The sequence below is a fragment of the Leptopilina heterotoma genome, unplaced genomic scaffold (genome assembly GCF_015476425.1).
Source record: "Leptopilina heterotoma isolate Lh14 unplaced genomic scaffold, ASM1547642v1 Lhet_128, whole genome shotgun sequence".
Taxonomy (NCBI): domain Eukaryota; kingdom Metazoa; phylum Arthropoda; class Insecta; order Hymenoptera; family Figitidae; genus Leptopilina; species Leptopilina heterotoma.
In genome coordinates this window covers 1397075-1641036 of record NW_025110846.1, presented here as the reverse complement: position 1 = coordinate 1641036, position 243962 = coordinate 1397075, and the positions used below count along the sequence as shown (strand labels likewise).

General features: G+C 22.5%; 9 protein-coding genes across 13 annotated transcripts; 3 read left to right on the top strand and 6 right to left on the bottom strand.

Annotated features, from left to right (window-relative positions):
* Nucleotides 1-10706: 10706 nt before the first annotated feature.
* Nucleotides 10707-15680, top strand: LOC122512808 (the record flags this gene model as incomplete). The annotated part of the gene is made up of 6 exons (XM_043628877.1): nucleotides 10707-10850; nucleotides 11602-11690; nucleotides 12178-12333; nucleotides 12703-12912; nucleotides 14211-14371; nucleotides 15322-15680. Coding segments are annotated over 5 exons (749 nt in total), but the record flags the coding sequence as incomplete, so codon positions are not given.
* Nucleotides 15681-19600: 3920 nt separating this feature from the next.
* On the bottom strand, nucleotides 19601-69529 carry LOC122512836 (transmembrane protein 114). Of its 5 annotated transcripts, XM_043628919.1 has the most exons (7): nucleotides 55685-56012; nucleotides 55475-55599; nucleotides 35654-36243; nucleotides 31189-31435; nucleotides 22866-22943; nucleotides 20636-20773; nucleotides 19601-20038 (listed from the first exon to the last, which is right to left on the bottom strand). In XM_043628919.1, exons 3-7 carry the CDS (start codon nucleotides 35684-35686, stop codon nucleotides 19788-19790), a joined length of 747 nt encoding a protein of 248 aa, XP_043484854.1. In that variant the 5' UTR covers nucleotides 35687-36243; nucleotides 55475-55599; nucleotides 55685-56012; the 3' UTR covers nucleotides 19601-19787. The 5 variants fall into 5 exon arrangements, with proteins under 5 accessions (XP_043484854.1, XP_043484855.1, XP_043484853.1 ...); XM_043628920.1 differs by lacking the exons at nucleotides 55475-55599; nucleotides 55685-56012 and adding an exon at nucleotides 69344-69529; XM_043628918.1 differs by having other exon boundaries at nucleotides 55475-56012.
* Nucleotides 69530-69861: 332 nt separating this feature from the next.
* LOC122512809 (protein lines) lies at nucleotides 69862-75396 on the top strand. Its single transcript, XM_043628878.1, has 2 exons — nucleotides 69862-70590; nucleotides 72912-75396. Exon 2 carries the CDS (start codon nucleotides 73038-73040, stop codon nucleotides 74817-74819), a length of 1782 nt encoding a protein of 593 aa, XP_043484813.1. The 5' UTR covers nucleotides 69862-70590; nucleotides 72912-73037; the 3' UTR covers nucleotides 74820-75396.
* A 1986-nt stretch (nucleotides 75397-77382) lies between these two features.
* Nucleotides 77383-79577, bottom strand: LOC122512783 (dr1-associated corepressor). Its single transcript, XM_043628846.1, has 5 exons — nucleotides 79356-79577; nucleotides 79108-79180; nucleotides 78720-78813; nucleotides 78467-78643; nucleotides 77383-78325 (listed from the first exon to the last, which is right to left on the bottom strand). The coding sequence occupies exons 1-5, from the start codon at nucleotides 79395-79397 to the stop codon at nucleotides 78049-78051; spliced, it is 663 nt and encodes a 220-aa protein (XP_043484781.1). The 5' UTR covers nucleotides 79398-79577; the 3' UTR covers nucleotides 77383-78048.
* A 284-nt stretch (nucleotides 79578-79861) lies between these two features.
* LOC122512833 (translation initiation factor eIF-2B subunit beta) lies at nucleotides 79862-82289 on the top strand. Its single transcript, XM_043628914.1, has 6 exons — nucleotides 79862-80052; nucleotides 80132-80218; nucleotides 80292-80573; nucleotides 80677-80833; nucleotides 81496-81890; nucleotides 82064-82289. The coding sequence occupies exons 1-6, from the start codon at nucleotides 79985-79987 to the stop codon at nucleotides 82134-82136; spliced, it is 1062 nt and encodes a 353-aa protein (XP_043484849.1). The 5' UTR covers nucleotides 79862-79984; the 3' UTR covers nucleotides 82137-82289.
* A 253-nt stretch (nucleotides 82290-82542) lies between these two features.
* On the bottom strand, nucleotides 82543-83782 carry LOC122512834 (TM2 domain-containing protein CG11103). The gene is made up of 3 exons (XM_043628915.1): nucleotides 83515-83782; nucleotides 83225-83312; nucleotides 82543-82930 (listed from the first exon to the last, which is right to left on the bottom strand). The coding sequence occupies exons 1-3, from the start codon at nucleotides 83655-83657 to the stop codon at nucleotides 82601-82603; spliced, it is 561 nt and encodes a 186-aa protein (XP_043484850.1). The 5' UTR covers nucleotides 83658-83782; the 3' UTR covers nucleotides 82543-82600.
* Nucleotides 83783-124148: 40366 nt separating this feature from the next.
* LOC122512796 (myb-like protein P) lies at nucleotides 124149-230031 on the bottom strand. Its single transcript, XM_043628863.1, has 3 exons — nucleotides 227801-230031; nucleotides 146036-146196; nucleotides 124149-125448 (listed from the first exon to the last, which is right to left on the bottom strand). Exons 1-3 carry the CDS (start codon nucleotides 228723-228725, stop codon nucleotides 125389-125391), a joined length of 1146 nt encoding a protein of 381 aa, XP_043484798.1. The 5' UTR covers nucleotides 228726-230031; the 3' UTR covers nucleotides 124149-125388.
* A 5598-nt stretch (nucleotides 230032-235629) lies between these two features.
* On the bottom strand, nucleotides 235630-238052 carry LOC122512807. The gene is made up of 3 exons (XM_043628875.1): nucleotides 237968-238052; nucleotides 236718-237778; nucleotides 235630-236631 (listed from the first exon to the last, which is right to left on the bottom strand). The coding sequence occupies exons 1-3, from the start codon at nucleotides 238050-238052 to the stop codon at nucleotides 235630-235632; spliced, it is 2148 nt and encodes a 715-aa protein (XP_043484810.1).
* LOC122512795 (cactin-like) lies at nucleotides 236511-239713 on the bottom strand. The gene is made up of 2 exons (XM_043628862.1): nucleotides 238443-239713; nucleotides 236511-236631 (listed from the first exon to the last, which is right to left on the bottom strand). The coding sequence occupies exon 1, from the start codon at nucleotides 239678-239680 to the stop codon at nucleotides 238445-238447; it is 1236 nt and encodes a 411-aa protein (XP_043484797.1). The 5' UTR covers nucleotides 239681-239713; the 3' UTR covers nucleotides 236511-236631; nucleotides 238443-238444.
* Nucleotides 239714-243962: the final 4249 nt, after the last annotated feature.

Below are 243962 nucleotides of genomic sequence, written 5' to 3'. Positions count from 1 at the left end.
TCGAAAAAATTGATAACTTTTTTGAATTTTGTTAATCGAAAATGTGTCTAAAGGAAAAGTTGTTTGTTTTTGCATAAATTTTGAGGAGAAAAGCAGAAAAGCAGATTTTACTGAAAATTGACAAAAATACCAAAGTTTGAAATTTTCAAAGTAGATATTTCTCGAGTTTTTGTACTTTTTTCGAAAATTGTGATAACTTTTTTGATTTTTGTCGTACAAAAATGTGTCTAAAGGAAAAGTTGTTTGTTTTTGCATAAATTTTGAGGAGAAAAGCAGAAAAGCAGATTTTACTGAAAATTGACAAAAATACCAAAGTTTGAAATTTTCAAAGTAGATATTTCTCGAGTTTTTGTACTTTTTTCGAAAATTGTGATAACTTTTTTGATTTTTGTCGTACAAAAATGTGTCTAAAGGAAAAGTTGTTTGTTTTTGCACAAAATATAAGGAAAATAGCATAAAAGCAGATTTTACTGAAAATTGACAAAAATACCAAAGTTTGAAATTTTCAAAATAAATATTTCTCGAGTTTTAGGACTTTTTTCGAAAAATTGTGATAACTTTTTTGAATTTTGTTAATCGAAAATGTGTCTAAAGGAAAAGTTGTTTGATTTTGCACAAATTTGGAGGAAAAAAGCAGAAAAGCAGATTTTACTGAAAATTGACAAAAATACCAGAGTTTGAAATTTTCAAAATAAATATTTCTCGAGTTTTAGGACTTTTTTCGAAAAATTGTGATAACTTTTTTGAATTTTGTTTTACAAAAATGTGTCTAAAGGAAAAGTTGTTTGTATTTGCATAAATTTTGAGGAGAAAAGCAGAAAAGCAGATTTTACTAAAAATTGACAAAAATACCAAAGTTTGAAATTTTTAGTGTAAATATTTCTCGAGTTTTGGTACTTATTTCGAAAAATTGTGATAACTTTTTTGAATTTCGTTTTACAAAAATGTGTCTAGAGGAAAAGTTGTTTGATTTTGCACAAATTTGGAGGAAAAAAGCAGAAAAGCAAATTTTACTGAAAATTGACAAAAATACCAAAGTTTGAAATTTTCAAAGTAAATATTTCTCGAGTTTTGGTTTTTTTCGAAAAATGTGATAACTTTTTTGATTTTTGTCGTACAAAAATGTGTCTAAAGGAAAAGTTGTTTGTATTTGCATAAATTTTGAGGAGAAAAGCAGAAAAGCAGATTTTATTAAAAATTGACAAAAATACAAAAGTTTGAAATTTTCAAAGTAGATATTTCTCGAGTTTTTGTACTTTTTTCGAAAATTGTGATAACTTTTTTGATTTTTGTCGTACAAAAATGTGTCTAAAGGAAAAGTTGTTTGTTTTTGCACAAATTTTGAGGAAAAAAGCAGAAAAGCAGATTTTACTAAAAATTGACAAAATACCAAAGTTTGAAATTTTTCAAAGTAGATATTTCTCGAGTTTTGGTTTTTTTCGAAAAATGTGATAACTTTTTTGATTTTTGTCGTACAAAAATGTGTCTAAAGAAAAAGTTGTTTGTTTTTGCACAAAGTATAAGGAAAAAAGCATAAAAGCAGATTTTACTGAAAATTGACAAAAATACCAGAGTTTGAAATTTTCAAAATAAATATTTCTCGAGTTTTGGTACTTTTTTCGAAAAATGTGATAACTTTTTTGATTTTTGTCGTACAAAAATGTGTCTAAAGGAAAAATTGTTTGTTTTCGCACAAATTTTGAGGAAAAAAGCAGAAAAGCAGATTTTATTAAAAATTGACAAAAATACCAAAGTTTGAAATTTTCAAAGTAAATATTTCTCGAGGTTTGGTTCTTTTTTCGAAAAATGTGATAACTTTTTTGAATTTTGTTAATCGAAAATGTGTCTAAAGGAAAAGTTGTTTGTTTTTGCATAAATTTTGAGGAGAAAAGCAGAAAAGCAGATTTTACTGAAAATTGACAAAAATACCAAAGTTTGAAATTTTCAAAGTAGATATTTCTCGAGTTTTTGTACTTTTTTCGAAAATTGTGATAACTTTTTTGATTTTTGTCGTACAAAAATGTGTCTAAAGGAAAAGTTGTTTGTATTTGCATAAATTTTGAGGAGAAAAGCAGAAAAGCAGATTTTATTAAAAATTGACAAAAATACCAAAGTTTGAAATTTTGAAAGTAGATATTTCTCGAGTTTTTGTACTTTTTTCGAAAATTGTGATAACTTTTTTGATTTTTGTCGTACAAAAATGTGTCTAAAGAGAAAGTTGTTTGTTTTTGCACAAATTTTAAGGAGAAAAGCAGAAAAGCAGATTTTACTAAAAATTGACAAAAATACTAAAGTTTGAAATTTTCAAAGTAAATATTTCTCGAGTTTTTGTTCTTTTTTCAAAAAATGTGATAACTTTTTTGAATTTTGTTAATCGAAAATGTGTCTAAAGGAAAAGTTGTTTGTTTTTGCATAAATTTTGAGGAGAAAAGCAGAAAAGCAGATTTTACTGAAAATTGACAAAAATACCAAAGTTTGAAATTTTCAAAGTAGATATTTCTCGAGTTTTGGTTTTTTTCGAAAAATGTGATAACTTTTTTGATTTTTGTCGTACAAAAATGTGTCTAAAGGAAAAGTTGTTTGTATTTGCATAAATTTTGAGGAGGAAAAGCAGAAAAGCAGATTTTATTAAAAATTGACAAAAATACAAAAGTTTGAAATTTTCAAAGTAGATATTTCTCGAGTTTTTGTACTTTTTTCGAAAATTGTGATAACTTTTTTGATTTTTGTCGTACAAAAATGTGTCTAAAGGAAAAGTTGTTTGTTTTTGCACAAATTTTGAGGAAAAAAGCAGAAAAGCAGATTTTACTAAAAATTGACAAAAATACCAAAGTTTGAAATTTTCAAAGTAGATATTTTTCGAGCTTTGGTTTTTTTCGAAAAATGTGATAACTTTTTTGATTTTTGTCGTACAAAAATGTGCCTAAGAAAAAGTTGTTTGTTTTTGCACAAAGTATAAGGAAAAAAGCATAAAAGCAGATTTTACTGAAAATTGACAAAAATACCAGAGTTTGAAATTTTCAAAATAAATATTTCTCGAGTTTTGGTACTTTTTTCGAAAAATGTGATAACTTTTTTGATTTTTGTCGTACAAAAATGTGTCTAAAGGAAAAATTGTTTGTTTTCGCACAAATTTTGAGGAAAAAAGCAGAAAAGCAGATTTTACTAAAAATTGACAAAAATACCAAAGTTTGAAATTTTCAAAGTAAATATTTCTCGAGTTTTGGTTCTTTTTTCGAAAAAATGTGATAACTTTTTTGATTTTTGTCGTACAAAAATGTGTCTAAAGGAAAAGTTGTTTGTTTTTGCACAAATTTTGAGGAAAAAAGCAGAAAAGCAGATTTTACTAAAAATTGACAAAAATACCAAAGTTTGAAATTTTCAAAGTAGATATTTCTCGAGTTTTGGTTTTTTTCGAAAAATGTGATAACTTTTTTGATTTTTGTCGTACAAAAATGTGTCTAAAGGAAAAGTTGTTTGTATTTGCATAAATTTTGAGGAGAAAAGCAGAAAAGCAGATTTTATTAAAAATTGACAAAAATACAAAAGTTTGAAATTTTCAAAGTAGATATTTCTCGAGTTTTTGTACTTTTTTCGAAAATTGTGATAACTTTTTTGATTTTTGTCGTACAAAAATGTGTCTAAAGGAAAAGTTGTTTGTTTTTGCACAAATTTTGAGGAAAAAAGCAGAAAAGCAGATTTTACTAAAAATTGACAAAAATACCAAAGTTTGAAATTTTCAAAGTAGATATTTCTCGAGTTTTGGTTTTTTTCGAAAAATGTGATAACTTTTTTGATTTTTGTCGTACAAAAATGTGTCTAAAGAAAAAGTTGTTTGTTTTTGCACAAAGTATAAGGAAAAAAGCATAAAAGCAGATTTTACTGAAAATTGACAAAAATACCAGAGTTTGAAATTTTCAAAATAAATATTTCTCGAGTTTTGGTACTTTTTTCGAAAAATGTGATAACTTTTTTGATTTTTGTCGTACAAAAATGTGTCTAAAGGAAAAGTTGTTTGTTTTTGCACAAATTTTGAGTAAAAAAGCAGAAAAGCAGATTTTACTAAAAATTGACAAAAATACCAAAGTTTGAAATTTTCAAAGTAGATATTTCTCGAGTTTTGGTTTTTTTCGAAAAATGTGATAACTTTTTTGATTTTTGTCGTACAAAAATGTGTCTAAAGAAAAAGTTGTTTGTTTTTGCACAAAGTATAAGGAAAAAAGCATAAAAGCAGATTTTACTGAAAATTGACAAAAATACCAGAGTTTGAAATTTTCAAAATAAATATTTCTCGAGTTTTGGTTCTTTTTTCGAAAAAATGTGATAACTTTTTTGATTTTTGTCGTACAAAAATGTGTCTAAAGAAAAAGTTGTTTGTTTTTGCACAAAGTATAAGGAAAAAAGCATAAAAGCAGATTTTACCAAAAATTGACAAAAATACCAAATTTTGAAATTTTCAAAATAAATATTTCTCGAGTTTTAGGACTTTTTTCGAAAAATTGTGATAACTTTTTTGAATTTTGTTTTACAAAAATGTGTCTAAAGGAAAAGTTGTTTGTATTTGCATAAATTTTGAGGAGAAAAGCAGAAAAGCAGATTTTATTAAAAATTCACAAAAATACCAAAGTTTGAAATTTTCAAAGTAAATATTTCTCGAGTTTTGGTTCTTTTTTCAAAAAATGTGATAACTTTTTTGAATTTTGTTAATCGAAAATGTGTCTAAAAGAAAAGTTGTATGTTTTTGCACAAATTTTGAGGAAAAATGCAGAAAAGCAGATTTTACTAAAAATTGACAAAAATACCAAAGTTTGAAATTTTCAAAGTAAATATTTCTCGAGTTTTGGTACTTTTTTTGAAAAAATGTGATAACTTTTTTGATTTTTGTCGTACAAAAATGTGTCTAAAGGAAAAGTTGTTTGTTTTTTCACAAAGTATAAGGAAAAAGCATAAAAGCAGATTTTACTAAAAATTGACAAAAATACCAAAGTTTGAAATTTTTAGTGTAAATATTTCTCGAGTTTTGGTACTTATTTCGAAAAATTGTGATAACTTTTTTGAATTTCGTTTTACAAAAATGTGTCTAGAGGAAAAGTTGTTTGATTTTGCACAAATTTGGAGGAAAAAAGCAGAAAAGCAAATTTTACTGAAAATTGACAAAAATACCAAAGTTTGAAATTTTCAAAGTAAATATTTCTCGAGTTTTTGTACTTTTTTCGAAAATTGTGATAACTTTTTTGATTTGTGTCGTACAAAAATGTGTCTAAAGGAAAAGTTGTTTGTTTTTGCACAAATTTTGAGGAAAAAAGCAGAAAAGCAGATTTTACTAAAAATTGACAAAAATACCAAAGTTTGAAATTTTCAAAGTAGATATTTCTCGAGTTTTGGTTTTTTTCGAAAAATGTGATAACTTTTTTGATTTTTGTCGTACAAAAATGTGTCTAAAGAAAAAGTTGTTTGTTTTTGCACAAAGTATAAGGAAAAAAGCATAAAAGCAGATTTTACTGAAAATTGACAAAAATACCAGAGTTTGAAATTTTCAAAATAAATATTTCTCGAGTTTTGGTACTTTTTTCGAAAAATGTGATAACTTTTTTGATTTTTGTCGTACAAAAATGTGTCTAAAGGAAAAATTGTTTGTTTTCGCACAAATTTTGAGGAAAAAAGCAGAAAAGCAGATTTTATTAAAAATTGACAAAAATACCAAAGTTTGAAATTTTCAAAGTAAATATTTCTCGAGTTTCGGTTTTTTTCGAAAAATGTGATAACTTTTTTGATTTTTGTCGTACAAAAATGTGTCTAAAGGAAAAGTTGTTTGTTTTTGCACAAAATATAAGGAAAATAGCATAAAAGCAGATTTTACCAAAAATTGACAAAAATACCAAATTTTGAAATTTTCAAAGTGAATATTTCTCGAGTTTTGGTTCTTTTTTCGAAAAAATGTGATAACTTTTTTGATTTTTGTCGTACAAAAATGTGTCTAAAGGAAAAGTTGTTTGTATTTGCATAAATTTTGAGGAGAAAAGCAGAAAAGCAGATTTTATTAAAAATTGACAAAAATACAAAAGTTTGAAATTTTCAAAGTAGATATTTCTCGAGTTTTTGTACTTTTTTCGAAAATTGTGATAACTTTTTTGATTTTTGTCGTACAAAAATGTGTCTAAAGGAAAAGTTGTTTGTTTTTGCACAAATTTTGAGGAAAAAAGCAGAAAAGCAGATTTTACTAAAAATTGACAAAAATACCAAAGTTTGAAATTTTCAAAGTAGATATTTTTCGAGCTTTGGTTTTTTTCGAAAAATGTGATAACTTTTTTGATTTTTGTCGTACAAAAATGTGTCTAAAGAAAAAGTTGTTTGTTTTTGCACAAAGTATAAGGAAAAAAGCATAAAAGCAGATTTTACTGAAAATTGACAAAAATACCAGAGTTTGAAATTTTCAAAATAAATATTTCTCGAGTTTTGGTACTTTTTTCGAAAAATGTGATAACTTTTTTGATTTTTGTCGTACAAAAATGTGTCTAAAGGAAAAATTGTTTGTTTTCGCACAAATTTTGAGGAAAAAAGCAGAAAAGCAGCTTTTATTAAAAATTGACAAAAATACCAAAGTTTGAAATTTTCAAAGTAAATATTTCTCGAGGTTTGGTTCTTTTTTCGAAAAATGTGATAACTTTTTTGAATTTTGTTAATCGAAAATGTGTCTAAAGGAAAAGTTGTTTGTTTTTGCATAAATTTTGAGGAGAAAAGCAGAAAAGCAGATTTTACTAAAAATTGACAAAAATACCAAAGTTTGAAATTTTCAAAGTAGATATTTCTCGAGTTTTGGTTTTTTTCGAAAAATGTGATAACTTTTTTGATTTTTGTCGTACAAAAATGTGTCTAAAGGAAAAGTTGTTTGTATTTGCATAAATTTTGAGGAGAAAAGCAGAAAAGCAGATTTTATTAAAAATTGACAAAAATACAAAAGTTTGAAATTTTCAAAGTAGATATTTCTCGAGTTTTTGTACTTTTTTCGAAAATTGTGATAACTTTTTTGATTTTTGTCTTACAAAAATGTGTCTAAAGAAAAAGTTGTTTGTTTTTGCATAAATTTTGAGGAGAAAAGCAGAAAAGCAGATTTTACTGAAAATTGACAAAAATACCAGAGTTTGAAATTTTCAAAATAAATATTTCTCGAGTTTTGGTACTTTTTTCGAAAAATGTGATAACTTTTTTGATTTTTGTCGTACAAAAATGTGTCTAAAGGAAAAATTGTTTGTTTTTGCATAAATTTTGCGGAGAAAAGCAGAAAAGCAGATTTTATTAAAAATTGACAAAAATACCAAAGTTTGAAATTTTCAAAGTAAATATTTCTCGAGTTTTAGGACTTTTGTCGAAAAATTGTGATAACTTTTTTGAATTTTGTTTTACAAAAATGTGTCTAAAGGAAAAGTTGTTTGTATTTGCATAAATTTTGAGGAGAAAAGCAGAAAAGCAGATTTTATTAAAAATTGACAAAAATACCAAAGTTTGAAATTTTTAAAGTAGATATTTCTCGAGTTTTTGTACTTTTTTCGAAAATTGTGATAACTTTTTTGATTTTTGTCGTACAAAAATGTGTCTAAAGGAAAAGTTGTTTGTTTTTGCACAAAATATAAGGAAAATAACATAAAAGCAGATTTTACTGAAAATTGCCAAAAATACCAAATTTTGAAATTTTCAAAGTAAATATTTCTCGAGGTTTAGTTCTTTTTTCGAAAAATGTGATAACTTTTTTGAATTTTGTTTCACAAAAATGTGTCTAAAGGAAAAGTTGTTTGTTTTTGCACAAATTTGAAGGAAAAAAGCATAAAAGCAGATTTTACTGAAAATTGACAAAAATACCAGAGTTTGAAATTTTCAAAATAAATATTTCTCGAGTTTTGGTACTTTTTTTGAAAAAATGTGATAACTTTTTTGATTTTTGTCGTACAAAAATGTGTCTAAAGGAAAAGTTGTTTGTATTTGCATAAATTTTGAGGAGAAAAGCAGAAAAGCAGATTTTATTAAAAATTGACAAAAATACTAAAGTTTGAAATTTTGAAAGTAGATATTTCTCGAGTTTTAGGACTTTTGTCGAAAAATTGTGATAACTTTTTTGAATTTTGTTTTACAAAAATGTGTCTAAAGGAAAAGTTGTTTGTATTTGCATAAATTTTGAGGAGAAAAGCAGAAAAGCAGATTTTATTAAAAATTGACAAAAATACCAAAGTTTGAAATTTTGAAAGTAGATATTTCTCGAGTTTTTGTACTTTTTTCGAAAATTGTGATAACTTTTTTGATTTTTGTCGTACAAAAATGTGTCTAAAGAGAAAGTTGTTTGTTTTTGCACAAATTTTAAGGAGAAAAGCAGAAAAGCAGATTTTACTAAAAATTGACAAAAATACTAAAGTTTGAAATTTTCAAAGTAAATATTTCTCGAGTTTTTGTTCTTTTTTCAAAAAATGTGATAACTTTTTTGAATTTTGTTAATCGAAAATGTGTCTAAAGGAAAAGTTGTTTGTTTTTGCATAAATTTTGAGGAGAAAAGCAGAAAAGCAGATTTTACTGAAAATTGACAAAAATACCAAAGTTTGAAATTTTCAAAGTCGATATTTCTCGAGTTTTGGTTTTTTTCGAAAAATGTGATAACTTTTTTGATTTTTGTCGTACAAAAATGTGTCTAAAGGAAAAGTTGTTTGTATTTGCATAAATTTTGAGGAGAAAAGCAGAAAAGCAGATTTTATTAAAAATTGACAAAAATACAAAAGTTTGAAATTTTCAAAGTAGATATTTCTCGAGTTTTTGTACTTTTTTCGAAAATTGTGATAACTTTTTTGATTTTTGTCGTACAAAAATGTGTCTAAAGAAAAAGTTGTTTGTTTTTGCATAAATTTTGAGGAGAAAAGCAGAAAAGCAGATTTTACTGAAAATTGACAAAAATACCAGAGTTTGAAATTTTCAAAATAAATATTTCTCGAGTTTTGGTTCTTTTTTCGAAAAAATGTCATAACTTTTTTGATTTTTGTCGTACAAAAATGTGTCTAAAGGAAAAGTTTTTTGTTTTTGCACAAATTCGGAGGAAAAAAGCAGAAAAGCAAATTTTACTGAAAATTGACAAAAATACCAAAGTTTGAAATTTTGAAAGTAGATATTTCTCGAGTTTTTGTACTTTTTTCGAAAATTGTGATAACTTTTTTGATTTTTGTCGCACAAAAATGTGTCTAAAGAGAAAGTTGTTTGTTTTTGCACAAATTTTAAGGAGAAAAGCAGAAAAGCAGATTTTACTAAAAATTGACAAAAATACTAAAGTTTGAAATTTTCAAAGTAAATATTTCTCGAGTTTTTGTTCTTTTTTCAAAAAATGTGATAACTTTTTTGAATTTTGTTAATCGAAAATGTGTCTAAAGGAAAAGTTGTTTGTTTTTGCATAAATTTTGAGGAGAAAAGCAGAAAAGCAGATTTTACTGAAAATTGACAAAAATACCAAAGTTTGAAATTTTCAAAGTAAATATTTCTCGAGTTTTGGTTTCTTTTTCGAAAAATGTGATAACTTTTTTGATTTTTGTCGTACAAAAATGTGTCTAAAGGAAAAGTTGTTTGTTTTTGCACAAAGTATAAGGAAAAAAGCATAAAAGCAGATTTTACTAAAAATTGACAAAAATACCAAAGTTTGAAATTTTTAGTGTAAATATTTCTCGAGTTTTGGTACTTATTTCGAAAAATTGTGATAACTTTTTTGAATTTTGTTTTACAAAAATGTGTCTAAAGGAAAAGTTGTTTGTTTTTGCACAAATTTGGAGGAAAAAAGCAGAAAAGCAGATTTTACTGAAAATTGACAAAAATACCAGAGTTTGAAATTTTCAAAATAAATATTTCTCGAGTTTTAGTACTTTTTTTGAAAAAATGTGATAACTTTTTTGATTTTTGTCGTACAAAAATGTGTCTAATGGAAAAGTTGTTTGTTTTTGCACAAATTTGGAGGAAAAAAGCAGAAAAGCAGATTTTATTAAAAATTCACAAAAATAACAAATTTTGAAATTTTCAAAGTAAATATTTCTCGAGTTTTGGTTCTTTTTTCGAAAAATGTGATAACTTTTTTGATTTTTGTCGTACAAAAATGTGTCTAAAGGAAAAGTTGTTTGTTTTTGCACAAAATATAAGGAAAATAGCATAAAAGCAGATTTTACCAAAAATTGACAAAAATACCAAATTTTGAAATTTTCAAAGTGAATATTTCTCGAGTTTTGGTACTTTTTTCGAAAAATGTGATAACTTTTTTGATTTTTGTCGTACAAAAATGTGTCTAAAGGAAAAATTGTTTGTTTTTGCACAATTTTTGAGGAAAAAAGCAGAAAAGCAGATTTTATTAAAAATTGACAAAAATACCAGAGTTTGAAATTCTCAAGGTAAATATTTCTCGAGTTTTAGGACTTTTTTCGAAAAATTGTGATAACTTTTTTGATTTTTGTTTTACAGAAGTGTACCTAGAGGAAAAGTTGTTTAATGTTTAATTATGTATACTTATTAAGTGGGTTTTTTAAATTTTATTATGAAACTTTTAAAAAATCTCTATTTGAAAACAAAGCAATTTTGTAATTTGCATAATAATAATAGTAAATTGAATATCACGTTCAAATGAAATATGAAATTAATAATTTTGTTGATTAGAAAAGAAAATCGTTTATGGAAATTTGTCATCTCTTTGTTTTCAGACGCAGTGACGAAATCGGCAATGTTCTTCTTTGCGGCAACACTGCTACTGGTGATTGCCGAAGTTTGCTACTTCGCTACACACGTTACCCGTCCAAAACCCAGACTCTGCGTATTCGTCGCCGGGGTGGTTTTCATAGTTTCCGGTGAGTGAGCCGGAAGGCAGACAATTGTATCAAAGCATGAACTATCAGAGGATTTGAACAAACTTCCCACTTTGGAACTTTGCATTGGAATCTAGGGGCGATTTTCGACTTTGAGAACTTTATATATTATATACATTGGCCTTTTGATGTGGTTTGTTTTTTTCTTTCAATTTTATATATTTTTCTTTTCTATCTTTCCTGTTTATTACTTTTTCTTCTCTTTTCCCTTTACTTTTATATTTCTCCTTTTTTTGCTCTCAATACTTTCTTTGATCTTGACGTTCTCATTGAATTTTTTTTACCTTTTTCTACTGCAAATTTTTTAATATACAGAGAAATAAATTAAAATCCAAGGGGAAAATTTTATTGCGTTATAAAATGAAATTATCGTATTTACGAATATGGGAAAGAAACATGCATATTTGTAATGAAAAATCTATTTGAAAACTTATACACTTTTTGTAATGAAAAATCTATATTTAAATCTATTTTTATTATACTTTTCTTAAGAATTTCATTCAAGATTATTTTGGAAAAGATTTTTTTTTTATTTTAACTTTCAGAGAAGTCTTTTCTTATTTTATTTGGTGTATATATGTATAGTTTATGTTTTGTTCTCTAGCGGTGAATAAAATTTTAGTTGCATATCGAAATACTGTGTGTTTGAAGGGCTTTTGAAAAAGTAGATCCATTTAATGAAAATCCTATAAAATTCTCTGGGCAAAATTCTTTTCAACAACCTCTTTTTCAGGTCTCCTGATGCTTGTTGGCATGGTAATGTACATTTCCGTTTTTAAGGCTGAAGTGGGAAGCAAGCTCAGGGCAAGATCCTCTTTTCAGGTCAGTGGACCTTTGATTGAAAAAATCAAATTATAAATATCCATGGAGAGAAATTAATTAAAATTGACAGTTTCATTTTGATTATTTTTGAAAATTTTGTGTATTTATTTATTTGTTTTATTCTTTTTTTAAATAAATAAACAATTGATGACTTCTAAAAATTGCAATTTCTTTTGTTTTCTTTTTTTATATTTTTTTGTTTTTTCTTGAATTGTTTAAAAAAAAACTTACCGAAAGAAAATATTTATTCAAAATACATAAATAACACAATAACAAAATAACAAAATAACAAAATAAATAACAAAATACATAAATTTTTCACCATACATAACTTTTAATCGAGATTAAAATTTTCGATATTAATTTTCTTTTTTTTGCAATTATTTATTCAGATGGAAAAAAGAAATTCCACTCGTTTCATATAATATTTATATTCTTACTGTTTGCAAATGAATAAAAAAATATTGATTTAATGTTTTTATTGAAGGGACCACCTTTTAGCTACAAGTACGGTTTCTCATTTTTACTTTACGTTAGTGGATTTGTCACAACGGAAGTAGCTGGCACATCGGCTATTTTTTTATACATCTCCTGGCACCAGCGAGAGCTCGTGAATGACAACTCGAGGCGTAAAAATTATGCGGTTGGTAAAATAAATCTTTAAAAAGAAATGAAAAATAAAGAAGAAAATCATCCCAGTTTTTATTTCATTCATTTTATAGTTTGAAAGAAAAAATATGTTTTCTCGAATACCACACGGAAAAAAAAGGAATCTTTTTTATTGAAAAGAAAATTATTTTAATAAAATTAAAAATTATTTTTTTAAAGCAAATTATTCTTTTTAATAAAAAACTTGACGAAAGAATTTTTCAATTAAACTAATTAAATTATTAAAATTACTAATTGAATTATTAAACTTATTATTTGAATTAAATAATTGAAATAGTTAATTAAAAAAAATTTTCTTTCGACAAATATTGAAATGGAAATAATTTTCAAATTCTTTTTACAGGGAGTTTATCATTTGGACAATCATCTTCAACATGGTAATTATCATAATCATGGGCATGGTGGATTTTTGTGCGAGAGACATCAAAAGAGGTATTTTTTTGGAAGAGATTCCGTGGATCAAGTTGATTTTGATGAATTTCTCCCACCACCACCAAGTGTTGATTATCACGAATACACCAGAAATCTTCCTCGAGATCTTACGACACAAACGGTAAATAATTATTGTAATTAATTTTGTTAATTATCTCCCACTAATCAGAAATATTTTTATAGGCAATTGAAAAAATTATAAGAAATCTAAAAATACTTCAAAATTACAGACAAAAATTAATTAATCACTGAATCATATTTGCTAACTAAATATTATTATGACATTCTTTGGAAGAAATCAATTATTTTTTTAAATAGTTATAAAATTTTTTGCAAAAATTCAATTTTTTTCTAGAATTTTAATTAATCCTTCGAAACAATTCATTTCTTTTTTAAAATAGTAAAATTAGAGCGAAATATCAATTATTTCCAATAAAATTTCAATTATTCTCTAAAATTTTAATAAATCTTTCGAAAGAATTCAATTATTTTTTTAAATAGTAAAATTCTTTGCAAAAATTTAATTATTTTCTAAAATTTTTAATAAATCCTTCGAAAGAATTCAATTATTTTTATAAACAGTAAAATTCTCTGCAAAAATTCAATTATTTTCTAAAATTTTAATAAATCCTTCGAAACAATTCAATTATTTTTTTAAATACTAAAATTTTTTGCTAAAATTCAATTATTTTCTAAAATTTTAATAAATCCTTCGAAACAATTCAATTATTTTTTTAAATACTAAAATTTTTTGCTAAAACTCAATTATTTTCTAAAATTTTAATAAATCCTTCGAAACAATTAAATTTTTTTTAAAATAGTAAAATTAGAGCGAAAATTCAATTATTTTCAATAAAATTTCAATTATTTCCTAACATTTTAATAAATCCTTCGAAATAATTCAATTATTTTTATAAACAGTAAAATTCTTTGCAAAAATTAAATTATTTTCAATAAAATTTCAGGAAATAATAAAATTTTTTCTCAATTCGTTCTAAAATCTTCGCGAAAATTCAATTATTTTCTAAAATTTTAGTAAATTTTTTGAAACATTTCAATTTTTTTAAATATTTAATATTTATATTTAATATTTTTTATTTTCATATTAATTATAACAATTTATAGTAATTTTTTAACTGATAATAAATTATTTATGTTTTATTTAATAATAACTTCGGGGAAAGTAAAAAAAGTAGATAAATAAATAAATTATAGATTACTTATTAATTAATTAATTGTTAAATAATCAATTACTTATTAAACGATAAATTATTTATTAACTATATTAGAAATTATTTAATTGGTAAATGCTAATTTCGAAAAAGTGAATTAATTAATTAATTAATGTTTTAATTTTTTCCTTTGACAATGAGTGTGTTGAGCAATTAGAAATAATCAGTGGCACTTAATTATTTTCAGGTCAGTACGACCGCTGATGTATTACAAGAGGAATATAGTCCAAGTGTTCATCATGAATTTGTAACCTTCTCCCTCGAAGAACCTCTTCCGCCCATGCCAGTCAGATCGGAGTGGCCCCTTGACACTCTGAGAAGAACAACCCCCGTCTGATATAGTGTCAGGTAAAAGCCTTCAATTTATCTTCATCGCATAATTCATCCTTTTTTTTCTCCACATTTAATCCTCTGACTTTGAATCCTCTTTCTTAATTATTCATTATATATAATCAACTTTCCAAGAATGGGATTATATAATCTTCTTTTAACAAAGTCCATAACTTCTTTCGAGTATAATCCTCTTTTTCACTCGTCGCCCAAAAAAAAGGAAAAACAATTACCTAATTATGCAAAATCAAATTAAAATTTTTTAATTTTTTTCAAATACAAAGGGAAAAGTTCAAAAGAATAGAAATTAATTATAATTATTATTTTTTTTGTTAATTATCAATTAAAATAAAAAATAAAATAATAGATATATTATAATTATAATTTGTAATTAAGAAATTTTATTATAAAAATTATCAAAACAAAAATTAACTATTAATTACTAATTAAATTCTTAATAAAAATAAAAATAAGAAATAAAAAAATAAAATAATAGTAAATTGTTATAATTTGTAAATAATATTGTAAAAATATGATTTGAATTTTCCCGGAATTATAATTAATTATAATTGCATTTTAATTGTAAAAATTGTGAAATTCAAAATATTAACTAGTTACTATGGTATCTAATTTTATCCTCTTATTTAAATAAATTCTTCATTAAAATAAAATTAAAAAATTAAATAATAGTATTAATAAATTATGGTAATTTTGTAATTATAAATTGTAAAAATTAAATTTTAATATAATTAATTAATTTGTAAATAACATTGTAAATTGTAATAGTAATTTTATTGTGAAAATTGTACCTAAGAACAATATTAACTATTAATTAAATTCTCCCCTCCCCCCTTGTTTAACTAAATTCTTTATTGAAATAAAATTAAAAAAATAGAATAACAGTAATAATAAATTTTGCCAGTTCAACAAAATTGAAATAAATAAATTAATTAAATTTTTCGTTGCAGATACGCGAAGCTGATTCAAGGCTTCGAGACAGACTCGAGCGACGAGCAAACCGAATACGAAACTGAAAATCAAAACGAAGAAATTTCAGTTCAAGAAGATAATTACGATTTTGATTCAGAGGAAAAACAAAAACTCTGTGACCAGTGAATCAGTGTAACAGAATATTAGAGACAAAAAAACTAGTTTCAAATCTAAAAAACAGTGATTCAAAACTCGTATCGAGATAAGGGAAGAAAAGACTGATTTTTCAGGAAAGAAAAAAAAGAATCCTCAATAGAAAAATCTTTATATTATTTAAATCGTTAAAAAAAAAATCGATTCGAAAATCGAATTTTTACCCATTCAAGAAAAAAACGTGCCCGAATTTTTTAATATCTCTTCGATATTTTTTTCTGAAATTTATTTTCAAGATTTATTTTCTTATTTTCTGCTGTACTTTTTTTTCTACATAGAAGCGTTAAAAAATTATAAAAAAAAAAATAAAATAAGAATTAAAATATAGAAAATAAATTTTCAAATTTCACATTTTAAATTCTTGACCGTGGCGAGTTCCGAAAATATTTTCAAATTAGCGCAATTCGCCAACATAAACAAGACTATTTCACTTTTGTTGATCAGCGAGTTAATAAATAACGATGAAGGTAAATCAACATTTTCAAATTTATTACTTTTTAGCTACTGACAATTTTAACTGTGAGAAAAAAAAATAATGTAGTATAGAAAGAAAGACACGTTTCAATGGAAAATCAATAATATTAAAAATTTATTTAATAGTAATTATTTATTTATTATTTATATTTTTAACTAATTTTTGACATAGGCGAAAAAAAGTCCAGCAACTATATTTTTCAAATTAACTGAAAACTGTACAGGAATATAGTTGCAAATTATAATTTTACAAGTTCGCCTACAATTTTTATTGTAATTTCAAATGTTTTCTTTTGTTTTTTTTTCTTTTTATTTATTTACATTCTATTTACATTTCTATTCTTACTTCATTCTATTTACAGTGATTTACAGTCTATTATTTATTATTGTATAGACGTTTATTTAATTTGTTTCGATTTATTATCATTTAACAATAATTTCTCTATTATTATTGAATAATCATTTAATATATTTTCTGATTATAATTATTTAACGACTAATTATAAATTCTTATTTGTCAATTTAATATTATCTTTTATTATTCATTATTTATTATTTGTTGTTTATTATTTATTAATTGTTGTTTATTATTCATTATTTCTTGTTTATTATTAATTATTTCTTGTTCATTATTAATTAGTTGTTATTTATTATTCATTAATTATTATTTGCTCTTTGTTAATCGTTATTTATTATTTTTTCTCTATCACTCAATACTATTTTTTGTTTACTTATTAATTAAATAATTAATTAATTAATTAATTAATTAATTAATTATGATTATGATTATGATAATAATTAATAATAGCTAATTATAAATTCTTATTTATCGATTCAATTTTATTTTCTATTATTCATTTGTTTATTACTAATTATTCATTATTTGTTGTTAATTTTTTTGGTACTATTGTTTCCTGTCTATCAATAGGAAATTATTATTACATGAAAGATTGTAATCTTCAGTGAGAAAGACTAATGAAATTTATAAATCAAAAAAAATTTTCAGAGTAAATTATACATAAAGTGTAATTCAATTTTGTAAACGTAAGAAGACTTGTTTAAAACTGCCACGAAAATAAAATACTCCTTTGTACATATACACGAAACATAAACTGAAAAATTGTTATACAAATTTTTCATAATCGGAAAATAAAATTTTACCTTGACATGATTTTTTCTTTTCACTTTCTACTTAATTAATTTAATACCAAATAAACGAATGAAATGGAGAATTTAATCATGAATTATAATATAATATTCAAATTATTGTCTTTATTAATTTATTAATAAAGAAAAAATTATTAATGTAAAAAAATAATAATAAAATTATTATAAAAATAAAATAAAATTATTATAAATATAATAATAAAATTATTATAATAATAAAAATTATAATTATTATAATTATTATAATTATATAAACGATAGTAGCAATATAATAAAAATAAATCGCCAAACAGCGCAGGGAAAATCGAAACAGAATAATAAAAAAATAATCACTAAAAATTGTAAATTAAATTTTGAAAATTGAAAATAATGACAAGAATAACAGTATAGAAAAATTTCAAAAGATTTTCTAACTATAAGAAATAAGATCAAAAGTGAATAATTTAAGATTTTTATTCTCTTTAAGTACTTATAGAAATGCTTACAAAGTATTTCATGAAATATATTTGGTGTGAATTATTAATTTATTATTAAATAATTCATTAGTTTTTTCTTATACACATTTTTTTTATCAGTGTCGTAAAAATAGTCAACAGCACAAATTGATAAATAATTACCAAATTTGTTTTTTTCTTTGAACACAATTCAATATATTGTCGCTTCGAATCGACAATCCCTATTGTTAACAAAAATTCACGAAAAGTTTAATGAAAAAAAAAAGATTCATTTTTATTTGATTCAAATAATCAATTCTCTGAATTATCGAAGAATTTTTTTGTAATTGTAATTAAATACTTTTGAATAATTCTTATTGTAAAAAAATTGTAAATAAAAAAATTTATTGTAATTTATTTAATTGTAATTAAATATAATTACTAGGCAGAAATATTTATTTGTTTCCAGTAATTTATAATCAATTAATATAATTATTAATTGATTATAAATTACTATTAAATATTAATTATAAAATTACTGACAAATTATTAACAATTAATTAACAAATAAGCGCTGTTTCGATCGCCAGTAATTTTCTCATTTTTTCGGTTTTAATTTTCAAAATTTAATTAACTGATAAGACTGATAATTAATAATTTCTCATCATTTGTTTAAAATTGAATATTTCTTCGGTAATAGTAAAGAAATTGATTATTTGAATCAAAAGATATTTTTTCAATATAAATTTCCAAATGAATGAAAATCGATTAAAAAATGAAATATGTACAATTAATGTCAAAAATATTCGCTAATTTCGGAAAATATTGGATAGAAACAGAAAGTAAAACATAATTTCTAAGAACCATTTTAATAAATATTTTTTTTAGTTTTTAAAATCAATATAATTTTCCTATTGAATTAAAAAAAGGAGATTAAATACAAATGTACGTTTTTTAATTTTTAAAGTCAATATAATTTTCTCGTAGAATTTTTTTTGAATTAAAAAAATAAGATGAAATACAAATGTATTGAAATATTTTTTTTAGGTACTAAATTTTCGAAAAAAATTACTTAGATAATAGAAACTTTAGCATTTTTGTGATGTGATAATTGCTTTTTATTGCAAAAATTGCTAAATAACATGTGAGGTAAAAAAGGTTTACTTCAGCAATAACATAAATAGCTAATAGTATATATATATATATATATATATATAATAATCGCAATATTTGAATAATGTCTAATAATTTTTTTTTGCGAAGGCTTATAAAATCACAATTTGTATGAGTTTTTTTTTTATTTATTTTTTTTTTTTTTTATTCGGAAGTGAATGACTAGGAAATATATTCTTAATTAATAAACAGTCCGAAAAAATCGATGACTGGAAGGGACTAGAGTTGACTAGAGAATAGAAATATATATTTATTTATTTATGTATGTCGCAAAAATTTTCAAGAAAAAAGATGGCGAGAGAGGAATAGAGAAATAGAAGATATTACATTAAAATAGATATATCATGTGTTATGTATAAGAGAAATATTTTCGAGATTGATAAAAAGTATATATCTATATATCTATTTATTATTTAACATTTCTAAAAAGATGAAGAAATATGCTTCTAAAATTTTTTTTTTCTTTTCGTGGCACTTTTTTCTCAGATGAAGAAAAAGGTAGCTGTGTCATTTTTTTTTCGTTAGTTTTGATAAGTTTTTTGTAAAGTTGTTTGAATTTGAAATTTCTTTTTCGAAAAAAGAAATTCTGAAAAGCAATTCTCGAATCATTCTAGAAATTCAAAAAAAAAAATGTTAATTGAAATAAAATTCAAAAATAGTAAATAAATTCAAATATTTATTTTTGGAAAAACGGAAATTCGAATTTTATATTTTCTATTTAATTAATTAAAAAAAATGAAAATAAATTTATTCGAAATTTATATTTTCTTTTTAATTTCAAAATATTCTGAATTAGATTTTTTTCTATTTTTATTTTTTATAGAAAAAAAATCAAAATCTAACAACTTTACTTTTTTTCGTTTGTTTTTTTTAAGACGAGTATTTTTGGCTTAATTTCGAAAAATTAAGAGCGCATTTTCATTTTTTTTTTGTTTGGTCTCTTTTTGGTCTTTTTTTCTATTCGCTGAGAGAAGTTAATATTATCAATATGTATATACATAGATTTGTAATTTAATATTTTAATTTTTCAGATGATAAGTAATTTATCGTCCTATAATAGTTGGTTCGTCAGCCATTGCTATTTCTTCAGTGGGCGCTTTATCTCTTTTTCGTTTTTTCGAAAAGAGCATGAAAGCACAACCTGAGAGCAAATTAATTATAAAAACAAGCCACGCTAAAATCAAAGAGAAATCGTAGGATGTGGTTGCACCGTGGGGATGAATTTCTGGCATAAAATGTTTTTGAAATTCAATTGACGAAAGAAGCACTTGTATAACCACCATGACACAGGCACCTGCAAAAAAAAGAAGAAAATCAAGAATTAATTTTCATATTATTTTCAATAATTCAATTTTCATTTTTAACTCATTCAAAAAATTTGATTAAATTATTTTTTCTTTAAATTATTATTTCTTTTCCTCCTAATTCAAAAATTTTTTCTTGACTAAAAATTAAAGTATTTAATTATTAATTCTTCTGAATTAATAATACTAGATATTTAATTATTTATTAATTATCAATTAATTAATAATTAATTGTAAAATTCGTTTTCTAATAAAAAAATAAATTTAGATCACAAACCTTTTAAAACAAAATTATAATTTAATAAAGAATTGATTATTAATTTTGTTTTTACAAAATTAATAATCAATTCTTTATTAAATTATAATTTTGTTTTAAATAAATTATTATTATTATAATTAAAAATTATAAACTATTTTAAACATGAAAATTGAATGAAAGAGAAAAAGAAATAATAAATTTTGGTATTTGAATAAAAAATGTAATTTTATAATATAGAATATAGAATTAAAATTTAATATTCAATTTCAATATTACGTGTATGATGAATGAGCTGAAAGTATGAAATTACATGAAAAACGTATTTCACCTGTAATAAAGTGGATTCCGCCAGCTAATCGCTTGAACATGTAGCGTGGATTACGGAACGTGTAGATAGAAAATCCGAAACCCATTATCATAATAAACAAACTGATCACGGCAAACGAAACTTCTGTTCTCGAGTAATCTAATAATAAAAAATTTTATCAATTATTATTTAATAATATAATTTACATATATTAAAGTAAATAATGTTTATGGAAAAAAATTAATAAATAATATATTAACAATAATAATAAAAATATTTATCATAATAAAAATAATAATAATAATAATAATAATAATAATAATAATAATAATAATAATAATAATAATAATAATAATAATAATAGCGAAAAAACTAATAATAATAAAATAACTATTTTATTCTTTATACAATTTTACAAAATTCATTAATTTATAATAAATAATAAGAAAATAATAAAAAAAAATCAATTTATATTTATAAATTGATTTCATTGTGGGGAAAAAATTTTTACCAAGAATTATTATAAAATAATTTAGTTTAATTTTACAATTATTTAATAATAATATTTAATTGAATTAATTTGTAATAATTTATAATAATTAAATTTAATAATTTTATATTAATTCGCTAACTTTGATGTTTTTGCGTGGAATCGCTCATATTTATCAGTCGCTGACTTGTGAGTTAATGAGCCCGAAATTTTAGGCCTTGTTCCAAAAATTTAATTACTCTCCTTGCCTTACACAATAAAATATTGCAATTGTCCATATCTATTGTTCTACATACCAAGAATTTTAGTATTTGGCTATAATTAAATTGAATTTCTATTGAAAACAAATTTTTTCTTCTGTTTCAAGTTCATCTTATTTTATTTTTTCATTTATAATTAATTTTTCTAATTTACCTTCCAAGTTTAATTTTCAATTTTTAATTTTTACTATCAATTTTTTATTTTAATTTTATTTTTTTTCCTTATTTTGCTTTCAAGCTTAATTTTCAATTTTTTATTTTTATTTTTATTTCAATGTTATTTCTCTAATTTTCCTTTTAAGTTTAATTTTTAATTTTTACTTTCAATTTTATTTTTCTAATTTTCCTTTCAACTTTAATTTTCAATTTTTAATTTTTACTTTCAATTTTATTTTTCTAATTTCCTTTTCAAGTTTAATTTTCAATTTTTAATATTTACTTTCAATTTTATTTTTCTAATTTTCCGTTTAAGTTTAATTTTTAATTTTTATTTTCAATTTTATTTTTCTAAATGTCCTTTCAAGTTTAATTTTCAATTTTTATTTCAATGTTATTTTTCTAATTTTCCTTTCAAGTTTAATTTTCAATTTTTAATTTTTATTTTTTTATTTTTATTTCAATGTTATTTGTCTAATTTTCCTTTTCAAGTTTAATTTTTAATTTTTAATATTTACTTTCAATTTTATTTTTCTAATTTTCCTTTTAAGTTTAATTTTTAATTTTTACTTTCAATTTTATTTTCCTAAATTTCTCTTCAATTTTAATTTTCAATTTTTATTTTTAAATTTAGTTTTCATTTTTTAATTTACATTTAAATTAAAATTTTTAATTTTAATTTTCAATTTTCAATTTTCAATTTTCAATTTTCAATTCTCAATTTTTAATTCTAATTGCAATTTTCAATTCTCATTTTTACTGTTAGATTTCAATTTTTAATTTTAATTTTTAAATTACAACTTATTTACATAATTTTGTTTACAGTATAAATTTTCTTTTTGAAATCTAATTATTCTCAATATCGTAAAATCTGTAGTTTCATTTGCATTTAATTAAAAATTTTTACAGTTAATTTAAAAATTACTTCATTTTTCCCAATTGTAATAATTTTTTAAGAAAAACGAAATTTATTTATAAAAATTGAATTTTCATTAACTTTCCAAAGTTGTTCTGCGTTTGTTATTTTAGGATTTTTTTCTGTTTTTACTTTTATCAATTTCCATATTGAAAATCAATTCTTAACGTAGAAATTCAAATTCCAGTGGTTAGTTTTTCTTTTCTTTTTTTTGCTTTCTTTTTTGATTCACTGTTTATTTAATATTTAAATTCAACTTTGAATTATTCAAAATGAAAAGTAAATCGAAACTTCTACTAAGACGTTGAAGGACGATTTTTCCGTCACATTTTCATTTTAATCAAAATAAGTAATTTTATTTATCGTTTCTGTTCTTTATTACATTGAAATTAAATTGAATGAAATTAAAATGAAATTTTAAATACTTACTGAGTACTGTTATATTAAGACCCGGATCTCTTCTTATTTCCCGTTCAGTTGGAAACATCTCCTGATGCTTGCACTCACCTGAAAAAGCAATTAATTTAAATTTCATTTACAATTTAGCAAAAAGAAAAAGAAAATTTTCAAATTGATTTTTCTCAACCCCTGGAAAAGAAGAACATTTCTTCTCGTAAATTTTTAACATCTGGGAAAGAAAGAGAAAAAGAGAGATATAAATATTTTCTTTATTGTTTTTTCTCTCGATAATGTTCAGTTTTCTGTATAAAAAATAATAAATTGTAATTATATTTTAAAAATTATATAAATTATCGAAAAATTTAATATAAAATTTAATAAAATTTAATGTAAGAATAATAGAAAATTTAATATAAAAACATAACTATTCCAAAAATAATATATTATAACAATTCTAGAAAAATTAATAAAATTATAATTTTTTAAGAAAAACCTCTTATTATGGAAAAAAACCAGGAAAATAATCTCGTTTATTTTTTTAAACTGAAACGCTAAAAGAAATGTTTAATATTGTGTTGATCAAACCGGAGACAACTGACCACTCTCATAATTTTTCAAGGAATATTTACGATCACCGCAAAACTTATAAAAGTAATGAAAACTTTTACCGTCTCGCACACACATATTATTATATACACACACTGGACGAGATTAGTTTTCGCTTTTCATGCTTCTCGTCGAGTTGGAGATATAAAAAATAAAAAGAAATTTTCATTATTCAATGGAGTCGCGCACAGTTAGAAATATACAGTTTTACGTTATTTCATAAATTAAAAAATACTTTTCTTCGCACGGCCATTTGAATGAAATTGTTTTCAACTCTATTTTTAAACTTGGATGAAAATTACGAGCTTTCTTAATTTGCACAACACTTTCTCATTCTCGCACATGAATTATTGAGATTTATAATTATATTAAAATTTTTCTCCACTCACATACCATACCACTATTTTTTCGAATTGGAAATTTTTTCTTTTTGACCTATTTATCTAGATAATTTTAACTTCTTCGATTTTTAATTTAATGATTAATTAATTTTTTCATTAATTATCTTTTATTTTTTTATTAATTATCTTTTTATAAATTAACAACTTTCTGGTTCCGAATATCTGTTCTCAGATTTACTACTAAATTCTTGTTTAGTTGTTATTTTTTATCTGAAATTAATTTTTGTCTATCAAAAATTGATTTAATTTTTCCATATAAAATCTGTCTGATTACTTTTTGACCTTTTCTACTCAAATCATAAAATCGGTCTGACTATAATTTGACCTTTTCTACTAAGATTTTGTTTATTTACTAACATTTCATAAAAAAAATTTTATTTTGTTTAATCGAATTTATATTAATTGCTGTTTAATATTTCTTTCACGGCTCGATTACATTTTTTCATAACTATAAAACATGAAGAAATCAATAACTCCGAATCTTCGATTTAGAGTGATCGATTTCTTCATGTTTTATAATTATTAAAGATGTGCCAGTGATAAAATAATTATTTTATATTACAAAAATATTGTACTTCTTCAAAATTATTTTCATCATTTCAATTATTATTTTCAAAAATTTTTAACTAAAAATTCTACTTCAAATCAATTATTTTTAATAATTTCCGAAAAAGTTCTGAGTCAATTTTCAAATCCATTTGTTTACAATATTCAATTTCACGAAATTTCAATTATTCCTAAATTCTTCAATTAAATGCATCTTAGAAAATAAAAACTTCAAATATTTTCAAAATAAATTTAATAAAATTCTTTTAAAAAAATTAATTCTACAGAATTGTTACTTAAAAGTATGAAAAATTTAGATTTTCAAAGATATTAATTAGAAACTTATTCGAAATTCAATTATTTTTAAAAATCCACGTTACAATGCTTTTAATATTTAATTATAATCTAAAATTTTAACTGAAATTTATTATTAAAACAATTTTTATTAGTAAATTCTACGAGAATTCAATTATTTAAATACATATATAAATAATTTATTAATTTAATGTTTCTTAAAATTATATTCTCTTAAAAAAATTTTATCAACAAATTTTTAAATAATTAAATTCTTTAGACGAATTTTAATAAAAATTTTAAGAATAATTACATTTTTCGAGGAATTAGATTAAAATTGCATTAAAAATAATTGAAATTCCGCAATGAGTTTTATTATTTATAAAAATAATTGAATTCCTAAAAGAATTTTATTATTTATAAAAATAATTGAATTATTTAGAATAAATTAATTAATTATTTCTAAATAATTGAATTCCTGTAGAAATTGTTATTATTTATGAAAGTAATTGAATGTTTGCGTAGAATTGTATTCAATTTTTTTTTAATAATGAAATTCTATTGAAAAATTTTATTAAAATAGTAAATATTGAATATCATTGAATTTGAGAAAACTTTTGAAAATAATAGAAATTTTGCCAAGAATTTGATTTAAATTTTGGAAAATAATTGGATGTCAGAGAAGAATTTTATTATTTAAGAAATTTATAAATAATTGAAATTTCAACGAATACTTGCAATAATTTGTAACTTCTCCAAAATTAAATTTTTTTCTACTGTTTTTAACTAAAATTCTTCTATAAATCCATTATTTTTAATAATTTTCGAAAAAGTTCTTTGAGAATTTTCAAATTTTTTTGTTTACAATTCAATTTTACAAAATTTTAATTATTCGGAAATTCTTCAATTAAATATATATTAGAAAATAAAAATAAAAAGTCTTTCTCTACTCAAATCAAAAAATCGGTCAGACTATAATTAGACCTTTTCTACTTAATTCTTGTTTGTGTTATTTTATTTTATTTAAAGAAAAAAAAATTATATTTTCTTTAATCGAATTTACATTTGGCTGTCTAGAAACGTCATTTTCTACTGAAATCGTAAAATCGGTTGGACCAGAATCTGACATATTCTACTTAATTCTTATTTATTTATTATCTTTTTTTCTGAAATTAATTTGTGTCTGTCTAAACTTAATTTTTTTCCTTTTTTTCATAGTTTCAATTTTCAATTGATTTTAATCTTTGAATTATTTATTTTTATTCTTACCTTATTTTTACTTCATTTATTAATAATATGTCTGACTATAATTTGACCTTTTCTACTTAAACGTATAGTAAATCCTTAAAAAATATTTCAATTTATTTCATCAAATTGATATTTTCATTTCTATAGGAAAAGCTTTTCTACTGAAATCATAAAATCGGTCGGACTGTTAATCGAAACTTTTCTACTTAATTTTTGTTTATTTATTATTTTTTTTAGTTAAAATTACTTTTTCTCTGTCTTATTTGACTTTTTTTTCAGAAAAAAAAATCGTAGTATTTACCCCTTTTAAAAGTAAATCAGTAGAAAAAAATGTCACTTAACTATATTTATAGAATTTTTATATTTTATATATATATTGGCTTCTTTTCTCACTGAAATTATAAAATCGGACGACTTTTTCTACTTAATTTTTATTAATTTATGAATTTTCAATTACTTTTGGAAACTTGGGTTCATTTTTTTTTTATATTGTTATTTTATTCCGAAAAATCTGTCCGACTATTGTTTGACCTTTACTACTTAAAAAAGTAAAACATATTAAATTCTAGTCTGACTATAGTGAGGCTTCTTCTCCTTAAAAACAACGTTTTTTTTCCCTTCTTTAAGTCGAGTTTTTTCCACAGTATAAATTCGTAAGTTTTTTTTTTTTAAAGCATACAACACGATGATTCATTTTAATCGAAAAATTGTCTAATGGGAAAATAATTTATGAAGTTAAAAGTTTAATATGACGTGGGACGTGTGATTCTTGAGTGACTTTTTCTTGGCGATACACTTGCGCGTCTTTTATATATTGACTTTCAATTGTTAGAAATTTACCAGACTCTCTGGGGCGGTATGCTTTTGCTGGGTCGAAATGGTTGGTGTCAAATAAATGTCGGTCCAGAAATAAACGATAAAGACAGATAGATATACGTGCCAAGTGAGAGAAAGGCCTTCCTTTGGCAAACTGACGCCTGGGTAATATTGCACATATGTATTATTATACTCACACACCTCTCTACATATATATATATATATTACATTTATACCCCGTATGTATATATATACATTTAAATATATTCATATATATTCATGTATGAATGTTTCCCCACGTGCATTACATGGAAATGACCGTCAAGTGGAAATTTGAATAAAAAAGAAATTGGAGAAAATGTCCAACTGTAATAAAACAGGGGGTCATGTTGGGAATAGCGGGGTAAAGGGGGAAATGCGCGAGTATAATTAAAGCACAGTAGCCACCACTGAATCTCCAATTAAGCTCAGATTAGTGGAAGCTAGGGGACAATTATTTCTTTTTTACTTAACCGCAAGAGATGAAAAATCTCTCTATTATTTATACAGTCAACTTGTAAAGTTAAATTTCAATTTTTTTTTCTTTCGTTTCTCCCGTATGTTTAATTATTTTTTACAGTGCAGTTATTTTCTATATATAAATTCCTGATTTATTTATCATAATCTATTAGCAGATATTCTAAATTCAATTTCTTCTCAAAAAATAATTAAAAATTTTATTAATTATTTAATTAATTCAATTAATTATTATAATTATTATTTAAAGAACAGGGTTCGAACTAGGACCGTAACCGTAATGTTCCGTAAATTTTCTTTAAGTCAGTAAAAGTCAGTTTGTTTGAAAAATGGTCCGTAAAGTTCATAATTTGATTGAAAAAGAATGAAAAGTTCGTAAATTGTTGGATATAATTTAAAATTTTTTAAAGAAATTATAGATTGCAGAAAAATTCAATTATTTTCAATTAAGTAATAAAATTCTTCGCAGAAATTTAATTGTGTTCAAAATTTTTTTTAAATTCTCGTCCAAATTTTCAATTATCTTCGTAAATAATAAAATTCTTTTCGTAATTCAATTATTTTCCAAAATTTTAATCAAATTCTTGGCAAAATTTCAATTATTTTCAAAAGTTTTCTCAAATTCAATGATTTTCAATATTTAGTATCTATTTTAATAAAATCTTCCAAAAGTATTCCATTATTTAAAAAAAATTTGAATAAAATTCTGCGCAAACATTTAATTACTTTCATAAATAATAACAATTTTTACAGGAATTTAATTATTTTCATAAATAATGAAACTTATTGAAGAAGTTTAATTATTTTTAATGAAATTTTAATCTAAATCCTTGAAAAATGTAATTATTCTTAAAAATTTCATTAAAATTCGTTCTAAAGAATTTAAATATTTAGAAATTTGTTGATAAAATTCCTTATGAGAATTCAATTTAAAGAAACATTAAATTCAATAAATTATTTATTTTTGTATTTAAATAATTGAATTCTAGTAGAATTTTCTAATAGAACTTGTTTTAAAAATCAATTTTAGTTTAAATTTTAGATTATAATTAAATATTAAAAATTTAAAAGCATTGTAACGTGGATTTTTATATAAATAATTGAATTTTGAAAAAAGTTCAAATTAAAATCATCGAAATTCTAAATTTTTCATATTTTTAACAAACAATAGAATTAATTAGAATTATTAGAATTAATTCTCTTAAAAAAGTTTAATAGAATTTTTTTTTGCAATTATTTTAAGTTTTTATTTTCTATAATATATATTTAATTGGAGAATTTCCGAATAATTGAAATTTTATAAATTTGTATTGTAAACAAATTAATTTGAAAATTCTCTGAGAACTTTTAAAAAAATTATTGAAAAATGGATTTATAGAATTTATTTTTAATTAAAAACACTAGAAAAAAATTTAATTTAATTATTTAAAAATTTGTTGATAAAATTCTTTATGAGAATTTAATTTTTAGAAGCATTCAATGATTCAATAAATTATTTACTTTTGTATTTAAATAATGGAATTCTCGTGGAATTTTCTAATAAAAATTGATTTAAAAATGTATTTCAGTTAAAATTTTAGATTATAATTGAATATTAAAAGCGTGAATTTTGAAAATAATTATTTTAAAAATGGGTAAAATAAACAAAATCTAAGTAGAAAAGGTCAAATTTTCGTCCGACCGATTTTATAGTTTAGTAGAAAAAGACGTTTCAAGACAGACAAATATAAATTCGATTAAACAAAATATAATTCTTCTCTCTAAAATAAAATAAAATAACACAAACAAGAATTAAGAAGAAAAGGTCTAATTATAGTCCGACAGATTTTATGATTTGAGTATAAAAAAAGACGTTTCTTGACAGACAAATATCAGTTTAATTACTTTATTTTGATAGAAGAAAATTCTATTGTATAAAAGGTCAAAAATAATCAGACAGATTTTTCATTAAAAAACTATTTAGACAGACAAAAATTTATTTCTGATAAAAAATAATAATAAAAATTGAGTAGAAAAGGTCGGATTATAGTCAGACCGAATTTACGATATCAGTAGAAAAAGACATTTTTAAACAGACAAATATAAATTCTATTAAACAAAATAACATTTTTTTTATTTTAGAAATGTTAATAAATAAATAAAATCTGAGTAGAAAAGGTAACAATATAGTCAGACCATTTTTACGATTTCAGTAGAGAAAGACGTTTCCAGACAGCCAAATATAAATTGAATGATAAAAAACAATTTTTTTTTCTTAAAAAAAAGAAATAATATTTTATTTAATTTTTTTAGAGAAAAAAAATAAGAACTAAAAGTAGATAAGGTCAAAACAGTCCGACCGATTTTATACGATTCAAGTAGAGAAAGACGTTTCTAGACAGCCAAATATCAGTTTATTTTGATACAATCGTATAAAATCGGTCGGACTGTTTTGACCTTATCTACTTTTAGTTCTTATTTTTTTTTTCTAAAAAAATTAAATAAAATATTATTTACTTATAAGTAGAAAAAGTCATATTTTTATACTCAGACCAATTTTACGATTTCAAAGTAAAAATAAGTCATCTTTACTAAGTCAGACCAAATTTTTTGTATGTATAATTTCAATCACAATGTCTTATATCTATATATTGTAACGGAAGATATTTACAGAAATGGATATTTTAAAATTTTGTATCTAAATACACCTTGAGGATAAAATCGATCTCACAGCATGGAATGGATAAATAAAATATCTGACGTTCAAAATGGTCGTTTACGTAAATGATGTTTAAACATTAGAGAAACGATGATGATTGATCGGATTTTCCTCGAATGTGTGCTTTTTCATATTACACGCTGGAAAAGTGATGCATTAAAAATTCTAAAGAAATTCGATTATATTTTGTTTTTGTTTTTTTGCATTTAAAGAAAAAATTGTAATTTAATTGCGCAAATATAGAAACGATCGAAACTGAATCTAATTATAATGTATCTTTAAATATATTAGGAGCATTATTCTAACTATGTCTATGCTCTAAATTTAATTTAATTAGTTAAAATTACTATTTATTAGTAAAATTCACTAATTCGAAAGCAAAAAATCAGTCACTAATTTAAATTAGTAAATTTTAGTAATAAATATTAATTTCTGATGATAATTAAATTTTTACGAGACCTATTACCGAAAAAGATGTTTTTAAATTTAAACTTGAAATTTTTTTTTTTTTTTTTTTTTTTGTTGAAAATTTCTGAAAAAATTGAATCTCCGAACTTTTGAATAGTAATTTCTTTAAATTTATTAGTAAAATTTACTAATTCAAAAGCAAAAAGTCAATCGCTAATTCAAATTTATAAATTTTACTAGATAAAAATAAATTTTACGAATAAATAGTAATTTTTACTAACTTATGAGTAAAATTTGCTAATTCAAAAGCAGAAAGTTAATTACTATTTCAAACTAGTAAACATTTTTACTAATTAATTTTTTCTGCTATACTCTCTAAATTTAAGTTAGTAACAATGTTTAATAATTGAATTAGTGACTTACTTTTTGCTGTAGAATTAGTAAATTTTACTAATAAATTTATAGAAATTACTATATTTATTAGTAAAATTAAGTAATAACAATTATTATTATATTTTTATTATTATATTTTAATAAAATTACATTCTATTAAAATACAATTAATTTATTAGTAAAATTTACTATTTAGAAAACAAAAAGTCATTAAATTTGAATAAGTAAAAATGTTTACTAATTGTGATTAGTGACTACTAATCACAATTAGTAAATATTTCTACTAATTCAAATTTAGTGAGTCGGAGAACTTCGCAAATAATATTTATTTATTACTAATATAGAATGTAATAAATAAAATAATTTAGAAAATGAAAAAAAAATAATAAAAATAAATAAATAAATATTGTAAATAAAATACACTCACTTTTGGTGTGCCATTCGATGATAGTATTATTGATTGGAATTTTGTACGTGATACAAGTTCTCCAGAGGCCGACATTTTTCTTTAAGAGTCGTCTATTTGGAATTCCTCTGTCTTTCATCGGAAGTCCTTGATCGTCGGGCGCTGCCACTGAAAACCAATGATCAGTTCCAATTGCAACTGCCCAGATGCAAATTGAAAGTCCAACAAGAATAGTGCAAGCCAATAGAACTCTTCTCTCGAATACCACCTGAAATTATACCCCAATTTTTTTTTTTTCTTATTTTCTCTCTTTTCTCCATTATCAATTTTTCGCCTGATATTAATTGGGAAAAATTGATTTTCACGTCATAAACACACTCTCTTGTTTATGAAATTCAAAAAAGAAAAATATCGTAAAAACTTCTCTCTTGTTTCTTAAAGAAAAATAATATTTAAACAATTTAAACAATTAAAACAAAAATTCTTTGAATATTTGTTTATTTTCTCGAAATGTTTGACCGACTGGAAGAATTTATTAATAAATCGTGTATAGTACCTACTAAAGTCTTTTATGTTCAAAGGAAACTGTCAAACCGCAAAATTTTCATGTATGATAAGCTCTAAAATTTCAAAGTTTAGTAACAGTTTATTATAGTAATTTAGTTTGGAAAATAAATTATGTTTAGAATAGTTTATTTTAGAATAGAATTGTTTCATACGTGTGTAAACGTTATATTTATCAGAAGTTTAAAAGTATAATTTAATTTTTATAATATGCTTCAAAAAATGTTTTGTTTTCAAATTAACTCACAAGAAAATTATTAATAACCAACTACATAACGACCAACTACTGTCAAGTAAATTTTTAATTAAATAATTTTTAATCCGAACCAAATAGATTTTTACTTGAACCAAATTATTTTTAATAAAATCAAATAAATTTTGGATTTGTACTAATAATTTCAGTATTCGAAGCAAATAAATTTTTACTTGAATCGAATAATTTTTCTTTGTGGTAAATCAACATTTACTTGAATCAAACAAATTTTATTGAAATTAAATTAATTTTATTGGAACCAACAATTTCAGTATTTGATTCAAATAAATATTTACTTGAATCAAATAATTTTTCTCTGTGGCAAATCAACATTTACTTGAATGAATTAATTTTTATTTTAATTAAAGAAACTTTTATTTTAATTAAAGAAACAATTACTTGAATCAAACAAATTTTATTCAAATCAAATTAATTTTATTAGAACCGATAATTTCAGTATTTGATTGAAATAAACATTTACTTGAATCAAATAATTTTGATTTTAATTAAATAAACATTCACTTGAACCAAATAATTTTTATTCAAAACAAATAAATTGTTTTGAAACAGTATTTTCAGTATTTTATGCAAAATAAATATTTACTTGAATCAAATAAATAAATAATATAATAAATAAATTTTTATCTGAATCAAAAAAATTTCATTCGAACCGTTATTTTCAGTATTTTAATCAAAGAAACATTTACTTGAATCAAATAAATTTTATTGAATTCAAAAAAATTGTATTTGAACAACAAATAATAATTTCAGTATTTGCAGTAAATAAAAATCACAAATAAAAATAAATAAATTTAAAAAAATATAAAGAATAATTATTTGATACAAATAAATATTCGCTTAACAAAACACAACTAATCATTATAGGAAACAAAAAATAAAAATAGGAAAAAATTTAATTAGTTTTACAGAAAAAATTAAAAATAGAAATAAAATAAAGAAACTTTTACAAAAAGAAAAAAAGAAAAGTGCGAAGCAAGTTTATGAACTTTGACCAAGTTTTTGATTTAAAGGTGAGATTATTTGCTCCCTAAATATAATGATATTGAACGTAATATTTTCTTTGTTATCGAGTGCCTGAGGCTCTTCGATAATTATGTTATCGATACTGGCGTTACTTTATACAACGAGGCTTTGAGTGGTTGTAAAACTAATCGACAATCCATCAATATTTATACACACACACAAACATAAACTCATCTATCTATCCATCCATTGGCATAAAAAAGCAACAGTCTATAAAGATTGCTTCAATAAACCAAGCGAAACTTGCACTGTAAACTACAAACATACTCCCACATAAATATTATCACTATTAATCACTCTAATTAACATAAAAAGAAATTAATCTAATTAATTAAATTGCCTTTATAAATGCACCTAATGATTTTTCTGTTATTTATAATAAAATATAAATATACTAAATTCACAATAAAAAAACTTATACTTATACTAATAAACTGTATAATTAAATTGTATGTATTTAAAAATAGTTTCAAAGTGTAAACAATTTTGATTTTCCCACACTCGACCGTTAAAGTTTATAATTATCCAATTACAAACTTTGGTGATAATAAGTGTTAATAAATTTAAAGATAATAAATGTTTTTAGATCAGGAAACAATTTTAATAAGAAAAAACTTTCCTCATTTTTTTGAATTTCAAAAATTATTAATTAATTATTGTAAATTTTAGTGCTTTAAACTTTTAATATAATGGGAAAATAAAATTTGTTTACCCCTTCGAAAAATTATAATGTTCGCATTTTGAAAAATTGAAAACAATTTCAAGGGAATCTTGATTAATAACTTTTCTAAAACATCTTCTTAGTCGAGAGTTTTTATCTCTCATCCCAATCCCCACGAGATAATTGAATAAATTTATCTTTCAAAAATAAAATATGATCACAAAAATATGTATATTAATTAATTTTATACACAAATGAGGCATTAATTAATTAATTTACGTAGGTATTTTCTACCAAATTGTTTTCTTCTTTTTTCGTAGAATTATTTTTTTATTATTGTTTAATTATTATTTTTCGAAATTTTTTATTTTATTATTAATAATTAATTTATTATAATCAATTTATTGTTTTTTTAAAAAGTATAATTTTTCAAAATATAATTCTTCAAAAGTACCATTATAAATTATAAATACATTAACTGAAAAAGTGTGAAAATAAAAAAGTTATTTAAAAAATTAATTTTCAAAAATTCAAGAGAAAAATTATTACTTTTAAAAATAATTGAATTCTTATGATTCATATTGTTAGTTATAAAAATAAATTGAATTGTGCAAATAATTTTATTAAAATCCCTCAAAATAATTGAATTTTCGGGAATAATTTTGTTATTTATCTTTAATAATTTATTGAATTCTTTCGAAGAATTATTATTTATGTAAATAATTGAATTATTGCGAAAAATTTTATTAAAATATTTACAAAGAATTGAATTTCTGTGAAAAAGTTGGTTATTTTTGAAAATAATTGAATTCTTCATAACGAATTTTATTAAAATAGTATTAAAAATAATTGGTTCGATGAGTTTTATTATTTATGAAAATAATTGAATTCTTGTTTAGAATTTTATCAAAATTTTTTTTTAAAAATTCAATTTTCATGATAACTGTTATTATTAGGGAAAGTAATTAAATTATTGTGAAGAATTGTATAAAAATTTTGTTAAATAATTGATTTTTTCGAAATTTTTTTGAAAATGATATTCTAAATTGAATTCTTGTGGGAATTTCATTATTTAAAAAAACAATTGAATTTTATCAATTTTTCTTTTTAAGGGCATTTGAACCATGATGACGTCACAGATTTAAAACTAATGCTTTGCACAAACTGTGACGTCATCAAGGTTCAAATCCCCTTAAATAATTGAATTATTTTGTGGAATTTTATGAAAATATTTGAAAATAATTGAACTTCTGTGAAAAATTCCAATATTTTTGTAAATAATTGAATTCTTCCAAAGAATTTTAAAAAAATATTTTTTTAAATAATTAATTTTTTTTGAGGAATTGAAATTAAAATTTTTAAGAATAATTACATTTTTTTTAGCAATTCCTGTAAATTTGTATTAAAAATAATTGAAATCCTGTGATGATTCTTATTATTTATGAAAATAATTGAATAGTTGCAAAGAATTTTATTAAAATTTTCAAAAATAATTGAATTCCTGAGGAGAATTTTATTATTTATGAAAATAATTGAATTATTGTGAAAAATTTTATTAAAATGTTTAAATAATTTAATTAGTGTAAAGAATTGTATAAAAATTTTGTTAAATAATTGATTTTTTCGCAATTTTTTTTAAAATGCTATTCTAAATTAATTAAATTTCTCTGGAAAATTTTATTATTCATGATAATAATTAAATTTTGGATGAATTTTATCAATTTTTCTTTTTAAATAATTGAATTCTTTTGCGAAATTTTATGAAAATATTTTACATTGAAAATAATTGAATTTTGAATTATTATCATTATTAGTAAAGACAAAAAAAAATCTAGGCAATAAATAATTTTCGAGAAACAGGAAAAATTGAAAAAAACCATAAAAATATTTACAGTATTTTTTTGCATTCATTTGTTCAATAAAACGAAAAGGAAAAAATATCGAATATAAAAAAAACTACTTACTTGGTTGTAGAGTGCTTTCATACGACTCGCCATTTTGTATAAATATACGAATAAATTGCGATGGAATATATGTATATTTTTTTTTCTCTCCTCAATACGACCAATAAACAGTTTCACGATATGGCAGCTATTTTATTATTATTATTATTTTTTTTTTAAATTGTCGATCAATATAATCCCTCTCTATTTTCAAGGACTAATGGAAGATACTTATGAGATGAAAGCAAATATTGCCAACTGTTTACTTTATATTGTTTTCTCCTCTAAGTATATATAAGCGGCTTATCGGCATCTAAACGACGTGTATCTATGATTTTCTCTCGCGCCGGAAAATCGGCGCGAATCGACAATAAATTTCTGAAGACTCTCGTCCAAAATAAATCGATTGATCTGCAGCCCATTTATAAATTTTCTCTTCATCAAATAAAATTATTTATTTTCTTCTTTCTTTCTTAAAAATTGAATTAATATAATGTATATATTTTTTTTCTATTCTCCTTGGACTTTTTTTTTCAAACACAAAAAAGAAAGACCAATGTCTCGAGAAAAGATTATTTCTCCACTCCTCTTGTCAAGTGCTCTTCGGGAATCTGAAATCAAAAAGGGGAAAATGTGAAAATAATGTTGATATTATTGACAGAAAAAGGGGGAAAATTATTTTCTAATCGGTTGTATTTATTTATTCAAAATTTGTTTACTGAAAATTTTTATTTACTAAAATTTATTTACTATAAATTCTTATTACTTATTTTATTTTATTATTTATTTACTTAAGCATTTATTTTTGAGACCTAATGGCTTTCGCCATTAGGCCACAAAAATAAATACATCTTTCATATAAATTTTTATATTTTTTAAAATTTCTCTACTACAATTTTTTATTTATTTAAAATTTCTTTAATATATTTTTTTATATCAGTTAAATTTAGTTATTATACTTTTTTTTAACTATTAACATTTATTTACTATAGAAAATAAATGTTCATAAATATTAATAAATAAAAAATAAATTTTAATAAGTAAAAAACTATAGTTTTTTATTTATTATAATTTATTCGTTAAAATTTTCCATTTATATTAGTTCCATTTGGTATCGATATAATAACAAATTAGAACAAATTTGTGATTTAAAATCGATCTTTAAAAATAAACACCTTCTGCAAGCAAAATATTAATTTATTAATGCATAAGGAAAAACTTATTATTTATTAAAATTTTAGAAAATAATTAAATTTTTTCGCAAAATATTTAAAATTTTTTTAAAGAATTGAATTTTTGGAAAGAATTTTACTTTTTTTTAAAAATAATTGAATTGTTTCGAAGGATTATTAAAATTTTAGAAAATAATTATTCAATTCTTTCGAATAATTTTATTAAGAATAAATTAAGAAAAACAAAATTGAATTCTTTTGTGAAATTTAATTAAAATTCTATTAAAAATAAATAAATTTTAAAAAATAATTCAATTCTTTTGAAAAATTTTATAACGAATTTAGAAAATATTTCAATGTTTTCGTGAAATTATATTGAAAATAATTAAATTTTTACAGAGATTTTACTATAATTATATACTATTTAAAAAAAAGAATTGAATTATTTCGTATTAATTAAAATTTTATAAAATAATTCAATTTTTGCAAGAAATCTTAATATTTATAAAAAATAAATGAATTCTTTCGACGGATTTAATAAAATGTTCAAAATAATTAAATTATTTTTCTAAAAATTAAAAATTTCTTTAAAAATCGAATTTTTGCAAAGAATTTTACTAATTTTAAAAAATCATTGATTTGTTTCAAAGGATTTATTAAAATTTTAGAAAATAATTGAATTCTTTCGAATAATTTGATTTAAAATTTTAAAAAACTGAATTGTTTCGAAGGATTTATTCAAATTTTTGCAAAGAATTTTACTATTTAAAAAAATAATTGAATTCTTTCCAAGGATTTATTGAAAATTTTTAAAAATAATTGAATTTTTGCAAAAAATCTTACTATATTCATAAAAAAAAATTTTTTTCGAAGGATTTATTAAAATTTTCAAAATAATTAAATTACTTTTCTAAATATTAAAATTTTTTTTAAAAATTTAATTTTTCCAAAGAATTTTACTATATTTAAACAAATAATTGAATTGTTTTGAAGGATTTATTAAAATTTTCAAAAATAATTAAATTATTTTTTTAAATATTAAAAATTTTTTTAATAATTGAATTTTTGCAAAGAATTTTACTATTTTAAAAAATAATTGATTTGTTTCGGAGAATTAATTAAAATTGTAAAAAATAATTTAATTCTTTTGAAAAATGTTATAACGAATTAAAAAAAATTGATTTAAATTGATTTTTTCCGAGAAATTTTATTGAAAATAATTGCATTATTGTAATCTTACTATTTATAAAAATAATTGAATTGTTTCGAAGGATTTATTCAAATTTTAGAAAATAATTGAATTCTTTCGAAAAATATTATTAAAAAATTTTTTTAAATTTGATTGTTTTGAAGGATTTATTCAAATTTTAGAGAATAATTGAATTTTTTTGAAAAATGTTAAAGAAAATTTTAAATAATTGAATTCTTTCGGAGAATGTTATGATTTTTTAAAATAATTTAATGTTTGTTAAGAATTATTATAAAATTTGTTAATAATAATAATAATTTATAATTAAATAGTAAACGAAAAAATTCAATTATTTATTAAAAGAAGAAAGTGCATTCAACAAGAAAATGGAAAATATTTTAAAGAAAAAATTCCATTGCGTCGAATTAAAAAAAACCATTTTCTTTAAAGAAAAATAAAAAAACTTGTCTGTAATAAATTCATCCACTTGAATTCACTTCGAAAGTTCTTTAATTCTACGTGAAATGTTGCGGTTACAAAGGAGCTTTACACAATCTTAGTAAATTCAAATCCCGGGTATTAGTTAACTTGACGGATTTTCCCTCCGCATATACCTATGAGATTACAAATTTTCCCAGTTATCTTGAGTAACTTCCTAGAAACATGATTTTCACAAATTTTGTGGCATTATATTATACCTTAATATACGAAATATCGGAAAGAAATTTCTTCCTGGTTTCAGTAAAAAGAAATTTCTCTCCTTGTCCCTTTTCTTGTATATATATATATATATATATATAAAGAATTCGTCTCTATATCTTGACCGGATTTACTTGAAAAGGAAATGAAAAAGTTTTTTAGTTACAAAAGAAAATTGAGCTCCACTATATACTATCTACTTCCATTGATGTCTTTGTCGAAATTCCTCAACGGTAAAGAGACAATGTGTGATCGATTTTTTCTTTTTCTTTCAACAATTATAGGTATTATTATGGTATAGAGGTAATTGGAAAAAAAATCGCGGAAATCGTGTAAAAATATATAAAGAATCATTTCTCTTGTGCTGTGTTCTCCGCGCACTTTAGAAAAAAAAAGTTTTCTTGATTAAATTTGTCTTTTGTGTAAATGTCACAAAGGGAGAAAATTTCCTCTTTTAAATTACATAACTATAGGAGGAGGGGAATTTCTTCCTTTAAATTAACTATAGGGGGAGAAGGAAATTTTTTCTTTTAAATTAATTAGGGAAAAATTTGGCAGAGTTGCCACGCTTTTGTTCATTTCAAATTCCCTGACTTTTTCAAGTTTTCTAGGTAAAAAAACGAAATTTTTACAGGTTTTTAAATTTATATTTTACAAAATTTAAAAATATTAGTCATTATAATTTTTCCATAAAAAAATTTCTAATTCAAACCTTTATGAAATTAAACAACTTATAAAAAATTGTTATAAAACATGAAGAAATCGATCACTCGAGCAATCGATATCTTCATGTTTTACAATAATTAAAATTGACCGACTGATAAAATCAATATTTTATATTATAAAAATATTGTTACTCTAGCTTATTCAAAATTAATTTCATTACTTTAATTCAATTATTGTTTTCCAGAATTTTTAACTAAAATTCTTCTTTAAATTAATTATTTTTAATAATTTTTGAAAAAGTTCTTTGAGAATTTTCATATCAATTTGTTTAGAAATAAATTTTATGAAATTTCTATTTAGTCACTAATTCAAATTAGAAAACATTTTTACTAACACAAATTTCGTGAGTTTAATATTCAATTATAATTTCAAATTTTTAACTGAAATTCATATTTAAATCAATTTTTGTTAGAAAATTCTACGAGAATTCAATTATGTAAATACAAAAGTAAATAATTTATTGAAGAATTGAATGATTTTTAACATTCAACTCTCATACAGAATTTTACCAACAAATTTTTAAATAGCTAATTAAAATTCTTTTGACGAATTTCAATTCAATTTTAAAAAAAAATAAATTTTAGCAAAGAATTTTATTATTCATAAAAATAATTTAATATTCTTTGAAAGGATTTATTAAAATTTTAGAAAATAATTCAATTCTTTCGAATTATTTTATTAAGAATTAAGAAAAAAATTGAATTTTTTTTCAAAATTTAATTAAAATTCTATTAAAAATAAATAAATTTTAGCAAAGAATTTAACTATTTATAAAAATAATTGAATTTTTTGAAAGTATTTATTAAAATTTTAGAAAATAATTCAATTCTTTCGAATAATTAAGAAAAAAATTGAATTGTTTTGTGAAATTTAATGAAAATTCTATTAAAAATAAATAAATTTTAGCAAAGAATTTTACTATTCAAAAAAATAATTGAATTCTTTGGAAGGATTATTAAAATTTTAGAAAATAATTCAATTCTTTTGACGAATTTAAAAAATAATTTAATGTTTGCGTGAAATTATATTGAAAATAATAATTGAATTTTTACAAAAATTTTACTATTTCAAAAAAGAATTGAATTGTTTCGTATTAAATAAAATTTTGTTGAAATTATTAAATTTTTGAAAAAAATCTTAATATTTATAAAAATAAGTGAATTCTTTCGACGGATTTAATAAAATTTTAGAAAATAATCGAATTTTCGAATAAAATCTTACTATTCATAAAAATAAGTGAATTCTTTTGAAAAATTTATTAATATTTTAGAAAATAATTGACTTCTTAAGAAAATTTGATAAAAAATTAAAGAATTAAATTTTTTCCAAGGATTTATTAAAATTTTCAAAATAATAAATTAAATTATTTTTTTAAATATTAAAAATTTTTTTAAAAATTAAATTGTTGCCAATATAATTTTAATATTTTAAAAAATAATTGAATTGTTTCGGAGAATTAATTAAAATTGTAAAAAATAATTTAATTATTAAATTAAAATTATTGAAAAATGTTATAACAACGAATTAAAAAAAATTAAATTCTTTCTTGAAATTTTATTATATTATTTATTATTTTTGTTATTATTCTTTTTATGTTTATTATTATTTTTATATACATTATTCTTGTATTATTATTTTTTATTTTTGAATTATTTTTGTATTATTTTTTTTATTATTATTAAGTATATAATTTTTTGCGTACACTTTGGGAAGAATCGAACCCTGGACTCCCAAAACCTTAACAAACGCCCATGGCTATTGCTGACTTATTTATTTTTTCATTATTTTTTATACTCTTATTATTTTATTATTTTTTATTACTTTTTTCATTATTATTTTTTATTCTTACTTTTTATTTTCATTTTCCATATTATTTTTGTATTATTTTTTATTTTTTTATTATTTGATTCTTTTTTATTATTTTGTTAAATTTTTCTTTGTTTCTTTTCTTTGTCAGGTGAATATTGTTTACTTTTGCCGAACATTTTCATAACAATAAATATTCTATTAATATTCAAATAAATAAATAAAAAATTTTCTACAATTTCATAATGTCAAACAATTAAAATTCCAATTAAACATTAAGATTAAAATAAATTTCAACTAAGACAATTTAAATAATTGACCGTATTTTTTTGAGATTTAACAATTTGCGAACACATTTTGTCGAAACTGTAAAACATTCATTTATTTCAGTGAATCGTCACAAAATTGATGATAGAGAGCGCAAGCATAAATTTTAAAGATAAGATCGACCTGTTAAAATTTACATTTTGACATTATCGTGTACGTGAATATTTGAAATAATGTGACGATCGAGATTGGCAAGCAAGGCAAGATGATGAGTTAAGGACACTGTCATCATTGACTGAAGTGTTTATACATATAGTATAACAGAGTGTGTGCTAAAGTAGACAAACAATGTATGTCTCCTTGTCTCTTCTTTGTTGCACTTTTCCCGGGTTCTCGCTCTTATATTACATATGAACAACTGTAGGACTTTTCAGAGCTATTTTCTAAACATTTTTACTCTCAAAGTGAGCTCAAAGTTGAAAATAAACCGCGAAAAAGAGAAGATTTTTATTATATATAGTATATACAGAGAAAAACTTTTGCACCCACATATTTTTAAGGAAACATACATATATTTATATAATAATATGTTAATTTTATTCTAAGCAATTATTTTTACCGGAATAACATTTTAAGAATAAAGAAGCCACATTATTTCCTCTTTTGTCAGCGAGTGTATTTAAGATAAACTTTTAAGTAAAAAAACATTTGAAACATTCATTGTGAATTGGGAACAATTCATTCTCAAGGGAACTTGGGAGAAAAATTTAAAAGCACTTTATATTCAAGGAAATAAATTGTTTTTTTCAAATAATTATTGAACAAATTTTAATTTTTTAATTTTCTATTACTAACTTGGGAGAAAAATTTAAAAGCACTTTATATTCAAGGAAATAAATTGTTTTTTTCAAATAATTATTAAACAAATTTTAATTTTTTAATTTTCTATTACTAACTTAAGAGAAAAATTTAAAAGCACTTTCCATTCAAGAAAATAAATTGTTTTTTTCAAATAATTATTGAAAAAATTTTAATTATTTAAATTTCCATTACTAACTTAGGAGAAAAATTTAAAAGCATTTATTATTATTTATTATTAAATTAAAAATTTCAATTTAAGGAAAAAATGTTCCTTTGGTCTTTTCTAAAAATTTTTTTTTTAATTTTCTAATTAACGTGAATAAATTATTTAATAAAAAATAATTTATCTATTTCATCATTCAAAATAGTTTAATATTAATGCCTATGAATTTTCTTCCTCAAATTAAAAAAAAATTAATAAGGAGAGTTACAGTTGTAATTTTTAGAAATAATCAATTATTTTGATAATTCTTTTTGTATTTGAATTCACGTACAAATTTTTGATAAAAATTGATTTAAAAAAGAATTTCAGTAAAAATTTTAGAAAATATTTCAAAAATTGAAAGAATTGCAGTACCAATTTTAGAAATAATTGAATTTGACAAAGCTTTACATTGAAAGTATTTTGCAATTTTAATTTCTGACGGATAAATTAAATAACAATAAGTATTCAAATATTTATTAAACAAAAATTAATAAAATTTGAAAAATTTTATCTAAAAATTCTGAAAAAATTATGTTTTTGAAAAGTTGTAGTTAAAATTTTTTTGAAAATAGTTAAATTTCCGAAAATAAATTTTAAAAAATTGAAAAAAGAAGAAGTTTTCTCAAATTTCGTAAAAATAAATTTTATATTTAAAAGAATTTTATTTACTCACTTCAAAAAATTATTTTGAAATATTATTGTATTTTTTTAAGAATTGTAACTAAAAATTTGGAAAATAATTAAATTTTACAAAAAGTTTTGTATTTAAATAATTCAGTTATCGTTGAATTCTAAAAAAAAAGCTTTTACATTGAAAGCATTTTGAAATTTTAATGCCTACTGAACGAATACATAACAATAAGCAATCAAATATTTATTGAAAAAAAATTATTGAAGTTTTGAATAATTTAATGTAGAAATTGTAAAAAATTAGGTTTTTTTAAAATTGTAGTTACAATTTTTTTTTTAAATAATTGAATTTACGAAAATAATTTTTAAAAAATTGAAAAAAGAAAAAATTTTCTCAAATTTCATAATAAAATAAATTTTATATTTAAAAGAATTTTATTTACTCACTTCAGAAAATAATTTTAAATATTATTGTATTTTTTGAATAGTAGCGTTATAACACGAATTTTAAGAAATAATTAAATTTTAAAAAATTTTTTTAACATTTTAATCGCTTTAAAAGTGTAAAAATATTTAAATGTTTATTTAAAAAATTTATTAATATACACTATTTTCCTGTCAAAACTTATTAAAACTTTGAACAATTTTATTCTAAAATTCTAAAAAATAATTGTTATTGGAAAAATTGCAATTGATTTTTTTTAGAAGTAATTAAATTTCAAAAGGTTTTACATTGTTTGAAATTTCAATTAAAATAAATAACAATACGTTTTCAAATATATTTTTAACAACATTTATTTAATTTTTTAATAATTTAATGTAGAAATTCAAAAAAAAAAATTATTTTTTTGAAAAATTGTAATAAAGTTTTTTTTTGCAGGTAATTGAATTGAAAAATGGTAAAAATTATAAATAAATTCCCGAAAATAATTTAAAATAAATTTTAATTTAAAAATAAAAATAGAAACAAAATAAAAAATTATATATCAATAAAATAAATAAATAAAAATTGAAACAAAATGATAAAAAAAATACTAAAAACTAAAATAAAAAATACTATAGTTTAATATTAATAATAGTTCTCAGGATAATAATTAATAATAATAAAAATAATTTCAATTCTAGAAGAAATTCTTAAAAATATGACAAATATTGGAGTAATAAAATATTTTGACTGCGAAGTCGGCCAAGAACAATGAGAGAGCCGTAATAATATATTTAAATGTGACATTCTAATTTTTCCCACTCACAATAATAATGTCAATCATTATTCTTATTACTATTCTTTTTTGACGTGGGTGAAATGATACATCATTGATAATTTTATGTGTAATTTAAATTTTTGAACGCTTGTTTTTAACAGTGGGTCCAGCGTCCAAAAATTTCGAGAGAAGATTATGATCGCGCGCTTAGTAATATATTGTTTGAAAATAGAAACAAAAACGTTAGTGTATTGTGTGTATAGTGTCGGATCATTGCAAATCTAATTTAGACCTTGATCACAAACTATAGATATAATTTTCAGTATTTCACGCACTGAACTTTGCCAAATGGTTCTTAATTTTGTTTACCAATGAAGAAATAATAATAATAATAATAATTAAAGCACTCAATTTTTAATTAACGACATTTTTGTGTAAATATTGTTGAAACATTTTGTAATAAAAATAATTATTGAATTTTATTCTCAATAAATAGACTTTTAAAAATATTTTTCTTTAAATTTTTCTTCCTCTGAATAAAAAAAATAGTTAAATAAATTATTTAACTGTAAATATTAAATTAATTTCTTTTTTTGAATTTTTCTTCCCATGAATATAGAAAATATCTTTCACTTTCACTTTCAAGAAAGGCAAAAGGAACAATTTTGTTTTGTAACTAATTAATATTTTAAAAATCAAAATCAGACGTTTAATTTTTTGGGAATGGAATTTATTTATTATTATTATTATTTCTCGAATTTATTTATTTATTAAGATTACAAAATTGAAAAATAATAAAAAAATCCATTTATTTATTTATTATAAATATTACACTCATTGTGCATTTGATTTTTTATTCCCAACGATTTGTTTTTTTAATGATTTATTGTTATGATTGCATTTATAATTTCCACACAGCGTTATTTTTATTTTCAATTTAATAAAAATAAATTCTCACTGAGTAAATATGAATATACTTTTAAATATTTTTATACAGAAAACATTTCTATTTTTTTAAATAGATTTTTTTTTACAACAAACAGAATTTAATCGCTCAGGGAGAAAGAAACATTTGTCAGAGGTATAGTTTGATTTAAACAAAAATCGATACACATATGTCCACGTGTTCTCCGCATCTCTCCATATATACGTATTCGGATGATAAAAATAATAGAACACTTCTACAATGCTTATTTTTAAATCAATTGTCTCTCGATTGCTTCATCTGTTACGATCTTCCATTTCAAAAAAAAAAAAAAAAAAAAAAAAAAAAAAATACACGAGTTTTTCATTTCACGGCAATAACTGCACTTTTTAAAGGAGGTTTTTTTTAATAATGAAATAGGTACATAGAAAACAATTTGAAAAAAGTTGAGTTAATTGAAAAAGTAAGAAAAAGTTCATTTGAATTTTGACGAAAAATAAAAAATAAAGTTTTTCTATTTTTCAACATTTTTTTTAAGGTTTAAAAAAGAGCCTTTTTTTAAACATAAAAAATGTTCGAATAAACGGAAATAAACGAAATTTATTTCTTTTTTTATAGATAAAAATTTTATTGTAACATTGCGCCATCAAAACAAATTATTCATTTTCTAAATATTTAATTTTGTTTTCAACTTTTACATTTGAGTGAATAATGATTTTTTTAATATTTCTATCGGCAGAAGATTTTCTTCCTTTGAACGTTTAGACATCTTTTTTTCTACTCGCTTTTCTATTATTTTCATCAACAAATTTTTTCGAAATAATTTGAAAATAATTTTTAGAATTTTTATACAAATAAAATAAGAATTTGAATTTTCCCGGAATTATTCGAGAAACAATTGTAAAAAATGTGAAATTTGGTAAAAAATAAGAATTTTTTTTACAAATAAAATAAGAATTTGAATTTTCCCGGAATTATTCACGAAACAATTGTAAAAAATGTGAAATTTGGTAAAAAATAAGAATTTTTTTTTACAAATAAAATAAGAATTTGATTTTTCCCGGAATTATTCACGAAACAATTGTAAAAAATTTGAAAATTTGGTAAAAAATAATAATTTTTTTTTCAAATAATGAAATAAATAAATAATTACATACACGAAATAATTTTTCCATATCTATTGCAAATAAAAATTCAATAGAAAATTATCGTAAAATTTTCGAACTTTGCAATAAACGAAAATTGATTTCTTCTTTAAAATTAAATTTTAATTACAATATAATTTTGCGTGTAACTTCAAAAAAAAAATAAATAAATAAATAATTATAAAAGTTTCTAAATGTAAAATTTAATTTTCCATTTTCATTGCAATCCGTAGTTTATAAAAATACTTTTAATGAAAAATATTTCGCTCCTTTTGAACGTATCAAAAAAAATTAATTTTAAAACTTTTAAATGTAAAATTTAATCTTTCAATTTTCATTGCAATCAGTAATTTATGAAAATATTTTTAATGAAAAATATTTCATTCCTTTTGAACGTTCAAAACTTGTAATTTAATAGAAAAAAAAATGAAATCGTAGTCAATTTTATTTTAATTGTATTCATTTTCAAGGTGCCAATTTTAGGAACAAAAATTGTTAGAGAAAAAAATATAAATTTAATATAGAAAAAATTTAAATAAGTGTAAATATAAATATAAACATATAAATAAAAATATAAATCATTTATAATAATTAATAATTCTAATTTGATTCAGAAAAATAATTTACTTGCTGCAAATAATTAAATAATTTTTTTTATTTAACTTTTTTTCATTTAATTATTGAACACATCATTTATTATTATTATTATTATTATTATTAATAAAATTGTAATTATATTTGTTTTTAAACAACAAGGGCGGAAATTAAGAATAGTGAAATAAATAATATGGAATTCAAGAAAAAATAGAGCAATAAAATAATGAGTCACTTTCGTAACATTTAATCAAGTAAAAGTACCGATAAAAAAAGAAATTTACAAGATTATGCTCCTTTGATTTGAGAGTATATTTGGCGAACAAAAACTATATTGTACATCAAAATATCTATTGATTCGAATTCTATTATACTCTCTGAATTGAGATATTATTCAATGAAATATTGTTTCCACAGTTTCTGGTTATGAAGCAAGTTATAGATCGTATATATTTAATTCTCCAACCAATTTGATTGCATATAGTATACAATATGAGAGTTGTAAACCCGAAACAATAACCGATGAACCAAATTCTCTATAATAAACATCGAACTATTACTATTTTTATAGTACAATTTTTTATACCATTTTCATTGCACATTTTTTTTAATTGAAAAAACATTTTTTTCATTAAAAAAATATCAAGCAAATTTTTTTTTAATTTAAAAAAAAATTTTTTTGTTTTAAATTTAAAAAAAGCAATTTTTAAATTGGTTCGTAAAAATAATAATATATTATGGAAAAATTGCATTGCATTGTACAAGTTTGGAAAATTGGGAAAATTTCTTCTTTTGGAAATTTACTGGACCGATTTTTCAGTAGAACTAAATTAATTAACTTCACAAGTCAATTAGGAAAAGAACAAAAAGAGAGTGAGAGGAAAAGCCCGCATTTCAAATACCCTGAAAAACTTTTTTATCATTCTTTCAATGTAGGCATATACAAACAATTATAACTTTTTAAATACTCTATTTTCCCTCTGAGTGCGCATCTCTTCAAATAGTTTTCTTTCTCTTTTGTATTCGTCATTAAGCTATTTGCCGCAATTTGGTCAACTTAAAATATTAATTGGAAATTTAAATTAATTATAATTGAAATAATTTATTTATTTTGTGTATTTTATGAATTAAAATATTAAAATATTTTTTGAATTATAATTCAATCTATAAATTTTGAATTAGTAAAAATCTTTACTAATTAGAATTAGTGACTAATTAATTAGAATTAGTTTTTGTTTTTGAATTAGTAAGTTTTACTAATAAATAGTAATTTCTACTAATTTATTAGTAAAATTTACTAATTCTAACTTTTTCTCTTACTTTTTCTTAGTTTTTGTTTTTGAATTTAGTAAATTTTGCTAATAAATAGTGATTTCAACTAATTTACTACTAAAATTCACAAATTCAAAGGTAAAATAATAATTAAAATATTTTAATTTTAATTTTTTTTTATTTTGTTAAATACTTTAGAGAAAAAATTAAGCTACTTTTAGTAAATTAGCAAAGCTTAAAAGCTTTGCTAATTTATTAAAGTTAGCTTAATTTTGTTCCTAAAGTTAATTCAGTTAAGACTTTCCCTATTTCAGAGAAATTAAAAAGAAAAAAAGTAAATTGAAAAACAAATAAAAAATAAAATTTGAAAATAAACTTAAAAATAGATTTAAAAAATAACTAAAAACTAAAATAAAAAGAAGTAAATAAATAATATAAATTTGAATTTCTAATATTATTACCTACTCAATCGATTTTCTAAAATTGAGAAACTATATTCTAATCTAATTAATTTCTATGGAAAAAATAATCTTTAGTTATTTAAATGTTTATATAAGATTATTTTTAATTTTGTTATTTTTTTGTTATTTTTTTATATATTTTGATTATATTTCTTTTAGTATATAATTTTGTTAATAATAAATATTATGTCAATGTTGGGGATTATTAATTTTCAGCTTGAAAAGGGAATTAACATACATTTGCTGTTACTGATCGTAAATGTTGGAAATGTTATTTGTGGTAAGGCATTAATGGTTCATTGCAACAGTTTTCATTGCATCTAAATTAAGCTTAAGCCCGGTATAATTTACCAATTTACATATTTCTTGCGAAAATTTTATAATCCTTCAAAACTGAAATTTAATTCACTAAATACATTGTATAAACTTTGGAGGTCAATTATTTCTTCTATCAAGATTTACGATTATTACACTATTCATATTTCATTTTTAATTTTTATTTTAAAAACAATTTAATTTTTTACTTTATTATTAATTCTATTTTTTTACTTTATTTCCAATTTTATTTTTTTACTTTATTTTAAATTTAATTTTTTAACTTTATTTTCAACTTTATTTTCAGTTTTCTTTGTAATATTTATTTATTTGTGTATTTATTTTTTTATTTACTTTTATAATTTTTTTTAATTTTTTCATATATTTATTAATTTATTTGTTTATTTAATATCGGTCATAATTTCCTAATTTTATGTCTTACTTTTTTTTTGCGCAATTTTACTTTAAACTTTATTTGAAAATTTCTCAGGAGCAGCAGTAAAAAGGAAAATATTACGGGAAGCAATAAATTAAAAATTTTGTTTAATTAATTATTGTTGATTGTCGAGATAATTTTCTTCTGTGAACTGAAAATAAAAGACGAATATATTGAAGAGTTGGTAGAAGCCAACATAGTTGGAAATTTATGAACGAAGTTAAACGGATATACGTCAATTTTCCTTTCATCTATATATCTATTCCTCGGAACAACTATTTTCACAAGCTATTCAACGGATTTTAACGAGAATTTCATCCGTTTTGAATTACGCGTTTAATCAAATTCCTTTTTTTTTATTACCAAAAAAAAAAATTAATTTATTTTTTTTTATAATTTTTTTTTTTTTTGAATCCATTAGTCTCTTGCATTTTCCAGAATCTTTACCTATTTTTTAAAAATTAAAATGGTATTTTAAATTATTGAATTAAAAAAAATAATTGGAAAATTATTAATATAAATAAATAATTTTTATAAAACAAATATTAATAACAGTAAATTAAAATAGCTTGAATCAAATAAATTTTTTTTTTTTGTACAAAAGAAAAAACTTCGCAACTGGAGATAAACAATTTTTAAATTATACCTAGTAAATCAGTGAATTATTTTAACTTTAATTAACTTAAATTAAAATTTAATTATTTAAAAAAAAATTTCCCACTAAAAAATTTAATATATGAATTTTATACTTATTAATTATTACGGTTTAACGCTAATTAGATTCAATTCAATATGGCAGTGCTTCATCATTCAATTACTATTAATATCAGATATCCTGAAACTTCAATTTCACATGCAATATTCAATAATCAGATGCTTTTAACATTTCAATACAAAGAAACATATGAACATTACATATTTTGTAATAAACATTATTTAAGGTTCAAAACATTGAGAAAAATATTAAAATATTCTATACGAAAATATTTTCAAAATATTATGTAAAAAAATCTTTAAAATATTATTCGCTATGTAAATATTATTAATTATTATTCTGTAAATATTAATAACTTTTCCATCAATGTAAATATTTTATTTTTATTTATTTATTTATTATTAATAATAATAATAATAATAATAATAATAATAATAATAATAATTTTGTTAGAAAAATAATTATCTCTTTGGCCTTTTCTAAAATAGAGCTAATTAACATGAATAAATATTTAATATACAGAATAATAAATAAATAATAATATAAAATTAAAAAATATTTTTAATTTTTAATTTAAAATTATAATAATAACAATAATAATAATAATAATAATAATAATAATAATAATAATAATAATAATAATAATAATAATAATAATAATAATAATAATAATAATAATAATAATAATAATAATAATAATAATAATAATAATAATAGTAACACTGATAATAATAATTTAGTACTAATTACAAATTATTTTTTTATTATTTATTTTTATGTCACTTGCCCAGTTTACCTATGTAAATAAATAAATAAATTATTAGACAAAAATATATTTTTTATTAATTAGAAAATATTTTGCAATTAGAAAAATCTTCTTGCACAATTTTTTTCAATATAATATTTAAACTATTTATTATAATTTTTATAAAAAAAACTATATTTATTTTATAAAAACTTTACTTATACTAAATAAATAAATAAAAACAAAAATCACATTTATTTATTAAAGTGTTTGTAATTTTATAATGAAATGCTCCAGTTAATCTGATTTACTGCGATTAAAATGCATATATATATATATATGTATGTATGTGTAAAACATTTGTAAACAAAACTATAGACGAATATTAATATAAAAAAAACTTTCTATATAGTTAAGAAGAAACTTGTTTTTCTTTTTACAAGTTTTTTGATAATGTGAGTCAAGGATTTTAATACAAGACTATAATTAGTCCATCTTTAAAAATAAAGAGATGCAATAATTGTTGAATTTTATAAAAAAAAAATGAAATAAAAATAGTTGACGTCTAAATTTGATTATTTTGAGGAATTTCAGACCAAGTTCAATAAAAAGATGTTTTCATTTAAATGTCAAACTAGTGACATTTACATTTAGGCCACTTAACGCCGAACGAAATTATAATCCGTCTATTTTGAAAGCATATTTTCTCAAAATTTTTGACTATTCGTAATAAATAAATAAAATATATAACAAAATAATACAAATAATTGATGTAATTATTATTCATCATTATATCGAAATTTAGTTTAAAAGTATAATTTAATTTAATTAATAAATTGATTTTATTTGTAAAAATTTCTATAAATAAAATTTGAATTTATTTGTTGTTGCTGTTGCAGTTATGTGAACAAATAAAAAGAATAATTTTTTTATGCCCTCTCCTTAAAAAACGGTTGTTTTCTCATTTTTTTTTTTTCATTTTTATTTGCAATAATAATTTTCCAATGAAATTCCAGTTTTACAGAAGAATATTATATTCCAAACAGCTCACAATTGTGAGGTATTTTCAATAATAATAATTGAGTGCATTCCGAGATCCTAGAGTACGTGCTAGTTTTATGAAATATATATATATCGTAATGAGAAAAAATTTCTAGAGTCGCAAGCTTCAATAGAAAAAGATCATCTTTCTCGATCACTGCGCATACAAATCCTAAAAAATCCTTTCAAATTTTTATATGTATAATGTATACAATTTATATTTTCCTTTAATGGAAAAATATTTTCACACACGCAGAAACATGAGAAATTTAAAGGGAAAAGAAATATATGAGTACAAAAAAAAGTATAGAAAAAAGAATTGAAAAAAAAAGATTAAAAAGCATAGAAAAAGTGTAGAAAAAAGTGTAGAAAAAAGTAAAGAAAAAAATATAGAAAAACTATACACGAAAAATAATAAATAAACGCAGTAAATTTTTCTCTAAATACTAAAGTTCAGATAAAAATAAAAAAATTATTGCAAATCGAAAAATATTAATTTAAACAAAAGTATTTTTGTACGAAAAGACAAGTCCCGTATATGATGAATAAATAAATAAGTACACTGAGAGAAAATTTTATTTTTAAATAAATATTTATAATATTTATTTATTTAATAAATAATAAATAAAATAAACAATATTATTATTTGTTTCATTATTTAAAATTTAATTATTTTAATTAAACAATTAAATAATGACGGTTCAACTATAACAACATTATAAATATTTATTATGAATAAAGAAATAAATTTAAACTATTGTTATAAATATTTATAAATAAATATTTATTTTTAAATAAATAAAATTACTTGTCTGTTATATCTCAACTATAAATATTTCTTTGTAATAAATAATTTTTATTTAAAACAATAAATTAAATGGTATACGCTCCAAATACTGAAATTATTGGTTCAAATAAAATTTATTTGATTCAAGTAAATATTTATTTGATAATAAACGAGTAATAATTTGAATTACATAATTTTAAATTAAATTGAATTAAATTTGAATGAAATTAAATAAAATTTTAATTTAAATTAAATTTAAATTACTTTTAATTAAATAATTAAATTTCCATAGTGTAAGTAAGTAAATAAATAGATAAATAAATCGAAATAAAGCACAATAAATTTAATCGAAATAAAAAAAAAACGATTGCAAAATTAATTGAAACTGTAAATAATTAAAATAACGAAATAAAAAAAAAATTAATTTGAAAAATAATTAAAAGAAGAAAATAAGACAAAAAATGTAATTGCACTTCTACTAATTTAGTGTAAGTAATTAATTTTTCTTCCATCGATTAAAAAACTATAATTTTTCTCAACATTTTTCAATTTCATTTTATATCAGAATTAAGTTACTTAAGTCTGTAATCCAACTTTTAAGACGTTTTCTACGTTAACACTCGTAAAGTCTTTTAAATTGCCCTTCTGCTACAACAGTAGTTTACTATATTTGTTCATCTTAACAAGATTCTTCGCTCCATTTTCCTTATTTTCTAATTGCCTCCAACTATATACATATATATATATATTCAATTTCTGCATATAAATATTGAAAGTAATTTCCAACTCTAATTTATTTTTTTTTACTTCATAAAATATACAGTAAATAACAATTTTCAATTTAATTTTTTTTACGAATATCCTTTTTTTCTAGAAATAAAAGTTTTGGAGACAGGTTTTCTTATTAGATTCTTGAATAATTTTTTTAATTATTCAGTTTAATTATTAAATTTTATATTTAATTATTTACTTGTTTAATTATTTGTTTATTTGAATTATTATTTATACTAAATTACTTAATTTAATTACTCAATTTAATTACTTAATTCAACTATTTAAGGGCATTTGAACCTTGATGACGTTTCAGTTTGTGCAAAGCATGTGTGACGTTATCAAGTTTCAAATGCCCTTAATTTAAGCATCTAATTTAATTATTTAATTTATTTTTCTATTTCTATTTTTATTTTAATTTTTTATTAATCTAATTAAATATATAATTATAAATGATAAATGTATATGTATTTAATTTTTTATATTCCCATCGCACGAGAAAGAAGTATTTTAATTATATATTTTGTTGTAAAAAAATTCTTAGAGCTTTTTTTAGCATTTAGATAATTGAGAGTCATTAATCTTTACCGAGAGAGTTATTTTATGCCATAAACACCCCAAAGAAAATTAATTAAAATGACTCAGGGTTTTCTTTCCCCTTTTAGTTAAATTACAACTAAAATCTTTTATTAGTTAAAAATAAAATATTTTTTACAATTTTTCACTAAAGTTAAAATTTTTTTATTATTTTTTACACATTTTCCCCGTTTTCTTTTGTAAAAAAATAAACATTATACTAGGAAAACAATAGATAATAATAACATTTAATTATTATTTACAATAATAATAATAATAAAAAAATAGTATAACAATAATGATAATAATAAGTATAAAAATAGAGTAACAAGAATAAAAAAATAATATTAATTTAGTAATATTAATTTAATAATAATAATAATAATATTAATAATGTCTGTAATATTTTCTATTTTATATGCATGTAAATATTTTGTTATTTACTTGAATTAAATTCTACACGATATCTTTCGAGGTTTATACTTGCATAATAATTAATATAGTTACTTGTTGAATTTTGGACAAATTTTAAAGCAACATGTTTACACATATTGTTTACATATACACGCTAATTAATAAAAAAAATATGAAAATGAATACGAAAAAAAATAAAAAATTTCCTTTATACATTTTTACCTGCATAAAAATAAATTTGATAATTACCATTAATAGATTTTATACAAAAATATTTTGCGAAATTAAAATTAAAATAAATTTAATATTTGCTAGATTTTATAAATAAAAAATAATATTTTGCAAAATTAAAATAAATAAATTAATAAAATTAATATAAATAAATAAAAAGTTTTCTCCACGAGAAAGAAATTTTTAACAATAACTTTCTTTTTTTAAAAATCTTGAAATAAAATCTGTTTCTTCATTCCGGTAATTAAAAAAGTGGGACGAAACAATCTAAATTTTGAAATACTCAAATAAAATACTAAAAGTTTTATTTTTAAGAAATATAATAAAATTTGTTTCTCACTACAAAGTAGACTTTTTTTTTACTGCTAAATTTTGTTTCCGCCTCTTGAAGACGTCTAAATTAGAATCAGTGAACAATTATAAATAGACTTATTCTTATTGAGGGTCGAAGAAAGGCCTCTTATTCACTAATATTACAAGAAATATTTTTTCCATACGAAAAAATATATTTTCGAATTTTTATTCCTACTCCAATTAATTACTTTATCAATAACTAAAGTTTAGATGAACATTTTCTTGACGAAAAAGAAAATTACAAATTTTGAAAAATTTCCTAAAAAATAATTTATGAGAGGAAAAAATAATTATTAAAATTACCTTCAAATTCCCTAACTGACCTCTACTAAAGAGTTCAAGCGAATGGATCTTCTCAGGTCAATGTTTTCAAAGCAAAAAACAAACTCACAGGAAAAATATAGAAAAGAAAACAGTTTCTTTCTGACCTAACAAAATCAACTGAGAGAATTATTTTCTTTTTCTGTATTATTTTATTATTTAGTATATCATTTACTATTAAAATAAACGTACATTGATTTTTCTAGGCCAGAAAAAATTTTCTTCTCCACGAGCCGGGTAAAAATTTATATATACAAAAATTTCTACTACGTGAAGCGTCGACGTAGTGTATTTTTGGAGAAGAATAAGAAGAAGATCACGGTCGTGTATTTTATCACGTGCATTATATCAGAGTCAATTTATTGAATTGCAATCGTCGTCACCAAAACGAAGAGTGAGTGAGAGAGAAGAAAAAAAGAAAAAAAAAGTTTTTCCAACTTGTTTCAAACTGTTTGAAACCGAACTCTCCAAACTGACAACAAGAGAAAAGTGAATCTGAGCGCCGCGCGCTTTCCTCGAGATTCAGTCGTTTACTGAGAGGGAAAATAGAGGGAGTTTCCGCGGAAAAGAAAGAGAGAGAAAGACGAGTGCGAGTGGGGGCGGCTTATGTTAAAGCGAGACACACCACACCACACACAGGGGTCATTGCTTGCCAAATCGATCCACCTGTCGAAACAAGGCTGTACAGAGAATTTTTTTTTCTTTTTTAAATTCAAAAATCTTTGGGTAACTAATTTTCTGATTAGGGTTAACTAGACAGTAGTTGGCAACCCTCTGTACAGTGGTCGGCCACCTCTAAATTTTGAATAACTGCAAATCCAAATGAGATAAAAATTTTTTTTTTCCTGCTAAACGTTGGTAGTATTATTGTTAATGACCCTATACATTCCGCGTATTGAAAATTACGAAATGCATTATACAATAATTGCTCAAATGCCAATACGTGTACGCGAAGCAATGGCTGCAGTAGATTTTTCTGATTATAAAAAAATTTCTCAAACGTTAACACTGCTTGACCTTACATTTAGTGATAAAACTAACGTTCAAAAAAAACATCAGACGAATCAGAATAATCAAAACACCGCAAATAATTCGCAGACTAATAAAAGTGAAAATAAGTATAATAATCATCAAGTTCAGTTTAGAGATAATCAAAACAGCCGAAAACAAAACTCGCAACAAATAAATACAAGTCGCATTTCTAGTTTACAAAATTCGCATCTTGATACAATCAATCGTCGAAATGGTGTACAATTGCCAGATATGAGTGTTCTCTACTCCCTCATTTAACTCAAATCACCGTGTATCCTATAATCAACATTTATGCAAGAATAATTTAAACTTATAACTGGCGCGGTGCTATCGGTCCAAGCATCGTGCCAACATCTGTATCAAGACTTTTAGAATTTAGGAAAAACAGTAATTGAAAATGACGTTGATCAAGATAATGAGAATAATGGATCCAAAAATCTGTCACGAATTTTGCTGTGTCCGAGACTTATAGTAAATATTTTTTCAGTTCCGATACGCGCATTGATTGACACGGGCAGCCAAAAAACTGCAATATCGGAAGAATGTTATCATTATTTTTTGTCCCACGGTCAATTTAGCGAATTACCGGTTTCAAATGTTGAACTTTTCACGGCCGTTGGAAAAAAATCTACAGTAATAAAAAAACAAATTTTGCACGAAATCGTTATCGGTAAGGACAAATATCAATCGACTTTTTTAGTAGTACCGAAATTATCAAACGAAATAATTATAGGAAACGATTGGTTATCAAAAAATAAAGTAGTTATCAATTATAAAAATCTGTCTATGACTATAGGGGGGATTATTGTACCTCAAGAACGCGTCCAATTTGATCAATACCCGTCGAATGAATGGAAACGCATTGAATCACAGGGGGATTTTAAATATATACAAATGATAGAAACAAAAGATGACGTCAGTCCTGATAAAGGAAAGATAGATGATTACGATAATAATGACCACTATGATTTGGATGAACGTAATTTATTCGAAAATAAAAAAAAAGAGGAGAGTAATAACATTTATCTAAATAAATCAATTGAATCGAATAAAATAAATGCAATTTTTAAAAATGATTTAGATAAGGGTGAAGTGTTTATCGAGGATAATGACGGTGATTCTTATTGTGATAGTTTAGACGAGAAAAATTGTTATGATGACTCATGCTCGGTGTCGGTGATTTCTTGTGAACAGTCGGTTTTGAATACGAATATTTTCATAGAAAAATTACGTTCTACGATTTCGAGTGTGCCTAATTTATCGAATAATGAAAAAGAACATTTTATCGAAAAAATGTCGAGGTTTGAAAAACTTTTTACGCCAAAAAGTGAAAGTGCATACACGACTCCATATAAATTGAGAATAAAAAATCTTACAACGTATATTTGAAAACATTACCCGGTTCCATTTAAATTACGGGATCCGGTAGGAAAAAAAATAAATAATATGGTTAAAGCTAAAATTATTGAACGGGCCGATGCTGAATATTGTAATCCGTTACGAATCGCGATAAAAAACGATGGGTCAGTCCGGGTTTGTTTAGACGCTAGATATAAATAAATAACATTATCGAAGCAGATCACGAGACACCGCCATTAATTAACGAATTAATGCCAAAATTCTACGGAACGGAATATATGACGGTTGTTGATATGGAAACTGGATACTGGCAGATACCACTTCATGAAGAGAATAGAAAATATACGGCGTTCGTTTACGACTCGAAAATGTATCAATTCTGCCGGTTGCCGTTCGGATTGAAGACGGCCGGGTCAGCATTTATTCGCGCCTTGAATAATGCTTTAGGGGATCAATTCAATGACGTATTATCAATTTACATAGACGATTTTTTAATTGCAACAAAAGGGTCTTTTTACGAACATATTAATAGTTTAGTTGCAATTTTTGAAGTACTACAAAACAAAAATTTTACTCTTAAATTAGATAAATCGCTATTTCTGCAGAAAAAGATAAAATTTTTGGGACACGAACTGACAAGGAAAGGGATTAAACCTCTTTCCGATAAATTGGAAATGATTGCGAAATTTGCAGAACCTAAAAATAAACGCGAATTACAAAAATTTTTGGGAATGTGTACATTTTATAGATTTGAAAAGATGAAATTAGCATTTGTAAATTGTGTCGAATTGAGTCACTTTATTCCAGAAGCTCGATTTAAGTTGCAGACTGATGCTTCGGACGTGGGAGTGAGCGGTGTTTTATATCAGTGTGATGGTGACGGTGATCATAGAGTGGTTTCCTTGGTCAGCAGATGCCTCAATAGCGCGGAGATGAATAACACGACGACAGAGAAGGAGCTGTTAGCGATCGTGTATTCTATCTCCAAACTAAGAGTGTATCTGCTAGGGAAACAATTTGATGTTATCGCCGATCACAAAGGGCTGACATTTTTGCAATCAACTGCCTATCTCAACGCGCGTCTGATTCATTGGAGTCTGCTTTTGCGACAATATGATTTTGTCGTCTCTTACTGCCGGGGGAAGGATAATGTCGTGGCCGATTTTTTTAGCCGAAACCCGAGAGGAAAATTTGAATGTCAAGTCCAGAATCAATTGTCAATCGATGTTTTGGAGATGGGTGTTGAATCTGATGCAAATGTTTATTCATTATGTGAAATCGATTTGGGATTAGATTTGACAAACTCTCTAAGGAATTTGACTAATTTACAACTGGAAGACAAAAATATTAAAATGATTTTGGATCAATATGAAAACAATAACAATCTCGAGTTTTTACAGTAAAAAATAATATTTTATTTCGACACGACAAAATCCTTCAATTGTGGCAAGTAGTTATTCCCAAAATTTTAACTAAACAAATGATAAATTGCGTCCACTCTAAACTGGGTCATCCGGGAGTGTACAAAACTCTAATGTATCTCAAACAATTTTATTATTGGAAAAAAATGGGGCCGGAAGTAAAACAGTTCGTCCTTTCGTGTGACCTTTGTCAGCGAGTAAAGAGTGTAAATATTAAAATGGAGGGAGCGTTTAAGTTGGTTGAATCATCGGAACCAGGTAATCTTGTATGTGTAGATTTTTATGGACCGCTTCCAAGGTCAGTGGGGGGAGGGGGTTCAGTACATTTTTGTGGTTTTAGACGCATTCACAAAATATGTGAAATTATATCCGATAAAAAGAGAGACTACGGAAATCGTTCTGAAAAAGTTATGCGAGGATTACTTTATTGAAATGGGAAAACCGAGGCGTTTATTGGCAGATCACGGTTCCCAATTTACCTCTCAAAAATGGATCAAAAAACTGGACCAATTGGGCATAAAATTTATATTTTCGTCAGTAAGGCACCCACAGGGAAATCCGGTGGAGAGGGTGATGAGGGAGCTGGGGCGTTTATTCAGAACATTATGTTCTGAAAAACACACTCGCTGGTGTAAACATATCGTGGATATCGAATTTTTTTTAAACGTAACGACGCACCACAGTACCGGTTATTCACCTTTTGAGCTTTAATTCGGGGTAAAGCCTTCCGATCCTGTTCAAAAAATTCTGAGTTTTCCGGTAGCGCAGGAGATATCAAGAGATGCGAAAATATTTTTGGCGAGGGAAAAAATAAACCAAAGTTTTAAAAAACGGGGGCGTACTCAAAAGCTGATCTCGAAAGTAATCCTGAAAGAGGGGGATTAAGTTTTATTACAAATACCTAAGATTTCTGACGCGTATAAAAAAGTGACTAGAAAATTTTTCCACATTTATTATGGTCCATATGTCATAACTAAAGATTTTAAAAATAACGCATATGAGTTAGCATTGCCTGAAGAGCCGACGAAAATAATTGGAGTACATAACCGATATCATATAAAAAAATATCGAACCAATTTTGAGGTCTGAAGTATTGATTTTGATCATCACGAATAATCGTTAAAATCGAGTAATTGATATAATATAATTGAAATAATTTATTGTTTGTTATTATTATTGTATTAATTGTAGATTTTCGTCGACAGCGAAGGAAAGTGTATGGTATGAAATCACAACGATTAGAGCTATATGTAAAAAATGTTAATCATGTATTCTGTATGTGAGTGTTCGGCGAAGTATATGTGAAACTCATATTAGGGGTAATAATATTTATGCAATGATTTTGTTATATATTGTGTAAAGGAAAAGGAACCAATTTTTATATGTAATTTTGACGTTTGTGAAACATAGTCATAATTAAGGGAAATAATGTAGCAAATTGGTATAATGAAGGAAATAGAGAAAAGAAAAGTTTTGAGAATGTATGTGTATGGATTTCCGTAAACGGTCGAATCTCCTTTTGGGGACCTACGTCCGAATAAGTAGGGAGAAATAGTGCGAATTATTAGTAGGGACTAATTCGCATTTCGTCGTCTTAATAATTCAGTGACTTGTCGTCTTCTGTTGAATAAGCTGTTTTAGCCAGTTTTCATGTCTCTCGCCGAGAACTTATGAGGTAAAGTTGGTGGTTATAAAGTTGTAATACAAAAGTTCATTACATAAGATTGTTCTTTTCATCAGAGTGGCGAATTGTATTGGAGAATCGTCCCTAATTTTGATGTGCATTGGTAAATGAGAATTATTGAGAAGCCTTCATCTGGATATTTGTGACTGAAGGTAATCCGGATAATATTACTATTTTCTACCCGCACCAGAGCCATCATTGCTGGCAAGGCGAGTAATGACATTTTACCTCATACGCAATCATTGTGGACATCATCGAACTCAGGCTCTATATTCAACAGCATCACCTGGTATTCCACCTCACCGGGCTGCTCATAGACGACGAGCAGTCTTTTTTTTATATGGTCCGTATTTTTACAATTTCATATTATTATTCGTTCCCCTTTTTAAATTTGTAATATACCAAAATTAATGTTGTTTCCAGTGGCTGTATGTTGTGAATGAGTGTGTGTATACATGATATCATATGTGTATTGAGCGATAGATTTTTGTATAAATATTTTTATTTTTGATCTCAGAATTATTGTTAATAAATCGATATCTCTCGTTGTTTGATAATTTTGTGGTTATTACTCATATATTGATTGTTTATCGCATAATTAGTTCTTACATTAACTTATCTAAAAATGTTTAATTATTTCGTGACCATTTGTTATAAAGTTTATGTTTAATATTTCATTTAAATATAACTGTATGGTTACAACATTTGCAATCGAAAAAAATTTTGTTTTTAAAGCTTTTTGAGCCGATGGCCGACTACTGTCTGGTTTACCCTATGAGCAAAAAAAAAAATTTGAAAGGATTTTTTCTTTTCTACATTTAAATCTTCGGGAAATTTTTTTTTTCTTTTCCCTGACCAATTCTATTTTTTTCTGATTTCCAAAAATAATTTTGACTTCTTCCTTGACCCTAAAAAATATTCTGATTCACTATAAAAATTATTTTCTAAATAATTATCTAAAGTATCTTCTAAAATAAAAATTATTAGATACTCAAAAAAATGTTCTATTACATTACAAAATATAAAATATTCTATTACATAATTAAAATTATTCGAAAACATCAATAACTTCATTTTTAAATAAATATTTAATTATTATTTTTCCGTGGGAATAAAAAATTTTCAAAACATTTAAATTCAAAAAACCTTTTTGAAATACAATAACTCATAAGAATATTCTTCTTCAAAATTATGTTCATCATTTTAATTCATTTATTATTTTCTAAAATTTATTAACCAAAATTTTTCTTTAAATCATTTATTTTTAATAATTTTTTAAAAAATTCATTGTTTCAAAGATTTTAATTTGAAACTTCAAATTTTCGAAGAATTTGATTCAAATTGTATTAAAAATAATTCCATTCTTCGAGGAATTCAATTAAAATTGCATTAAAAATAATTGAAATTATGCGATCAGTTTTATTATTAATAAAAATAATTGAATTCCTAAAAAGAATTATTACGAAAAAATTTATAAAAAGTTTGTAAATAACTGAACTCCTGTCAAATTTTTATTACTAGCTCCTCCGACGGCCGCAAGCGGCCGTCTACGGTGCTAGTTTTTATATGTCCATTGTCCAAGTCCATTATTTCATTAATAATAATATTCAAATTTTTTCAGTTAATAATTTGCTTATTTATATTTGAAATGTTGACGTTTTTTTTGACAATGCAAAATAAGATTTATTATAAGTACTTTTTCTTAACAAAAATAAAATTTATATATTCGCGCTCTTTTTAAATAATATACGACTGCAGCGCCACCTTCACATGTACAAACAATTTTAAAAACACCCTTCTATGAGGATTTTACATTCTCATTGCCCATTCTTTACTTCGATACTTTTCGATACATTCGACCTTTCCACTCCATGTCCTTTTTAAGAAAAGAATCTATAAAAATAGTTTAATGTTTTGGTATATAAAATTATATTAAATTTTTTTTTAAGTAATTGAATTTTTTTGGAAAATTTTATTAAAATAGTGTATAAATTGAAAATCATTAAATTGGGGAAAATTTTTGAAAATAATTGAATTTCGGAGAAGAATTTTCTTTGAGAATTTTCAAATTTTCAAATAAAAAATTCAGATTTTCAAAGATTTTAATTCGGAACTTCAAATAATTGGAGAAAAAATTCAATTAAACTTTTTCAAAAAAATTATTTCTACAGAATTGTTAGTTAAAAGTATGAAAAATTCAGATTTTCGAAGATATAAAATTGAAAATTTTTGAAATTGAAAAATGTTTTTAAATTGAAACTGTTTTTGAAAAATTTTTAAAATTCAATTATTTCTAAAAATTCACGCTATAATGCTTAAAATATTTAATTATTATTATCTAAAATTTTAACTGAAATCCATTTTTAAAACTGTTTTTATTAGAAAATTCTACGAGAATTCAATTATTTACATATACAAAAATAAATATTTTTTAAATAATTGAATGTTTCTCTAAAAAATTTAATTCTCAAAGAATTTTATCAACAAACTTTTAAATAATTAAATTCTTTCGACGAAATTTAATAACATTTTAAAGAATAATTACATTTTTTGAGAAGTTTCATTAAAATTGCATTAAAAATAATTGAAATTCTAGGATGATTTTTAAATAAATTTTTATTAGAAAATTCTACGAGAATTCAATTATTTAAATAAAAAAATAAATAATTTATTGGATTTTATTAAAAATTCTTTTTAAATAATTGAAAACTTTGAAAACTTTTATTAAAATAGTAAACAATGAAAATCATTGAATTTTGAAGAATTTTATAATTAACAAAAATAATTGAAATTTTGACAAGAATTTTAAAAAAAATTTTGAAAATAATTGAAATTTTGCTAAGAATTTTATTAAAATTTTTGAAAATAAATGAATTTTGAAGAATTTTATAATTTATAAAAATAATTGAAATTTTGACAAGAATTTAAAAAAAAATTTTGAAAATAATTGAAAGTTTGCTAAGAAATTTAATTAAAATTTTTGAAAATAATTGAATTTCGAAGAAGAATTTTATTATTTATAAAGATAATTGAAATTTTGACAAACATTTTTGAACGTATTTGAATTTTTGCGAAGAATTTTATTACTTTTGAAAATAATTGAATTTCTGCAATCATTTGTAACTATATACTCCAAAATTTAATATTTTTTTTTTACTGTTTTTAACTAAAATTTTTCTATAAATCCATTATTTTTAATAATTAATTAAAAAATTTAACTAATATTTCAGAAGAATTTGAATTATTACAATTTTTCAAAAATCTAATTTTTTAAAATTTCTAATGAAATTCATTCAAAATTGAAGTTTTATAAAATTTTAAATATGTAGTAGAAAAAATTAAAGGTTTTGTATTAGAATTTAGAATTCGTGGTGATTTTATTTTATTTTTTGAGGCAAACCCAGTTTTTTTAATTTAAAAAAAAAAAATTTCAATTGAAAATTAAAAAGTTTAATATTGAAATGTGAATAATAGACTTGGACCAAAAAAAAAAAGTTGTTTACTTAGTAACGACTGAAACAATTTTTTTTTCATGCTTTTATGGAAAAATGAGTAATCTGTAAATTTTTGGGGTTTCTAGACAACTTTTTTTCGACCCTTTTTTTCGAGGGGGGGATTATTCTCGTCTAGATGTAGACGGGAAAGAATAAAGGCTCCCTCGAGGATGTTAAATGATGGCTTCAAATATCGATTTGGCTCTAAAGGTTAGAGGAGCAATTCGTAAAAAAGATAAAGAAGCAAAAACACATAGCTACGCACAGTTTAGATTCCCCCTCTCACATAAACTCGTTTGTCTTGTTCAAAAACCTATATCAGAATTTCAAGACATTTTTTTTTTTTGCTCTATCTGCGTTTATTTTTTATACTTTTCTAACTTTTATGATTCTATAAAAGCTCTTTTCTTCTCTCTTTCTTTTTTTCTTTTGTTTTCTCTTTGTCTCTCTTTCTCTCTCCTCTCTTTTTCTCTATTTTTCTTTCCTTTTGTCTCCCTTTCTCTCCCATCGTTCTAGAAACGTGTTGTTATAGAGACAGTAACACAATCTATAAGATTGTCACTCCACAAAATTTATAGGTATCTTTTTCCTGGGCAATCAACCCTGTGCGTATTTCCGGTTGTTGACCCTAACGATCCGGCGCTAAGGAAACTAGATTGGCTCATAGTTGTATATATACATGTACACAAATTCTATTCACATTTTCCTCCCAAGAAGCTTCCGCAAATAATTCAAGATTAATTATTCCTAATGTATTTCTTTTTCGACGATGAAGAAAACCACTAAAAGTAATGACCAAATTCATTCATTAATCATTAATATCGTCCGATGACAGTGACTGTTTATTTTTTTTAATTATGACCTTTTCAATTTTATGTCCATTATTATTTTTCCTCAATTTTATTCGCTTTTATTTTCCTCAGCAATTTATTTCCTTTCAATTTTATTCAATAATTATATTAATATTAATTTTCATCATTCAAATTGTTGTCGTGTATTATTTTGAGAATATTTTAACTATTTCTATCCTTAGCGGAAGAAAACTATAAATTAAATTTTTTCCTTACTATAAAACTATTCATGTTTTATAATAATTAAAGATGGCCCAGTGATAAAATAATTATTTTATATTATAAGAATATTTTACTTCTTCAAAATTATTTTCATCATTTCAATTCAATTATTATTTTCAAAAACTTTTAACTAAAATTCTACTTTAGATAAATTATTTTTAATAATTTTCGAAAAAGTTATTAGTCAATTTTCCAATCCATTTGTTTACAATATTCAATTTCAGGAAATTTCAATTATTCCTAAATTCTTCAATTAAATGCATATTAGAAAATAAAACCTTCAAATAATACCTATAAAAAAATCAATTACACTTTATCAAAATAATTATTTTGAAAATTCAATTATTTCTAAAAATTGACGCTATATTGGTTTTAATATTCAATTATAATCTAAAATTTTAACTGAAATTCATTTTTAAATCAATTTTTATTAGAAAATGTTTCTCAAAATTGAATTCTCATAAAGAATTTTATCAACAAATTTTTAAGTAATTGAATTCTTTTGTAGAATTTTATTAAAACTTGCATGAAAATAATTACTATTTTCAAGGAATTACAATTAAAATTGTACGAAAAATAATTGAAAATCTGCGATGAGTTTTATTATTAGTAAAAATAATTGAATCCTTTACAAGAATTTTATTACTCTTAAAAATAATAATTGAATTTCTACAATAATTTGTAACTTCTCCAAAATTTGAATTTTTTTCTAGTGTTTTTAACTAAAATTCTTCTATAAATCTATTATTTTTAATAATTTTTGAAAAAGTTCTTTGAGAATTTTCAAATTCATTTGTTTACAATTCAATTTTACAAAATTTCATTGATTATTCAGAAATTCTTCAATTAAATACAAGTTAGAAAATTAAAACTTCAAATTTTTATGCAAAAGTTATTTTTTTGAATTAATTTTCATTAGAAAATTCCACGAGAATTCAAATATTTAAATACGAAAATAATTTCTTGAATAATTGAATCTTCCTTAAAATTCAATTTTCAAAAAGAATTTTACCAACGAATTTTTAAATAATAGAATTCTTTTGACGAATTTTAATAAAATTCTTAAGAATAATTAAATTTTTCAAGGAATTTGATTAAAATTGCATTAAAAATCATTGAAATCCTGGGATTATTATTAAATCAAATTTTGTTAGAAAATTCTACGAGAATTCAATTATTTACCGAAAAAAATGGCTCGGTGAAACTAGCGACCCGCCGGCCGCCAGCCATCAGAAGAATCCATAGGCGCCGACACACATATAGTAGCGCGGTGGCCCAATACGGTTCAATCAACGCAAAAACAACGTACGCTAGCTAATACAGTTTATAGAAAAAAATTGCAATAGTCACATTTTATTAAAGAGCAATAATCCCCCTTTAATTTGTGACCAAGAAATAAAAATTTGGTCTAAAATTGTTCGAGTTATGAATTTTTTTTCGATTTTTTCTCCAATTTTCGTTTTTCTGATACGGGCGGGTGGGAACGTTGTCTATCATAAATATATTTAAAAAATTTTCAATTGTCACATTTTAAGGAGCAATAATCACCCTTTACTCAAAAAAACGAAAATTGGAAAAAAAATAAAAAAAAAATTCATAACTCGAACAATTTTAGACCAAATGTTTATTTCTTGGTCGCAAATTAAAAAGGGATTAATGCTTCTTTTCATTGGACCAATAGGAATTTTTTAAAAAAATTTTTGATAGCCAGCATCCCCACCCGCCCGTATCAGAAAAACGAAAATTGGAAAAAAAATCGGAAAAAAATTCATAACTCGAACAATTTTAGACCAAATGTTTATTTCTTGGTCGCAAATTAAAGAGGGATTAATGTTTTTTTTCATTGGACCAATAGGAATTTTCTAAAACAATTTTTGATAGCCAGCATCCCCACCCGCCCGTATCAGAAAAACGAAAATTGGAAAAAAAATCGGAAAAAAATTCATAACTCGAACAATTTTAGACCAAATGTTTATTTCTTGGTCGCAAATTAAAGAGGGATTAATGTTTTTTTTCATTGGACCAATAGGAATTTTCTAAAACAATTTTTGATAGCCAGCATCCCCACCCGCCCGTATCAGAAAAACGAAAATTGGAAAAAAAATCGGAAAAAAATTCATAACTCGAACAATTTTAGATCAAATGTTTATTTCTTAGTCGCAAATTAAAAAGGGATTAATGTTTTTTTTCATTGGACCAATAGGAATTTTCTAAAACAATTTTTGATAGCCAGCGTCCCCACCCGCCCGTATCAGAAAAACGAAAATTTGGAAAAAAAGTTCAAAAAAAATTCATAACTCGAACAATTTTAGACCAAATGTTTATTTCATGGTCGCAAATTAAAAAGGGATTAATGCTTCTTTTCATTGAACCAATAGGAATTTTCTAAAACAATTTTTGATAGCCAGCGTTCTGATGGCTGGCGGCCGGCGGGTCGCTATTTTCACCGAGCCGAAAAAAATTAATAATTGATTGAGTAATCGAATGTTTCTTAAAATTGGATTCTTGTAAAGAATTTTATCAACAAATTTATAAATAATTTAATTCTTTCGACGAATTTTTATAAATTTTCTAAAAATAATTGCATTTTAAAAGAATTTTCTTAGTTATGAAAATAAGGGAATTATTGAGAAGTAATTTATTAAAATTTGATTAAATAGAAATTTTATTGAAATAGTAGACTATAAAAATTATTAACTGTTGCCAAGAATTTTATCAACATTTTTGAAAATTATTGAAATTTTGCGATTAGTTTTATTATTTATGAAAATATTAGAATATTTGTAAAAAAATTTTATTATTTATGAAAATAATAGAATTATTTCGAAGAAATTTATAAAAATTTGATAAATAATTGAATTTCTAGGAAATTCTTATTATTTATGAAAACAATTAAATTTTCTGCATAGAATTTTATTAAACAATTTTTTAAATAATTGAATTTTTTGGAAAATTTTATTAAAATAGTAGATATAATAAAAGTAATTGAATTTTTGACAAGTATTTTATCAACAAATTTTCAAATAATTAAATTCTTTAGACGAATTTTAATAAAATTTTTAAGAATAATTATATTTTTCGAGTAATTAGATTAAAATTCAATTGAAAATAATTGAAATTCTGCAATGAGTTTTATTATTTATGAAAATAATTGAATTCCAAAAAGAATTTGATTATTTATGAAAACAATTGAATCTTTGTAAAAAATATTATTATTTATGAAAATAATTGAAATTTTGCGATGAGTTTTATTGTTTATGAAAATAATTGAATTCCTGAAAAGAATTTTATTATTTATAAAAATAATTGAATTCCTGTGAAATTTTTATTATTTATTAAAAATTAAAAAAAAGTTAAAGGTTTGCATAGAATTTTATGAAATTTTTTTTGAATATAATTAAATTCTTTTGGAAACTTTTATTAAAATTGATATTGAAAACCGTTGAATTGAGGAAAATTTTTGAAAGCAATTGAATTTTTGCCAAGAATTTGATTAAATTTTTTGAAAATAATTGAATTTCGAAGAAGAATTTTATTAAAATTTTTGAAAATAATTGAATTTTGAAGAAGAATTTTATTATTTATATAGATAATTGAAATTTTAACAAAAATTGTTGAACATATAATTGAATTTCTGCGAAGAATTTTATTACTTTGGAAAATAATTAAATTTTTCTGCAATCTGTAATTTTTCTAAAATTTTTCAAATTGTATCGAACAATTTAGTTTAGAATAAATTTTAAAACTATAATTATTATCACAAAATTGCAAAAACGTACTTTACTTACCAAAAGTTTCGCATCACAATTTCATCTTTGGGTTTGTTTTGTTTTTTTAATCCTTACAGTGAGTTATTTTGCTTCCTCGGGAGTAAACTTTGTATTTCCATTTCCGTTTCATTCTAAAAAGTATGAAAAACTAAGAAAGTGATACCTTCTATTTCTATAATAAATAAATAAATAACGAGAAAATAAAAACATCTTGACAGTTTGAAACTTAAAATGAAAAACTAACCTATCGCAACCGGCAGCATTTAAATTCATTAAAGTGCCTCACCCTGACATCTGGCGGTCAAAGTAAGAAGCACGTGGCGACTTCCATCTCGAATGGTAAACACAAATGTTTCTCGTAATTTCCAAATGGCGCTAGTTCCGATGCAATGTTGCCACATATTCCCCTTATTTTCAATTCTTTTTCTTGAAATCGATCATTTTTATAAACTAAAACCCAATTAAACATCATTTTTGAATATTTAATAAACAACGAAATTGTTTAGAAATCAATTATTTAAGCGATTTTCATAATCCTAGTTTAGTGCGTTGTGGAATTTGCGAGGAGCAGCTACTGTGTTACGCAGCTCTGCATGATGCCGTACAAAAAATTAATGCATAACTCCAATAAATTCATCCCAATACAATTAGCAAACTACTCTCAACTAACTTTCAACCCATACTGTCATTTTGATAACAGCACGTACCATTTTTCCAAAAATTTATCTCAATTTCACATTTTTACATAGTAGCAGTTACATTTGGCAACAAGGCAAACCTTTTCCCGTTGGCTGCAACAGTCACTTCCTAGTCAAATAATATTCTTCAATTGCAAACAAAAAATAAATTTATTTCATTAAAAAAGTCGAAAGTTTTATTTGAAAAATTCATTAAAGTTTAACAAGACAATTATTTTCATTGAGAAATAATTTGTCATTACAAGTTTATCAACGAGTGTTTTTCTAATGGGAATTACATACAAAACGGACTAGTGAGCGTCATATTTATATAGAGATTATATTGTGGAATCTATGTTAAAAATTATTTTCATCCCTTTGGGCATCTTGGAATCATTTTGATGAACGGAGAAAGTCATTGTATCTTTACAATATTGTGACAAAAAGTGTGCTTTGATTGATTTTTAATTATTACAAAACGAAAGGGAGGAAGGAATCATTGATTGTCATTTATACAACAGTGTAATGAATCGAAAAATCATGGATAGAATTTGGATTTCAAAAATGACATATTCCACTGATATAGAGGTATTTATTGCGACATTCTTTAAATCTGAGATTAAAACTATTGTTAATAGTTGATAATAGAGAATTTTAATTTGAATTTAAATTTCGCTACTGTATTTCCAAAAAAAAATTTTATTGCTTCTGTTTTGATCTGCTAACTGTATTGACACTGACATTCTTTACTTTTCAAAATTAAAAAACTGGAGATTTGACAGTTTTCGAATTTCTAGGTTATTTTTTCTGCAGTCGAGTTTGACACTTGTTGCTTATTGCTTCCAAATGAAATGTCGTTTCAATGACGTTTGTTTATTTTGTAGAATCTTAATTACTGTGATTATTTATACTGTAAAAAGAAATTTCAGTAAATTTACAGTTTTGTTGTGGAATTTTATAGAGACTTGTAAAATAACATCTTGTTTCTATTTCTGACAATAATTTCTTTTTAAATAACTTAATTCTTGAAGAACTATCTAATTTTTTTAATATTTAGATCATTATTAAAAATAATAGACTTATACAAGAATTTAAGTTAAAAACACTCAAAACATTTAATTTTGGAGCACTTACAGCTGATGATAGTAGAAATTCAATTATTTTCAAAAGTAATAAAATTCTTCAAAAAAATTAAATTATGTTCTAAAATTTTTTTAAAATTCTGGTCAACATTTCAATTATCTTTAAAAAATAATAAATTTCTTCTCCTAAATTCAATTATTTTCAAAAATTTTAATAAAATTCTTGTAAAATTTCAATTACATTTAAAAATTTTCCTCAATTCAACGATTTTTATTATCAATTTTTAAAAAAAATTTCAAAAGAATTTAATTATTAAAAAAAAAATGTCATAAAATTCTACGCAAACCTTTAACTTTTTTTTTAATAAATAAATAAATTTTTTTACAAATATTCTAATATTTTCATAAATAATAAAACTAATCGCAAAATTTCAATAATTTTCAAAAATGTTGATAAAATTCTTGGCAGCAGTTCAATAATTTTCATAGTCCACTAATTTAATAACAGTTTCAAAAAAAAAAATCAATTATTTAAACAAAACATTTTTGTTAAAATTCTACACAAACATTTAATTGTTTTTATAAATAATAAAATTTTCACAGGAATTCTATTATTTCTCAAATTTTTATAAATTACTTCTCAATAATTCCATTAATTACTTAACAATTTTTTTGATAAAATTTTTTTTGAGAATTGAATTTTAAAAACCATTCAAATATGCAATAAATTATTAATTTTTGTCTTTAAATAATTGAATTCTCGTCAAATTTTCAAATAAAAATTGATTTAATAAATAATACCAGGATTTTAATAATTTTTAATGCAATTTCAATCAAATTCCTCGAAAAATGTAATTATTTTAAAGAATTTTATTAAAATTCGTCAAAAGAATTCAATTATTTAAAAATTCTTTTTGAGAATTGAATTTTAAAAAACATTCAATTATTGAAGAAATCATTTTCGTATTTAAATATTTGAATTCTCGTGGAATTTTCAAATAAAATTTAATTCAAAAATTAATTTTACATAAAAATTTTAGATAATTGAATATTTAAAGCATTAGAGCGTGGATTTTTAAAAATAATTGAATTTTGAAAAGGTTTCAAGTTAAAATCTTTGAAAATATGAATTTTTCATACTTTTAACTAACAATTCTGTAGACTTAATTTTTTTTTTTTAAATTTGATTGAATTTCTTTTGAAAATATTTAAAGTTTTTATTTTTTAATTTGTATTTAATTGAAGAATTTTCGAATAATCAATGAAATTTCGTAAAATTGAATTATGAAGAAATGAAATTGAAAATTTTCAAAGAACTTTTTAAAAAATTATTAAAAATAATTATAATTTACAGAAGAATTTTAGTTATAAATTCTAGAAAATAATAATTAAATTGAAATGATGAAAGTAATTTTGTAGATGTTAAAGTAACAATATTTTAATAATATAAAATAATTTTATCACTCAGTCATCTTTAATATTCTTACAATTTGTTGAATTTCAAAAAGGTCTTGAATTTGAATCTTTTGAAGAATTTTAATTCCTACTGAAAAATAATAATTAAATATTTATTCAAAAAAGAATTATTTATTGGTTTTCGAATAATTTTACTTTTGAAGAAATTCGTAAATAAATGTAATAAAACATTTTTTTTGAGTATTTAATAATTTTAGAGTGAATCAGAATATTCTTCAAGGAAAAAGTTAAAATTTTGTCTGAAAATTAGGGAAAAGTCAGGAAAAATCAAAATTATTGTCGCAATCTTGATTTAGTTTTAGTATTTCAGAGAAAAATGAATTTGTTTTTAATTAATTTCCTCTCTTTCAGGTGGGCAGCTGAAATTAAAACCATTCCATCGTCTACATTGTAAATGGAAATAATTTACAAAACCCTATTTGATTAAAATGGAGAGAATGAGAAGGGAATAGGAAAAAAAACGTCAGTAATTCGCTGATGGTACTTCGACGACAAGGTGTAAATCCTCCCAGTGAAACGATGGAGGAACCTGCAAAGAAAAAGCAACGTATCGAAAATGAAGAGGAGGAAGATGATGCAATCACCGAAATCGAAAGGTTTCAAACAAGTCTCCTCGCACAATGTCTGTGCAATATTCCCGAGAGTAGTCTACGTAAACCATTCACTGGTACGACAATTGAAACGTCAAATGGTGAATATCGAACGCAATTACTCTCCGATTGGGAACCGGATAAAACACTCGAATTTATAAGTGCCTTACAATTATTATTCGATGTCGCTATTAAACAGAGTACAAAGCACATAATGTGCAGTCGTATCGCAGACGTTTGTGAAGCATTAGCACGTAACGAACACGGGATTATTGATCAAATAATCGATCTCTCTGGTACGTCAAATAAATTTATTTCCTTTGCCGCAAGTCGTGCATTGGCTTCATTTTTCATTGTGACCAAGGAGAATATTGAACCGGCATGGCTCGATCGACTGACACAATCTTTATTAAATACACATTCACCGAGTCAAATGCTCTTCACATTGGACGTGGTGAAGAGGGTGGTCGAGCATAGGGACGATCTACGACATCCCGTCGAGGACGCTGAAAATCCCGGTGTTTCTTTACATTGTAATATTATTCAACTAGATCCCGAGTCGGAGGATTCAACACCAGTGAAAGCAATGTGTGTGAAGGCATTGGAATCAAAGTGGATTATTTTAGTCTCGAAATTTGACACGATACTCGGCTCTTATACACCGCAACATGAATCGGCAGTGCTAATATTCCTTGAACTTTGGGAATCGATAATATCGGTGAAGGCAAATCTCTCGGTGATTGATACGAAAATGTTCTTCTCGCAATTGGACAATATGGTGATGCATTTGAATGTGAATGTTCCGGGTGTTATTTGGCGACATCTTCTTGGATTGTTTAATGAAGTTCTCTGCTATGGGAGTACTTTGTCATTGCAGGATATTCTTCCGGATGAACCGTGCTCATTGGCGCATTTAATTGTCCGCGCGGTGAAGGATTGGAGATTATTGGACGCTTTGCCCTATCGGCAGGGTTCAGGGCGTTTTGGTGGTGGTTCTGGCGATGGTGATCGACCGTTGTTGCAGAAAATTGTTCTACTTGTGCTGAAGAGTGTGGCTGTCACGGTGAAGGAGACACGAAGTGATTCGAGTGATTCGTCACTGGGTTCGGAGGCTGAGGATATCGACGCTGATATGGCGGTGATTGAGAGAAGTATTCGTGAGGTGTTACGACAATTGGATCATTGTGTGAAAACGCTTTTGCCATTTCATCCGGAAATGCCATTGTCGCAATGGGTCGTTCAGGTATTTAACGATCAGGATGATTTTCTCATTGAGGGAATGGTCTGTTGTTTGGACGTGGCCGTTGGATTATTTTATCGAGGTCCACCGCAAAATGATTTGGGACCAATGTTGAGACCAACGTTGACTTTCATGCAATTTGTTCGAGCAATTTCTTACGATCCATCGGTACTTGTTGATTTATTAGTTGGTACGGAGACATGTTTTTTACTCTATCTTCTCAGGTTTTTGAAATACATTAAGAGAAATTGGTCCGAGTTTGTGTCTTGTTGTGGCGATGAATTGGACAATACCATGACAGTGCTTATTAGACTGAGATTAACCGTTGAAAGGCTCGTTTCGAAAACCCTCTTTCAATACAATATCAGTCCGATTCTTCGTTTATTAGAAAAATGCGAATCGCTTTACGAGGGAAATGTCGACAATTAATTGTAAGACAATGCTCTATTTCAATGTTTTTTTTACCTCTGTAATTTCAATTTTCGAATTTATTTTTTCAACATACAACAGAAATTATTCTGTACCTTCATCTCAAGGAACTATTTTCAAAAAAACGTCAAAATTAAAAAAAAAGATGTACATATTTTCTGTAAAGAACTAGAAAAACGCTCAGCACTCAAATAGACGGAAATAAATTTCAATTTTGAACGAAAATTAGATAATTTTTTTCATATTGAGTCTTAATAAAAATACAAGAGTGCAATAAATTTTAATTATTAGCTACTGTCCCAGTGAATATAATTAGTAAATTGGTTTCTTTTATTAATTATCTAGAGAAAAGAATAGAAATATAAAATACTTTCACAATTGCATTGCCTTACAAATAATTGACATTTTTGTACATATAATTAATTTACAGTAACTAAATTATAATTTTTTTTAACCGAAAAAAAATTATTATAGTCGATTTATAAAAGAAATTCTCAACTTTTTTTTAAAACTCAAAGATAATGCTCTCTCAAAAGACAATAGAATCAATTTATTTATCGTTTTATCAAATTAACAGACATTTTTTTTTTACTTAAACAATTTTTAATCTTAATTTTAAAATAAAATTGAGATCAAAATCTCAATTTTGACAAAATTAGGATTAAAACATTATTTTTTTGAATTAAGATCAAAATCTTAATTTTAATGAAATAGAAAATTTTTTTAACGTAAAAAACGCACAAATTAAGAATATTTTTTCTTATAAAAAAACGTGTACGCATAATAGGTATTTATTATTGCTATTATTATTTTTATTCTTATCACTGTAACTATTATTATTACTATTTTTATTATTATCTTTTATAATTATTATTATTATATTATTATTATATTATTAAAATTATTATTATTATATTATTATTATTATTAAAATTATTATTATATATTATAATTATTATATTTAAAATAGATTTAAATAAGTATATATTATACATTAACTGGTTATAATGTCTTGGTGCTTAATGTAAATTTTGAAAGATATTAAAAATTTAGTGTTTAAGTAGTAAAAAGGATTAGTTAAACAAATTAAAACATTGAAACGTCGGTGCTAACAATTTTTTGAAAGTTAATATTGTTAATTAAAAGCACCATTGAGTAAAAACATAAATAGTTGACTAGAATAATTATTAGGTCGTTAATTGAAATAACATAAAAAATAATTCAATTCCAGTATCATGTTAATATTTATAAATATTATTATAAAAATAAATTATCGACCTTATGATTAATAGAGCAAAATTTTTTCTTTTTTTTATTAAAGTCATTTTTTTGGACTTTAATTAAAGAAAAAAAATCACTTGATTAAACTTTATTAGTAGAAATAAACTGCCAAACATGTTTAAATTATTTATCGACGTTAGTAGTAAAATTCTACTATAAATATATTAATTTTATTTTTCTTATAATACATTATTATTGTAATAGAATAAACATTCTGAAACTTTGGAATTTTTTTTTCTTTTATTTTAAAATTATTATTTTAAGCAACGAATAAAAAATGTTTATTTATATTTTAAATGCTAACTTATGTAATAAAAGCATAATATTTCGGCATAAAATGCTGAAACATCTTATTTTCTTCCATTAAAGAGAAGCGAAATGAAAATACTAACAAAATATCATTGAATTGTATATTATTATTATTATAATAATTATTATTATTATTAATTTATAGTGTACATAATTTTTTCCGTATTTCATCGCATAATTTTTTCAAAATTTCTTTCGCATTTCTTATTAATTTTTTAATTTGTTTTTTCTAGAAAAACAAAAAAAAGTTCATTTTTTAAAAATAAATCTTGAAAAAAAAAAAATTGTTACTTTAAGTTCTAAACGATTGAAGTTTTATTTTGAATAAAAATCTATTTTGAAAATATAACGGAATAATTGTTATATAAAAATTAATTGTAAAAATTATAAATCAATTGTAAGTTATTGTATCGAAAAAAATTATATTAACCAAATTAACGTAATAATTATAAACATATTTTATAATCAGATATTATTTATATCAGACATTTAATACATAATTTTATTAATTTCTAATTGTCAATAATTAAAATAATTTCATTTTCAGTTAAAAAATATTGTAAATCGAAATAAAAAGAATCTTATTTAATCATTGAGAACTTTTAGAAATAATCAAAATTTATATTAATAAAAGCGATAAAGATTTTAGAAACAAAATAATTTAATGATTATTAATTATAATCGTCAAGTTTTTCAATTTTGGAGTTTAACAAAAATCAGAGAAATGTTTTTTTTTAAAGTGCGCTACCTTGTAAATAAATATAAAAAAAATTGTTAATTAAATAGTTGTAGTAGAAATAGTTTTGTAAGTGTAAACCCTGTAATGCACTAATGTTAAAATATTTGTACTTTTTTCTACAACTTTGTGTTTCACTCAGCAAAATACCCTTTTCCTTAGATTAAAAATAATAATTTTCAAAAACAATAGAATTTAATAATTGAATTAATTATTTTTGCATTAAAGTAGACAATATTCATCATTTGATTAGTCTTTTATTTCATGATACAATGTTAAACTTAAATATTATCCAAATATTTAAATTGTTTTATAAATTACGAACTAGTTTTCATATTTAATTGATTTTTTTTTTGCTTCATTCTTTTATGTGCACTTTTTCGAATAATGTATTTACATAAATGTCGAGTTATCTGAACATTCGAAGAAAAAAAGTGCCTTTCAAAGAAAAATGAATTAACGTAAATATACAAAGAATTAAAGCTAACATTTGTGAACTATTTTAATTACAAACTTAAAAAGTTGAAAAATAAACAAAAAAAAAAAATTGTAAAAAAAAACTGATAATTATATATGCCACAAATATGCATCAGTCATGATACAAATCTAAGCTAAGGAATAAATTATAGATTTTTATGTAAATATCTAAGAAAAAAATTCTACAAAAATGATTTTTCAATTTGAACGTTGGAACAAAATCAATAAATTGTGATCATAATTGTATGTTCTTGTTTTTAAATTAAAGAAGTCATCATCGTTGACGTAAAATATAAACATTATTCGATCACTGACTTATGAGAATACTGACTAAAATGTCAGACTTAAATAGAGCAATATGGACACAGTTTTCCTTTTTTTTTCTTAATATTTAAACTATAGAGATTTTTAGAAAAAAAAATCTTACTACGTATCGTAATCTTCATCAATATTGGCAGTGTGACTGAAATTTGGTATTGCCTGATTAGTACCGCTTAGTTTCGATGGACTTCCAACCAAATTCATTGGCTTTAGTTCTGTATAAAAATTTGGTTGGGGAACGCCAAATGATGCTGGTGTTGACATTTGGAATTCTGGGACACTCGACATATTTGTTAATTGACTTGAATTTGAATGTCCCAGTCCCTTGAAATCCTTGGACACTCGACATGATGATGAGTTGTAATTTTTCTCCAATTGAAAACTATTTCAAAAAATAAAGTACGTTTTATTTATTGAATTGATGAATATATTGAATTAATAAATATATTTTTTAATTAATCAATTAAATTAGCCTTATAATTTATTAAAATCAAGAAATCAATGTACAATTTAATTTACTTACTCGGGCTCGGATTTTATCAATAAAGGTGGACAGCCCATATTTCCGGGCATCGAACTAACTGGAGCAGGTGTTAGTGGCGGAGTTGGAACATCTTCATCTGCACCCGATACGTCAGGAAGGCCTTTTACTAGATCCTTCAGAAAATCAAAACGACTTTCGGACAAAATACACTGTTTCCTAAAAAAAGCGAAAAAATTAGAAAACATTTTCTCAACCAAAGAATTTTTTTCTTTTGAATAAAATTTTTACTCACATATGAGATGGACTCAAAGTTTTAGCATTTTTAGAATTTGTGACTTGCATAGTTTTCGTTAGTAACGAATGTACAAATAATTCTAGTGTCCTAGGTATATAAACAGTTAAGGACGAACATTTCGGTGAAAAAACAAAATCAAGAACGTGAATACTGTCATAATTAAACAATAAATACTAAAAATCTATTTACTAATAAAAAAATAAAAAAACAAAATTTAGAATAATATCAAAATTTCGACAAGTAAAATACTATAATTGTTGGCAACTCTAAATATTATGTCACAATATAACCTCAACGTTAAGTTGACAATTTGTTACACAATTCTTTTGCTTAACGATTAAAAATAATTTTTAATTAATTACTGCAATGTATAAAAAAAGGATATAAATTATAACTGGTACTGCTTGAGCGACTTTTCCTACTTCTTCATCAGTTTGCATAATTTTCTTTATTCGACCCTAGAAAAAAGTGAGGTTATGTTAGAATTTAATATTACTCCCGATAAAATTTCCGCAACACTTGGCTAATTTCAACAATGTTTACAACAAAATTAATCTTTATTTATAATAACAGAAGTAAAAGATCTACCCTGTTTTACTAAAATTAAACGATAAAATAACATGTTTAACTTACTGCTGGAAATCGAGCGTTGTATTTTTTTCGTTTACTAGGCATTTTGACAGTGTGATTTGTTTCCACTTAATTCTATATTATAAATAGAGTTAATTTAAACGGTAACAATAAAGTTACATTTGAAACAATATTTTCTAATTTTTATGGGTTTATCGAAAAATATTATTGGGATATCAATCAACAATCAGATACTATACTCTGAAGTAAACAGAGAGTTGCAGACTTGCTGCAGAGAGTGTACACACTGTTTTAATAATTTAAAAAGAGACAACTTCACGGATATGTAAAAACAAAAAGAATAATGCAGAAATTTGATTAAAATCACCAAAAATTGATAAATTAAATATTAATAAAACTAAAACCCAAAAGAATAGTATAAAAAGAGTACAAAAAGAAGAATTTTAATAATAATTTCCAATAAGAATTTAATTACTTTCCTAAAATACCCGCCCAACATTCTGATTGGTCATCGAGTAAACTACTTCTCATTGGCTTATATTTCTAACCTAAAAATTCAGGCTGATGCTGATGTCAAAAACATTTGATTGAAAACATCTGTGAATAAAAAATAGTAAATTATTTTTAAAAAATTGTCTAAAAAAATTTAATGAAGCTCTATAATCAAAGAAATGGATTCTTTGTCAGATGTAAAAGTTCACGAGAAGATTTTAAATTTAATCAACAAAATAAAACATGGGTAAATTGAATTGCAATATTTTCGGGAAATTTACATAAGGGATTAATTTTTTAATTACTTTCTCTTTTATTTAATTTAGTGAAATTGAAGGCACTTATGAAATTGTCGTAGTCACTGTTTCAACATTAAAGGAAGTAATAAATAATACAGAATGGAAAACTGCACAGTGAGTAGAAAGGAAAAATGGGATAAATTTTGATAAAGTTACAGATTTTTGAATACGAATCGTTTTTTCGCAGATCTGTTATGGATTTAGTAAAATTAAATGGAAAGCATTTAATGAAGGAAATACCATTAGAAACGTGTATTGGAAATATGATTCGACGGATATTGCACATAATAAGAGAGGAATACTCCTCGGAATTGAAGAACAAAACGGAAGAAGCTGATCCTCAGGAATCGCTTCATAAAATTATTACTTCGAAAAATGAACGTGATATTGATTTCAATGTCTCTGTACCATTTCTTAAAGAAGCTCTCGTTGAACATATTAATGAATTCGAAGTTGAATTGGAAACATGGTATAGAAATTGTTTTTAAATTAGACATCTAATTATAATGAATCACTTCACTGAATTTATTTCAGTTGAATTCATTTTTTTATCCATTATTATTTTGATTTAGTTACGAAAATATTACACAACAAGCCTCGGAGCACATTCACTCCAGTGAAATTATATTGACAATTGGTCGGTCGAGACTTGTAGAAGAGTTTTTTAAGAAAGCTGCTAAAACCAGAACATTTGAAGTAATCGTTGCTGAAGGTGGATCTGATTTAAAAGTAAGTTTAATTTTCTGTTTCTGCCGGGTTGACACAAAAACTTAATTTTGTTTTTCACCTTTTTCAAAAATATTTAGTGTTTTTAAATTTTTAATTAAATTCATTAAAAATTGAAATTTTTTAAAATTTCAAATTAAAACCTTTTAAACTTCATCTATTTAAGAAAATTGTAAACGCAACTGTTTTAAAATTCACAATTGATTTTGAATTATTTAAGTAAAATTATTCATTAAAGAATTTATAAGTAATAATTTTATCGAAATTCTTCAAGAATTAAGTTATTTAAATAGAAATTTTTGTCAGAAATGGAAAAAAACGAATGTTTTGTATTAAAATTTGTTGTAATTTTATAGTTAATGCGGCAAACAAAAAAGTCACCTAAATTCAGAATTTTCTTATAAATTCTGAAAATTAAATTTTTTACAGTACTTTTAATAAAAATTCCTGACTTTTCCCTGATTTTTCCCTGACCTGTGGCAACGCTGTTTTATTTCTTAATAATTCTTGAATTCTAATTCCAATTATTAATTAGTTATAATTCTAATTATTAAAATGATTTAATTTAATTATGTAATTATTAAATTGTTTTATTTTATTTATGTAATTATTAAATGGATTTACTGTAATTATGTAATTATAAAATTGATTTATTTTTTTTTCAGGGTCACCAAATGGCAGTGAACCTCGCGAAAGCAAATATTAAGACGACTTTAATTTCAGATGCGGCAATTTTTGCAATGATGTCGCGTGTCAATAAAGTTATTGTATCAACGCACACGGTTATGTTGAATGGTGGCCTTAAAGCAATATCCGGAACGTATACAGTTGCACAAGCTGCGAAACATTATTATGTTCCAGTTATGGTTCTTTTACCGCTTTATAAACTTTCTCCCGAATATTTATGTCTTTATGAGCAAGAAGGCTTTAATACGTACCTATCTCCTAGTCAGGGTGTCATTCCCACAGACAATATTCAACTTATGGATAAAATTCGCGCCTACAATCCTGCCATTGATTACGTACCTCCTGAACTTGTCACACTATTTATTTCAAACACGTAAGTATATTAAAAAATACTAGAAAAAATTAAATTTTAATTATCTTATTTAAATTAAAATTTAAAATTAAATTTATGTTTATATTAAAATTTAAAATTAAATTTATATTTAACTTTAAATTAAAAATTAAATTTAAATTTCGTAATTCTAATTTTGTAATTCTTGATTTCAGTGGTGGAAATGCTCCCTCGTATATCTATAGATTACTCAGTGAATTATATCACCCTGATGATTACGAACTTTGACGATCACAAAAATATTTTATTAAACGAAATTATTGAGAATTTAATTTCTAGAATCTGTACATTATCAACTGATTCAATAACTAAATGCAACAAAGTGCTTATTAGCATTTTGTAAACTGTTTTTTTTATAAATACAATTTGTGGAAAATTTAATTTTCAATTTTCCTAACCTCGCACAAAAAATAGTCAAGGTAGAGAAAAGAATTTCATTTTTATTTTTCTACTTTTATTTGTCTAAATATATTTATTATTTTCATCTTTTAAAAAAGCAACTTATTAATACTTATTCGATGACAACTTAACAGTGTTAATATTGCTCCATAATAATCAGTCTTTATACTTGAAAGATAATTGATATTCAATTAAATGGTAATTGCACTCTCTCGGCTTCTTATATATTATGTACAAAAGAAATTTTTATTTACAAAATATTCATTAATTAATTAACAGAATGTTAATTAATTCTAAACGTAAGGATTCCAATTGCTTCCATCCTCGGGAAGTAATGAATTCGTTACTATTAGAATAACGTCGACAATCCACCAAATTCCTAAGCCACCTAAAGTTAATAATTTACCTACAGCAGTGCCGGTTTGTCCGAGACAAAACCGATCCATGCCGAGAAAACCTAAAAGTATACTGTACAAGAGAGTTGTTGTAAAATAGTGTCCACTGTATTTTATGCAAGGCACACCCTCACGATAAAAGTGCCTGCTTCCGTAACATTCAATGTCTGGTAAAACTGTGCAGGACACTTTTGTTTTTTCCACATCTTCCCAACGAGCACCACCGAACTGAAAATTTATTTGCCTAAATTAGAAGTCTTAAATTTACTTTATATTATTATTACAGGGCTCTTATTATTTTTCTTGGCAATTTTTTTACCACAATCGGTAATTTCTAGAAATAATTTTAATAAAAAATATTTTGTTTATTCAAACGTTAAAAACAGTCATCAAAAAGGAAAGAATTCTATACTAAAAGTAAAGAATTATTTACTATTTTCCAAAACCGAAGTTCTAGTTTTTAGGTTATGTGTAACAAAAAAACTCATGGCAAAAAAGATATTGTTACAGGAATATATTTACTTTTACGCAGCCAAGACCAGTTTCCTCTTTTGCAGTTTTATTTCCCTTGAGATCTATCGGTTCCTCACAATCAATAAATTCTCTGGGTCTGAAAAGTGAATTTTCTTTTACAGTTCATTGTCAACAAGAAACTTTGTCAAAAGTTACATTTCAATCATGTTTAAATTATAGTTTCTTCGAGTTGAATTAAATTTCATAGAATTTATCAAAAATACTCCAAAAAAGGTAATTTTTATACAATTTGTCTCAGTGTGTCAATTGTTTCCTTACAAAAATAAACAAATACTTACAAAAATTTACACAATACTAAAGGACCCTCGGGTCTGTATTCCTGTTGTATTTCCGGTGTTTTATTTGTAGCCGAAAGTATTAAGGACTCGGCAAATTTTGTCGAAATATATGCACAGACTGTCAATACAAAAACTAACCTCATTATAAGCGATACATATTACACATTCATTAATTTGTTCACTACTTTAAATTAAATGAATTAAATTCACAATAATGAATGGAAAGTTCATCACTGTAATCCTGATGCGCATTGCGCAAACGCATGCGCAGAAAGTTCTATTGCAGTCGGCCAATGAAAAAATGTGGCGCGAATTTTTTGATTGTAAAAATCTGTCGGTAAAACAGAATTAAAAACTTAAGAGCTTAATTTTAATTATAATAATCTGTTACGAAGAAAACTTGTTGAATTAATTAAAAAATAGGTTCTGAAATTGATCGATATCTACGAATATGTTTTTAAAGTTATTTAAATGTTATAATTTCCGCTGACGTCAATTGCGATCACGTGACTTGTTTAAGGGATAACATCTAATAGCTATGGGGATAATAATAGTTTTAATTAAACGGAATTATTTCTAATTTACATGAAATTTACATAATATATAATAATATATTTCAGTTTTTAAAAACTGTATTCGTATACTAAATTTAATATAATAGTAATTATTTATTTAGTGTACTTACTATTTTTATTGTCACGAATTGGCAAAATATTTTTACATTATTATTTAAATTATATAATCTTATTATTATAATTAGTATACAATTTTTTTTATAAATTTTATAAATTGATTTTATTTATTTATTATTATTTCTATTATTATTTATTTATTTACTTGTTTATTATTATTTATTTATTATTAGGTATCTTTAAATAATAAATAAAAAATTTAAAAAATTAAATCCTAATAATTAATTATTCACCTCTAGAATAATTAATACATGTAAGAATAAGTATTTTTCAAATAATTTATTTTTTTCTTTTATTTTTATTTTCGGTACATGAATTTCATGTTAAAAATTAATTTTCTATATTATTTCATTCGCAAACAAATAATATAAAAATTTCGTTGAATTTATTATAATCGATCTAAGAAATAATATTATAAATTAATAATGATATTAATTATAAGAAGCGCTAAAGGTCACATATTTTATTATTTTTAGAACTTAATTTTATTATAATGAATCATACAATTTATTACTATTAATAAAATTAAACAATAAAAAAATAAAGAAAATATTATCAAATAATATAATAATAATAATAATATAATACGATCAAATTCATAATAAAAGTAATAAAATATCCGAAATAAAATTTTTTTGAATTTAATTTCAAGAAAAGATATAAAAAAATTAACTGAAAGAAAAAATAATATTGGTAATTTTTGCTTTAAATTTTTTTATTTTGTGTAAATTTATAAATTTTATTAAAAAATTAATATAATAATAAAAAATAGAAATTAAAAATAATAAATTATGTTATGTAAATTATATAAAAAAAATATATAATATAAATTGTAAATTTAAAATTAACAAAAATTAAATTTTATAACTTAAAAATAAAAGAACTTTAACATTTATACGTAGAGAAATTTTTTAGCGAAAAAAAAATAAAAAATTGTTGACATTTTTATCAAATTAGTACCTACTATATAAAATTTTAATAATTTTCATGAAATATTTCAGAATTAATTTTATTTTGGAAACTAATTGAAAAATATAATTTTCTAACGCAATTTTTAATTCTGGAAAAATTAAAGCATTTTTATTATTAATTATTGTTTATCGATTAAATTTATAGAATAATAATTTTTAAATTAGTAATAATTTGTAAAACGTAAATATTTTTTGAAATAAAATATTTTAAAATAGAATAAAATACTTTTTTCTAAAATTATTATTGGTAATTAATCAAAAAATTTTAAATAATAATTTAAACATGTAATAAAATCTCTTAATACTTTATCTTTAACTCTGAATTAGTATAAAAATACTTACTAATTTAAATTACCGACTGATTTTTTGCTTTTAAATTAGTAAATTTTACTAAATTAGTAAATTTTACTAAATTAGCAAATTTTACTAAATTAGTAAATTTTACTAGAAATTAGTATTTATTAGTAAAATTTAATAATTTAAAAGCAAAAAGTCAGTCACTAATTAAAATTAATAAACATTTTTACTAATAAATTAAATTTTAGTAAATTTTTATCAAAGTTTACTAATTAATTAGTTGATATTACTATTTATTAGTAAAATTTACTAATCCAAAAGTAAAAAAATCAGCAACTCATTCAAATTAGTGAATATTTTTACTAATTCAAATTTAAAGACTACTAAACTAAATAAAACTAAAATCATTTAATTTTTAATAATAATTAGTAGAAAAGACTAGTTTAAAAATGCTTCCTAATTCCTAATTCCTAACTAGGAAATATTATATTAATTAATTTATTAAGTTATAACAAGAGTAAAATAAATTAGTTAATTAATTATATAATTAAAATATGTATTCAAGACATAATTATTATTTTAAGGTAATTAATCCTAATAATGAATAATAATGAAATAATAATTGAATTAATATAACAATTTAGTTAATTAGTTAATAATTAATAATTTAATTAAAAGCACGTAGGAGGACGTAGATTAATTATAAGAAAGAAACTATTACAAAATGTTTTTCTTAATTCTAATCAGAAATCATAATTAATTAATTATTAAATTCAGGAAATCAATAATCAATTAAATTACTAAGTTAGGGAAATTAATTAAATTATTAAATTAAAGAAATTAAATTAGTAATAAATGAATTAAATTATTAAATTATGGAAGTTAGTTATATTATCAAATTAAGAAAATTAATCGAATTATCAAATTAAAGAAATTCGTTTAATTAATTAGGAAATTAATGATTAAAATTGCTAATTAAATAAAAAAAGGGGAAGTGAGAGAAATTAATCAAATTCACTGGCTGAGGCATTTATTTTTATACATATATACTTATTTATTTTCAGTATCTCAGGTTTTTCATTTTGATCTGGCCACTTCTTTTTTTTATTTTTATTTTTTTTTGTGAGTGGAGGGGATAGGCATCAATATATCAGATTATACATATATGCTACCGGCGTATCCACAAGAAATTCCACAATAACATTATGATAATTCCATATATCTCCATAGTTTATTTTTGCATTAATTTTTTGCACATAATTAATCATCATTCATTTGATAATGATATAATACAATTATATCATTTCTTCACATTATATTATAATATTAATTATATTATTTTTTTTGTATTTTGTTGTTGTTGTTATTTATTAATTAGCTTTCATTAATAGTAAAATATACATACATAATTCATATATTTTATCGTATAATGTATAATATTCATCTTATATACTGATATAATAATATATATCGATTGAAATATTAACAATTGCAGGCTAGCCACTAATAATTTTTTTTATTTTTTGTTTTTAAATATAATATTTCTTCCGGGACCCTTTATTTTATACAGATACACGGTCTGGAATTATAATATGAATTCTATTTATATTTATAGGAGAATTACAAATAAAAGAGATGAGCAAAAAAAAAAAACAATAGGAGGACGATCGATCGCTACGAGGATCATTTTTTTTAAAAGCAAAAATTAAATGCTAATCGTTCGTCATTCATATATTATATCATTAAAGTATACAACGTTATTATATATTATTTACTTCAGTCTGCCTCTTCAGAGTATAGTAAGATAACACCAAGTCCATTTCTTTTTCTTCTTCTTTTTTTTTTTATTTTTGTCGACGAATATATGTAATTATTAATAAGGTATTTCAACATCTCGAATCGATAAAAACAAGACGACAGTTTGCTTCTATTTTTTTCGTTTTTGTTTGCAAACAATTTTTTATTTTGAAATTTTTTTTTCAAGTATATGATTTTTTTACTCTTTGTTTAATTATTGCTTAATCAATATCAATGATATTTTAATACTTAATCATTGATTTTTCATGTGTAGAAAAATAATTAAGAATAAAGTAAATTTACTGAATTTAAAAGAAAAGTTATTTTTAACATGACATTAGCGTTTTTTTACACTTTTTTTTTGAATTTCTATATAGTACACATCATAAGCGCAACTGTCGAAAAGATTTTTGGGTGCATTCGTGCTTTTTGTAAATTTTATTATATTTTTTTTTTAAATATATATATTATATTTATATTTATAAGTGTAACGATAAACAGGGTAATTGATTTACCTTATAGTTTTAGAACATCGACATTATAATAGTAATATGCATACATTATAATAATTAGATGACTTCCACTAATCATATTTTCGTTCGCCAACACACACCACATAACATTTTAATGTCGTATTAAACACACACTGTTCATTATTATTTGCAGGTAAACGACCCACATTGTGCTTTTATTATCACATTTTCAGTCACGCAATATTAAAACAGTAAAAAATCATTTTTTTTTTCTCGATTAATTACTTTGCAACTGGAGAACAAAAGAAAAACAAAAACAAAAAAAATAAAAACAAAAAATACAAGAAAGAATAAAAAAAAAAGTAAAAATGCTAAAAAAAAATCTAAAAAAAATCTGAAAATACAAGAAAAAGCGAAAAAACAACAGAAGAAACAAAAAAAAACAAAAGAAAACAGAAAACAAAAATGAAAATAAAATTGTTTTGCATATAAAATATCAATAATCATCAAATATAAAAATTACATTTTTTTTACAAAAGCACCTGTGAGTCATTTCATACAATTTCTTTTGTTTATATTTCTAAAATTGTACCGACTTTCGAAAAAAATGGTAATACAAATTTTAAATATTTTTAATTATGTGACATAAATTATTTCTGTCAATAAAAGATTTTTAAACAATAATTGCAACAAAATTGTGCAATAATTTAAATTGTTCAACAATTTTGTTAAAAAAAATCTATATTAATAATAATCACGAATAAAATATATTTGTTGAGGAGATAAAAAGAAAAATTTTAGGTATTTTATTCAAATTCTAAAAAAGAATATTTAAAATATTTACAATAAAAAAAAATTTACACATTCAGCAATTTCATATAATTATTATTAAAAAAAAAAAAGAATTGAAAAAAATATTAAATTATATATAAAAAAAAGTCTAAAAAATTTGAAACGAAATTAAAATAGTAAAAAAAAAGAATATTAAATAATTATACCTATATGCATGAATTAAATTTTCATTAATTGAAGCAAAACTTTATAATCAATGAAACATTTCTTCGTTTAAACAATTCAAAGTATTAAAGTACTCTGATTATTTAATCACTTTAGTAAATATTAAATTACTTTAATAAAGTAGTTTAATTTAAATTGATTTAATAAAGTAATTTAATTTAAATTGATTTAACAAATAGTAAATCACTGTAGAATATTAAATTTCTTTGATAATTATTAAATTGATTACAAATGATCAAATTAATTAATATGAAATATCAATTAATTCCAATTAATCGAAAATTAAATAATCAAAGGATAATATTCATTTATAAGCAATTGTTGTAATTACTATTGTAAAAAATTAATGTTAATATAAAATATGAATATGATCGTTTAATTACTATTACTTGTATTTGCGAATATAATTATAATTGATTATATTCACGTGATAATTACATTTCATGAACCAGAGAAAATATTTATGATTTCTTTTGTTCTCTTATTTAAAAAACATGTTATCATTGAAAATAGATAATAAATCGTCTCACGTTTTTTTATATTACAAAATTCTTTTGCACTCTCATAAAATTCTATAGCTTTTATTTTTGATTTTCCACATTAAACGCATTTCTCTCGTCGCATTTTTTTTTATTATTTTTTTTTGTACAATCTTTTATAAATGTAGCTAGTTTTTCTTTAAAATTATTTTTTATTTGCAATTTTATTTTTTTATTTTGTTCTCCTCTAAATATTTCTTTAATTGTTAAAAATTTTAATTGATTTGCAATCAATGCGCCAGCTTTTGCAAAAAATTGTTAATTTAATAATAAATTTTTCAACAATATGAGAAAAACGAGTGCTGCCTCTAAATAGTCGAGTTCAGATTATTTTCTGTATTGCACGAGTGAAAGAACGTAGTAAATTATTTTTATTGACATAATAAATTTTTTTCTTGACATAGTAAATTTTTAATTTTTATTAACATAATAAATTTTTAGTTTTTTCTTGACAGAATAAATTTTTAATTTTTGTTGACAGAATAAATTCTTAATTTTTATTGACAGAATAAATTCTTGATTTTTATTGACAGAATAAATTCTTAAGTTTTATTGATAGAATAAATTTTTTAATTTTAATTAAAATTTACAATTATTAGTACAATTTTTGTATTATTTATAATTTTTATACATACTTCATAGATAATTGTGAATTTGTAAAAGATGTTCTGAATTTTAGGGAGAGAAAAAATTGTCACTGTCGCGGGAATCGAACTCGATCTGTTTCTTTTTTAATTTCCAAGTGGAGTAGTACTCTTAACCACTGAGCCAACTGTGTCGAACTTCAGAATTTTCCCTTTTTCAGAAATTCGGAACAAAATCTATTATTAGTATGTGTAAAAATATTTATAAATAAAAATATTCATCAAATTATCGAATTTATGAAAATTTAAAAATTACCATTGAATATTTTCAGAAGAAAAATACAATCGTATATTTTCCAAAAAAAATACAATTGAATATTTTTCAAAAAAGTACGATTGAATACTTTCCAAAAAATACAATTTTGAATATTTTCCAAAAAAATACAATTGAATATTAAAAAAAAAAAAAAAAAAAAAAATACACTTGAATATGTTTTCTCTTTTTCTAAAATTGAAATACTAAAAAATATTTTACGACTTGGATTCATCGACTTGAGGTGCAATACCGAATCTATTCGCGCACTTAAGTTAAAAAGCAAAAAAAAAAAAAAATATATTGTTACTTTTTTCCTTCTTTCTTAATAATTAGGCAAAGTGTAAATCGTCGAATACTGCAAAGAATTCCACTTTTTTTTTTCGTTCTTCTTTTTTTTCTCTATAAAATACGTCATTTAAAATTTTCCCCAAGTATCAAATTTCATTATTAATTATATTAAAATTATCAATTATATTAGTATTTATTATATTCTTTTACTTTTATATATATTTTCGTTCAAAATGAGCGCGAAGAAAAAGAAAAAATGGAAAACTTCGCCATTCCGCCTCTAGGAATATTAATTATAAAATGTAGGCTCGAGAGAATTCTCCTCCTCTCTGCTTTTAGAATTAATAATTATAATATACATTTAAATATACATATTACAGAATTTAAATACAAATTCGTTAGAAAATAAAACGAAATAATTATAGTTATACAATATTTTTTTATAGAAATTTTTTCAAAATATACAAGCTGACACAAAAAAACACCAATGTCTGTCCAAAAATTAAGGGTCTCCTCTTTTTCTTCATTTTTATATAATATAATAATAAATATTAATAACTCGTTTTTATTCTTTAGATCTTTTTTTTAATAGTTTGTTACCTACATATATCAAAGTACCAGGATTAAATTGACATATGTAAAATCCTTTAATTATTTTTATATAAATTTAATTGATTGTATCATTGTACACCTGTGTAAAGATGGCTTTTTTAACGAATTTTCTCGAATCGAATTTCAAAGAATTTTATATTTAATTACTGAATTATTATATAGAAAAAAAATTAGGTACCTATAATGTATATATAAATTAGGTTCTCAAATAAACATTTTTATCTTATTGGTCCTTGGAAATTCGAATCGATTTTTTTAATGAGCAGTCTTAAGTAGGAGAAGGGTACCACATTGGGCCAATTTTCAAATTTCGTGCAAATTTTTTTTTCTAACAGAATTTTTGTCTAATTAATTATTAATCAGCTAAAATAATATTTAATTAATTACAAATTACAATGACGTAATATTTAATTAATTACAAATTACATTTACGTAGGATTCAATTATTAAAATTACGAAATATTTCATGAATTGCAATCAACTATTATAATTAGCAATTATTTTATTAATTGTAATTATCGACATATAATTTAATTTATTGCAATTAATTACAATTATATATGTAATTAACTGCAATTTTTTGTAATAATTAATTTATTAATATTTATTATATTTTTTTATAGCTCATAATTAATTAATTGTAATTAATTATATTTGCATAAAATTTATTTCACTGCAATTAATTATATTTACATATTTAATAAATTGCAACTAATTATAATTATATAATATTTAATTTTAATTAATTGCAATGACAGAGAATTTAGTTCATTGTAATTAATTATAGTAATTAATTAATTTATTTAATAATTAATTAAAAATGATATAAATACTAAAATATTTAGTTGATTGCAATTATTGGTAATTTCATAATGTTTTATAATTTGTAATCAATTAATTAAATTAATTGTAATTTAAATTACTCTCAATTATTAACCAAATTTTTTATATAATTATGATAATTAATTGATTTTTTGTATTAGGGATTAAAATATCGACCATCGTAATGATAATATTAATAATTGTAATAATAAAAATAACAATAATAATAATACTAATTATAATAATAATTATAATAATGATAATTACAATAATGATAAATAATAATGATAATAATATTAATAATTAAAATAATAATTTTAACATGATGGTACATCATACTAATTACTGATTCATCAATATATTACATGAGTGAATAATAATTATGAATTATAATTAATTATGAGTTTATAATTAATGAATCGTTAATTATGTTGATATATATAATTATAAAAGCAGTTCTCTATGACAATTATTTTTCACTTGTATTTTTCAAAAATGTTGTTTGCAATAATTAATCAAACACAAACAAAAAAAAATTCATTAATTAATTGTGCGAGGATTTTAATTTACAACGAATACGAATGGAAAACGTATATTTTCTATTAATATTTTATACCGCACACGTAGATTCTTTTTTGATACACTGAGAGATAAAAGCGAGAATTAATCTGAAGGGTTTTGAAGAAAGAATAAAGAGGAGAAAAATTATAAATCCTCGGATATATTTATATATTATTTTAGAAAAGATGAAAACTAATATTTTTTGTCTCTTTTTTCGCATTATTCCTCCTCCTCCTCCTCCTCTTTCTTTCTTTCTTCTTTACACTTTCGAGAGAATCCTTGCAACTTGATTATCTTTTATAATTTATTTATTATTTAAAATTTTTTTTTTCAAAATTTGTTTCAAAATTTTTTTTTTTTCTAAAAGATTGTCTTTGGTATCGATTAAATATTTAATTTGATGACGAATAAAATCGATGATTTTTTAATATATAGGAATTTTTCTCTTTGCCCCTTCGTTTGTTGTATTACAACATTTAATATTTTATTCACTATATTAATTTTTGCCAATATTATTATTTAAGGTATAGAGGTTGTGATGTAAACTTTTAATATCAATTTTTTTTCGTGCGACCACAGGTGCTTTTAATCTTTTTTTCTCTTTTTTTTTTGCTATATTATAATTTCACAAAAGCAACAGGAATATTCTTGTTGCTACAGAAAAGAATTAAAGACTTTTTCTTTTTTGAAAGTGTTCTCTTTAAAAAAAAAAAATTGTACAAAAGAAATTTTTTTTGTCGCATAAAAAGGAAAAATGAGATAAAAATTCTCTAGAAGAAAAATAGGAAAAAATGGAATTTTTTTGAAAATAGTATTTGTAATAAAAAGGAAAATAAATATTCTGAACACAATGTATTATTATTTTTTGTAATTTTTCGGGAGGGTATGGGATTTTGATTATATTTCGAAGCTCACGTTAAAATTCATAAAAAAAAAAAAAAATAATAAATATACAGCGAACACCCCAAGGGAAATATGAACAAAACGTGGAAAATTCATTTAGTCAGAAAGCTGTTTTGGAATTTATGACTTCCCTTTAAATGGAGTGCTTTGCAAAAATACGAATGGCAAACGATATCCTTCCTTTTCTCTATGACAAGCTTTTTATTTTCTTTTTGGTTTTATTTCGTTTTTAATTATTTATCCGATGATCGGTGACAAGGGTAAATAAAAATAAAAAAAACTTGCGAAATAAAAAAATGAAAAAAAATTTGTAATAATAATGAAAAATATTACAATTATTATGTCAATTTAAAAAAAATAATAAATAGTAAATAATAAATAACAAATAATAAATAATAATAGCAATAATAATAATAATAATAATAATAATAATAATAATAATAATAATAATAATAAAAAATAATAATTCTAACATAAAAATTTTTTTAATTAATAACTTCAACAGGAAAGTGGAAACTAAAAAAAATTTACCTATTTTGCTTACTTACAGTAATAATGTTAAAATGTTTTTTATTTCAAAGTTAAATTAACTAATAAAAATTAATGAATTCATGATAAATTGAATGATAATGAATTAAAGGACATTTGTATATTGTCGCACGATTTAATTAGGGTGTGTATGCATGGTAAAGTACTTGCACACAAGTGTCAGTCTGTATAATCAGTCAAAAGATGTCCCAGGTGAAAAGCGAGAGAGAGAGAGAGAAAAAAAACTAATAAACATATTTATGAAAATAAATATATTTACATAAATTTAATTTATATAATTATAACAATTAGAGGAAAATTTTCTCCCTCTTTAATTAAATTCTCATTTTTTACATTATTCATTAATTTTCACCTGGGATTGCCACTCGGTCACAAATATTTAAAATTTCTTTTACACATATTTTTCGAAATTAATTTTAATCTCAACTAGGTAATTAATTTACTTGTAGATATTAATAATTAATTATTATAGGTCAATCTTAATAATTATCACATTAATATTAATAATTAAGTTCTGTATATAATTATTGCTATTAAATTAAATAAATAATAATTTGAATTAGTAAAAATGTTTACTAATTTGAATCAGGAACTGACTTTTTGGTTTTAAATTAGTAAACTTTACTAATAAAGTCATTTTTACTAATTTATTAGTAAATTTTACTAATAACTACCTACTAATTTCTACTAATTTATGGGTAAAATTTACTAATTCAAAAACAAAAAGTGAGTCAAGCATTTAACTAATAAATAGTAATTTTTACTTATTTATTAGTAAAATTTACTAATTCAAAAACAAAAAGTGAGTCAAAAATTTAACTAATAAATAGTAATTTTTACTTATTTATTAGTAAAATTTACCAATTCAAGAGCAAAAAGTCAGTCAGAAATTTTACTAATAAATAGTAATTTCTACTAATTTATTAGTAAAATTTACTAACTCAAGAACAAAAAGTCAGTCACATTTTTCCTAATTCAAATTTAGAGAGAATATTGGTAATTTGTATCAATAAAGGTAATATTAATAAATTAATTAATAATAAAAAATATTCATAGTAATAATTTTAATATTAATTTTCTCTATTAATATTAATAAATAGTCCAAATTTAACATTAATAATCTACATTAATATTATGATTTAAATTCAATTACAAAATAACTAATTATTAATATTTAATAAAATACACGCAGAAAATATTTTATCCGGAACAACTACAAATTTTATTATATTAGAGAAATTTTCAGCTGTTGCAGTTAAGACTTTTGCTATTCTAGAGAAAATTATCGCTGTTCCAGGTAAAATATTTTTTCCGTAATACGAAAAATTACTTAAATATATATTATTAATTATAATTAATTAATAAATTAATTAATTAGATAATAATGTTATTTTACATTTTAGTAATAAATTTGTGACTGACGTGGCAGTCGAACTGCTAAACAACAATTTACATAACTCATTAACAGTCTATGGTTAAACATATATGTTTATAACAATTCGATCTCAGATCTTTTTTTATAATTAAAAAATGTTATTTCTATTAACGAAAAAGCAGAAGAATCACAGTCTTGTCTGAACTAAAATTTAACCATTCGATTGAAAGACAATAATTACTATTAATTATTAATAATTAATAATCAATTGACAAATTAAATAAATAAATTGAAAAGAAAATTTAAAATAGAAAAAAACATTAAGAATGTTGAAATGAAAACTGGACTTTCAAATTTTTAATTAATAAACAATTTAAAATTGCTCGTCAATATTGGCCCAAAATTTAAATTATATATCATCAAAAATTACTCTTCAACCAAGAATAAAAATTATTTTATTAATAATTGCCATTGCTATTAAAATCAATTTATTAATTATAACTCATGAATATTAAAATTAATTTATTAATTATAATATAAATATTGAAATGAATTTATTAATTATAACTCATAAATATTGAAATTAATTTATAAATTATAACTCATAAATGTTTAAATTAACTTACCAATAAGTTATAACTTACAAATATTAAAATTAGTTTGCAAGTTATAAAATTATTAAATTAAAATTATTTATTCATAATATTTATTTCATAACTGCAAATATTTAATTTCAATTTGTTTATTTACCTCTTTTTTCTCTATTTTTTTCCATTTCTGTTAAAAAAAACTGATTCTTATATATCTCCCGTAACGCATCTCATTTACGAGCGAATTTTCATGCCATCTGGACGGGAATTTACAGAACTGTAATGGCGCCAAATTCAAAACGAATAATTTTCTACAGTTCGTTTTCTCCTTGAATTCTTAATTCGAATTTCACTTCATTCAAATTCTCTAAATAAAAATTGACAATAATTTGTTTTTCCTAAAACTAAAGTTGAAAATTTCTCAAAGAAATCATGAAATTCTACTTTTTTCCCCGACTGCGCCGTTGTAAGTCACAGTTCATAAGGATAATAAACGACTGACATAAAAATAAATGAAGAAATATACTTCAGGTGGGAAATTCACTCTTTTTTCTGCCCGTCCAGTAAGAGAGAATCTTGAAAAGAAAAAAATAATTGTACTCCAACAAAAAAAAGGGGGGAGGGGAAGGGAATTTAAAAGTCGATAATATAAAAACGTCACCGAGGTTTTTTTTTTAAATTTATTCAAAGGACCTTAATTGTATAAATAATAATGGTAATTTTTCGTGGCCTTTGGTCCATTTTATTAAAATGGACATAAAAATGTCACCGAGCTTTTTTTAAAATAAATTTTAAATCTATTCAAAGGACCCTTATTGTCTAAATAATAATCGTAATTTTTTTCGGCCTTTGGTCAAATTTATTAATTTTCAATTCGGTCATTTTTTTTTTTTAACGACAGAGAGGGAGAGAAAATAAGTATAAAAATTTATTCTCAGGGTCAAAATGTGAGAACATAATAATATACACACAGAGCCAAGAGAGATATGAGAGAATGTTGTCTGAGAGTGTGTATGTATATAGACTGGTCACAATGGGGTTGAAACTTTGGCGCATTGTTCATTAACCATAGCACTCTAACTGGCAGGTACTTTGTGCCCGTTTAATCATTAACCCTGGATGTTGTTACTGATTGTTCTACATCTCGGGAAATTGAAAGTGAACCCACGCGCAACATCATTTATATTATATATATATATATATGCGGTATGTATGAAATTTATAGGGTGAATTGAGGCCATAGATAATGGAAAATAGAATTAGTATAGAGTGATAGTAATGTATTGGTAACTCGAATAATTGAAGGACTATCATTCCTTAACAGAATTGGCAATACGCCAGCTACTAATTTTCCCATTGAGAGAGGCGTGAGATGCTCTCAAGTTATTTTGAGTAAACGATGACGAGTAGACAATCACTCTGGAGACAACTACTCTCTCGATCCCCTTATTGGTTCCCCTGGTGTCACCGAAAACAATACAATTTCTGAGTTTAATATTCAAATTAATTGTTGATTTTATATTTTTAATTCCCAACTAAATTTTAATTCATAAATTCTAATTATTAAATTTTCTAAATTTCTTAATTTTATTTTTTTTATTTCTAACATTTTTTCTAATAATTTTGTGTTGAAAATATTATTATAACAATAGAAGTAATTTTTATTCTCAAGGGAAAGTTATTCAAGATTTGCGAATTTGAATTTCGCGCCATTTTAATTCTGTAAAGTTCCGTCCAGACGGCGTGAAAACTCTCTCGCAAACGAGATGGAATGTACAAAGTATAAGTATCAGTGACTCGTCAAGCATAATTAGCACAAATGTTAATTACCAAATTAAATACATTAAAAAAATTTAATAAATAATAAAAAAATAATGTTTTAATAATATAAAATAAATATTAAAATAACAAACGATTTTTAACTAAAAAAAAAAATAAATATAAAATACCTATTTTTAAAATCAAGAAATATTTTCAATTGAAAATTCAAAAATAAAAATTCAAAAATTAGTTCAAATAACAGAAAATCTTTTCATTTCACAAAATTAACTTCTAAAAATAGAAAAAAAATTACATCAGGTGAAGTGCGTCTTCAAAAATCCTTTTAATCCAATAATGAACGAATCAAATAAAAAATTTGAACAATAAACTTTATAGAGAGTCGAGTACTTACATACATGTGTACTGCTATATTTTTATGAAAATGGATAATAAACTATAGTTCTCAAAAGACAAAAAAAAAATTCGCCGCACGTAAAAATTTTGACTGAATACATAAAAGAGTTTAGATCCAATACGTTTCGTGACATCGTAAAAGAATTTTCGGCGAAATATCCCCGTTACATTTTTGAATTTAAAAAGTGTCATAAAGTAACATCGATGATACATTACGAGAGGGAATTTTTATTCCTATCCCTCGGTATAAATTATATATTTGACACAAGTTATTTATCTATCAAATTTATTTCCAATCTTTTTAAAAACGTTTTTCCAATTTATTTTCATTTTTTTCTAAATTGTTTTCATCTAATTGATTTTTAACATTTTTTCATAATTTATTTTCAATTTCCATTTACTACTTGTTTCAAATTTCTGTTACTTTATTTATTTTATATTTTCTTATTAATTTTAAATTTCCAGTTTTTTTTAAAATCTCTGTTTTTTTATTTTAATTTTCTAGTTTTTATTTCTTTTAAATTTTTCAATGTTTATTTATTCTAAATATCTATTTTTTTATTTACTTTAAATTTCTCTTTTTTCTATTATTACTTTGATGATTAATTTCTATTTTTTTCTATTAATATATTTTGATGATTAATTTTTTTTTCTTTTTCTATCAAAATCTTGATAATTAATTTTTATTCTTTTTCTATCAAAATCTTGATTAAATTTTTTTTTCTATCATTTTTATAATTTTTCATTCTAAAATTATTTTTAATAATTTTCATTTTTAAATATTTCTCCAATTATTCTTTTTCTGTTCTATTTCAAATTACATGAAATTGACAATCATCTATTATCTCGACTCTCTCTAAAAAAAAAAGAAAATGGGATTACAGAATTTTCTAAAAGCATTAAAAATGTGTTATTCAAAAAAAGAAAAATTGCGGAATTTTATTCTCGTCAGTTTAGTTTTATCAAAAACCGATAAAGGTATATTATACTGTAGAGAAAAAAACGCCCCAGGTTTAAAACTGTAATTACTTGATACCCACTTTTTTTTTGTATTTTATGAACCCAACTCTATTTTATGTACGAAAAATTTACTGTATCAGTAAAGAATGTGAATATTTATTTCCAAATAGTTATTAGAATTTAATTTTTAATATTTTTTAAGTACTAAATAATAGATAAATAAAGTACTAATACTAAATAAAGAAATAAAAATAATAAAGTACTAAATTAATAAATTTTTAATACTTCTCCTAGTCTCAATTTATTTAATTAAATTTTTATTTTTTACGCAAACACTCTTTTTTATCATCACGGAAAATAAAATTACAGAGTGATTAAATTAACAAAAGATTCTGAAAAAAAGGTTTTTTTTTCGAAAAATAAATAAATAAAAATAAAAAATAAAATAAAACGTCAAGTTGCAATGTGGAAATAATACACTGAAACAAAAAAAAAAAGTTTTCTCTTCCAGAAAATTATATCAGGACAAGTAAATATTTACTTTTCAGAAAAAAAACATTTGATTCGATGCTATTTTTTAATTTTTTAAAAAAATTCCCAATATTCCCGCATTGTATCTCTTTTCTACTCTGTAGATCAATACGTGTGTATATATAAAATAAAAAAAAAAGAAACAAAGATTGAATTTCATTCTGTTTTTTGTAGAGGAACTTGACAATTTTTATTTGTTCATGGAAAAATTTGTTAGAGAATAAAAAATATTTCTTTTTAAAAAAATTTCATTTTTAACATTATATTTTTAAACACGAAACAATTTTTCTCAAAAAGAATAAAAAATTTGTTAAAAACAAATTTTTTAACTCTTTTCGAGAAAAAAATTTAGTTTCTAACAAATTTTTATTAGAAACTAAATTTTCTTTCTCGAAAAGGGTGAAAATTTGATTATAAACCAAATTTTTTTCTCTAAAAGATAAATAATTTGTTGTTGTTGTTGTTAGAAAGTAAATTTTTTTCTCTAAAAGAATAAAAAATTTGTTAGAAACTAAATTTTTTTTCTCAAAAAGAATATAAAATTTGTTAGAAACTAAACGTTTTTTCTCAAATAAAATAATAAATCTGTTGTTGTTGTTGTTGTTGTTAAAAACGAAATGTTTTTCTCAAAAAGAATAAAAAATTTGTTAAAAACAATTTTTTTTACCCTTTTTGAAAAAGAAAATTTAGTTTCTAACAAATTTTTGTTAGAAATAAATTTTTTTTCTCTAAAAATTTTTTTTTTTTATAAAAAAATTTAAAAATTGTACAAATTTTGAAGGTTAACATTGCTGCATTGATTTATTATTTTAAAAAATTACAATAATTAAAAAATAAATAAATCCTATAAATAAAATATAAGTGCATTGAAAACAATTTTCGAAAAAATCAATTTGCGATTGTAGATTAAAAATAATTGTACTTCACATATAATAATTATAATTTATATTTTGCGAAATTATTTTTTTATAATAATTTTATAATAATAATTCGAAAAAACTTGATTTTGGGTAATTAATTATTTTTATTAAAATTATCAATTTTGATTTTTTTAAGAGAAAAAAAAATTTTTTAATAAAAAATTTTTTTCGACTATCTCCCACAAAAAATAAAAACGTGACGCCTTAAAAAAAAAAAGAAAAAAATGTCCGGTATGTGTGATATTATTTACATATTTCTCTACATATTTTATATGGTAATAATAACGATATCGCGATCTACCCTAATCGATTTTGACGAATTTTTTTTTTCTTTTTTTTTTAATAATATGAAAAAACCGTCATAACTACGTGTGTTGTTTACGCGCATCTCGTTTCTAAAAAGCGACATTTTAATGGAAAGCCTGATCAAACCCTGATCTCGGTGTACTATCACGATCGAACTTGACCTAAGTACAAACCCTACACTCTAAGTAGTATGAGTCTCAATCGACTCGATCCTACATAGTATCGAACAGTCGAGTTTCTATCGAAATTTCGCTTTCGTGATGTACATTTTTTTGTTATTTTTTTTTCCTTATTTTCAATTTTCAATTTATTGAACGCTTAGGATTCATTCATTCATCGTTCCCTCTTTTTTTTTTTTTTTTTGTTTTTTGCCTCTCAATTTTTATTGAAACAATAAAGTGATGCGAAATCGTTGCGGTAATTTTGTAAAATTGCATTTTGGAACGGGAATTTGTTTTTTAAATGGAAAAATAAATTTTTAGTAAAACGATTATTTTGGATTATTATAGAAAATAAATATTTATGGCAACACCTTTTTCGAAAATAAATATTTATAGTAAATAAATAATGATGTTAAAACTTTTTTCGACAATAAATATTTATAGTAAATAAATATTTATAATAAACAATTACTTATACAGAAGCCAAACAATTTTTTTTCTATCTTTGACTACTTTTTAATAATAAATGTTTGTAGTTAATAAATATTTATAATAAACAAATATTTATACTCGAATCGAATAATTTTTTTCTTTATCGTTGATTATTATCGACAATAAATATTTATAGCAAAATTAAATATTTATAATAAACAAATATTTATACTTGAACCAAATAATTTTTATTTCCAATAAATTCTATTGGAACCAATTATTTTCGAATTTGAAGCAAATAATTTCTATATGCAAATACCATTTAATTGGTCCAAGTGAAAATTATTTGATACAAATAAATAATTGTATAAATAAATAAAAATTTTTATTTTTAAATGTTTTCAAAAATATCTATTTATTTTTAAATATTTTTGTCGATAAAAATAAATTTTCTTTCGATAGAATAATAGAAATAAATATTTATTTAATAATAATTAAGTATAATCGATTACTAGAAATTTTTTTTCCAATTTTGCAATTTTTCCCGCCTGTTCTTTAGGCAAAAAAAAATCTTTATTTTCGATAATGCATCACATTTTTCAACCGCGATGAGTTAAAAAGTTCAAAACCCGAAGGGACTTTTTTTGTGTGACTATTTTTCAGTTCTTCTCACCGAAAAACATTTTTTTTTTAAGTTTTTATAAATGTAACGCGACATTAAACTTTTGAATTGACATTTAAAATTTTTATTCTCCTATTGTATTTTCAAAGAAATATTTTTATTATTACATACACATTTTAGTATACACTTTGAAAATAATTATTTAAATTTTTTCTTGATAATTCTCTTCTTTTGATTTTTTCAAAAAAAAAAAATTTACATTTTTTTGAAAATAGATTTCAATAAAATGTTAATTACAAATATGAAATAGGAAAAAAAATAGGAAATAAAAATAAAAAATTTGCAAGAGAGAAAAATAGGAAAAATAATTTCAACTGCAAATAAAAAAAAACTTTCCACAAGAAAACAGAATTCTAAAATACAGGGAAAAATTAAAATTGCAAATAAGAAAAATTTCGAGTGATAAAATAGGAAGAAAAATTATAATTGTAAGAGAGAAAAAATTCGAGGGTAAAAATAGGGAAAAAGTTCAAATTTTGCAAGAGAGAAAAATTTGAAGGAGAGAAATAGAAAAAAATATTTAAATAATTGCAAGAAAAAAAATATCAAGGGGGGAAAAATGGGGAAAAAGTTCAAATTTTGCAAAAAAGAAAAATAAGGAGAAAAGTAGGAAAAAGAAAATTAAAATTTTAAGAAAGAAAAATTTCGAGGGGAAAAATCCAAATTTTGCAAGAAAGAAAAATTTCAAGGGGGAAAAATAGGGAAGAAAGTCAAATTTTGTAAGGAAGAAAAATTTCAAGAGGGGAAAAATAGAAAAAAAAGATTTACCAAATTTTAATTTCAAAACAAATATTTAAATTTCAAAAATAGAAATTCTAGGGTAAAATAAGGTAAAAAAAAATTCATGGGATTAAAATTGATCAATCACAGATGTATTACAACGGAAATAAGGAGATTTATTGTTTGATTAGGGATTAATATAAATAAAAGAAGATTGAGATAGTTTGAAAATGAAATTGATACGGATGAATGGAAAATTGTCGAATGGAATTATATATAAGGGATGACCTTAAATTTCTTTTTTTTTTTCTCTCTCATTCATTTCTAATATCTGTCATGCTTTACGAGGTTTCACGAAATCCGGAATTATCAAGAATGGAAGGATTATTGCGGACGTTCAAAGAACAAGAAAAATGATTTATTTTTGTACTTCACGTTTACGTTATTGGATAACGATGAGAGAGAAAGGCTCTCACTATCGCTCATCGATGAGTCTCTCGGCGGAAAACAAAATCATCCATCTTCCTTTAGAATTTATCTACAAATTTTTCAGATAAATTAATTTTTACTCAATTTTCAATTATTATTGTGCATTTTGTAGCGTTTTTCAATTAAATTATTATTATTTAATATTTTTAAAATATTTTTTAATATTTTAATCAAATATTTAGAAAATAATTATTTTATAGTCAATTGACTATAAAATTAATTGATTAGAAAATAATTGACACTATAAACAATAATTTATTGTAAAATATAATTGATTATTAAACAATTGACTATAAAAGTAATTGATTAGAAAATAATTGACACTATAAACAATAATTTATTGTAAAATATAATTGATTATTGAACAATTGACTATAAAAAATAATTGATTACAAAATATAATTGATTATTAAATAATTGACTATAAAATATAATTGATTACAAAATATAATTGATTATAAAAATAATTGATTGTAAAATATAATTGATTATAAAATAGTTGACTACAAAAAATAATTGATTGTAAACAAATTTTTTTTTATTATTCTTACATTCAACTGCAATTAATTGAATAATTACAGAATTTAAATTGAGAAAATAATAAATTTCGTTATTTAAATTTAGGTACTGCAAAATTCACAAAAAATAATTATGGGAAAGTTTGAAATATTAAATTCACTAAATAATAATATTCAATAATTATTCAATTTCAATTAACTAAATAATGATAAAATTCGCGCGCAATTATAATTGTTGTTATTGTTATTATAATTTGTTAAATACTTTGTTAAGTACAATGTACGAAAGGGCTTCAAGCCCGTTAAAAATGAAATAAATAAATAAATAAATAAAATTGGAATTAACTAAATAACAATACAATTGAAAGTCAAAGTGAAAATTGAAAATTAAAAGTTAAAACTAAAAACTGAAATTAAAAGTGAAAATTTAAAGTTAAAATTTAAACTAAGAATTGAAATTAAAAGTGAAAATTGAATATTAAAATTGAAAATTGAAATTAATATTAAAATTTGAACTTAAAATTGAAAATTGAAAGTACAAATTGAAAATTAAAAGTGAAAATTGAAAATCTAATCTAAGAATTGAAATTAAAAATGAAAATTGAATATTAAAATTGAAAATTGAATTTAAAATTGAAAGTGAAAATTGAAAATCTAATCTAAGAATTGAATTTAAAATTAAAAATTGAAAGTGAAAATTGAAAATCTAATCTTAGAATTGAATTTAAAATTAAAAATTAAAATTGAAAATTGAATCTAAGAATTGAAATTAAAAGTGAAAATTGAATATTAAAATTGAAAATTGAAATTAAAATTGAAAATTGAAAGTGAAAATTTAAAATTGAATCTTAGAATTGAAATTAAAAGTGAAAATTGAATATTAAAATTCAAAATTGAAATTAAAATTCAAAATTGAAAGTGAATCTAAGAATTGAAATTGAAAAGTGAAAATTGAAAATTGAAATTGAAATTGAAATTAAAATTCAAAATTAAATCGAAGAATCAAAATTAAAAGTGAAAATAGAAAATTGAAAGTGAAAATTTAATCTATGAATTGAAATTAAAAGTGAAAATTGAATATTAAAATTGAAAATTGAAAGTGAAAATTGAAAATCTAATTTAAGAATTGGATTTAAAATTGAAAGTGAAAATTGAATCTAAGAATTGAAATTAAAAGTAAAAATTGAATATTAAAATTCAAAATTGAAATTAAAATTTAAAATTGAAAGTGAATCTAAGAATTGAAAAGTGAAAAATGAAAATTGAAAATTGAAAATTGAAATTGAAATTGAAATTAAAATTCAAAATTGAAATTGAAAATTGAAAATTAAATCGAAGAATCAAAATTAAAAGTGAAAAAGAAAATGGAAAGTGAAAATTTAATCTATGAATTGAAATTAGAAGTGAAAATTGACTATTAAAATTGAAAATTAAAATTGAAATTGAAATTAAATCGAAGAATCAAAATTAAAAGTGAAAATTTAATCTATGAATTGAAATTAAAAGTGAAAATTGAATATTAAAATTAAAAATTGAAATTAAAATTGAAAATTGAAAGTGAAAATTGAAAATCTAATCTAAGAATTGAATTTAAAATTGAAAATTGAAAATCTAATCTAAGAATTGGATTTAAAATTGAAAGTGAAAATTGAATCTAAGAATTGAAATTAAAAGTGAAAATTGAATATTAAAATTGAAAATTGAAATTAAAATTGAAAATTGAAAGTGAAAATTTAAAATTGAATCTTAGAATTGTAATTAAAAGTGAAAATTGAATATTAAAATTCAAAATTGAAATTAAAATTCAAAATTGAAAGTGAATCTAAGAATTGAAATTGAAAAGTGAAAAATGAAAATTGAAAATTGAAAATTGAAATTGAAATTGAAATTAAAATTCAAAATTGAAATTGAAAATTGAAAATTAAATCGAAGAATCAAATTTAAAAGTGAAAAAGAAAATTGAAAGTGAAAATTTAATCTATGAATTGAAATTAAAAGTGAAAATTGACTATTAAAATTGAAAATTGAAATTGAAATTAAAATTGAAATTGAAATTGAAATTGAAATTGAAATTGAAATTAAAATTAAAAATTAAAAATTGAAAGTGAAAATTGAATCTAAGAATTAACATTAAAAGTGAAAATTGAATATTAAGATTGAAAATTGAAATTCAAAATAGAAAGTGACGATTGAAAATAAAAGTGAAATTTTAAATTTTAAATTAAAATTAAAATTAAAAATTAAACTTAAACATTCAAATCAAATATGAAAATTTGAAGAATGAAAGTTAAAAATTAAAATTCAAAACTAAAATTCAAAATCGAAGCCGAATATATATGGACAAGTTAAATCGAGACGCCTTGAAATCGTGGAACAATTCCTCTCAGTCAGGTCGATTGAATTTATCGACAAATTTTTTCCCCTTAAATTTCTATCTCCAAATTTTTGTTTCCCCCTTTATTTATTAAATAATTATTTTCCCCCTCTTTTTAATTTTTTTTTTATTTATTAAAATCTCGGCTATGACAATCGCGGGAGGCTCAGGATAAACTGAACAATGAAAATCCAGCTATATCGCCCGCGCTGCATCACCGGAGATTCATTATATATTTGCATGCGATTAAAAAGTAATTTAGAAAAGGTACACGAATAAAAGACTGATGGATATTTTCTCACGAGCTCAGCCTCCAGGTCGACTCTTTTTTTTAACAATGTCTCAACTCAGCATCCTACACATTTTTCTCGATGCCGCACACCATTGATCATCTTTTTTTTTCCTCCTTATAAATATAAAACCAGACTGAAGAAAATGGCTTTATATTTTTTATATACCTTAGCCACTTATATATATATTTATAATATAGTCTGGAAAAAGAACTTTTCATTATCGCATCAAGGACATTTTTCTCACAATCAAAATATGCTTATGTTATTTTTTTCTGGGGATTTTTCTTTTTATTTCGGATTTTCTTCTTTTAGAATGTAAAAATTGAAGAATTGAAAATTCCCCTTTCTTTAAATCTCATTTTTTAGTTTTTATCCAATTTTTCAATTTTTTCTCTCTTTCTTTTTTCGAATTTACAATTTGAAATTGAAAACCGAGAAAATTTTTTATTTAAAGAATTTTTGACGTTTTTTTTTTTGGTAATTATAGTAATTGGTAATTTTGGTAATTAATTGTAATAACTACAGTTAGAAACTTCATTTTTTTATAATTATTTTTTCATTTCATTTTATTTAATAAACTTTTATTGGTTAATTCGAAATATTTTTGTACAAAAATTATTGATGAAATTTTTGAAGAAATTTATTATAAATTTAAAGAAATTTTCATCGTAATATTTTAATTACAATATTAAGTTTTAATTTTTTTGTATATTTATTAATTAAACTATTTTGTTTAATTTGAAATATTTTTTCACTAAAATTATTGATGAAATTTATTATTTGAAGAAATTTATTATTAATTTGAAAAAATTTCCATTGTAATATTTTAATTACAGTTGGACTTTAATTGTTTATAATTATTAATTAAATTTTTGTTGTCTTACTTGAAGTCCATTCGTAAAAAATTTTTTTAAATTAAAATTTAATATAATTTGAAGAATTTTTGAAAATAATATTTTAATTATATATAGTTAGACTTTAATTTTTTTTATAATTAGGTATTAATTAACTTTTTGTTCTCTTTTGTATAACTTTTGTATTTCTTGTAATTGTAATTTTTCAAATTTTTATTTATACTAAAATTATTAAAAATGAAAATTTATTTTAATCTGAAGAATTTTTAATCTTGGAAAATATTAATATTTAAATTATGCAGTTATCTATTTATTTATTTTCCCTCTAATTATTAATTAAAAAACTTTTTCTTGTCCAGTACTTTGAAGTTTTTCTCTGTGAATAAAACGATCAAAAATGAATTTAAAAATGAATTTATTTTGAAAGTTATTTTAAAATTTTCAAAACTTTTAGAAGAAGATTTAAAAATTCCAAACGCTGAAATCTTGAATATCTTTATCAAGATATAAATACTTCAGAGACTTTCAAGTCATAAGAAGAGTTACTTGTGAAAAGTTTAATTGCAGAATCTTGTTTCACGAATGAAATTTCATCCACATTGGTGAAGTATTCGATATCTCGCATAATTAAGTTTAATTGATGCGAAGAAAACTTTCTTTTCCCTTTTAATTATATTTAACTCTCGTTGAAATTCTTAAACTCTCAAGTTTCATGGTTGTTAAAAAGTATTTTGTCTTTTTTTCTTTTTTTTACTTTTTTTGTACTTTTTTTACTTTTTTATTTTTCTTTATTCTTTTTGGCTAAAATTGTTTATAAATTATTGCAGTTTTTTATCATAAAAGAAGTTTTAAATCATTCTGAAATATAATATCTGAAGAATGGTAATATTATTCCTATATAAGCTGGTATTTTGGATAATTTTTTTTCTATCCTTTTTTTATGAACACACATAAAATTATAATAAATTTTGAGAAATATTTTCCGTGAAGGGAATATCCTTCTTTATGTCCAAATAAAAAAGAAAAATTCTCAAACAAGTCTAATTTCCAATTGGAGCATACATGTGTGTTAACAACAATACAATTTCCATATCGTCGACAAATATAAACTTTGAATGAGAAAAATAAAATAAAATTCTTATTGCCGATCAAAAATTTTTACAAATTCTCAGCCCCTGAAAATTTATTTTTTCTTACTTCTTTAAATTCAGGAAGAAAAATTATTATTCTTCTACTTTGATTACTTTAATTATTTTTCCTCTTTCAATTTTATTTTTGCTCCAAGAATTTGTATATATATAATATAATTATAATTTATAATAGAAATTAGTTTTCCTCTTTGAAATTTTGAACTTAATTTTATTTTGGTACCAAAAATTTTTCAACTTTGAAATTTTTAACTCAATTTTATTTCAGCACTAAAACTTTATACGATAATTTTAAACATGCGGATTTTTTTTATTTTTACGAACAATATTTTTTATTTTAGACAAATTTTATTTTTTGAGACAAAAATTTTTTTTGTTAATTTTAAGAAGAAAAATATTTAAGAATATACTTTTAATTAAGAAAAATATTTAAGATGCTTTCAATTAAAAAAAAATATTTATGACAAAATACGAAAGGGCATGTTCCGTTTATAATGGCAAATAAATAAATAAATTTTATCAGGAAAAATATTCATTAAAATATTAACAAGAAATCTACGTTTTTTTTCTATTTTATTTTAGATTGAAATTTATGACAATTTTAATAAGGATAATAATTCTGACAATTTTATGAGAAAAAATATTCATCACTAAAATTTTAACAAGAAATCTGCATTTTTTCACATTTTATTTTAGATTGAAATTTATATGACAATTTTAATATAAGAAAATTATTTCTGAAAAATTTCAATTAGAATTCATGACGCATTTTATTGGAAAAAATATTTATTACGAATTTTAACAAGACATCTCCATTTTTTATATTTTATTCTTATTTTTTTTCTCAAAATTCTCACTATTAACATAAATGAAAATTTTTAATAGAAAATTCTATTCATTAGTTTGGAAATTTTATTAAAAACCTTTTTATCTTATTCAGCAATTTAATTTTATTCTAATTAGCCTCCAAGTGAAATGAAATGCAAATTTTAATTATAATATTTAATTACATTTGAAATATAATTAAATGAAAATTCCATTTCCTATTAACTTTATGATAATATAAATACCTTATGAATTCCTTATTATATGCATAAAGGGAACAAGACAAAATGTCATATGACATGAAAAGAAGGTTTATAATATCAAAAAAAAAAAAGGAAAAAAATTCAAAAAAAACCATTTTCCATTTGACAGGATTATCTCTTATAAAGCTAAGAATGAAATTTACTTTCAAGAATCAACATTTTCTTTTGTATGTATTATGAAATGCATTTTTTCCGAGTTTTCTTCTTTATATGCGCAATAAAGAAAAAAAAGAAAGAGAGAATTCTTATATTGATTTATCATGCACGAGTGGATAAAAATACTATATATATTTATAAATAAATATATTTTGTTTGTCGGAAAAATGTAACATCGCGACCATGTTCTATTCTACTATAGGAATATATTAAATATTTGTATGTAATTTTATATATATACACATATATTAATATAGATAAATGTATTTCATCAAAAAAAATTTTTTTTATTATGGAAATTGCATTTATATTTTATTTTATTTTTACATAAGTTTATACTTATGTACCTCATAAGTTTAAACACACATCCATAATAATCGTTTATAACATCGATTAAATTTATCCGACCACTTATTTATAAATTATAAGTGCATTATAAATATACTTTCCTTATATTATTGTTATTATTAATATTATTATTTGTATTAATAAATAACTCCTCTTAATTGTTATTTATATTAATATTATTATTTATATAATATTAAATATTACCAATATATTAAATACTACCAAGCAGATTATATATATTATTTTTAATTTTTAATATTCATTTTCTCTTTTTTTTTGGTCGCTATAAAATTCACAAATTGTATATGGCATCGAGAAAATTGTTTATCTGCGTGTTGGAAAATTTAATTCCATTTTTTCGATAATTTATTTGTAAATAAAATATTTTTCAATTTTTAAATTACATGGAAAAAAAATTTTTTATCTGGAATAGCTACAAATTTCACTATATTAACGAAATTTTTTTTTTCTTGAAACTTTTGCTATATTAGCTTAAGTTTAGTTGTTTTAGTTAAAACTTTCACTACATTAGCAAAATTTTTAGTTATTTTAGTTAAAACTTTCTTCATTTTAGAGAAATTTATTGATGTTCCATTTAAAGTTTTTTTTTTCCTGTAAAAAACATTAAAAATACAGTGTATTATAAAAGAGTAAATATTTCAAAATAATTACAAAATAAATGGTAAATCTTACAAGACAGAACAGTAAAACTTACAATACAAGAAAAAAATACAAAACAAAAGTTTTCAAAATAAGAAATAAAAGTTTAAAAAATACAAAAAGTAAAAAGTAAAAATTAGAAAATAAATTGTAAAAATTAGAAAGTAAATTGTAAAAAATAGAAAGTAAATTGTAAAAATTACAAAACAGGAAGTAAAAGATTTTAAAACAAAAAATACAAAACAAGAGTGCGTAAATTACAACTTGAATGGTAAATGATTATAATTATTATAAAATAATATATGCAAAACAAGAATACAAATTGGTAAAACTTTAACAGCAAATTGTAAGAATTACAAAACAAAAACTTAAACATTAAAAAATAAAAAATAAAAAACAAGAGTTAAATTTTAAATACAAAGTTAATAGTAAAAAATAGCAAGCAAATGGCAAAAGTTAGAGAGAAAATTGTAAGAATTACAAAATAAGTAAAAAATTGTAGAGCAAAAAATACAAAACAAGATTTAAAAAAATACAAAATAAAAAAATAAAAATTATCAAACAATTGGTAAAAATGAGAAAGCAAATTGTAAGAATTTCAAGAGAAGAAGTAAAAGATTGTAGAGCAAAAATTTCCAACATTACAGTTTAAAAATACAAAACAAAAATTAAATATAAAGTAAATAGAAAAAAATTACCAAACAAATGGTAAAAATTAGAAACCAAATTGTAGAAATTTCAGAACAAAGAGGTAAAAAATTATAGAGTAAAAAATACAAAACAATAGTTAAAATATAATAAGTAAATATTAACATTTTCTTAAAAAAACTGGTAAAAATTCGAAAGCAAATTGTAAGAATTACAAAACAAGAAGTAAAAACTGTAGAGTAAAAAATAAAAAACAAAACTTTTGATACGTGTTTTGTCTCAATTTGATATTAAAAAAAAATTTGTGACGGTAAAAATTAAAAAGCAAATTGTAAGAATTAAAAATCGAGTAAAAAATAAGAGTTAAAAAATACAAAGTAAATATTAAGAATTATCAAACAATTGGTAAAAATTGTAAAGAAAATTAAAGGAATTACAGAACACATAATAATTAATAATAATAATTAATTACTATTATTAAAAAATTAACTAAAAAATCGAGAAAAGCTCCAAGAAAAATGTGAAAATTACCAAAAAAAAAAAAGATAATTTGTTAAAGTTGTAAACGGTTTACAAAGAAAATTCGAAGAATTCAAAAAAAAAAAAAAATAAATAAAGTAAAAAATCCCCAAAGTTAAAAGGAAAAGGACGATACTTGTTTTCAGCGAGCGAGACAACAATGCACTTTTTCTTTTCGTTCATATTATACGAATAAAGAAATTGCACACACAGTGTGTGACATATCTATATGTAAGAAAAGTTGTTGGAGGTAATGAAAATCAACGACTCAAATGGAATGTAGAGAGCACAAGTTGGAAAACTTTGTAAATCACCTCTCTCTCTCTCTCTCTCTCTTTTCACTGATATGTATGTTTTGAAAAAGTTTTCGTAACATCAGTGAAAATTCTCATTAGAAAATAAAAAAAAACAACTCCAATTCACTGATTGAGCAAAAAGTTTTCTTTTTTTTTCTTTTTTGTTAGTTATATTCATGCGCGGCAAAAACTTTGCCTATTAGAGCAAAAGTCAGTCTACTTGAGAATAAAAAAACGTAAAATACATTGATTTCTCTTAAAATAGGTCCAAACCAACGCCATAAGAAAATGATTTTTCCTCTCTTCGCATTTTGTTTTCAATTACTTTTTTTTTTTGTCTTTCGTATTACAGTAGTAAGAAATTTTTTTTTTTTGGTTTAAAAATATACTTATTTTTTTGTTTTGAATTCTCTCATGAAAAAATTTTATTGTTTTTTTTTCTCTTCTTTTTTTGCTTATAATAAAGGCCCTCGACACTCTTTTTTTTTCTCCTTTACTTCTTCTGTACACATTTGACATTTTTATTTTTATTTTTATTATATTATTATTATCCGCGGCAAGAAAATACTCGAGTGACATGTCCGAAGCGTTCCGACACTTTTTTGTTCTTATAAATTTGTTTTCTCTGAGAAAAACTTTCCTCATTTTTTGGGCAATTGACTTTTTTTTGTTTTTCTATCGATTGTTGTAAAGTTTTTTTTAATGTATTTAAAAGTAAACCGCAAATTTTTGTAGAAAGAACAAAAATTTTTTTTTGGTAAAATAAAAAGAGATTAGAAATAAAAGAAAGAATATAGAAAATTGATAATGGAAAATTATATTAATTATTACAATATTAATAATTATTAATAAAATGAATAATTTTTTGAGTAAAAAGTGTCGGTAGGAGGAGAATAAAGGAAATAGATTACGTTCTTTGAGATTTTTTTTTTTATGATTCAAGGCTTGTTTTCGTTAAAAAACTCGAAAAAATTAGACGATCGGTGCATTAAAGTAGAAATAATTCCATTCAGTATGTCTAACCATTGTTTTTTTTAAATAGATTTAATTATACGATTTCAAACAAAACTTTTGATAATACAACTTAATTTAAATTACATTTTACCATTATTTTACTATTATTTAATTTTTATTTTACTTTCATTTTTCAATTTAACAATAAAAATTTCATTTCTTTATTTAAATTATAATTTCTTTTTTAATTAACTCAAAATGCAATTTTTCAGCAATTTAGAAACAATTTTTAGAAGAAATAATGTAAAAAAAGAAGAATTTGGAAGAATTTAGAAAACAAATTTTAAAGAAATAATTTTGAAAAAAGAATTTTATAAGAATTTTAATCATTTTAAAAATAGAATTTGGAAGAATTTAGAAGAAAATTTTTGAAGAAATAATTTAAAAAAAAGAATTTGGAAGAAGTTAGAAACAAATTTAAATAGAAAAACTTTGGATAAAGAATTTTAAAAAAATTTAAAAACAATATAGAATTCGGAACAATTTAAAAATGAAATTTATAAAAAATAATTTAAAAAAAAGGAATTTATTTACTTTTTAAACAGGCAAAAAGTATTTTAATACAAAAAAATACAAAAAATTTAGAATACCTAATTAATTAAGTGAAAAAAAATTTAGAAGAAATAATTTAGAAAACAAATTTTGAAAGAATTCAAAGAAAAGAATTTTGAGAAGAAAATTAGAAAAATTAATAGAAAAAATAATTTTAAAAACAGAAATTGGAAGAATTCAGAAGAAAATTTTTGAAGAAATAATTTAAAAAAAAAAATAATTTGAAAGAATTTAGAAACAAATCTAAAAAGAAAAAATTTTGAAAAAAGAATTTTAAAAAAATTTAGAAACAATAGAATTTTGGAACAATTTAAAAGTAAAATTTAGAAGAAATACAGAAAATAAAGAAAATTCAGGAGAAAATAATTAAGAGAAGAAGAAATTAGGACAGATAATTTTGGAAACAAAAAACCCAAAGAAAATTTATCCAAAAGAAAATAATTATACAAAAAATAGAAGAATTTAGAAGAATTTGAAAGAATTTAGAAGGACTAATTTCGAAACAAGATTTTATTCATTTATTTTCCAAAAAAGTAAAAATAAGTCTTAAAATACAAAAAAAAAAATCCACAAAAAAATAATGAAGAGAAGAAGAAAATAGAACAGATAATCTTTTGCAAAAAAAGAAATCAGAGAAAAATATATAAAAAATAATTTTAAAAAATAATTGAAAAAAACAATTCAACAATAAGAAACCATGATGTGAATAATCAAAAGAAAAGTGATGCACGTCATTGCAAATTTTCTCGCAATTTGCGCAGGTAATTGGAGGTAAAAGTTTATTTAACTATGTAAATAAGTGGTTAGTCATAAGAATGAAACCCTTTCTTAGTACGTGCTATTAGCCTAGAGTTATAGATTACTATACACATGGAATATCTGCTGAGAGACCCCCTAAGAAAATATCGTACATATGTACAGAAAATATACAACATATATATATATATATATATATATATATATATATATGTATATAGTTCTTCTTTCTTTTCTCTAGTGTATTATGCACGAGTGCATGGATACATTTTTTTTATATTTATAATAATATATTTAGGTGCTATTCTGTCATATTGTGCATGAAGATTTTCCCTGCGTCTGCGCAGGGAAAATCTCTTTCTCTCGGAGAAAAATACAAAAAGAAAAATGAAAAAAGAATAAAAAAAAGAAAAAAAAGCTAAACATCCACCCGCGACTTGAGAGAACAACGAGACGTAAGAGAAAAGAGAGGATTTATAACACTTCCTATAAATCTTTTGGTACACACAACACCGCACTTTCAAAACAATCTTTTGTGCTATATATTATTTCTCGGGAAATCTACAAATGATTAAAAAGCGTAGATTTTTCAATATTATTTGTTTACTTTTTTTGCTTTTCGCTTTTCAGTTTTTTGCTTATTATTTATTTACTTTTTTGTTTTTTTTTGCTTTTCACTTTTTTGCCTATGAATTATTTACCTTTTTGCCTTTTGCTTATTTACCTTTTTTGCCTTTTACATATTTATTTTTCTGCCCATGAATTATTTACCTTTTTGCCTTTTACTTATTTACCATTTAGCCTTTCGCTTATTTATCTTTTTGCCTTTTATTTATTTATCTTTTTGCTTTTTACATATTTATTTTTTTGGCCATAAATTATTTACCTTTTTGCCTTTTACTTATTATTTACCATTTTGCCTTTTACTTATTTACCATTTTGCCTTTTACTTATTTACCATTTAGCCTTTTACTTATTATTTACCTTTTTGCCTTTTATCAATGGAAAAGAAAATTAAATAAGTCGAAAGCAAAAAGGTAATTTTTGCTCATTTGATTTTTTGCTTTTTATTTTATTTACCGTTTTGCCTTTTACTTATTTACCATTTAGCCTTTTACTTATTTACCATTTAGCATTTTACTTATTTACCTTTTTGCCTTTTATTTATTTACCTTCTTGACTTTTATTTATTGCTAAAAAAATTAAATAAGAGGAAAGCAAAAATTACCTTTTTGCTTTCCCCTTATTTACTTTTTTTTTCCTTTTTTGCTTATGAAAATTTGAAAATTCAATTACTTGCGAAAAAATTTTCTCTCCATTTCACATAATATTACAAGATTTTTAAAAATAAAAATTTTTCCCAAAAATGAAAATATGTTTACTTATATTTTCCATTTATAAATCGAAATTATATTCTTGAGCCAAAAAAATTTTTTTCTTTCACTACACATTTTATTCTAGATATCTATATACAATTTCCCCAATATCTCAATTTTTATTATACTTTTCGCCGCAAAGTTGCTTTTTTTAAACTTAAGGAACAAATATTATATATTTACAACACTTTATTTTCAATCGCGCACTGCTTTCACTTTCATTATGATTTAAAAAAAAAAAAAAAATAGCGATTTGCAAAAAAATTATTTATTCTTTTTTTAATTTGATATAGAAATGATTGAAAATTTATATGTACGAGAATTAAAATTGATACTGAGCGAAAAAAATTTTGCAAACGCTTTCTCATTAGAAGTAAATCCGCCAATTTTATTTTTTTTTTTTGTATTTTTAAATCCGGTAGCAAATTACAATTAAAAAAGTCCGAGTAATTTTTTTTTCGTCACTTGAAACTCTAAAGCTTCGATTTTTAATTGAAAAATACAAAAAATAAAAAGTTGTGGATTAACTTTTAATTTGATTGTCTAGTACAATTTTGAAAAATTCAAAATTAAGATATATTTTTTTAATTAATATTTTTATTTATTAATTAATTTCCATTTTTACAGTATTAGAAAAAAGGAGCGTTCGCATAATTTACTCCTCAGTATTAGAAAAAAAAAACATTTTTTGAAAATATTTTTAAAATCATAAAGTTTTGAATCAAAGAAATCTTTTTTTTTTTTTGTTATTTAGAAAAATTATTTTTTTATAGAGAAATTTTGATATAAGAAAACGATTTCTTTGATTCCAAATTGGTTTTCAGGAGAATAAATCTCTCAAATCTCCCCTCCCCCTCCCTCTTTTCTCTAACATAAAAGAAATAACTTTTCTTTTTATTCAAATTTCAAATAAATTTTTTATTTATAAAGAAAATGACAAAATTATGAAAAATTTCTTTCCATTACAATTTCCTTGCGGTTTGTCTTTTTATTTTTCACACACGTGCATTCTTTGAATTTTGCAATTTTCAATTTTTATTTCTAAAAATATTTAATTATATTTCAAGAATTAAAAAAAAAATAAAATGAGAAAATTTTAAATTTGTTCTAAATATTCAATTATTTAAATAATAAAAAAATGAAGTGAAAAAAATTAAATTTGTTTTTAAATATTTAATTATTTTTTAAAGTAAAAATAAAATAATAAAATTTAGAATTTGTTCTAAATAATTAATTTTTTGTAAAATAAAAAAATAATGAGAAAAAATTAAGTTTGTTCTCAATATTTATTCTAATATAAAAATATAGTAAAAAAGTTTTAATTTATGTAAATATTTAATTGCTTTTTAAAATGAAAATAAAAAAAGAAAAATTATTAGTTTGTTCTAAATATATTTAGTTATTTCTAAAATATAAACAAAATAAAAAAATTCTAATTTTGTTCTAAATATTTAATTATTTCTTTCGCTATTCTAAAGAAACTTATCGCTGTTCCAGAAAAAGCTGTTTTTCCTTTGTAAATATTTAATTATTTAAAAAAAAATGAAAGAAAATGTTAATTTCTCTAAAAATATTTAATTATTTATTAAGATTGCCAGCATTTATTGAGAAATATGCACCAAAACATACACTGAAAGAATAACAAGATAATTTATTTACTTTATTTGGAAAAGTAATTTTGTAAAAATGACTGCAATTTAGAAAAGCGTTCCTAACAAAAAAGAACAAAAAAAAAAAAAAAAAAAGAAGAGAAAAAAAACTTGCAAGTGGATTATCAGAAAATATCGTTCGAGGGAAGTAAATACTCGTTATTAAGTTTCAAGGAATATTGTCGGCTCCACGTTAACAAAAACTAAGAGGCTTTCACTAAGAATATTCCCGGTTTTCAGATTATTTTTGAGCGCAAATGGCATAAAACGAAAACTATGAAAGAACTCTCGTTTCCAGACGCGAACGAAAACTTGATGAAAAATACGTTTTCCTTTTTATGGATATTTATAAGAATCTAACGTTAAATTCACGTTTTATTACTAAAAATCTATTTATCCATCTGTCAAACATTTATCAAAAAGGACATTTTCTTTTTTTAAAAAAAGAAAAAAAAATGAAAAACAATTGTTTTGTTGACTCTCGCATCAAACTGCGCGATAAACAAGACATAAATTTTTACTTTGCAAACAATTTCCCATTCGGTAAAAATATGCAATTTTTGAGAATGATTTGTGAATATTTTTACTTTTCTGAAAATGAAAAATAAAACCGAAAATATATTTTATTAAGTTCCGGAAGTAGAATCTAAAAATATTTCCTGAGAAATAAATAAATATATTTTTACGTTTCTAATTATTCTTCAGAACTTTTTTCAAAAATTTTCTAAGAAATAAAAAATGTTCTAATACGTTTTTAATTTTCTTTCCTTTTGTTTGAAAATTTGTTTCTTTTTTCAAAAATTTCCTGCGAGAAATAAAAAATATTCTTCTCTGCTTCTAATTTTTCTCCCTTTTTCCTCACAATTATTTTTCTTGAAAACATTTTTCAAAATTTTCCCCGAGAAATAAAATACATTCTTCTACATTTTCTAATTTTTTTCACTTTTTCTTCATAGAATACTTTTTCCTCAGAACTTTTTTCGAAGAGAAAAAAATTTCTCGAGAAATAAAAAATTCTTTTGTTTTCACAAATTTTTTTTTCTTACGGAACATTTTTCCGAGTATAATAAAAAATGTTGACAAGAAGAAATATAAAATTTTTCCAATATAAATTTCGAAATTAATATCGTACACTCTGGAATTTCTCATCGGGGAAAAAAAAATTCATGAAAGATGTCAGAATTTTTTTTATGGGTATATAAAAAAAATACTTTAAAATAAATCCAGAAGGTACTGACACCAATTTTAGAGGAGGAGATTTTTAAATGTAATTTTCAATTTCAATTTTGTGAATCTCCATTTTCACTGGACTCGTGTGGAGTGAAAAACAGTAAAAGGTTCAATGACCGAAATCGTCTGCGGACTCATTCGTCTTTGATATTGATCCGATTCTCCTGTTTTCACTGTTTTCTCTATCAACAAAAATTTGCAAATTCTCCAAAAATTTCGGTGCCTCATAAATAATAATAAGTTCTGAATTCGATTTTTCATAAACTTTTATTATTTTTTTTTCGCGTGTTTTTATTTCGAAAATAAAGTCGACAAGAAATTCATCAGAATAAAACTTTCTTGAGTTCTCGATTAAAGTTTTCCATTTTTTTTATATTTCTTTTCGTTGTTTTTTGAATGAATTTCTGTAAATAAACCTTATGGAAAAAAATTCATTCATTGCACTTCCATTTTTTTTCAAAAAAAAATAAAAATTGATTATATTTTTGTTTAAAATTCAAAATAAAAAAAAATGTAAACGAATTTTTCTCCTCACGATGTGAAATAAAAATTTCGAATCCAACATTCACTTTTGCATAAAAATAATTGGAAAGAGAATTTTCATCAAAAAGTACAATGACCAGATGTCAGATGCGAAATTATTCGAAATTCAAAATCAAATCGATAAAATGGAATGTGCATGTTGTATTAGAGTCAACTTTGCTTCGGAACTTTATCGTCTTATTTTGCATATTCAATCGAAACTGTCACAATAAAAAGTGAAAAAAAAACAGAAAAAGAAGAAGAAGAAGAAAAAAAGCAGGAAAATTAATGAACTGAGTGTAGAGTAAATTGCATACTACACGAATAATATAAAAAGTAGACCAAGAATATTACCATAATTTATTATATCTATTTTTTTCCACTTTAATTATTATTCTACATAAAAAATGAATTTTCTAGTTTGAAAAAAAAAAATTTACAACTCTCGCAAATAATTAATGAAATACAAGTTTGTTTCCAATAGGAAAATAATTTAAATTTAAGTCTGCAATTCTTCAATTAACTTTCTTTCTTTCCTCATATAACTGTTTTGAAAGAAAAAATAAAATCAAATAAATTAAAGAAATTAAATAAACATATTTTATTTACATTTTAATAAATTAAAAAAAAACCAAAAAAAAAATTTTTTAAATAAAAAAAATAAAAAAAAAAATTTAAAAAATTAATAAAAACAAAAATATTAAAACAAATAAAATATTGAAAGTAACAAAAATAACAAAAAGTAGACAAAATAGAAATAATAGATGAAATAATTGTAGATAAAATGTATAAAAAATTACCAAACAGTGGAAAAAATAAATAAAATTATAGTAAATAAAATATAGAAAATTAAAAAATTAACAAAAAGTGGCAAAAATTAATAAAATAATAGTCGTTCAAAGCCGAAAGGCATGAACTATGTTAAATAAATAATAAAATAATAATAAATAATTCACTTTCTATAATAATAAATAAAGTTATGAAATACTATTAAAAACGACAAACAATAACAAACGTAAAATTATTTTTTAAATAAGAAAAAAGTGATGTAAACAATAACAAAAAAAAAAAAATATAATTGCATTTTCCCGGAATTATTTTAATTAGTCGACAGACTAGGAAAATTCGTTGGATGTGAATCTCCATAGCTTTGGGGAAAAGCAGTCAACCGGCAATTAATAGGTCTTGGGTTTCGATCCCCAGCAGAGTTAGTCCCCCATTTTTTTCATAGTTTTAATTTTCAAATTGAACGAAAAAATAGAAAAAAAATAAATAGATATAGAAATAAAAATAAATAAATAGAAATAAAAAAAATATGTAAAAGTTACAAAAAATACAAAAAAATACAAAAGATACAAAAAAAAAATACAAAAAATACAGAAAAATACAAAAGATACTAAAAAGTTCAAAAAGTAGAAAAAATACAAAAGATACTAAAGAATACAAAAAGTACAAAAAATACAAAAGATACTAAAGAATACAAAAAGTACAAAAAAATACAAAAAAATACAAAAGATACTAAAAAGTACAAAAAGTACAACAAAATTAAAAAAATACTAAAGAATACAAAAAGTACAAAAAATACAAAACAAAAAAACAAAAAATACTAAAGAACACAAAAGAATATTTCAAAAAAGACAAAAAAAAAATAAAAATAAATAAAAATGAAAGGAACGTATAATTATTTCGCATTAATAAATAAAAAATATTAAACAATACTTTTGAGTTAAACAAAAAACTTACATAGCTTTATAAAAAAGTGAAAGTTGTTTTAAACAAAGAAAAAAATAAAGATATTTCAAAGACAATAATCTCATTGTTTATTCATTTAATTTTCTCTCGAATTAGCTGTATATATATATATATATATATATATAGAAATATTTGAAAGGCGGTCGTTGGGTCTATATTTCAACTTTAAAGGGGTTGATGTAACTGGTAAAATAGAAAAGCAAGAGTAGGGGTGGGATTGATGGAGACTCGACTTGGCGATATTTCCGCTGAAGGGTTGGCGACCAGCCAACGAGGAACGTTTGACGTGTACCTTGATTCATAAGGAAGTCTGCCAAAAAATGGGAATGACTTCGATTCTATCGAATTTACTCGCACGGGATATCATTTTTAATAAAAAAAAGAAAAAAAAAATAGGAAGCTTTAACGCTTTCCAATCCAACATTTTTTTTTCCTTTTACAATTCGTGTCGACATGTAACAGTGGCAATAAACGAACAAATCGATTATTATATATCTTTCAGGCAAACGTTTTACTCTGTAATTAATTTTTATCTTCTTTCAAAAAATATTAATATTTTACTTGTGTAATTAATTTTGATCTTTTTTCAAAAATATTAATACCAGGAAAATAATTTTTTCATTATTTATTTATTTTTTATCATTAATTATTGTAATCGAAAAATAAATTAATCATAATCTGTTTTTTGATTTTAATCAATAAAAAATATTATCATTTGTAATCTAGAAAAATTATTGTTAATTACAATCAAAAAATATTTAATTATCGTAAACGTTTCAAAAACTTTCAGTGATTATGGTTAGTAAAAAATTATTATTAATTATAACTGTATTATAATTAGAAATAATTTTCAATTCATAATTTTTAATTCATAATAATTGTCTTAAAAATAATTCTTGATCGTTTTAATGAAAAATTTTGTTATTAATTATGAAAAATGAAAATTGTTAGTAACTATAATCTCCATAAATTATTATTGATTATAGTGAATTAAATTTATTATTAATTAAAGTGAATGAAAAATTATTAATTATAATTAACATTAATTATAGTTAATAAAAATTAATCTCAATTGTCATCAATAAAAATTGTTATTATTTAAAATTAACACTGATTACAATCAATGAAAATTATTATTAATTATATAATTAACATTTACTAGTCTAAAAAAATTATTATTAACTATAATCTATAAAAATTATTATGAACTATAATCGATAAAAATTATTATTAATTGTAATTAAAATTCGGTATAATTATAATTGTATTCTAATTTTTAATAAATTGAAAATCGCAATTGCAAAGAATGCAGGGACGTGTGAAAATATCGCATTTTTCAAGAAAAGAAAATTTTCTACATGTTATAAAAAAAAACACTCTCTATAGAAAATTAATTTCTCTCTGTTATTGAAAGCGTGCTCTCTAAATCTGAATAAGTAAAAATTCACATAAAAAGTGTCAAAACTCGTTCGCGTTAGTAAATAAGTTAATAAAAAATACACTTACAGTTAAAAAATTTCACTAAAAAATAAGTGAAAAATCAGTTTTGAATAAGTGTAAATATACATTTTGATATTTATTTTAAATTATTATTTTTTTAATAATTAATTAATTTTTATAATTAATAATTTTTATAATTAATAATTTTTATTAATAATAATAATTTATCTTTATTTCTTCTTTTTAATTTTCTTATTTCTTCTTTTTTATTTTCTAATTTCTTCTTTTTTATTTTCTTATTTCTTCTTTCTATTTTCTTACTTCTTTTTTATTTCCTCATTTCTTTTTCTTTATTTACTTATCTCTACTTTTTTATTTTCTTATTTTCAGCTATTTCTTCTTTTCTTATTTTTTTCCTCATTTTTTTACCCACTCGATTTTTGACGCCCTCCAAGTGAATTTCCAGTAATTCAAATTAAGAAAGTGAAAATATATTTAATGATTTTTTTATTCTTATTTTGATTTTCACTATATTTATGCGAATATACCTACAGAGATATAATATTTATCAACTACATTAGTGCATAATGGATAGTGGAGGGCAGTTCATTCATATAATCACTCGTTCATGAATAATAAAAAATTATCTAGTTTGAAAATATACTATCGAAATGTCATCTATTTAAAAAATTGTAATTTCTTCTTCTATAGTTTATAGGTTTTTTTTTTGTTTGCACAGTCTGTGAGAAAAATACGATTTTTTATTTTTTTTTTATTCTTATTATTATTCTTCATTTTTTTTTTTTTTTTTTTTTTTTTTTTGAGAATACACTCGAGGAAATGAGTGGCTTTACATTTATCTGATTTTTTGTACGAGTAAAATGGTAGCAGATACGTGAGCATATAATAATTGGGTAAAAATAAAAATTTCTCCTTCCTTCAAATATATAAAATTAGACAAAAAATCTCTTTTCTTATTTTTCTCTTTCTAAAATAGTGATTTTCATTTTACATTTTTATATGTACAAGTTGTTCGAAAAATTTCGTGAAGAAATAACATTTTCAAAATATTTGTTTTTTTTTTGCGAATTTTTAAATTAACTTTTTGAGTCATTTGAGATTATATTTTTTCTTGCTATATGGAAATGTATAATAAAATTTATTCATTCTTGATTTCAAAAAGTAATTGCCCACGTATCCGCAGAAGACGTGATTTTCTCGCTCACTTAAATCTCAAAGTAGTGTTAGTTGAGATGAGAAAAAAATATATAAAAAAGCAGCCTTTTAAAAATTTTTTTCAGTAGAAAATCGACACAGTTGTAATAATAATTTTATAATATAATAATTCTTCTTCAATTTTTTTTAAAATAGTTCCGCGAATATTAAAATGAATTTATCTGTTAATTTGTAATTTTAATTTACAGTTTAATTAATTTAATTAATTTAATTAATTTAATTTAAGTACCTATAGGTACTCTTTAATGAAAAGAATTAATTAATTTTTAATTTATGATTGAAAATTAATTAATTATTCTTCGTTTCTAATTATTTAATCTTAATAAATTAATTAACAAACTTGTATTATTAATTCGTTATTGCAATTAATAAAATCCACGAATTAATAAATTAAAATTAAATAACGAAACGAAATTAATTATTATTAATTCGATGATTGACAATATTATTATCGAATCCGGAATCAACAATTATTTTCATAAAATAAACTTCGATTTTCAAATAAAATTTAATTTCCCCAATATTAATAAAAATACGAGTAGAGATTAATATGTGCTCAAAAGACTCATAGCTCGATTAAAATCTTTTCGATAAACAATTATTATATTAATATATAAATCAGCGAAAGTGAATTATCTCCATCCTTTGATCCTCGGAGCACTCTTCATCAGTTTTCGAAAAAAGAATTCAAAAAAAAAAAATTCTACCTTTGAATCACTTTCAGAGAGAAATTTTAGAAAACATTATTTTTTTTTATTATTATTTTCATCTTCTTTTTTTTCTATAAAATAGTGAGTGCTCTAAAATTCATTCTAATTTTAAAGTTATTTTAATCGCTCTAAAGCGCATTTAAATATGTCAACTCTCAATTTATAGTCACAATCATTAACATATTTTTTTTTTCCTTTTTAAATAAATTTTCTTATTATTTATACAATTAAAACTGTTTTATATTTATATTATATCATAAAAATTAGAAATAATAGTCGCGTTACTTGAAGAAACAAAAAAAAAATACCGAAAAAGGTACAGGTTTTTTTCATCATCTTCTTCTAATATAATAAGAATAAAATTATTTTTATACATTTTCTTTGATAAGAATTTACATACTAAAAAACAGTCAATTGAAAGTCTAAAAAATTCTATACCTTTTTCGGTATTGTTTAAAAAAAAAAAAAATTATCCGCGGTCGAAGATTCAATTATTGGCGAAAACAATAATTATATGTCACATTTTATATATATAATATATATTAAGTTTTTTTTTTTTTTGTTTCTGTCTTTGATCTCCTAATTACGTTACTAAATTCGCATTTAGAATTGTAATTCTACAAACCCAAACGCGTTCAGACTTTACCACTTGAGTTTCAGCCTCGTTGCTTTATTAATTTATCTTCGAAAAAATTCCAAGATCGCCGCATGATATTTTCCTCTATTTCTTCTTCTTCTTTCTTTTTGGAATTTTCATCAAAAAACGCAGTCCCTGTGTTTTTTTTTCTTTTTTTTTTTGAGTTTTTTGAGAAACGGTGCTTGCAAAAAGGGGGGAAAGGGGGGGGGGGCGAGGAAGAAAACGTAGAAAGGATCGTTATTATAATAGGGAGTGTGAGAGGGAGAAGGAGTTAAGAGCGATTTATCAGATTTATGATGTTTTAGGCTGAAATGAGGATGGGTCACGAAAGGGATATTAACGTCCTCTCGCCCATCGTAGTACAGCATCCGCCAGAACGTCGAGATGCGCTTTTATCTGTGGATGAGAAAAATAATAAAACATTATTATCATTTCAGTATTTCATTTATTTTGAGTCGAGTAAAAATGCTGATGCATTCAGTGACCTACTTGACCAAATGGAATGCAATAGTTTTCTCAAAAAAAAAAAAAAAATTTTTTTTTGGGAAAGGGAAAATAAATTTTTAACTCTCTCTCTCTTTTTAGTGGGAAATTATCAAAGTTGATCATTTTAGCTAATAGTCAACTTTTGTTTATTTATTTACTACAGTTTAATTATACACAGTTTTTTAAGAATATCAAATTTATTTGATTGTGAACATAAATAAATATACAAATAACTTCCAAAATTTTTACTAAGGTTTTTATAAATAATTAAATTCTTTTGACAAGTTTCTTTAAATTTTTCAAAAATAATGTTTTTTTTAATAATTTTAATTAAAAATTTGGAAAACAATTGAATTAAACAAAGAATTTTTTCAATTTAAAAAAAAAAATTTTGTCTGTTCATAATTATAATGGAAAATTTAATTAATTTAATTTGATTAAAAATTAAAATATATTGATACTAATTGAATTTCTGCAAGAAATTTTACAATTTATAAAAGTAATTGAATCCTTCCAAAGAATGTTATTATTTATGAAAATAATTAAATGTTTGCGTAAAATTTTTGAAAATAATTGAATTGTGGAGAATAGTTTAATTATGTATAAAGATAATTGAAATTTTGAGGAGAATTTAAAAAAAAATTTTAAACTCAATTGAATTTTTGCGAAGAATTTTATGAAAATTTATGAAAATAATAGAATTCTTGTGAAGAATTTTTTTTTTTAAATAATATTCAAAAGAATTTAGTAAATCTGAAGAATTTTGCAATTTACGGAAATAATTAAATTCTTGAGAAGAATTTTTTTTACAGCTTCTAGAAATAATTGAATACTTTCGACAAATTTTAATAAAATTTTTTAGAATAATTACATTTTTCGAGAAATTCGATTAAAATTGTAGGGGAATGTAGTCAAGGTTGGCCTACTGTCTAGGTAGGCCACTCGCGTTTTTTTGTCAAGTTCACTAGCGCCACCTACGCGCATTTTTGTCGAAGCTTGTCTTAGTGAAACCTAACTTTTTGTTCAATTACATTTTCGGAAAATCTAAAATTGTGTTTTCTGTGACGTCGGTACAAAAAAAGCTCAAAAAAAGTTTTGTGCATAATGTGAAAAACCATTAATAAAAGATAAAAAACAAATTGAATCGTCAAGGCAAGTATGCAGAAAATTTGTGGGACTCATGGTTGAAAGGAAAACAAAGTAAAAAATCGAATCCCGAAACGTATTTCTTTATGGTTACAACAATTCGGTAATGTTACTTACTGTCAAGGTCGGCCACTATGTGTTTAAAATGCGCAAAGATGAGGACGAGCTACTTCATTTGCAAAAACTGCAATTCTGTATAACTCATAATATAATTGATCATCTTATTAATAGTTTCATTTAATTTTATTAATATTTTAGTGCAAAACTTTTTTTTATTTATATTTATTTTTTTATATTGTTTATTGTTATTATTTTGTTATTTCATTAAGTTACAAACTGTAAACAATAAAGAATCAATTTTCCGTAACTCCAAACATGTTATTTTATTTTTTAACGATTAATGCCCTTTGAATTTTAAACATGGCCGACCTTGACTGTAATGGCCAACCTGGACTACAAATTTTTTTTTTTTTAAATCTTTATAACTTTTTCATTTTTAAACCTGTCAATTTACTTTGTACAGAAAAAATGTTCCTATTAAACAGGACTTTCCAACCATATACTTCAATTGTCCAAATTTATTTTTAAAAAAAAGTTATAAACAAAAGTCAAAAAGGTGGCCGACCTAGACTATGTTCCCCTATTAAAAATAATTGAATTCTTTTGAAAAGTTTTATAACGAATTCATAAAAAAATTGAATTCTTTCGTGAAATTTTCTTGAACGTAATTCAATTTTTCCAATTAATTTTACTATTTAAAAAAATAATTTAATTGTTTCGAAGGATTTATTGAAATATTTAAAAAATTATTTGTATTTGTTTGCGTAGAATTTTATTATAATTTTTGAAAATAATTAAATTGTGGAGAACAATTCAATTATTTATAAAGATAATTGAAGTTTTGAGAAGAATTTAAAAAAAATTTTAAACACAAATGAATTTCTGCGAAGAATTTTATGGAAATTTATGGAAATAATTGAATTCTTGAGAGGAATTTTTTTTACAGTTTCTAGAAATAATTAAATTCTTTCGACGATTTTTAATAAAATTTTTAAGAATAATTACATTTTTCGAGGAATTGAATTAAAATTGTATTAAAAATAATTGAAATTCTACAATGAGTTTTACTATTTATGAAAATAATTGAATATATCGCGAAGAAGTTTTTTAACATAAATTTATATTTACGGTGGCTAACTTTCCTTGATTATTTTCGAAAAATTTAAATAAAATTCTTTAAAAGAATTAAATTATTTTTAATAGAATATGTAAAGAAATTTCAATTATTTCAAAAATTTCCAATTATTTGTTTATAAAAATTCAAATATCTTGAAACAATAGAATTGAAAAATTTCGAAAATCTTATTTTTCAGAATTTTCAAAAAAACTTTGCGAAATTAATTTTGTTCTTTTTCTAATTTTTTTTGTAGGTATTTTATTTTTCTCAAGTTTTGAACGTTCACATGAAGAAATTTTTGTTGTTTAAATATTTTATAAAACTACTATATATGCAGATAAAGAAAGAATAATAATTAAAATTAAACATCTACTTAGTCAAGTATTAATTTTTAATATACAAACAAAATAATTTTTTAATAACAAAATACAAATTAAAAAAACTAAAAAAAATATTGTCCTTCATTTGAAAGTTCAAAACTTAAAGAATATTGTATTTTTTTTTAAGTTTTTTAAGTTTTTTAAACTGTTTTTTTTACAATTTTATTCAAAATCCTTTGCGATAGGAAATAATTTTTTCGTTAAATCAAAATTGTTTGTCTTTTATACAAGAAATCTTTTTCAATTCATTAATTTTAATTAAAAGCTTGTTTTTAATTAAAGTTGAGAGAAAACGTTTTAGAAAATTTTTAATTAAAACTCCGTTTCATTATCACAATATTGAATTATTATTTTTAAATAATTAACGTCAATGTCTATTAATTTTTTAAATTTTCAACTGCAATTATAAGTTCATTGTAATTAAAAAATAATCATTTTTCTACAATTTAACCGAATTTATCAATAATTAATAACAATTTTAATTTAATATTCAATTTTGTATTATTTAATTAATTATTTCGTTTAATATTCAATTTCTAAGTAGTTAAATTGATAATATTTAATTTAATGTTCAATTTCTAATTATTTCATTGATCATCCAATTTTCAATTATATTTAATTCAGCATTGAATTTTTATTTATTTCATTTAACAATCAATTTCTAATTATGTCATTAATTACATTTAAGTTAATATTTAATTTTTAATCAGAAAAAAAAACTGATAATAAACAAGTTTGAAAATAATTTTGTACGATTGAAAAGAATTAAAAATCGTATAAACATTTAAAGGTGGAGAGCAGGGGGGGGGGAGAATTTATTCTGTGCTTGAAGAGTAATGGAAAAGATTTTATTAATTTGGGAAAAAATTAGACAAAAGAGGTGGGAGGGGGTGAAAATTAATTTGTGAACGACCCTAAAATAAAAAAATCTCGTTTTAAGTTTTGTCTAAAATTAAAAAAATTGTAAATAAAGTAAAAAATCTACTTTTTAGAAGTCAAATAAGAAAAAAAATATTTTTTCCCTGTTATGATGGAAATTTTACGATTTTCAAAATATAAACACAGTTATATATATATATATAAATTATATATATATATTTTTTAAGTAAAAGATATGGCGAGAAATTTTTGACTCGACATTTTATAAACTACTATTTTTCGAAAACTGGCGCAAAAATTTTGTTGAAAGAGCTTGTGAAAAATGTTGAAATAAAATAGCGGAAAGTGATATAATATAGTGGTTTATTTGGAAAGTAATAAAATTCCAGTTTTTAAAATGTGCTTCCTCTCTTGTATGCGCGACTCTCTCTCTCTTATATATATATTTTGGGGATTGTAGGACACACAGATCGAATCGAGTTCAACGACTTATGATGAAGTATCAGTCTCATGACCCAATCGGTAAAATATACGAGCTCAAAAACTTTTGCCGAGGAGAATCCACCCGGGGGAAGCAAATAAAAACAAATCAGTAGATAAGGATAATCGGAGTTAGACACACACCCACACACAAACACTGTTATAATATGCTCTGATATAGAAATATTTTTAATCTTAACGCATGCGTTTTGGTTTTCAAAAGCATTTCAAGTGGAATAACACGAAATTAAGTCAGACAAATGGAAAAATTTTCCACTTTTTGAAAATAGGAATGGAAATTTACTTTTTTGGGGGAAAATCTAAGACTAATGTAAAAACTAAATTTTTTTTGTCTTTGATTTTATTTGTTTAGTTATTTATTTATATACTTACAGGAATTTGAATAAAACAACTTTTAAAAAAATTTATTTGTAAAAAAAAATGGTTTAGAAAAGTAATAAAAAATTATTCGAGAATATTAAAATTATTCGAGAATAAATATTCTCGAATAATTTTCCATTACTTTTCTAAAATCTTTTTTTACTTCGACTGTACAAATTCAAACCGCGATACAAAAGTCTCAAAATTTTAATTAGAGTTTTTATTTAAATTCTGTCGTATTTCACTCTAAAAATAAGTATAAAAAACTGCGAATGGTCAGACATGTTATTTATTAACTTTAAAAATATTGAAAAATATATTTTCTTTTGGAGAAGAATTGAAAAATTTGGAAAACAATAAGATATTAATTAATATACGAATTTTCTTCAATTTTCTTCAATTTTTTCAGTAGAAAAAATATTTTTGGTCAGACGAAACGTTACTCTCTTGTATTTCAGTAGAATAAGCAGAAAATAGCCAGACAACTACGAATATCTTTAATTTTCTTAAATTTTCTCTATTTCAGTAGAACAAGCAGAAAATAGTCAGACAAATACGAATATATTTAATTTTCTATATATTTTTCCCTCTCTATTTATTTTTTGATAAATTGATAATAAAATTTAAAAATTTAAATCTTCAATTTTTAATTAAAGTGAAGATAAAAAAATAAAAAATTATGATTTTATCACTCGGTTGTTTTAAATATTTAATAAAACATTAAATTTAACGATCATTCCGAGTCAGTAAATATTTAAATTCAATGTTTTATTAAATAAAAAAAAAAATTATATTATAATAAAAAAAATAAAATAAAAGAACATATAAAAATAGCTAGTCTTTAATTTTTTTAACGAAATTAAATTTAGCTAATAAAATAAATTAAAAACTTATTATGAAACAGAGAAAAAATTGAATATACCTACTAAAAAAAATTTCCAGTAAAAAATGAAAATTATAATAAAAAATACAATAAATTTACAAATAAAATAGCAAATTGATTAATAAACAAAATATTAATTTGTTATAAAATATATAAAGAAAATAAAATTAGAAAATTTAATAAATCAAAAGCATTTCTAACAAAAATAAAATTGTAACAAGGAAAATAAATAAAATAAATAATCTCAAATGAGTTAAATAAAAATAATAATTATAATTATAATAATAATAAAAATAAATAATAATAAAATTGTAATAAAGAAACTAAATAAAATAAATAATAAATTAAATAAATAAAATATATTTACAAATAAAATAATAAATTCATAAATGAAAGAAAATTTAAAAAATAAACTTTTTAATTATTATTCTAAAATTTATAAGAAAAAATTAATTTATCAAAAGTATTTCAACAATTGACACTTTCCTAAATTCCTAGTGGTAAAAATTGTATTTGGTCAGACAGTAGTGAAAAATGACAGTATAGTTACTATCTTGAGATTAGGAAAGAAAAAAGAAACGAAAATAGTCACGGACAACAAAGGGATGATTTAACAGCTCATGGCGATTTATATTTCATTCAGTGAAAAATTGTTTTGTCTTTTCAGTAGAACGTCATGGGATTAGTCAGACAAAAGTTGTAGTTTTTTTGTTTAGATTTCAAGTAGAAAAAACCGATATTGTCAGACAAGAAATTTTTCATTCAATTATAAATGTTGTAAAAAATAAATAAATAATATAAATAAATAAAAATAAATAAAATAATATAAATAAATAAAATAATATACATAAATATAAAAAAAATAGTATCTAAATTAAAAAAAAGAACAATAAACCTACTTAAATTTCAAATTGATATTTAAACTCAAACATTGTTTATTTATAATTTTTAGTAGTTAAAGCGAATTTAGTTCACCATCGCCAATTATTCGGTATCTAAATAATCCTCTTACAATTCAGTAGAACAAGCTGAGATTAGCCAGACATTAAAATATTTCACGTTAATATTATTATTTCCAAAAGTTATTTTTTTGCAAGTTTTAAAAAAATCTATATTTTAAAAATAGAAAAGAACAAAAAATATTACAAAAGAAACATTAGAAAAGTGAGAAAAAAAGCAGAGAAGGAAAAAATAGAAAAAAAAAATTAGAGAATAAAAAATTAGAAAAGAAAAATTAGAAAAAACTATAATAGGAATAATATTCAGCTACATAAAAAAACAAGAGAATACAGTGTGTGTTTGGTGAGACAATAGAACTTTATCAAACAGAGACGAAAATTTAATTTCCATTAGTGTTGAAAAATGTTATTATTAAAAGCGAGAAAATTAAATTCAAATCTAATGTGAAATTGTAAAAAGTAAAAACACTTTGCAGATTTTTCAGAGGAAAGAAAAACACATGATTTTAGTTTTTATCTCAGAAAAGAGTAGTTTTAAACTTAAAAATTCTAACTTTTTTCTTTTAAACTTTGTGAAAACTAAAAACGATTACGAAAGTTACAATTTCGGAAATTAAACGAGAATTCCAAGAATTTTTGAAAAAGCATAGAATATATAAATCAGTAGATAAGAATAAGTATGGTCAGACAGAAAATACGAATTTATTCTTTTCTATGCAAGTGATTCGATTTTAATTTCGTCAGACCCTCTATACCTTCTGACTTTTAAGTAGAATACAATAAGTTTAGTCAGACGGAGTAATTATTCAATATGAGATTTTTAAGTAGAAAAAAATTCGCATCTATTAAAAATGTATTTTTCAAGTTTTGTATAGAAATCGATTTCAATGGTTCTTCGCTTTATTGAAAATAATAATAATATTTTAGGTTCATAAATTAAGTACCTAACGTTTTTTTGACTTTTTTAATTTATTTTCTTTTTTTTAAGATAAAATACTTATTTTTATATTTTTTTTATTTTTTAAAAATAAATTTTCTAAAAATGTTTTATTTACTATTTTTTTACATTTAATTTAGAATTTAGAAAATTTAGAATTTTCTTTAGAAAAAAATTTATTTCCGTTTTTCAACTAGAGAATTGTAAATAAAATTCAGAATTTTTGATTATAAAAACCGATGAAACTTTGATGACAATATAACGAGAGAAAATTGTTCCCTGGATATTTATAAATGAAATTATGCGCGGAGAGAGACAAAACACGTGAAATTCATTGGATTGGATATCCAACGATCGTGCGAACGCAAGTTTAATTGTATATAATCCCAAATGTCCGGTTTAAAGTTCATATATTTCACGTAGTCACATATGAAAAATTTATTGTTAAAATGAATCTTCTCATTAAATTAAGAAAACTTTTTTTTTGTTTACAATCAATTCAATTAAATATTCAATTATTTATTTAACGATTAAATTAATTAATAATAGAACTGATTAAATTGAATTAAATTATTTAAAAAAATATACGAAAAAAAATATTTAGATAACATATTTAATTATTTTACTTTATTTAATTTTTCACTATATTATTTTACTGTATTTTTTACGACATTTTTTACTACATTTTAATTATTATATTTCTTTACTGTATTTTTTTACTATTTTTTTACTTTATTTTTTACTAAATTTTGTTACAATTTTTCTTTACATTTTAAATTAGTCGAGAAAATAAAAATAAGAAACAGAATTTTCACTATATTATTTAAATATTTATAATAAAAATTCATGTATATAAAATATATCATTTGCCGTTATGGGAACATTTTAGCATTTAATATCTTCTGTTAAAAATTAACTACCAAGATATAAGTTTTATTTTATAAAAAAAAATCCAAAATTCAAAATAAATGTTTAATAAACAGTAGATTCAGCATTTTTAGAAAATTTAAATTTTAAACACTAAAATTTGTGTGTACACTCATACATATATTTTGAGATGGCCAGGCCATGAAATTCGATATCTGCTTAACTAGAATTTATGCATCGCGCATTAATTTCAGATATGCAAATTTCCCTATCTTTTGTGGAAATTGCATTATCAATTCTCGTTAGAAACTTAAAAACAATTATTTAAATTTTCAATGGAAAGCAGAAAAGAAAAATTTAAGTCCCCAGCGAAAAAAATTTTGCATAATAATTTATGCAAAAACAATTTTTGCAAAAATTTACCATGCAAAGTATTTTTTACAAAAAAGCAAAAATCAATTGAAATTAGAATTTGTAAAATTAATTCCGCAAAATTTACTCTGTAAAGTTTTTTTTCCAAAAATATTGAAATAGATTTTTAAAAAAATATTTTTCACCAAAATATTTTTCTGAACTTTACTCTGCAAAGGATTTTTTTACAAAAAATTGAAATTGAATTTGAAAAAAAAATATTTGACATATTTAATAAGCAAACATATTTTTGAAAAATTTACTCTGCAAAGTATTTTTTAACAAAAAAATTGAAACAGATTTTGTAAAAATATTTTTGGCATCTTTAATACAAAAAATTCCATTGAAATTGATTTTTTTCAAAATATTTCATAAAACCTAATGAAAAATTTTTGTCATTTCTTTTTTATTTATTGATTTATTTTTTAAATAGGCCTTTAATTACAAAACTTTCTTATATTATTTTTTTATTTATTTATCAAACAGAAAAAAGCCTTTAAATCTAAAAAAAAGTTTTTTTCTCTATTTATTTATTTAGTACATTATAAAAACTTTTTCACTTTTTTTTTCCTAAAACTATTTACATTTCACTTTATTATTTATTAATGACATAATTTATAGAGCCTTGTAATTTCTTTAAATAAAAGATAAATTCTGTCTGTTTATTAAATAAATAAAGTAAAAATTAAATTTACTTAAATTTTTTCTATTTATCAGGCCAAACAGTAAGAACTTCGGTTTTTTTTTATTATTTTTACGCCCTTTACTACAAAATAAATAAATAATAACAATTATTAATTAATGTAAATAATAATTTTTAATAATCACTATATTTGTTATCATTATTTTTTTTTTTAAATGAAAAATAAAAAAATATTTTCAAATTGTATGGAAAAAAAATTTTCTTTTTTCATATGTGAGAGAAAAGTTTTAAAACAACCTGACGAAGTAAAATTTTACGAAAAAAATAAATACGCACACACACACACACACACACAAAGACGTAAAAATACACTGAATTATTGCAGCAATAAAAAGTCGTGAGGCAGTAAAACTTCAAACAATGTAATTTTCCGAAGAGTTTCTTTGAATCCTTCTATATCTTCAGTTAACTAAGTTTATAGATATCGTATCAGACAATGCTTTTTAGTGAGAGGTAAGAGGCAATTTAAAAATTCATCTTGACTGTAAAACCTGCTTAGTAAAAGTGCTAGTATAGAGTCGATCTACGAGGGGGTAAAAAAGAAATTTTCTCTGCGAAAATATGAGTGAACCAACATAATAAAGACTCTTTATATCTTCTTTTTCAAAGATTGTGTACACTATATATCTTGTTCGCAATTCTCTCAAGAGAAAAAAAATGTATTCTATTGTTTAAACAGAAATTTTACAAATTTAATCTAAAACTATTTGTTTTATTGTTTATTTATTTATTCGCTTCAAAATTATTGAAAAAATATTTAAATTAATTTTTTAAAAAGTTTGAAAATAAAAAAATGTTAAATTACTTAATTCATTTTTCTTTATTATTATTTTTGTTCTATTTTTATTTTATTTATTGTTTCTTCATTATTATTATTTTATTTTTCCTTTTTTATTACTCTTATTTTATTTTCAATTCATCTTTTCTTTATTATTACCTATTTTTATTTTATTTTTATTTAATTTAATTTAATTTTTATTTTGTATTTATTTTATATTTATTTTATATTTATTTTACTTTTATTTTATTTATATTTATTTTTATTTTATTTATTTTTCTTATTTTTATTATATTAATTTTTTTTATTTCTACGCTATTTGAACTTTACTTTCACTTTATTTATTTTCCTCTCATTTATTTTTAATAAATCCAAAATTATCACCACATCCGTGTATAAACTTAAAACAAATTTTATAATCTGATAATTATAAAATTTTTATATTTCATTATTTAACTCTCAAAAATTCAAATCATGATCTCAATTTAAATTCGAATCAGTTGAAGAAAAAAGAAAAAAATATAGAAGAAAATGCTTTATTGGAAGTATTTTTTTTGTTCCTTTTTTTGATTTTCAAAGGTTGATTAAAGTTCTCTCTCCCACGGATAAAGATTGTATGGGGAAAAGTGCAGGAAACATCAGATAACGGAATTGACCTACATGTGGACATATCAGAGAAGAGGTGAGAAGGAAAAAAAATTTTTTTCTTTTTCTTTTTTTTTCTTTTACAACTTTCTTATCTAAACTTTTGATCTTTGGACTTTTTATCGCAGTTAATAACATTAAATGCGAGTTAAGAAGTCAATATAAAAAAAAGTCTTATTAAAAAAAAGGGCGGAAAATTAAATAATATTTCTAAAATTTTTAACTTTCAAGATAATTTAATTTTTCAAGTAAAAAAGTAAAATTATTTATTTAAATTTTTGAAGTGGGTTGAATTATTTATTTATTTAAATGTAAAAAGCATGTTGAGTTTTTTTTATTTAGATGTGTGAAATGTGTTCAATTATTTATTGCTAAATATAAAAATAAGAGTTTAAATTAAATGTGAAATTAAATATTATAATTTGGCAATAAATTTGAAAATATAATTTCAATCTCTCTAAATTTATTTCATTTATTTATTCATTTTTATTCAAAAAAATATTTATCGAAAAAAAATCTTCCACCTGAAAATTAGCCTTTTTTTTTGCTAATAATCAGTCGTAATTTTACTGAAAATTATTTTCAACTAAATTCTATAAAGAGAAATTTTCGTTAATTTATTTTAGAGAGAGAATTTCGAATTTCTATACTTATTATAGTTCGTCATGTGAGCATTCAGAAAATAAACGATTAATTCACTTGCAGTGAAATTCAGTTCAAATCAAATAAACTGTCGCTTCGTTCATTTTCAAAATAATTCATGTCTCTCTCACACACTCTGAACGTGTATGGTCGAATTAAATTGCCGTAATTTAAACGTGTTTAATTATACCTACATAATTAAAGTATATTTTAATAGAGCTAAATATGGCACACACACGACACAATAATTCTCTATCGTGAATTTCTCTCTTTGCCTTTGAAATTTTCATATAGAAATATGTATTTTGTAAATAAATGTACTTTGAAAGAACTTTTATTGTCATTTATTTCAACAAAGCAAAAAAATGTTTAAAAAATTAAACATTAAAAAATTTCAAATTTTTTTAATTTACAAATTAAAAAGTTAAAAAAGGGGAAACGAAAAATAAAATGATCAAATGGAATCGAAAGAAAGTGAACAAGAAAAGAAAAAAGAAAATAAATAAAAGAAGAACAGAAATAAATAGAAATAAAATAAAAGAAATTGAAAGAAAAAGAAAGGAAGGAAATAAAAAAAAGAACAGAAATAAATAGAAATAAAAAGAAGGAAAATAAATAAACAGAAAAAGAGGAAATAGAAAGAAAGAAAGAAAGAAAGAAAGGAAATAAATAAAAAGAAAGAACAGAAATAAATAGAAACAAAAAGAAGGAAAAGAAATAAAAAGAAAGAGAAGAAATAGAAAGAAAGAGAGGAAATAAAAAAATAGAAATAAAATGAAAGGAAAGAAATAGAAAGAAAAAGAAAGAAAAGAAATAAAATGGAAGAAAAAAACATAAATAAATAGAAAGAAAATGAAAGGAAAGAAAAAGAAAGAAAAGAAATAGAAATAAAGAAAAAGAAAGAAAAAGAAAGAAAGGAAACAAAAGAAGAACAGAAATAAATAGAAATAAAATAAAAGAAAAAGAAAGAAAAGAAAGAAGAAGAAAGAAAGGAAATAAAAAGAAGGGAAAGAAATAAAAAGAAAGAGAAGAAATAGAAATAAAGAAAGTAAATAAAAAAAGATCATAAAAAATAGAAGGAAAATGAAAGGTAAGCAATAGAAAGAAAAAGAAAGGAAAGAAAAAGAAAGAAAGAACAGAAATAAATAGAAAAAGAAAGAAAAAAACAATAAAAAGAAAAAAGAATGTAAAAAAACTCTATTAAAAAAGTGTACATTAATAATTAGTTGAACGTGAATTGTTCTAATTACGTGACCCTGGGACATTATGCGAACAGGAATGATAGGAGCAAGCCGGTGGGATCAGTAAATTAATGGTGTTAACACGTCCTGTGAGGCTAGTCGACGCTAATGAAATAATTACGCATTCGTGATCTGCGGAGAATGTAATTGTCGAATACGCAAATAAGTCATTCAGATTCCATTAGAAGTAAGAATTTACTTTTATTTATTATTACTTCTTTCTTTAATTTTATTTTTAAATTGTTTATTTATATAAAAAAATATATTAATTTACATAAGTGAAAAATTTCTTGTCTAAAAATTCCTAGTGTCATCTGAAAGTACTATTCTTCCCCTTTAAAAAATCTTTTGAAACTTAAAAAAAACTTTATTTGGCTCTGAGATATTGTCATTTGAAGTTTTTAAAGCGTACTTAGTCAGAATTAAGAAATTCAAAATGGCGGATCCAACATGGCGGGCGAATTTTTCAAAAATTGACGAATTTACTTGAAACTTGTTACTCGGGGGTTTTTGGGGTCACTGATTACGAATCTGGTATCGGATTTTCAAAATTCAAAATACCGGATCTAATAGTCGACTAAAAGTTAAGAAATAGCTTTTTTAGATAAATATTTAATCATTAACTAATTAATTAATTAATTATAATTTATTAATTTATTATATTATATAAATAATAAATAAAAAAATAAAGAGAATAAAATGAAATTATTCACAAACGTAACAGACATTCTCAATGAAAATATAAAAAAATAATAATCCAAACTTAAAAATACCCTGCTTTCTATTTTAAAAAAAGAATAAAATCGCGTGCACACTGTGTGTAAAATAAGAAAATTTCCACAGCGAAAATAAAGCGTCTTAAATCATTTATAGATGTGTGATGATGAAAGATATAACAGTTAAAATTAGCCCCCCTAAAAATAATTTCCACTGTTTTTAAATTATTCTCAAGTGCTTTTTGTATTTGCAAAAATAAACGAAAGCTTTCTCTCTAAAAGATACAAATAAAAAAAAAAAAAAAAAAAAAACTAAAGAAATAAAAAACAAAATTGCCATAACAATATTATAATTTTTTATGGGACAATTTAAAAAGTTTTATAAAATGAAAATATTTTCCTAAAGTAAATGCAGTAGCTACTATAGGTAATAAAGAAAAGATTGTTTATTCTAACAGCCTTCATTTTGATTTTATATTGGTATAACACTTTTCTAAAAACTCCCATGTCGTAAACGTGCAATATTCCCTCGCTCGTAATAGACAATTTTCTTGTTCGCGCATACATACATACATACATACATACATATACAGTAAAAGGGTGAATGTAATACATAAATCTTTACGGAACATTCTAAAACTTGTTCATGGCATTGTAATCAAGTTTCATATAGTTCGAAGGTTAGCCCACTCGATGAACTTGATTTCTCTGGAGTCTAGTGTGGATCTCTATATATACAGTGTTCGCGCAATCACTAGACTTTACTGTTGAAAATTACACTATTCAGAAGCTTCATCAACATATGAAAGCGCACTATCATCAGTATATATATATATATATAGTGATGTCGACTTCGTTATCGTTTTATACCCCACCCTCCTCCCCCCTTCACCCTTTTCCTCACATCCGGTACTATTCACTTCACCTTCCCATTATTATTTCTATATCTTCAATATAAATCGAAACTAATAAAAAACTTTCGATGTATAAAACAAATGCATATTTCTGACATAGTATATGTTATCTAAATTTATAAATTTATTTACTTTATTTCATATTATTTTTCAAATTGATAAAATTGTTTCTCCAATTATCCTTGATAACAAGGTTGTCACAAAAAAATTATTTTTGATTTTCCCTTATTTTAGGGCTCGAACCGTAAAATAATTTGTAACTTTTACAAAATTGAATTTTTTTTCGTGTTTTTAACTAAACATCTTCTATAGATCCATTATTTTTAATAATTTTTCAAAAAGTTCTTCAAGTATTTTCAAATTCATTTGTTTACAATGCAATTTTACAAAATTTCAATTATTCGTAAATTCTTCAATTAAATATACATTAGAAAATAAAAAATTTAAATAATTTCAAAAAAATCCGCAATTAAAGTTTCTCAAAAAAAAAAATTAATTCCATAGAATTGTTAGTCAAAAATATAAAAAATTCAAATTTTCAAAGATTTTAATCTGAAACTTTCTCAAAATTCAATTATTCCTAAAATTTTACGCTCTAATGCTTTTAAAATTCAATTATAATCTAAAATTTTAACTGAAATCCATTTTTAAATCAATGTTTATTATGAGCAAATTCTACTGTAATTTAATTTTTTAAATACCAAAACGTTTCTTGAAATTGAATTCTCATAAACAATTTTATTTATAAATTTTTTAATAACTGAATTCTTTTGACGAATTTTAATAAAATTTTTAAGAATTTTTTCGAGGAATTCGATTAAAATTGTATTAAAAATAATTGAAATTCTGCAATGAGTTTTATTGTTTACGAAAATAATTGAATCCCCGTAAAAATTTTATTATTTATGAAAATAATTAAATAATTGCGAATTTAATTATTTTAAAAAATGCATAATAAAATTCGTTGTAAGAATTCAATTATTTTCATAAATAATACATTTTTCCAAAGGTTTTCAATTATTTTTAATACAATTTTAAATGAATTCCCCAAAAATTGTAATTATTTTCGAAAATTTTTTGCAAGAATCCAATTACATTCCACAAATAATGAAATTCTTCGGTGAAATTCAAAGCATTTTCAAAATGTACTATTTTAGTAAAATTTCTCAAAAGAATTCAATTATTTAAAAAAAATATGTAATAAAATTCGCTTCAAGAATTCAATTATTTTCATAAACAATAAAATTCTTTAGAGGATTTCAATTATTTAAAAAAATATTATTAAAATCCTTCACAAGAATTCAATTATTTTCATAAATAATAATATTCTTCACAGGATCATTTTTATCATTTCAATTCAATTATTATTTTCTAGAATTTTGAACTAAAATTCTTCTTTAAATCAATTATAATTTTTGAAAAAGATCTTTGAGAATTTTCAAATTCATTTGTGAACAATTCAATTTTACGAAATTTCATTGATTATTCGGAAATTCTTCAATTAAATATTTAAAAAATAAAAACTTGAAATAATTTCAAAAAAAATTCAATAAAACTTTTTCAAAAAAACTAATTAAATGTTTTCTTAAAATTGAATTTTCATATAAAGAATTTTATCAACAAATTTTTAAATAATTGAATTTTTTTGACGAATTTTAATAAATTTTTCAAGAATTAAATTTTTTGAGGAATTCGATTAAAATTGTATTAAAAATAATTGAAATTCTACGATAAAAAAATAATAATCCACTTAAAAAAAATTTATACTTAAAATTTTAAACAATTAAAAGAATAGAAAGAAAAAAGAAAAGAAATAAAAAATTAATTAAAAAGTAAAAACAAAATAATTGAAAATAAAATGTTGGAGAGAAATAAAATTTTAATAAATAAAGATAAATAAATAAGTATAGGAATAAAATTTTAATAAAGATTTTTCGAAAAATATTAATGAACTCCGGACAATAACATTTGTTATTCCATACCATGCCTCGTTTTTCGTCCAGAGGGCACGGTAATATAAAAATTTACTAAATTCCGCACGCACATCAAGTCTCATATTCATTAATATTTTATTTTCTTAGCTTCCTTCTTTTTGGATCGTTCTCTAAGAAATATACATTAAAATTTATTATTCTCTTCCCTCAACACTTTATTTAATTTTTTAAAACCAAACCTACATGAATTTTATTAAAAAATTATATTATACACGTCAACTTACTCAGTTTCACAAATTTTTTATTTCTAGGTGTTTTATCTTTATTTTCTTTTAAATAGAGATCGAGAGAAATTACTAAATCATAAATAAATACATATCACTTATTATTTTTTTAGTTTATTTCAGTTTATTTTTTAATTTAAGAAACAAATCTTTTTTTAATTAACACTTCTTTATTTATTTCCTGCGACTAAAACATTACTATGTAGTATATTAAATTATATATTTATATTATAAATATAAATCTATATTTTTTTAAAATAAAAAAAAGGGACTTGAATATTGATATGTTTATAGTGCAATAATTATTTTCGTATGTACATAAAGAATAATAGAAATAAAGATATAAATAAAAAAAAATATTCTAAATAAAGAATAGAGACATGAATGAATATAAATATAAAAAGAGAAATATAAAATATAATTTCCGACCTTGATGAATTTATAATAAACCGAGGGATTTTTTTTACATTCAACTTTCACTCCTGACAGACTTTAGCAGTAATAAAATTTATAGACAAAAAGTTGCGTCGACTAATTATATGAATTTATTTTAATAATAAATAACACTTCAATAAATAATTTAATTTAATTTAATTCAATTCAATTTTATTTTTATTTTATTCATTTTATTTATTTTATTTATTTATGGGGCAATTCAAAAAATACGTAACGCTTTCAGGGGGGCAGAATTTCCAAAAATAATTACTAAATTAATTAGTACAATTTTTCTCACTAAAGTTTAAAGGAAAAATTTTAAATGAAGCAAAAAAATAAAAAAAAACTTTGTAAAAAAAAGAAAAGAAACTACTTTGTGTCTTGTCTACCCTTTCACATTTCAATACAGATACTACTGACGCGTGAGTTCCGGTAAACAAATTAAAACTTCGTTTTCCTTTCTCATCTACTTCCCTCGCGGATCGAATTTAACTTTGCGAAATCAACAACCATTTTTCATCGAGCGAAAACAAAACCGACAAAAAAAAATGCCAAACAAATTCTTGTTAACGAAACAAAAAATATTTATATCGACACTCGAGCAAAATTTAATTCATCAAAGTAAAAAAAAATAATAATAATGAAATAATAAAATAACATAAAAAATAATAATAATAATAATAAAAATATTAATAATAATAATAATAATAATAATACCGTAAGTGAGGCTAAATTCGCTCAATTTTTCAATTCTTTTTTAAATAACTTCGGGAAACGATGAAAATAAACATTGGCACTGAAAATATATAATCTTTAACCCTTTATCTTTCCTATTACTGCATAAAGAAATTGAAATATGTTGCAGAAAATTATTTATAAGCCGTTTTTTTGTGAGCGAATTTACTTTTAAATGATGGGTAAATTCGCTCACCATTATTATTCTGGCAAAATATATTATAATCTGCAAAAATGAAACTAAATATTCTTTAGAATCAATAAAGAAAAAAATTAAGAACAATATTCAAAGTTATTGGAATAAATATTTAATATTGTTTTATCAATAAGTAATTAGATTCAATCATTCAATCAAACGTACTCATAACCATAAAAAAACAAGGTTAAGTTTGACAGTTTAGTGCTTAAACCGTTTTAAATCGTTTAATTTTCAGTTATAAGAGTACTATTATTTCAAAAAATCGAATTATAAATTAAAGTAATTAACATACTTAAAATATCCAGGCCCAAACATCTTTTTTGTAGACTTATTTCCTGAGCGAATTTACACAACAAATTTGAATTTTTTTTTTTTAATTGATTTTTTGCAGAATCTGTTTATTGCTTTAATTTTTGTGCTTTATGAATATCATGTTGGAGATACAGGAAATGTAATGTTCAGAAGTATTCAACTTAAAAATTTTGAAGTAAAGCTTTATTTCCTACTTTTTCATACTACTTGTTCAATATGAAAATTATTCACTTGTGTTTTAAATATAATTTCTACTGAAAGTTACCAATGAATTTGCTGCAAATAAATTTTAAATTAAAGTTTACCATTTATATTAACCAAAACAATTGTAAATCTTAAATATTTCTGTCTAAAAAGTATGTTAATCGAATTTTAAAAAATAGACATCGGATGAGCGAATTTACCCTACATGAGCGAATTTAGCCTCACTTACGGTACCTAATATAATATACAAATATAATATACAACAATTTAATAATAAAAAATGATAAATAATTTTTATGAATTTCCTCTCTACTTCTCATTTATTTTACTCATAAAAGTTAATTAATTATATCAGGAAAAATTTTTTACCACATTTACGAAATTTCACTTATTTCAAGAATTTTAATTATAAAAGAGACAATATATTTTTCTATATAATTAGCAGAAGACTATTCTTCTTCGTTTTATAAAAATACTTTATAAAAATTCCTGGCAAGAAAAATTTTTCACACATTTTCACAAAAAAATATTTCTAGCAGAAACAAAAAAAAAAGAAAAAATAACGCAATATGGAATGAAACATGAAAGAATAAAGGAACGAAAAAAAAAGAAAAAAAAATGAAAGCTCTAGTTGTTGACAAGAAAATAATTGAAATTCGTGTCGACTTTCTAAATGAAATGAGGAAAAAAAAATGTCAAAAAAAAAATAATTATATCAGAGAGTTTCAATTAGACCATTTGAAAGATATGTACATTCATATTTAGACTTGAAATATTTCACAAAAATATTTATACTCGAAATATTTTAGGAAATATGATAAATGTAAAATATAAAATAAGTAAAGATAGTAGAAATAAAAATTATTTTATTTAAAAAGAATTTTATAAAATTTATTATTTAAAAAAGAATTTTTTAATGTTTATTATTTAAAAAAGAATTTATTTAATTCAATTATAAATTAATCGTTGATTTTAAATCATAAGAAATTCACTTTTAAATTCGAAACAAACGTGAAATTTTTCAACGTCTCTTTCAGTTTAAATTTTCTTCATGTTTTGAACGTTCAAATATTTTTTTACTTCTTTTAATTTTTACTTTTTTGTTCAGAAATAATTTTAAAAAAAAAATTAATTCTCAACTAATTAAATATTAAATTTTAATTATTTTCCATTTTTTTGACAGAGTTAATTTTGAAAATATTTAAGCAGAAGGAAAATTTTCTTTATTTGAGTTCCGAACTTTAGGAAAATTAAATTAAACGAAAACAGAATGTATCTTTGAATTAAATGTATTATTTCAAGCAAATAATATTTTCACATTAAAGCAGTAAATATTTTTTATATAATACGATTGTAAACTGACTTTAATTACTTTTTACTTTCATTTTTCCAGATTTTTATCTTTACAAAATTAATTTTTATAAATTATTTATTTTTAGTTTCATTTTTATTTATACTTTCACTTTGATAGATTTTCGTTTTTACTTTCATTTTCGTTTTCACTTTGCCCAATTTAATTCAAATTAATTTAATTAAAATAAACTTTGATAGACTTTCGTTTTCACTTTGACAAATTTAATTCAAATAAACTTCGATAGATTTTCGTTTTCACTTTCATTTTCGTTTTCACTTTGCCAAATTTAATTTAAATTAATTTAATTAAAATAAAAGTGATAGTGAAAATAAGGGAAAAGTAAAAATGAAAGTGAGAGCAAAAAAGCAAGAAAGTAAAAAATAAAAGTGAGAGTGAAAGTAAAAGAGAAAGTAAAAATGAAAGAGAAAGTTAAAATGAAAGTCAGAGTATAAAAATAAAATTATCTAATCGACCCCTAGTTCAATAAAAAAATATTCGATCCTAACTTTCGAATTGAGAGGAAAATCGAAACCACAGGTCAAAAATCAAACACGACCTTAAAATTAAGGTCAAAAAGTCTAAATGTCAAAAATTTATTCCACTAAAAAGCAAAACTAAGTAATTTTTTTATTTTTAATAAATTCCTGTCAAAAAGAGAGCATAACTTCAAAAATCAGGTCAAGAGGGGGAAAATAACATTCCACTTTAGGTCAAAGGTGATTTTAAAAGTTGTTTCGAAAGTTATTTTATGAATGGAGAAATAAAAATACTTCCTCTATATGTGAAAGCAATATAATAAAATCAATATAGATACTGAATGAAGAGGATAAAATAGAAAAAAAAAAATTTTTTTCATTTCATCCAATTTCAAAAAAGAAAATATTAATTTTCTGAAACTTACGGTTTTGTAGAACATACAAGCTTGTCTGTCCTCGTCCTCTCCCGTTGGACAGTCTATGAAACCGTCACAAAGTACATGATCATCGATACATCGATATCTTCCCATTCGATCTGGCGTTGGACACGCGAATCGCTCCATTCCGTCCTCAGATGCTGGACATTCTAAAATTATAATAAAATTCATGCGTGAATCAATTTTTATTTCATGATAAAAATATTTAAAATGTATTTTAAAACATTTTTTTATTAAAAAAAATTTTTTAATTTTTAAAAATTTGTACATTTAAAATGTTTTTACTCTCTAAGTTTGAATTAGTAAAAAAATTATTATTTATTTGTTAGTAGATTTATTAAAATTTACTTTAAACATTTATTTTAAACATTTTTAATATTCAAATATTTAGAGAGTAAAAAATTTTTTTTTTTAATTTCTTCTTCGATTTCGTTTTTTAATTTAATTTTACCAATTATACCACCAATTACGAAATGTAAGAAAAATTTAAAATCACAATATTGTGATTTTTTTCTTTTACAATTATTATTTAATTCTTAAAAATCAGATTTACCTTTTAATCAGTGAAATGACAATTTTCTTCCTTTATTTTCTTTCTTTTTTTTTTTTGCAAATTTTCGTCTTTGAAAATTCGGATCTCTTATTGTAAGAAACAAAGAGAAAAATTAAACTGCCTTGTTAATAAAATACTTTCATTGGTTAATTTTAGTTAAATAAAAAAAATTCGATTTTGGCCTCAAATAAAAAAAACAAGTTTTTTACAAAAAAATATTTTCTACTCGATTTAAGGACTTTGAGTCAGTCTCAGCTCTCAGGATTTTGAAATTAATTTTTTTAATTAATTAATTAATTTTCTTATATTTTCTGAAAGTGGTATATATAAAAAATATTCCCTGGAAATTTCAAGTAATTTTCTAAAGAAAAACTCATTTAAAATGTTCATTTTTTCTTGCCGCTATGACTGACCCCAATCCCTTAAAGAAATTTTTTGTTCCCTCAACAAAACTACCATATTTTATAATACAAATAAAAAAAATATTTAAGTAATAATACAAATATTATAAAATAATACAAAATTACTTTATTTATTTATGAATTTATTTATTTATTAATTAATTAATTTATTTATAAACGGGATTTTATTTACTTAATAATAAATAAAAAGCATTGGAAACAATTTAATTCGAAATAGTTTAAAGATAATGATGATGAACTTTTGCGCTTCGTTATAAGTAATGTCAAAAGGTAATGGTGTAATAATTCTATTCTTTTAAATTAATAACCTCAGGCGGATTATAAAGCAAACAAGGTTGAGTCGCGCTAATTAAATTCGTCGTCGAGCGTTTTATTTCAGCACTCACCTTAAAAGCAAAAGTGGAACCGTAAAACAGAAAAAAGAATGACGATGGGTCGCTCAAAAGGAACAAAAAAAATTGCCTCTCCCTTCTTTAAACTGCGAATGTAAAAATCAAGAAAGAAAAAGAAAAAAAAACAAAATCTTTTCCAGTATTTTACTTAAAATCATCTTTTTTACAATCTTCTTTTTTATTATTATTATTATTTTTAAAAAAAACACAAAAGAGAATAAAAATACCTTTTTTTTATAAATTCTTTTGAAATTTTGAAATAATTGTAAAATATTTTTCTCTTGAAATCAACGGAAAGAACAAGTACATATTTTTCAGCGCATAGCTATTTATTTCCCCTTGGGGGAAAAAAAAGACGTTTCTTTTTCTCTTTCAATTTCAAACTATGTATATACCTTTTTGACTCGCAAATAATTGTTTAACCTTTCCACCAAAATGAGAAGGTAATTATATTTCCATTTACTAAAACCGGTAATTAATGAAAGCTTTCATTGCTTAATAAATCAAATATGTTTATTAAAGTGCAAACATTTTCTAATTGACACAACAGAAACTTGCTGTAGAAAATTAACTAAGAAAAAATTAGATAAATTAAATAAATTAAATAAATTAACTAAGAATATTACTTTTACTCTAAAATTATTGTTTTGTAAAAAAAAAAATTAATTCTTAAAAAATCACTGCAAAAAACCGTTTTTTTTTATTTAGACGAACATTTTTTTTATACAATTTAGTCCAAATATTTTCTCCTTTCAATTCAAATAATTGTTTATAATTTTATTATTTTTTACACTCAACTTAAAATACTTGTTATTAATTTTTATTTAATTATTAGCGTGTGGATATAAAACTTAATTAACAAATAAACAAATTTTGAAAAAATATAATTATCAAAATGAAGCAAATTTGAAAAAAGCATTATTGTAAAATTCACGTTCGTTGTTTTACTCTAATTAACTATAATTTAAATAACAAACAAAAGAATTTTTTCCAAACAAAAAAGAAGCCACGTTTCTAAAAATGTAATAAATGGAACAATTTTGAAAAAACTGATTATTATGTAAAACGCATATTTTTCGCTACAGTTCCTACTTTCTATTAATATAAAAATTAATTAAGCCAACAAAAGAATTATTTTCAAATAATAAACAAAATTTCAAAGAATATAAAACGAAAATATAAACAAGTTTTTTTAACATGAAATTTATATTTACAATTTTTTTTTTCCAAAAATAAATACGCAATAATGGCGCTAATTTTTAATGAACAAAAGAGAAAAATAGAAATGGAAAAATTGAAGCAATTTGCATATTTCCAAAAAAAAAAATTCACTTGATTTTATGCACTTGTTACTAAATATGAATAGTATCGATTTCGACAAACAAGTTCATCCGCAACGCGAATTCAACAAACATGCACTAATTGCAGAATATTTCCCAGCAATATCAAGGTTTAATTTTTGGTTGATGGGCAAGTTGAACTTTATAGAATCCAATTACAACGAATGATGTGTAAATAGAGTGAAGGAGAATCTGTACAACCAATACACCTATTTAATGTATTGCGTTTATATAATCAACAGGTGGTATAAAAGGATTTTATGTTTCAGTTATAAAGCCATCTATATATGTTACAAATTTTTAAAGTTAAACAGACATTTAGTTTCAAACAAAAAGAGAAAAAAAATAATAATAATATCATCACCGCAACAAGTTGACCTTGCTTTAGGCAAAAAAAAAGGGTCGGAGAACATTCTTACAATCGTATCCAGAAAAAAAGATCTAAAAGGGTCTTTTTATTATTCCATCAAGATTTTAATTCAAACCTTTCTCTCTTTTTCTCTCTCTTTCTCCCTTTTGCTTCCTTTTCTCTCTCCCTTTCTAAAAATTGAAATTTTTCACTCGAAACCAATTTTTTTTTAGATTCAATTAATTTTATCACAGTTTTTCTAAGGATATCAAATTGAGATATCAAATCAAAATTGTTCGCAACACTTTTGATTCGTTTTTTGTCTCAATTTGACATCCTTAGAAAAAAACTGCGACTTTAAGAATAAAATACATAGGAAATATTTTATTAAATAGGCGCCAAGATTAGATTAATTTTTTTAATTTACTATTTCTTAATCAATTCTTTTTTCCAGTAGTAGAAGTATTTTTGAGTCAGACTGTACATTCTCATTTATTTTTTTACTCCTTTTTGAATTATATTTTATTATTTCCTTGACCAATACTATTTTTCAGTAGTAGAAGTAATATTTAGTCAGACATACACTTCGAGATTTTTGCAAATTGTCTCTGTCTAAGTAGTAAAGATCAATATATGAGTCAGACAAACGTTCTTCGACTTTGAGTTAATTAATATTTTTTCCAACTAAGAAATATTCTCTTGATAGAAGCACTCAAAGTCGAAAAACGTTCGTCTGACTCTTATAATTGATCTTTACTACTTACACACAAAATTGTTGCAAAAAATCGAAATTGTCTGACTCAATATTATTTCTACTACTGAAAGGAACATTTGCCGAGATTTAACGACTGACTGTAATTGACCTTTACTACTGTGATTAAAATTTGGAGAATTAGAGGCAAGTCTGACTAAAATGCTTCATTACTACTCATTTTATTAGTAGAAAAAAAGTCTGACTAAAATAATCTGTTACTACTCAGAGAAATATTTCAAGTCAAAGAACGTTTGTCTGACTCATATATTGATCTTTACTATACTTAGACAGAGAATTGGCAAAACGTTGAAAGTATATGTCTGACTCAATATTATTTCTACTACTGAAAAATAGTATTGGTCAAGAAAATGGTAAAATAAAATAAAAAATATTAAGAAAAACAAATAAAAATAGTAGTTGAAAAACGTACGTCTGACCGTATATTGACCTCGACTACTTGCACTATTATAATAATAATATAATAAAAAACTACTTGCACTCAAATTTAAAAAAAAAAATCAAAAATGTATGTCTGACTTAGTATTGTTTCTACTACTTGCAGAAAAAATACCTAAAATTAAAGTAAAAATATTCTGTCTGACTGTAACTGTCTTTTACTACTGACAATCGTGGTAACAAGAATTAAAAAAGTCTGACTATAAAGTTATATTACTACTGCTAACGTTCATAAACAAATATATGATATTTGTCATATATACATGACACATATCATATTTTGTCTGACCAATACTGACTGTAACTACTTAAACACAAATTCTCATAAGTCAGAAAACTAACGTCTGACTCATACTTTCCAGAACTACTGAATTTAAAATATTGCATACAGATTTAAACTACAAAAATTGAAACTGCTTTAAATAATCTGTCTGACTAGAAATTTCCTTTACTACTAAAACGAAAAATCAACGAAATTAACGATAAATTCATCAAGACGAAGTGTTACTAGCAAAAATAAATTATAAACAGGTCGAAAATTATGACTAATTCAAAATAACTTGTACTACTGAAAAAATTCTAAATTGTTAAAAAAAAATATAAATTTTACTAGAATTTACATAGTTTTGTCTGACATAAAACAGTTTTTTTTTATAACTAAAACGAAATTTCAATGAAATCGTAAATTATCTTGTCTGAGACAGGTTGACCTTTTACTACTTAGAAAAATCTTGTATAAAAATATTGAAAGATGTCTGACATAAACTTGCTTGTACTACTGCTTACTAATTTTTTATTTTTCTAACTTAATCTCTATTTTTTAATACATGAATTTAAAAAAAAAAAATTTGATTTAATATTATAACAATTTAACAGTTATTCTAAGGATATCGAATTGAGACCAAAAAACGCATCAAAATTATTACAACGAAACGATCTGATAGGTTTTCTGTCTCAATTTGATATCCTTAAAAAAACTGTGTTGTTTGAATTAATTAATTCAATATTGTAATTTAATTTATTATAATTTTTATAACTTAATTTAATATAATTTAATTTTAATTTTTCAAACGAAGCTTAACATTATAAAAGATACATCAAACTCGACATTCTACATTAATAAAAAATGTACGTCTGACTCAATATTATACTTCTACTAGCGAGAGGAAAAATGCCAAGGTTTCAAATGCAAAAAAAATTAACTATTTAAAATATTCGGTCTGACTGCAACTGTCTTTTCGCTCTAAAACTTTCTTTGCTTCACCTTAAAAACTTTTAAATCAACACGAATTTTAAAACAAGGTCTTCAATTTTTCTTCTATTTCTATAATAACAATAATAATTTCCATTTTACAGAATATTCAATTTCTTCTAAATTATTTAATTCTCGAAGAACTCTTTTAAAATTATTATTTCTAAATAATTTGACGAATAACTTTCCATAAAAATATTTTTAAAGCAAATGAATTTTAGAAGAGTTCCAGTTGTCAATTTTTATAAATAATTGAATGTCAAAAAGTTTTAAACGAAATCTTTTGTTATCAATCAATCTTTTGCGTCCGAGAAACGTTGGAGTAAAGTAATTTAAAAAAAATTAATTGTCTGAATATTTTCGTTTATTCTCCTTCTTGTATAATTGAAATGTTTAAAAATTTTAATTCCCTTGAAAAAATAATAAAAGTGATTAAATATTTTGTTCTTAAAATGTAAAATAACGAAAAAGAAATTGTAAAACAAAAAAATTTCATTTTCTTCCAAGTGTAAAAAATCTCTATTAAATAGTACAACGGTATTAAACTTAATGTTTAAAAAAACTTAATTGAAGAAATTAAATTTTATAACAATTATTTTAATAAAATATATTTTTTGAAAATTTTCCTATTGTTTTAATACTGACTTAAAAAACCAATTTTTAAAAAAAGTAGGTACTTGAATTTCAAAAGGTTTTAAATTAGAATTTTTGAAAATTTTCCTTTACTTGAAAAAATAATAGTGATTAAATATTTCGTTTTTAAAATAATGAGTTTCTGAATTTTACAATTTGTCCACTTTTGCAAATAGAAAACAAAAAATAAATTCGCTATTGCAAAGATAGTAAGCATTTTGAATTATTTTTAGGTACAATTGATCATTTTCAAAAATTAAAAAACCAAAAAAAAATTTCCTACTGCAAAAAATAGTAATCATTTTTGTTTGGTAATAATTTTTAAAAGAAAAAAATCTCACTATTCTTAATGTTTAGTTAACAAATCAAAATTCCATCTGAGAATCAGGAAATACCAATTTTTTAATTTTTCCAAACAAAACAATTCACTGAAAAATATTCTTCACAAACTAAAATAATAATCTAAATAGTAATATTACTTTTTCATGACAATTTTAAAAACAAAAGTGAAGAGTAATTTTCGTATTCTTTTCAAAAGTACACGCTGCTCTCTACAACTCTGGGAGAAAAAAATGATGTTTTTAAAATGTAGGGAAAAAAAGGAGAAAAAGGTGCTTACGACGGATAAACTGACCTAGATGAACCTTGAAAAAAAAAGCTCTCCTTCTTTTCCCAGGTTGATTTTAACTTTACTTATGTACCGTTTTCTCGAGCTTCCTTATGGTACACGGTTAAAAAGTGTTTTCAGTTCGAAAGCACATCACCCGCTTGAGCCTCGCTCACTCGCTCACTCGCTCTCTCGTTCCTTATATATGGGTCATAATACTTTCAGAAATAACCTTTTAGTAACTTTTTAACATCGACATTTCCACGGAAGCGCTCGCATTATATAAATGTAAAGTCATAAAACTGAATCAACTTATTTCTACAATTGTTCAAACTTTTTTTTAACCATAATTTTATTTTTCCACACTTTTTACAATTTTACCCACATTTAGAAAAACTTTTTTTGTTGCTAACTAATTTTTTATTCATTAAGAATTAAATTAGAAAATGAAATTAAATTAATGAACTTAAATTAATTGAATTAAATTAATGAGCTTAAATTAATGAAATGAAATTAATGAACTTAAATTAATGAAATGAAATGAAATTAAATTTAAAAAAAAATTGTTTCATTTGAAAATAAAAAGAAATTTTCACGCCTCTTGATTTTGTATAAAGCCGAGAGAAAATATCTTTCTGTCAATTCTAAAAAAATCTTTTCTCACAGGAATTGTTTAATTGATTCGTTTAATTTCAAAAGAATTATTTTAAAAATCCATGAATCGACAACTTGTTGAAGTCAAAGAAAACTTGGATTTGATTGAGAGAAAATATTTTATTTCACCGATACAATAATTCTATTGATTTAAGCAAAAAATTTCTCTAATTTAATCAGACAGAAAGAAAATCTCTTTGATAATAATTCAAGCAGAATGTCTATATCAAAGAAATAATTCTTTTCCATCGAAATCAGAGAGAATTTTTGAAATAACAAAATCTGAGTATTGAACTCATGTACTTGTAAAAAAAAAATTATAAAATTCTAAAAATTATAAAAATTATAAAAATTATAAAATATATAAAATTAATAAAATTTAACACTTCTAATTTATAATAGAAAATTAATTCCAAAGAAAAGAAAAATGCAAAAACAAAATATTAATTAAAAAATTTAAATTTAGTTCAACTTTATTAAAAAAAAAAATTTTAAATTAAAAATTTAAATTAAAGAATTTAATAATTTAATCAGAAAATTGGTTAATTTATTTATAATTTTTATTTTTATTTCAATTAAAATAAAATAATAAATAAAACTGAAAAAGAAATTAAAAAATACTAAATAAAAAAATCTAAAGTTTCATTTTATTACGTTTTTAAATTGAACGAGAAATAAATAAGTTCTGATTCGACAGCAAACAGAAGAGATTTAATTGTTTTTCTATGAGTATTGAACGTTTCATTAAAAGCGACGAGAAAAGAAAGAAATTCCTCATTAATGTCCAACTAATGTTCACTTTCACTCTGGTGGAAGTGTCTTGATGGATTGATTGCCCCCGAGATTATATTCAGATGATTTTAATTATCCAAGACGTCAGCGAGGTGAGACGACGCGTTGTTTATTATTTAATACAGAAGTCTTAAGTTCCTTTAATTTATAATACAAAATTTAAATTTAAGTGCATTTTTTATTAAATTTTTTATTGAACAAAAATTAAATTTTTAATTTAACCAAAAAAATGTAATTGTTTTAATGCAGAAAAATGTTTTTGTTTACAATAAGAAAAAATGTATTTTTCTTGAAATAAAAAAATGCTTTTTGTTTCAAATTACAAATATATTTTTTTCAATAAAATCCAGGCAAATAAGAATTATTTGTTAAAAAAATTGATTTGAATTAAAATAATCGATTTTAATTACCAATTTTCAGTAATAAAGTCGGAATAAATAATTTTTATTTAGAACAAATAAATTGTGTTCAAATCAATAGTTTCTGCTCTTTTGTAGCAAATATAATTTAATTGACTTATTCTCTCTTTCAAATCAGTGACTGATTTTTTTTCCTTTCAAATCCAGGTATTTTTAACTGATACGAAAATTTAGAAGAGAAAATAAATATTATCAAATAATTTTTCACTATACGAATAAATATTTAATATTTACGTTTGAAATAAAAATTTTATTCCGAATTAATAAAATTTTATATCTAAAATTTTTATCTGCATCAAATGAAATTTTTTCGAAACAAAGTAAGTAAAGAATAAATAAATAAATAAATAATAATAATAATAATGTCACACAAAATTATGGGGTATTATTTTAACACCAAAATGGATTAAAAATAATCTTCAATGCTTTATAATCCGCATTAAGGATTACAGTAATCCATCGAAGGATTAATTTTTCAAAATCTTTCCGAATGATTTGGTTTTGATTTCGAGAGACTTTTTAGTCATTAAAATAATTAATTCAAAAATGGACTTAAACATTTTTTTTACGTAAATTTCAACTGCAATTCGGCACAAATATAATTTATATTTGAAATGAGTAAAATTTACTTGAAAAAAAATAAGCAAACAATAAATAAATAACAATAAATCTTGTTTGTTTTAAATAAAAATTTTTCTCATTATATTTAAATTTATTTGATTTTAAATATAAATAAATCTACAAATGGCTTCAAACATTTTTATTAGAGTTTTTATGAATAAGTAAATTATTTTTACAAAATTCTTTAAATTTTTTTGAAAATAATGTTTTTTTGATAATTTTAATTAAAAATTTGTAAAATAATTGAATTAAACAAAGAATTTTTTCAATTTCTTAAAATAATCTTGTCTGTTCATAATTATAATTGAAAATTTGATTAATTCAATTGTATTAAAATGTATTGAAAATTTGAAACTAATATTGAATTTATACAGAGTTTTTACTATTTATAAAAGTAATTGAATCCTTCAAAAAAATGTTATTATTTATGAAAATAATTAAATGTTTGCGTAGAATTTTATTAAAATTTTTGAAAATAATTGAATTGTGGAGAACAATTCAATTATTTATAAAGGTAATAAAAATTTTGAGGAGAATTTAAAAAATTTTTTCAACATAATTGAATTTCTGTGAAGAATTTTATGGAAATTTATGAAAATAATTGAATTCTTGTAAAGAATTTTTTTAAAAAATAATATTCAAAAGAATTTAGTAAATCTAAAGAATTTTGTTATTTATGGAAATAATTGAATTCTCGAGAAGAATTTTTTTCCAGTTTCTAGAAATAATTGAATTCTTTCGACAAATTTTAATAAAAATTTTAAGAATAATTACATTTTTCGAGGAACTCAATTGAAATTGTATAAAAAATAATTTAAATTCTGCAATGAGTTTTACTATTTAAGAAAAAAATTTAAGCAAAGAAATTTTAAAAAATAAAATTATAATTACACTGACTAACTTCCCTTGATTATTTTCAAAAAATTCAAATAAAATTCTTTAGAAGAATAAAATTATTTTTAATAGAACGTAAAGAAATTTCAATTATTTCAAAAATTTTCAATAATTTGTTTATAAAAAATTCAATTATCTTGAAACAATAGAATTGAAAAATTTTAAAAATCTTATTTTTTAGAATTTTCAAAAAAACTTTGCGAAAATTCAATTTTATTAAAAAATTTTCAGTATCTTTTTTTAAATTAAGTAATAAAAATTTTAATAATTAATCTTCGCACTAAGAAACCCTACATTAGAATGTGACTCTTTATAAAATTCAATTATTTCTCAATTATTAAATTAAAATACTTTGAAAATTCGATTTGTTAAAAAGTTTTTAATGAAATTCTTTAACAAATTTAATTATTTTTAGTTGAATTTCACAAAATTTCTATTAATTCAATAATTTTTTTTTAATTAATTTATTTATAATATATTTGAATTTATTATTTATAGGATATTTGAATCAGTTACTGATTTTTTACTATTAAATTAATTATTTTTAACTAATTCAAATTTACAGAACAGGATAAATATCTATAAAAATTGAAATAAAAAGCGAATTTTTTTAAAACAAATTAAAATAATAAAACTTTTTTTTTAATTTGGTGAAAAAATTCCTGGTTTTTCCTAGTCAAATTAAATTCTCGGCTATTTCCCGGTTAGTAGAGACTCTGGTATTATAATTATTAAGTACTTTTGTACTAAAGAGTTTATTTGAAACCCGTTTATGTTCAAATAAATAAACAATAAGCAAGTAATAATAATCATTTACAAAAATCAAAGAAACTTTTTTCACTTCAGTATAATTTAATTATTTTTCTCAATGCACTAATTAATTTTCCAATCTTTTTCCTCGATGCGACGCCGAGATTTGAGAATGAAAAAATCAATTAAAAATGAAAAGTAGTTTTTTATTTCGTTCGAAGTTAATTATATATACAAAATGTTTGCCATTGCTTCCAAAAATAGAGTCGACAATACCAATTCCCAAGAGCAGATAAAACGATTCTAGATGTCATAGAGGAAGAAGAAAAAGAAGGAAAGAAAGAAAGATATAAACTTCCAGGAGCACCTCTCTTGATCCCACGTGTGTGTCCATTGTATGGAGAGAGAGAAAATGGGGAGACACAGTAGACCAACCGGAGCCACAGGTTGCCTTGTTAAAAGATATGGAGGAGGGGGTGGGGTTGCAGGAGTGGTTTGCCCTTGCCCAGGCATGTTCAAGGATGGGGGCTTCGCAAGTCGGTATCAACGACGGTCGATATAACCGGAGCCCCAGACTCCTCCACACAGACATCCACTTTTCCATTTCTACTCTTCCCTCACTCATATATATATATGTATACCTTTTCAGGTGTTTCAAATACAACACAAGACTCGTTAAAATATCTCCCTCTCTGTCCTTTTCTCCCCCCTCCCCCTTTCTCTCTTTCTCTCTCTGCCACCCAACCACTCCCAAAACTCTCGGTTTTACATTTTAAACTCGAAACGCGTCACTACTTTGCTATATACATATATTAAGTCACGTGTGTATTCTAAACTGTAATTGTTATTTACCCTTTTCTTCTCCTGTGGACACGAAACACATACTTTTTAACACCTTTTAATTGAAATTGACATTTACAGCATATCACTCGTGTTTTTTTTTTGTTTGAAAAACGATAAAAGTCAATTTTTCAAAAAAGATCAAAGTCCAACGTTCTGCGATCATAAAAACCGTATGTCTAACTCAATATTACTTTTACTACTGAGAGGAAAGTATTAATCAAGAGACTTACAATAAAAAAAAACAATATTCTAAATTTAAGAATATAATCCTGGCTCCTACTTAAGTACTACTTAAGTACTACACTCATAAAACAGTCTATTTAAATAAAAAGGAATCTTTTTACTATAAGCGGATTTTCCTTTTAATATTTGTCTAAGAGGAATTCCTTTTCTATTAAAAGGAAATTCCTTTAAATTATATCCTTTAATTATTAAATGATTTTTGTTTACTATTAAAAAAAATCATTTTATCAGCAGTTTCATTTATTCTTATTATCTGTGATTCATTAAATTATTTATTTAATTGTAATAATAATTTTTTTTATTTGGGACTCAAATTTATGAAATATTTGAAATTAAATTAAATTTCAAATAAAATAATAATAGCATAAACCAGCAAATAATAAATTGACAGGCAAATAAAATATATAAAAATAAGAACTAAATTTCTTTTATCATAATTTCCATATTATATAACCTGCGCTTTTATCAATTTAAAAAATTTTGAAATGGTATGAATTAGATACTACATTTTTTAATTAATTAAATTACAGTTTTCGAATACATAAATAATTATTATAATTATCCAAAATTGACAATATTTTATTTAAATTTTGTATTTTGTATATTTTATTAAAATAATAATTTAATTATTATTATTATTATTATTATTAATCATTAAATTTATTTGTGCACATTACCTTTGCATTATATAAAATGTAAATAAAATTTTTTATTTTAATATTTTGATTTGTTTACAAACGTCAAATCACGTGAAACTATCCTTTTGACATAAAAGAATTTCTTTTGAAAATCAAAAGAAATCAGTTAATATTAAAACGTTTTTCTTTTTTCCAATAAACTTCTAACCTTTTTATATTTAAAAAATTTGTCTTACAATAAAACTATTTCTGCTAACGATTAAAGGACATAATTTAAAAGGAAATTAGTTTTATGTTGAATAGATAATTTTTGTGAGTGTACTTAAGTATATTTCCCATGTATTTGAGTGCAAGTAGTTTTTTATTATATTATTATTATAATAGTGCAAGTAGTCGAGGTCAATATACGGTCAGACGAACGTTTTTCAACTACTATTTTTATTTGTTTTTCTTAATATTTTTTATTTTATTTTACCATTTTCTTGACCAATACTATTTTTCAGTAGTAGAAATAATATTGAGTCAGACATACACTTTCAACGTTTGGCAAATTCTCTGTCTAAGTATAGTAAAGATCAATATATGAGTCAGACAAACGTTCTTTGACTTGAAATATTTCTCTGAGTAGTAACAGATTATTTTGGTCAGACTTTTTTTCTACTAATAAAATGAGTAGTAATGAAGCATTTTAGGCAGACTTGCCTCTAATTCTCCAAATTTTAATCACAGTAGTAAAGTTCAATTGCAGTCAGCCGTTAAATCTCGGCAAATTTTCCTTTCAGTAGTAGAAATAATATTGAGTCAGACAATTTCGATTTTTTGCAACATTTTGTGTGTAAGTAGTAAAGATCAATTACAGGAGTCAGACGAACGTTTTTCGACTTTGAGTGCTTCTATCAAGAGAATATTTCTTAGTTGGAAAAAATATTAATTAACTCAAAGTCGAAGAACGTTTGTCTGACTCATATATTGATCTTTAATACTTAGACTGAGACAATTTGCAAAAATTTCAAAGTGTATGTCTGACTAAATATTACTTCTACTACTGAAAAATAGTATTGGTCAAGGAAATAATAAAATATAATCCAAAAAGTAGTAAAAAAAATAAATTGGAGTGCACGTCTGACTAAAAATTACTTCTACTACTGGAAAAAAGGATTGATTAAAAAATTGTAAAATAAAATTTAAAAATAAATACAAAAATGAATGCAAGTGTATGTCTGACTCAATATTACTTCTACTACTGAAAAATAGTATTTTGTCAAGTAAATAGTAAAATATAATTCAAAAAGTAGTAAAAAAAAATAATAGTGTACGTCTGACTCAAAAATACTTCTACTACTGAAAAGAGGGATTGATTAAGAAATAGTAAAAAAAAAAAAAATGAATATAATCTTGGCTCCTATGTAATAAAATATTTTCTATGTATTTTATTCATAAACTCACAATTTTTCCAAAGATATCAAATTGAGACAAAAAACGAATCAAGAAGTGTTGCGAAGCAACATTTTGCGAACACTTTTGATTCGTTTTTTGTCCCAATTTGCCATTCTTAGAAAAAATGTATACTCTCTAAATTTGAATTAGTAAAAATGTCACTTTAATTTTAGACAAATTTTCTCCAAATAGTAGAAATAATATTGAGTCAGACATACATATCCGATTATTTTCAAATTTAAGTGCAAGTAGTCAAGGTCAATATACGGTCAGACGTACATTTTTCAACTACGAATATTTTTATTTGTTTTTCTTAATATTTTTTTTTATTTTATTTTACTATTTTCTTCACCAACATTGTTTTTCAGTAGTATAGAAGTAATATTAAGTCAGACATATTTCCATATTATTTCTAAGACTTTTCTAAGTAGTTAAGGTCAATTTGAGTCAGACAAATCAAACAAAGATTTTCCTAAAATTTCGTTTCAGTAGTAATTTAGTCAATTACAGTCAGAAATTACTATTAATTATTATTCATTATTAATCTTTATTATTTTGAATAAAAAATAATTTCAAGAAAACTTGAAAAATGGAATTAATATTTAATTTTATAATTTAAAAAATTGTATAATTTCGATATTAATTTTTTTCGAAAAGTTTTATTTAAAATTCTGAAAAATTAGGTTTTTCTGCTTTTTGGTTTCCAAAAACATTTTTTGATAAATAAAAACTTAATTTTTTATTAATTTAAAAACTTTAATTCTTTTTGAATTTTTTCTTATCTTACAAGTTTTAAATGTCAATAAAACAACAATTTCTTTGACTTTTTCTTATTTCTTAAATAATTAAATTTATTTTTAATAATTTTGTTTGAAATTCTGAAAAAATAGTTTATTTGTGAAATTTTAATTTAATTTTTTCAATACTTGAATTTCGATAAAAAAAAATTTTTATTAAAGAATTAAATTCATGGAAATTTTGTGAAATTAAATTAAGAGTAATTAAATTTGTTATATATACAATTAATGCCGAATAAGAGAATTAAAATTTTTATTAATTGTCCTATTTTAGAAAGATTTAAATTTAAAATTTTGTAAAAAAAATTGAAGTTTCGGGAAAGTTTTCTGTAACATTCTAAAAAATTAGTTTTTTTTAACAAATTTCAATTATATATATATTTTTTTTTAATTGAATTTTTTACGAACAGGTAATTGATAATTTTTAAAATAATTCAAAATAGTAAAATATAATTCAAAAAGTAGTAAAAAAATAAATGGGAGAGTATGTCTGACTAAAAATTACTTCTACTACTGAAAAAAAGGATTGATTTAGAAATAGTAAAATAAAATTAAAAATAAATACAAAAATAGATGAAAGTGTATGTCTGACTCTACGATTATAATATAAAAAAAAATTATTTCCCTTATTTCTCATAGGAAAATTAAAAAAAAAAATTCCAAATGATATAGAGCATTATAAAAAGAAATCCAACGGAATAATTTGTGGAAAATTAGCTTCCCTGAACTAGTGGCAATAAACTAAATGGATTGTCTTGATTCAATGAACTTTATAGTTGCCTATATAGTTTATGTGAGTTTGTTCGCAATGAAAGTCAATTTAAAACTCACAGTTCAATTTTCTTCGACACACTGTACGATTCTTGGAAAATTCCTGGAAATAAATTTACACTTTCAAACAACGTTTCTCGTTTTTTGTTTTCACCATCATCTAATGCGATTATAAAAGTACTTATAAAATTTAAAAAAAAATATACTTCTAAACAAACAGTATTTATATATGAACGGTAAACTAAAATTTATAAAAAGTTAAAAACTTAAATCAAACGTAGAAAGAAGAGTACAAGTGAATGTATAAAATGTTTTATAAAAACTTTAATAAGTATTCTATAAGATTTTATAATTTATATTATAACTGAATTACTTTAAAGACCTCATCTCTATGAAAAATGTTATTGGAAAAATTATTAAACAGTTAAAAGTCTACATTTGAATTTTAAGTTTTTTTAAAATAATTTTCTTAAAAACATTTTTCATTTTTTATTCATTTCATTATTATTATTATTATTATTAAATTTTTACTTTTTTAATTAAAAACCTATTTTATTAATTTTTAATAACTTTAATTTGGAACTCGTGCATCTTTTTTAAAAAAAAATTATTTCCTTTTTCTCAAACTAAGCGCAAACAAGTGAAAAAAATGTTTTATTAAAAAATGGATTCATACAAATGTGTATTTAATTACAAAGGCAACAAAACAAGGGAATTTAATCAAGATATAAAGAGTGAGGTAAAATTAATTTTGTTTTATTTTTGCGCGAGATAATAATACATCCTTAAAAAAAGAGGAACTTTAATAAAACTCAAAATTGAACCGTAAAGTCATATATAATGTCAAGGGTAACTCATGAAGTGCATAAATATTTTACGGACACGGTTATATTTATTTTTTCAATACATAAACTTTATATGTAGGTATACACTTTCCAGTGTCAATATAAACGCAGGAATCAAACGTTTAATGGCAAAATTGATTTATTTTTTAATGAAAAAAGAAAAATTTCTGTTCATTTTTGACGTACTTATTTTATAGAAAATATTCTTTAACTATACTTATCCTTTTTTAATCCTTATTTACCGCTTATTTATACCTTATTTTTTCTTTATTTCTTAATATCTTATTTACTCCTTATTTCGTATTTATTTTTTATTATCTTCTTTATTCTTTATTTCGTATTTATTTTTTATTATCTTCTTTATTCCTTATTCAGCCCTTATTTCTTTAAATTTTCCCTTTAAAATTTTTTTCTAAATATTTATTTTTGCAATTAAAATACGATTTTTGAATAAATAAATTTGTTTGAACTGCAAAGATTAACAGCAATTGAGAAAATACGGCTGACTAAAAATGGACAATACTACTGTTAAGTAACTTTAACTAATTATATACAAGTCTGACTAAAACGCACCGTTACTACTGACTTTCTAATTAGAAGAAAATTAATAGTTTGTCTTACTATAAGAATCTTTTACTACTTCGAAGTAAAAAAAATCGTTTGAAGTCGAAAATCGTACGTCTGACTGAATATTGACCTTGACTACTTAGACTCGAAGTTGCAAAAAAATTTTAAATGTACGTCTGACTCAATATTATTTATACTACTAGGAGAAAAGTTTGGAAACTTAGAATACGAATAAAAACTATTTAAAATATTTTGTCTGATTCATATATTGACATTTACTACTTAGATACAAAATTGCGAAAAAAAATCTAAAATTTACGTCTGACTCAATATTATTTCTACTACTTGGAGCAAAATTATCGAAAATTAAAGTACATAAAAAATTTAACTATTTTTAAAGTATTCAGTCTGACTGAAACTGACTATTACTACTGAAACGAAATTTAAAAAAAATCGTTGTTTGTTTTGTCTGACTCAAATTGACCTTAACTACTTAGAAAAATCTTGAAAAAAATATGGAAATATGTCTGACTCAATATTATTTCTACTACTGAAAAACGATATATATATATATATATTGGTCAAGAAAATAGTAAAATAAAATAAAAAAATATTAAGAAAAACAAATAAAAATAGTAGTTGAAAAACGTACGTCTGACCATATATTGACCATGACTACTTGCACTTAAATTTTCCCCGTAATAAGTTTTAATAAATAATAAAAATAATTCTGTATTTTAACTTCAATTAAGTAATTAATTTATTTTAATTCTATCTAAACATTAGTTATATAAAATATAATAAAAAAAACTCGAAAACAATAGAATTATATTTTGAAACCGAATGCTTAATTCTTTAAAAAGGATGAAAGAGGAAAAATTTAAAGAAGAGTAGATAAAAAAAACTCCTTTCATAAAAACACGCCACAGGCGATAATAAAAATTCTTTAGAATAAGGAACATATGGATTGAGAGAATTTTTCATTTCAAGTAAATATTAGTTTCTCCAGCACTTAAGAAGAATTGTTATTCTCTTTTAAAATACTAACCCCATTTTTTTCCCCACCCTATTGGCCTTCAAATAAACGTTGAATTTAATTTAATGAGTTTTAATGATGACGAATTCTATTGTGGTATAAATTTAATTATTCACTATAGAACGAACCGGTTTATAAACAACACTCGCTCCTAATAGACACGCAATTAATTTCAGTAATAGCGAAGTATACATTCAACATTTCTTGTTCTACTGAGACCATAAAATCTTTATGCATAAAATCACTAACAGACAGACGAAAATTAATTTTTTATGAAATTCAAACTATCGTCGAGATAAAAAATCCAAACAGTTTTTTACTTTTTGATTCTAAAATACTATTTTTTGGAGTTTTGTTCAATTTCTTCTGAAAGAAACAATTTTATTGAAATAAACGATTAGTTGATTACTTTTCGTTTAAATTTTTGTTAAAATAAATATTTATTTGTATCGAAAGAATTTTTATTTTATCAGGCAAAAATACTCTATGGAATTTCACTAGAATTATATTTAATTAAATGATTCTATATAAAATCTAGTGAAAATTTTATATAGAATTTCACAAAAATAATTCAATAGAATTTCTACATATACGCATAATTTTCGTTTTCACTTAAAATATTTTCACTCAAAAATTTTCACTTTCAATTTTCCTTCAAATTTCTCACTCTCATTTCCTCTGAAAATATTTTCAATTTCACTAAAAAAATTTCACTTCTAATTTTCCTTAAAATTTCTCACTTTAACTTTTGTTCAAAATATTTTCACTTTTAGTTTCACTCAAAAATTTTCACTTTTATTTTCACTCAAAATATTTTCAATTACACTAAAAAAATTTCACTTCTAATTTTCATTAAAATTTGTCACTTTCACTTTTAGTCAAAATATTTTTACTTCACTCAAAAATGTTCACTTTTAATTTTCCTTAAAATTTCTCACCTTCACTCAAAATATTTTCAATTCCACTCAAAAATTCTCACTGTCACTCAAAAAAAAATTAACTTTCAGTTCAAAATTAAAAATTTTTCCAGTGAAAATGAATAAAATTTTAGTTAAAGTAAATATTCTTTGAGTGATAGTGGGAATTTTTTGAGAGAAAATGAAAATATTTGGGTGAAAGTGAAAAATTTGTCAGTGAAGGTGAAAAAGAGAATTCTTTAGGGAAAGTGAAAATTTTCTAAGTGAAAGTAAGAAGTTTTTGACTGAAAATTAATGTAAGAATCTGATTTCAATAAAAATCATTTCATTTTAGTGAAAAATAATAAAAAATTCATTTTCAATTTTTCTTAAAATTTCTCACATTCACACAAAATATTTTCATTTTCAATTTCACTCAAAAATTCTCACTGTCACTCAAAAAAAAAAAATTAACTTTTAGTTCGAAATTCATAATTTTTCAAGTAAAAATGAAAATAATTTTAGTTAAAGTAAATATTTTTTGAGTGATAGTGAGAATATTTTGAGAGAAAATGAAAATATTTGAGTGAAAGTGGAAGTGAAAAGTTAGTCAGTGAAGGTGAAAATTTATTAAGTGAAAATAAGAATTTTCTAAGCGAAACTGAAAGTAAAAATGTTTTGACTGAAAATGAATGTAAGCATCTGATTTCAATAAAAATTTGATTCAAGTAACTATTTATTTTCCAACAGACAAGTAATCGTTTATTTGAATTAACCAAAATCCCCTTTTTAGTGAAAAATAATAAAAAAAATTCACATACAAACATAATTTCTTAAAATTTACCAAAAAATAAAGGAAAAAAAAAATTTGGTGCCTCCCAAAACATGTGAATTTAATGTGACAGATATATAAATATAATAATATATGAAGGTTCTGACAAAAGGGTAGTTAATAACAGTATAAAAGAGCAGTGAGATTATAGGTCAAATTCAGTCCTTGAACTGTCTCACCCACACAGAGAGAGTTCTTGCCACGAGCCACGCCCTTGCTCATCTTAGGATTTGCCCAGACCACAATGAATTTCCTAAATACCATATTATAATTAAAGAGCTCAGTGCAAAATTGAGCTAAGTACAATAATCCTATTGCCCCCAAAGTGTACCTACCTCTTTCATAATATAGAACGAGGGAGTTAAACGGTGTTTCTAAAATTCATTTTATAATACCCTTTGTTTCCTTAATTTATCATTTTCCTCTAATATTTCTGTATACCACCATTATATTGTGCAGAAAATATAATTCACTGTAAAATATTTTTTGTTATTATTTAATTATTATTTTGTCCCATATAATAATTTTTCTTCCTGCCTTTTTTATTAATTATTATTTAAAAAATTATCAATTAATTATTATTATTATTGCCTTACTGGAAATTAAGAATAAAAACTAAACTACAATGAATTTAGAATTAAAAATAATAAAAAACTTGAAAAATAAATGTCTTACAAAAAAATAGAAATAAAAACGTAGTACTTTGAAAAGTTATTTTTACAATTTATTTATTTCCACAATTTTATTAACTTCAAAAATTTATTTCTCTAATTATTTATTTATTTAAAAGATTTATTTACTTCAAACAAATATTTATTTAAATAAAATATTTTTTCTCCACGAAATAATGTAATATTTATTTTCACTAAAACAAAGTAAAATTTGACGTTAAAACATCAAGAGTTATTAATGATAGCACATCCTCTCCATGTTTATACTGGTAAAGAATACAGTAACTCAAGAAAAAAAAAAATATGATAATCTTATGCGTAGAATACAAATTGTTCTTTCCGAAAAATTATTAAAGTAATTTTTTTTCCTCTGAAAAAATAATCAGGAAAAAATTGTTGTTGTATGTCAAAAACAATGTTGAAATTGAAATATTCAATAAGAAAAAAAAATATCCAACAAAAAAAGAACGTTGACATTTTGAAAGAATTTAGTAATAAAAATAAGATAAAAAGATTAGAGTAAATTTAGAAATACAACTTCCTAAAGGACATTGACCCTAAATATCCGAAATCCCTATGAAAAAAAGATGATGAAAAAAAAGTATAATAGGGATATATTTATTCAGTAACTTATCAATTTTGTAATAAATCTCTATTTGTCAGACGTTGAAATAATCTATTAACAAAAGGTTTTAAAAATAAAATTAACTCCTGTGACTGACTTCAAATTTTCAAAACTTTAATAAAATTCTCTAAAATCGTATAAACAAATATTTATTTATTGTACATAATTCCCTGAAATTTCAATTATTTCAAAATTTCAATTATAAATGAATTCTTTCGTGAAATTTTTTTTTGAAAATAATTAAATTTTTTTCTATTAATTTTACTATTTAAAAAAATAATTGAATTGTTTCGAAGGATTTATTAAAATATTTAGAAAATAATTGTATTCGTTCGTAAAAAATTTTATTAAAACTTTGTTTAAACATAAACAAAACAAGCGAATTTTTCGAAAAAAATTTACTATTCATAAAAATAGTTAAATTTTTACGAAAAATGTTATGATTTATCAAAATAATTAAATTTTCGCGAAGAATTTTATCAAAATTTTTGAAATTAATAAACAAGAATGATTAATTGGTAAATTAGTTAATTTTTTAAAAGTTTGAATCTCAAATTATTCAACAATTCTTCCAAAAATCAATTATTTTCAAAAAAAAAATCCTCAATTCAATGACTTTTATTAAAAAACTATTTTAATAAAATATTCCTAATGAATTCAATTATTTAAAACAAATTCTAATAAAATTCTACGCATTTGCGTAAATATTTATTTAAATATTTTCATAAATAATAAAAATTTCATAGAAATTCAATTATTTACAAATTTTTTATAATTTTCTTCGTAATAATATGCGCGTATAACATTTGCTAATAAATAATAAATTTAAAATTGAATCTTAATGTAACTTTTTAAATTAAAATAGGTAATAATCACCTAATAATAAGTAAATTAATTAATTAATAATAGTTAATAATTAATTAATAAAATTAATAAAATAATTAAAACTAATATTAATTAATAATAATAGTAATAATAATGATAAGAATAATAAAAAATAATTATTATTATAATTGAGATTTAAAAAGAAGAATTTATTATAAAATATTTACAAGAAAAAAAAAAGTTGTTTGGGGTTGTAATAAGTTGTTGAAAATGAAGCGCTTGACTCAAGTATAGTGTAAAATACGTGCATGTGTAATTGGATAGGAAGGGCTTAGAGGGTTTTTTTTTTTCATAGAGTTGAGCACCTTTATATTTATATATATGTACATAGAGTACTATATTAGAATACTACACCCACTTCCTGTTACCCACTGTATCACGTTAACTTTACATATGTGACTATTTATTCGGAAGCCCTACGTCTGTCTCGAGAGGATATTGCATTATCCAGTTTGGCGAATCAACTTCACCTACTATTAAAGAATCCCCCTTTTATTTCCGAGTGCGGGGAAAAAATGTGCCACATTCGATGAAAGCCCATTCTATACAAATTCACCAACTTTAAAGAATTTCATACTTTTTCCTTTTATTTATTTGTTTTCTTAATTTTTATTTACTTTTTCATTTATTTTAATTTTTTTTAAATTAAAAAAAATTATTTTATTATTAAAAAAAATCTATTAGTCTTTTTTATACAAAAAATAATTAGTAAATTATCTAAATAAAAAAATTAATATTTACTACTTTTTTTACGATTTGCTACTATTTGGATATTTTTTTTTTTTTATTTGTTACACTAAACACCATTTTTGAGAATTTACACTACTTTCAATTTATTAACAGTTGAAATAAAAAAATTATTTAAAAAAATTTTAACAAAGTTATTGTAAAAAAGTCAAAAAATTTTGATAGAATTCTTTCAAACGATTCAATTATTTTCACAAATTTTTCGTAATACAATGATTTTTAATATCTACTATTTTAATAAAAAAAAAATTCCCCAAAAGAATTGAATAATTTGAAAAAAATGTTTAGTAAAATTCTTCGCAAACATTCAATTATTTTCATAAACAAAAAAAAAAAATTTTCACAGGAATTCAATTATTTAAAATAGAATTTTCCAAATATTTTTAAAAAAAAAAACAATTATTTAAATAGATTTTTATAAAATTCTTCGCAAGAATTCAATTATTTTTTATAAATATAATAAAATTCTTCTGAGGAATTGAATTTCAAAAATTTTAAGAATAATCGTTTCAAGAATTCAATTATTTTTATAAATATTAAACTTCATTGCAGGATTTCAATTATTTTTAATACAATTTTAAATGAATTACGCGAAAAATGCAACTATTCTTAAAAATTTTTATAAAATTCTTTGAAGGAATTAAATTAGGTATTTTTAAAAAATTTCAATGAAATTCTTTACAATAATTGAATAATTAAATCATTTTTTTTTAAAAGAAGAAACAATAAAAAAATTACCAACAAAAAAAAAAATTGGAATTTAAAAGAAAAAAGGTTATAATAAAATTTAGGAAGACAGTCACAGAAAAATTGAGTGAAATTTTGATAAAAAAAAAAATATATACATTTTAGCTGAGGGAAAAAAATGATTCGATTGCGTTATGAAGTATATCGACAATATTTGACCCAAATTGGAATTTTCGATTTGCTTTGCATGCCACATGTCTGGGACTATTGCCTGCACGCAAAATTTCATGAAAATTGGTTTTGCTTTTAAAGAACCCCCACCCTCCCATGAGTTGATACGCTATTTATATAGAAAAGTGTTTCAGCAAACTTCTTTTTCACACCTCTCTGTATATATCTAACACACTCGTATTGCTAAATGGCACGCAAATGTACTTTAAACATTTTAGTAAATTTACATTTCTCTCGAGTTTACAAAAAAGTATCTTCTGCAGTTTCTTAAATTGTCTCTGCGAGAGAGAAACAGAAATACATTCTGGAAAATTTATTCAAAAATTTATTTTAGCTTACTTATAATTAATTAATTAAATAAATTTATTTCATAATAATTAATTTACTCATTTTTTAACTAATTAATTTATTTTATATTAACCAACTAATTAACTTCTTTCACATTAATAATTTATTTATTAATTGATTTATTTTAACTAATTAATTTTCTGTATATTAATTAATAAATTAATGATTAATTAAATCAACTAGCATAAATTCGCGCGCTAAAGTGCGCGGCTAACTTTTTTCCTTCCTTCTTTAAAATAAAAGTAGCAATTTTAAAAATAATAGAATTAACAAATTTTTAATTCAAATTTTTGTTGAAAACACAAAAAAAATTCAATTTTGGAGAAATTACAAATAATTACAAAAATTCAATTATTTTCAAAACTAATAAAATTCTTCTCATAAAATTCAATTATGTTCAAAATTTAAAAAAAAACGCATTTAATTATTTTCAAAAATAATAAAAATTCCACAGGAATTCAATTATTTAAAACAGAATTTTCCTAATATTTTTCGAAAAAAATCAACTATTTAAATAGATTTTTATAAAATTCTTCGCAAAAATTCAATTATTTTTTATAAATAATAAAATTCTTCTCAGGAATTCAATTATTTTTAAAAATTTTAATAAAAATCTCATGAAAAATTCAATTATCTTTTTAAATAGCAACATTTCTCAAAAAAAATCAATTATTTTCCAATATTTTCATAAAATAGAAGAAAAATTATAAAAACGTCAATTATTTTCAAAAATTTTAATAAAATTCTTGGCAAAATTTTAATTATTATAAAAAATCATCCTCAATTCAATGATTTTTCATATTTACAATTTTAATCAAATTCTCCAGAAGAATTCAATTATTTAATAAAAAAATTTGATAAAATTCTACGCAAAAATTTAAAATTTTCATAAAAAATAAAAAGTTTCCAAAAATTCAATTATTTACAATTTTTTTTTAGAAATCGCTTCGCATTAATTCCATTATTTTCATAAATAATAGAAAATTTTACACAGATTCAATTATTTTCATAAATCAAAAAATTTTACAGGGATTCAATTATTTTTATAAATAATAAAACTTATCGCTGAATTTCAATTATTTTTTATACAATTTTAAATGAATTGAGCAAAAAATTCAATTATTCTTAGAAATTTTAATAAAATTCTTTAAAGGAATTCAATTATTTAAAAAAAATTTAATGAAATTTTTTACAAAAATTGAATAATTGAATAATTTTTTTAAAAAGATTTTTTTTAAATCCTTCTCAAGAATGCAATTATTTTAAAAACTTTATTAAAATTCGGTGTAAAAAATTCAATTATTTTCAAAAATAATAAAAATTCAACAGAAATTCAATTATTTACCATTTTCTTTTTTTTATAAATTTCTTTGAAAGAATTCGATTATTTTCATAAACTTTTAATTATTATAAATTATTATATTTATATAATCATGTTCATATTATTATATTCATGTTTTATGTTTTTGAATAATTTTGCAATTAAAGAAATTCGTAAATAACATTATTTTGAGTAAAATTTTTTCCTTTATTTTCTAAAACTTCAAAAATTTTCATTTTCAATTAAAATTTGTAATTGACAAATAGAATTTATAAACATTTTTTCATTTATTTTTAAAAAACTTTGAATTTTATTGAAACAATTGCAATTAAGAAATAGAAATGATGTAAATATATTATTTCCTTATGAAAATTGAAAATTTTCGTTTTTTTTACAAAATAAAAGAATGAGTTTGTGAACAATATTGTTATTGATAAATAAAAATTATGCATAAAATGGGTATTTATTTCCTCTTTCTTAATTATAATTTTTTAACAATTTTCTATTTTTTATATATTATATAAAAAGGAGAAAATTTTGCATAATTTAGATCAGTCAAACGAAATTTAAATTACTAACTTCAAACTGCGGACAGAATGAATGAAAGTCCATTTTTTAAAAAACTTTTACTTTGCATTTTCCGAAAATAATAATTAATTCAATTTCCCAACAATCACTGTTACATTAAGAAAAAAGATTGTTAATAAAGAATTATATTAATTTAAAAATATTTGTACTTAACCAACAAGATTTAAAATTTTTATTTTTTTTTTAACTAAAGAAATGCTAAAAATTATAAAATTAATTATAATTAATTAACTTTAATTAATAATGAGACTTCTAAGTCAAAGAAAATATTTTGATATAAATAATTCAATATATATTTTTTCTATTTTTAAAATTTTGTTTACGTGTCAAATTGCATTTTTTTGAATTTTTCGAATTTTTCGAAATAGTAAAAAATTGACTAATCCACTTTTATCAGCTTACTCAATTAATGAATTAGAGAAAATCATTTTACAATGGAATTTTATTGAAAAATGTTCATTGCAATGATAATGAAATTTTTTAAATTTTCCAATTGGGTGCGAATGGAAAAAAAAACTGAAAAATATTTCAGTTAAGAATGTTAATTAAAAAAAATTTAATTTTCGATTGGAGGAACGTTTGGAACGTTTAGAAATATTTAAATTTTACGTTGTTACAAAGTAGTGAGCGGGAATTTTTTCTGAATTGCAGACAGAATATAATATATATTTCCCTACATATTTTAATGATATATTCTAAAAATAAAAATGAAAGGGAAAAAGAATATTAGAGCGTAGAAAATTTGTTTTCAAACGCAAACAATAAAAAATAGTGAATTATCTAATTTGTCTAATGTACTTCTTAGTCATGACTCAAAGGTATTTTCTCAATCTATTGTCATTTGGTATTTTCTTTTTTATTTTTACTCACACAATTCGTTTTTCACACATAATGAAATGTTATGACACAACAAAATTAAGTTGTACACAATCTTGCACATTTAAAATTCAATAACATTGATTAATAATATTTGATTGAAAATAAGAATTAGATGAAATCGGTAAATAAATAAAAAAGAGGATGAGTGAAAAAAAAAATGTGTCAAATTCACATCAATATTATGGATTATTTTTAAATGTAATGCGGGTAAAGGCTTATTTTATTACAATGTGAACTAAATTCCAGGCACACTTGAATGTTTCTTGGTAAACGTCTCATTAAACTCTAACTACTTATGTCAATCCAGCACTGACTTCGTATGACTTGCGTCATTCTGACGCTCTTTAGAATTCGTAAAATACAACATAAAGAGAAATGTGTGGCCTATACAGCCTATATATGACGTCATAAAGCAAGTACATCCAACAATCGATGTTTCTCAACCTTCTTTTCTTTTTCTAATTGCAAACTACGTCACTTTAAGAGTAGTTTGCATTTATCTTGGGAATACGAGACCCGATTCCCATCAATCGACGACGACAACGACAACGACAACGACAACGACAACGACGACGATGCTTTATTCTCTCTTCGACATATACACCTCTGCTCTCTACATATTCGATCGAACTTGAATTCTTAAAGAGTCTTCATTCAACTTGAATTCAAAGCTTAATCTCAATTATCCAACAACACTCTCTCACACTATTCATCTAAAATTCACTTTAACATCCTTCAATTATTCTTTCATCATTCTCTCGTGGCATTATTTTCAAACTTTAGGATATTCATTTGAAATTCTATTCTACTTAGACTCTTGAACATTATTCAATGAATAGAAATGAGAGAAAAAAAAGTTTATGTAAAGTATCACGCTGTTTTTTAAGAGTTTTGTGCTATATTTAGTCTTTAAATCTGAATTAGGGTTGAAAAGTGAGGGAGTAATTTTATAAATAGATTATTTTTTTATGTACAGAGTTTGCACAGTCATCTATATTATAAAAAGTTACATTTTTACTGCTTTTTTACAATTTGCTACTATTTGAATTTTTTTTTTTTTTTATTTAAAATAACATTTATTTTTTAATTTTATTTTACGACAGTTAAATACATAAGGACTGAAAATTTAAACTTAAAAAAAATATATTTTCAACTTAAACTACTTATTCAGGGTTGACACAGGTCAGTGAAGTCAGAGAAAGTAGAATTGGTCAGAGAAAACAGAAAAAAGTTAGAAAAATTTATTAAAAGTAATGGAAAAAATTAAATTTTTAGAATTCATAAGAAAATTCTGAATTTTTGTCTTTCTTTTTGTTTACCTCATAAACTATGAAATTACCACGAACGAATAATCTAATACAAAACCTTCCTATTGTTCTATTTGTAACAATAATTTCTTTTTAAAAAAAAATTTAATTCTGAAAGAATTCTCAAAAAATTCGCATAAAATTATTACTGATAAATTACTTAATGAATAATTTTAATTAAATATTTCAAACTTAATTAAATTTCAAAAGAGGTGCGTTTACAGTTTTCATAAATAAAATATGAAATTCTAAAGGTTTTAATTTAAAATTTTATAAAATATAACAATTTTAAATCAATTTATTTAGTAATTTTAAAGAACTTTGATAATTATTTTCAAAATTAATAAAATTCTTCGAGGAAATTCAATTATGTTCAAAAATTAAAAAAAAAGTCTTGTCAAAATGTCAACTATCTTTATAAACAATAAAATTCTTCTCCAACATTCAATTATTTTCAAAAAATTTTTAAATTAATAAAATTCTTCAAAAGAATTCAATTATAACAAAATTCTTCCCAAAAACAAAATGATTTTCAGGAATTGTAATTCTTTGCAAAATTCAGTTATTTTCAAAAATCATAAAATTATTCGCAAAAATTCAATTATTTTTAAAAATTTTAATAAAAATCTCATGAAAAATCCCATTATCTTTTTAAATAGCAAAATTTCTCGACAAAATTCAATTATTTTCAAATATTTTCATAAAATTCTTCACAGAAATTCAATTATGTTCAAAAATTAAAAAAAAGTCTTGTCAAAATGTCAATTATCATTATAGATAATTAAATTCTTCTCCGACATTCAATTATTTTCAAAAAAATTTAAAATTAATAAAATTTTTCAAAAGAATTCAATTATAACAAAATTCTTCCTAAAAATTCAATTATTTTCAGGAAATACAATAAAATTCTTTGCAAAATTCAATTATTTTCATAAATAACAATATTTATTTCAAGAATTCAATTATTTTCAAAAGTAAGAAAATTGTTCGCAAAAATTCAATTATTTTTAGAAATTTTAATAAAAATCTCATGAAAAATTCAATTATCCTTTTAAATAGCAAAATTTCTCGACAAAATGCAATTATTTTCAAACATTTTAAATTTTTAATAAAATTCTTCACAAAAATTTCAATTGCTTTCAAAAGTTTTTAGCAAATCAATGATTTTCAATATCTATTTTACAAAATTTCCCAGAAGAATTGAATTATTGAAAAATTTTGTTTATAAAATTCTACACAAACATTCAATTATTTATAGAAATAATAAAAATTTCACACGAATTCAATTATTTAAAATTAAATTTGCATACAACTTTAGAATATAATCAATTATTTAAACAAAATTTTATGCAATTCTTCGCAGAAATTCAATTATTATCGCAAATAATAAAATATTCCACTCGAATCAAATTATTTTAAAAATTTTAATAAAATTCTTCACAAGAATTCAATTTTTAAAAACAGTCAATTATTCAATAAATTATTTATTTTTGTTTGTATTTGATTAATTTCTAGTAAAATTTTCTAATAAAAATTCACTTAAAAATGAGTTTCAATTTAAAATTTGAAATAATAATTAAATATTAGAAGCGTTATGGTATGAATCAAATTATTTTAAAAATTTGTGGGTAAAATTCTTTATGAGAATTCAATTTTGAGAAACATTCAATTATTCAATATAACATAATTATTTTTGTATTTAAATAATTGAATTCTCGTAGAATTTTTTAATAAAAATTAATTTAAAAATGAATTTCAGTTAAAATTTTAGATAATAATTGAATATTAAAAGCATTAGAGCGTAAATTTTTAGAAATAATTGAATTTTGAAAAAGTTTCAAATTAAAATTTATGAAAATTAAGATTTTTAATACTTTTAACTAACAATTCTGTAAAATTAACATTTTTGAAAAAGTTTAATTTAATTTTATTGAAATTATTTGAAGTATAATTGTCTAATATATATTTAATTAAAGAATTTCCGAATAATGGAAATTTCCTAAATAATTGAATTGTAAAAAATGTATTGAAAATTCTCGAAGAACCTTATAAAAAATTTAAAGAAGAAAACCTGTAAAGAATTATATTTTTTATGAAAATAATTAAATTCTTGTAACGAATTTTATTAATTTTTTTTACAATTATTGAAATCCTCTAAAAAATTTTATTATTTATGAAAATAATTGAATTCTTGAAAAAAATTTTATTCCTTTTTTTTAAATTATTGAATTCTTTTGAGAATTTTTATTACTTGTAAAAATAATTGAATTCTTGCCAAGGATATTAGTAAAATTTTTGTAAATAATTTAATTTTTTTTTTGAAAAATGTTATGATAAATTAAAGTATTATAATATGTTTCATGTTTTGTAATAATATTCTTATAAGTTGTTGAATTTAAAAAAAATTTGAATTTGAAATTTTATGAAAAAATTTGAGTAGAAAAATATTTTTTGTTTCTCAAAATCGTTGATTATGAACTTTGAATCTAATTCAAGCAAAAAATAAATAAATTTTGATATAAATTTATTACAATTTGTCTAAAGAATATTTTCTAATTTTTCTATTTCTAAGAATTTTAATTTCTTAAATTTATTTTCTAGATTGACATTCAATTTTAAATTATTTTGTTTTTTTTTACTAATATAGTCATTTTTAAATTTGTTATTCACTTTATTTGTATATGTAATTTCTATAATTCGATTGATTTTTAGAATAAAACGTTTTTAGAAACGTTTTCTATTTTGCTTTTTTACTTCAGAAGCAGTAAGTAAATGTTTTTTAGAAAATATTATATTATAGTAAACATATTTCGAAAAATTATTATCTTCAGAAAATGTTATTTTAGAAATTGATGCTTTTTATCCTTTAGAAATGAATATTTTTTAGAAAATTTTATTTTAGAAAACATTTTTCTAAAAATTATTATCCTTAGAAAATCATATTTTAGAAATTTATAGTTTTTAAAAGATTTTCTATGAGAAAATTTCCCAAACCATTTTGCATACCTATACGTATATATATCTTTAAAAATTCGAACTCTGAAGGTCGTGACATTTTGCCCTTTTCTCTAAACTGGAAATTTTGAGTTTTCTTTTTTTCACTTTTGACATTATATAAGGGTGAATTTTTTTCGAAAAGTACTTTTTGATAGTATACACTTTTTCACTATATGTAAGGTATAATATTTTACATATACATATATATATATATATATATATATATATATATATATATATATATATATATATATATATATATATCCATTACAAAATTAGTTTCGGTAATATATATACTTATAATAAAATATGATAATGGATGTTATAACTCGAGCACACTAAAGGTGTCAGTTAACGACAGCTTAGGGAAATGAAAGGCCAGAAAGGTCAAAGGATTTCCCTCATCATGCAGAACTGAATGTTCCTCTGGAACTCAAGGTTCACTTAGTGTCACAATAATTACAACAAATGGGATATAAATTGTAAAAATTCAGTAAGAGGACTATTTAACAAATTAGGAAAGTCGTTATAACAATCACCTACTGATAGTTTTTTTTATAAAAAATATTATTTTAAAAATATATTTATAGTTATACTTATAAATATATTATTTCCGCAAAAAATATATTTCTTCTAAATAAAATTTGTCCGAGTCAAATAAAAAAACATTTTACTTAAAACTAGAAATTAAATTTATTCATTACTATAAAACATGAAGATATAGATAACTCCGAGTCTTCGACTCGGAGTGATCGATTTCTTCATGTTTTATAATAATTAAAGATGACCGAGCGATAAAATAATTTACAATTCAATTATTATTTACAAGAATTTTTAACTAAAATTCTTCTTTAAATTGATTATCTATATTAATTTTTAATAATTTTCGAAAAAGTTCTTTGACAATTTACAAATCCATTTCTTTACAATATTCAATTTTACGAAATTTCAAATATTCGTAAATTCTTCAATTAAATAAATATTAGAAAATAAAAACTTAAAATAATATTAAAAAACTCCAATTAAATTTTTTCAAAAAAATTAATTTCAAAATTCAATTATTTTTAAAAATACACGCTGAATTGCTTTTAATATTCAATTATTATCTAAAATTTTAACTGAAATTCATTTTTATGCAATGAAAATAAATTTTTATTAGAAAATTCTACTAGAATTCAATTATTTAAATAAAAATAAAATAAAAATAAATAATTTTTTGAAGAATTGAATGTTTATTAAAATTCAATTCCCATAAAGAATCGTTATCAACAAATTTTCAAATAATTGAATTCTTTCGACGAATTTTAATAAAATGCGATGAATTTTATTAATTATACAAATAACTGATGTGAGATCCTGACAAGAATTTTAATATTTATAAAAATAATTGAATTCTAGCGCAGAATTTAAACAAAAAATTTTAAGAATAATTGCATTATTCGATGAATTTATTAAAAAATGTTTATTAAAAATTTTATTTAAATTCTTAAAAATAATTAAATTTCTGAGAAGAATTTTCTTCTATTGTAAAAATAATTGAAATTCCTAAGAAGCATTTTATTATTTATGAAAATAATTGAATTCTTGCGAAGAATTTTATTACAATAGTGTAAAATAAATGAATTATTCTGATAAATTTTACATTTGTAAAAATAATTGAATTTTCATAAAGAATTTTATCAAAAAATTCTTAAATAATTGAATTCTTTAAAGGGATTTTGATAAAATTTTGTAGAATAATTACATTTTTCAAGGAATTTGATTAACATTGCATTAAAAATAATTGAAATTCTATAATAAGTTTTATTATTTATGAAAATTATTAAATCCCGAAGAAGAAGTTTATTATTTGTTAACAAAATTTAATTTTTACGAAGAAAATTAATACTCTTGAAAATAATTGAATTTTTGCAATAATTTGTAACTTTTACAAAATTGAATTCTTTTTTTAGTTTTTTTAACTGAACATCTTTTAAAAATTCATTACTTTTAATAATACTTTTCGAAAAAGTTCTGTAAGAATTTTCAAATTTATTTGTTTATAATTCAATTTTACAAAATTTCAATTTTTCGTAAATTCTTCAATTAAATATATATTGGAAAATAAAAACTACAAGGAAATAATTTTAAGTAAAATTGAAATAAACTTTTTCAAAAAAATTAATTTTTCTCCAGAATTGTTAGTTAAAAATATGAAAAATTCAAATTTTCACAGATAATCTCAAACCTTTTCAAAATTCAATTATTTCTAAAAATTTACGCTCTAATGCTTTTGAAATTTAATTATAATCTAAAATTTTAACTGAAATCCATGTTTAAATCAATGTTTATGAGAAAATTCTACTAGAATTCAATTATTTAATTATACAAAAATAACAATTTATTGAATAATTGCATATTTCTTAAAATTGAATTCTCATGAAGAATGTTATCTGTAAATTTTTAAATAACTAAATTCTTGACGAATTTAAATAAAATTTGTAAGAATTTTTTCGAGGAATTCAATTAAAATTGTATTAAAAATAATTGAAATTCTGCAATGAGTTTTATTATTTATGAAAATAATTGAATTCCTAAAAAGAATTTTATTATTTACGAAAATAATTGAATCCCCGTAAAAATTTTCCTATTTATGAAAATAATTAAATGATTGCGAAGAAATTTATAAAAATAATTTGTAAATAATGAAATTCCTGTGAAATTTTTATTATTTTTTAAAAATAATTAAAAAGTTTGTGTAGAATTAAAAAAAAAAATTTTATAATTGTTGTTTTACATAATGTTAACCTTTAAAAAAAATTTTATTAATTGCTTGTAATATCTTTCCATTTAATCGAAACCATGAACGATGTGACATGCTGCATTATGAAATAAGGAAATTGTAGGATGTCATTACAGGAGGTGTCGTGAACTCTCCACTTTAGCTTCAATACGAGAGAGAAGAAAATCGATTACTTTGTTATAGCAGTTGATTTTAACTCTTATTAAACATTATCACTTGGAATTATCCAATTAAATAGAAAATCAAATACAAAAGAAAAGGAATTTTTTTAACCATTCTTTTTATTTTTTTTTAAAGTCAACTTTAATTGTATTTTTCTCGATTACAAATATACTTTTTCTTCCTCGTGAAAGAAGCTTTTTCCCTCTATTTACAATTTTCTATCGTTCCTTTCTTTTTTATTAATTTATTTACTATAATTAATTACAGCAACATTAACCATATATTTATCGATTCAATACCCTTAATACAAAAAATAAAAAAAAAATTCAAGATACTCCCACCTGATATACACACTAGCACTCAATGAAATTACAGGAAAAAAAATATTTCCTTTTTTTGGAAAATAATTCTAATTTTTATATAAAAAAAATTTTCCTTCAACTTTCATTGTTAACCACGTCTTTCTCTCTATACATCTCTATGAAAAAAAAAATTGTACAAACATTATTGCGTGAAATGAAGTAATTCTCCGAGCATAAAGTCACGAATAAAAATAGCCCTGCAATTAATTATTTAAAAATGATTAGAACACGAAGGAAATTTCTAGCACGTCTCGTCGTATACAGAGTTTTGAAAAAATAATAACTTTGCCTTTTAAAAATATAACGATAAGAGTTGGATAAAAAAGAAAAATAGTGAAAAGATATCAACTATGAAGTGTTGGAAAAAAACGATATCGAGAGTATATATAACATTCCCCCCCCCTTCTATACATGTATATATGTGGGAATAAATTGAAAAGCATTTAGAAATGTAGATTTCTTCGATAGAATGGATAGAATTCATCGATTTCCGGACGTCAAATGCATAAACGTGTTGGGAATGTGGAAAAGGTTTTTTGCTGAATACTAGTTTGACGTAACACGAAATCTTTCAACAGGATGCAATATATGTACGAGGAGCTTATTTTTTACTAGCATCTTGAGAATAAAGTTGGTTGCATCAAATAAATATATCGATCCAAAGAAATGTCCATTCATTCACCGATGAGATATTTATATATACATATATACAAAATGTGTATATACTGTTTTTTTTTGTACTAGCATGCGTTCACTAAAACTTTGCCTATATTTGGAAATATAAGAGACGCTCAACATGTAAATTATACATGCTACAGGTAGGTGAGCCAGAACGGTCGATAGGCTCTATATTTAGCTCTACATTCATTTTCTTTCCACTATATGCAAGGAACAAACCTAATCAAATTGAATCCTGCTCTTATATATATATATATATATATATATATATATATATATATATATATATATATATATATATATATATATATATATAAATTTATTCCTTTTCTTCCATTTTTTTTTCCTCTCTTCTTCCTATTTACAGTCCAAACTCGAGAAATGGAGAAAAAATAATTTCCCTTGTTTTTATCTCAAAAACTAATTTACTCTGCTTTTCTTGTATTTAATTTTTAATAATAATTTTAATTTTTTTTAATAATAATTTTTCTTGTATTTAATTGAAATGTTGCGGGAAAATAATTTCCGAATCAGGATTGCAAAAAAAAAAAATTAATCTCTTCCCTGATTTCTAGAGAGAACTTTGACCTTTTTCCTGAAACTAAAAAATATTCTTCGATTTACTCTCAAAATGATTAGATATCTAAAGAAAAAAAATTCTTAACACATTTATTTGTGAACTTCTTTAATTGTAAAATTATTCGAAAACATCAATAACTTAATTTCTCAATAAATATTTAATTATTATTTTTCCGCATAGGAATTAAAATTTTTCAAAACATTCAAATTCATACCTTTCTGAAATTCAACAACTTCTAAGAATATTATTATAAAACATGAAGAAATGAATTACTCCGAGTCTTCGACTCGGAATAATCAATTTCTTCCTTTAAATTAATTTTAACTGAAATTAATTTTTAAATCAATTTTAATTAGAAAATTCTACGAAAATTCAATTATTTCAAAACAAAAATAAATATTTTGTTGAATAATAAGATTTTTTTAAAAACTAAATTCTCATAATGAATTTTAACAACTAAATTTTTAAATAATTGAATTCTTTCGAAAAAATTTAATAAAATTTTTAAGAATAATTACATTGAATTACATTGAAATTCTGCGATGAGTTTTATTATTTATGAAAACAATTGAATTCCTAAAAAGAATTATATTATTTACGAAAATAATTGAATTCCTGAAAATAATTGAATTATTGCGAAGAAATTTAGAAAAAGAAATTTGTAAATAATTGAATTCCTGAACATAATTGAATTATTGCGAAGAAATTTAGAAAAAGAAATTTGTAAATAATTGAATTCCTGTGAAATTTTTATTATTTATGAAAATCATTGAATTCTTACAACGAATTTTATAACATTTTTTTAAATAATTGAATTCATGTAAAAAATTTTATTATTTATGAAAATAATTTACTGCTTTCAAAGAATATTATTAAAAAATTATGAAAGTAATTGAATTGTCTTAAAGAATTATATTAAATTCATTGAAAATAATAAAATTCTTTTGAGGAATTGAATTGAAATTGTATTGAAAATAATTGAATTGTTTCAATTAAATATGACGGGTTCCACGTCAAGTGACCCAGGTCAAAAATTTACATGGAATATTTGAAAAATTTGTAGTTTCTGTAAAACAAAACGAAAATACGTTTTCTATTTTGGGTTTTGCTGCTGTTTTTCAACACTTTCTAATAGTGTGAACAAATGTAGAGAAAAAAAATTGTTTGACCTTGAAAAATTAAATTAAAAAATAAAATTTCATTTTTTTATCAAATGGGCAGTTTTTATTTTTTTAAAAAAAATTTTATCATAAAGGTGAGGTTTTTTCCTAAAAAAAATGTATAGGTCAAAACGTGGGACAAGAACTTTTAACTGGTCAAATTAAGCATTTACTTCTGCCGTGCACCGTCCCACAGTGGAATTTTTTTTACAATTTACTATTAAAAAATGTCTATAGCTTACAATTTTTAACCGATTTGAGTGTTCTTTGTCTTAAATTAAAGGGGAATAAATTCTTAAGACATCCTTCGAGGCCGATTTTGGAGATTTTAATTATTTATAATTTTTTTTAAATCAAAGTTAACAAATTAATACACTTTTTTAAAAAAGGAGGTTTTTTTTCTTATTCCGTTGATGCACATGATCTAAATAAATTTAAATTCATCCAATATGACCACCAGATAATTAATAAAGGATAAAATAATTTATTTCAATTGTTATAAACAATATATAGCCCAACAACGCGCAGGGGTGGTGGATTGCAGAAGTAAATGTTTATTTTGACCAGTTAAAAGTTCTTGTCCCACGTTTTGACCTATACATTTTTTTTAGGAAAAAACCTCACCTTTATGATAAAAATTTTTTTTTTAAAATAAAAACTGTCCATTTGAAGAAAAAATGAAATTTTATTTTTTAATTTAATTTTTCAAGGTCAAACATTTTTTTTCTCTACATTTGTTTACACCATTAGAAAGTGTTGAAAAGCATCAGAAAAACCCAAAATAGAAAACGTATTTTCGTTTTGTTTTAAAGAAACTACAAATTCTTCAAATATTCCATGTTAGACCAAAAATTTAAACTTTGACCCCCTCCAGTTTTAATATTTGTTTAAATAAATTAATAATATTTGGTATTTTTAATTGTATCTAATAGGACTACTGTTTCTGCAAAATTTTAACCCGATCCCAAACATTTAAAATTTTGACCTGGGTCACTTAACGTGGAACCCGTCATATATATTAAAAAATAAAAACTTCTAATAATTTCAACTCTCAAAATAATTAGATACTCAAAAAAAATATTCTTAACACATTTATTTGCGAATTTCTTTAATATTATAAAACTATTCGAAAACATCAATAACTTCTTTTTTAAATAAATATTTAATTATTATTTTTCCGTAGGAATTAAAATATTTCGAAACATTCAAATTCAAACCTTTTTGAAATTATAATATTTAAAGACGACCGAGTGATAAAATCATTATTTTATATTAAGAATATTGCTACTGTAATTTCTTCAAAATTAATTCCATTATTTCAATTCAATTATGATTATTTAAAATTTTAACTGAAATTCATTTTTACATAATTTTTTATTAGAGAATTTTACAAGAATTTAATTATTGAAATACAAAAATAAATATTTATTGAATAAGTAAATTCTTCGCAAAATTGAATTCTCATAAGGAATTTTATCAACAAATTTTTAAATAATTGAAATTTAATTGAATTTAATTGAAATTTTTCGACGAGTTTCAATTCAATTTTTAAAAATAATTACAATTGTAGAGAAATTCGATTAAAATTGTATTAGAAATAATTGAAATTCTGCGATGAGTTTATTATTTACGAAAATAATTGAAATATTGCCAACAAATTTATAAAAAAATTGTAAATAATTGAATACCTACCTGTGAAATTTTTAAAAGTTATGAAAATAATTAAATGTTTGCGTAGTATTTCTTTGAATTTTTTTTTAAATAACTGAATTTTTTAAAAAAATTTTCTAAAAAATAAATATTGAAAATCATTGAATTAAAGAAAATTTTTGAAAATAATTGAAATTTTGCGAATAATTTTATTAAAATGTTGAAAAATAATTGAATATTGTCGAAGAATTTTGCACTTTATAAAGATAATTGAATTTTTCATAAGGTTTTTGTTATGATTTTAAAACATAATTGAATTTCTGCGAAGAATATTATTACTTTTGAAAATAATTGAATTCTTGTAATGAATATTGTTATTTATGGAAATAATTGAATTTTGCAAAGAATATTATAAAATTTTTTGAAAATAATTGAAGTTTGGCAAAGAATTTTTGCTATTTATAAAAATTTTAACGAAAATATTATGAAAAATTCAATTATTTTCAAAAATATTAAAAAATAATTGAATTTCTGCAAATAATATTATTACTTTTAAAAATAATTGAATTCTTGTAATGAATATTGTTATTTATGAAAATAGTTGAATTTTGAAAAAAAATTCTTGTAGAATATATATTGTTATTTATAAAAATATTTGAATTTTCAAAGAATTTTATTAAAATTTTTGAAGATAATTGAATTTTGGCAAAGAATTTTTGTTATTTATAAAGATAATTGAATTCTTCATGAGATTATCGTTAAAATTTTTAAAAATAATTGAATTTCTGCGAAAAATATTATTACTTTTGAAAATAATTGAATTCTTGTAATGAATATTGATATTTTTGAAAATAATTGAATTTTCGCCAATAATTTTGCTATTTTTTAAGATAATTGAATTTTGCAAAAAATTTTATTATAATTTTTTAAATTTCTGCGAAGAATTTTATTACTTTTAAAAATAATTGAATTCTTGTAATGAATATTGTTATTTATGAAAGTATTTGAATTTTGCAAAAAATTTTATTACAATTCCTGAAAATAATTGAATTTTTAGAAAGAATTTTGTTATTTATCAAGATAATTAAAATCTTTCGAAGAATTACGTTAAATTTTTTGAAATAATTAAATATTTTATTAAATAAGTCATTATTGTCAGAAATAGAACAATTCGAGTTTTTTTTATTAAAATTCGTGGTAATTTCAAAGTTTATGAGCAAACAAAAAAGACACCAAAATTCAGAATAAATTCTAAATATTTAATTTTTTTTCCAATACTTTAAATAAAATTCCCTGAATTTCCCAACTTCCCTGACCTATGTCAAAAAATTTAGCTTTTTTACAACAACAAATAATTTTTACTATAGCCAAAGTAATTTTTCGCCAAATACCAAAAATACTTTTGTATTTTAATTATTCCACAAGTGCGTCACATGAAGAACAAGTGTGTTGAATTAATTATAGCGAAATATATAATATTACATTATCGAGATACGATCGTTGAACTTATAGTATATGAATCACTGAGTGAGAGATTATTAATTTTGTCGAGGTGAAAATAAATATAGAAGATAAGGGAGTAAACAAGTAATTGACCTCATCAACTGATTCGAGAAACATGAATATAAATAACGAAACATTTTTTTTTTTTCACAAAAATGAATTATACGTCGAAGTAATTAAAATTTTTTAATTTTTCCAAGAAAAATTAAAAAGATTAATTTTGAAAAAAAAAAAATAAAATAAGAAAAAGAATTTTTACAATTTTGTATAAACACACTCAACGATCACTTTTGGAAAGTTTTATCGAATTCCCGAGAGTTGAAAGAGATAAATAGTCTTCCACTTCTGCAGATTGTGAACGAAAATATCTTGCCAAAAATTTGTCGACTAATATATTAATGACAAATTTCTACATTTCCTTTAAAATAGAACCGAGAATTCGACAAATCTTTAGGATATCAATAGAAAACCCTTTGTCATAACTGTAAATTTACTGAAAAAAGTTTTCTCTTTTTTATTTTTTCCTCTGCTGACTAAACAAATAACTATTATCCTGAACCAATGATTGACAATTTTCGAAAGAATGAAAGAATAACTCCAAATTTAAAAAGAAAAAAAGGAAATTTATTATTCCGAATTAATGAGTTAACAACTATTGTATAATGTTCAATTTCATGAAATTTAATGACAGCGAAATTTGATAATAAAAAAAAATATTTCAATGATTTCTAAATAAAAATTGTTTTCAATAATTATTTGAGTAAATACTAATAAATAATTAGTAAGTAGTATTAATAAATAATTAGTAACTAGTACTAATAAATAATATTAATAATAAACAAATAAATAAGTAATACTAATGAATAATCTTACTTCACATTTGTGAAGATTTACACTAAATTACATTATAATATTCAATACATAATATTGTATAAGAAATCGATTTTACTGAAGAGAAAAAGTAACACAATTCTACCATGAATTACATAATTTTCCTACTTCTTTGTATACTCCTTCATGCTCGATAAAATTTGAGTGATTATGACTTATGAATCATATAACTTTTTCCCCCTCAAGTTTTGTATTATTTCATCGAAAATATTCTTGTCAAAAGAGTCATAAAAAATATCAAAAGAATGATATAAAAAGACACACATTAAATAAATTTCATATAATAAGATGTTAAGAAAAGGGAAATATTTAGTGGGAAAAAAATTAACTACACGAAATTAATAAAAAATAATAATGTAAAGAAAATAAATAAATTTATTAATAAATTAATTAAAATTATTATTTACATAATTTTACAATCTTAATAATTTTGATAATATAATTTATTTAATTTATAGAATAAATAAAAATTTATTATTATTCTTATTATTATTTATTATTTCCTAAAATTTTAATTAAATTCTTCGCAAATTCAATTTATTATTTTCAGTACAATTTTAATAAATTTTATCGAAAAAATTCAATTATTTTTAAAAACTTAATAAAATTCTTCGCAAGAATTGAATTTTTTTAAAAAGTAATACACGTTAGAAATAATTCAATTATTTTGAATACAATGTTAATCAATTTTTTCGTAAAAATTCAATTATTCTTAAAAACTTAATAAAATTCTTCGCAACAATTCAATAATTTTCAATACAATTTTATTAAATTATGTCGAAAAAATTCAATTATTCTTAAAAATTTTATAACATTTTTCGCAAGAATTCAATTATTTTTTATAAGTAATAAAATTCTTGTTAAGAATTCAATTATTCTCAATACAATTTTAATAAATTTTTTCGAAAAAATTCAATTATTCTTAAAAATTTATTAATATTCTTCTCAAGAATTTAATTATTTTCAATCCTACAATTTTATTTAATTTTCTCGAAAAAATTCAATTATTCTTAATTTTTTTTTTTAAGTCTTCTCAAGAATTAAATTATTTTTTATGTAAGCTAATAAAAGCCTTCTTAGGAATCCAATTATTTTCAATCCTACAATTTTATTTAATTTTCTCGAAAAAATTCGATTATTATTTTAAAAAATTTGAACGAAAATCTCATAAAGAATTCAATTATCTTTATAAATAACAAAAAATCTTCGCCAAAATTCAATTATTTTCAAGAATTAAAATAAAATTTTTTGCAAAATTCAATTATTTTCAAAAATAATAAAATTCTTCGCAGAAATTAAATTTTTTTTTAATTTTATCGAAAATCTCATAAAGAATTCAATTATCTTTATAAGTTACAAAAATTCTTCGCCAAAATTCAATTATTTTCAAAAATTTTAATAAAATCCTTTGCAAAATTCAATTACTTTCATAAATAACAATATTCATTACAACAATTCAATTATTTTCAAAAATTATAACATTCTTCGCAGAAATTTAATTATTTTTAAAAATTTGAACGAAAATGTCATGAAAGATTCAATTATCTTAATAAATAGCAAAATTTTTGGCCAAAATTTAATTATTTTCAGGAATTATAATAAATTTTTTTGCAAAATTTCAATTATTTTCAAAAGTAATAAAATTCTTCACAGAAATTCAATTATTTTCAAAAAATTTATCGAAAATCTCCTATAGAATTCAATTATCTTTATAAATCACAAAAATTCTTTGCCAAAATTCAATTATCTTCAAAAATTTTAATAAAATTTTTTGCATAATTTCAATTGTTTTCAAAAGTTTTTCCTAATTCAATGAGTATTGTTATTATTTTACTTTATAATTTATTTTTAAGTTACGTGACGAAAAATTTGATTTAGAAACAAGAAATAATTAATAAATTTCCTCTATTTGAACTTTCAGAACTTTAAAAATATAAAATTGTATTGAAAATTGGTAAAAATAAAATTTCTACTAATTTAAGTCAGTGGAATACTTTTTAAAAAGAAAATACACTGAATAAAAATATATTTGATTCGAATAAACGCTTACTTGCGTCTATTATCAAATAAATAGTTTTGTATTAAATTTGTATCAAATAATTTTTATTTGTGTCAATTATAAATGGTATTTACTTAAAATACTGAAATTATTGGTTCAAATAAAATATTTATTTAATAATAACCAAGTAATCGGTTATTTAAATCAAATAAATTTTTTCTCATTGTATAGAGGAGTATTAGAAAATTTACAGAATTATTTTCATTTATAAAAAAAAAAATAAACAAAACCACTAATAAAAGTTTGCACATTTTTAAAATTGTGTAAAATCACTTAAAGTTTCCGATCTCTCCATTGACTATAATTTAATAAAACTTGTGTTAAAATAATAACGCAAAAGTGATGAATGAAATGAAAAATCTGACCTATCGTTGGTTACATAAAGTTTCCTATATACAAACTGAATTATAAATTAATGAATGAAAATTTAATACTACACGAGAAGTTTCAAAAACTTTTAAGTGCGTAAATAGTGCAAAATGTAAAATAAATCGTGATTTCCAAGAGATAATTAAATGACAAAATTATAATCGATTTTCCATATACACTTTAAAATTAACAAAGATAATTTTGTCTCGCACCGAACCCAGAACATTTTAACTTATATAAAAATAAAAAAATGTCCCCCTATTAAAAATTTTCCAATAGAAAAAGATTTTCCCCTTTCTTCTCCTTCTCTAATGAGAGAACGAAAGGAGAAAAAAAAAGTGAACGTGTGAGGTCAAATTTGATATATTTTATTGAGTATGGTTCGGGCAAAGCTTTTAAAAATATATTGCGAACATTGGCTCGATAAACAGAAATAGACATTATAAATAATTAATAATAGTCAGTGACTGGTCTCGAAAGAAACCTTGGGGCTATTTGTTCTTCGGACTTGGTTGAGTTTAACCTTTGTAAAACAATATACACAAAAGAAGAGCTTTTTTATATTCCGCAATGCCGTAAAAAAGATTATATTATTAGTATCTTTTTCCCTGAATGTGATATTAGACGTCGATCATAAGGGAAATAAAGGATAGCGCATGGATGAGAGAAAAAAAAAAGAAAAGTTTTATGACGTCCTTATCCAAGAGAGAGAGAGATATGTAATATATATATATAATAAAAATAGACGGCAAGAACCCTAAGAATTTTATTTATTAAAGATCAACTTCATCATTCCGTCATTCTCTTTATAAAGCTTGTCAAATAAATAATTACGATAGCTTAATACTCTAATTTTATCAACGAAAAATAATAGCGTAATGCTCTAATTTTGGTAATCAAAAATAATATTTTTAGAAAAAGAATGCTTAGTATTCTTATAAAGAAAAAAATATTTTATAGAAAAATAGTTTAATAATTATTAATAATAGAATTCAATTTAATTCAATTCAATTCAATTCAATTCAATTCAATTCAATTTAATTTAATTCAATTTAATTTAATTCAACTCAATTCAATAAAAGATATTGGTTAAAATTTTTTTAACTTTTTTCTACTTTTCTTAATTTTAATTAAAATGTACAAGAAATTTTAATTATTTTTTATTAAATTGAATCGAAAGTAAAAAAAGTTAAAAAAAATTTAATTACTATTTTTTTCAATGTCTCTTCACTTTTTTTCCTTTCAATTCAATCTAACAAAAAATACTATTTCAAATTGTTTTTTTTTATATTTCTTTACACTTTGTTTACTTTTAATTCAATTCAATTCAACAAAAAATTGTAATTAATATTTTTTATTCACTTGATTTGAATTGAATTGAAAATAAAAAAAAGTGAAAAGAACGCTAAATAATATTTTTTTACCTACTATTTTTTTTTTTTTTTTTTTTTTTGTACTTTCAATTCAGTTTATATTGAAGAATATTAATTGAAATTTTTTATTGCATTGAATTGAAATTGAAAAAAATTAAGAGAAAATTAAAAAGGAAGTTAATTAATATATTTTATTGTATTAATTTAAATTGAATGTGAAAAAAGTAAAAAAAAGTGAAATGACAGTTAAAAGAATTTATTAATATTTTTTATTAAATTTAATTAAAAGTAAATAAAGTGGAAAGAGAATATAATTATTTTTTTTAACTTTCTCTTCACTTTTTTTTACTTTTAATTCAATTCAATTCAATAAAAAATATTAATTAAAAGTTATTTTTAAAATATTCTTTTCAATTTTTTTCTTTACAATTCAATTAAAACTTCTTTATACATTCTTTTTATTTTTTTTATTTTCAATTCAAATAAATTCAATAAAAATAATAATAAAAATTTTTTTATCTTACTTTTTATTAATTTTTTACCTTTAAATTCTATTTAATAAAAAGGTTTAATTAATTTGTCTGTTGCATTGAATTTGAAATAAAAAATTGAAAATAATATTCTAAAAAATACTTTTCATTTAAATTTTTTATTCGATTGAATTGAAAATAATAAAATACTTAAGAAGAAAGTTAAAAAAAAGTTTTAATTAATTTTTTTATTAAATTGATTTGTAAAGAAAAAAATTAAAAAGAACATTTAAAAAAAAACTTTTAATTAATATTTTTTATTGAATTAAATTAAAAGTTAAAAAATAAAAAGTAAGTCAAAAAGAAATTCTAAAAATATTTTTTACTCTTATATGGAAAATATTAATTAAAATTTTTTATTGAATTGAAAGTAAAAACAGTGGAAAGAGAATGTAATTAGTATTTTTTTAAAAATAGTATTTTCAAATTAATGAAAATTTTGTATTGAATTGAGTTGAATGTAAAAAAATGAAAAGAAAATGTAATTAATATTTTTTTTACCTTTTTTTCACTCTATTTTTATTTTCAATTCAATGCAGTAAAAAATGTTAATTATAAGTTTTTCTTATAATATCCTGTCAGTGTTTTTACTACCAATTCAATGCAATAGAAAAATTAATTAAAACTTTTTATTGAATTAAATTAAAAAAATAGTAAAAAAAAGTAAAAAAATACAAAAGTAATTTAAAATACTTTCTCATGTGATGAGAATGTAAAAATTGTATTTCATACTTTTTATTGAATTAATTTGATTGAAAAAAGGTAAATAGGGAAAAAGAAAATTGAATAAGAACTTTAATTAATATTATTTATTGAATTGAATTAAATTGAAAGTAACAAAAAAAGAAAATAAACTAATTACTATAGAATTAAATTGAAAATAAAAAAAAAGTGAAAAGAACGTTAAATAAAAAATATTAATTAAAATTTTTTATTGTATTGAAAGTAAAAAAAAATGAAGAAAGAACTATAAAAGGATGTGCATTAATATTTTTTATTAAATTCGATTGAATTGTATTGACAGTAAGAAAAAGTGAAAAGTAATTTAAAAAAAACTTTTAATTAATATTTTTTATTGAATAGAAAATAAAAAAAAGTATAAAAAGAAAATGAAGATTCATTTAATTCAAAAATATTTCATAAATAATTCAAAAATAATTCAAAAATACTTCATAAATAATTGAAAAAGAATTCAAAAATACTTCATATACAATTCCCAATAATTCATAAAGAATAAGAAAAAATAAATTCCTATATAAATATTTCAATTTTTTCCATAAATATAAAAGAAAAACATTGAAACTTGAAAGAATAATAAAAACGATAGCGGTAAAATGAAATAATAATACAGTGTCATATACACGCCCTTAAAACACTGAAAAATACATAAATCGAAATCCAGAAGAAAAGTTTTTGAATGCTTTTGAAATTATATTGTGAAATTCAGTAGGATATCCGCTTTTTAAGAATAATATATCTCTATATATACGATTGAGGGAAAAGTTAAGGAAATCCATGCGGTATGTACACGAGGTCAAGTGAAAAACTTTCAGTTTGAAAATCGAGGAAAAGATCACTACACGTAGTTCATAAAACTTCAGCACTGGCCATATATATATAGGAAAAGATCTCTGGACAACTACCAAGAATAGAAAAGCAGCAGGAATAAGATTTATCAGAGTTGTTGAGGGATTTTCTCAAGAATGCTTGGTTAGAAGGCTGAAAACTATAAAGACTCTGATATGGTCACTATATATGTACGCCAGCCGGAAATGGAATAAAAATAAGAGACACGAGATATTATAAACTTTAGTGACAAAAATAATTTCACAAAAATAAAATTACAAACAATTTAACGAAAAATAATTTTGCAATTAAATGATAACAAATCTTTTTCGTTTTTGATGATTAACTTTTAAAGTTTTTTTTTATCATTTTTACTGTCAGGCTGAGATTTTTAAGAATAAATTATGTAAATCTACGTATAAAAATTAAAATATATTTTGTTTACATATGTAAAACAATAAGTTTTCAAAAAAATGAAAAAAGTGTTAAAAAATTATAAGTAACATATATTTTTAAAATCAATTTCGTTTATTAAAATTAAAATAAATAACAAAAAACAATTGTTTAAAATTAAGGAAAATAAAGTTAGAGAGACCTAGAATTATTGTGTCGACAATAAAATCTCCTTTATAAAAAAATTTAAAAAAAATTTGTTATCAACTAAAAAACAATAATAAAGTAAAAATGTAAAAACTGTAAATATCAAAGTTGAAAATTTAGATGGGTGTAAATATAAAAAGTAGCACGATGGCGTGTTACTTTATTCATAGGAATACGCTGTCCAGAAAATTATGGTAACAATTTGCTTAACATTATATACCATTGCATTGACGTCAGATGTCGATTTGGATCTGACGGGAAAATCAGTCAAGCTTGGTTTACGTGTCCGAATAATACACAAATCCTCGCATTTCACATTTGACAATGCCACAATATTTCACTCTATGAATGAATTTTACAATTTCAAAATTGTTAGTTATCAAATGTGCGTATTACTAATCAACTGGAAATTCTAAATTTCAAATCTCGTCCATTATTTAAAGCAAACCATTTTTTTTTAAAACTTTTTCTCTCACTTTTTGTTACTTTCAATTTAATTCAATTCAATAAAAAAAATTAATTAAAGTTCTTATTCAATTTTCTTTTCACTTTTTTAGTTTTTTTTTTATTTTTAATTCAATTCAATAAAAAATATTAATCAAAGTTTTTGTTCAATTTTCTTTTCACTTTTTTTACTTTTAATTCAATTCAATAAAAAATATTCATTAAAGTTCTTATTCAATTTTCTTTTCCCTTTTTTTCACTTTAAATTCAATTCAATAAAAAATATTCATTAAAATTAATAAAACAAAAACGAAGACATTCAGACAATGATTTTTTTAAATTGCTTTTAACTTTCTTTTCACTTTTTTTTTACTTTTGATTCAATACAAAAATGAATAATATTTTTTCTAATTTTCTTTTCACCTTTTTACTTTCAACTTAAATCAATTCAATAAAAAATATTAATAACAATTTTTTATTTACTTTTGTATGCTTTTTACTTTAAATTCAATCAAATAAAAAGTTTTAATTAATTTTTTTATTGCATTGAATTGGAAATAAAAAAATAAATAAAAAGTAAGTTAAAAAATTTTTAATTATTATTTTTATTGAATTGATTTGAATTGAAAATAAAAAATGAATGTAAAAACAGTGAAAAGAAAATGAAAGTAATATTTTTTTACTTTCTCTTCACTCTATTTTTACTTTCAATTTAATTCAATAAAAAAATTAATTATATTTTTTTTAACTTTTTTTTCAACTTTTAACTTTCAATTAAATCAATTCAATAAAAAATATTTATTACATTTTTTTTATCTTACTTTTTATTGTTTTTATTTTCAATTCAATAAAAAATTTTAATTTACTTACTTTTTAATTTCCTCTACACTTTTTAATTTAAATTTAATTCAATAAAAAAAATTAATTATTATATTTTTTGAATCTTTTTTCACACCTTTTTAGTTTCAATTTAAGAAAATTCAATAAAAAATATAAATTACAATTTTCTAAAATTACTTTTGTAATTTTCTCACTTTAAATTTGGATTCAATTAAAAGTTTTAATTAATTTTTTTATTGCATTGAATTGGAAATAGAAAAATTGAAAAAAATATTTTTAAAAACACTTTTTTTTACTGAATTGAATTTAAAGTAAAAAATAGAGTAAGGAGAAAGTAAAAAAAATATTAATTACATTTTCATTCATTTTCTTTTCACTTTTTTTACTTTCAATTCAATTCAATAAAAAATTATAATTACCATTTTCCATTGAATTGAAAGTAAAAAAATTAATAAAAAGTAAGTTAAAAAATTTGTTGAAGTCATTTGAATTAAAAGAAAAAAAAGTGAAAAGAAGAATAAAAAACAATTTGAAATAGTATTTTTTTATTCGATTGAATTGAAAGTAAAAAAAGTAAAGAGACAGTTAAAAAAATAATAATTAAAGCTTTTTTTCATTTTTTTTTACTGTTAATTCAATTTAATAAAAAATAATTAAAGTTTCTTGTCGATTTGATTTGAAAGTAAAAAAGTATAAAGTAAGTTAAAAAGAAATTCTAAAAATATTTTTATTTTAATTAATTTGAATAGAAAGTATAAAGAAAGTGAAAAAAGTCAAAGAAGATTTTAGTTAATATTTTTTATCGAATTTATTTATTCAAAAGAAAGTTCTAAAAAGAACTCTAAAATAATATTTTTTATTGAATTGAATCGAATTGAAAGTAAAAAAAAGTAAGAAGAAAAGGGAAAAAATGAGTTAATATTTATTTAGCTCTCTCTCTTCACCTTTTGTACTATCAATTCAATTCAATAAAAAATATTCCAAAAAAGCTCAAAAAACAAAAATTTATTTTCAATGATTTCAAATGATTTAAAAATCTATGCAACATTCTAGAAAATCTAATCTGCATTATGAATACCTTGATCCGATAAAAAGAAAATAAATCTCTACATTGAACCCAACATTTTCAATCTAGAATTTAATATCAAAATTCACTGGTAACGATATTCTTTTTCTACCTCAACTTTTTTTTTATTCTAATCTCAAAATCCCCTCCTCGAGAAAACATAAAATCAAAATTAATTCATAATTATTACACTTTCCTCCAAACAAGACTCAAAAGACAATAATATTCGATAACATTCCAATAGAATGCAATTTCGTCTAATAAAAAAGACAATGTAAACTCTGTTATTGGTTTTAAATTTCCATACATACTATGAGCTTTTTTTCTTTTCTTCCTTTTTTTATTTTCTTTTCTTCATACAGGAAAATTGTATTATTAGAGAGAGAAGAAAAAAAGTGTGAATCGCCTTTTTATTATTGTGGGGAAAAAAGGAAGAAGAGTCAAACGAAATATGCGCACACACACAAAGTGCAAACTGTGCGCGACGATAATACTTGAAAATCGATTTCGTATATTGCGATCTCACAATATGAAAGTGTCCTTTGAATCTCCTGTATACAAATGTATATGTATAGAGAGAAAGAGAGAGAGAGAGAGAGAAAGTGAGAGATATGCGGTACATATTTTCCGCCTTTCGCGAAACAACGCAATTCAACCTATATTATATTCTCAAACCAAATGGCATACAAATTACAAGCCATGACCCATGACCTATAACGTTCAACAAGAGAATAAACCAAAGTTAAATAAATATGCATTCTCAACCAGGAGGGATTTTCACATTTTCACAGTTTCTAAATTACACGCGCAAATAGTTAATTTCACTTTTGGGAAAACTTTATGTATTTCATTCAATAAATATATGCCCTTCATAATCGTGCAAGACACGCATATATATATATACGCTTTTGCGAACAATCAATTTTATAACTTTATTCATTATAATTTATAATTAAATTCAAATAACCGATTAATTTTTTTTTTAAACAAAATTTTAATACAATTTCACGAACAAATTAAATTCAGGGTGTCTAGTATTTTCGTTCAACAAAATTCCCGGTTATTTCCCGGATTTTCCCGGTTATGTCCAAATTTTTTCCCGGTTTTTTTTCTCATCAAATTTAAATTTAAATTTAAATTTAAATTTAAATTTGATTTCAAAAATAAATAAATCTTTAAATTTTTTTAATTTTTCAAAAATAATCTTATCTCTTTACGATTATAATTGAAAATTTGATTATTTTTTAATTTTATTAAAATTATATTGATAATAATTAAATTTCTGCAAAAAAATTTCACTATTTATAAAAACAATTGAATCCTTCCAAAGAATGCTATTATTTATGAAAATAATTTAATTCCTGTGAAGAATTTTATTAAAAGTTTTGAAAATAATAATTATTAATAATTAATTATTTACTTAATTAGTAATAAACATTTAATCAGAAATTTAAAATTATAAAAATTTAAGAGAAGTTTAATAATATTTTTAGAAGCAAAAAATTGATTTAAAACTGTAAGAGGGACTTTAAATTTTAAAAATTAAATTATAATTACGGTCACTAACTTCCCTTGATTATTTTCGAAAAATTTAAATAAAATTCTTTAAAAGAATTCAATTATTTTTCAAAAAATGTAAACAAATTTGAATTATTTGTTTAGAAAAATTCAATTATCTTGAAACAATAGAATTAAAAAATTACAACAATCTTATTTTTCAGAATTAAAAAAAAAATTTGCGAAAGTTCAATTTTATTAAACAATTTTAAGTATGTATATTTTTTTTAATTAACTAATAAAAATTTTAATTATTAATCTTCGCAGTAAGAAACATGAATACATTAGAATTTAACTCTTTATAATATTCAATTATTAATCAATTATTAAATTAATATACTTTTAAAATTCTATTTGTTAAAAAGTTTCTAATGAAATTCTTTAACAAATTTAATTACATATTTTCAGTCGAATTGATTTTTTACTATCAAATTAATTATTTTTAACTAAATTAAATTTAGAGAACAGTATAAATACCTATAAAAATTGAAATAAACAGTGATTTTTTAAAAACAAATTAAAATAATAAAACTTTTTTAATTTTGGTAAGAAAATTCCCGGTTTGGTATAAAATTCCCGGCTAATTTCCGGTTTTTCCCGGTCAAATAAAATTCCCGGTTATTTCCCGGTTTTCCCGAAATTCCCGGTTAGTAGACACCCTGATTAAATTATTTTCTAAAATTTAAATAAATCCTTGGAAACAATTCAATTATTTTTTTAAATAGTAAAATCTTTGAAAAAATTCAATTCTTTTCAAGTAAATTTCAGGAAAGAATTGAATTTTTTCCTTAATTCTATAAAATCTTTGTAAAAATTCAATGATTTCCACAAAAATTTCACGAAAGAATTTAATTTTTTTTAATTCGTCATAAAATATTTCGAAAAAATTCAATTATTTTCTAAAATTTTAATAAATTCTTCAAAACAATTCAATTTTATTTATAAATAGTAAAATTCTTTGCAAAAATTCAATTATATTCAAAACAATTTCATGAAAAAATTCAATTTTAAAAAAAATTTTCGAAAAAATTCAATTATTTTCTAAAATTTTAATAAATTCTTGGAAAAAATTTAATTTAATTTATAAATTGTAAAATTCTTTTGCAAAAATTCAATTACTTTTAATACATTTTTAATAACATTTCATAAAAGAATTCAATTATTTTAAAAAAGTTTTAACAATATTTTTCGAAAAAATTCAATTATTTTCTAAAATTTTAATAAATCCTTCAAAACAATTAAATCATTTTTTTAAATAGTAAAATATTTGAAAAAATTCAATGATTTCCACAAAAATTTCAGGAAAGAATTCAATTTTTTCCTTAATTCGTTATAAAATCTTTGCAAAAATTCAATTATTTCCACAAAAATTTCACGAAAGAATTCAATTTTTTTTTAATTTGTCATAAAATATTTCGAAAAAATTCAATTTTTTCCTAAAATTTTAATAAATTCTTGAAAAAAAATTCCATTTTATTTATAAATAGTAAAATTCTTTGCAAAAATTCAATTTTTAATATTCTTTGCAACAATTCGATGATTTTCAATACATTAATTTTAAAATTGAAAATATTTCCAAAGAAAAATTATTTAAAAAAATTAATAAACAAAAAAGCAAACAACAATTAACTTCAAACTGCGAACAGATTACCAGAATACATCGATTATTTATTAATTAATATAGAAGAAATGTAATTAAAAATTTTTCGAACTTATAAATTATATAAATAAAAGATATTTAAATTCATTTGTTTGGCCTAATAATGGCAAAACAAATAAAAAAAAATTTATTTGATTCAATTATTCACAAATAAATAATTTACTAGGCTCTGTGGCAAATATATATTATATACTTTTATTTGGATTCAAATATACTATATTTGGTTAAAATAAAAAATTTATCTGGGTGTAGTATTAATATTGTTATTATCATAATTATTATTATTATTTTTTATTTTTATTATTATTATCTTTATTAATATTAGTATTACTACTCACTATTGCTACATATTTATTTATTTACCTAAATATTTTACATATTTATTTTTCGTTATTTATGTTTCGCGCATATTTAAAAAGAGTTTTCAAAATAAACATTGCAATACAAATGAGGAAAATAAAAAATAGTACAGAATTCTGAATATTTATATATTTTTTATACAGAATTTAAATTGAAAAACAAATAAAACAAAGATTGTTAAATTTTTTTTTCCAAAATCCACTGAATCGCACTCGGTTATTTTTTTAACGAGAACATATCAAAAAATAATTGTCTATTGTAAAATAATAATGAGATAAAAAATAAAATGAATGGAATAATAATAATAATAATAGTAAAAGTAATAATAACAATAAGAAGAAGAAAATGAAACGTTTTTTAAAAAACGAAAAAATGTGATAATAATAATAATTATTATTATATTAATAATAATACTAATCAACAAAATAATCTCTTTTTATCTTACCCTGACACGTAAGCTTGCAGCAAGCTTGCACTATGTAAACAATCATTGTTAGCTGACTTTCACATATCTCTCAATATATTTATATACATATTGATTCACAACAAAGACTGAATGGTCGTATCGCGTGACGATTTGTTTCAGTGTAAATTATGCACAAATGAATAATATATTTATGTATAGAAATTGAAAGATATCTTCATTTAACGCAATAGACGAGAATGTTATGTAAAGAATTACTTCAAGAGTTTTATGCATATGAGTACCTACATAAAATATAAATTTTAAAAATTATACTAAATTCGATATTAATGATAGAAATTGTCATAATAGAATAATAATATAGTATACAAAGAGAAAATGAATTATTAATAACATGAAACTAACAAAATTTGATTGACTTATTTATTACAAAGTATTTTGTTAATTAAACAGATATATTTTTATCACAACAAATCAGAATTAATAGCTGATAATAAAATTAATGCATTCTATATTATTAACAATTAACAATTCATTAAAATTTTTTCTGGATGTATAATAAAAAAGAAAGAATACTTTTTATAATAAAGAAAGAAAGAATACATCTTATGATAAAAAAGAAAGAATTTTTTTTATAATAGAAAAATAATAATAAAAGAAATATTGTATAAACTAGAAAATATAAGAAAAGAAAAAGAACAAAAGAATGGAAATATTTCCTAATACCCTAATAATCGCCTCTTTTCTCAATATTGTTTTAATATTGACAACAGAATATTCGATGATGATTTTATTATAATATAACAAAAGAGCCGAAGATTTTCATTATGAAAACATTAAAGAACCCTTGTAGATGTCTGAATATAAGGACTTTAATTCACCTTTCAAAGACTGTTGAAGTTGAGGAATTGTAATTGTCAAATACAGGTGGAGTATTAGCTCCAGATAACTGCACCCTTTATGCTTAAATCAGCAATTCATGTCTGTACAAGCACGCAACCATCACTCCTGTATAAAAGCGACGAGCACGTAATATGCATTTAAATAATATTAAAAAAAAATTTTTTTATTTTACAAATTCGTACAAATTCCAAAAACTTTAATATATTGTTCCCCTAAATAACAAGAGAACATTTCACAAACGAAATGCTATATCACCAAAATGGAAATTTATTTGGCAACTAGACTTTTTATTTGCTTCAAATAAATTATATTTGGTTTAAATAAAATTTTATTTGCTTAAAATAAATTATATTTGGTTCAAATAGATTCTTTTAAAATTTTTGACAATAATTGAATTCCTAAAAAGCATTTTATTATTTATGAAAATAATTGAATTTTTGCGAAATATTTTATTATAATTTTTGAAAATAATTGAATTTCTATAAGAAGAAATTTATTACCTTTAAAAATAATTGAATTCTTTTGAATTATTTATTTATTTATTTATTATTATGTAAATAATTAAATTCATGCGAAGAATTTTAATAAAGTCTAACAGAATAATTGAATTATTTCAAAAAAATGTAATTAAAATTGTATTTAAAATAATTGATTTCTTTCGAACAATTTTATTAAAATATTTAAAAATAATAAAACTCCTGTGAATAATTCTAATATTTTTGTAAATAATTAAATTCTTCCAGAGAATTTAAAAAAAATATTTTTTTAATAATTAATTTTTTCGAGAAATTGAAATTAAATTTTTTACTTAGTTTTTTTCGAAATATAATAAATATTATGAAAATTTTATTTTAAATACTTTAGTTCTTGTAAACGATTTTATTAGAATGTTTTACAATAATTGAATTTCCAAGAAGAAATTTATTACTTTAAAAAATAATTGAATTCTTGTGATGAACATTGTTATTTACGAAGGTAATTATTAAAGGACATTGTTTTTTAAATAATTGATTTTTTGAGGAATTGAAATTAAATTTTTATAAACAATTACATTTTTTGATCAATTCCTGTTAAATTTGTATTACAAATAATTGAAATCCTGCGATAAATTTTATTATTTATGAAATTACTTGAATTCCTAAGAAGAATTTTATTATTTATAAAAATAATAATTAAATTATATGCGAAAAAATTTATTAAAATATTTCAAAACAATTGAATTTCAGTGAAAAATTTTCTTATTTTTGTAAATAATTGAATTATTCATAAGAATTTTATAAACATTGTTTTAAATAATTAATTTTTTTTAAATATAATAAATATTATGAAAATTTTATTTTTAATAATTAAATTCTTGTGGAAAACTTTATTTATCAGAATAATTAAATTTTTCAATTAATTAATTTAAAATAGTATTACAAATGATTGAAATTCTTCGATGAGTTTTATTATTTATGAAAATAATTGAATTCTTGCTTAGAATTTTATCAAGAATTTTTTTTTTTAATTGAATTTCCATGAAAAATGTTATTTTTAGTGAAAGTAATTGAATTATTGTTAAGAATTGCATAACAATTTTGTTAAATAATCGAGTTTTTCGAAATTTTTTTTGAAAATATTTTTCTAAATTAATTGAATTCCTGTGGAAATTTTATTATTTATGAAAATAATTAAATTTTTGATGAATTTGATGAATTTTTTTTTAAATAATTGAATTCTTTTGCGAAATTTTATGAAAATACTAGCGAAGCCTAATATCAAAAGTGTTGCGCATCAACGTTTTGGTTTCGTTTTTTGTTTCAATTTGATATCCTTAGAAAAACTGGGAAAAGAAAATTTCACCAATAAATTGTAAAATTTGTAGTTATTGTTCCAGGTAAAAATTTTTTCCCCTTGTTAAAAATCTGTTATTAAAAAAATTGCCTAAAGCGAAATAAATTTCAATTCCACCTCAGAGTTTGGTGTGTGAATGAAAAAAAACAGGATGTCAGTTAAAATAAGGTCACGGTAAAATTAATCGTACGCGATACTTTCACGGCCCTCTGTTCCTTATTATAGAATGCACACCACAAAAATAGACTTTATAACTTATATTATCTTCTATTATAGTAAAGAAGTCGTAAACAATATAAAAGGGCAAGGATAGCACCTTGCAATTTCTTTATCAAAAAATAAACACGTGCGCCGGGCAATATCGCAGTAATCATCCAAGGGCCTCTCTCACTTTTTCATTTAATGAGAAGAAAATATAAAAAAAGGATTCACATTTTTTTCCTGACAATATATATAAATATATAAAATTCAAGCGCACTTGCTATAGGTTTTGATGGCAATCGAGATAAAAGACATTTTAACAGTATCGTGCACGTCGTCTATAAAAAAGGGATGTCTACAAAGATTATCCCCGAGAAACGAGCAAAGAACATTTTAAAACCACTCGACTCACAATCAGATCACAGACAAGTTGAATTTTAACTCTCGAAATTCAAGTTATTTTTACTGCCATGCAATATTCTCTAATCATATTACTATTCATTGTCGATTTATTAACTCAACGTCAATAATTAATTTTATAAATTAATTCAACTAATTAATCTATAGCTAAATCGTATCTGCTTTACAATTAATTTGATTAATTCACTAGTCAGAAGTTATTTATTTAATTAATTATTAAATAACTAGCAACAATTCGCGCGCCAAAATGCGCGGCTAACTTTTTAAGAAAAAAATTATCAATTTTAAAAATAATAAAATTAAAAAATTTTTAATTCAAATTTTCGTTGAAAACACTATAAAAAAAATACAATTTTTAAAAAATTACAAATAATTGCAAAAATTAAATTATTTTCAAAAGTTATAAAATTCTTCTCATAAAATTCAATTAACTTTCAAATTAAAAAAAAAATTCTTGTCAAAATCCCAATTATCTTTATAAATAACAAAATTCTTCCCCAAAGTTCAATTATTTTCAATTTTCAATTCAATTTCAAATTTCCAAAAATAGTCCACAAACATTAAATTATTTTCATAAATAATAAAAACTTCTCAGGAATTTAATTATTTACAAATTTTTTTATAAACACCTTCGCAATAATTCAATTATTTTTATAAATAATAATTTTTTTAAGGAATTCAATTATTTTTATAGATAATAAAATTTTTTTCTAAGGAATTCAATTATTTTCATAAAAAATAATTAAAAATTGTAGAAAATAATAATTGATTTGAAATGATGAAAAATAATTTTAAAAAAGTTACTTTAATAATATTCTTACAATATAAAACAATGATTTTATCACTCGGTCATCTTTAATTTACTATAAAACTTTTTTTTTTTTTTTAAGTTGTTTAATTTAAAAAGGTTTGAATGTGAAATTTTTGAAATTCTTAATTCCTATGGAAAAATAATATTGATTAAATATTTATTTGAAAAAAAAGTTATTCATGTTTTCGAATAATTTTACAATTCAAATTTGCAATTGACAAATAGAATAGAATATGTAATGTTTCTTTTCCAAAAAGAAAAAAATAAGTTTCTGAACAATATTGTCATTGAGAAATAAAAATTATGCATAAAAAATGGGTATATTTCCTATTTTTTAATATTATAATTTTTTAACAATTAACAATTTTCTCATATTTTTTATAAATAAAAAGGAGAAAAATTTGCATAATTTAGATCAGTCAAACGAAATTTGCTATAGAAAAAAGCATATAATAAACAAAATTTATTTGTTAATCATAATTGATTTTGAATTGAAACAAAAAACAATAAAATTTAAACCAATCAAAATTCACCTCTTTTTGCAAATTAAAAATTTGTTTCCACATTTTTAAAACTTATAACGATTTGAAAAAAAAACTAATACATTTTTTACTATTTTACCATTTTTTCAGTTTAAAAAACATTTTTTTTGAAAAAGTTAGAATTTTTTAAGAACTATTTTATATTTGATTTTTCAAAGCTATGATAAAAGTGTGTAAAAAATGTCAATGAAAAATAATAGAAATTAAAAGAAAATGAGTTATATTTTTTTTAGGTTTATAAAAAAAATTAATTAAAATTTTGACTTTAATTTAAAATCACCATTCAGGCGATGAAAGAATAACTGCGAAAAAGTAATCAAATATCATGAATTTTAATTAATTTCAATTAATTAAAACAACATTTAAATTAATTAAAACAAAAGTTAAATTAATTAAAATAACATTTAAATTCAATTTAACGAAGAAACGAAATATAATTAAAATTATTGAGCGAATACTGGCTTAATATTGGCCAATATTGCCAAAAAACGTCTAATATTTATCCAATCTTTAATAACTTGTAAATTTTCCACTGTAATTAATTTATTTTTTACAATATGCTATAAATTTTTAAATAAGAAGCTGACGATAAAGAGGATCATATTTTCAAGTAGTAATAGCCGATTTTAGTCAGACATGAGATATAGCAATGAAGTCTCTCATATTATTCTCTAGAATTGATTTAAAATTAGTAAAATCTTTTACTAATTTTCAGTATAATTTTCCCCTTAAATTAGAGGTAAAAAATTATTGTAAAACTGAATAAAATTTCACTAAGAATTAGAGAAAATTTCTACTGAAATAAATTAGTGGATGACTTTTTACTATATATTCGAATTTAGAGAGTAAATTCTAAATTTACTTTATCTCAGTGTAACTAATTTCTTACGTTATTCTAAAACCAAACTTAAGATTATTAATAAAATAAAATAATAAAAATTTATTTTGCAATAATTATTAGAATTCAAAGAAAAAAAAAATTTTTTAAGAAATTAATTTTTAGGAATGTAGTTTTGGTGTAATTACGATGTAATTTTAAAGTGATTTTAATGTATTTTTAAATATAATTTTAAATGTAATTTTAAAGACATGAATTAAAAAAAATCCATGTTACTAAAATATAAACTCACTTTCTCGGACTCCAGTACATAAATATAAAAATGTACCTATTCCAAAGAAATATTATAAAAAATATGAGTTTTATGTTTTTCTTTATATACACGCAATATGCAATATGAAATGACATTTGTGAAAATTCAGTTTATAAACGTTTTTACATTCTAAAATGTATTAAAAATAACTTTGAGGTATATAATAAAAAAAATGATTTTATTTAAAACGTACGGAAAACATGCCTGAGGATAAAAATTATAGTAACAAATCTCATTTATCTTTGGAAAAGTTTTTTTTCCAGAAAATCTCTTATAAAAGTATTTATGTTCCCAAGGGCAATATTTTTAGGGCAAAAAAGTGTCTGTAAGCAAAAGTTGTTTTTACTCAAAGAATTTATATCTTATTTCCAATATTTTTTGCTTTATGTATAAAAATAACAGCAAGCAAAATTGAAATATTTCTATATATTTGATATGGTTATTATTATTATTTTTATTTTTATTCTTACTATTTTTTTTATTATAATAAGGAAATAAATAATTATGTATAATTGTATCATGTTTATTGATAAAAGAGAACATTCTAAATTTTTGAAAGGAATTTGAAACACTAGTTTTTTTTTTTTAATTAATATTTACTCTGATTTTACTCTGTAATTATTTCTATCGGATATTTTACGAAACACGTGAAGCTCGTAACTTGTAAAGGGATTGCATTGTGATATTGTGATTTCAGTAAATACGATCTATCTACACTAGATTCATAGCCTCTAGCATTACGCGTTTATGTCTCTCTCTGAGAACTTGCACGAGATATGACAAATACCAACGAGAAATTCCAAAATGTCAAGCTCGCCACAAATTGTTTAGTCAATGCATGTAGAATGAGATTTTGTTGGAACAACACAATTTCTACATATAACAAAATTGAATAAATTTAGTTTACTCTCGCACACATTGTACCTCTACACTTAATCTGACATGATTAATTTATTTCCATCTCAATTAAGCAAACAACTATCGCACAGCTAAAATGAATTAATTAAGCTTCAGGAAATATTTATTAAACACAATTTGTCCCTATCACCTTTCATGGAGATTTAATTACACTCTTTCTTATATTATAACCGCGATGAATTAATTGTTGTTTACTAATTAATGTTGACAATTCATGTTTTCGTTTTTATAATTTGGAAAAATTAATTTTACTATACTAATTAGTAGAATTTAGTATTTAATTATTGTAATAAATAATTAATATAATATTATACCCAGAAAAAAGGTAGATTTCACTCAGAGACAACTAAACTTTTTATTTCGTTTCAAGTAAATTTTTTTTGATTCCAGTAAAGTAAATTAACTACAAAAAAATTATATTTCACCCAGAGAAAATTTTATTTAAACCGAATATATATTTTAATTTAGTTAAAGAAATGTATATTTGTCTCAGAGAAAACTAGGTTATTTATTTGTTTTAAATAAAAATTTTATTCGACAAAAAAACTTTAATTTGAACTGAATCAAATTTAAATAAAATAAAATTTAAACCAAATAAAATTTATTTGAAACAAATGAATAGTCTACAGTTGACTCTGAGTCAAATTTATCTTTTCGCTGTGTGTTGGTTTAAATAAAATTTCCCTCTGGGTGTATATTAAAAAATATAAATAATGTAATAATTAATATAATTAATAATTGTTTAGTATTATAATTATAATAATTAATTATTTTGCAACAGAAGAAGCCTGTGCCTTCACGTAATTTTCATTTTCACTTAAAAAATTTTCACTACAATTAAAAAAATGTTCACTTACAGTCAAAATTTATTTCTCACTTTCACAAATTCTTACCTTCACTTTTAAACAAAAAATTTTACTTTCCGTAAAAAATTCTCACTTTCGTTCAGCAAATCTTCACTTTCATTAAAAAAAATTCTTACTTTCTCTCACAAAATTTCCACGTTCACTTTAATTCAAATATTTTTATTTTTATATTCAAAAAAATTTTACTATCACTTGAATATTACTATTCACTTTTCCTTGAAAAATTTTGAACTTTTAAGTGAAAGTGAAAATACTTTGAGTGACAGTGTTTTTGGGTAAAATTGAAAGTGAAAATGAGAAATTTTAAGAAGAATTAAAGCTGAAAATTTTTTAGTGAAAGTGAAAGTTATGTAAACACACGCAAGAAAAAAGATAAAATTGATTCACAACTTACAAAATTAGATATTTATTTATTTCAAGTGAATTTTATTTGGTTCAATTAAAATTTTTTTTTTGATAAATAAAACTTTCAGTTAAACTTGAAATAATTTCAAAAAAATTTTAATTAATCTTTTTCAAAAAAAATTAGTTCTGCAGAATTTTTAGTTATTTATCAAATTTTTTTTTAAATAATTGAAATTTGGACACGATTTTTATTAAAGTTTTTGAAAATAATTGAAATTCAAAAAATAATTTTATTAAAATTTTTGAAAATAATTGAATTTTGGAGAAGAATTTTATTATTTGTAAAGATAATTTGTAACTTCTTCAAAATTCAATTTTTTTTAGTGCTTTTAACTAAAATTCTTCTATAATTCCATTATTTTCAATATTTAATTAAATGTATTTTAAAAATGTAACTAATTTGAGAAGAATTTGAATTATTAAAATTTTTTAAAAATCTAAGTTTCTTAAAATTTCTAATTAAAATTCATTAAAAATTGAAATTTTTTGAAGTTCAACTATTTATTAAAAATTGTAAACGCAACTCTTTTGAAATTCAATTAACTTAGAAATATTTAAGTAAAATTATTTATTAATTAATTTCTAAATATCTAATAATTTTATGATAGTTCTTTAAGAATTAAGGTATTTAAAAAGAATATAGATATAAAAAATTTTAAATAATTGAATTATTTTGGAAATTTTTTTCTAAATAGTAGATATTGAAAATCATTGAATCGAGGATAAGTTTCTAAAATAATTGAAATATTACGAGGAAATTAAAAATAAATTTGTAAATAATTGAATACCTGTTAATTGAATTTTTTTGGAAACTTTTATTAAAATACAGTAGATATTGAAAATCATTGAATTGTGGAAAATTTTTGAAAATATTTGAAATTTTGCAAAGAATTTTATTAAAAATCTTGAAAACAATTGAATTTCGGAGAAGAATATTATTATTTATACAGAGATAATTGAAGTTTTGACGAGAATTTTTTTTTTTATTTTTGAACATAATTGAATTTTTGCAAAGAATTTTATTACTATTATGTAATTTACTTAATTTTATTACAAAATTCAATTTTGTTTAGTGTTTTTAACTAAAATTTTTCTATAAATCCATTCTTTTTAGTAATTAATTAAATACCTATTTTAAAAAATTAACTCATTTCAGAAGAATTTGAATTATTAAAATTTGACAATATCTTTAAAATTTCTTATTAAATCCATTAAAAATTGAGATTTTATACAATTTCAGATTGAAACCATTTGAAGTTCATCTATTTATAAAAATTGTAAACGCAACTCTTTTAAAATTCAATAAATTTTGAAATATTTAAGTAAAATTATTCATTAAATAATTTCTTAGTAAATAAGTTTATGATAGTTCTTCAAGAACTAAGTTATTTAAAAAGAAATTATTGTCAGAAATAGGAAAAATTGAAGGTTTCTTATTAGAATTCGTTTGAATTTCATAGTTTATGAGGCAAACAAAAGAGACACCAAAATTTAGAGTTTTCTTATGAATTCTAAAAATTTAATTTTTTCCAGTACTTTTAATAAAAATCTTTGACTTTTTCCTAATTGCCCTGACTAACTCTATTTTCCCTGATTTTTCACTGAATTTGCTGTCTTTCCTGACCTGTGTCAACCCTGAAAATGTTTATTAAATTACATTGGTGACTGACTTTTTGCTTTTGAATTATAGTAAATTTTACTAATAAATTAATATAAATGACAATTTGTTAGTAAAATTTATTAATGCAAAAGCAAAAAGTCAGTCACTTTTAAATTAGTAAAAATGACAATTTATTAGTAAAATTTACTAATTAAAAAGCAAAAAGTCAATCACTAATTCAAGCTAGTAAACATTTTTATACTAATTTAAATTTAGAGAGTAGCTGGGTGAGTATATATTTTTAATTTCAGAATAAATTTTGGATATTTTCCAGGCGAATTATTTTTACATTAAGTTGTAACCTGTCCGCGAGTCTTTGTTTTTTCTCCAAAAGTTATTGTACTCGTGTGACTGTTTTTTTTTTTTTTTTTTGCTTTCCTATATTATACCGCTCGCTCCCTATTTTGACCATAGTTTTTCGATGTGCATTCTTGCATTCTTGCACAATTGTTTCCTGAAAAACAAAATTTTTCGAAACTGTTTACTAAAACGTTTTAGTTGTTGCAGGTCGATAGATTGCATGCAGGGACATAAAAATATCCTCGGCAGATATTCGCGCAAGCTCGTATAAGTTGGGCCGCACTACATGCCACATATATGTACATAAACGCGCGCGCAGATATAGTGTTACAAGAAGCATACACACCTATCGCGTGTGAACGCGGTTAAGGGTGGAAAAGGGGATGTCGCGGTGGCTGGGGTTCCGGTGTAAGCGGCGCCGCTCTTAAGCGTACGTTGCTCCCGCGCGATACGAGATAGGCGATGGACGGGACGGAAGCTTGCAGCTTTTACCCCACATGCATCCACATCTTTGCCCTATACTATCTCCTATTTTCATCCCTCTCTTTTATTTCCACGTTTTCTCTTCAGAAACACCCTAATACCCAATGGGCTTCTGTCCCGTGTTTGTGTTCATGTTTGTGTGTATGCGCTATAGGCCAGGTATTTTTGGCCTCTAGTATTTTATTTTATACCCACCCGGAGAGATGGTACTTGAATTAAACCCAGAGGAATTCAACCGGACCTTGATGTGACCAATATTTAGAAAAAGAAGAGAAGCTTTCTCTTTAGAGAGTTTATCTTCATTTTCAAACAATTTTCCTTTAAATGGTGATTTAGTTTTTTTTTTTAAACAATTTTCTTATGGTCTCGAGGGGAAAAAAGTGGATTTTAATTCAAAGAGTACATTTTTCTAAATATCTCCCCAAGCACCGAAAATTAAAATTAAAATTCTAAATCTGAATCAGTTAAAATTTCACATTCCTATAGGAGCTTTAAATAAATTTATTTAATTTTAGGATCTTTAAATAAATAAATCAGTTAAAATTCAGTAATTCACTGATTCAACAGTAGAAAATAAGATCTTTTTGAAGAATCACTTTTCAACTGATTTAAATCGATGACTGATGGTTTGCTTTCAAATCAATTAAAATTTACTGACTCAATAATAGAAACAAATATTTAATCAATTGAAATTGACTAAAAATTTGTTTCTATTGTTGAGTCAGTAAATTTAATTTTCTTTTTCCAGACAAAATTTTCACATTTTTCCTGACCCTAAGATAATATTCTGATTCACTCAAAAAATGATTATCAACTCAAAAAAAGTTCTACTGCATTTCTTTAATTTTAAAACTATTCGAAAGTATCAAGAACTTCATTTTCAAATAAATATTTTTCATTATTGCTATTCCCAAGAATGAAAATTTTCAAAAGATTTAAAATTCAAACCCTTTTGAAATTCAACATAACTTCTAAGAATATTATTAGAAAACATGAAGATAGCAATCACTCTGAGTCGAAGACTCAGAGTGATCGATATCTTCATGTTTTATAATAATTCAAATTTCCATAAAATTTTTTAAAAAAAATTCAATTATTTACAAAAATGTTAATAAAATCCTTCGCAAGAATATTCAATTATTTTTACAAGTAATAAAACTTTTCACATGGATTCAATTATTTAAAAAATTTATAATAAAAATTAATTGTAAGAATTAAATTATTTTTATAAATAATTGAATTTTTCCTAGGATTTTAATTATTTTTAATACAATTTTAAATAAATTCCTCGAAAAATGTAATTAATTAATCAAACATTTTTTGCAAGAATTCAATTCCACTTCACAAATAATGAAATTCTTCGCTGAACTTCAAATATTTTTAAAATCTACTATTTTTATAAAATTTCTCAAAAGAATTCAATTATTTAAAAAAATTTAATAAAATTCATTGCAAAAATTCAATTATTTTCATAAATAATGGAATTCTTTTTCAATTATTTAAAAAAAACAAATATAATAAAATTCTTCGCAAGAATTCAATTTTTTTCATAAATAATTGAATTTTCTACAGGATTTCAATTATTTTTAATACAATTTTAAATAAATTCCTCGAAAAATGTAATTATTTAATGAAAAATTTTTTGCAAGAATTAAATTACATTTCACAAATAATGAAATTCTTCGCTGAAATTCAAATATTTTCAAAATTTACTATTTTAATAAAATTTCTCAAGAAAATTCTATTATTTAAAAGAAAATTCAATAGAATTCGTTGCAAGAATTCAATTATTTTCATAAATAATACAATTCTTTACAGGATTACAATTATTTCAAAAAATTTAATTATTTAATCAAAAATTTTTTGCAAGAATTCAATTACATTTCACAAATAATGAAATTCTTCCCTGAAAGTCAAATATTTTTAAAATCTACTGTTTTAATAAAATTTCTCAAAAAAATTCTATAATTTAAAAAGAAATTTAATAAAATTCGTTTATTTTCATAAACAATACAATTCTTTACAGGATTTCACTTGTTTAAAAAAAATTTAATTAAATTCATTGCAAGAATTCAATTATTTTCATAAATAATAATATTCTTCACATGAATTCAATTATTAAAAAAAAAATTAATTAAATTCGTCGTAAGAATTAAATATTATTCTCTTAAATAATAAAATTCTTCAAAGGATTTCAATTACTTTTAATACAATTTGAAATAAATTCTTCGAAAGAATTCAATTATCAATTATTTTTAATAATTTTTGCAAAAGTTCCTTGAGAATTTTCAAATTCATTTATTTGCCATTCAATTTTACGAAATTTCGATTATTCGGAAATCTTCAATTAAATATTAAAAAAATAAAAACTTAAAATAATTTTAAAAAAAATTTAATTAAACTTTTCCAAAAAAATTAATCTTACACAATTGTCAGTTAAAAGTATGAAAAATTCAAATTTTCAAAGATTTTAATATAAAACCTTTTCAAAATTCAATTATTTTTAAAAATCCATGCTAAGATGCTTTTAATTTTCAATTATTAACTAAAATTTTAACTGAAATTCATTTTTAAATTAATTTTTATAAGAAAATTCTACGAGAATTCAATTATTTAAATACAAAAATAAATAACTTATTGAATAAATAAACGTTTCTCAAAATTGAATTCTTTAAAGAATTTTATCAACAAATTTTTAAATAATTGATTTTTTTACGAATCTTAATAAAATTTTCGAGAATAATTACATTTTTTGAGGAATTTGATTAAAACTGTATTAAAAATAATTGAAATTATATGATGAGTTTTATTATTCATGAAAATAATTCAATCTCTGGAAAATTTTTTATTATTTATGCAAATAATTAAATTATTATAAAGAAATTTATATAAAATTTGTAAATAGTTGAATTCCTCTGAAATTATTATTATTTATGAAAATAATTTAATGTTTGCTTAGAATTTTATCAAAATTTTTTTTAAATGACTTCTTTTGAAAAATTTTATTAAAATAGTAGATATTGAAAATCATTGAGTTGAGGGAATTTTTTGAAAATAATTGAAGTTTTGCCAAGAATTTTATTAAAATTTCTGAAAGTAATTGAATTTTAGAGAAGAATTTTTCTATTTAAAAATATAATTTAATTTTTTATTTGATTTTTGTTAAAATTTTTTTAAATAATTTAATTTTTACTAAGATTCTATTTTAGTCGCACTTTCTAATTATTTCACAATTTCTTTGAACTATTATTATTCTTTTTTTCGTCTTTCTTTCTAACAAAGAAAATTCTCTTCTTTGAAAATTGAAAAACACATGTCTGATAACTTTCTTATTCATGTAACTATCATATCGTCGCACTACATTTTTATAACCTTTTCATTGATCGGCCTTTTATTCGCGGGAGAAAAAATCTTTCCAGATTCGCTTCAATCTGGGTCGCAAGCACCTTCCGGTATAAGCGAACTTCTGGCGTTTAAAGATAGTATTTCGTTATCTTTCATCGCACAGAATACTTTAGTGTTATCTGATTCGCCTAGTTTTTTCAATTGATCCTAGCTTGTTTAAAAAAAAAAAACGAGAGAGAAAAAATAACTAGTCTTATAAAATTTCTCCAAGAGAAAATTAACTATTATCATTACTATTAATCAACTATTAATCATTATTAACTATTATTCTTTGATTAATAAAATATTAGATATACTATTTGAGTCATTGACTGACTGACATTTTACTATCAAATTAGTTATTTTAAACTATTACAAAAATCTAACTAAAAAGTTCAACTATTAAAAACTATTGAAAACTATAGAAACTATCAAATTACAGAGCTAATAAAATAAATAAAATAAACTTTAATAAAAATATTATAAATATTAAATATTAAAAAAATAAACTAAAGTAGAAGAAAAATAAAAATTATAATTCAAAATATCGAAAATTAACTCAAAGCTGAAAAAAATTTCACTGATTTATTTTTAGAGAGTAGAGAAATGACAAACAAAGAGAGGAAAGGAAGATTTGTCATCAAAAAATAAAAAAGCAGTCAATCAATAATTATTCCAAATTTCCAATTATATTTCTTTCCTTCATGAAAAAAACTCTAATTTTTTTACAAGTAGATTTTCAATTCCTTCCGCATAAAAAAAAATAACGTACAATTTAATTCACCCGAAAAAATTCACAAGTAGACTTTTGACCTTCTTAAAAAAAACCAACCTCCAGCTTTCGCCTCTATATTTCCAACAAGAAATAAAACCGCAAAAAATATCTATAATAACAATTAATTGAAACAACAACAACAAACAAGTTTCTTAGCCAAGAAATATTTTCAAATATAGGCGCGCGAGTTTAATCACGATCGCCTCGCATACAAAAGAGCCGGATCCAATCGAGAAATGACGCCGCGATTCATCCAGCATGGATTTCAATGAGATGAATTGAAACAGGGTCAACGGAAACGACTCAAAAAACAATACTCGTGCCAGTTTTCCGATGAGCACTATTCTTTATTTTACACAAATATATATTCTCATTCAGAAATATTATATTGCGAACAATTTATGGATTTATTATTTACATTTTCTATTTCAAATAAAGCATGAAAAAAAATACTGCCCACATATCGAACATATAAATAAGCATACATTAGTGCGCGAGAACTGTATTTTCAAATATATATATTGCATATTTGAAAAAGGTCACTGCACATTGAAAAAGTTCAGAGACAAGTACTTCTCGATGAGAGAAAGAGAAAAAGAAACTCAAATCTACATTATCTTTGCGAAATGAAAATATTTCCCTCTTGAAAGTCGTTCCAGAAAAATATTTCGCAAAATTAAAATTAATATTCTTTTCACAAAAAAAAAACAATTATTTTTTATTATTTACAAAATTAAAAAAAAAATATTTTTAACCAAGTCGAAAAGTGTTTTTTTCACTATGGAAAAAAATATTATAAATTTCTTTTCACTATAAAAAAAATAGCAACAATTTTTTCCTACTCTCTAAATCTAAATTAGTTAAAAATAACTAATTATTAGTAAATAAATAACTATTTAAAAATGGTCATATTTCACTAATTGAATTAATTACCTACCAAAAATCTCAGTCACTTAAGTTTTACATAACCAAAAAGTGAATTTAACTAATAATTAATTATCATTAACTATTTTATAAGAAAAATATTATTTCAATCAATGACTCACTTTTTACTATCAAATTATTCGTTTTTAACTAATTCAAATTTAGAGAGAATATAAAAAAATATTAGCAACTTTTTTCAATATAAAAACAAATATTAAAAATTCTACTCTTTTTATAAAAAATAAAAAAAAACGTTAATATAAACTTGTTTCCACAACAACAAATTTTTTTACCCACTGTAAAAAACATAAATTTGGTTTTTAATGAAAAAAAATTATTCAATTAAAAAGTGAACGCTACGATAAAAAAATGTGGTCATTAACTAATAATGAGTTATAATAACTATTTCATAAGTAAAAACATATTATTGTTTAAATCAGTGACTGAGTTTTTGTTATTAAATTAGTTATTTAGATAACTAATATAAAAAATTATTATAAAATTATTATAAAAAAATATTAGCAACTTTTTTTTCAATATAAAAAAATATTAACAATTCTTTTCTTTTCGTTTTTTTATAGAAAACAAAAAAACATTAATAAAAAATTATTTCCATCACAAAAAATTAATTTTCTTTTTCCCTGATTACCAGACAAAATTTTGACCTTTTTCCTGACCCTAAGAATATTCTGATACACTCTAAAAATTATTATACACTCAAAAAATGTTCTATTGCATTTTTTTAATATTTTAAAACTATTCAAAAGCATCAATAACTTCATTTTCAAATAAATATTTAATCATTATTATTATTATTCCATAGAATTTAACATTTTCAAAAAATTTTAAATTCAAATCTTTGTGAAATTCAACAACTTCTAATCATTTAAATTTTCATAAAATTAAAAAAAAAATTAAATAATTTCCAAAACTTTAATAAAATTCTTCGCAAGAATACATAATTATTTTTACAAGTAATAACATTTCTCACATGAATTCAATTATTTAAAAAAATTTAATAAAATTCGTTGTAAGAATTCAATTATTTTCATAAATAATTAAATTTTAACATTGGATTTCAATATCTTCTAATTTTTCAATATAATACAATTTTAAGTAAATTTTAAGAAAAATGTAATTATTTTCAAAAAATTTTTGCAAGAATTCAATTACATTTCAAGAATAATTAAATTCTTCGCTGAAATTCCAATATTTCCAAAATGTAGGTACTAGTTCAATAAAATTTTTCAAAAGAATTCAATTATTTAAAAAAATTAATAAAATTTGTTGTATAAGAATTCAATTATTTTCATAAATAATTGAATTTTTAATTGGATTTCAATTATTTTTAATTTTTTAATATAATATAATTTTAAGTAAATTTTTAGAAAAATGTAATTATTTTCAACATTTTTTTGCAAGAATTCAATTACATTATAAGAATAGTGAAATTCTTCGCTGAAATTCAAATATTTACAAAACGTACTAGTTTAATAAAATTTTTCAAAAGAATTCTATTATTAAAAAAAAATTTAATAAAATTTGTTGCAAAAATTCAATTATTTTCATAAATAATAAAATTCTTTACATAATTTCAATTATTTAAAAAAAATTTATTAAAAATTCGTTGCAAGAATTCAATTATTTTCTTAAATAATAAAATTTTTCACAGGATTTCAATTATTTTTAATACAATTTTGAGTAAATTCTTCGAAAGAATTCAATTATAAATTATTTATCACTTATTTTTAATAACGGTTTAATAATAGTTTTAATAAAGTTATTTTAATAATAACTGTCTTTTTACTATTAAATTAGTTATTTATACCTAACTAATTCAAATTTAGAGAGAATATAAAAAAATATTAACAATTTTTTTTCAATCACAGTTTTTCTGCAGATATTAAATTAAGACAAAAAAACTGTAAATTTGCAAAAACCAACAATTTTTTTCCACTGAAAAACACTACTTTTAGAAAATTCAAAAATTCAAAAAAATGCGCTAATAACAAAAACAAGACAGTAAAAATACAACAATTTTCAATATTTGTTTTACAATTTAGAGCATAAAAAACAATTTCCATTAAAACAAAACTCTTTTTTTCTTGCATTCTTTATAAATAAAGAAAATATGTAACGAACCTGACGAGAAATTTTTTACAACTTAATCGAGTTATTTCTGTAAATAAAAAAAAATTCACAAATTTCAAAATAATTAATTAAAAACAATCAAACCATGAAACGAATTCGCGCGTGCTTGCCATTTATAGATTCATATTGTATAAATGTATACATATGTAAATCTGAACTCAAACTGTGAAAATGTCACGAATTACTTTGAAATTTATTTCTATTTTCAATGAAATTCACTCCCAGGTTCATAATTATTATTATTCTCTTTATTTTATTTTACAAAATGGATGCAAAATGCAAAATTAATTTCCTCTATTACATTATAGTGTCAAACACAACAATAACATTAATTATTTCGATTGAAACTAAAAGTTTATTTCACTGCATGACAAAAAAAATGAAAAGCTTTTTCACTCGGAAAAAAAAATTAAAAATTTCTTTCCACTATGAAATAATATTAAAAATTTCTTCCCACACTATGAAAATATATAAATTTTTTTCACTGGGAAAAAATATTAAAAGCTTGTTTTTTACGAATAAAAATTAGTCACTTAAAAAATTAATGCAACGATAAAAAATGTGATCATTAAAATTTTTAATAAAAAATGAAAAAATATTAAAAATTTGTTTTCACTTTGAAAGAAAAATCCAATTAGAAATGAACGCAACGACAACAAAATGTAATTATTAAAATTTTTAATAAAAAAAAAAAATATTAAAACATCTCCACATAAAAAAAAAATTTCCCAAAAGTGATTTTTTGAAAATGACTGAAAAGAAATTATTCAATAAAAAATAAATGCAATGATTAAAGAAAATAATTATTAAAAATTTTGAATAAAATAAAATATATTGAAAAAAATATGAAAGTTTACACTTAATATAGATAAAAATTAGTATTTTACTCTCTGGGTAATATTAAAGTTTAGTTATGAAATTGGAGCAAAATGTCGTTACTTATGTAACTTTACGAGAAACTGCCACAACCCCATCAACCTCGGAAGTTAATTTCAACCCACACAGTTGGGAAATGTTGCTATCGCATTTTTTACGTCATATCTTTGCGGTGGTTTCTTTGTGAGGAAACGAGAGAGAACTATAAAGCACATACCACAATAATTCAACTAAATATCAAGTATTTGTCCCACTCTTGATAATATACCGGGAAATGACAATTTCTGAATTAAATATTCATCAACATATACAATATAACTTTTTTATGCATATTCATCATTATGTATTTGTTCAAAAAAAAAAAAAAAAAAAAAAGTAAACAAATAAATAAATAGAAGAATTATTATCCATCAAAAAGCCTCCTCCACATTTTATATAAATTTATATAAATAATAACATTTTTATTAAAACAAATAATTAAATTAGTAGACTCTGAGAAAAATATACTTTTTATTTAAATCAAATAATTTTGGTTCAAAAAAAAAAAATTTGTATAAATAAAATTGATTCGAATAAAATTTTTCTCCGGGTGTAAATAAATTGAAAAAAAGTTAATTAAATTAATTAATTTCATTTCTTTGAAAAAAAGAAAATGATATAATTTATATTTGTAGAATAATAAAATTTGGTGTTTAAAATAATCTAATAAATAAAAATAATTTAATAAAAAGTCAAGGAAACTGAAATAAAGGGCAAAATAATATTCTTCTATAGCTATTAAGATCACATTTGCAAATTAATAACAAAGTCGAAGCTTGTAGCGCTATAAAGTTTAATGGAGTCCAAAATTCAAATTGTTCAGAACTTAGTCTGACATTGTTGTAATGTTAGAGTTCAAGTTTTAATTGTTAATCATACAAAATTTAAATTGTCAACTATCAACCTGAGACTCATATTTAAAAATATTCTCTCACTAATACGAATTAAAATTATAATTAAACTTGCGAATTTTAATGAAAATTGCAAATTATAATATAAATTATGAATAATATAAATTATAAAATAAATCTTATTTCTAAAATATTAATTGTTATTTAATCTTCAACTCTATTGAATATTTTTTTCCTTTTTGTATAAATAAATAAATAAAATAATCGCAAAATTTATAAATCGTTTATAACGAATTCTTTTTAATTCGAAAAATATAAAATACCATAAACCAAAGAATAAAATAAAAAAAAATAAAAATACATTTTCCACTGAATATAAGTAAATTTTGAAAATAACCATTTGACCCAATTTTCTTTCAGTTCCGTAATTGTGAACAAGAGATAAAGCTAAAAAGAATAAAGTGGATAGAATTTAAAGAAACACAGGAGAAAAGAATTCTAAATCTCATGTGTTGATTGTGAATTGCTTGCGGAAAAGTAAGAAAAGAAACGAAAATAAAATCAAAAAACTAAAAAAAATTTATAAAAATAAAAACAAAATTAATGACTTTTAAAATAAGACAAAAGAGTCAATTGAAAAACAAAAGTTGAAAACTAATGAATAAGTGTAATTACTTTTTAATTATTAGTCTTATAATGTTCGAATCACTTGCAATAAATTTCCAAAACAAACAATTTTTATTTTAATCCATTAAATATTTGCTTCAACTACAGAAATTATTATTTAAAAATAGAGTATATATATTTTGCTCGAATAGAAATTCTAGAATTAAAGTAAAAAATCATTTGTTTCTAGTAAATATTTATTTCTACTAATAGTCGAATAATCGATTATTTATTTAATAGGAATAAACTTTTTCCAGTGTATAAAATAACCAAGAATGTAAAAAAAGTTTAAAATAGAAAGAATAAGTACAAAAAAGTATAAAATATAAAGAGTATAAAAAAGTGTAAAATTTAAGAATATAAAGAATATAAAAAAGTGTTAAATATCAAGAAAACAAAATAACTGTAAAATATTATTAATATAAAAAAGTGTAAAATTTTAATAATTTAAAAAAGTGTAACATACAAAGAATTTTAAAAAGTGTAAAATATAAAGAATACAAAAATACTGTAAAATAATAATATAAAAACGTATAAAGTATGAAAAAATGAAAAAAGTGTGAAATTTAAATGATATAAAAAAATGTAAAATACAAAGAATTTAAAAAAGTGTAAAATATAAACAATACAAAAAAACTGTAAAACATAAACAATACAAAAAACTGTAAAATATCAATAATATAAAAACGTATAAAATATAAAAAACTAAAAAAATTGTAAACTGTAAAAAACAAAAAACTGTAAAATATAAAAAAATAAGAAAAGTAGAAAAAAAGAAAAAAAAGTATAAAATATAAAAAAAATAAAAAAACTGTAAAATATAAAAAACATAATAAAGTGTAAAGTATAAAATACATAAAAAAACAACTAATATCAATGTCTTCATAATTTATAAAAAAAAAAACAGAAAAAAAGAGAAAAAAAACTTTGAAAAAAAATGATACGAGTAGAATATCTAAAGGGAAAAAGTTCACTATATAAATGTATATTTATATAATAATAAATGCAAAAGCCGTTGGATATAATAATCCGTTAAGAAGACAACTTTTATAAACTTTTATGTTCACCATACATATACTGCGAAAAAAGTTTGGCACAATACCGGAAGTGAAAGTACTCAAGAGTTTTACTAATAGCTTTATAGGATAATTTTTCTGCTCAAGGTTTTTATATGGTAACCTAGAATTTTAATTTACATCCGTTTATCATGTGTTAAAACTTAAAAGTTAGAAAATTCTACCATAAAAATGTCCAATTTTCATCGCAGGCATAATTTTCTTTTAATATGGAATTGCAAATTTCCCCCTTTTTTTATAATATATACATGAATATGTATAGTCTCAAAAAACGAAATGAAAATAAAAAATTAATCCAGAGTGAAAGTCAGAGTAAAACAAAAATTTAAATTTCCAATTTTATAAATTAATTGAATATTAAATCAAAATACGTTTTAATCATTATCATTCTTTTCAAATAAAAAATATAAATTATTATTTTATTAATGACTTTATTAATTTTATTTATTTCACTTTATTTATTAATGGTTTAAATTTATTTACTTGATTAATTAATTTATTATTATTATTATTATTATTATTATTATTATTATTATTATTATTATTATTATTATTATTATTATTATTATTATTATTATTATTATTATTATTATTATTATTATTATTATTATAATATTATTTGTTATTATCATAATTTGTTTTTTGTTATTATAATATTTTTTATTATTATAATTTTTTTATTATTATAATTTTTTTTGTTATTATATAATTCAAATAATAAAAGCTTTTAATTTAAAATCGAACAATAATTGTCATTTCAAAGTGTATAATAATTGTTAGTTTAGAATATATAATATGTGCGAACTTTTGAATTCGAAATGTTGAAGAAGCTTTCAATTAGCGATTGCATGCAATCATTCCATTTTCATGACTAAAGTAAATTACCAAGTGTCTATATCGCGAATTACAGTTTGATATCTATTATTTACAATTACGACCTTATGTTTTGTATCAACGAAACCAACTATCATTTCACAGCAATAAGCGATTATTTTTTCTGTCCCTTCCCATTTTGATCTACTGTTGACATTTATCGCTTCTGACGTTAGTTGAAAAATATATTGTGCTTTTGACGCCCCAATAAAACCTCATCTTTTATACGCAATATCTACTTCAAAATGTCATGATTTACTCAATAAACAACTAGTCTCATTTTACTCACTTTCATAAAAATTTCTATTTATCTAACATTTCATTTTATTTTATTTAATATTATTATTATTATTATTATTATTATTATTATTATTATTATTATTATTATTTTATTCATTGATTTTTCTTTTCTTTTATTCATTGATTTTTCTTTTTTTTTATTCATTGATTTTTCTTTTATTTTATTCACTGATTTTTATTTATTTTATTCATTGATTATTCTATTATTTTATTTACATATTATTCTTCTATTTTATTTGTTTATTGTTCTTTCAATTTATTTATTCATTATTCTCTTTTTATATTCTTATATTCTTATTTATATTCTTATTTTATATTTTTCCTTTTTATACGAAAAATTTTTTTTGTACTTTTATATATTTTTATTTCTCTCTATTTATTTTATTATTCATTTATTTTTTAGCTGTTATAGTTATTATTTTGTAAAATTGATATTTTACTTGAATTTCTTTTATTGGAAATTTACATTCTAATTGAAAATGTAAAAAGGAAAAATTCTTTTCAGAAATTCAGAAAATTGTTCTTTGTATATTTTCCTTCTATTTTCAACTATAAAAAAAAGAAACCAATTGCAAAATGAATTATAATGAACTTTAATTCTTTGTCGCTTTTGATCCTTATTTATTCGGTATATAAAAAGAAACTAGGTTTATTTCTGAGAAGCAATTTATGGTAATGGAAACAAAAATTATTAACAATTACCCGGCAATCATTAAATCGATCAAACTCGTTTCTTTAAATGAAATAACCGCCTTTTATAATTTCACACTAAAAAAAAATTTATTTGATTCAAATAATCGATTGTTTGCATTAACAAATAAATATTTATATTTTTATTAACCAAATTATTATTTATACTAAATTATTATTTTTACTAAATTATTATTTATACTGAATTATTATTTATACTAAATAATAATTATTTTAATATTAAATAATAATTAATAAATTTAGCATTATAATTTAATCTTGTTCTTTTTTATTGGCTTTTGTAATTATTGTTTTTCTTCCTAGTAAACAAAAACAAAGTTTCAAACTACACTTTATTTGATTCAAATGAAAAATATTTGTCACAAATAAAATAAATTGGAAAATAGTCAAGTAAGTAATCATTTTAATTAGACAATTTTTCTCACACAACACTAATTAAGGAAAAATAATTGCCTAAAGTTAGAGAAACTTTTCACCTGCTCATTGTCACTGTAATTTTAAAAACCTTCCCTCTACCTAAAGATTAAAGTTTTATTTGAAACACTTTAATAATTGACGTCTTCTTATTAAATATTAAATGTGTCTAGAAAATAAATTTTCCTCAAACAAAACTGTTCCTTCGCAAATATTTCCTGACAAATACAAAGAAAATTTTCTTTATTTACTAAAAGTTATTTAAAAACACATTTTTATTCAAATTATTTTTAAAACTATTTTCTTGTAAAAAAATAGTTTTCTAAGAAATAGTTTTCCTAAAAGAAAATAGTTTTTCTTAGAAATAGTTTTCCTGAATGAAAATAGTTTTCCTAGAAATATTTTTCCTAGAAATAGTTTTCCTGAATGAAAATAGTTTTCCTAGAAATAGTTTTCCTCAAAAAGTAAATCGAACAAAAAAACATAATTACGAATACGAAACAAACAAAAGTTTCATAATCACTAAACATAAAAACTCACTTAAAAAAAAAGAAGGAGGAAATAAAATAGTCAAGATTAATGATCTGATTTTATAAAGAAAGAAAAGAAAAATTGAAACGAATTTTTCAACACTATTTAAGGATCTCGAAATTGCATCAGATAGAACATGTTAACGTCATATAATTTTCAAATCGAAAGAATATTTTCCATCAGGAAAGGACAAATATTAATCAAAATAATTTATCTAGAAAATGTTGTCTAACCCTTATAACTTAATTCACAGGAGAATAACAGACTGAAAGCACATATATATGTATAATATAATATACGCCTTTGTTTGCCAGTGTAAGTTCGATGCAGAGGTAAGCAAAGTGTTGTGTATATTTAATTATCTACTTGAGTCAGAATTCCACGGGAGGCTTATACCGTTTGTTAATGTGTAGGTTGATATAGTGGATTTATATATAGTTACAATTATAAACAAGCTTGTTCTCTCATCAAAGTAGATAAGTCTATCACCAAATAATTATGCACTCAAGTCTCTCAAATCATACATGAATTTTGAATATTAATTAACTCCACTGTCAGTTGCCGATGCACTTTAGATGATGAATTCTTAATATCAAAAAGATACACAGAAAAATCATTTTTTTTATTTCTCTATTCTTTTGCGAAAGTTCTTCAATCTTTTATACATAAATGAATTCATTTATATAATTTATAATATAATAAGAGGAATTTTTAATTAAAAAATATTTAAACACAAATAGTCAACCAAAAGAATATGTTTAAATTTTAAAATAAGAAATTTATAATTGACTCAAATTTTTATTGAGTCTTACTTTTCTTCAAAAAAAAAAGAATTTTTATAAACTTTTTTCCAAAAAGAATTCTTTATAAAAAAATTGTTTTAAACTTTAAAAAAATTCCTTAATTAAACATATATTTAAATTAAATTTAAATTGATTTATAATTTAATTTTTTAATCAAATTTTTATTATTTTATTATTTTATTTCTTAAAATCAGAACATTTCTTTCTATTCAACAAAGCAAAAATTTTCCCCTCAATAAAACACAAAAAAAAACCATTCCAAAAAAGAAAAAAATGTATTCATCGTATTAACACATTCATTAACTAATGTTCAAACAATGTTTTATTTAAGTAGTAAAATACTTTATTAAGTAAACTCCTTGGAAATGTTATCCATCTAAGATTAACGAAAGTCTCTTTATTAGTTTTAAACAAAACTTCACGAGAAGTTTGCGTGCGAGTGAAATTGCATAATATGGTTTCACGAAAATATAAAGTTCTCTTTAATATTGAAATTGTAAATGTAAAAGATCGCCTATTATATATATGAGAGAAACTTGATTACCTAACTTTCTGTAATTTGCAAAATTAACTAATTACATTTCTCACTCAGCGAAAAGTTTCTTCTATAAATCCAAACACAATAATAGTCAACCAAAAGAATATTATGTTTTAATTTTAAAATAATATTTTTGATTCGCTTTTTGTCTCAATTTGATATCCTTAGAAAAACTGCAAAATTTGTTAAGAATACAAAAAAAATAATAATTTTGAAACAAAATTAATTTTCTAAAAAAAAGAAGAATTTTAATTCAGAAATATACTTCTCTTTTCTTCTTGTAACAGTTGCTTTGCAAAAATAATTTTTTTGAAAAAGAATTAAATAGTTAAATGCAAAAATACTTTCATTTCTATTATTTCAAATCAATTATTGCTTTAAATAGAAAGTATTCTTTTAACAGAATTTAACTTTAAGACAAGAATTCTTTAAAAAGAATATTTTATTCTTAAGTCAAGAACTTTAAAAAAAAATAATTCTTGAGTCAAGAATTCTTTAACAAAGTTCAGGTAAAACATTCTTTAAAAAGAATTTAATTCCTATGTCAAGAATTCTTTAAAAAGAACATTTCATTCTTAAGTCAAGAACTCTTTAAAAAAATTGATTCTTTAAAAAGAATGTAATTCGTAGGTCAAGTATTCTTTAAAATTAATTTCTTTCCTACAGTTCTTACAATAATTGTTCTCGTTCTATTATTTTGCGACAGTTGCTTTAAAAAAGGTATTTTGTAAAAAGAATTTAATTCTTGAGTTAAGAATTCGTAAAAAAGAATATTTAATTCTCAAGTCAAGAAATCTTCAAGAAAAATTAATTTTGAGTCAAGAATAATTTAACAAGAATTAGGTAAATAATACTTTGAAACAAATTTAATTCGTGAGTCAAGAACTCTTAAAAAAAATAATTCTTGAGTAAAGAATTCTTTAAAAACTTTAGTTAAAGCATTCTTTAAAAAGAATTAAGTTCCTAAGTCAAGAATTCTTTCAAAAAAATATTTCATTCTTAAGTTAAGAACTTTAAAAAAAATAATTCTTAAGTCAAGAATTCTTTAAAAAGAATTTAATTCCTATGTCAAGTATTCTTAAAAAAAATTTAATTCCTAAGTCAAGAATTCTTTAAAAACAATTTAGTTTCTACAATTCTTACAATAATTGTTCTCGTTCTATTATTTTGCGACAGTTGCTTTAAAAAAGGTATTTTGTAAAAAGAATTTAATTCTTGAGTTAAGAATTCGTAAAAAAGAATATTTAATTCTCAAGTCAAGAAATCTTCAAGAAAAATTAATTTTGAGTCAAGAATAATTTAACAAGAATTAGGTAAATAATACTTTGAAACAAATTTAATTCGTGAGTCAAGAACTCTTAAAAAAAATAATTCTTGAGTAAAGAATTCTTTAAAAACTTTAGTTAAAGCATTCTTTAAAAAGAATTAAGTTCCTAAGTCAAGAATTCTTTCAAAAAAATATTTCATTCTTAAGTTAAGAACTTTAAAAAAAATAATTCTTAAGTCAAGAATTCTTTAAAAAGAATTTAATTCCTATGTCAAGTATTCTTAAAAAAAATTTAATTCCTAAGTCAAGATTTCTTTAAAAACAATTTAATTCCTAGAATTCTTACAATAATTGTTCTCCTTCTATTATTTTGCGACAGTTGCTTTAAAAAAAGGTATTTTGTAAAAAGAATTAAATTCTTGAGTTAAGAATTTTAAAAAAAATAATTTTTGAGTTAAGAATTCTTTAATAAAAATTAGGTAAATTATTCTTTAGAAAAAATTTAATTCCTAAGTCAAGAATTCTTTAAAAAGAACATTTAAGTCTTAAGTCAAGAATTCTTAAAAAAAATTAATTTTTAAGTCAAGAAATCTTTAAAAAGAATTTAATTCCTAGGAATAAGTTAAGAATTCTTTAAAAAGAATATTTAATTCTAAAGTCAAGTATTCTTTAAAATAAATTTCTTTCCTAGAATTCGACAGTTCCTTTAAAAAGAGACTTTTTGTAAAAAGAATTCATTTTGTTAAATTTTCCCATTCCTTTTAAAAATAGAAAAAAATTCCTCGATTTTCCCTGATTTCCCTAACAATAAATGTTAAATTTTCAATTTTTATTCCAGTCTGTAATTTCTAAAAAAAACTTTCATGAAAAATATTTCGTTTATTCGAACCTCGAAAACTTGTGCATCATGACAATATGCTTGATTGAAAAATATTGCTTTCTCATTTTCAACCATATATTGTTTCTAATTATTGAAACTTGTTGTTTCAACTCAAAACTAATTTCATGCGCTTTCAAAATCAACAAAAATAACAAAAGTGTTCCCTAAAGATTAAAATTTTATTGACACTTTGCTTTAAGTCAATAAATTGAGATTAAATCTAAACGTGAGATTTAATCAACAAAGAAAGATTTAATAAAAAAAGAAAATGAATTTAATCAATAGAGATTAAATTTTAAAAATTGAATTCAATCAATAAAGATTAAATAAAAAAAAATCTAATCAATAAAGAGAGATATCCCAACGTAACGAGAGGTATCTTGACGATAAAAAGAGATACCTCAACGATAAAGAGAGATATCAAAACAATAAATTTCATATCTTTCCTCTTTTTCAAAAATTCTACAATTACAAAAAAAATAATCATAAAAATCAATGCAACTCACCAATTTGTGGAACGTCGTACTGCCTATTCCCTCTACTCGATCTGAGCATAACTTGCGAAGCAATATTTGGAGGTAGCGAAGGTAAATTTTGCTTGTGCCGTTTTGATACTCCTCGCGCTTCACGATTTGTCGTGCTAATTCTACTCCTCATCATCCCCGGGGATTTATCATCCTCTAGATTCATTGACCCCGTCTCATCTCCTCGTTCACGAACCGTTAACGATGAATCAGTCGATTCCTCCGGTAAATCTTCACTTTCATTATTAAACGACATCGACGACGATTTCGCAACGTCAGAACGATCACTAATGCGATTGTCCCGATTAAACCGATTCTTCACAAATGGACCCTCAACATAGTCATAAACATCATTTTCAGGTCCTCTCCTCTCCCAAATGTCTGGTAATTTTCTCATTCCATTATGCTGCTGTTGTAGCTGCTGCTGCTGCTGCTGTTGTTGCTGTTGCTCCTGTTGCCAAAAAAATGGCGTCTCTTCATAAGGTATAACACCATTATCATCATTATCATGTCTCCCCTCAACATCATCATTTTGATGCATAATATCCAATACAGTTGAATATAAATTGTCCAACCATTTATTTTTATAATTTAAAGGCTTCATGATCCTTTCATTATTAAAGACACTCGTTGGGGAATGTGAAGGATTTTTATTATTATTTATATTATTATTATTTATTGTTTCCGATTGGCCATCGTACAGGTACATGTTATTCCTTAGAGGTACATCGTGTTGATACGACCTCAAATGAAGTGTATTTCCATCGACAGAATTCATATTATCAACCATTTTCTCGTGCTTTTGATTTCCTTTTTGATCCTTTTCAATGCTTACCGGCCGATTTCCCAAGGCTAATGCAAGCCCCAGTCCCACGTAACTGAGGAGCCAGAGCATTCGATTCGTCATCTTACGAAATACAAATATTTCTTCTTTCTCTTTTTTTTTCTTTTATTATTTAATATAATTGTTTATAAACTTGTTTGTTTGTCAGTCGAAAAATTCACGTTAGGCCCAAGTTTTTTTTTTTTTTTTTTGGTTTGCCACACTCACAGTAAATTAAAAAAAAGAAGACGGATTCGGATTTTTAGGAACTTTAGGAACAAAGGAGAAGGAAGAGGAAGATTTAGAAAAAGGAGAACAGAAATGTTAGTTTTATATAGTAACTTTTTCCCGTTGAATATCACTAGCTTCTTGAAATTTTGATTGAGACGATTTTTGATGAAGCGTTAGGCCCTTTTAGCGTCCTCCCAATGAGAACGCACGTCCTTCTCTTTCGAGGTAGAAGTGCAGAGTGCTGTCCTGAAATCAGGTGGTTCGATTACAACGTGAGTTTTGTGCAATTTACTTTTAACAGAACTTCGAAGGTGCTTTTTCGTGCTCGAAGGTGCCAATGACCAAAAAAGTGGTGCACAGTGCAGTAAAAAAACAAAACCAAAACAAAAAATCAAAATAACACTAATTTTTGGATCAGTACCACAAATACTTTCTCAAAATCCAAAGTTCATTTCAAGTTCAATATTATCGACATATTTTTATCAACGTATATTTAAATAATTAAATATATTTTTACTTAAACAATGTATATTTATCACTGAGGAGGAAAGTCCTCTCTAATGTAACTTCTCACCTCTCGCTCGTACCATCTCACACGCATTGTCCCTCTCACTCGTATTCTTCGCGTCCGTATCATTTTTTTTTCACCCCCTCAAAGAGAGGGAGATAACCGAGCAATAGAGGGAGAGAGAAAAATATATGTATATACAGACAAGGGGAGAGTTTTCACAATTGTTATTTCTAATCCTTTGTCAAAACACAATTACCGTAAACAAACGTTTACCAAAAAATACGCGAGGCTTTTTTTATTTTCTATGGAATAGGCATTCGATTGGGCGGAATGTGGTAACTTTGTACGAATTTACGTTTTATTTTATTTCTTTTAGTTTACGAATTTTGTTTAAATTTAATTTTGTTCGTTTAATAAAAGCGTGCGATATATAAAAACTGTGCGCTTTGTGTGCTTAAGGCTGTTTTTATTTTTCTTCCTTACTGTGCAAAAAAAGGGTGCTCATTAAAACACGACTCATGCATCACCGTGCAATGAAATATACGGAATGTCAATTATCACTTTCTTTAACACCGTTTTATTTTCTTTAAAAAAAAGTCTCTCTTTAAGCTCTTTTCACGTAACTTTAATTTTATTTAGTTTTCAAGTGTCTTTAAAGTTTTTAAAAGTTCTTTTCGAGTGTCCTTAAGTTTTTAAAGTTTTTTTACGCGTTCTTCAATTTTTTTAGAGGGTCTTTAGATTTTTAAGCGTCTTTACATTATTTTAAGTGTCTTTAGATTTTTTAAGTGTCTTTAGATTTTTTAAGTGTCTTTAGATTTTTTAAGCGTCCTTAAATTTTTTAAATGAACTTAAATGTTGGTATGTGTCCTTAAATTTCCACAAGTGTTTTTAAATTCTTTACTGTCCTTAAATTTTTGTAAGTGTCCTTAAATTTTCACAAGTGTCTTTAAATTCTTCAGCGTCCTTAAATTTTTTAAATGAACTTAAATGTTGGTATGTGTCCTTAAATTTCCACAAGTGTTTTTAAATTCTTTACTGTTCTTAAATTTTTGTAAGTGTCCTTAAATTTTCACAAGTGTCTTTAAATTCTTCAGTGTCCTTTAATTTTTTGTAAATGTTCTTAAACTTTTGTAAGTGTCCATAAATTTTCGTAAATGTCCTTAAATTTTTGTAAATGTCCTTAAAATTTTGTAAATGTCTGTAAATTTTCGTACGTGCCTTTAAATAAATACGTGCCTTTCTCTAAAGAGTTCTTAAATTTTTTATAAATGTCCTTAAATTTTTGTAACTGCCTTTAAATTTTCCTAAGCGTCCTTCAATTTTGTAAATGTTTTTAAAATCTTTTAAGTGTCCTTCAACTTTTGTAAATACCCTCAAATTTTGTATAACAGGCTTTAAATTTTTTTAAGTGTCCTTAGATTCTTGTAAAGTGTCCTTAGATTCTTGCAAGTGTTCTTAGATTCTTACAAGTGTCCTTAGATTTTTGTAAGTGTTCTTTTTTTATAAATGTCTCTAAATTCTTTTTCAGTGTTTTTAAATTTTTATAAACGTCCTCATATTTTTGTTGAATGTCTAGATTCTTGTAAGTGTCCTTAGATTTTTCTGAATGTCCTTGAAATTTTTGTAAATGTCTCTAAATTCTTTCAAGAGTTTTTAAATTTTTGTAAACGTCCTTATATTTTTGTTAAATTTTCTTAGATTCTTGTAAGTGTCCTTAGATTTTTTGTAAGTGTCCTTAGATATTTGTAAGTGTCCTTAGATATTTGTAACCGTCCTTAAAATTATAAGTGTCCTTAGTTTTCGTTTAACCTTAAATCTCTCAAGTTTTCTTAAACTTTTCAGAAATCAAACTGTTCACGATTCCTTAAATTTTTAAGTGTTCTTAAAAATTTTTTATAAGTGTTTCGTATGTTCTCAAATGTTCTTAAATCTCAAAGAATCTCTAAAAATCTCTAATTAGAGAGTGTTACTGTTGATGTTAATTGTTATTATTATTGTTTATCAAAGTGTCATATTTTAGTTTCCTAAAATATTCTTTGCTCCTAATTTCTTTTTCTCCTCTTTTTATAGAAATTTTTTAACTTTTCTTTTTCTTTACCCTTTTTCGAATACTAAAGATATTTTTCTCGCGCCTCTAAGTTTTTAAAGAATTTGTTTTTGTAACTTTTCTTTCAACTCTTTGTTATAGTCAACTATTTTCCTACAGCATCCATAATTTTTTATCTTTTAACATTCTTTTCACGTAGTCTCAAGTTTTTAAAGTATCCACAAGTTTCTTTCCCCTCCGTAAAGTAACTAAAGGGTGTCTTTACAAACTCACAAGGTCTCTCCTAATTTATCACTAAACTCATTTCTAAAATCTAAATTCGTAACGTAAATAATTCAATATATTATTTTTAATATTTTACACACTTTTAATATCTTATTTGTTTACTAGTTTGAATTTTATATATTTTTTTTAATTTATTCCGGAAATAAATATAACATTTTAGTGTCTTTTAGTGTCCTTAGTTTACGCGTTCTTTTTATTTTAGATTTATATTATATATGACTAAAAATTTCCGTTTTGGTGAACAACGATGACAACGATAACAACAAGAGGATTGTGAACAAACGTGCAAATGTTCTTCCTAAATCAGGTGCTTTCGAGTGACTTCGCTATTTATAGAGAGTGCTTCGTAGTATATAGTAGAGTATCAACAGGTGCTCCAAAAGGTATGTAAAAAATATTCAGTCACAAAAAATCTAACAGTTAGTGCAAAAATGTGGGGAGTCGGTGCAAATATATATACACATATATATATATAAATATTTGTAGGTATGTGCGTGTATGTTGATGTTATATTTATAAAAAAAAAAGGAAAACACAAGTATCGCGCGATCACCGTCAAAAGTTGTTTTTCAGCTCGATAAAAATCACGACACAATTATTACTAAATGAAGAACAAGAAGAAGTAGAAGAGGAAGTAGAAGGGTGCAATTCTCTCAGTGCCATGAAAATACTTGCTTCTGAAAATTGCGATGCCTGATTTATCCGTCCACCTCCGCCTCCTCCACCTCCACTTTCTTCGTTTCTTCTCCGTTGTCTTATTCACCTTTGCCTCTTATTTTTGTCAGCCTTCTTTTTATCCACCAGTTTTTTGTAAATAACTTTTCATCCAAAACCTTTGTTTTTTCGGTAAAAAAATTTCTTTATTTCACAAAACTCTCTCTCCCTCTCTTTCTATCTCGTTCAATTCTCTCTCTCCCTTTTCGAGGCACACTCTCCTCTCTACTTCACACTTTTCACTTTTTTTTTCTTTTTGCAAAAAACCCCACAAGAGAAAGAAAAAAATTGTCGGAGGCTCTTTTAACTGTCTGGCACGCGATAAACACGGATAGTCAAAAACTGATGATTTGACGAGAGGCAAGAATCGAGAGAGAGAGAGAGAGAGAGAGAGAGAGAGAGAGAGAGAGAGAACAGAGATGGAAAGTGAGGGAGAGAGAAAGGTGTGCGTGCAAAAATGTGCTGTGCTGACGTTGTGTGTGCTCACACCCTTTCGGCAAACATCAAAAACGTCGGCGATGTCTGCAGCAAAAATCCCATGGGCGGATTGAGTAAAATCATTGTCTCTTGTAGTTTTCGCCTCTTGCTGACTATGATGATGATAATGATGTTGTTGAGTGTACAAAAAAACTTATTTTCTTTCTGAGAAAATTGAAAAAAACACTTTTATTGCGATGGCATTATTATAAATAATCGTGTAGATTGGGCAAAAGGGGGGAGAGAGAGAGAGAGAGATAAATAAAAAACAACTGCGTGACCGTTTGATCGACAAAACCGACTGATCGAGTATATTTAGTGTGTTTGATGGTGGTTCTTGTCTTTGGCTTGCGTCTACCGGTTGCGGATGACGGTTAGCTTCTAGGAGTTGAGCAGCTGGGCTGGAGCCGAGAAGCAGTTGAGCGGCGGCTGATTCAACCAGAGAGAGAGAGAGAGAGGAGAGAGGTGGCGGCAAGAGAACCACCACCGTGTTATGGAGGTTGCTTCTTCTTTGGCAAAAGAGAGAAAGAGAGAGAGAGAGTGAGTGAGGAACAGGGGTGTTGGAGAGGGCTCGGGGCGGTGGGTTAGTTTAGCGAGTGAGCCGGCTGGCGCCCTCACCAGAACTAACTCCCACGCTGCGCGGCATAAACCACCATTTTAATACGGCGCACATCCCCCTACACACTCAATCCTCCCCACTTATTTTCCTCCAAGTAAAACCATCCCTTTCTCTCTTTCTCTCTCTTTCTTTCTCACTCCGACCTCTCCTTCACCGGAATCCATCTCCTCACCTTCGTCACCCTTTTACAAAAACCCCACCAAGTCCATGACGATGTCATCGTCGTCGACGACGACGACGACAACGACGACACTCACCGTCAAAGCGGGATATACTCTCTCTCCCACACGGATTGTGTTGTGGTTGCCTAACTACGTGTTACGGCTACATTCATAAAACTAGCGGCTCACAGAAGACGATGGGGCGCTAGACGTGTTGTGTTGGCTTCAAGGGGGCTTTTTTCCTCTTTCTTTCTTTCTTTCTTTCTTTGACTAAGAGAGAAAATAAATCCCAGAGAGAGGGAGAGAAAAAAAAGAGAGAAAGAAAAAAAGACAGAGAGAGAGAAAAAAAGAGAGAGAGAGACAGCGGAGGGTGAAAACAAGCCACTTGCCACAAGATTCCGATGAGATTGTGTCGGGAGTTGAGACTAGACGGGCTGAGAGTTGAGCAGGGAGAATGCTTTTAGGCATGTGCTTTTTGTGCGAATGGGCAAAAATATATATATGAGGGGAATGAGAAGAAAAAATTGGCCTCTGCTAAAGTAATTGCCTAACGAGATGTAATTTAAGAGTGTCACACACAGGGGCTGCAGAGATAAATAGCGCACACCGGAAAACAAAAATAATATTCCAACTTATTCTAACATTTATTATGTTAAACGCTAATACCAAACATGTATTTCTTAAAGAAAGAGAAAACACTCCAACCAAATATTCCCTATATATATACCTATTCCAAATAAAGCAAATATTTACAATTTAAATACAAAGATTTAGATTACAGTCTCGAATTAATCTTCAGAGGGCCAGGGTGTAAGTGGCCACCGTTTATTTTCACAAATCTTTTTATCGAATCGACTTCTTATTTATAAAGTTTTTTAATAAAAAAACTACTAAAATTTGTGCAAATTTACCGGCCCCCTCTAAAGGAATTTCGTTAATTGTAAAATTATTCGACAACATCAATAACTTCATTTTTAAATAAATAATTATTATTTTTTCTAAGGAATTATAAAACAAGAAGAAATCGATCACTCCGAGTCTTTGACTCGATTTCTTCTTGTTTTATAATAATTAAAGATGACCGAGTAATAAAATTATTATTTTATATTATAAGAATATTTTTACTGTAACTTCTTAAAAAACTTTTTTAACAAAATTCTAAATTCACAACTAAATTCACAGAATTTTTTTACTAAAATTCTTCTTTAAAACAATTATTTTTAATAATTTTTCAAAAAGTTCTTTGAGAATTTTCAAATCGATTTGTTTACAATTCAATATGTTACGTGAAACTTCGATTATTCGGAAATTTTTTCAATTAAGTAGATATTAGAAAATAAAAACTTCAAATAATTTTTAAAAATAATTCAATTAAACTTTTTCAAAAGAATTTAATTATACAGAATTGGAAGTTAAAAGTATGAAAAATTCAAATTTTCAAAGATTTTAATTAACCGATTAAACGAACTTACCTGTAAGTGAAGTTCAATCGGAATTATATGAGTGGTCTCGTTCGAATAGATTAATATGTAGTACCATCTTTCTGCCAAATCTGATCACACTTTTAAAGCTTTGAATAAATTTAAAAGGTTACACCGCGCTGCCGCGACTCTTCCGGTGGCGCTCTGTCCCCAAATCTCATTATTTTTAAAGCAAATAAATCGCAATTTCATGGGTTTTATTTTATTTAGAAAATAAATAAAACAGGGAAGGGAGGGAGTAATCTATTCGAACGAGACCACTCATATAATTCCGATTGAACTTCACTTACAGGTAAGTTCGTTTAATCGGTTAATTATATTTCGTCGTCTCGTTCGAATAGATTAATATGTAGATGTTTAAAGACATATGTAATTGCGATTCCACAACTTAACTTTATTTAGTGAATCTACGCAATACAGAATTTTTAAATTGAAAAAATTAGTAAAAGTTTTAACTTAAGTTTAAGATTGAATTAGGGCTCTTGCATATGCCGCTTTATCAGAAATCGGTCGCTTGTAAAAAGTGGCAAAGACACTTGAATTTTCTGACCATCCTGCGGTCTTGCGAATAGTCTCTAGATCGATTCCCCTTAGATTAGCCGCGGAAGTGGATGCGTGTCTAGTACTGTGGGACTTAAAAATGGAGACATCTACTCCACTTTTTTCCAAAGTACTCCTTATCCACCTTGCAAGAGTTTGCGTTGTCGCTGGTTTAAACGGTTTTCTACAAGTTATAAATAAATTTTTGTTTGAGCCCCTGAGATCCTTAGTCTTTTTTATATACATTTGCAAGATCGACGCAACACATAATTCGGGTTGTTCCTTAAAAAACGGTAATACAAGACACGGTTGAAGCTTATTAATCTTTGAAGTTTTAACTCTTTCTGGAACTTTAATTTGAATGAATTCCGACGACACTATAATATTATCAATACTGATTTTAGCAAATGTTTGCATTCGATGTGCGGTAACTAAGGCTATTAACATTAACAATTTTTTGGTTAAGTCTTCTAATTTAAGCTGATCATGTGGAAATTGAGTTTTCAAAAAATCAATGACAATCTGAGGGTCCCATATAAAGTCATACCTAGCCCGCTGTGGCTTCAAGTTTGCTACGCCTTTGAAAAAACGCTTTATTAATGGATCTTTTCCAATATCTATTGATAAAATTAGGGAAACAGCAGCCCTATATGAATTAAGAGTCCCATAACTTCCGACATCTTTAAAGACTTCTGAGAAAAATTGTAAAACCTCTTTTGAATCTACATTGAAGACTGAAAGCTTATTTTTAAAACAATACTCCCACCATAAACGTAATGGTTTTTCATATTGTTTAATCGTGTTTTCCGACAGTGAAGCAAGCATAATGTCTAATCCTGATTCCGGAATTCCTCTTCTAGAAAATGCTTGCCGCATAATTTCCCGGCCACCAGGATAAGATTCTCTGCCATCGGGTGAATTTTCCTAAAAGGAGAAGCAAGCAGATTTAGACTAGGGCCTAGAAATAAAGGTTTATCAATTAGTAAATCTACAAATAGCGGATACCACACTTGTGTGGGCCAAAAAGGAACCACTAAAACACCTTCAGCTCTGTCCTCAATAATCTTTTTTATGACTCTTAAAATTAAAGAAAATGGGGGAAATGCATAAAAATAAGTATTTCCCCAGGGTATGGTCATCGCATCAATAGCTACTGATTCCGGATCGGGAAACCAGGAAACGAATTTAGGACATTTATTATTAGAACAGGTTGCAAATAAATCAATTTCAAATACTCCGAATTTATCTACAATTTTTCTAAACTCACTATGGTTTAATTCCCACTCCGTTTCTGGAGGGAGAACTCGAGATTCTTTGTCCGCAACTACATTATCTTTTGATTTAATGTATGAGGCAAAGATCCAAATGTCCCTCTTTTCGCACCATTGCCAAATTTGTTTCGTGATGTCTTGAAGATTAGAAAATTGTACCCCACCCATTCTATTAATATAGGATATCGCTGTAGTGTTATCAATGCGCATCAAAATTTGACAAGAACTATGATCTGAGGCGAGACTCTTAAGCGAATAGAAAGCAGCTTTTAGTTCCAGGTAATTTATGCTTTGGTTTCGGTCTTCTACGTCCCACCAACCATGGGTTTTTTGTGCTCCGCAACATGCACCCCACCCAGTTAGCGACGCATCCGAGAATATTTCTAGTTGAAATTTGGAATCTCTAATTAAATTAAAGGACCCTGAAATTTTACTTATCCACCAGTCTATTTCCGATTTTACCTTGCTTGACAAATGCACTGAAGCCTCAAAATTTCCGTTTGCTATTTCTAAAGCAAGAAACTTTGCTCTTTCCATTTGTTTAGTGTATAACCAGCCGTATCGAACACCTGGGCATGCCGCGACTAAAACTCCTATGCATTGCGCAAAAGCTCTAATACTACATTTTGATTTTTTACGAAAGTCTTGTGTCAATTTTAAAATCTTTTCTTTTTTCCTATCGGGAAGTTTGACAGTTAAATTATTACTATTCCATATAAAACCCAAGTATTCGCAAGTTTTTGAAGGAGTTAGACACGATTTCTCTTTATTGACAATAAACCCGAGCGATTCTAAAAGTTCTATAGTTTTAGAAATATTAAGCAGGCACTGATTCTTAGTTTTTGAAATTAAAAGAAAATCGTCTAGGTATAGGACTGATAAAAGACCTTGGCTTCTTAAACATTCAATAATCGGTTTTGTAATCTTTGTAAATAAAAAGGGTGCTGTACAAAGACCAAAGGGTAAACAAATAAATTCGTACAAATTACCATTAAACTCAAATCTCAAAAATTTTCGATGTTCCTTTGCTATTAATATATGAAAATAACCGTCCTTTAAATCGATAGAGGCCATGAAACAATCTTTAGTTAATAATCGCGTTACTGTTTTTTGATCTTCTAACTTGAAGTGAGGTGGGTTAATAAATAAATTCAATTTTTTGACATTTAAAATAAACCTTTTCTGGCCATTCGATTTATCCACCAGAAAATATGAGGAAAGGAATTGATTTTTACACGGTTTACATCGAGTCACTGCACCTTTACATTCTAGTTTATTTATTGCATCGGATAATTGTTTAAACTCTTCCTTTGAATGAGAAGGGGTTTTCGGCACATTTTCCTGTACCACATCTTTAATAAAAGGAATTTTATACCCCTGAATAGTGTTTAAAATGAATTTATCCTGTGTTATTTTTTGCCATTTGTCAAAAAACAGAGATAATCTACCTGACACTTTACTTACATTTACCGGCGACCTCGACCTCTCTGGTTCCTGTATTTCTGCCCATCCTGGCGACTCCTGTAGTTCCCCCTTATTGCTCCGGATGGGCCTCTGTAGTTTAACTGTCTAGAAGACGTGGTCTGACCAGAGCTTGTTTGAGGCAAACGTTGGAATCTATACGGCTTGTCAGTGGCGAACTTGTTGATAGGGGCATTCCTCCCGTTCGAGGATGATTTAATGACAGATCTGCTGTCTTTCTCTACCTCACGTGCCGCTTTTAGTCGTTCCGAGAGTTTTTCTCCGAAAAGTAAAGATTCGATTGGCTGACCCGCTGTAACATCTTCTACTAATCTATTAAGATTAGGAGTTATAAAAGCACGCCTTGTAATTGAAATATTATAATGAGCATCCGCCAATATTCGACCTGCATCACTCATAAAAGCCACAGCAGTTGCATCCATGCTCTTTCCTCGATTTAACTCGTTTGATAGGGCCAGTCCAATCGCATGCATCGCAGCTCCTATCTTCTCCTGAGCTTTTACTTGGAAATTATCTTTCTTTTTAGCTTTATCAGTCATATTGCGCTTAATTTCGGAATTTACTACAGGCGGCTTTAACGATGGGAAATTTTCGGGTAGAGAGTACTTTTTTAATGTATCTTCGCTTAACTGAGGCAAACCTTCTTTAAGAACAGTAGTCCAATTCTTTATTACAACGTTATGAATATTACCCTTCGGCTTGTCACGATTACTCGAATCTTCACCTAATATAGCGCGAACTTCATCACTTAATTGGACATCTCCTGGTTTGTCGAATTCTTCAAACGACGTCTCGCTTTTATTATCGTCTCTCGAATAAGCTGAACTGTGGTCAGCATCTCTAGAATCTGTCGAGCCTCTCGGGCTACGATCAACTTCTCTCGAGTCTGTCGAGTCTCTCGGACTTCGATCAGAAAAATGGCCATGTTCGAACGCACCTCTCGGGCGGCGTTTGCGAACATCAAGCGCATAATCACTATCGGACGAGTAACTTCTTCTAGATATTGAAAAATCTCTTCTTGTACGATCTCTAGGCGAACGGCTCCTGTGGCGTCCCTCATTTCTAGGTTTTTTAGAATCTTTCCTCTCGTAATAATGACGACCACGCCGTGACATAACCTCTTCTCGAGACAAAGATCGTTTTCGACTTGTATTTTTAATTTTACTACGAGATTTTTCTCCACTTTTATCCCTGGAGACACTATCACTATTTCCTTCCATTTTTTAGTTAAAGAACACTTGATAATTAGTAAAAAACACTAATTATCACACTATAAAAAATCTTTTCAGTGATCACAGATTTCACAAAAAAAAGGAATGAGATTTGGGGACAGAGCGCCACCGGAAGAGTCGCGGCAGCGCGGTGTAACCTTTTAAATTTATTCAAAGCTTTAAAAGTGTGATCAGATTTGGCAGAAAGATGGTACTACATATTAATCTATTCGAACGAGACGACGAAATATAATTAAAAAATTTTTCGAAATTAAATTATTTCTAAAAATTCAAGCTATAATGCTTTTAATATTCAATATTGTTATCTAAAATTTCAAATAAACTTCATTTTTAAATTAATTTTTATTGGAAAATTCTACTAGAATTCAATTATTTAAATACAAAAAAACAATTTATTGAATAATTGCATGTTTCTTAAAATTGAATTCTCATAAAGAATTTTATCAATAAATTTATAAATAATTGATTTGATATGAAGAATTTTATTGAAATTTTTAAAAATAATTAAATTCTAGAACCGAATTTTATTAAAATTTTCAAAAAACATTAAATTCTTACGAAAAACTTTATTAAATTTTTTTTTAAATAATTGAAAAATGTTTTAAATACAATTTAAAATTGTATTAAAAATAATTAAAATCCTGTGATGAGTTTTATGAAAATAATTGAATTCTTGCAACGAATTTTATTAAAAAATTTTCAAAATAATTGAATTTTTCAAATGAATTTTATAAAAAAAATTTTTAAATAATTGACTTTTTTCGAACATTTTTATGAAAATTGTATTTTAAAATAATAAAATTCTTGTGAGAATTTTATTATTTATGAAAATAATTCTTATAACGTATTTATTATCAAGTTTTTAAGAATAATTACATTTTTCGAGGAATTCGATTAAAATTGTATTAAAAATATTTGAAATTTTGCGATGAGTTGTATTATTTATGAAAATAATTGAATTCTTAAAAAAAATTTTATTATTTACGAAAATAATATTGAATCCTTGTAAAAATTTAATTATTTATGAAAATAATTGAATGATTGCGATCATTGAATTCTGGAAAATTTTTTAAAATAATTGAATTTCGGAGAAGAATATAATTATTTCTAAGAATAATTGAATTTATGACGAGAATTTTAAAAAAATTTTGAACATAATTGAATTTTTGTGAAGAATTTTATTACTTTTGAAAATAATTGAATTCCTGCACTTATTTGTGACTTCTCCAAAATTCAATTTTTTAAGTGTTTTTAACTAAAATTCTTCTATAAATCCATTATTTTTAATAATTAATATAAAAAATCTATTAAAAAATTGAACTAATTTCAGAAGAATTTGAATTATTAAAATTTTTCAAAAATCTACGTTCTTTGAAATTTCTAATTAAATTCATTCAAAATTTAAATTTTATAAAATTTAAAATTAAAACCTTTTGAAATTCATCTTGGTATTTATGAAAATTGTAAACATAACTCTTTTGAAATTCAATTAATTTTGAAATATCCATTAAATAATAATAATGCATAAACAAAAGTAATAAGAAATACAAAAATACATTTGATTTATGATTTGATACAAAAATAAAAATAATTTAAATTAGTGACTCACTTTTTGCTTTTGAAATAGTAAATTTTACTAATAAATTAGTAGAAATTACTATTTATTAGTAAAATTTACTTAAATTTATTAAAATTTACTAAGATTAGTAGAAATTATTATTTATTAGTAAAATTTACTAATTGAAAAGCAAAAAGTCAGTCACCAATTCAAATTAATAAACATTTTTACAAATTAAAATTTAGAGAGCACTACAAATCAGCACAGTAAAAAGAAAATCTTATTTTAAGGCACGAAAGCTGCCTTAAATTAAGATGCAACATTTTTAAGACAGTCAATGTTGAATTTACGCACGTTTTTCGTATCCTTTAACATTATAGCAGACAGTGTTGAATTTAAGGCAGCTCTTAAATTAAGATTTACTTTTTACTGTGAGAATCTAAGAAATATCTAAATATTCGTGTACACTAAATATATTTAAACTCAACTAAAACCACTACAATAAAATATACGTACGTGTATAAATTGAAATGTCAAAATTAAAACTGAACTCCGTACGCTAAAATTTCTTAGGAAAATTCATAAATAATGAACAGTAACAAAACAATGAAATTATTATTTATATCTATTATACATATTTTATGCCTGTTGGCATTGAACGCGAACAATAAACTTATTGTTCATTGTACTATTTTTGATAGACTCCGATTGTCCGAATGTACTCGTTTATTACTTTCCTACAATTCAATCATAATTAACTCAGACGTTGACATATTTTCTTTTTTCTTCTGAAGAAAAAAAAATAGTCAAAATAAAAAATAACAAAAAGCAAATATCTTTTAAAAGAACTAAGCAAATGATAGTAATTTTCTAAAATATTTTTTCTTACCCTAAACAAAATTTACGAAATCCTACAATTATAAAACTCTCATTATTTATAATAATAAGACTATATATCCTAGATCTCAAAAAAATTCTACTCAAATTCAGAAGAAAAAAAAACAGAAAACAAGATAAAATAGAAGCACACACAACTAAAATTGGATGAGCTAATAAAGAATATTCGGCCATTCCTCTTGCTTTTATTTACTAAAAAAACAGCAGTAGCATATTTTACCCTTTTTTATGAAGTAGACGCTACATGTTTGAAAAGATAGCGAAATTGGCAAGAGGAGTTGAATGATACAAGAAAAAAGAACTAGGGGAAGATAGTAATTGGCTTAAAGAGATAAATTGAATATTAAAGGTAAATGAAAAGTAAATTCCACTAGTTTTACAGCAAAAAAAAAATAAATAAATAAAGAGTTAAAAAAATATAAATATTTTCAATATCTTGAAAGCTATTACATATCTAATCAATACACAGAGAAGATTTATTACTTTAGACAATATAATTATTAATATACAGTACAAACAAATTTTGGCATCCTAACAATTTTTTATCCTCAAACAGATTTATTAACACAATATGAACACAAAATCTGTTTCAAAATTACAACCAATCCAATTACAATAATATAATCCAATTACAATTCTACAATTAATAAAAATATTTTCTAATCAATTAAATATTAATTAGGATTATCATAATTATTTTGCAACTAATCATCACAACCAGTTAAATTATTCTCAGATTGATCCAATCCTAATTAGATTATTTAACAATATTGGTGATATTTGCTATATAAATTAACCACAAATCATTTTCAGAAAACTGAAGATTTAATTTAAAAAAAAGGAAATTTAACTTAAAACAGGAATTTAAAAACAAATGCCTAATAAAACATGTACACATTTCCAAATATTCCTTAAAAAAACAAATTTCAATTATAATTAGAATTTAAAGAAAATTGTGCAGTAAGACCGTTTTTAAAACCATTTTAATAACACCACAAAGTTCAGAGAAATTATTAGAGCATAATAATTTGCATTACAAATGAACCTATAAAATAACTAAAAGTTTCCTTTTTTAATTTTTTTTAATGCCATGAATCAAATTATCGTTAAAATGCAGATTTTCACTTTCAGTTTATCGTAGAATTTTATTGAAAGAAAAATGATTAATTATCTTTCAATTAAATTCCTATTCATTTATAATATAATATATATATAGATATATCACAAAAAGAAAGAAAGATTAATTAAAAATACTTTTATTTTTATTTATTCACGATATAAATTCCGAGTCAGCTGGTAAATTCAATTGAATTTACAATCAATTTTTATCGACTGTTTTATACACTGGTATTTGAAAGAAAGTGTAAATAAGAGAAAAATAGGGGAAAAAAAGAAGAAAACGAGAAATGAAAAGAAAACGAGTAGAGAAGAAAAAAAGTACAAAAAAGATAAACTAAATCCTGAATCTGATTTCAAAGCCAATCGACCATCGGTATTTTTTATTTCCACTTAATGCTAACTTTATTTTTCACAAAACGTTGTTTTCATTCTAGACGAGTGAGGATAATTTGATTTATTACTTTTGCACTAAAGAATATTTATATACACACAAGAAAAAAATTGCCAAACTCTTATTCTTTGAAGAATAATACTTTAAAATAAACAGAAACATTTGTATTAAAAAAATTAAAAAAATATTTATTTTTGCAAAATAAATTTTTGTTTACTTTCTGATTCAGTTTTTATAATGCGGTCTTTAAAAAGTATTGAAAGTATTAAGAAAGTATTAAAATTAATAAATAAAATTTTAAAAAG

Excerpts from the sequence above, each read along its gene's own strand:
- LOC122512796 (XM_043628863.1), bottom strand. The coding sequence starts at position 228,725 with ATGACGAATCGAATGCTCTGGCTCCTCAGTTACGTGGGACTGGGGCTT. Across the intron at positions 146,197-227,800 it reads GTACGACGTTCCACAAATTG|AATGTCCAGCATCTGAGGAC; the intron begins GTGAGTTGCATT and ends TTATAATTTTAG. Across the intron at positions 125,449-146,035 it reads CTTGTATGTTCTACAAAACC|ATAAAAGCGCATCTCGACGT; the intron begins GTAAGTTTCAGA and ends TCTCATCCACAG.
- LOC122512834 (XM_043628915.1), bottom strand. The coding sequence starts at position 83,657 with ATGAGGTTAGTTTTTGTATTGACAGTCTGTGCATATATTTCGACAAAA. Across the intron at positions 83,313-83,514 it reads TTAGTATTGTGTAAATTTTT|ACCCAGAGAATTTATTGATT; the intron begins GTAAGTATTTGT and ends TTCACTTTTCAG. Across the intron at positions 82,931-83,224 it reads CTGGTCTTGGCTGCGTAAAA|TTCGGTGGTGCTCGTTGGGA; the intron begins GTAAATATATTC and ends ATAAATTTTCAG.
- LOC122512836 (XM_043628920.1), bottom strand. The coding sequence starts at position 35,686 with ATGGCGAGTCGTATGAAAGCACTCTACAACCAA. Across the intron at positions 31,436-35,653 it reads TGAAAGCACTCTACAACCAA|GTGGTATTCGAGAGAAGAGT; the intron begins GTAAGTAGTTTT and ends GTATAATTTCAG. Across the intron at positions 22,944-31,188 it reads CATCGAATGGCACACCAAAA|GTGAGTGCAAGCATCAGGAG; the intron begins GTGAGTGTATTT and ends TTGCTTTTTCAG.
- LOC122512809 (XM_043628878.1), top strand. The coding sequence starts at position 73,038 with ATGGTACTTCGACGACAAGGTGTAAATCCTCCCAGTGAAACGATGGAG.
- LOC122512807 (XM_043628875.1), bottom strand. The coding sequence starts at position 238,052 with ATGGCCTCTATCGATTTAAAGGACGGTTATTTTCATATATTAATAGCA. Across the intron at positions 237,779-237,967 it reads TTTGAGATTTGAGTTTAATG|AACTTTTAGAATCGCTCGGG; the intron begins GTAATTTGTACG and ends CTAAAACTATAG. Across the intron at positions 236,632-236,717 it reads TTCCTTTTTGGCCCACACAA|GAAAATTCACCCGATGGCAG; the intron begins GTGTGGTATCCG and ends TTCTCCTTTTAG.
- LOC122512833 (XM_043628914.1), top strand. The coding sequence starts at position 79,985 with ATGGATTCTTTGTCAGATGTAAAAGTTCACGAGAAGATTTTAAATTTA. Across the intron at positions 80,219-80,291 it reads ACAGAATGGAAAACTGCACA|ATCTGTTATGGATTTAGTAA; the intron begins GTGAGTAGAAAG and ends GTTTTTTCGCAG. Across the intron at positions 80,834-81,495 it reads AAGGTGGATCTGATTTAAAA|GGTCACCAAATGGCAGTGAA; the intron begins GTAAGTTTAATT and ends TTTTTTTTTCAG.
- LOC122512783 (XM_043628846.1), bottom strand. The coding sequence starts at position 79,397 with ATGCCTAGTAAACGAAAAAAATACAACGCTCGATTTCCAGCA. Across the intron at positions 79,181-79,355 it reads ACAACGCTCGATTTCCAGCA|GGTCGAATAAAGAAAATTAT; the intron begins GTAAGTTAAACA and ends ACTTTTTTCTAG. Across the intron at positions 78,326-78,466 it reads TTGATAAAATCCGAGCCCGA|TTTTCAATTGGAGAAAAATT; the intron begins GTAAGTAAATTA and ends TTTTTGAAATAG.
- LOC122512795 (XM_043628862.1), bottom strand. The coding sequence starts at position 239,680 with ATGGAAGGAAATAGTGATAGTGTCTCCAGGGATAAAAGTGGAGAAAAA.